Raw genomic sequence first — 288,358 nt, 5'->3', positions numbered from 1 at the left:
GATGATGATGGCTCAAAATCACTTTATCAAAATCACATACCTACTTTGATTAGTTACATACTTAGAATATAATTTAAAATATTTGTTAAACTATTTAAGGTTGATGATAATTCATGAACTAATACAAAATTTAATTAATACTAGTACATCCATTATTTAAATATAAATATTTGCTCATTACTTTACCTACAATGTATAATTAAGTTACCAAATAAAATTAGATCCAACAATGTTAAAACATTCATCCAATTTGTCAATTTCACATGCTTAATTACACTCACATTATAAACGAGTTACACTGAAAACCTCCGAGTTATTAAATTAAAATAAATGTAAAAGTTTGATGATCCATGTAGCATTTCAGAAAAAGGGACAGGAAGCATAAAAACCATTAAACATAACTCACAAACGCTTATTAAGTTTGGGAAAGAGGGGAAAGTTTTGGGTTCTTTTTATGGAGACGTAGCAATATGGGCCCCGTCTCGAACTTGGACCGGTCAAAGCGAGGAATGCGAGGAGAAAGAACCTCTTGCCCTCAACAGTTTCATCATGACATCACACTTAATGGGGCTATGAATATAATACAGGTTGTATTAACTGCGCCTGGAATGGAAAAACGTGAACCTTCTTGTATGGCAGATAACGTGCCGCTGCCTTATTATAGAACAATCAGACACAGAGCAGAACTATTCCCACCTCTCGTTCCCACCACTGCAACTCCTGTGTAGCCAGGATCTACAGCTTAACCGCCACAAAAACCCAACCAATGAAGGTGAAGTTTGTCCCGGGGGAAAGTTAAACTGTCATTGAACCCGCAACGAAATTAAACAGAAGAACATAGAAGGAGTTCAAAATTAAGGTTCGACTTCCCTCCATTGCAAAGCGGATGACAGGTGACAAACAAAGGTTTAAAACCTTTAAGAAAAGATTATGCACCACGGACAATAAATATCAATTAAGAGCGTTTACGTCTAGCGTGGCATGTCAAGTTTAGGTAATTTCGATGCTAGTTTTATTCACACTAAAATAATTATGACTGTGTGCGTGTTCTCACGCTCTATAGTCAAACCAAAATACTTTGATCCACCATCGTAAAAGTATGCCAGGCTGTCAAGTGACAACTCAAGGAAACTATAAAATCTTCAAATCTTCCAACACCGACTCCATAATTATAAATAATGGTATACATTAGTCCTAATCCCAACNGTCTAACTATTTATGCCTATAACATATTTGTAGTATTACTGGTTAATGATTGTAACGAGTTGAAAAAGTACTGTTTTTGCGCCAAACGGCGTAAACGCTCTTAAGGGGGCCTATCTTATGAGCAATTAGCAACTACCTGTCAATAATATTTTTCATTTCAGACACAGAGCAACACAAATGTACTATTTATTTATTTTATACACATAAAGTCAATTGAATACAAAAGGGAAACCAACTTAATGCCATGCTATGGTCAACCAGTCAACTATTTCTACTACAAAAGGTATTTAAACGTTAATCTACTGTTGTAACCTTAATTTTTCTTTCTGTTTGGACACAATCTGTATGCAATTCAATGTTTCAGAATAAAAATGCCTGAATTCATGAGTTCCAAAATAACAATATTATTATTAATACTTACAATAATAATAGCGTCGTTTGTTCGTTCGTTTCAGCCGAAAGACGTCCACTGCTGGACAAAAGCCTTCCCCAAGGATTTCCACAAAGACCGATCCTGCGCCGCTCGCATCCAGGCACCTCCCGCGACCTTCACCAGATCGTCGGTCCACCTAATGGGAGGCCTGCCCACGCTACGTCTTCCGGCTCGTGGTCGCCACTCAAGAACGTTCCTGCCCCAGCGGCCATCAGCTCTCCGAGCTATGTATAGAAGCTATGTATAGAATAGCGTGTATATTTGCTTTTGTCAAGGCACTGTCCGTGAATCTGTTAAGGTTCGGACAAACCAACGCGATCACAGCGCGATCAGCCGGCGTGCAGCGATGGCGATCAATGCATTTAAGGTTCGGCCAAACCAACGCGATCAACCGGCGTGCAGCGATGGCGATCAATGCATTTAGGTCTGGTCGCCATCGCTGCACGCTGGCTGATCGCGGTGTGATCGCGTTGGTTTGTCCGAACCCTTAGGTCTGGTCGCCATCGCTGCACGCCGGCTGATCGCGCNAATTGGTTTATAATCGGCGGAGATATTGCGTATAAAAAAGTTCATCCCCAATTTTCCATCCTTGGGGGTTGTTTTTTTTATTATTAAATTTAAATGGGACCACCCTTGAGATATTACCTATACGCTGAAAAAAGATTTGTTCAAATCGGTTCATAATTGGCGGAGCTATCGCGTAACAAACATAGAAAAAAAAAAAAAAAAAACATACGGGTCGAATTGAGAACCTCCTCCTTTTTTTGAAGTCGGTTGAAAAACGGGTGTTTTTGGTTCCCGTGCCGCACTCATTCCTCAGGCATTGAGTGAGTTAAGGTTAGACCTACTATAGTCTGGACGTAGAATTGGGGTCATTGAACAAAATTCTACGTGCTCACAGACCGGGCTTTAATAGCAAGTAATAGTGATCCAAAAATCTTGATATCTAGAGAACTAGCATTACCATGAGTAAGTAAAACAAGCGTTTCATTATGAAAGAAATAATATATTTACAATATAGATAGACATAACAATGTACAAATCGAAATCTATTTACAACAATATTTTACACATCCCAAACATGAAAAAATCCAAATAAATCTTGTACTGACATTAATATAACTGTACTTTTGGTAAAAGGTAAAACTTTACCTATCTAAATAAAACTAAATAATATCTCTTTAAATTAATACAAACATCTTATAGTGCACGTAAAACTATACTTAAATTAATATTTACAAAATGTACATTTCATACTCCTTTGTTCGTGCCGTCAGCAAAAAAAGACAAAAATTAAGTTTATATTTTTTCTAAAAGATGGCTGCTGATTTCATTTTGAATTTTAAAAATGGAATCTATATATATAAAAATGAAACCCGTTTCGCGTTGTCACGGCATCACGTGTGAACGGCTGAACCGATTTCGATAATTCTTTTTTTTAAATGTTTGTGGAAGTCCAAGGATGGTTCTTACGGAAAAAAATATTAAGAAAATCTCTACGCTAAGGCGGTACGAAGTTCGCCGGGTCAGCTAGTAACTTATAATTTTCTCGTCTTCGAAATTATATTTTTTACTGAACAAATGGCTACATTAGTCTATAATCCATGTTGACAGTGTTTTAAAATTTCAAATATCGAAAATAGAATGTCATTTTATTTTTTAATTCACTGCGGTGCACTCGGCGTGTTTGGCGATGGGGAACTAGAGACAGGTGGTTGAACCATGGCTAGATGCGGCGGCATGGCCATGGGGGGTAGCGGACGCCCGCCCCCCATTAAGGGGTGGGGGTGAAAGTACTGCTGGAGCGCCGGGTGGGGGTACAAGTGGTGGGGGTGTCGGGAAAATTGCGCCATTTTAAGTTTTTCGATCTCCGCCTCTTGTACTCGCTTCGCTTTCGCCCGCCGGTTTTGGAACCAGATTTTTACCTGTTGGCAAAAGAGATTTGATGTTAGTTTGTTTTGCAATGATTAGAATAAGTTTAGACCCTTCCTGACTAAATTGCAAAAGAGTCTAGGGGTTAACATTACTGCACCTAGATACAATTATTAATTACAGATAATATGTATATTTTTAAGTGATTTAAAACTTATTCTAGGTAAAATTTAGATATTTATGTAAGTATAACGCGGCAGCGTGAGCAGTACTTTGTACGATTATGAGTCCTTGGTCGTATCAGACAATATGGGATATACTCGATGCTAAATGAATTGGTGTGTAAGCAAAATTAGTACTAGTTTTATAACAGGTATTATTATTAGTTAGATCTCTAAACTGAGCAATTAATTTGTATGTTTATTTATTCACATGCGATCGTTAAAAATTTCGCTATAATGGACATGGCGCACAATTTTTGTTGAAGATGCCAAAAAAAACTACAAAAAATTAGAATGAATACTGTATTTTTACTTTTTTGATATCTTTAAAAATGACTGAAATATTCAAGCTCAAAGTGCGCTCTTCCGCTANCATTTAGGTCTGGTCGCCATCGCTGCACGCTGGCTGATCGCGGTGTGATCGCGTTGGTTTGTCCGAACCCTTAGGTCTGGTCGCCATCGCTGCACGCCGGCTGATCGCGCTGTGATCGCGTTGGTTTGTCCGAACCCTTATACTGAAAGGGCAACGAGTAAAAAAGAAAATGTAAAAGTGCAAAGCACTTATGAACATTTTAAATATGTTTCGAAGAAAAGTTAAATTAAATTAGGAATTCAAATGAAGTCACACTAAATACTTTAGCTTTAGCTGGAATTTACTAACTTTAACCTCATCAAAGCTCTGATCTTCTAAGGTATCTAAATCTTCAATTCTCTGTATGTTGAATAAGTCAGACTTACTCAACTTTGTTTACATTATAAAAGAAAATCTTTTCTAATAAATAAATAATCTATTGTTTTCTGTAGGCTAAAACGGTACAATTAAGATGTCCTTACCTTTAAAAGCTATCTTTTCTAGACAATGCGAAGAAAAGACAATTTTCTACTTTACCTACTTATTTCAAACTAGCTTTCCGCCCGCGGCTTCGCCCGCGTGGAATTTTGTCTGTCACAGAAAAACTTTATCGCGCGCGTCCCTGTTTCAAAAACCGGGATAAAAACTATCCTATGTTCTTTCCCGGGACTCAAACTATCTCTTTGCCAAATTTCATCAAAATCGGTTGCGAGGTTTAAGCGGGAAAGCGTAACAGACAGACAGACAGACAGAGTTACTTTCGCATTTATAATATTAGTTGAGATTGTTGATCGTCGATCTCCACTTTACAGTTAGTTCCAAACTGTAGAGATTATAATGTAAAGTTCTTAGAAATAGGTATTAAGATTAGGAAGGGAAAACACTGTTACCAATGAACTCTTAAAATAAAAACAAAAAATATTTATAAAAAACAACTGCTGTAGCCGAAAACTTGGTTATTCTACTCTACTGGGTTAGACATAGAAACATGATAATTATGTTCTCAACTAAAATAAATGATGATACAAAATTCAGGAGGTTTATGACAAGCTAACTTTACTTCCAGAAGCGATGCTTCATTTTCTGATGCCTTTTTATGGCATGCACGAGAACGTAATAAAGTTGATTGTTTTTCAATTGCATTAAAACTGAAAAGCTTGCGTTATGCATGAAATGGTCATAAATTTTATGCGGCTTCCACGAAAATAAAATGCTTTTATTGTTTCGTAAAAGATCAAATTTATGTATGTGTGAACAGCATTCAGCGTTTTTACATTTTTAATGTCTGCTTATGTAAGTCGGTTCTAGGTACACAACCACAATTTTACTGTGATAAGAAAGTTCATGTTTGGACAAGGCTGAACCCTATTCATTGTCTGACTCTAACATAATAGTTTATAATTTAGTAATATTGTATTAAAATTTGAGACCAGTTTGAGTAAGTACCTTAGCGCTGGATACATGCCTATGCCATGGGGAAGGCCTATGTTCAGCAGTGTACATTCTTTGGCTGAAATGATGATGATGATAAAGTACCTAATACACTTTCGTTGATAGGCCAAAAATCGCGAGGGCGAAGTCGCGTTTAGTAGCGAGAAAAAGCATGCAAGGTGATTTACCAGCGATTTTTTCACATACTCTGCCAGTATTAATGCAACTATCATGTAGGCAATTTATGTTAATTCGGAACATATTCCACAATTCCCACCGCGTTAACCTCACCTATTACAATAACTGTACTATCGTAGATCGGACTAGTTCAATGGATGGGATTACCTGCCGTCAGCTCGTTCCGGTAACCAGAACATAACTACCTGGGTATCGACTGCACTGGCTGTGGTTTGTGTCATTAGGGTTGGTTACGATCTGTTAAATACTAAAGGATTTGCTGTGTGTACGTACACCTAGCCTAATCTTTGAATTTTAGGGAGAGGATTATGCAAAGAAAGCTAAACTGTATCAATCTCAAGCTGTATATGGATCAATTCTTGAGTGTAACCCATTAGAGTATTGAATCATTAAACGTAACTAAGGCCTTATATACTTTGTACGACGATAATATAATATGTTCGTTATTTTAACGTAAAATGAAATTACCTACATACTTTTTCGAGACGAGCTATTGAAATAAATCCAATCAGCGCAAGATAGGTAAATGAAGTTGTTAGCTATTTACCTATCAGACAAAAAGTGATTTCTTTTCATAGCTAGCTACCGTGTGAACTAAAAAGCAGTCTCTAATGCCAAACAGTATTTAAAATAAAAGTAGCATAAAATCTGTAAGAAACGGTAACCATAAATGTATATTTATTTTATTTTTATTTTTTTATTTTATTTTGTTTGGAAAACATACAGTGAAACAATAACAGATTATTAACCACTGCTTAAGAAACTATACACCATTTACATGTTTTCGCATATGTGTAGCAATACAATTAAACAACAAAAGCCAATTCGCTTACATGAGAGAGTTATTTTTAAATTAAGATCTATACCTACAATAAACAGCTGATGCTAATAAACTGCATTAGTTATCCACCGTAAACCGTATTATCTAATCCAATAACAAATCGCGTACAGCATTCAAATCAGCATTCACTATCCAGAGTTGGACTGGAAGTTTATGCTCGTACGTCTAAGTAGTTAGCATGCAAAGCATATCATATTAACATGGATTAAAGTTAATTCTGGAGCTCATTTGAAACGGTCCGACTTCTCTCTGGCTTAGTCTTAAGGATATTACTGAAAATTACTTGAAACACTGCATTGCAGCTTCTCTGGAACTATGCTGGTGCAATTAGTGATAGTTCGCTTCTGCGTTTGGATCTGGATAGTTAAGAAGTTTTAAATTAGTGAAATTTAGGTAAGTCATCGGTTTTATTCAGTCATTTTATCTCATTTGCCTCAATTAATACTGTGAAAATACCGTACCTAAATCACGGTAATACCTATCCATTATTTTATTAATCAATCTATCATGTCAATTTCCCTCTAGACCCAGCACAAATGTTGACAAATTACTTTAGTACTTTAATAAGCTTAGAGCCCTGGATTTATGTAGTCTGCGGCTAAAATTATTTTTAGATTACCAGGGAATATTTTCAATAGGTAGGTATATTCTTGGATGCGATACTCCGCAAAACGTTTAGCCGTTTAAAAATTCACAGCTACCATTATTTCCCTGCTGAGAGGTCTCGTTGCGGTATAATATTAATTATTAAAGTTCACAGTCTCCGGTTTCCTTGATTTTAAAAAGAGATGCTAACTACTTAAAAACAAAGCTCAACTTCCTTTACGTTCCCATAGCCTATCTTGTCGTCATCAAAAATGTAACTTTCTTCGGCTTACGTTTTAATCTCTGTGGAATACCAAATTAACAGGAGCGAAACGTAAACATTTCCTTACGGCAAAATAGATCTTGGAAAATAATGAAACGTGGCTTCGGATTACTGCAGTGCGCGTAATGTATGAAAATGACTACTAAATTTTCGGGAAAGTAAATAAACAGACATACTCACCTTGCCAATTTGGTCGTTGAATAATTCATGTTGTCTCACATAGGCCCACCTGAGAGAGCGGGGGAGTGCGAGCACTCTTCAAATACGAGCCTCACCGTCGAGGGGTAGCATAACGAAATGGGCAAGCGAGACTACAGCTTCATTTAAGGGTATAAAGAAAAAACAAACTTATTACACGACCCTTTAAATTCACATTAAAACTCCGCGCTCATTCAAAATGTTAACTCATTACTGCTAACGAATCGAACGCTTTTCACGGAAGAACTTTTTCACAAATTGACAATTAAGTGACAAATTAAATGCCACTGTCATATTGACTAATGCATCGAATAATAAATAAAATATTTGATCCAAATTAAAGGAAATGGCAACAGTGAACAAACTTCTTCCGACTGCACACGAGTTCTATGCAGAGTTACAGGATAGGACTGACTTTGCTGAGGCGCAGCGTCATAAGAGATTCTTGGCGGTTTTGCTGCTGCAGCGGATGGCTCGTGGCCACTTGATAAGGAAGCACGTGGCTTGGCTGTCGAAGAACGCTACGACGATACAGTGTGCGTTCAGGGTGCATAGAGCTAGGAAGGCGTACCGCGCAGCGTTGAGGCGAGCGGTTCGGAATAAGCACGCTCGACATTACGCTCGGGCTGCTAGAATAATACAGGTAAAGTGTATTTCTTTTGTGCAATACGTTATACGTCTGACGAAGTAGCTATTGAGTAGTACTTATTCGCAGTTTTTACTTTTTGGCTAATTATCAAATTAACAAAAGTAAATTACAACATTGTGACAAATTGGACTCGGACTCTCCTATAAAACGGATTTAAAAATAATAAATTAAAACTCTTGTAAACGTTGTAATACCTGTATTTTATGAAAAATAAAATAAAGTTAAAATTACTTTTCTTTATTAAAAACATTAATGTGATTATCATTATCTTAGTACATAATGTTATCCCGTACATAAAAATAATGCTAGCAATACTTGTTTAGGCACTATGGCGTGGGCATTATTCGAGAAGAACGAAATTCTGTTACCGCTCCTACCGAAAGTGGCTGGCAACTGTCACCGAACGAGGAGAAAGAAGAGCGGCAGAAGCTGCAGAATTCGGCATCAGGAGCCGAGCAGATGACCTCCGAATCCTAGAAGAGGAAGCCAGGCATTGGCTGGCATTCGTTGTCTTCAAATTACACCACTTATTGAGAACCTACGTCTGTGCCGGCGTATACTCGGAACCAGCTTCCACAGAGCTATCCGAATTCGAAAAGCTTCTAAAATCCATCCATTACACCGAGTACATGAAGCGCTTGAAAAGAAAATACGACGAGTTTGTCAGGAAACATCGCCCGCGGTTCTCCAACAAGAGACTTTTCCCAATAATTGGTGATGGAGCGGATTACTGGTACATGTCGTTAGCTGAGATGTATGAGCTGACTACTCCAGTGCAGAAAAAGATGGATACGAGGCACAAAGCAACGCACCATGGGCAGATACATAAAGAACCGTTTCTATGGAAAATGGTTAGGCCTCCGTGCCCTAGCGAAGGTAGAGGGCCGTTCACACCCCCAAGGTCACCAGTGTCCAGGACTCCACCTACCCCTGCCCCCACTCCGACGGCTGGGGGAGATGCTTTGCACACTGATCCTCGATTCCACCTCTACGTCAAACATTACACGCCGCAACCAGCGCTTTTCGATTATGTTGATTTTCACATAAATGTCCTTCTCAGAAGGAAGTGCTCGGTTGAAAATATAGACAAGGAATAATTTTATCAGATTTTATTTTCAATATTTGAAATAGCGGTGATTTGTTTGAAAACATACAACAACTTGGTCCCAACATTGACGTGTATTATTTCTCCTTTTATTTTTCTTGCTCGGAAATCCGTAATCAGGCTGCTAAGTTTGGAAGGGTCGTCCGGATGTTGCGAGCCGCGAGCCTTTTGTTGTTGTGAATTTTACACTTGTAATTTATTTCAGGAAACGCCTTGGTGAGAAAGAAATTACGTTAAACTCTCCAAGGAAAATGTGTTTTGTAAATTAACATTTCGCCTCTGTGGGTTTAAAGGTCGGCGTGTTTTTATTTATTGTCCAAAATTATAAGTGGATCGCCCTTAATATTTATTACTCTTAATGGTTATCCAGTTCACATTGTGTCAGGATATTCCAGTTGATTTGAATATTATTTAACTCGAGGGCTTTGGAACAAGAGATGCGGGAATTAAAATTAATACACTGCTTCTTCTGTTTTAACGGCGTGTTATATAAGCGGAATGTGCGCGTTAATTTAAGCAGATAATATGTCTAATATTCCAACGTAAGTCTTCCAACTCATTTGTCTGACAATACCCGTTTGACTCGGCAAATTTATTAGGGTCAGAATAATGCAGGTTGCGGGTACCAGAACTCCTTATTGCAGCCCGTCTTAGCTGGGTACCCATTTGTTAGACGTATAATGGTTGACCCACTTTACTTATGTGCTACCAAGCTGCTTGAATGGGGTGTGATTTTCGCATCGCAAAGCCACAGAGAGACAATTACTCGTATGTGAACCCGCCGTGTTCTTGACAATAACCTTATTGAACCGATCTAAATGTAACATAATTTGAAACGGCCTTTGTTGTATTAAGGTTGTATAATGATTCGATAATCAAACTGTTTGATATTGATTTTGTTTGGTACCTATTTGTATAGTTATAATTTGATTGTGTAGACGTGTCCCTTTGTTTGAGGCAAATTAGTAGATTGTACATATTATTATACTATGGCTTTCTGTTTACATGATCGGAGTATAATGACTTGATTGAATGTTCAAATAGGTCATATTATTGTGTTTCTGGGAACTATGTACATATTACAAGAAGCATTCCATTTATTATATCTTGAAGTGTTTTTATTGACTCTTTATTTCATCTGAAATGCAAATTCATTTCGTACTGAACTTTATTCTTCATTTGAAATTTGTACCAGTAAAATATGTTTAACGTGAAATCTGATACTCTTTAGAAAACCTTAAAAATCATTTGATAACATCCGTGCCAACTATTGAAAACCGTTCAAGGAAAACCTCGGAAAAGCGGTCGGAAAGTGCCCTTCTCACCTTATCTTATCTGGTCCCTAAATCAAGTTCAATACCTGTCATTCCGACGTATTTATAGTGAGTTTACCTTTATTTTGCCTTCGGTTTGAGAAGTTCTCGCGAGCTGTCAGCCCGCTGCTGGGGTGTTTGGTACATGAATAATGTATGGGCTAAATTTGCAAGTGTTTCAATTTACACCCGCCGACACTCCGTACGCACAAGTAGTTGAGAAAAAAAGGAAACAACAGGGGATGGGGGGGTATTCTGGTGGCTAATGACTTGGAAGCGGGTAGAAGTTTGGGAAGAAATTAAAGACATTCTGAATATCTATGTACTACAAGGTTTTTTTTGCCTTAATGTGGGAATAAAAATGTTATCGTTATTGTTGCTTTTGAACATGTGACGAAATCAATATTTTAAAATAATTAAACCATGGAATTGATGGAATCAAATCATGTTATTTTTTGTAATCGGGAAAGGAAAGCTGGAATTTAATTAGCTACATTTTATACATCGCGTTTAATAAATTCACTTTATGTACATTGTATTATTTGACGATGTAGATAATTCGTACCCTACCACACAATGTAAGCCCCGTATAAACCCTGACACCCTAGGTACATTATCATAATGGAATTATGATAATGTTATTTTGCTACTCGATATTAGTCTCTAGAAGCTTCAAGTATCTCAAATTTCATTCATGTACACCGTACATACACTTTACAAGAATACGGTGTTAGGGTTGTGACCGGAGATGCAATGTAATGTCAATGCAATATAAAAGTTTACATAAAATTCTCAATATTGTACGTTTAGATTTCAGTGTTTCCAAAATGAACTTTCAAAAAATATTTTTCATTAATTTTTCTTTAATAAACTCGAATTTTAAGAGTAGGCGCACACCGTTGATTTTTAGTTGGCCGATAGTTGTGCCCGATTTTAAATTGTATGAAGAATCGGCCAAATCGAATCGGCGTAGTGTGCGCACTCCCATACATGCCCATACTGATCAACTGCCCGACTAAACTATCGGCCGACGAAAAATCAACGGTGTGCGCCTACTCTAAGTCACAATCTAAGTTGACATGCAGTACAAACCACGTTTTATCACAATCTAAACTTTGTGTCTTACATGAGCAGGATTTTCGCTCAATGAGGGTTTTCGCGATTGAAAAATCCGCCAGATGGCAATACGTAGACGGGAGGTCCAAATGCTGCATGATTGGTTATTATTGACATAACATTGACAGATATGTCAAAATCCACCAATCACGCAGCATTTGGACCTCCCGTCTACGTATTGCCATCTGGCGGATTTTTCAATCGCGAAAACCCTCATTCTAACGTCATTCGACATTGTTATTCCACCTTAGTTCAAGATAGCCCCTCACTTCAGGTGGCTCCGATGCGCGGCTTATCACTGCAGATGCATTGTAAGTACCGCGAGGGGAGCGTTCACTTGCTTATTCCGATTGAATTTTGTGGGAGTATGGCACTTTAATGTAGTGCATTTGGGCAAAAGGTTTTTGTTGAATGTTCGATGGAAATAGGTGTGGTTTGTTTATAATAGCGTTTTCGTTTTTTCCTGAATCTGTTTTTATTTTATTAAAGTAAGTACATGTATTAGCTACTTACTTAAAATGCTTGAGAGGAAAATTTGGTTGGAGTAGTAAAAAAATAATGACTAGCAAACATAGCTGGATGCGACCAGTGGGGACGTTTATTGGGCCTAGTGACCTTCGATGCTAAGCTTCATTCAAGTCATAACTTAATTACATTTTTGTGAACCCATAAAAAATAATATTAATCGCTTCCAACCATCCCCATACAGCTATCCATCCATATCATCTCCTCCATAATTCCTTGCACGGAAACTTAGGCAATGGAAGGCATCTTGTGTTACTACGAGTATGTCTAACACAATATTTTCGTGACTTTAACAATTCAGTATTATTCAAGTCTATTAAAAGTGCAATAATCTATCTGCCATAATCTCCTAGCTATATCTTAGCTCTATTACGTCCCCGGTCACGCGCGTGCACTAATTACGACGATCCGCACTGGACCGCATTTTTCAAACAGATCACGGAACCACTCAGAAGCTGGTGTCACTTGAGGAATGGAAGGAATGCAGCCCAATACTCTTTGACCCGAGGGGTTATTTAGGTCACTGTGGTTCCTACCAAGGTTCAGTTGTGAGTTCAGCTCTCAGGTGGGACAAATTGAAAGAAAGAAAAAATGTTTATTCAGTATCAGTGTATCAGTAGGTAAATTGAGTGAAATCACTTTAGGCATTTATTTTGGTAAGTGTCGACTCTAAAAAGCGACTAAACGCACGGGCGTGAGACTACATAGAAACATTACTATGTAGTCTCCCAGTGTGCGTGGACGCACAGGGTCACGAACCAATCACAGAGCTCTATTCAACGCTGTGCGTTCGATTTGCTGCTTCACTTAAGCAAGCATCGTTTGTGAATACGGGTGTAAGGGACCAATATAAGAACATGAAATCTCCCTTACACGTTTCTAACAAGGTTCAGTTCTGAGTTTGGTTCCTAGATGGGTCACAACAAGGTGTATCACTGTCTGTATTTTATTCCGAGTATGGTAGATGTCTACTCGATAAGTAAAATTTTATAAAAAAAAATAAAACCGACTCCAAAAAACCTACACTAAAACGTAGAAAAATAATTACTAATTTCCTNTTGACTAATTATTACCTTGATGTTACCACTGAAGGTAGGCAGTACATTGAGACCATATTCTTAATGTATATTATAAAAAAGTTCATCCCCAATTTTCCACCCTTGGGGGTGAAAATTTTCTTCAAATTCGCATGAAACCACCCTTTTGATAATACCTATTCAACAAAAAAATAATCGTTCAAATTGGTTCATAATCGGCGGAGATATTGCGTATAAAAAAGTTCATCCCCAATTTTCCACCCTTGGGGGTTGTTTTTTTAATATTAAATTTAAATGGGACCACCCTTGAGGTATTACCTATACGCTGAAAAAAGATTTGTTCAAATCGGTTCATAATTGGCGGAGTTATCGCGTAACAAACATAGAAAAAAAAAAAAAAAAACATACGGGTCGAATTGAGAACCTCCTCCTTTTTTTGAAGTCGGTTGAAAAGGGGATTAAGGGATCAATCAATATGCCAATGAAGTCTCCTAACCCGTCTGACCAGTATGGGGACAACCAAATCCTCAATTTGCCTCTGGTATCTAAATTAGGGGACCGTACAGTGGGGGGGCTAATGACCTTATGATGATGAGCTTTACTTATTTCCGTTTGGTTAGGACATTGTAGGCTAATATCACCCTTTTAATAATAAAGTTCCGTTCCGTTCTGTTTTCAGCTATTTAATCAACTTTCTACTTTGTGATTTTTGTTATATCAAAACTTTCACGTTAAAAATAAACTGTTTTTGACAAAGGCAAACAAAGAATCTATTACCATTGATCACATTTAAGTTCCATTAAATAATTGAAACGTGTGTTAGTTACAAACTCCATCATCAATGGTCGGCAGTCCAAACAAATCAACGGGCTTTTATTAAAAAATACCTGTGACTCCATTCCGGTTATATTTGTTTCAGTGAATGCGTTACATTGAGTGTGAGCTAAGCGCTTGGTTTTCAATTTAGTGATTGGGGTATCGTCAAAAAAGAATTTTGATGTGCATTTGTTTTCTTTAATGTTGTTAAGTACTTACTTACCTACTTTATAAAAAAAATCGAGGACAGACTTCATAATATTATTTTGATCAGCTCAGGGTAAAAAAAGTTAGTTATCTGTTTATTATCACACTTATGAATGAAATTATGTATCATCATCATCATTTCAGTCTACTGTTGAACATAGGCCTTTTCCAATGATTAGTACCAGATTATCCAGTTAGAAGCTGCCTATAGAGATAGAATCTTTGAAATTTGATATGTCTGAATACCTACGTGTTTATTTAGATTACCTCATTATAACTAAGTTTGATAACTTATTAATAAACAAATCATGTCCTGGACGATTGTAAAATCTGGCAACACTACGGTGGCCATACCATATCAGGATTTCGTTCGCCACTCTCCGCCGCTCGGCGCTAGAGTGCTATCGAATTTTCCGGTCAGTTCGTCCCGTGCTCGCTCGGCCATTTTGTAAAAAGCCCGCTTTTTAGCGATCACAGTAACTGACTGGATGATAATAGTGAGGTTAATGGATATTTTGCATGCATGAGCTGAGTCTTACATTCTCTGTTGGAGCTGACGACCCAATATTCTTTATGGAAGTGCGGCGTGGCGTGTTTTCTACTGTATTAATGTTCTTCCTTTTAATATGCTTCGGTTATGAGTTATTATACATTGGCCAGTATTATTGTCGTGATTTTTGGTTGGGAACAGATTTTCTATTGCACAAATTAGGTAGGTACTGATATCAACATCTCTATGCGTTTTATCTAAGTCAGCCATTGTCTTCCTTAGGCCCGATTCGACCAAACTTTTATCCGGGAATAACTCCTGGTATAACTGGCACATTGACAGTTTCAGTATGGGAAAATTGTCAACACTGACGAATTATTCTGAGATTAATATTTACTCATGTTTGGTCGAATTCACCCTTAATGAGATTATTAATAACAATTGAAAATGACGACTGACAGACACCACCTCAGTAGAATGTTAACAAACCATTACAATTTGTATACAAAGTTGTTACTCAGAGTTAAACTAGCCATTGCTCGGAAATTACACCTCAACTGCTTACGTAAATATTTACTTACCAACAACTTTACCTTTGTCAAATATTATTGTAAACTCCGAATAACAAACATACAATCCACGCGCCGTCACTATAATGTTATTTAATCAACCGACTTCAAAAAAGGAGGAGGTTCTCAATTCGACCCGTATGTTTTTTTTTTCTATGTTTGTTACGCGATAACTCCGCCAATTATGAACCGATTTGAACAAATCTTTTTTCGGCGTATAGGTAATACCTCAAGGGGGTCCTCCTCCTCACACTTGGGGGTTGTTTTTTCTATTAATAAATTTAAATGGGACCACCATTTAAATTTAATAATAGAAAAAACAACCCCCAAGTGTGGAAAATTGGGGATGAACTTTTTTATACGCAATATGTCCGCCGATTATAAATCAATTTGAACGATTATATGTATTTTTGTTGAACAGGTATTATCAAAAGGGTGGTTTCATGCGAATTTGAAGAAAATATTTCACCCCCAAGGGTGGAAAATTGGGGATTAACTTTTTTATACGCAATATCTCCGCCGATTATGAACCAATTTGAACGATTATTTTTTTGTTGAATAGGTATTATCAAAAGAGTGGTTTCATGCGAATTTGAAGAAAATATTTCACCCCCAAGGGTAGAACTTTTTTTTAATTTTTAGTTTTTTTTGTGTTCACGCATTTGAAGTCGGTTTTTTTTAAAGTGAATTATTTATTGCAAGGAACGAGTGGCTTAACCCTTAACCACTGACGTGTCATTTTGTTACACTAACACTGACGTACGTACGGCATACGTACGTAACTTTGAAGACCTCCTGATGTAACAATAGAGTGTAACTTTGGTGAAATTTGAATTTAAATTATTTACACATGTTTATATTAAACAGAGATAGTAAAAAAAACATAGTAACATTAATAGAATAGTATGAATTTGGTGAAATCCTCCAGATGTAATAAAAGTTAGACAGCCAATTTTTAAAAATCAACACAAAAATATTCGATAACACTAGGAACTTCTATTTTGGCCATATTAAAGATTAATAACAGTTTTAATCAGGAAAAAATCACAATAGCAATAATTCACAAATTAAGTCACTTTTTTAATTCAGTTCATTTTAGGAAGGCTATTTTCTATAGTATTTCTTTGTTTGATGACCTGGTCACCAGTTTGCCGTGCTTCAAACTAGCTAGGAAATATGAAAATATGGTATAAAATCTTCAGAACAAGTCAAATCCAAAGCCACGAACTAAAGCTCCTTAACCATCATGATGATTGTCCTCGAAAACCGCAACTAATATAAAAATGTTCATCCACTGGATTTTTTTGCTAATTTCTTCGTCATTTGTAATATTTTTTGGCGTAAATAAGGTTTTTTATATATAGACGGCCAAGTAAATAAATAAGACTGCTAACAATTAATTTTATCTATGGACCAGCATACAAAAGCAATGTTGAAAAAGTTACACTAACACTGACGTTACGTACCACATACGTCGTGTGGTCTAGCTCTCCTACTTAGGGACATGCTACCCATTTATTTTCTCCCGTCGCACACGCATCTCTGGCCACTAGGAAACTACCAAAAAGGACACGCAAAAATTCCCGCACAAAATGAAGTTTTGAACGAAAAACCGTTTGACCGACGTACCACGTACGTACGTCAGTGGTTAAGGGAGATACCTAAGCCTACCTGGCACGTAGTAGTAGTATTTATGGTCAACTGCTAAGCAAAAGTCTCCACTAGATACCTCTGACCATTCCAGTTCATTTGTTCACAAGTTAATCAATTTCTTTTCAACAATCGATATCTCGCGATTTTACAAAACATCGCAACCACAGCATATCGAGTGCTAGAATCGAATGAACAAATTATAAAGCGATCCTTTAGTACTTGAAAGCGGAACAGTGCTTGGCGCGACACGTCATGTTTGAGGACGTGTGAAACGTATAAACAAACACCTCTATAGACTGCATTGACGCACGTAGGGCTGTCGAGGAGTGGTACGACTAAATTCTTCATAGACTACATTGAAGTAGGTAATGATAACTGTTGTCATTCGCTTTCGATGTAAAAAAAGGTTTTCTTAAAGGTTTTAAACCTTTGTTTGTCACCTGTCATCCGCTTTGCAATGGAGGGAAGTCGAACCTTAATTTCGAACTCCTCCTATGTTCTTCTGATTAATTTCGTTGCGGGTCCAAAGACAGTTTAGCTTTCCCCCGGGACAAACTTGACCTTCATTGGTTGGGTTTTTATGGCGGTCAAGCTGTAGATCCTGGCTACACAGGAGTTGCAGTGGTGGGGACGAGAGGTGGGAATAGTCCCGTTTTCGATGTAAAAAAGTTTTGTACTTTTTGTTACACTTATCCCACCGCATTTTCTGACCATTGCAACTCCTGGATAGCCAGGATCTACAGCTTGGCCTCCAATGACACCCGACGGATGTAGGTTGAGTAATCCCGGGGGATAGCTAACTGTCTTGAAAGAAAGAAAGAAAAAACTATTTATTTAGTACCAAAAATAGAACGATACAATTAAGAACCTGCAATGAATTTAATCAGAAGAATAAAGGAGGATTCTAATTTATAATATCAATTTTAGTAATTTTAGTGTAGGTTACTAAAAATTTATACATAAAAAAGTCGAAGAGTACTTCATAAAAACATCTTAGGGGTACTTAGGCAAATTAAACTAGTAGGTGCTGGCTGCCTGTTAAATTTCAACGTCTCTATCTCTCTTGTTAATAAATCTAACCTCCGTGGTTGAGGATTCCGAGTGAAGCTCGCTTCCACCTTCGGCCTGATCATCACTTACCATCAGGTGAGATACAGGCCAAGAGCTTCCTCGTTGTGGATATAAAAAAAAACTTGCACCTCAGAAAACAAATGAACATCGAAAAACAAAAGAAAAGAAAAATGCTCTGGTCTTAAAAAGTTAGAACATTCGAATTTTAATTTTCTTCGATGCAAAATAAAAACAAAAGAAACCAGACAGCCCTACGTGAAGAGTGGCGCGCGCCATGAAAGGAGCTGGCTATAGTGCACCGTAGGCCGCGACGCTATGGATCTACTAAATGTTCCTACTTTTCCACACACGTAGTACAATCTTGAAATGATTTGAGCATATTTGTAATGTAATAAAATGCCCAACTCGTTTATAAGTTCCTTTTTAATTCATGAATTTCGAATACTTAGTTTTATCGCCACTATTTAGTCATTAGGCTGCCTCAGCCCACTTGTGCTACAGAGCCCGAGACCCTTTATTTTTATTTTAAAGTCGCTTTCTTCCTAAGTTTCTCGCTAAAATTAAATAGAATTTTACTACCTTTGAGTTCAGAAATATATGTACTTTATAGCATTCGCTTTAAGAACGTCCATGTCATGATGCAAAGATTAAATACCAAATATATACAGCAGTTCAAAACAAGATACTTATTGCTATGAAGATGAATGTTAAAAGTTCAGAGCTGTGCTACGTGCTACGTAATAAGCTACGGACTACGAGAAACTAGCTACGATCGCTCGTAGACGCTACGAAACTTTAGATCACAATACAGATGAGCATAAAATTCCCATATGAGTATTTATGTGAAATCTCTTAGGTTTAATTAGGTTGCATCACCATCTTACTTTAACATTGACAAACGTCAAAAATCTGTCAAACTCCATACAAAATACACCGGTTATTGTTAAAGTTACGGTAAAAGTTAGGTGGTGCAACTCGGCCTTAGATTGATTGATGCCGGTTTCATTTGTTTATGGAAATACTACTTACTGGAACAAAACGAGAAAAAGACTTGATTATTGTCTGGTAACTAATGATACACTAATACCTACTCCAGATTGAAGCTGCAAATGCTTTTAGAACGAAATAATTTAAGCTATCTCCTAATCTGATCCATAAAATCACACGTGCCTTTACATAATGCCTCTCATTACTTGCACATCGCATCGCAATCCTTAATTTATCGAGTTATGATATTAGTGTCAAGGCGCATGACGCCAAATTAATACGACGTCACATGCCGACAGTGCGTTATTAATGGCCCCAGTAATTATCCAGTAACGAAGACGAGTCTCATTACACGTACCACAGGGTGAATAGTAGATTAGCACATTTAATAGGCATTAATAGGCGCGGTAGAGGGCTCAAAAATACATTTTAAAAATAAAATAAATTATCTTGTTCTCATGCAACGTTTAGCAGGTATTCAAGTTCGCTTACGTAATTTTAACATCATACAATGACGCTCCACCCTAACGCATAGGGTGACACACGAACCAATCGCAGAGCCCTATTCAACGCTATGCGTTCAATTTTCTGCTTCACTTGAGCAAGTATCGTTTGTGATTACGGGTTTAAGTTCCGATCATATTTTGAACTTAACTGCCTTATCCACAGTCCGACGCAAAAAATATTTGTACTTGCTATGATGCGTGTTAAAGGAAAACAGGTGGGCCACTTACAAAAGCCCAAAAGTTTCTTTTTTACCTCGTTTCCTCATTCCTTCATCCATTGATGATGGGTCGAAACTATTTTACTATTATGAAGAAGAGTGCTCCGCCTTTTTCCCCACTGCTCAACTAGACTGTTCAACTGCTGAAATAACTGCTCATATGCTAGATATACTTACTTACCAAAGACTCGTACGATAAAAATGCTATAACCACAGAATAATAATAAGTACTACGTACAGAAGTTTTACTTCGCGAAGGTATTTAAAAAAATGTATGCTTAATTAACAATATGGTGTAATTTAGCCTGTCTCAAGAGTCAAGCACCATTTTGTTGACAAACGTCAGTGATCGGCATTGCGCCGAAGCTATAGGGCTGACTTCGGTAAAATGATGTGACGTGAGGTGCCAAACTGCGGAAAATGGCGGAGGAAATACATGATTTAGCATGAATTATCATGAATAATATTCACTACTTATTTACCTCTCAGTGTCTTGAGGCAACTTAAAAAAGTACATTCTGTGTTTTTATTATTATTTAGGCAGTTAAATACTGCACAGTATTTAGTACACCATTTTCTTTATTTTCTTCCATCATACACAAGAATACGCGTGCGTGAGTCAAGTTCGCTCGTATGTGAGGCCTTGTCGAATAGTATCCTGTAGGTGGGCCATCGTGCGTGTTTTGTTTTAGATGTAAACTCGCGGAGATGAACAGGCCTGCTTTTACTATGAATTCGTAATTTTAATTTTTTTCCAGGGACGTTTTAATCGGAAAACAATTGAATAGGCCTGCTATAACGTTGAGTTGTACCTTCCATCACTATTTATCGTGGGGAAATACCACATAACACACAATGGATGCGTTTGTTGACATTAAGTCTAAGATAAGCGTGTTGTGAAAATGCCACCTCCCTTAGCAGTTGAGGAGCTATTATATATTGCAGCTGCGATATAGACTTATAGAGAAGCGCATTATAAAAACGTCTAAAGCTTCAACCACACCAACGCGTGCAGATTGCCATCGCCGGCGCAATCACGGCGTGATCATAGGCCAATGATAGGTCGCGCGGACTTTCATGGGTCGCGCCACCTGTCGTTGGCCTATGATCGCGCCGGCGATGGGTGTGGTTGAAGCTTTAGATAATGTAGAACTACCTACTTCAAACTACACTTTACAAGCTTACCTACTGAGGACAAATACTAACTATGACTAATTAATTTTGTACATTACTACATACATTCGAACATTAGTTGTCGTCTTCGATGATTTATTGGGCCTTTATCTACAAACACCTTTAGACATCTTTCGACATGTCGTCAAAACGGTGTGTCTGTTCAGTTTAACCTACACACGACTAATACGATTCTAAACACACGTTTAACGTGATTCATCATCATTAAAACTTCGACGTGTTAATGAAAGTAGATGAGTGTCTCGAGCCCTATGCGTTAGGTTTTGTCGAGTTACGAACGAGTATTTTGGGTTCATGTTAACCTTCAACCTCTTTTTGGGAGGTTGGGTCATTTATAAATAATTTAATACTAATTACTTACAAACATAACAATGTTATAATGCATTGTTGTATTCCGGCAGTAAGAGGCAAGATAGCCAGTTCTTCTGTGGTTGAGGATTTCGGGCAAGGGTCGCTTCTACCTTCGGCCTGATCATCACTTTCCAGCAGGTGAGATACAGGCCAAGAGCTTCCCCTTTGTGAAAAAAAAAAGATTTTACTGAATCTATAGATATCGAATCTATAGAATCTGCCATTAGTAGAAAAAAGATATTAGGCGCGCTTATTTTAATTTGTTTACTTGTTATCTCATTCTTCAATCCTCAAAAGAATTAGTCATGTCATACATTATTCGGTAGAGTCAAACAAACCTACTCATATTCGTAGTTCCTTTAAAAACTGTTTAAGTATTGCAATCATTTTTCTTTCTTGACATTTCGATTGAATACCGTAGAATGGTTGTTTAAACGACTTCAAACATTGTCATAAAACAGTTCATATCTCACATAAAATATTCTTCTTCGCACACTTTCATAAATCCATCTTCCACGACGTCACTCTGTAGACACACGCGCCATAACTCAAATACTCGGACGGGCCATAAACAAGGAGATACGAGATATGTGACGTCACAAGCTCAATGCAAGCAAGTGACGCAAAACACGGCGTGACCGCGTGACGTCATTTGTCACTGTCACTCAGACAGCACAGTCGGTATAAATCAGTCCACGGCGAAACTTGCGTGGCGCTCGTTTAAAAGGCAGTTGTTGTGGAGATAGCTTTAAAACGTTTTGTATTCGAATGTCGGGTTCGGTTGTATCTTTTTTCAAATGCTATCTGTAATCGCCTTTTCACGCCAGGGGAATCCGTGGAACTGATACATAACGCATTTAATTTTGGAGTATTTTTAACCATCTTATGCTTACACGGCGATAAGATACAGAGCGAAAATTAAAGTCGGACCATGTTAATAATTTCATTGACAGGTAGGTATTGTTTTAATTTTATAATCGGAAACAGTCTATATCGACAAAATTATTACAACAACAAAGTCATTATAACAAATCCAAGATTTCAATTAAACATTTACCGCAACAAAAATAATAATCAATTCTCATTGTAAAACACCCCCTCCCAATTTGAGCGTAGTTCGAAACAAAAACATTCGTATTTTTCACAAACGTCACAAAACTGCCGCATCACGATTACTATCAAGCTGTTTCAAGGGTTAAAAACGCCAGAAGCATTAACCAGTCACTTAAACAGCACGCCACCCCAACTTATTAAACGTTATACTTTTAATATTGCAAAGAGGCGTCTCCCAAATTCCTTTTCTCATCTGGAAATTTTTTGCCACATCAATCTTGGTGCGAGTAGGTTTCTCTTTATTAAAATCACCATCCCCGTGTATTGGCTTGGTGTAAGATTAATTTGAGTCGTGTCAAATTTATACTTTAATATCGTTGTAAGTGGTTAGCTACTTCGCTGCCTTTGTACCTTGTAACAGTAGACCGAATTTATATTTTTGTAGCACTTTAGGCTTCAAACAATACACCTATCATTAGGCCTAGATATTTATGCTTATTTTTCTAGGCGCAGACCACAAAATTAAATTAGGAACTACATTCTTATGTAGACGCGCATAAAGTTTCGCATACATGCTTTAAAAGGACATTTTGTGCGTTCACTTACCGAAGCACAAAATGTAACGCATGTAAAATCGTATGGCAAATTAGGCTGGGTTGCACCATCTTACTTTAACTTTGACAAACGGCAAAAATCTGTCAAACTTCATACAAAAAGCACCGGTTTTCGTTTTAATTACCGTTAAAGTTAGGTGGTGCAACTAAGCCTAAGCCTTTCTGAAAGAGTTCTTATCAGGCTTTTCAAAGCGTGTGTTAAGATACTCCAGATGTCAAATTAATTGCTAATTTTACTATGATGGTTCCATGCCTACATACAAATATTTTGTGAGGAATACGCCCTATAAGACACCTATTTACGAAACCAAATGCGGTAGAAATAAGTCTTTGATATAGATTTTGCGTCAAAGAAAACAGTAACATGATCCTATTTTCCGCGAGTTTCTTGCGTCAGGAAGGTGAAGTGTACCCTTTAGGCCCCTCGCCCACGGCGACTTTTTGTAGCGATGCAGTAGCGATTCTGTCGCGCGTTTGCATCGATACAGTCGCAAATGCAGTCGCTAGCTGTGTGCCCTCGCCCACGGCGACTTATTGTAGCGATGTAGTAGGAGCGCTTTCATATTAGGGCGTTAGTTGCGCGACTTTAGCGCGGCAGCGGCGTTTTTATAATGTGAAGGGATCCGCTGTCACACAGTAGGTATGAAATTTTCGGCAGCGCGTCTGTCGCGCGTTTGTCGCGCTGCTAAATCGCCTAAATGTGAAAGCGCTCTAACTATTCTGTAGCGCGTTTGCCTCTATACAGTCGCAAATCGCAATGCGGTCGCTAGATGTGTGCCCTCGCCCATATAAACGCGCTTCTGTCGCGTGCAAAAGCGATTCAGTAACCCTCCCTCCGTTCTTTCCCCGATGTCGTCCGACACGGTCACGCGTTTGCATCGATACAGTCGCGCTGCTATAGCGCGTTAGTAGCGCGTTGGCATCGCTTCTGTAGTGCGTTGTAAATGCGACTAACGCGCGTTAGTAGCGATGCCGTCGCTCGTTTACGAAACGCGCGACAGCATCACTACAAAAAATTGCCGTGGGCGAGGAGTCTTAGTCCAATCTATCTAATCAGACTAGGTGCCGTGGGTGGAAAAACATCATAAATAAACAAAACAGACAAACTGGCTTTCTTTGCATTTACAATTAACATTAGGTATTTGTAGAATAACGTAGGCGTTCATGACAAGATAAACTTAGGACGCCCACCTGCTGGATAGACCGATGACCTCAGGAAAATTGGAAACGGTTGGATCAAAGAAGCGGGAGATCCGGAATGCCTTGGGAGAGGCATCAGTCTCTAAAATAAAATACCTACATGTAAGTTAGTGCAATACTAGTCTTCCGTGAACAGCAGTTTGTATCATTGATATGATTATTATACGAGTACTTCATTTTTACACAAGATGAACATTATTGAACATTAGGAATCTTATGAGTTTGTAATAAGAGCTATTTTGCAATAAAAATGTACACAATCTGTGCTGTCGACTCCTGTTCGAGCCTTTTCGGAATACATCCCTGTTTAACATCGGAACGGGCCGAAATAATCTCTTCACGTCCACCGTGCTCCTAGCTCAAACAAATCACAGTTTGAATCTTCCACCGACATGATAATTCGCGAAAGTGGGGAACGCTCGCTTGTAAAAATGTTTTTTTAGGTCCCCTAAATCGGGGCATGCAGATTGCAACTACGTGAATCGCGATCCAATGCCGGTGTGTGGCGGTGACAAGCCGATTAGTGGTTGGCTGTAGGGTTTATTGGATTTTTTCAAGTTTCTCGGATTATGGGCGTTTTGGAGTGCGATATCGTAGCGTGTTTGCGTTGCGGAATAAAAACGACCGTGTTACGGTAGCGATACTAGGTAAGTATTGCTTTTTTGAGTATTTAAAAAAGATACGGATACAGATTAGAGGGTTTTTTGATTTAACAGTAATCGACCAATCGATAGGTACATTTTAAGCCTGAAAATAACTTTAGAAACGTGAAGTCTTGAATTTAATCGCAATTGCTTTTAATTGCTCAGAATTTTGGTACTAGAAAAAACTGTTATAGTGAAAACCACATTAATAGACTGCTAACTTCTAACACTTATTTGAATTGCCATGTTCTTCCGTCTTTATACATATTTAAAAGTCCACAGTACGAGCCCATATGTATTCTGTAAACGTCGTTGTTACATTCTTGTGTTGCTTCTCGCTAGTCTACTAATAGTCTACTAACTACTACTAGTCCTATTTCTTCGAAACTTTAATATTCTGCAACGTATCACTTAAAACCATTACAAACAGCGCTAACATCGGATTGGTAATAACAGCATATCAAGCAAACTCAGCAAAACTTGGTTGAATTTAAATGCACCCCCGCAAATACCAGGGCATGACTAAGAAGTGGGTTAAAGTGGTTAAGCGCACGTAGCATGCTTGCCATGGATAAGATCAAACGCCCTACTCTGTAAGACGATTTCAATACTCAACTCTATCCGTCTCTCTCACACGCCTTAGATCTCAAGATATATGAAAGTGATGGAGGTATTCCAAATTATTCTTGCAAGTAGACTTGCAAACACCCACGGAACTTTACACTTTCAGGTCAGCGAGGTGTAGTGTACTTGGGAATATATAAGGCAAGTTAGAAGTGTTACTTTTTTATTTTAAACTGACTGTACAACTTCGCGCGTGGGAATTATTTTTACAGTTTTACAGCAAGTCATTCGATGTACCGAGATTTCCCCAAGTAGTTTCATGACTATTTAGTTTACTATTTCGTCCTTGAAATATACAAGTCATGTCCAAACAAAATTACTAAAACATTATTACCTTTTTGGAATTCTTGGAAAATCTGTGGTTTTACCTGAAGATCAACATCGGTATTTTTTCCTAGTCAATTTACAAACTTCACCACTCTTGATGAGATTCATTTCACTACGTTGACTTATTCAATACTATCTAGTAGGTATTAATAAACCGTAAATTTTTTTGTGTGTCACGAACACCTATTACTAAGAAAAAGTACTTACGTAATAAATTCAAAGGTTTTCAGAATCTGTCCCGTAGTTCTAAGTACAGCATTATCTTGTTATCTTTATCAAAATCAATGTTAACCTTAATCTGTTAACAAAACAATCGCTGGCAACAATACAAATACGTAAGTGGAGGAAATAACACGTCCGTGTGTATAAGCCCATCGAGCAAACTAGCTCAGGGAAAACTCTACTATAGTTATCAAAATAATGTAACGCTTTATTTAGGTGAACACAGTTTTGAACAAAACAGCTAATAGGTAACTATTGCATTAGTAATTACAATATTACTGGCGCTTTCACACACGTGAATTTCACAGGTTTCTCGATCAAAAACACTTTTTATCAAAAACATAAACAGGCATGAAAATGTTTTCATATAAGTAAGTTTTCACAATATGCATTCCACAACTTTCCCTCCTTCCTTCGTTTTCAGATGACATATTTGTCGTATAGGTATTCTAAGGCTGAGTTGCACCACCAAGCTTTGACTTTAACGTGATTTTTGTGTAGAGTTTGACAGATTTTTGACGTTTGTTACAGTCAAAGTAAGATGGTGCAACCCAGCCTAAGTATGTCTTTATTCTAGGTTTTTTCTATCCATGTACCAAAATCAAAATTATGTCAGCAGTTTGAGTGTGCAAACAGACAGACAGCTACTCTCGCATTTACAATATTAGTATGGATTTACATTCCTCCACCACCTCCCATCTAATTGCCACTCTACACACGTCATTTTCATCACGTCCTAATTCAGTAACCGTTCGCTGAAACGCAATTTGTCATCGCAACTTTGATGAATAATAAAATAGTTCACCAATTTTGTTGTGACGAGTATTAATTGAAACCTATGACGGTGCCATCTGGTGGCGTTTTAATTAAGGAGCTAAATGTACTGCCAACGGGAAGGAGATTGATGGGGCCGACATACGCATCCTGTACGAATCGACGAATTATTATTTCATTTTGTTTCTGTCAACGGGTTAATGGATTAATCCTCTGGCGGGGACGTTTGATTAAGTAGCAGTAGTTGATTTTGTGAGAATTTGCCACCGAACGTCTTAAGTGACTTATTTTTACAAATAGGTTTCTGGGTAACATGTTGATGACAGATCGCTCTAGTAGTGGAATTGGATTCGAAGAAAAAATATACTAAGGTAGGTATTACTGAAGCTTTGACCTCAAATTCTGATAATGTTTATGGTTGTATTTTTAAATGTTGCATGCAATTTGGACTTCGAATGATTCAAAAATCTCGATGACCACATCGTCATAGGCATTTTAGGTACATTTTAGTGTAGTTTCAGCCTTATACTTGCTTCTAGTAGTAGTCTATAAAGCAATTAGCGTTATTCCCTTAGCTTTCTTTTTCTTGGAACCCAGTAAAAATGTATCTACGAGAACTTACAAGATAATTTGACCGTATTACATAGGACATGTACGAGTACCTATCCCAGAAATAACAATTAACTAGAATTTAGTTACGGACGAAAGATAGTGTTTATCTACGCCCTTCCAATGTTTTCATTACATTTCGTTATACTATAGAACTATTAGGATAGTTTTAATTTACTTTCTGGGTTTCTCGTTACGATTATTTTAGCTTTTTAGCCATAGTTGCTGCAATTCACAAGGGCGAATGAGCTTTACATGTGTGGTGGCTCGCTACTGTTCGTTTATCAAAAGTTTTGATAAACATTAGGTACACTATCGTTATGTACATGTACATGTACACACACAAGTAAAACTCACTCGCCTTCGTGATTTGCAAGAACTCTACGCACTTAATTGATCTAATATTTACATAAAAGTTGGGGCAAAATGATGTGGGCGAAACTGCTGAAGCGAATAGATTATGATAGTTTAGAGTGAAGCCAATTCATGTTAAATGTGTGGAAGAGGCCTTTCAACAGTTTCAACATTTTGAAAGTGCTGAATCACGTATCATTCATCTTACTTACTCACTGATGTCCGCCCACGACATAATAATAAATTTGCACCAACTAAGTAAAGAAAAAATATAGAGAAAAGCGCGATTTTTATTTAGTAATTTTGGATCTGCGCGTACATTAGTACCTACCTTGTACTGATACTCCACAGTCTTTTTTCACTATACGTTTTGGGGGTACCTATTTGGTTACACGAATAGACATGATACAAACCAATCTAATAAATCGGTAGCCTTCCATCGAAGCGATCAAGTCGATAGCAATCATGACTCGACTTATTCTTTTGCTATGCCTAATGCATTCACAAATAAGTATGTTATTAGGTCGCACACACCTTGCAAGGTCACCGTGCTCTAATTTTATCGTTATCATTTCAGTTTCAGTACGATATAATCTTATTGATAATTTAGACGATACATGTATGGGTTTATCGTCTAAAGTCGATAAAGGATATAATGGCGCGCATCCTAAGGTAGCAGAATAGCTAAATGCGCGTACGTGTACCATTTTAGTACATGCCAGCCTAGATGCGTGCGAAGATATAATCTTATCGACATTATTTTTGATGACAAATGTATGGGCTTATCGTCGAAAGTCGATAAAAGAATATACGAATAGCTATACGCGTTACCATTAGTGACATGCCAGCTTAGGAGGCGCGCCACTATATTATAATCTTATCGATGATTTTTGACGACAAATGTATGGGTTTATCGTGTAAAGTGAATAAAATCCCTCGATTAAATGATATAATGGCGCGCATCCTAAGCTAGCAGAATAGCTAAACGCACGTACCTACATGTTATCATTTTAGTGAGCCTAGGATGCACGCCACGATATAATCTTATCGATGATTTTTAATGACAAATATATCGTTAAAAATCGATAAAATACCTCGATATAATGGCTCGCATCCTAAACTAGCAGAATAGTTAAACGCGTCTCTGTCAACGCGTCTAATCCAGAACCTCACTACCGCACTTAATTTGTCTTCGTCGCGATAGGGCAAATGTCCAGCAGTTCTTATGTATAGTGGTTCATCTTGAGACGCCCTTTTAGTTAATGGAAAGGTGACCCAGTCCCAGCTTGGGTTAGTTAGGTAAACGAGTATAGAGAGATGTACGGGTTTCTTTACAAGCTGTGCCCGCGACTTTGTACGCGTGAAAATAAGTAGTTTGAATTAGGTATATTTCCTGCTTTTGCCAACATTTTTCTTTACCCCTTATTGCGGCTGTAGGGTAATGTTATAGCCTAAAGTCTTCCTCGATAAAGAATTTTTCAAATCGGACCAATAGTTCCTGAGATTAACGCGTTCAACCAAACAAACTCTCAGCTACATATATAATATTAGAATAGATTATAGTAGGCAGATGAGTACCCNCAATGCGTTTTATATTTCCTATGCAAAAATGACATTCACGGTCTATTCTAGACATAATATAAATTAGTTATTAAAATAATTTAATCGCCATTTTCATTAACCTTTATCTAAAGTTGATTTAGTGTTAAAGATCACAATGTTACTAAATTAAAGTTCCTCTTTAATAAAAAGTGTCTTACATAGTTCTTCATGAAGTTAAATAAACCTTAGCTGTAAAAATAATTATTACTCTTAAATAAGTATTCAAGATATCTTCAACTCTATTTCCTTGTCTACAGTCATACTACAAGTTATATTATAGTACTTGTTTAGAAATTCTTAAAACTACACTCTTAATTAGGGTTTAAGTCTGCCTTAAGCGTTATCTTAACTCTGTCTCAGTGATTTCCAAAGGATTGTGCCCTTTTTTGCTTACCATTGTCTTGGGGCATAACTTCAAGATTTCTTGAGTGCGACTATTGTCTTGGCCAAGACAACGGCTGGAATTAGGCTACTAGTCTTCAAGATATCTACAATGCCTTATGAAGATAATCTGTTGCTACTTGGGTAATATTGTTTAGTGGGTGATAACTTATTTCTGAGTAAAAATTTCAATTGAAAGTAGATTATAGAAAAAATATGTCTTGCAGTTACAACAGCGTGCAAACAATATACCTAAAGTACCTATCTATCAAATTAATGTTCCAATCATGTATTAAGGTTCAGAAGTTCAACGCTTCAACAAAACCTGCATCACCAATACAAGCGCAGGCGATGCGGGCCATAACTCTTGCAGCAGGGCCGTGAAATATGACGTCACAGGCTACCCGGGATGACCTGCGGCGTTACTGGATAGGATACCCTGAGCTCTTGTGTGCACGATAGATGGATGGTCGCAGATTTGCAAACTCGGATATGAATTTCCTATCCGTGCGATGTGGTGTGTACGGTGGGATCGTAGAAGCGAGGAAATATTATCGGAATCACAAACTCTAAAAGTTAGAAAATAAGTAAAGCATCAATTTTCCTGCGGTTAAAGTTGGACTCTCTTGAAAGAAACCTTTGGTTTCGATATGAAACAGTGCTAGAATAATAGTTTTAACTAAGTATATTTAACTAATTTTCCTTGATTAGCACTTTATTACAAGATTGAATTGACCTCATTAACCGAAACCTACTACATTATGTTTCCGTGTTCCAAAGGGAATGTTAAGCAATGTTGATCCGATGCATAGGTCAAGAATTATAATAATCAATACCTAGTTATTACAAGCTTTTTATTACTTTCACATGTCTGGTGTCTGTCGTCAAATCTTGCAACTTAAAATTGACCCACTTCCCGGTTTCCTATTGAGCTGAAATTTTGCATACATGTGTAAGTCCGATGACAATGCAATATTATGGTACCATTGAGCTGGTCTGATGATGGAGTCGGGAGGTGGCCATAGGAACTCCTAAACAAAACGGCGGAAACTCATCGAGTTTGGGTTCGTTGGATTTGTCTTTTCGAGCACTTTAGTGTTAGATAACGTCCAGGGTCCTGAGATTAAGATATAACTAAAAAGTGTAAAATAAAATTATAATAAAAATAAACTTTTTTAAAAACAAGCTTTTATTCTGAATTTCGAAAGCTTGTAGCGCAAACAGAGAAAAAGAGGAATAAATTCCATGCGCGATACAAACTTTCGAAATTCAGAATAAAAGCTTGTTTTTAAAAAAGTTTATTTTTATTATAATTATTATCATAGGTTCACACTGTAATAGGTAATATATTTAATAATTACGTAGGTACGAGTAAGTGTAGCATACCAATATAAACCAAATATGAGATTTACTAAGGCTGGGTTGCACCATCTTACTTTAATATTGACAAACGTCAAATATCTGCCAAGCTCCATACAAATAACGCCGGTTAACTTTAAAGTTAGGTTGTGCAACTCTGCCTTAATCTGCCACGGTATATTGGGTCATGGAATATGCGAGCATAGTGAAGCCTAGTCAATAGATGCGATCAGCGAAACCCTTCCATACAAAACTGATTGAGGCCCTGTCCTAAATTTTAGATAATACCGTAAAGGCATTTGGGGTAGAGATTATTAATTCAAACGCAATCAAAGGCTCTGATATGGAACGGAACTTGGTTCTTGAGCAAATTTTCAATATTCTGGGAAATAATCGATAGCCAAAATAAACAACTGTGCGCAGTTAAATTTATTGAAAGTTAAACCTTGCATAATATTAAAAAGCAAACATTTAAATTGATTAATAATTAAACATTTTAAAATTAATAATATTAAGCTATTACCATACATTTATCCGCATTTTGAAATATGGTTTGCCTACGATAAGTAAGTAATTGCAAAATTGAACATTTATCTACAATATCACCGATTACTTCGATGTGTTTCGTCCATACTTAGATATACCTCAGTAAACGATAGGTTAAAGCTAACCTTTCAAGTCAAAATACTCTATCTGGACGTAGGTAACACCAAACTTATTATTTAGCTTTTTACTGACTCTTTTTGTATCGCTTAAAAAATTAGCAAATGTTTTGCTAAACAACATTCGCATTCCACGGAGAGTGGGTAGGGGATACGGATTAGAGATGAAACGGATATCCGGTAACTATCCGGTAGGCCGGATATCCGGCCTAAATTTACTATCCGGCCGGATACCGGATAGTAACTCACTATCCGGCCGGATACCGGATATTAAAAAACTACGATATTTTCCTATTAATAAAATGAAATATATTAATCTTTGACGTAAATATCAATAAAATGGCTTATAATAATGACGGCTTTGATTTAAAGTCCAAAAAGTTACAAAAAAAAGCCATATTCAGGCCTTTCAAAAAATTAAATTTTTTTTCTGGGCTAATCACTCTAATGACGAATACATAAATAGTAAACATCCGTTAATGTCGAAATATTGCCTAATAAAAAGGCGATCTTTTTTTCACTGATGCAGATGGTCTGGTGACAATATGATGCATGCAGTTCAGTCAGATTACGCAGCAAGTAAACTAATTTAATTTTCGCTATTCAATCACACACTCACTATAGCAACCGAAATCACCTGAATTGATATGCCCCGTAGACAAGTAGCAAAATCTGACATTTTATTCGGACGGATTCGATTTTCGGAAAGTGTGACTAGTCTAATCTACTAATAGACTCACTAATCGCGTTCGAAGCACCTGTGCGGCGCTAATCTCGTCACGAAATGCAACGAGACAATGGGCCAACTATCCGGCCGCCGGATATCCGGCTATCCGGCCTAGCAGCTGGCCGGATATCCGGTATCCGGTATCCGGCCAAACAACTATCCGTTTCATCTCTAATACGGATCCTACTTATTTGGCTATTCAGTCCCGCACGTAGAAAGTCCGCATTTGCAGCTTTTGCCGCATCCACTTTTCGCTAGGGATACCCTGGTTTTTCTGCCATTTATTTGTTGGTCTTAATTCTGTTTCGCTCTGTCTGTACTTAAGTACTTTCCTCTGAACTGAGTCCAGTTCGATTGTAAAATAGTTGTACTAATTTCGTTTAATCGACTTGAACTGAAATTAGGGAAGAGACAAAATTAAATAATTCCGCTATTGGCCTACAGCTACATTGGAAGAAAAATACATCCTAATGTTGCATCTACGGTTGCATACCTACAAAATTTTTGAATCAATAAAACATTTTTTATTTTACTCCATGGAAATGTGTGAGTGTTTTGAAGATAAATGTGATTTTTTAAATAAATTAAAGATAAATTATGAATAACAGAAATAAATAAGTAATGTTACTAGGTAAAATTACTTAACAAAAACTAAAAATTTTTAGTTTTCTTTGTTTTAACCGTTGTTAGTTTGGGCAACTAATTATTATTAGCAGTAAGATTTAAACTCTGATTCTAATAATATCATAACAATGTGAAATACAGTAGGGAACCATGCAACAATCAATAACACAGAACACTCACAAAACTTTTTTGAACAGCGCCCTCTCTTGACAAAAGCATTTGCTACAATCATAGCGCTTCTAAACGCATAGTGGCGCCGCTGAAATCTTGGGTGGTTCTAGTTTTGAAACAGTTCGGCTCGCTTTGTATAGATGGCGCTGTATGAGAGTCTCTTTGTTACTTTTATTTTGTATGCGAGTCTACCATTTTGTGAAATTCGTAGTTAACTTAAATTTTACTTTGAATGTTTTATTTTATCAATGTATTAATAAATTATAAAAATAAAATATTTTATATCTTTATTGACTTAAATGTAATAAAAGTTTTGGTAGCTTTTTAACGACAAGTACTTACCTAGGTAAATTATTTTTTTAGCAATATTTTATAATATTCATTAGCTTTGTTAATTCTGTTCACCTGTTCATTCATTTATGAAAGAAATGATAACTAGGTACAATGATAAGTAGGTTTTCGCTCAGGTCCATCAAACCTGGTAGGTGGTTTTAGGTTCAAATCCTACTAGAGATTAATTTCAGCAACAAGTAATACGTCGTGTCACTTTATAGTGTTTTCATTATTAACTTATTAATGTGAGTAGGTATATATGTTTGTCGTTTATATAGTCGCCATTATAATGCAGAGTTTTCACGTTATATTATAGTAGGTATCAATCTCCAAAAAAACTGTGAGACCACCACCATCAAACTTCCAAATATTTTTTATTTTCGTGCGCAAAACCGGCAAAACTTACGATAGCAATCGCCAAACTATACTCCTGTGAAATAGCTTCAGCACGATACAACAATTAGGGAATTAAATAACGTTCTGGGACTGGGTTTTTGTGAAACACCAATTACCTAAGCAGATAAGCTTGTCGTCGGCTTCCAGGAAATATGGCGGGCGGCGGCGCTGTCGCGTGATAGTGGAGCCCGAAGGCTTATTATTGCAGTTATGAATTAATACTGGTAGAAGATAGCAAGGTAGTAGAGCGATTAACAATGTTGCTATAGAATTTTTTTACTTACTGTAGACTTAGGTATCATATAAGTAAAATTTTATAAAAAAAATAAAACCGACTCCAAAAAACCTACACTAAAACGTAGAAAAATAATTACTAATTACCTACTTATTTATTAGGACGAATTATTAATATTTATGTAGGTATACCATGATTGATACTTTTGGATTCGGTGCCAAGATTATGAAACATGTAAAGTTTGCCTGCACCGACTCCAAAAGTATCAATCATGGTATACCTACATAAATATTAATAATTCGTCCTAATAAATAAGTAGGTAATTAGTAATTATTTTTCTACGTTTTAGNAGAAAAAAAAAAAAAAAAACATACGGGTCGAATTGAGAACCTCCTCCTTTTTTGAAGTCGGTTGAAAATGGATAAACAACGCATAAAGCACATGTAGGGGAGAGTTCGGTATATTGTACCGCCGGGTAAATTGTACCACCCTCATATTTCGTAAAGTATTTATTGAATGTCTGTATTTGCAACACTCAGCGATACACAACTAAATTCAATTTATCGGCCATTTGGTTTTTGCCGTGACAACAAACACGTGTGTTTTATTTTGAAAAGTATTTTTTCATTGTTTTCAAGTAACTTTTGACAATGTATGTTTGGTTTGTAATTTTGTTAAATTTAATCTCAGGGTGTTTCTAATATATTATTTAGAAGCGTAAATTAGTGTGGATTACAATTATTTGCAACATTTTTCGGTATTTATAAGCTATATTTTTTACCGATTTTTTAAAAGCACTATAACCTAGTCGGCTAAATTGTACCACATTAAGTTGTATGGAACTTTACCAAAGGATTTTGATTTTTTTTTTAGTTAATCATATTTTGAAGTTATAATAGCGTAGTTATGTTTGACTAACTATAAATGAAAGCAAAAGACTGGCAAAGTAGATTAGGTACAAGTGTGCGTTACGATAATTGGAATTACAAAACTTTTACTCAAAATCGTGATAACGTGTAAAACAATATCGATTGTCAATGTTATTAACTACTGTTCCTTTTCGTTACCTAATTTGTTAAGAATGTATCGTATAATATTTTGCCATATTTTTTTAAAGGCTTGAAATTTATTGAAATCCAATTTAGTAACCCTGTGGTACAAATTATCGAACCGGTTGGCTAAATTGGACCGATGCTCTGAACTCGTATTTTGTTGATTTGTGCTAAATATACAATAATCATGTTGATTCATACCTATGAAATAGTAAGTTAAATAATTTCTCTTTAATAATGTACCATGAACATTAGCAAAAACAAAACTTAACTATGTGTAAAATGGGATTGAAAAAAACTGGTCCAAATTAGCGGACTCTCCCTTAGTACTTAAAACCTTTTAGAGACTAAAAGACATTTTCTTTTTTTCATGCTTATTGTACATTCTTCGTATTACTTAGCTCTTTACTTGATTGTAAAATTCTCTTAAAACGCTGTGGAAAATATACTACTTCAGTTTGAACAAATTTTGTCATGCTATTCTAAAATAAATATTCATGAAAAATACATGCCAGCTGCAAACGTTTCCCAGTCGTAATTGTCGTTGTTCGTAGTATTATTAGCCCAAAGCTGTATTTCATACACAGAAAGTATGCAACAAGCGAGCTCGTTAGTTTCAAAGGTGAAGTTCAAAATGTAATAGATAACAACTGCTGCCAGCAGTTTACCTCTCGGAATATTGAAAAAGTTTACAAAACACAAGTTCCTGGTACATATTGCTGGTCTAACCCACCAGACTAAGTTTATCGTGGTGCCAACGGAATTAAGCAATTACATGCAAACTCTGAAAACTTCATGAAACAGAAATGCCAAACAGTATAAAGCAGTGTACTGGTACTCCCTTATATTTGCAATTCAATGTCTCTAGGCAATTTAAATTTCTCCAAGTTCGGACTTAAATGAGTTTGAGAAAAATTGCACGAGCAAATTTTCTAATAAGTTTATTACAGACTGATGAGTACTAAATACAAAGTTAGGGCTGAAAATTTCGCGGAATGTAGAACCGGAAAAGCTTTTGCGAATTTTTACAGAAAAACCAGACAAACAATATAAAAACAGATAGGAGCGATGGATTAGCTAGCGACACGTTAGACGAAAAAATTTTGGTCGAAAAAGTTGAGAGTTATCGGATGTGCGCGCACTTCGTTCTCACGAACGTGCTACACCGTGTGGACACTAGATATGGAAGCCAAAAAAAAATATAGTAAATTTGCAAAGTGGCAATTTTTACCTCGCAAAATTTTGCATACAAAATATTCAGAGCGTGGACGTCGGGACAAAGCTGGAAGCGTGTAATATGATTTCAGTATTTACATTTTGCGTCGCGGCGTCTTTCCGTTCTATACATGGCCAGAACGCACCCATAGGAAACTGCTCGTGTATATTTTGTAGTGCCCGTTTGTAAATCTGTGACTCCAAACTATACACGAATTTTGCGTACTGATCGTGTATAGTTTGGAAGAGCTTAGTAAAAAAAGTCATATCCAAACTATACTCGATTAGTTTCTACTACACCACTTACACTTGACTAGAGTGTGTTTAGTTGATATTTAGTAAAATATGGAATTATATTTAAAATTACATTTATTCGATATTATTACATAAAATATTATTATTTTACTGAATCTATAATAAATCTAGATTTTTAACACTATTGTAAGTGGTTTTTGAAATTAAATTGATTAGGTAGATTTCAAATTAAATAACAATTATTAGTGTAATCATAAATTCATTTAAAATGAGAGAGAGTGAGAGAAGAAAGTTCAACGTGCATTATTAATACATACATTATGCGAGACTTTAAATGCTAGGTTTGTATTATCGGCCGTTTGGTGGTGTAGTGGTTCGAAACGGACTACTATTCCGGAGGTAGCGGGTTCGATTCCCGCACAGTACAAACATTTGTGTGCATGAACATATTTGTTTGTATTGGACTGGGTGTTTTCTGTGTATAGTATGTATTTACAAAAAAAAAGTATTTGAGTATGTATGTTTAATACTTAGTATTATGTACAAGCTTTGCTTAGTTTGGGACTAGAAGCGCAGTGTAAAATGTCTAAGGATATTTATTTATTATTTATTTTATTTATTAACTTTTATCTCAAGAACAAAATTATTTTGACATATTATTTCCATACCTACATAATTCTTAATTTAAGAGTTATTCGAGAATTGGTGAAAATTAAATATCAGCCCCAAAACAAATATCTTTTCTATGGCATAATACGTGTCGAAAGATGATTCAATGTTTAAAGTAGACACGCAGATATGAATTAATATGTAATAGAAAGAGAGGTCAATAAGACAAAATGACTAGCATGCAACTACTCGCGTATAAATTGTAATCACGCACTTATTACAATACATACGTGATTAGTCCATATGCGTACTGGCGATGTATATTTTGGAGTAAGATAATTGACCTAAGTCACTACAAAGTATACGCGAGCAGTACGCAGCATATGCGTACTGGTCGTGTATAGTTTGGAGGAGCTTAGTAAAAAAAGTCATCTCCAAACTATACTCGATTAGTTTCACACCCTTGCGTTCTGGCTATGTATAGAACGGAAAGACGCTGCGTCGCGTCCACTCGGGGCGCCTACTCTTTGTAAATGCCATTGCATGACGCATGGCGGTACCGACCCTCAAATGAGATTGTAACGAGTGTACAACGTTTCTATAGGGAATACGTGAACCTACATTTTCCTGTGGTACCACTTTTGGTACCACTTTACGGAAACACAATCGCCTCCACTATGATTTCGGGTCAACATTTTGTATTGTTAAGCGTATAATGAAATGACTCATCTTCACACAAGAATAGATAAGAAATGATACTCTTATGCCTCACAGAAAACTCTTTAATGGTTTGTCACTTTAGATGTAGTAACTCTACAAGTATTGCATAGGTATTAGACTGACGCCCGTATTCACAAACTATGAGGTCTTAAAGTGCGCGTGGACGTGAATGAAAACCAATGGAATCTAAATCAAAATATTTATTCAGTTTAGACCACAAGTGGCACTTATGAACGTCAAAATATTATTATAGAAAATAATAAAAAAAGAAAAGGTAGCCCTTATGGGGCACTTTACATGTCTCCATCTTTTGGGCCCTACAAGCGCTTCGAGACAAACATACCTACCTATGGCAAGTGCTGCGAAGACGCCGGAACGAACTCAGTCACCACTAATTGCCAGGAATTATCTAATGGTAAGAATAACCAAATTCGAGTACATCAAATATGTGCAGACTGAACTGACCACGCATCCTTGTCATCAATATAGTCTCGAACCTCAAAAAAAATCTCATCCTAAAACCATACACTTCAAGATCTAAAATGTTCTGGTTGCAAAAACTGTCTTTCAGCTGGGGCTATTTATATGGCTATGACTTTTTCACGCCGCGCCGGACTAGTTTTGCCGAGCGTTATTTGGCAATTATATGTATTGCATTTCAAATATTCAGAGTGCGGGCGACAGTAGACACCAAGGCACAACACGTGTAACATGGTTTTATTGTTACTTTAGGTAATGCAATGTAATAATACTTCGTTCGTTCGTCCGTTTCAGCCGAAAGACGTCCACTGCTGGACAAAGGATTTCCACAAAGACCAGTCCTTATGAAGTCCTTGTGAAGATATCTTGAAGACTAGTAGCCTAATTCCAGCCGTTGTCTTGGCCANCTTGCTAAAAAGTTGATAAATTTGCAAAAATGCATTGTATAATTACCATGTTTCATTGCGCTACCGTTATCCACATTTTTTTTTCTAAGTCCGAGCTTTACCTGAGAACCAAGTGACGTACACTAATCTTGGGAGCCGCGCGGGTCAGCATATATGAGAATTATTGAAGAAATGCTGTCCATCGGCTCAATACAGAGGTTTAAACATAGGTCTGACTCGCGGTCATCATTGTCCGACGCGGCCCGAACGGAAAGTTAAAGTGTCGCCCATCATTGTCCCCCATGGCCCGAACGGAACAGTGCCATTTTTAGGCTGGCAGCTAAGGTGTTAATTAGTAAAAATCATATTTTGAGTTTACTTATAATAGCATAATTTAGTTTGCGGGCGACCGCACGCATTTTGTATCAATAATATACGCACGCAGGTGCTCGTGCATTACCTTGAATTAATAGGCGTGATCCTGTTTTATCGAAATCGTCCCGTTAAGTGTATTTTTTCTCAAAATGTACTAATTCTAGTAAAAAAGTAATTAACTTAATCTTCAGAAAACTATTTCTAAGACAATGATCTTTAGAAAGTCCTAAGTAAATCTACGAATACTTTATTTACTTTGCAACACTTAAATAATACTTTATCTATACTATTTGGTATTAAGTGAGCATACAAAAAAACTTAATTTAGTAAAATAAGACTTTTCTTAACTTAAGCTTAGAATAACTTAAGACCAAATTATCTAAAGAATACCTAACTTGGTTTTAGGTATTCTTGATTTGCTTAAGTAGCGCTCGATGAAGAATATAAAGTCTTAAAGAAAAAATCTCTATTCTAAGTTAATTTGGTTTTAGCTTAACCCATTACTTCCCAAATTTAAATTTGTAAATTGTGTAAATTTAGATAGAGTTAAGACAAGTAAGATTTTGCCATTAATACCAATTGCTACTTGGGCCGCGACCTTCACCAGATCATCGGTCCACCTAGTAATAATACTTATTGATTACAAATAAAATACTGGGATTTTCGCATGTAAGTACATTGTACAACCTATCAAAGGTGTTAATTTTAACAATTTTTTGACAAAAAAAATCCTCGACTGAACTTCTAAGAATTTACATTGAATTTTGTACAAAATAAAGAATCGTTCATCCAAAAAGTTTACATTAATAGGTAGGTACCTACTTTTATCTACTTTACTTTTTATTATCTTAGTAATGAAAATCCCAATCTTTCTAATTTCTCACCGTTTCTCCGCAAAAGCACTTAATTCGTGAAACTTACTTTATCCTTAAGATGTCAAAATCAATAAGTAATTTATTTAATTTTGAAACGCCAGCAGTTATACACCCATTTCTGTTTCCAAGATGCCGGGAGAACTGTTGAATCGACGTTCGAATCGCTAACTGAAAGTGCTTAGAGAAACAATAGCTTGTACTAATTGCGGTCCCTGGGGTGGTCGGAACACGCACATAACAACGCACGGAACGGAACAGGAACGTAGGTGTGGAACAAGGAACGTAGACGGAACGTTCGAAACGTAATCGATGTTAATGAACTTCCGTGAAGGCAATCAAGGTACAGGTTTGGAGTGAATTTGTTTAGGCTAGGTTTGGATTCGTGGAGGGCATAAATACGTGTACCTGTACCTACCTACGTCTTGGGACTACCTTTGTTATTCCAAGAAATAGGGGACTGTACACGTTAAACAAGTTCCTTGAACCAGTTAACGAAAACAAGGAGTTTGAATTATGTACGAAAAGCTAGCTTTTCGTTTACGTATTTTATTTTGATTTCATTTGAAATCTTTCGGGTAATTATAGTAGACCATAGAAAAAAAGAATTTTGTCAATAGTGGGCATTTCCATCAAACTCTAGTCTACGGAGAAATGCGTTTTAAAGCTCTAGTGCTCTTTGCAATTGATGTGTAGTCCCATAATAGAATGTCACATACTTCTTTTAGCTTTTATGTTATAACCGTAAAATAACTTTTTTAATTCAGCCGTTAACGCACATTGTTAACGCGAGTTTACAAAATAAACCTTCAACAGCAAAAAGTTGGTAATGCATTTCACCGTCCATTTGCTTTGTATTTACATTGAATTAACACAAAATAACAATTAAAACAAAAACAATTCGCTGGAACGGCATTAATTCTGCTTTAAATCATGGCAGTGAGTGCCTCTGATATTAATTGGGTAGAAGAGCGTTATCGGCGTTATGGCAAATGTTTATAAACTTGTCCCACCATAAATAACGGACACTAAGCTGATTAGCATAAAACCGACTCAACATTCGCTGAATTACCCGAAATCTGTTAACAAATGGTAGCTTTGCATAATTGAATGAGTAAAACACAAACTCTGGCATATGGAGCGCGAATCCGGGAAAAATTCGTCCGCAACCGATTATGGTTGCATGTGTAATGTCAAATACATGTTAGACAAACACGCGTTTTAGTTTGGATAACAAATCACGGCGGGCATCTAAAAATTCAAACTTTTTTCTGTGATTTTTTTGTAATTTTACTAAATAAAGCTGTATCATGGCACCGCTATAATGTCCATGTTCTGAAAAGGTGATAAAAAAAACGTCGGAAATAAATAAGAGATGATTATTATCTAATCCTAGAGACTAGTAAGTATTATCTATCATTCTCATTTTGCATCTCTTGCATCAGGTCGAATATTTAATTAGTTTAGTTAGTTATTAGTTTAGTTCCTTAATTTAAAGACCTTAGACACAAAGTTAAAATAATGTTAAGATTTCTGAGCTCAATTATTATAAGATTGCATTGTATAATTCAAATGCCACTAAACTTGTCAAAAAGTAAATAAAAATATGAATTGTTGCCAGTTTCAGACTTAAGTCTTGCTTTCCAAAATTTTAAGCAAAAATAACGCCCGTATTCACACATACGTGGACGCACAGAGTGACACACGAACCAATCACAGAGCTCTATTCAACGCTGTGCGTTCGATTTTCTACTTCACTTAAGCAACCATTGTTTGTGAATGCGGGCGTAAGTAACGATTGCCCAGCCAATGTAGTCCGTGGTTTCGTTGTCACGACACTCGCGAGGGCTCCTCCGTGAACAATTTTCTGATAAGCATCTGACACGGCAGTGTTTACGTCTGACGTGCCATTTATATTTCCATTTGTCAAAGTGTGCGTTACGATTTGTGTCAGCCCTAATTATTGTAATGTACACTCGAATTAGGGTGTGCATTTGACACGGAAAGGAAGAAATAGAGAAAAGATAGCTTTCCGCCCGCGGCTTCGCTTGCGTGGAATTTTGTCTGTCACAGAAAAACTTTATCGCGCGCGTCCTTGTTTCAAAAACCGGGATAAAAACTATCCTATCTTCTTTACCAACGACTCAAACTATCTCTATGCCAAATTTCATAAAAATCGGTTCATTGGTTTAGGCGTGAAAGCAAGACAGACAGAGTTACTTTCGCATTTATAATATTATTATAGATATAGAAGTACCTATAGATAGCACGAATATGAAGAATTTGTTTTCGGCTGAAAAAAGTTCCTGATAAATATTTATTGTATTATGGTTTAGAAATTAGAGAAAAGACTAGAACCAAAATAGTACTTGTTTCAGACTAGATAATATCTAGTCTGAAATTCTAGATATTCTAAAAGGCAATATTAATTATCTAATATTATATTTGTTTGTTTGTTACAGATGTCGAGTGATGTCATAAAAGTTTCAAGATAGACAGGTAAGTCACCTTTCTATAAACTTATTTATTTAATTAATGCGTAATATAATATTTTAGGATAATAATTTGTATTTATGTGAAACATAATTATTAGTACGTAATTAAAATCAGATACTGAAACTTTAAAATTAAATTACGTAAGAAACATAATACATTTCGTTAACAAAACAACGTACCTAGTTTTTGGCATAAAATTAATGACATACAAATACAAACGCTAATGGCTCATATTTGTATTATTATTGTCAATTCAGAGCAAGCAGGCGGTATAATAATTATAATGAGCGTGAACTAATTATATTAATAACCATTTACGTACCAATACTCACAGGATGGAGGAGGCTGTAATTACTCCGCAACTGCTATTTATAATTCAGCGGGGTCCTACCACTGACTTCTTCTGAATATGTGTACATAATATTGTATATAGTTATGAAAAGATCTATGCAAACAAGTTAGCACAGAGTTAATAATTATTAAGATTTTTCAGATGTTTAATAGAAGTAATCCTACCTTTAGGTTTTGAGTGCCAAAACACATCAGTAGTTTCAGTTTCGGTCATCCTGTATGAACAGCAGCAGCGATTGCTACAGCAAGAGTATTCTTTGGGGTTAATGGTTTTAACAATTTAAAAATGCATGTAAAATGCTAATGCCTTAAAATTCTATTAATTGGACCGCACTAATGTTAAATTTTCATGTAATCCAATTTGAAATACTCGTAGTTAGGTAGGTATGTCGTGTTTCACTAGCCTTTAACTTAGCCTAGGCGCAGCCCACCTATTTTTAGTTGGCCGATAGTTGGGCCTGATTCTAATTTGTATGAAGAATCGGCCGATACCAAATCGGTGTAAAGTGCACGCTTTCATAGGTACATCTCCCTACTGATTAACAGCCCGACACAACTATCGGCCGACAAAAAACGGTGATCTGCGCCTAGGCTTAGGCTGGGTTGCACCATCTTACATTTACTACAGAAAACGTCAAAAGTCAGTCAAACACCATACAAAAACACTGGTTATAGTTATAGTTACAATTAAGTATTTAATTACTTGGGCTTAGTAGTTTTCCCGGTAATTATTTTCAAAACAATTTCAAATATCAAATCATTGACTGCTCTAAGGTTCTAAATTGCCACAAAAAGTCGTTTACGTGCATAAAAAGCATAAGAAAGAAAGCAAGAGAAATTCAGAAAGCTGAACATTTCAGACAGAAACCTCATCGCCCAAGCTGCGACTAAAGCTCTAATACTCGTATACGCAATCTCGTGTGCCCCACTAAAGAGTCAGTGGTAGCCCCCTGAAGTACCTTGCACTCCGTTTAATCTAACCTGAGTTTAATTAACTACGAGACGCACAAACTGTAGGCTAATAACGACACTGCGGTCCAATAGATTTAAACAGCAACTTAAGTATAGGCCTGGTAGTTTAATTCATTTTAGTGTTATAGCGGTTTTATGACGATTATGAAATTGCTAATGCTTTAAGACCTTAAGCTCTCAAGTTCTCAACACGTCATGCGTTAAGGCGCTCTTAATGGTTAACCTTTAGGTACGCAACTAAGTGATAGGGATTTTGATATTTAAATTTTAATTTTATTTGTCACTTTGCATCCATAACTTTAATGATATGAGCTACGGACTTTTATTTGATAGACTATTTTCATTATAGTTTTTTACGGCTTGAGCCAGCGAGAAAGCTTTTTTAAATGTCATCATCATCATCACCATTTCAGCCACAGGACGTCCACTGCTGAACATACTAGGTCTCCTCCAAAATTGTTATAAAAGGTTATGAAATATTTTTTAAATGTGAAATCATAACTCTACTTTAAACTATTTATTTCTGATAAGAACTTAATATCTATGCATTATAAATATAAAACTATTAACAACCTTTTAAATACTTAATTTAGAACTATACTTCAAAAGGTTCGCCTCGGTAGGGCTCAATAAATATTAAACGTATGCGTGCCCTTCGTAGCGAGGGGATTTGACAGTTAACCCTCTTCCAAACCCTTAATTAGAGGCATATTACTAACACTAATAACTAGCGATTGTTTTGGAGGGATCGGTGTGGGCTAAGTATTAGTAGGACTCGAATAAAAACTCGAATAAATACAACGAAACGATTGCGAGTTAAACTAAAACCAAAAAAATTAAAGGCGTTCACAATAGGCTAGTTTCCTAAAAAAATTTTTTTAGTCCTTCATGTTTAATATCAAAAAATATTGGACACATATATTTTTATTTGTCAATCTAACAAATAATTACATAGTTATGGTGCGTTGAAGTTCCGCACGTCACAACGTGCGGCACTTTTATGCACGCATTGACGTCACGGGCCTCTTCTTATGAACTTTGGCGTGCTTTATCTCTTTAAATTTTCATTAGTTTGAAAAAGTGAAAAATACGTGTAGAGTATTTTTTGATAAGTTAACTGACGGACTAATTAAAACTCTTGCTTTTTGACCCAGGAAATATCCCTATTGTCGTTGACATGAACTTTTTTAACACATTGAATATTATTTAATCACTCGTTCACACGGATAAAAAGAGTTTTATAAAATCGTCCAAGTTGCACCACCTAACTTTAACAGTAACTATAACGATCACCGGTGTGTTTTTTATGGAGTTTGTCAGATTTTTGACGTTTGTCAAAGTTAAAGTAAAATGGTGCAACCCAGCCTAAGTAGGCAGTAGGTGTAGAGGTGTTTTTTTGTATTTTTGGGAATAACTTCAATGCGTAAATGTCGTTGAATTTCTCAGCAAAATACTGTATAGAGCCTGTGAAAATATTTAGTCGATCAACGATGAAATTAACGTGATATTCAAAATTCTCTAGTACCGTTCCGTACCATTCGTATAAAGTTTCTTAAGCTTATGCCGTTTGAGATTTCACATCTTTGGCGGTATTGGGATTGCAAAGTAGTCGGCGGATTTGAGACTGTATTTCAATGACCATAAAGAAATCTGAATACATCTTTCTGACGGACTGAAGCTTGTTGAAATATTTTTGCAATGCACTGCTTTCGTTACTTCGCCCTTTGAAATCCTAAAGAAGGTTTACGTCGACCGTTTTGCAATGCGTATTTCGTTTATGATTAGCTCTTGAATACACTTTAATCCTTCAAGGCCCGCGAATCTAGACACAATAGATAATCAATTGTTATGACATTAATTAATGCCGTCTGGGACTCAAGCGGTTAAACTACACGGAATATTTGTAGGTAAATAGATGATTTATTACTTGAAGGTCAAAATAAAGCTATAGGCTGAGTTGCACCACCTAACTTTGACCGTAACTATGACGATAACCGGTGTCTTTTGTATAGAGTTTGACAGATTTTTGACGTTTGTCAAAGTTAAAGTAAGATGGTGCAACCCAGCCTAAGTATTTGATACTTCATCATCATCATCATCATTCAGACGTAAGACGTCTAAAGCTGTACATAGACCTCACCAAATTAATTTAATTTGATAAATCCTTTATTTAGTGTCTTATTGCCAACATCTACCGTAAATAGCCGCACATAAATGTAGGAAAGGCAAAGGAAGGAAAAGTTTCTTCTACATTATTATCTGGCATTAATATGCTTATTCATTGTAAGTAATCAACAATGGAAATGTGGAAATCCTTGAGGGAGGGCTTTGTCCAGCAGTGGACGTCTTTCAGCTGAAACGAACAAACGAACAAATCAACGATGAATTTACTTACCCAAATTAGTGTTTCCCATATAAAGGTGTCAGTTTTAAATTGGATTCATTGGTTAGCAAAACTAATAGCCTTTTATCTGGTTGTAATACAATTACGACTTGTTATGAACGTGGCTCATAAAATAATTAATTTTTGGCCACAAAAAAACCCAACACTCATAGAGTAGTGTGAGCCGCAGCCATCGCCGGGCTTAATATTTAATTACGCCCCATAACTGACGCGATTGCATTTCCTGCAACTGACGTTACCGTTTATTATTTTGCCAATTTGAAACGATATTAAATTCTTAGAGCTAAAGCGGGGTTGATCTGGAAAAATCATATTAAAAATTTTGATTGAGAAACATATTCGATTTATATTCTCGTGAAATAAACAGCGGTGTAACGAATTTTCATTTTATTGAGAAGGCTCACTGGTTGTTTAATTATAAAATGTAGTTTATGTACTCATTAGATTTAAAGACATTTGTAGTGCCATAGTTTGCTGATAATGGTAGTGATTAATGAGGTTTTTCTCAGAGATATTTTATTGCAATACAGCAATTTCTTTGTGTGTAAAATTTGTGATTTAAAACATAATCCTAGATCCTGATACAGTACTGGATTATCACATAAGGTTATGCCAAACGACAGTCCAATAAAATGTACAATTCAAACCATAAGACATGGGCATGGAAAATTATCTAACACTGCCCCAAATGGCATGACACCTTTAACATTTACCGTTATTACCCATATTATCGCCACTAATTATTACCAAGAAACCCTCGAAGTTATAAGTGACACCCATATGATGACAACGTATGGGTATAATAAACAGTTTTCGTAATAAATAATTCTCCAAAAAAACTGGTACGAAACTGTAATTTTCTCAAACATCACCCACACGAAACTCTCTAATATAAATTGTACAGTGTAATTATCAAACTGACACGGAGTTTCCACGTCAGCTGTTCACTTCGCCAAGTGAAATATCATTTCTTTTATTTAAGCGGCACTTGGATGACACCATCAGGGTTGCCACGTCTTAATTAAACTTGAGAATTTAGTTTAATGTCCTCATTGGGAACAGTAGTGACAATACGGATATTTCTACTGCCTCTACTTTAATTAAGCTCTTACCAATTTGCGCCATTGCCATTGCTATCAGCGATTAACATCTTACTGGCTAGTGGCGCCAACTGGTGAGAGCGAATACTTTTTTAGTCACATAAGTAGGTATTTTATAGGTTACTAGCTTTTTAAAGAAATTTAGTTTGTCACAGATCGTCATAAATTATAGCCTATATGTTATTCTGGGTTATAAACAATAATACTGTAAAGTTTCATGAACATTCGTTCAGTAGTTTTTTCGTGAAAGAGTAACAAACATCCACACAAACATTCGCATTTATAATATTAGTAGAATATGTACAGGTAGGTATTTACAGGCTTGTGTGTAACTTCTTTTGATAATTGTGTCATAAGTATTTCCCATGAAAACTGTATCCGAGATAATAATAGAGGGTCCACTCGATTTATTTTTTCTTTCAATCTAGTATCTAATAATAGCTGTTTCAATCAATATAATAGGTACGCCTGAGGCAATGATATTTTTATTCTATTACAAAACGGAAAGCTAGTTGTATAAATGTTTTATTTTTACTTTGTAAAGGACTAGTGTATGAATTAAGATTCAGTAAAGTAACAGAACAATCAATGGAATAAAATGTTTTTAAAATAAAGTATTATCTAGCCATCAAGTAGTCTAATTCTTAAGTAACTACCTAAATAAAACTAAACTAAAATATTTTAGAAGGTATTTAACATTAACTTTTGACAGCCCTAGTGAAGTCACACTTGTTGTCGCACTTCCATTGGGCAACTTTGAACATTTCGACGTTTATGGACCATCTGCTGCCTTACAATTGTACTCTTTGCCGCAATGCTTCTATCATTTTATTATTTTTCACCTCTGACGTCTTTTTAGGGATATTTTTGGCCATTTTATTAGCATACTTAGATAATTTAGAACTTCATTTATTTCATCCATTGCTCACTTTTATTTTAGCTTTTGAGTACGGTGACCGAGACACGGTATGTAAATACTTTTGCAAAATGAAAGGTCTAATTAACAATATTTGAACATCAGTTGGTTAGTAGAAAGAGGTCTACTAACCAATTTAAGTTTTCGTTATTGAATTACTGTTTGCAAACTTGATATTTAGAGTAGGTACAAATAATTTAATAACGAGGTTTCTAGGTAGGCATTTTATGTTTGAGCTTTAAGAATTAATTTTGCGGCGAGGTGTTTTAATATCAGTAGTACCTGTTTTAAATTGAAAATAAATGTTTCTATTTATGGAATTACAGCTACAGCTTCTGTTATACAGAACGTAAACTGACTAATTTGAAATTTGACGCTTTGAATTAATACCGTCCATTTCCAACGCTTGCTCAGAGCGCTCATCTAGTGCTACAAACATTTGTTTCTCAGAACACCTCTAGATTTCTCCATTTCCATTGCCTTAATAAGAATAACGTTATTTAAGTACAGGCAAAAATCACTTAAATTAAATATGAAATGAAACAAAAGTGGTCTTTTTAGCAAAAAAATTAAGAATCAAACATCTCCATATGACTTGGATATTCAAATTAAATTTTTAATAATCTTAGTTTAAGTTTCGGGTAGGTACTAAAATAATATAAGATTTACTATCTGTATCAGCTAATATTTTTCAATAACTGTACATAATATTTTGACTAATTTACAAATTGTAAAATCCATTTCCTTTAAAAATATTGCCTATCCTAATATAAAAATATTTTCTATCATTTTCTCAAATCTCTAAAACGTTCTTCAGTTTAGGTGAGATTAAATAAAATTAAACTTTCCAATTTTCATATCACACGCCGTTTCATCCGTCCCAGCAGCAACGCAAGCTTTCTACACGGCAATCCACTTACTTTAAACAAGTTTTCCAGATCAGAATATTTCATTAGGAACTAGAATTTCTTACGAACACTCAGGGAATTAATGTTATTAGGGCGCGAATTATATTTAGGTGGAGCGAGCGGTGTCGCCGCCGTGAACTAATTGCGTTTAGAGCGATAGAGCGCTCTGAGCGAGCGGCGCTAATGGACGGCATTAATTAATAGCGTCTCGTCAAATTTCAACTCGAATATCTATTTCGCAATATCGAGACTGATACAGACGGTTTGTTGGTGCCGGTTTTTGTGCCTTCTCTTTGGACGAGATTTTAGATTTGATTTCATAGATTTAATTTGATTTATTCAGAATTATTAAAAAGGTTATTTAAGTTGTTTTTAAAAAATGTATACTGGACCGCAAAGAAAGAAGGTCGCTTAGAAAATCTTCGTATACTTATCTTCAAAAGTATTTATCTAAGCTTTATGAAATAACTAAAGAAGATAGTTATTGTAGCTGTCATAGACGTCTGACCCACATGCTGCAATGCGTTTTCCGGTACGTGGCCTCCACTCGAGAACCTTGCATCCATCCACAAGGTGGACCGACGACCTCATAAAGGTCAGGAAGGTGCTAGGTGCAGGCTGCTACCAAACGGGCGATGTGAAAATCATTAGGGGAGGCCTATGTTCAGCACTGGAAGTCCTGTGGCTGAAATGATGATGATGATGATGATGAGACGTCTGACCATGATTAGTATGTAGTCGTAACCAGCTCTTCTATGAGTCCTGTCCCTCGCATTTTTTTCTAGTTTCAAAACCTTGCGACACACATCCAAACCTACTCTTAGAAGTAGATAGGTACATTTTTTCACGACAGCTAGCAAATAAATGCAAAGCAAATACACAAGTCCCCCGAACGTCGGAAGAGTGCAACAGGAGATGCCTTGGTCTTCCGCTTCGCCGGGGGATTCACGCTTTGCGAAAATATTTGAATCCTGTCATGGATTGTTAGACACAGTAGCATTTATATTTAAAACTGATTTCTTATATTTCACCTACAAAACCTTTAGTGTATCTTGCTTGTCATAAACTGTGGGTTACCAAGATTTGGGCTTCTTTTTAGCCAATAATTCACAAATAGGCACACATGTGGCTCAATTACTAAACAAACATCTAAAGTAATTTATTTATTTAATAAGCAACATAATAAGCTTACAGAAAAACCAAAGCGCTTACATGTTTAGTCATATTAATGGCAATAAAATTATAAGTCCAAAAGATTATCACATGCATCTCGAAAGGCGAATAACAGTTTGATTTCTTAACAAAGTAATTTTTTATAAAGGCTCTACGAAGCTTCTCAAACTTGTGTATGTAAAACACATAATAATATACCAAAAATATTTTAAGGTTCTTACAAAGTTCCAAATAAATGCAAAGTAAATACAAACATTCGGGAAAATGCCTGAGTTAGTGTTGTCAGGATATTTTTGTGAGCAATATCGATAAAACCGTATCATAATAAATTCATCAAATATTATAGCTATTATGTGTCAAGGAACTTTAGAATTACTCGTAGCAAGGAAAACTGTAACAAGCATTGATTAATTATAGCCTGACCAGGAACATAAAAACCCTGGCATAGAGGCGCTTCAATTGCATTTGATAGTGCAACACTGAGTACAGTCGTACATGTGTTAAATTAATAGGCTAAATTTATGTATCAGGATTCAGGATTACGGGCTAATTTGATATTTTTATAAATGAACGAAAAATATTATTAAAGGTAACCTGGTTTAAATAAATTAAATGAAACCATCAATCGAGCTAGTAGGATTTATTTTATTATTCATCAATAAACAAATTCAAAATTTGAATATTAAACTGCAATGTCTGCTCATGAACGCTTCAAACTCGGTACTTCTTTCCCAATTCCATAAAATTCAAAACTTAGAAAGTGACAAAAACTTTAAAATAGGTAGTTGAAACAGACTACAGCTAATTTTCATAGTGGACTGTACTATACGATAAACATGTCAGTCAATTTGACAACCTTTGTCGGAAACATTATTCAATGAAAATATTGTCCGAACCCTTAGTATTTCTCTTCGACAAATACATTAACACATCGTGAACCACTTTTCTTTCAAGACTATAAAAATATTTTAGCAATTTAATTCACAAAATCAATTGCACACATTTAAAATAAAGTTTGTTTACACTTTGACAACAATAGACTGACATGCAAGGTGACATGTCAATGAAGTTTTCAGTTACTGTTGCCATTAAAAGAAATTAGTACCATTAGTTTTCCGCAACATGGCGAGGGTTTTTATGTTCCTGGTCAGGCTATAATTTGTTTTTTAATCTATGTAGCTTTTGACAATAAGACACATTAACATTTCGGATTACATAACATACAGTACCTAAATGTAGATAGAATTATCAACCATGGTCACCACCATCAACTCCCCAGACGTTCACTGCTACATTTTGCGTTTGCAGTGTCTATTTACATGCATAATTTGACCATATTTATTGATATCGGTATAAAAATCGAGTGGTCTACTCACTACAGTTTAATCGATTGTCGATTTTTGTGCAACACAGTTGCCTAGCCTCTCTGCATCGAGGGGATTTGAGCTTAGCGAAAATATTTCAGTCCAGCCCTCGGCTCGAGGACGATCGATGCACTCAGGTGAGAGTGCTCGAGGAGTGCTATGATTTCTCTGAACTTTGTCACGTCTTGAGAATGAAAGGATTAAAAAGGCTGGAGATGATTCCTTTGATTGTGTCTTTTACAACTAGCCGAAAAATAGAATAGATATGTGTTATTTGAAATGCAACTTGAAAAAGGTTACATTGTTAGAGATTCTTCATCTTTTAAGAGTTCATTAGTTTCAACCAAATGACGTCCACTGCTGGACAAAGGCCTCCCAAGGATTTCCATAACGACTGGTCCTGCGCTGCCAACCAGGTACTTTCTGTTAAGCACAAAATATTAACTTGGCATTCTCATTCTGCCAAAATCAAAGTCAAAGTCAAAATTTCTTTATTTGTATTCGCTATTAAATAGTGCTTACAGTGCCATCTTAACTATCTGTCTCAAATGTAAGATCAGTTTCGCGCCCTAATAAAAAAAATATCAATCAACATGTTTATATAAGAACATCTAAATCAATATTTTGAAATACCTACAGATGAGGACGTCAAGCAAAACACTTTGTAATATGTATAGTAAAAATAACAGCTGTTTTCCAATAAAACTAAGCCCGATGCATTGTTGTCTCTACATACAAAGAGACATTACGTTTACGTTTTCAGCCAAATGACGTCCACTGCTGGACAAAGGCCTCCCCCAAGGTTTTCCACAATGAACGGTCCTGCGCTGCCCGCATCCAGGCTCTTCCCGCGACCTTCACCAGATCGTCGGTCCACCTAGTAGGAGGCCTGCCCACGCTACGTCTTCCAGCCCGTGGTCGCCACTCGAGAACTTTCCTGCCCCAACGGCCATCGTCTCTACGAGCTATGTGCCCCGCCCACTGCCACTTGATTTTAGCAATTCTGCGAGCTATATCGGTTACTTTGGTTCTCCTGCGGATCTCCTCATTTCTGATTCGATCACGCAGGGAAACTCCGAGCATAGCCCGCTCCATCGCCCTTTGGGTGACCTTGAGCCTTCTTATGAGAGAAGAATAATAAAGAGACATTAATTGTGTGTAATAGGATGAGTTCTAAGATCACACCCGATGCACTTGAAAGCATAATTTCGTGTCGTCTGCGTGCAACTTCGAGCGAGAGTAGGTAAATGGCATTAGTAGGCTTCGTTTCAATGAATAACTTTAATACAAATCACTTTGGGGTCGTAGTTTTATCCGTCAGTAAAATTAATATCATTTACAATAATCTTACAATATCATCTACATAACAAACCCGCCGAATAAGTAGGTATGAGACGTCGACATGATTCTTGAAATAAAGCTGCTGTTCTCCAAGCCAAGTTGTCGGCGGGCTTGGTGAAAAATTTAAGTCACAAAATAATATAAAATAGTACTTAATTAGTTAAGAAAATTCACTCACAAACATATCGAGTGATGATGACAAAGATCATAAAATCAATGGAAATCTTTTTTTCATTTCCGACATTTTTAATTCACTTTATAAACGGTTTGAAAGTTGAACATAGAATCTGAAAGAGCCCTTAAAAGACTGAAAAGTACTCTCTGAGACAGTTTCATTCAACCACCACACCACAGTAGGTACCTATAGTAAGGACGAGCCCTTACCGACACCCGAGTGTCGGTTCTGTCAGTTCTACCGAGAATTATTAGCGCAACTTTAACCCCCAGCTTTCTTTCGACGCTCCATGGACTCTCAATAGATTCATTAAGACTCTAACGAGATCTCGTAAACAGAATCACGAGTGCTTTGTTTCGAGAAATGCGATTTGTACTATTTGTGAATTTCCTACCGTGGCTGAGACGGCTTTTAATAAGGTTGTGATCTTATTAAGCGCTTATAACTAAGTTTTAAATTCTATTGTTGAAGTTTCGTGATGAGTAAATTTGTAAATGCAATTCGACAAAATGTTAGCTACAATTAAACAAATAGGATCTACAGTAAATTTTAAGGCTTAAAAAAAGTCAGGAAACAACAAAAAGGTGTAACAATAAATCAGAAATATTATTGCCACGCTTTAAGACACAATACAAATATTAACAGCAATAAACTCGACGACAGCGTGCAAAATCCAGTATGCAAATCTCAACATTAAACACCTTTATTGTAGTACTAAAAGCAAATCGATCGGAAGACGAAACGATGTCGCCAAATCACGAAACGCAGGGAGAAGTATTTTTCAACCGACTGCAACCCCGAGATAAGCGCTGGCGCGAAATGTGACCGAATTTCAATCAAATTTATCACTTATAATAATGATTATAGGTGCTTTATCAGAGCTGCGCATAAAATTTGCAATTTGACTGAAAAGGTGAACTGTGCCGTAACAAATTTGCCGGCAATCGTAAGGCGTTGATAACGATTCTGAATTAATCTGACTGGAAAAAACGGAGGGGTCCGCTAAATGAGTCGAAACGTCAGTGGATCGACGATTTTGTTTTTAGAGCGATAATAAATATTACTTTATGTGCCTTTGTGTGATGTCATAAGCATATTAGCTGCTTACCTATGTAAATAAATCGTTAAAATCTTAGAATTTGAAGAATCGAAAGAAAGTTTGTTCCCTTGTAGTCTGTAGATACCTACATTTAAATTTGAAGAAAAACATAGACTAAATTTTGAAGTAAAATATTGTAAGGGTGGAATAAAGTTTATTTCTCAACTTTATCTTTCCGTGATAAACACAAATTCACGTAGACAAAGTCACGGAAAAACTATATAGAATTTGAAAAGTTTGAAAACTAAAACTAAAACATCTAGACAAACCTAAAAAGGATTTAGGACGCTATTTGGATCAAATATGTAATTGCTCAATAATGAATAATAAATAAATAAAATAAATAAAATAAATAAAATAAATAAAATAAATAAAATAAATAAAATAAATCAATTGAAACCTTTTTCAGTCTGCCTTTTATCTATCCTAGACACATGTTATTTCACTAGTGTAGGTAGTAGGTAACTACGGGTTTTAATCCCCCCAGGCCAATTGGGTAGGTCGAACCAAACCGCAACAGAATTGTGGGTACATTTTAATTAAATTTGCCGCTTTGTCTAGACTATCGCGAAGCTTTATACAGAACTTGTATGAACTAACTCGATTCCTTAAGTTTGTCGTAGCACAAAGACAACTGATAAATTTCTGCATAATGATAAGTTGGACGTCCTTAGTTGTAATTTTAGGACGGTGCATGTTTAGTTATCTTAGATTTCAGTTAGTTAGGATTCCTAAGTTGTGCACTTCTGTGCAATGTGCAGTCTACACATCTATTATCCCAACTAATATTTTAAATGCGAAAGTAACTCTGTCTGTCTGTCTGTCTGTCTGTCTGTCTGTCTGTCTGTCTGTCTGTCTGTCTGTCTGTCTGTCTGTCTGTTACGCTTTCCCGCTTAAACCTCGCAACCGATTTTGATGAAATTTGGCATAGAGATAGTTTGAGTCCCGGGAAAGAACATAGGATAGTTTTTATCCCGGTTTTTGAAACAGGGACGCGCGCGATAAAGTTTTTCTGTGACAGACAAAATTCCACGCGGGCGAAGCCGCGGGCAGAAAGCTAGTTACTTATATTTGGAACTTACTGTCTGTCTCGCAGACGTTAGACATAAGACGATGTCCCACGATATTTGCAGCCGTCGTAGTATACAACTCAAAAACGACGTTTAGTTTTTTTTTACTAATTTGAAAACTTTGCAGCTTTTCTTTTAAATATTAAGGTTCATGTAAACATACCCATCCCAATCCCAACTAATATTATAAATGCGAAAGTAACTCTGTCTGTCTGTCTGTCTGTCTGTCTGTCTGTCTGTTACGCTTTCCCGCTTAAACCTCGCAACCGATTTTGATGAAATTTGGCATAGAGATAGTTTGAGTCCCGGGAAAGAACATAGGATAGTTTTTATCCCGGTTTTTGAAACAGGGACGCGCGCGATAAAGTTTTTCTGTGACAGACAAAATTCCACGCGGGCGAAGCCGCGGGCGGAAAGCTAGTGCGAAATATAATACAGCAAGGTGAAAAAATCGATACGCAATAAATTGACATTTAAATTGCCCTTTTATCAATGACATGAAAGACTCATCCCAAATAATTCTTATACCACGTTTACCTGTAAAGCGAGCCCAATCCGATGGTTTTCAGCCCACTGAGCGTGCGGGCGTCATCTATAGGAATCCCAAGTATTCGCATATTAGCCGGGGCCGCTTCTATTTTTCCACTTCGTTGCCACTTAGCACAACTTCAGAGAGGTAGATTCATATTGCCGCATTCGATGCGTTTGTTTGAATTTATTTTATCAAGTAAACGCTGGGTTTCGGCCCACTGGGTCGGAGTTAACGCGGATAAGGTATGTTGCCCACGACTGTAAATATGGTTAACATACCTGTATGCCTGCAAAATATGTATGTGAGCCCTAAAATTTTATTTTTTCTTTCGTTCATGTGGATAACCGATATTCCCGATAACCGATTATTTTTCTTACATATTTTTCTTAAGTTTGATCTGCGATCTATTAAACCATTAATAGGAACGATTAAGCAATTGTTGTAGTCGTGTTGCGATGGCTTCTGACGTGACGCATACTAAATGTATTTAAAACTGATTCCGTTCTGATGTGTCACGACACAACGCGTCAGACAAAATTAAAGTAAATCCACCTTTATTCCTGCCGCGATAGTCATAATTAATTTTGAAAATACACACACGCTTAGCAATTTTTCCCAGCATCACTCCCTATTGGACTACAAGCCTTAGCAAAGCGCAATTCTATGCCCAGTGGTGAAGATGGACTAATGAGGGAAAGTATTTGTTAATTGTTTCGTAGCGATTAGTGTTTTATTTGCGTTACAATTGTGCGTCCATGTGCATTGAAGTCTTTGAGAGATTCAATGCAATTTTCCGCCAGAATTTGAAATATTTTTGGGGTTGTTTGTTTTGCGATGCTCTAATTAGTTTTCTATGGTCTTAATAGATAGGTACGAGTTTAAGCTTAGACCACCACCATTATTAACCACCACAGTATTAGGGTGAAAACGAATGGAAAATGTTTGGATGGCACGCTTTAATGTCTGCTATTGTGCATCGATGAAATAAACTTCGTGGGGCTTATTTAAAAAGTTGTTCGGAAGGAACAGCTCATTACTTTTTCTTGCTTTAGATACATTTTGGTTTTGTTACAAATAAATTACCAAATCAATTTATATTTCAAACTAGCTTTCCGCCCGCGGCTTCGCCCGCGTGGGTTTAGACCTACCCTGGACTACGACAAACATTTTAAAACCAAAATCAGCTCAATCGGCCCAGCCGTTCTAGAGTTTTAATCAGACTAACGAACATCAATTCATTTTTATTTATATAGATAGATTAAAATATGACACGCATGTTTCACAAATGCAATAATCTACAATACAGCAATTAGCATTTTGCGGCTCTATAATAGGGCTTAAGTGCAGCGAATGATTAATTGCATCTATTTTAAACTGTGATTGGCGAGCGTTTCATTAAAAACCGCGCAAACAAACGCGAGCGATTGCCGAATGGCGCCATTTCCCGCCAGGGGACTGTGATTAATAGAGTTTTCATTGGCGTCGCATCCGAAATGACATAGTTATGATTCGCCAGTTCAATCAACTCGGTTTCAATAACAATTTTTCATTCTCGACACACTAATTAAGTAGGTACATTCATAAATATCCCCATCAAGCGAGATTTTGACCCATTCGAAATTCAACTTTGAAGCGGTGGGTTAAGGTGGTATTTGCGCTGTAATTGGGGAAGGGAATCGCGGTTCTGAAAGCGACATCCTTAGTAACAAGTGTAAAATATTTTCCCCAATACCTGGCGCCCCCTGGGATATTTCAAGGGTGAATAAGCGCGCATAATGGCAAAGGGTACAAGTACAATATTTTAAATTTTCAATCGCCCCGAGCGGTCCGACTCCCCGTGAAGAAACAAAGATTCCGTTTGGCGACTTTCGCTTTAAGTGCTAATAAGCTGCGCCTGGAACTGACTTATAAAGATTGGAAATTAATTCCAAAAATTGTGGCGTTAGGTAATTAATTTGTAAAGGGAAACAACGTAATTTACGGCAATAGTGTTGTTGAAACATCAATTGGTTGTAATTGAATCAATGTGAAATTTGGTGTCAAGAAAAATCATAAATAGGTGATTGCTAAATAATTAAATTGTGTGTACAAGCATTTAGTTAGGTAAGTAGTGTAACAACGTCANCTACAAAAGTAGTAAATTACTTTTAATTAAGAAAATTTCAATAAACACAGGTAAATTAATTATGTTCAACCAAATAGAAAATATGTATTTAGAATTACTTTAAGAAACTGTTAAATCTGGAGCTGAATTTGACGTGTTATTAAAATGAGTCATTTCGAATTATTTACTTATTTGAAAAGTGTAATCTTGCACTGAATACAAAATATTAAAAGAACAAAAAAGAAACAAAATAAAAATAAAATTACAATTTCAAGCAGAAAATACTTAATTACAATATACCTAATAACAATTTTTAAATCTTGAATGAGTAGATTCGTAATTGTACCTACGTTGTAGATCGGGTAGGGATTATACTACACTCTGATTTTGTAAGTAGGTAATTGATTTACGGATTGTAGCTTAAATTCCATTCAATACTTATCAATTATGGAATCGAACAGCGAATCACATCTCTCTTACGTTTCATCGAAATCGAAACCTGTAATCTACAGAAATGTAACCGTTCAAAATTTAATCCGAATTGAAGTGTCAACCATAACGAGTTAGGGTGGCCATTCGTTAGTTCAACTCTTTGGTAAAACGACCCCGGATCAGCCGGCTGCACTGTTAACATTCTTTTCAATAATGACAGGGGGAATTCCCCTGTCTTGTTTATTGGATTTTTTGCTACAATCTACATGTGAATGGGGACGCCAATCTGTCGGACTCACAACCGTTGGGCGGTATTGTTAGGTTAATCTATACAGAAATTAATATTTGCCTTCTACAATTAAGTCCACAAAATAGTGTAACTTTATTATTTTTTAAATGTTATTGTTTGTTTTTAGGATAAAGTAAATGCTGTTCAATTAATTTTCCACAATATTTTGTTAAGTAAACTTAAATTAAAATGTCAGATGGCGCAAAAAACTTCATTTTCAAAACGTTATATTTTGTAAACTTTTCAACAGTTCCACTGTCATTAACCGTATAAATACATAAATACCTAGATGCAAACAAAATTAATACACCGTAAAAAGCTTAAAAACTTGTAAGCTCAACGTCTATTTTAGTATATTTTCAGTTTTTACAAAATTTCTTCTCCTCTTTTAACGAATAACATCTTATAACAACAGAACTTAGGTAGATTCTTAGAGAATTATTGATTTAAATTTCATTATATTTATTAATAACTTATTTTCATTATTAATTAACATTAAATAATTATTTTTCTATTTATAATAATTTATGTATTATGTATATTGTTAACTCGATTTGTATGTTGTGTGCACTTGTTATTGGAGCTGCAACAAGTTATACTGTATAACCTGCTTTAAACGCTTTGCATGTTATGGTTGTATCCCTGTTTTGTGAACCAAATAAAAAAATAGATACTCCTATTTAAAAAAAAATGCTTTAAAATTACTCCACAGTTTTCGATGTCTACTTTAAACTTTGTAACACGCGTGTTGGTCGCTTTAATAAGTCTCGCGCATGATAAATAGGATCAAGTGTACTTACGTCTTCCGTCCCCTTCCTTTGAAACAAAAATTACTATCTCTCTCCCTCTGGTGAAAGAGGATTTAGCGTTTGGACTAGAACTAAATGAAAGTGTGGATTCTCTTCTCACGTCATTATCGACGGCTTTGCAAAAAGATAAAAACGCCGGGACGTTATGAAAACGTATGCCGTTTTGGGGTTAAACTAAGCGAGGTGGAACAATCCAAACCACTGGTCGGTTCTTTTTTTAAATCGAGATCGAATTGTGCATTTGTTTTTTTGTGGCTGCACTATTCCATTGTCGTTTCACTTATTTTTGCTTTGTGATAAAAATTGGTTTGCGCTTATTTGCGAATGTTTCATATGAGTAAACAAAAACGTTTTTTAATTCAAATTATTTGTTGGGCAAATAGAGCAAGTGTTATTCAAAAACGTGTCACATTAAAATAAATAAAAGTTTCAAATGAAAAGAACAAATACTATATCTATTTTCTCTTCTCTCATATGGAAAAGTCCTATGTTAGAGTTCTTTATCTCAGATCTCAGCTGTGTAACTGATAGGACTTGATCTAAGTCTACATTATTATTTGTATTATTTACTGTAGTAATTTTAATTTTAATTTAGTCTTACCTTATCACCTTTGTACCTTTTCATTTTACCTGTTAGGACGTAACAATCAAGAAAGTCCAACTCCATCTACCAAGCAAACAAGGATTCTGCACCCAAATGACTGAAAAAAAAACAAAAAATGCCTAAATAACACAGCATTTTAAAGCGGAACCTAATAAACTGAACTATTTATCTTGTCCCCAATGCAAAACATTTATTTGAACACGCCTGTTTTCCACCGCTACACCAACATTACGATCAACTAAGCGGAACGCACGTGGCAGCAGTGGGAAGAAACCCTAAGCCCTTTGATATACACTTGTAAAATAATATGGACCTTATGCCCTTCCACTAAGTGTGGGGTAGAAGAAAGGGTGATGGTAAAAGATAGGTAAGGTCAAATCAGAGCCACAGCTCAACTAAGACCGCCAATTCTTTGCACGGAGTCCGATAAATTGTGATGCAATTCGGCAAAATATAACATTTCCGTGAGATGTTTTCAATCCCTCAGGATTAATAAAAAAACTGTATAAGATTCATAATAACCTACTTAAGTAGGTACCTACTTATCTACTTACACATATCACAAAAATAGTAGCTGAGAAAAGCGTTGGCCAAATCCTCCGTTTGCTTGTGGTAAATTAGTCCCGTTCGTCCTGTGGTGGAGAATAAAATGACTTGATGTTGCTGATACTTGAGAAATCCATTCGTTTTTAAATTCATTATACTCTCTATTGATGTGTTAGTTACTAACTTCACATTTTTATTTGAATTAAGCAATACGACGTTATAATTCAATAAAACCGAATGAGCTGGCTGATACTTCTGCACTACCCCAGGGCGCAAGAATTAGTTCCACACACATGCTCCTCTTTAATAGAAACTGTTGGTATAGCAACAGCAAGTGCAGGGGCTTAATTTGAATTTCGATTTTGGCAGGTCTTGATTAAAAGTTTTGAAGTGCTGCGAGAGAGCTGGAGGATTTAATTAGACTCCTAAATGATAGCTTAGTATGGAAGAGGCATTCAAGCGATAATCCCCCTAAGTATCATGAACTTTGTGAATATTTTACTGAATCAAACGACGAAATGTTCAGGGTCACTGGTATTATGACTTCATTTAGGTTTTTTCAATGTCGCCATCAAATTAACTGGACAAGCTGTTTGTTTACACGTATCTATAATAATGAATTTATTATTAAACATTTACGATACAGTTCAGGAAAACTTTGGAATTTAAGTTAATGACCTCTTCACGTAGAGATACGTTACTATCGCTATATTATACTACCTTTTTGCCAGCAAGTCTTATAGTGGCAACAGTTTAGTGTTAGTGCTGGTTTACCTGGTACCTTCTCTTCTTGCACTCTTGACAGAGTTGTCCTGGTCGTCATAAGTGGGTTAATTGGGCTCACCTTACGATATTTCGACATTTTGTCAGTGATATCTTGAGTATAAATGTATCTTAAAAAGCACAGTGATTACTGTACCTCATAACAATTGTGCTACTGAGAAGTTACTTTATTTTTTGTATAGTTCCCGATTGTTCTATCTCACATTTAATTTGCGTCTTTGTAATTAAACTGCGTCTTCCTTTCTTCTAACCCTTCCACAATCTAATTTATACTCATACCAAATTACATCGAAATCTCCGGGAATTAGACCCCAAGACCCTTCGGAAAGGTCGCGACCACTCGGACGAAGTTACACAGTCGAAATGACCAGCCGACATGGACAAAGCGGGCCCATCAATATGAGGGAGTTTTGTACTGACGATATGTAGGGTTGACGGTGATCTGAAGTTTTGGATGCGAGAAAAGGTGGAAAAAGAGGTGTATTATTTGGTATACTCTTTGGTATTACTGAACTAATTGATAGTCTGCAACCGTTCGAACAAGATCTATTTGTTATAGACTCATGCAATTTCGCCATGCGTTTCACCATATTGTTTTATTGAATAAGTTTTATAGTCTTATCAAACATAAATATGAGGCAATAATCGTTAATCTTTGTGGAAATCCTTGGGGACTTGTCCAGCAGTGGACGTCTTTCGGCTGAAACAAACGAACTTATGATGAAGCAATAAAAGACAAGCAATAATTTTTCTTGTTTTGATTTATTCATACATTTACTTTTTTAATTTTCAATTAAATTAAAGAAATTGAATTTCTATTAGGTACATTAATTAAAATTAAAGTAGTCATTTAAGTACCTATTCAAATAAGTTGCTGCCACCCACACGATAGAAGAAGTTTAGAACTTAATATACTCGTTTTACCATCTAACTTACTTTGTTGAAGTTATAAATACCAAGTTCAAAACACATAGTACCTAAATAGGACTGTTTGTTCAAATACTAATTTTGAGTTTGATGATGTTCGTGGCTAAAAGACTATTAATACCAACTTTTCCAATCTTACTTTGAGCCATTATTGCAATGTTCAACAACTTAATTTAGAAATGTAATAAACACGAATATACTCGTAGATAAGCTTTGGAGTTTATCAGGTAGAAGAATACTTTATCATCATCAAATTACTTATGGCACTCCACTGCTGGGCATATTAGTCCTCTACCAATAAGCGCCATTTTACCTACTTTAACTCCATCCATATCATATCTAACTTCTGCCAGTGACCTTTCGCAAGTCCTCAAGAACAATATTTATTAGATAACAGTGAATTTTTATTGAAAAAATAACCGAGAAAAGTGAATTATGCTGTAGTCTCGTAGGCCGTAGCAGTCATAATTCTATATTTTATTGGGTTGCGTTTTCGTAGCACTAATCCACGTCATTGTGCTGTAGCCTCGTAGGCCGTAGCACTCGTAGCAATGTTAAAAAAGTTGTAGAGAAGTGCAAAAGTGCTCTTTAAACTTATTTACTTTATCTAAGTAAATAAATTTTTATTTTGGCAGCCCTGATGGCACCGGAGGGCATCGAACACCGCATTAGCAGTAGATTAATATATTATACTCCTCGCCGTCCCTCTTATTGGAGTCTTTCGATACACGCAATGACTATTTGACTTGCTCGGTCTGCACCGTTGACCACTAGAGTTTGTTTTCATAGCAGCCCTGTCTCGGAATATGAGAAAATATTACTAGAAGTCGCCCTCGACTTCGTTTGCAAGAATTTCTGATCTATAAGAAAAGTATTCAAGTTTTTTAAGTGGCAGTTCGTGGGATACATAGCTTTAAAGAGCTGATGGCCGCTAGGACAGAATTGCGACCACGGGCCTGAAGACCTAGTGTGGACCAAGGCCAAGAGACCAAGGCGACAGCAAGACCAGTCGTTGTGAAATCCTTAGGGGAAGCTTCGGTCCAGCAGTGAACGTCATTCATTTGACTGAAATGAACGAAAAAGGCTGAGGACCAGTGATACTGGCCTCATTGATTTTTGCATTACTCGTAGAAGCCTCTGTCTATGGTTCTTCAGCGAAACTCCTTATTTCTAATTTGACCTCGTAATGAAACCCAGAGCGTAACTCTCGGAACACTAATAAAGACTAATCGCATCGAGCGTTAGTATCGAGTAGTATCTACATAGTAGCTCACGTGGATCGTTACGACTGCGATAAATAGCTTCCATCGATTATATCTAGTTAGTCACTAGTTTTATTTCATGGTAAAAACATCACTGTGGTATCTTAAGTAGTTGTAATAGATGCAAGCTTACAACACAAATGTAAACCCTATTGACTGTAGGTTCATAGATAGCTCAAACAAACTTTCATACCAGAAGATACTGGCTTTCTTGGCTTTTTGCTTTGCAAACCCCAGTGACTTGGAGAGCAAAAACGCAAGAAGGTCTCATTCCTCCGAGGCCTCCCAGGCCTAATTTTTTAACCAACTCCTTATTTATAGTCCGACCTCGTAATGAAACCCAGAGCGTAACTCTCGGAACACTAATAAAGACTAATCGCATCGAGCGTTAGTATCGAGTAGTATCGAGTGTAGCTCGCGTGGATCGTTACGGCTGCGATAAATAGCTCCCATCGATTGGATCTAGTGACTAAGTAGTTTCCTTTACAAATTCCTGGGAGCGTACAAATTGGTGTCCTTGGTACAGCTCACACGCTGTTGGATTACAAGGACAATAATGTTATCAAAAAGTTCGTATACATTATCTACATAAACATTAAAAAGACAGACAGTATATTATAAGAAATAATCTGGGGGCACGGCAGTGCCCCCGNTCACACAACATTAACTATAATAATAAAGAAATCGCAGTAAAGAACCATAGACTTGGCACGACTTTGTCTAGATTTCATTTCTTTTTAGAGATAAACAAGCAGCTCCATCGAGACTTGGCTAGTTTTTTTACAGAATGTTTTTGATGGGATTTATTTTTACTTTTTAATTGAAGTCTCGTTTGCGTTTCTTCAAGTTTTAGATTTGAAGCATCTTGACAAATTAAGTTACTTAGCACATAATTTAATATTCCTCGCTACCTAAAAACCAGACAGTCAAAAATAAACTCTTCTAAAGCTTAAATTACTCGTATTGTATAAGGCAAAATGTTACATTGTGATAGGTAGACTATAAATAGAGACGATTTTGAAATAAAAATATCTGACATGCTCATCATCCGTACTTTTCTTTAACTTGAACTACGAATGCTTGATACCGATTTTGGTACATCCTATATAATCTACAACACACCGACCAAATTAAACTGAACTATTTAGCCAGTGCTTGATGAAAATGCAATACTTGTATTATGGTAACCAGAAACAATAAAGACACCACAAACGCCCGGCTCTAGACAAATATCTATTTTCTGTGCAAACATTTACCTATCCCAGCGCGGGAATTAAACCCTTAGGTCTTGTCTCAAGACAATGGTTTAGCTATCCTTAACAACTACATATATAGGGTGATTTATACAGTGTGCTCTATTTATATTTACATTATTTCACGTCATAAAAAAATATATTATTGGCGAATAACTCTTAAGACGGTGGACGACCTACTCTAATTAAATAGAAATATTATTTTCCTCTAAGAGTAAGAAATTCAATCAGTTAAGCACTATGAATACAATCTGAGTTGCACCACCTAATTTTAGTCGTAACTATAACGATAACCGGTGTTTTTGTATGGAGTTTCACAGCTTTTTGACGTTTGTTAAGGTTAAAGTAAGATGGTGTAACCCAGCCTCAGAAACAACACCATAATAAATCTTGACTTCTTAACCCTTCTTATAATTTCAATTTGTCTAACTCTTGACGATTTTTTTCTACACAAAGGCTTGTTGTTAGATACTAATTAAATTGGCTAAAATTAATTAATACTCGAGATGAAAATTCATTTTATCTTTAACCCTAATGGATAAGTTCTTACTCTCAGATAACTTGATTTTTTTCGAACTTTCTTATTCATATTTAAAATCGTTTAAAATTCCAGAAAAGTGCACTAATTTCAAAGTACCGTAAAAATAAAGAAAAATAAAGAAAGGTAATAGAACTTAAAGTTTGATCGTTAGTATATGTTCAACTTCTATCGATAGGTACATAAAAATGTCATACGCCCGTATTAACAAACAATACTAGAGGTCTCATAGTGCGCGTGGACGCACAGGGTGACACATGATCCAATCACAGAGCTCTATTCAACGCTGTGCGTTGGATTTACTGCTTCACTTAAGCAAGCATCGTTTGTGAATACAGGCGATAAACTTCAATCAAAAGGGGTCGGTTATAAAAATCTTCAATAACTTGAAAATAATATTTTCTAATTATTCCTTTCGTTTCAGTGTAGTAATGTTGGTGTAAGTAAAAAAAATATATTTGAGAGCAAAGTCTGGGGATAAGCATAGTCTCATTATAATTTATAATAGACCCTCGAAATTAAATTAGCCAAGTACCTACTTGGCTAATTCCGATATAAAAATGAAATGATTATGATCGCAGTTGCAGAGTTTTTGCTGGAAGGGTGTCTCTATAACAGTATCTCCTGCGATCAGTAATTAGTGGCGCGGGCGCAGAAAATATTCAAAGAAATTAAACATAACGACGCCGGGGACGGTAGTAGCCGCTGAAGGGTCGCCATGCTGAAATTAGTTTAACTCCTGTGTTTGAAAGCTAAATTTTACGACTACAATAAAAAAGTTAAGTGTGGTTTTTTTAGTAACTGGAGACAACAGCCTTTGTGCTTAAATTTTCACACAAGGGAATGAGGACGGTGTAGATAAAAACAACACACTATTTTATGCATATAAGGTAGTAGGTATGATAAGTATATTCAATTTAGAAATTTAAATTAAGATTGGATAGTTCAGAACAACAACTCCAAATCATTTTGAAGTACATAATTTTTGTCCTGAAAATCCATTCAGTTTTCAATAATTAGATTTTGTGTATGCTTTCAATATATTCGATTGAACATATGACGTCATAATTTCCTATTTGAGTACAATTTATGGGGAGACTGCGATAAAAATAATGTCAATTGACCTACTTACTAATTTAATTGAAATGAGATTGTGCGCAAGTCTGTCTGTATATAGCCTAAGGAAAGGCCATCTTTCAGAACTAAAAATTAGATTGCCCAACTTTATGTTGACTAGGAACGTAATTAATTAAACTTAAAATGACTTTCATGAAAGTACTTGTTCGAAACATGGCCAACAAATTGAGCTGTGAAACTTTGAAAGTATTTTAATTCGACACACTTTTGGAATAGACAACTGTATTGAACTTGTTAGTAAATATTTCAAACAGGTGGGTACAGTTCGCAGAAGTTTTACGATGGTACTGAATAAGTAATTAGGCTGAGGGCGGAGCCGACTGTCCCCATCTTTTGGTTAATTAACCAGTCATTTATAAAGAGGATTGATCGGACATATGAATACTTTTTGCCGTTTTAGGTTGATGAATAAATGTATGTCGCGCATTACTGTTATTACTAACGAGTTTGTCACAAAAAACCTGACTTATACATGTGAACGAAATAAAAACTATAAGAAGAATTGCACCAAAAATATTAGAACAATTTTCAGGTAAAATTAAATGCGGAAAACCAAATTAATATAACACTTCAGTTATATGAAAATCACTTTATACATTTTAATAGAAATATGCAGTTTTAGTGTCATGATAATGTTACTCCGTAGATCACAAATGAATGTTTTAAACATTTAATGTAACTTGTGAAATTGCAGGCGTACCTACTTAATTTGAAAGTATCAAAGGACAAGATTTTCCGATTTAAAAGTACCTTCCTACAAAAAACATGCACCCTTAAATCCAAAAGGTCCCTTGCATCAAAGCTCACCTAACAGAGTTATTTATTAATATAATTAACTCTTAACGTATCGGACTTTGTACTTAAAGCTTGTTTAAAAATTTAGCTCCGCTGAAGTTTGCTGGCGCCCGCCCCAACAGCTTTCACTCTTAATTATTACTTTGGGAAAATTAAGACTGTCGTTTAGGCCGGAGTGCCCACCCGGCCGAAGGTTCCCATTTATCTAAATGTACTTTATCTTGCCGGGGGCATGGGTGACGTGAGTGGAGTCGCGGGGCAAGGCTGTGCGTGAAAGTTTTTGATGAGATTTTGATTGAAAGAAAAAAATTGCAGTGCACTTACGTAATCGATAAAAAAATAATGTAGAGCTTCATCGTTCAAATTTAAAACAATAGACATGAAATTAAAAAAGAAAATTTCCTACGGAAATTATTTAACACCCAATTACAAATAAATATAATATAGAATACGTTATTAGTAGGAAAATTGAGTCATTTCACAGCCGCTATTGTGAAAATTCACCTGTCTCTTCTAACTCAACGTAAAATCCTCTAACAAAAATCTCGGCGCATCACCTCATTAAACAAAAAACATAACACGGCCACTCCACGCCACCCCTTTTCCATATGACGCCTCAAAGTAATGACGATACTACACTACCGCGCGTTAAGTACATTACCTATTGTAAGTGTTCTTTGAGGTGCCTACACACTGCTCAGATACGAGTGACGCTTTTACTCTAATTATGAGGCTGCCATTTATATGCATATGCGCGGTTATACGCGTTCTATTAACACTGGTTAACGTTTTAACGGGGAGGTAGAGCGTTTTTCGTGGGAATTTGAAGCTCGTGGGGGTTGTTTTTATTACTGACGAATTTGACGATGCGTGGGTTTTTATAAATAAAAATATTGTTCTTTGTAAAAATATTTTTTGAAGTACGCAAGAACGATATCATATTTTTTACTAGCTTCTGACCATGAGTTCCCTCGCATGAATTTCGAACTCTCACAGAAAATATTAACGTAAGCGCATCTGGTATCTAAAACACTTTATTGCTTAACAAAAGTATACTTAATTAGAATTAATTTTATTTCATCATTTAAAAATACAAACTTTACTCCCCCATTTTACCCATACATTTTTTGCGACAAAAAGAAGTCCCTATTTTTTTTTTCACACAACACTGAATAATATGTTTTGTTATAGCAATCAAATTCGGTTGCAAAACCACTATTTATGTAAACAAACAAATGATGTATACCGCATAACCACCAAAACTTGTCAATTAATACAAACACGTGGTTTTAAACAATTAATACATATTCGCTTCAGCTTTTCCGAACGAAACACAACACCGTTTCCACTGTTTCGGATTGAATATCAATCTTCTGCCTTTCTCCCATTAAGATAGGCACGTTAATAATGTACGATTGTACACCACGAACCAGCGTTTCTCAAAGTCTCAAAATTTCGGTGGTAGCAAAAGGCTCTAGGAAAATTAAGCGTCGTTAGTAGATGCTACTAATTGCGCCACGTAAATCATCATTAACATCATTTCAGCCACAGGACGTCCACTGCTGAACATAGGCCTCCCACAAAGACATCAATATCGCCCGGTTGGCAGCGGCCTGCTTCCAGCGCCTTCCCGTTACCTTTATGAGGTCGTTGGATTCAGTCTCTTTTAATCAAAATGAAAAACATATTTTTTAATTATGATTGATAATGATTTTGTACTTAAAAAAACACAACTAAGGATGTTTTCTTATATAATTTAATTTTAATTTTAATTTTATTGTAGGTAATTGTTATTGTAATTTTATTTTAATGTGAATTTTAATTGATTTGAGTTTATATATATTTTTTAATTTATTACATTCTTTTTGCCCCTGCATACAAGGTACCCACTGAAAACCAGTGTCTTGGCACTTGGCAGTAAAATGTCAACTGTCAAGATGATACTGAGTCACCGTGGGTAACCTCTTTGGCAACATTTCTTTTTTCTCTTTTCTCTTCATTGTCTTTGTACTTTTTTTTTTAATAATTGTATTTTTATATTGCCCTTTTTTTAAGTTGTCAAATAAATAATAAAATTTTTCTTTCTTTCTTTCTTTATGCATTTTCTTTGCGGTTTCTGCATACCTATTTTTAATCGACTTCAAAAAAGTAGGAGGTTCTATGTGCCACAGTGCCCAAGCTTAAGAAACGTATAAAAACCGGCACAGACTCCAAAAATCGTATTTGTCCCAATAGAAAAATATGTTTCTACTTATTAGTGAACTTTTTATGGAGTCGTTTTTTAACTAACTTGAATTCAACATTTTTGTAATGTGCATTACATTTATTAATTGGGCGGTGGTCTTCAAAACTTTGAGAGTCAACAGCATACACATGTACAAAGGTAAACGTGTGCACGCCGGAACGTGACGTGCCCGTAATCACATTACTTCCTTTTCCGCCAATTAGGGTTTCTTATTTGAGGCTTCGAACGGCACACTGATTTTGTTAATTTAGATTTACAACGCAGTCCTTTGTCGTTACGGCAAACGACGCCTTCTTGCGTGGAACCTCCACGTGGAACTCAAATAAAACGAACGGGGCTTAACGAGATGCGGCATTTGTTTTGGATTCATTTAACCGCTTTTAAATCTTAAATATTATCTTGTACCTCTAGCATAATTAATAACACTATTGGTGTGCTTCTGTACGTTAAGAATTGTGAAAGTTTCTTTAGGTTAGTCAGCACAGCACGACGTAGTGATGTGGTGATGAAAAAAATTAATTACTATTTCGCGGACTTTTATTTCATAATTTAATACAATTTTTAAGTAGAATATAATATTCTAATTACAATTATAATTTTTGAAAGTATATAATAGTATATTTTGTCATCATCTTACTCAAAATCTTGGGCACAATTATTTATTGTTTGATCTCTTTGCTGGAAACAAACCCATATTAATGAGAGATCTTGTTTGACTGGACATTTATTGGAAAACTATAATTTCCACGCGTACGAAATAATGAGAACAGTTACAAGTGCCTTTAATTTATTTGTATATTTTTATCGACATTCTTACCTTTGGTAGAAATTGTTAATATAACTGTTTTTGTTAGGTGTTTTAATTTTCATTTTATTGATCACTTTTGGTATATTTTGAAAATAAACTGCGATAGGTGCGATGATCTAAAATCTTATTTTAGTTTTTTTTTTATTTTATTTATTATGACTACGTAAACAAGTGTTGGACTGTATTAACATAGATAATGTTAGTTATAGGGGTAATTTAAAACCTCCGAGATTTCATCATTCAATAATAGTTTTCGCGGACTAATCACAGCAATTGTTAGATAACAGCCTGATAATTGAATCACTGTCGGTGAAGCCGTTGGATACGTCTGGCCGAGTTAGCAAGTTCTGATTGGGATCTATGAAGGCTGTTGATTTCAATATTCATCCGTAGATCTAGGTAGGCAGCCTTTGGGTAGATTAACAAAGTACACTTCTAGCTAGGTATAGATTGCGGAACTTGCGACCTAATCTTTAATTTTTGTGGAATACTAAATCTGTTATTCATACGTAACTTGTAGCAAAGAATGAGAGTAAAAGAAAGAGGATGAACTAGTAAAAACTTAAAACATATTATATCTAAATATGGATGAATACCTTATCCTTCAAAGCTTTCGAGTAGGAAGATGTGGCAGTTTCTAGTACTTACCTTTTTCAAGAACAAAGGAATTTCGATGTGCTTATAATTATGTCACACAAAGAAAATTCTCATAACCGATCCCACACAGCTATTATGTCATTAATTAAATCCGATTAAAACATCCGGCGCAATATTAATACGAAACTAATTGATCCAAAATAAAACTCAAATTAACGGTGAGCCTTGGTGGTAAAAATTTCATTTGCCACGCGTAAACTGTGGTCAGGGCCCAATGCATATAGCACTGCATAATTTAATGTGGTGGCCAAATGGATTTGGCCTAAGCACTATGTTTGAATACGAAATTGACTTCGCGGTTTACGCCCGTATTCACAAACATTACTGTGAGGTCTAGTGCGCGTGGACGCACAGGGTGACACACGAACTAATCACAGAGCTCTATTTAACGCTGTGCCTTCGATTTGCTGCTTCACTTTAGCAAGCATCGTTTGTGAATACGGGCGTTAGTTACGCTCGTAAGATGATCGGAATTTGGGGGTACTCGTATATTCTAGATGCTGTGGTAATAATTGAAATCTAGCTCAAAAGAAAATATTGAAGCGTTAGTAGAATTCTTTGAATGAAGTTTAGAAAACATAATCTTATCAAATAAGCTTTGCTTCATTTGGGGCTAGTTAGGTAATTGGTAAACGACTCCGCCAGTGAAGAAAAAAAACTATACTAATTGATTAGTGACAGGTACAGTTCTAATTTTAATAAATCTTGTTTGAGTTTTTGTTTCATTGGCGATACAAAAGTTTTAAAACTCAATTTCAAAACTAATAATCGTTCATGTCTCTACTTGGTACATTAGCTTAAATCTTCAACTTTAACTGAAACGTGATCACTAAAAGTATTTTCAGTCGGTGCTTCTTCTCTGATTTTTAGTATTATTTTAAGAGTAGCTCAATCAAATCTCTACTTAATCATTATCATATTAAAACGCTTAACAACACACCGTTTAGTGTCGTTTTGCGTAAACCAACACGCGACGAGGAAATTTCTGGTTTCCACGACATTGCTGTGTATGTTTTTTCCCCTCATGAATTAGGGATTTCTAATGTATGCGAATTGTAGACTTTTTTAGTTACGACCTTATGCTCGAGTTAGCGGGTACAGGTCTTTAAAATAGTAAAATAAAAACCATTGACAACAGCATGGAAAATGTTAAAATGTTAAATCTACTGAATTAATGCTTTTGTAATTTATCTGCACAAGGCATGTAGTTATATGTAGAAAAAACCAGTAAATGTTGTTTTCTTATATGCTATAATCCTCGGTCTGAAGGGATTTTATTTTAATAAATTACATACTTCTAGTAATTTCCAAATAAAGTTACTAAATCAAATGAATGCAACGTTTAAAAATTGTGTAGTCAAATCCGCTTCTGCTTATGAACGGCCAATGACATCGACCCTTACAAGTTTTATTCAATTTTCAGCTTTAAATCTGCCATCGTACGAGCGTTTATGAATATGCCCCGCGTAAGTAAGTACACAAAAAATTGGCTAACATGAAATTTTCTCGTGTCTAGAGGGTTCTGTAAATTTTTTTTAAATATATTCATACAAATCATAAATGAATACCAAAACTGTTATACCTAAAATTTCATTACCCTCAAATGTAAGAGGGATAAGGTCTTTTCAACCGACTTCAAAAAAGGAGGAGGTTCTCAATTCGACCCGTATGTTTTTTTTTCTATGTTTGTTACGCGATAACTCCGCCAATTATGAACCGATTTGAACAAATCTTTTTTCGTCGTATAGGTAATACCTCAAGGATGGTCCCATTTAAATTTAATAATAGAAAAAACAAACCCCAAGGGTGGAAAATTGGGGATAAACATTTTTATACGCAATATCTCCGCCGTTTATAAATCAATTTGAACGATTATTTTTTTGTTGAATAGGTATTATCAAAAGGGTGGTTTCATGCGAATTTGAAGAAAATATTTCACCCCCAAGGGTTGAACTTTTTTTTAATTTTTAGTTTTTTTTTGTGTTCACGCATTTGAAGTCGGTTTTTTTTTTAAAGTTAATTATTCGGAGATTATACAAAAAAAATCAGTTCACTTTATTCAAAGTTTCCAAACACCCAAAAATTAACCTCTAAGTAAATGAAGAAAACATTCACAAGAGACATGAGCTCCCCTGGCTTACCTGGAAGTCTTCAAATAGACTTCGGACGCAGGTCGGGGACAATCTGTTCAGGTTTTTAGATGGCTCAAACTTGGAGTGCAAGTGTGGTTGTATTCCCCAGTCGATGAAGCACATGTCGTGTGTCCCAAACAACTGCACGTAGGAAGATTTATTGAATGCTACTGACAACGCCACTCTTGTAGCGGAGTTTTGGGCTGACACTATACAGGGTGGAAACGTTAAGTGATCTCACTCGATTATTTCTAAACTATACAAGATATTGAAAAACTGGCTACTGATCCTGAAAGTGCTTCATGAGCTCTTTCAAACGGTACCAATAATAGGTTACAGAATAAACTGGATCTATCTGAAGATTCAATGTTTCCAGCTTCCATATTAAATGTATGCCAGACACACAATATTATAAATGTATTTTTTTTTATTTAATAATAAACTCTTAAAATAAACTCGTGAATTGTATTCTAATTTTAAATTATTCATGGAAAACATTGGTTTTAGGCTTTACTTGCTATAATATTGTCAAGAGACGAGTGTCATGACTGTGGTAGTACTAAATGTATGGAAGAAGGAAAAATTGAATTTTTGGATAGATCCGGTTTATTCTGTAACCTATTATTGATACTATTGGATAGAGCTTGTAAAGCACTTTTAGAATCAGTAATCAGTTTTACGGTATCATGTGTAGTTTTTAAAATAATGTGACTTTACCAAATGTATGGAAGCTGGAAACATTGAATTTTCGGATAGATCCAGTTTATTCTGTAACCTATTATTAATACCGTTTGATAGAGCTCATGAACCACTTTCAGGATCAGTAACTAGTTTATTGATATCTTGTATAGTTTAGAAATTATCGAGTGAGATCACTTATCGTTTCCACCCTGTATAGGTTCTTTGTCGATACGACAACAAGAAGAATACGTTTGTTCTTCAGTCATCAAACTATGCAACTGTTACTGAGAAAATTGCTAGCTATCTTAAAATGGTTCAATTTTTAAAACCCTTACGGAACCCAGATACGAAAAAAGGCCACACTTGTGCACCAAAGCAAAGTACTTGCAACCAGCATTTTGTTTTCTTCGCGTTACGTATGTTTCGGAGGGCTGTCACACGCTCGCCTGAAAGCCATTGTGCGCGCGTATTTTCAGCACTGGTAATAAATATTTATGAAAACAGCTGTAGCCGAATTAAAGTTACGATCTGTTTGTTTTGACTAGTCTTTTTATGGCGGAGTACATGAATATTCCTACTACAGTAAGAGTCTAAGATATGTTTTATGAAGCCTGAAATATCCATGATAACGTGGTAACAAAGAATTTCAATGTAAGTCCTGTCTGGCTCGTCAAACACTTGTACTTTCTGAAATAATTTATTGTCATAAAAAAACTGATGACTAATTATTAAAGGCTTGACTATGAAAATGACCATTAATTATTAACAAAGGTAAAACGAACGAAACAATAAAGTTAGTAGGTACAAATTTTATTTTATCTGTTTACAAAATTTAATATCATTAGGTACAGCTACTCCACCACACTCTAAACATTTCAAAACGATAAATAAACTGTATTTTCCACTGGGCGCACAGCAACAGTAAAAAATATAAATCCAAAGACAACCCAAGAAACGCCCTCGAACCGCGTTTCCAGATAATGCGTCCTCCAGACAATGTTTGCCGTGAATCAATAATCCCATAACACACTATCCTTCAAAATCCATTTATGAGAGATATCACATAAAACAGTCAGCGAGCCATTCTATTTATTCTTACTCGAAGACAGAGATCAAATAGCCTTTGTCCTACCCCCTCTTTACTTATTCAAACAAAATTACATATGCCCGTTCGAAGATCGCCGTTGCCCGAAAATTTTACGCGCTGGAGATGGCGTCATGAATATAAATCTATCGTAAAGGACACCACCGAGAGACAACTGAGTGAATAGAGATGGGTGGCTGGTCACTTGATATTTTTCAGTCACTCGGTACTTTACTACGACGCGGTAAATCTAATTTGTTAGCTGCGAAAACTTAGGTAAGTTACGGCAGCTTCGAAATCATCAGCGTTAGGTCATTTAGTCTCCACTGCTTGAGGACGGCCCTCTCGAACTCTTTTATTTACCTGTGTAGTTGGTCAGGCATCGAGTTCGCATTTCTAACATAATTTGCATCATGTTTCTCACATCCATGCGAAGATGAGCTAATTTGCTTGAACCACACAGCCAAATCTTTAATAATCAGAATTTCAAACAAAAAGCAACCCTAAAATCACTCCTGCTTACTAACTTAGTACTTTAGTACTTTACTTGGCACATCTCTACCGCGGCCAGTTTACGGCACCGCTCACTTTGCATTCTTCGGCCGGGCGACCCTTTACGGTCATTTTATGGACTTAGCTCCTTTCGCATGAAGCCTCAATACCGGCCCGATGCGGGACTAGACTATCGCCTTGGATGGTCCTTATTTTTTCGATCAAGTACAGCAATTCCGTGCGGCCTTGACAATTTTTGGTGTCTAGTTAACGGTCAAGAGTTGGTTCTATATTATGATTGTTAGTTTTTAGACAAGTTGAATAATGCCGTTTTTAAGTGTTTTTAGATATAGGTGGTAAGGTATCTGAAACGTGCTAAGTAGATTTGGTTTCGTAGGTATAGATTTTCTTGGGAATCTGTAATTCAGACATTATATGGCATGCTTATAATAAAATATCTTGTCTTGTCTTTTCATAATTTGACCACTTTTTTGACCTAAAACTAAATATTAAAACCCACAGAATAAAAACAGACAGAGTGAAAATGTCAAAAATCCTGTTTCAAGGCTTTCTCGGAACAGGACGCCCCTTAATATAATTATGTTATTCTATGAATTTGTTAATATAAGCCACGCTTTTGAGATCTCAGACGCTTTGTCCGAGGTTTATGAATAGAAAACGTTAAATTCTTTCTTACCCCCGACCTCGTTTCCCGATTGTACTGTACAAGCTAAATCACTTTGCCGGCTAAAAGAAACAAGAACTAGTATTTAACGTTCAAGTAGATGTTTAGCGCCTGCAGCGATCTCTGTTAACTATTAATCCCATTTTCTTTTGCCAGAGATAACGAAACTCATTTAAGATATCTCGCGAACCTTTCAGTCGTTTTGGGGTGCAGCGCGTCCGAAGGAATAAGAACTTCTGAGAGTCGACACGCGTATTAAATTTTTTAAACGATCAAATATACAAAAAAATTAACAAGGTTTCCTAACACTGTCTTATAAAAATTTACTTTGGAAATTATGAATTAATTTCCTACACAAAGGTTCAATATTAATTTAGTTAAATCAATTTCGTCTGACTTTGCACAATTTGAATTTGATTCACCAAGACAATTTAACTATGTTCATTTTATTTTAGTATGTTCTGTTCATGCATGAAATGCTGCTTTTCTCTAAGAATGACTTATGATAAAATGTTCTGTGGTGACTATTTTGTTCAAAAAACAATTGATTGCTTTTGTTTTTCTACAAAATTTGTTATGAGATGTAATAGAGACTATTATTTTTATTGCACTAAACTCCAAAACCCCCAAGATTCACTATGCAGATAGGGTTTGTAATGGTATCTAGTCGACTACGAATTATTATGATGCAATAATAATTAAAAATACTCGCAATCTAAATGCTAATCGACTCCACTGCACCCCTGTCCCATAATACGTATTTCGTCTTGAAGAGACCAAAGGTTTCACTTTATGTCTAATAAAATTTTCTTCAAAGTATCCTTAATTGAAAATTCAAATTTATGCATAAGCTCTGATTGTAGAGACGGGGTGTAGGAAGAGGCCCGCGATACTAACGTTTAAGAGATTCAAGCCTTTCTTGGCGCAACACACAGTTCATATACAAAAGCCAGCTCATTTTGAAAAAAATATGCCTAATGCCAATGCTTTTTTGTTCACGAAAATATAATATATGTACCTACACTCCGAAAATTATTTAAGAGTCCGAGAGTTTCTCAGTCATTTTAAACCTTTATTTTGTTTCCAACCGCTATATTAGCGTTATTATAGCTTTTCAATGACGCTTTTTGGACACGTGAACTTAATTTGATAACACATTTCGCTTTTTTCTTCCATTTGAATGGACTATTAAAATTAAATAGTGCTTACAAAGTATGTACTACATATTGAATTTAGTAGCTTCACCACCCACCGCTTTAAATACAACATAATGAATTTAGTAGCTTCACCACAGTAACTATGATCGTCATAGGACATCACAGAACTATTGGTATCTTTCGTTACATAGACTGTTCTCTTTTGATTGTACCCCGGTCCTTGGCAAATTACGTAAATGAAAATTACCCTACAGATTAATAGGATGGACTTAAATTAATTCCCGGTGAATCCCCGTAAAACGTAATGCAAAGTTTAGTCTATGAATCAAGTTAACTACGTTTAAGTGTGAGATTTTTTTCAACGCACACAATTAGATAATGCTGTTTCCCAAATAGTTAATTTTAAAGCTTCTCCTTCAACTCAGTCGTCACACTCTTGACAGAACGGTTGGGCCGTCAATAGAAAATAGGCTCAATTTATAAAACGAAAAAATGGATGAAAGACATTTTCAGTATGACCGCTCTTTGACTTTTACACGACTTTAATTTCCATTGAACAGTGGTGACTAAAGCCTAGAACAGACGATACTGCTCAATAGTGATAAAAATGTAACTCTATTTCTTTTGACGTTTTGAGTTTCATGCTGAATGCCAAATAATTATAACCACTACAACACAACACACCATTGGGTTAGTTTCATTTAACTGACAAATGTTTTGATGTAGAGGCACCTACCACAGAACATCTTCAAATTGATGACAATGATGATGCTTGTGTGAATTACGATTTTAAACTAGTTACGTTTTAAAACTGAAGTGTGAATGCGTTTCGTTGCAGTTTCGTCACATCGTGTGTTCCTGGCTTATTAAACCTGAAACTTTGTTTTAAGCGCCGTCAGTTTAAGTTATTTACCTAGACAGGTAAGTAATAAGTCCCTTAAGCCTAGAAAGTGAAAGTTGGCTTACTTAGTTATTGATCTTGGAAACTCTTCAAACTTCGGTACCTACTTAAGTGCTTTCTTGGAACTAAAGGCTATTGTGAAAAATTACAGTTTTTACGAGTTGGTTTATTAAATATCAGATTACTGAGTTGGGTCTGGTTTGAGATGGCTTAGTGAAAATATTTTTTGATGTTCGAAAATAGGTACTAATCTCTTTTGGAGTTCTCGTTAAATTAAAAGTTTTTTTAAATCTTGAGATAAGTAACTAAGTAAGTAGGTACTAAATTATACAAACTACTTATTAGTGACCAGAGTATGACTAAGGCTGAGAGTTAATGTCAAAAATAATTATGTCAACCAAGAAGAGTAAAAAAAATCGTGAATTGCAACAACTGTAACCTTATGCTATTTATCCAAATTAAGACGTGCTTAATTTGAAATTTTGATTGCCATCAAAGTATGCTTTCCCCTTGCCGGAATAAATAAAATCATGCCCCACAAAGATATTGTTAATTAATATATTCATGGCTTTAGAATCACCCTAATTGTGAAAGGTGCGTGAGACCAATGGGGTGATAATTGAAATGAAATGCAAAAAAATACAATTCGGTTACGGTATTTTATTTGGACAAATGCTTAATTGTTGCTTTGCTGTTAATAATAAAGTTGCATATTTTTTGACAAATGCAGTTCAAATCCTTGTCAAAAGTTTTTTTTATACTCAACGAGGAAGCTCTTGGCCTATCTTGCCTTATGATAGTGATGAACACTAACAGACCGTAGGCGGAAAATCCTAAACCACATAGGTATATTTTTCTATACTTACTTATTCGTCAAAATTGATCCAGCTGTTAAAACCTGAAAACAAATCAAACATACCTAGATAGTAAATGGAAATTGCAAATTGAAAACAAGTCCTCAAAAAAAATATTGTTACCAAAACTAACCAATATTGCTTTTCTTTAATTAAACTCCTTCAATCAAAAAGCGTATAAGTATCATTCCTACAAGAGTACAGTCAAAATGATAATTTCCCGGAACAGTGCGATATCTATTACATTTATAAATGGAAGCGTGGATGCTCCCCCGGCATAAATAAGATCGCGCGACGTTATATCATAACGACGGAAGCGTGATAAGGCCTTCGTGTGTTTCCGCCGAGTTAACTTGGCCGACTGTACTTTTGTGATAATGTTCGGTAGTGCGGTGTTAATGAAGGAATGAAAATTCTAATGGCGGTGAATGGCTTGGTTCGGTTGGTATTTTGTTTCAACTGAAGATTGACTTTGGAAGCAATGTGACAAAATAATTTTGTACAATTAGGTATGACGCATTGAAAAATTAAAATGCACACAAATACAAATCACAAATAGGTAAAAATAAAAATGGCTAATTGTTGATGTTAGTTCGATATTTGCATACAATGCATCAAATTAATAGTCGCGGAGCAAAAATACTTACATACATTTTTATCCTCTGAATTGATGAAGTAATAGACGCCCAAAAACGTGATACGAATTTATCAGAATTGACAACCACTGATTGCTACTTCGCAGCTTCGTTTGATTCGGGGTGGTAATAATAAAACAGCATCTTATCATAATGGAGGCCGCGTACCGGAAAACGCAGCGTGTGACGTCCACCCACAAGGTGGACCGATGACCTGATAAAGGTAGCAGGAAGGCGCTGGATGCAGGCCGCTACCAACCGTGCGATGTGGAAGTCATTGGGGGAGGCCTACGTTTAGCAGTGGACGTCCTATTTATTTATTTATTTATTTATTTGAAATGATGATGATGATGATGATCTTATCATAATAAGCTAATTTCAAATTTGCCAATTGCGGTTCGAGGTAAAATGCAAAGGTTTTAACGGCTCATCAGCGACATTTGCTAAGGGAAAAACGTTTTTTGAGAGCATTTTTTTGAGACTTAGTACTCGCGTGGTTCCCGTTTTACCCCCTTAGGAGTTGATTTTTTGCAAAAGTCCCATCTTAGTGAGCACCTACGTTCTAAAAGGAACCCCCATGCAAAATTTGAGTCACCTAGCACTTGTAGTTTGTGAGATTTCGTGATGAGTGAGTCAGTCAATGTCAATCAACCTTTCACTTTTATAGATATAGGTAGATAGAAACAAAAACAAACCAGATAGAGACTTTAATTTTGGCTATGAAGTTGAAAAAAAATTAGTGACAAGGTTATCAAGTAAGTTGCGACAAAAACATAAAACAGCTTAATTAAGAAAATTAATACACAACTAGAACTCTTAGGCTGGGTTGCACCATCTTACTTTAACTTTGACAAACGTCAAAAATCTGTAAAACTCCATACAAAATACAGCGGTTATCGTTATAGTTACGGTCAAAGTAAGATGGTGCAACCCAGCCTTAATAACAAAGTGCGAGCCTACTAACAAACGGACGTTTTTAGGTTAATCGAGTATGTCAGCGCCAAAAATTTAATTACTCTGAAAGGTGCGATGATTGCCGCTTTTCACACATTTTAATACCGTTTGTACTAAAAGCGCTTGTTGGTACAAGGTCGCATAATTTGGTAAAATGAAAGAGGTTACCTTAGTTTATAAGGCTTGGCTGGCTGGTTCCGCATTGCACAACGCCAGCAGCGGTCGTGGGTTCAAATTCCGTTGGGGGCCTTTTCAGTTTGCTCGTACAAAATTGCGAGATCTCTAAAAAAACTTTCTCAGAAAGTCAAATTCCACATTAAACTACCAGACTGAAAAAAAAAACTACCATTCTATTAAGTACATTGTTCCGTTTCTCAAAAGTCTATGTGTAGGCGTTAGTTAACCTTTCGTATGCTACGCGACATAATAAATAAGTTTCTTTACGTCTATCATTCAAGAGTATAAATTAGGTAACAACTTAGCCTAATCTTCAGAACTTGATTCTAAAAACAGATTATGCTCTTCAAGTTCCCTAAAAAGCTTTTAAATCACGCCCTCACACGAGGCAGGTGTTGCCAACATTTTATACAAGCATTAACAAATCCTACGTACGTAATCTCTTTATCTTTTTGGCCGTTAATTTTTTTGAGATGCCAGTAGCAGTTAGTTATAAAAGCTGAAATAATTTAATAAAAGCGTTATATCTTCGTCGGGTCACGTAAGAGGGAAAATTACATTTTGTTTGGACACGTCCTCGGTCGACTCGGGACAACTCACTTAGCGAATGTTCAGCATTCTTGGTAATTCTTTCATATCCCGCCGATCTTTTAGATAGATGTTTGCGGGCTCGGTAAGTAGTTTACGTCGCTTATTTCATTTGATCTGATTTAATCAAATGTTCTTTATGTGAGTTATTTTTATACGGCATAGGAGTTTGCATGGTTGTTAAGAGGTTAAATGTTTTTTACACATGGAAAGAAGTGGTATTGATTTAGAATACGCCCAAATGAACGAATAATAGATTTAAGATAAGAAATTGATCTTAAGTGTGTATTTGCTATCATCATCATCACTATTATTTTATAATGATTATTATTATACGCCATGCTTAATACACTCATGCGGTGCTCAAGCTATAGGACACCCAATAGGTTCTATCATCAGGTCATCAGTCCGCCATTATTCGTAACTAACTTTCGGAATTAAATAGGTACATAACCAACAAAAGTTATTAAATTAATCCGAATATTAAATACTTGGCCTGTTACAAAAATCCTCGGGTAACCGTATAGTTAATTACAGTTTTACAGGAACGTATATCCCAATAAAAAAGAGGGAACAAAGTTTACCTCTGCGTACGTGTCCGTACATTATTTCGACATTAGGGAAGTTGCCCTCCCGTTGTGGCTTGTGAGAGCAAAATTCCGCACCGAAATTTGTAATCCGCTGAATATTTTTTAGGTGGAATTGTTCGTTGAACTTTTATTATCCTGCTTTCGCCTCCGAGATTTATTTTACCATGTAGTACCCCTGTACGACAACCCAATCCGCACACAATATTCAGCGTAGTAGTATTAAAAAACAAAAGAGCGGGCAACCCCACCCCTACCACGCTGTGGGCTCGGTGTCCGAGCGGTCTCATTCCTTTGTGCGCACGCGCAACGACCGCACGCAGTATAAGAAAAATGCNCATTCAAAATTAGCTAATTAAATGTACAATGAATGTAGGTACTGTAAATTCAAACTTTTCATATATTTATTAGAAACTTTCTATGTATGTAGATACTCGTAGGTCCAACAAGAAACGAATAATCATAAAAATTATTCTAGCCTGTGGCAGACATAAATTTGACATAAACTCCTATTTTGTTACTCAACCACTGCCAAAAATATAAAATCTTATAAAGGAACTGCTTAACTATATAGAGCAATGTTATTTAGTAGGTACTCTTGCTATATCCCTAACGAGTCTTCTAGAATATAACAGTTTTAATTAATTACATTTACGAGTTCATTTAACAGTTTGTACACCGATTCACACTTAAGAAAGAGTCAGGAAATAATATTATACAAAGTCCTATAAAAAACTGCAAAATTAGACATAATGTCCTTATCACCATGGCCATGAGGTTCATAACTGAATCACGTAACTTCACGAATTGTACATACCATTATTTGAGCATTAGCAGACGTCCACCCTCTGACGTCCCACTTCCCAACACGTGGGAATAAAGGCCACAACAAAATGCGCAAAATGTTAATTTCATAAGGACAGTGAGGCAGCTTGACACGTCGGGAAGGCGTGGAAATTAAGCTGTGAAGGACATTAACGTAGGGTTTGGTTTCCTGATTTGGATGCCTACTGAAAACAAAATGTATTATGTTGTGCAAGAAAAAAAAACTTGAATACTTTCAAGATTTTAGAGCTATTTTGGTTAACTTTTAATCTTTTGAGCCCTTGATCATTGACTCTACATGTACATATGTAGGTCTATTTTCTAAATAGTTTACGGTCTCAGAGATTTTTAAGTTTTTTTTTTTAAATTAATCAAGAATTATCTTATGTTTAATTCAAATGATGTTCTGCTGTGGCCTACTTTAAAATTAGTAAAACTATTGCAAAAGGTCAAAAATAGGTAATGGTTACTTTTATATAAACCTAATATTACTTATGTTGGTTTTGTTGATAGAATCAGAATAACTATTTTGGCAAGCTATTCGTCAAATTCGTTCGGTTATTCACTCATGCTGATATTAGCGAGAGTAAAAGTGCAAAATTTCCAACATAAATTCTGAAATAACATTCGTATTTCATGCGCAAATCGGCATTTGTTTGTAACAATTGTTCATAAACCGGCTAATAAAATGCCCGAATGCTCGCCGGGTGACCACAATCCGAGTGGACTGACAGCCGTCAATACACAACAACCTTTTGATGTGGCCACGCAAAAGGGAAATATTTTCATAATCGCTTTTTCGAGTCGTAAAATAACGTGGAGTTGGAAACAGAATATTTTGCGGTTTTACCATATTTTGTACGTTCACCGGTCACTTTACGGGATAAATGGCGGTAATGCGGTTTTAAGAATACAATTATTACTTCCATCTATAACGTTTAACGTGTTATTCCAGAAATAAATTATGGAAGTAATCCATTTGAGTGTTAATTTTCTGTCATTATCCTAATTTTTGTTTCGTGTCAATTAATTCTCTAATTCCACCTTTTTTGGTTAGAACTGTATTAGAACTGCTAAAATTATGGATAATTTCAACGTTTAGTATAGAACCCTAAAGCAGGGGAAAAGTAATCTTCCATAATGCCTTGTTTTAATTTCCAGTCGTAAATAATAATTTGGTCAATTTTCCCTATACAATTTCGGTTGCGTGTTCAAAGTTTTTATTAGAATTTTATTGTTATTTAGGCGTGTTTGTTTCTTGTATCAGATTACATCGGAGGTTTTAAAGGAGCCGAACGCTAATGTGAGTTTCCGAATTTCCCTTTTATTTATTGTACGAAAATGTAATTGAATCTCGGAACACCACCCGAAAATGGATGCACGCGCGTAAATAAGAAACTTTTGTGTAGTTTTGCAATGGGAAGTCCTGTGGATAGGCTGGGTGGTGAGTCCGGCGAAGTTTTTAGAAAGGGAAATTTAGTCAACATAAAGGTAGCCCGAAACTATGAGCGTTAAGGAACTTTTATGAGGGGCCGAGCCATTTAAGCGGAGTCAAGAGCTAATCCCACTAGCCGACGGGCGCGCTACAACGCACCTGAGACCGCGCTTTTTATTTCTGTTCCGCATTTCCACCTAATTTTAGCCCACCACAGAGGCTGCAAGGTGGGCTGAACTTTGTCGGGCGTCATAAATTTATTTAACGGCCCGAAGGCAATAAGAGGCGGAGTGTAAAAAGAAAAATACGATACCAACGTGCCTAGCCGTTATTGCAATTAAACAGAGGAAGTAAATCTTTCAATACGAGCGCAAGCGTTCGCCTCCCGCTTCCAGCTTTAATTTATCGCTTTGTTTTAGTCAGCGGCGCGTCCCATTGACGGATTGCGATGTGTTTGATTAAAAAACGTTACTTGATCTTCGCCACCCCTTTCGGTCTCTGAATACTAATTTCTAGATCAATTCCAATATACCGTGAGCTGTAACTGCGGCAATTTATCACTAGTAACAAGGTGGAGAGGTACTTAATGTTCCCGCAGCTGCTGCGACTAAAGTGTACAGACTAGGACCGTCTTAATTTTGTCGCGAAGTTAAGGTCTTGCCCAATGAAGATAGATGATCATTTCAACTAGACGTTCGCTTGCGTTCGCAATGCTAACCAGCTTGAAACAGATTGATAGAGCTATTATTTAACAAAGAAAACTGTTAAAATGACACCATTTTAATATTACAAATGGCTTTGAATTAATAACGTTTTTTTTTCTGAACTAACAATAAGTACATACAAAATCTCACAATACGACAATAAACTTAGGTGGACATAAATAGCCTTATTATAGAGTTGGTGGTAGTTGTGAATTTCCTACATGTGTTTTTTATTTCTTTTTTAATCTGCACACCTTGAAAGCCTTCAGATAAAAAAAAATTCAAGGTACCCTTGTGTACTGAAATTTTGTGTAGGGATCTTTTGTCTCCCCTTCCCTCAGAATCCCTAAAGAAGTTTTCAGAAATTCCAGCTTGTTAAACAGGGTATAGTTTTCGTAGACCCTTATAGATCAGCTCAGGATGACAAAATCTTTTTTAAGTAGGTAAAGATTTCAATTTTTATTCCGAAAATAATCTTTCATCGTAATATGAAAGTAATAAGGACTAACCGCTCTGAAAAAAATTTGATAAACGTTTTGAAACGTTACTAAGAAATATTTAATAACTGGAGTTAACCCACTAGAAAAAACGTCTTAAAAAGAATGCATAAATAACCGGAACAATTTTCACAGTCGAGAAATGAAATCATAGAATAAAATACACCATCTGCGGAGTTCGCGTCATCGGCTGCGATTGTTCGAATTATGTGAATCTTTCCCCGATTCCTTTTTTCATTTCCTCGAAAGACTTTCAATAAAAAGCGGCGGATTGGCTCACATCCACGATAGCTCAATTGCTTCACACACGTATTTAATTTGGTCTTTGTTGATTTATTCCACTTCGATTACTCTATTTCTCTTTGATGCAGACGTTTGGAATCGCTCCCGGATTCGACCTGACGGACTAAAATCATTTGGAGCGTCTGAAATTTTGAGGAGGAATGTTATTTTTGATTCAGTAGTTATTTCGGCCGCTTTACGCGAACCAATTTGAAAATGCAGGAGCGAAATATTTTTAGGGCTCCATAGCGGGAGTTCCTGTAATTTAGCGCAGCAACTTTAACGAACTTGTCCATTTCCTTTCGTAACTTGCCTCTCGTTTTTAAATGCAAGTACTGTGTAATTGATGGAATGCTTTAAGTTTCAAGAATGAGTGGAATGTTACTTAACTTGGTATTACTTTTCTTATTTCTGGAAATAAGGTAATTATGCAATTTTGCGAAAAGTGCATTTTGTTGGCAAAATGCACTTTTTCAAAATTGAATTATAAATTATAATATTCAAATTATTATTATCTTATTTCCATGAAAGTATGAAACTACATAAGGTAGCTTTTGATTACAACAATTAAGGCAAATTCAGTTGATGCGTATTCGTAAAATTGCCCCGCGTTTAAACAAAACTAGTTCTAAAGAGCCAATGTTATTGGTGTGATGTGCGTTCATTAGAGGCATGAATTCTTAACGATAGTTAATTGAACAACATCAGCTATGTGAACTAATCGACGAGCGCCAATCAACCCTACGCACGCCTCCTGTATTTACAATTTTACACTAAGTTGCGCGAGCATTTGCGAGAACGCGCAATTTCTGCGGTAATAGGAAAATGAAGGGACGAGTGTTAAATTCAAATTGCTTAATGGCCCGGAAGCAGGCATTTCATTTTCCATGCGAACTGTTTCGTAATTTACTATACTGCGTGCGTAAACGACGCGCCACTCGTCTTTTGTTTGCGGGCTGAAAAAAACCCCGGTTATTATAAAATGCGTGTTCACGCCGCCTCCGCTTTGAAGAGTTTGATCTGTGATGTTTGGAAAAGAATTTCGTTCACTTTTTGCTTCATTTTCAGTGGAATTTCAACTTTATATTAAATCTCTTTAACGCTAATTTATTTTATCAATGTGATACTCACTACAAACAGGTTTTATTTATTAGTATCAACTTATAACAACTTTAGTCCCTTCTTATTTCGTTATAAATAGATTTATGCTCGTTGCTTTATGCTCTAATTTGGAACGAAACGGATTCCAATCAACCCCACATATCCCTAAATCTCAATTAAAATCATTAGCCACAGACCGATTGATAACCAAAACAATTTCAATTAGGCGATAGTCGGACGCGACAAAAATACCGTGAGCAAAGTGTTCAAATATTCATGGGTATTGGATCGATCCACTATGCGGGCGAAGGCTCGTGGATACACCCCATGAAAGATCCTATCGGTAACCGCACCCGTATTATTACGCGCTATGATGAAAATACAAATATTCATATCTGGCTATAGATTAAAACGTTGCAGAGTGTAAGAAAAGTACATTTAAAAACAGTTTGTGCCCATCTGCAAATGACCTTTGCAGAATAAGAGAAGTAAAACAAAAAAAAATGGTTTTCTTAACACAGCTTTGTTAAATTGATATCTAATAGAAGTAAACTCAAAAAAAAAATATTTAAGTCCTTCGAGCCGGATTTTAACAAATTTTTGAGCAAATTATTTCATAATTACGATTCTAAACCTCTTAATCAATTACACTGAATCCTTTTTTTTTCTTCTGGTAATACAATACTCGTTCTCTTAACAACCTTCTATTTTAACTTTTTATGAATTTTCTTTAAGTTTACGAAGGCAGCTGTACTTACCGTAATTACCTTAAAAGACCTATTAATATTTTAATAATAATGCTTTCACGTTGAGAACCTTTTACATTTGAAGTTTCTAAGTAATGAGTTACTTTAATGGATAACCCGTTATAAAGTTCTGGAGTAGGTTACATCATTTTGTGGCGGTTCTGCTGAAATTATTCTTTGTTTTCCACGAACGTTTATCTGACTCATCACGGAGTCATTAAAATAATGCGAGTCAAGCGCAGGGTGTCTTGAAACTCTATCAGATTAAACAAAATGTAAACTGCAATGATACTCGTATCTTTATTTTAAAATACGAACCTCGTTCCTGCCAATCTAAAAAGGGGAGATCTAGTAAAGCTAAGTACTTTTATCTCACTTACTTGCTTATTTAGTCTGATTTCTTTGGTCTGATTAAATATTTTATTTGTATTGTATTTTTTTAATCAAAAAATAAGAAAAAGCTCAAAAAGCCTGCAGTTGCCAATGTAGAAAAATATCTGAATCATCCAAAGAAATCCATTGTCTTTTTCACGAATTTGTACGTTTATGATATCAACTATGATTAGTAGGGTCACCATAGATCTGCGATCGACATTAACGGTTATAGCCGTCAAAAATAGCCCCAAGCTATGTATTAGCTAACACGATCAAGTAATAGGATGCCATACATCAGCCTGTAATAGCTCGAGTCTACGTAATTGAGTCTAACCAATCGGATATCGCCGTTACATTAGACCGATTTACGCGTTTATAATGCTATCTCAATTTGCATTGTGCTCTGATTGCCACACGTTATCGCCCAAATGCATTGCCTTGGCTGGTGTAACTAGGAATTACTAAGTATTAATTGACAAGTACAAGTGCCTCTAATTAAAGGTTTACGCTTAACTAGTTCAGCACCGTTTAGAGGTTTCGGCTGAAAATAGGTGACACGCCTTTTCTTTTCTGTATTGGAATAGCACACCAGTATCAATAACTCTGATAACAACTTTATGTGCCACCAAAAGGTTTTGGAACAACTTGCGAGTGCAGGTGCGGTTTTGTTCCCCAGTCGATGAAGCACATGATCGTTCCCTGAGGGCCTGAGCAACTGCACGCAGGAAGATTTCATGAATGCTGCTGACAACGCCACTCTTGTAGCGGAGTTTTGGGCTGACACTGTGTGGGTTTGTTGTCGACACGATAGGAAGAAGAACCAAAAGGTTTTAACGATTTCTCTCACAATAATTGTCTTATAGCCGTTGTTTCCGTTTTAGATGTAGGTACGTCGAGACTATTTAACGAGGCCTCATAATTTTTAAAACTTATCGACTTCGATATGGCCATTCCGCTGCACCGCTAAGCCCACAAAGTACCGCATTCCCATCATAGTTTGATAGCGGCTGTTTTGCATATCTGCGCTATTGTTAACTATGTACTGACGACGGCACGTCAACGTAACCACTGTGGGTTCTTGTACAGTTGTAATAGGGGCGAGTTTGCAACAAAAATGGGTAGCCTGATGTGCTGTCGTGTGTACTTTGTGTACACGTGATGAACGTTAGGGTTTGATTGCTTAATCAGCAAAGTATTTTTTGGTTGCCTTCTTGTTTCATAAGGTAATGCAATGGGAACCTATGGTCTGTACTAATAATATCATCATTATCATCATTTCTGCTGGATGTGGGTAAGCCTCTCAAAGGGTGTCAAATAATAGGTACGAACTTGTACATTTTATCAACCGACTTCAAAAAAGGAGGAGGTTCTCAATTCGACCCGTATGTTTTTTTTCTATGTTTGTTATGCGATAACTCCGCCAATTATGAACCGATTTGAACAAATCTTTTTTCGGCGTATAGGTAATACCTCAAGGGTGGTCCCATTTAAATTTAATAATAGAAAAAACAACCCCCAAGGGTGGAAAATTGGGGATGAACTTTTTTATACGCAATATCTCCGCCGATTATAAATCAATTTGAACGATTATTTTTTTGTTGAATAGGTATTATCAAAAGGGTGGTTTCATGCGAATTTGAAGAAAATATTCAACCCCCAAGGGTGGAAAATTGGGGATGAACTTTTTTATACGCAATATTTTAAATTTTTAGTTTTTTTTTGTGTTCACGCATTTGAAGTCGGTTTTATTTTTTTAAAAAGTTAATTATTATGTACGATGCTGTATGTCTTCTTGAGGTTAAGTAATTCAAACTTAGGGGTTACCTACTGTAACTTTAATATTCTTTGTTAATTTTTAAAAAATCATAAACTTTTAACAAGTACCTACCTACTTACTCTAATTTGTCTTTATTAACTTTCCAAGTGCACAGACAGTGCACCTTTATGTCAAATTTTGCCCAGCACCAGACAGGGATTAGACACCCCTTTCAAAGTTTCAAGAATTTAGCAAAGAAAATTCTCAGGTGCATATTTATCATGAGAGACTAGACATTCTTAAAGGCTTACAAGGGTGAATATATCATCTAATTAGATGTCAGGCAGATGCATAAGATTTTTAAATTAAATACCAATTTCTGAGCAAGAGATAGTAGTAGGTAGGTATTTCAAAATACCGACAACCAAATCTCATATTCAACAAAAATAAATATTGTGTATAATATTCACATTCGTTGTCACGCGCGAATAATATAGACCCGTAATCAACATAATGAAATAAAACAGCGTAATGCATTTAGTGCACCCACCAGCGAAACCCCATGGCAATTCGGATTTGCATATTAAAAATTGCCATATACGCGAGTCATCGACGGTTTTCGTCACATACTCGTACGTATAAATACGCACGTCCCATAATTATGTAAATGACGACACATTGCGTGTATGCAGATGCATCTCAAAACGCAGGTGTCTGTTTATCCAACTGATTTAATAACTGGGCTGATACTGGCGTCGAATGAATGGGATTCTGTGCAGAATATCAATTCACTGTTACAACGCATTAACGGAATAGACAGAATAGCACGGGGCCGGACTGCACGCGGTATGTGAAGAATTCGGCGTTTTCCCAATTTGATAACCGGCCGGACTGGACAGATGTCTTTCATGGTAGATTGGACAGATGCGCATCGGTGGAATGGAACTTGAATTTTTAATACCGTTACCGTTTGGCGCTGACACGTTGCTATTGTTAAAATCCTTGCAGTAGGAATTTCGAATTGAAAAAATCTAACTCCAATACCACTCAAATAAATATAACACAATGTCTTTACCCTTTTTGGAAATGGATAACGCAATTACAAACGCTATTTATACCAATTATTCTTTCACGGCGTAGCATTAGGGAGAAAATTATAACAAAAATTCCAGCAAATTGAAATATTACACAACAGAATAAAATATTACGCCATTAACGCTACGAAAAAATACTGGTATTTTACCCCCGGTAAACACGTGTCATTTCCTGAATGCTACCCTGTCGCTACATCAAAACTGATAAGGGAAGGGTGAATGCACGAGTGCGTCCAGGTACTTGGCAAAGGGGGGATGATAGGGGATGAAGGGGGATGAAGCGCGATTCAGGAATACCAACTTGATTAATGGATTCCACTGGCTCCGTAATGATAATGACCCGCTCGGGGAGTGCATAGGAATCAATGCGTTGCAATCTGGTTTGCTGATTTTTGCATACCCACGACAATTGATTCAGAGGCTTCTAATCATTGAACTCAAAGGCATGGTGATGAGGTGGGGTTGTTTTCACGCAGATTTTTTTGATCATTAATCATCGTGTACTTGTTAAGTGTCATTTTCGAGACCGTGTTCGAAGTCATCAACGTGCAATTTTGTTTTTTTTTGCAAGTTTTGTTGCTACAGCCACTATTATCAACATCTCACCTCATTCATTAGAATAAACTACTCTAAATTAATATGATTAATGTAAATGTGTGATGACAGATCACGGAGCTAATTAGCAAACATACCTGTTCAGGTCTTAACCTTGATAGGTCACGGGGTCACTAAAAAATCCAAAAATGTGTAATACCTATTATCTACTTACTAAATATCAGTACCACAATGTGTGTACACAGGTAATTAGGCAGTTTCCACCTGGGAAACTATTTTCACGAAAACAGCGGTTTGAAGTTTGTAAGCACCTGCCTCGAAATAAAACTTACGCGCTGCTAGCACTAAATGGGAACACTTCCAGTAAGCGCGGTAATCTCATTAGAGAGACACAGATGCTCCGGTAATCCTGCGCTGGATTTACATAGGAGTTCATGATTTGTGTTCAACCTTTCGTTTTCAAGTGCACTGGGAGAGGAAATTCGGTTAAATAAAAATAGGTAGAGCGAGGAATAAAAAAGAATAAAACGTTCTTCTTTGGGGTACTATCACAGTAGATATATGAGCTAAAGCAGTACGGAAACTTAGCCCTTTCGGCGAGTTAAATACCTACACTTCAACTGAGTGTTAGGGTTGGCACTCTTAATCTTTATAAAATTAATAAGGTGACTTACTTATTTATTAAAACGTTTATTTAGGGTTTTTTAATTATCAAATACCTAATGGAATAAATTAATTGACTAAGTAGTTAACAAAAAAATAAAACGTTAATTAGGTTCTATAAAAATCGAATACATAATCGAATAAATTGATTAAGTACTATTAGAGGCCGGTAGAAGATATTCTATTCTCATAAATAAAATACCCGATACTTACTTTCACATAGCCTATTGCCTCATTTTAAATACAGTTCATCACTTAGTACAAAAGCGCGCGGAGCAAATTACTTTATCAAATAGAACACATAAATTGTTAAAAAGCGTAATTACGTAATTTAAAAAGAACTATTACTAAATCAGATGTAAGCACTTTATTTCAAAAGTAATATTTAATCATTTTTACAATTCAGAATTATTACTAAGTTTAAAAAATGAAAGTTCTGGTTTTGAAGATGCCGAGTTCTAGCAGCCGTATACTACGCAATACACTCGTGGATATAATATCATTGACTCGTGACATGTTTTTAAAAATACAGCGGACAGCGCATGCAATAAAATTATTATTAAAAACACAACGCGCGCGACACCCGCGACGGATGGACTGCGAGGTTCGCTTAGAGCCCGTGTAAAGCGTGCGTCTGTGTGCGTGAGTCTGATTTCGAGCGTTTGTATGAAGCTTCCGTACTGTTGATTTATCTACTGTGGTACTATTATTCATGTACACCTGCTACAAAGCACATACGGAGATTTAGAGTATTTACGCTACTTAAATGCAACATTTTTATTGAACCAACCGCAAATCCTAAAAACATAATTGATCCGGATCTTTACAATCAAAGGTACACTTAACGGTACAATTACACTTAAGGACTACAAAAATGCCACAGCGTTTTACTTGATGCGCTAGCACCTTTATCTTCGACTAGCTTTCCGCCCGCGGCTTCGCCCGCGTGGACTACATTAATAGCCTATAGTGGACCCGCCTATTTTTTTCCATAATAAAATTTAGCCTTTGTTAGGTACTCGTGTAATGGTGAAAAATTTTTTAAAAACGGTCCAGTAGTTTTTGAACCTATTCATTACAACCAAACAAACAAAGTTTTCCTCTTTATAATATTAGTGTAGATGATAGTTCAAAAAATTACAGGTTTACTGTGTTTGTAAAAAAAACTGGTTTTAATTAATATAGGTGTCTGCCGTAGATCGTTAAATGCTTTACTACTTTGCTTACCCCCTTGTCCCTTGAGTAAGATTAACCTAAAAATACTAGAAATATTTATGTCATGACCAGAAAAGTGCTAGACATCCAAACTAAGCCCCGCGGACGAGGAAGACCCCGAATCACATGGATGTCCGTAATCAATAACGACCTTATAGAAGCCCAAGTTAACAGTAAGACAACCCAGGACCGAGCCGCCTGGAGACGCATGACGCGGAGGGCCGACCCCAAATAAAATGGGAATGGGCCAGGTAAAGTAGTAAGTAGTATTAATGTCATGCACATCACTTTAGCTCTTTAATGTACGAGTATACCATTGCCTCATTCAAAACGTAATCACAACGCCATCTATAGTTCTCTCTCACTCTTCGCTCTTACCGCAACGTGCAGTATCTAGTTTGTCCTCTCCATTCCTTTTCATCCTTCTAATCAGATGGATTAAGACAGCAATTGTTATATAACACCGTGCTTCTATACAATGCTACTTCCATTTCGATTCAGGATTGTAACAGCTACTCTTCCACAAGTAACATGAAAATCATTAGATTTGAGTCCTTATCAAAAAGAAATATCAGGGTTAACTGCGGCACACTAAGTACGTTGCTTGTCATAAGCGCGATTCTGAATCAAACGTTTTATAGTCTGGTGAGGGTGTGTGTTTTGATATAAATCTCAAATCCAACATAAATGTAATGTTTATGTTATATTTTTAAACTACAATTTGATTTAAAAGCTCCCAAAATTCGTCACATAAATAAAGCCTAGCCATAAGTTGTTTATCGGCTGTATTGTGAACCAAAATGAAAACAAAGGCCGGTGTTGACCGCCTATAGCAGTAATCCCATCGGTTCCCGTCAGAAAATAAACTTGGCGTAGACTTGCATGCAAACAACCCATAAGCGCATCCACCATGGCAATAATACGGAACTTGCCCATAGCAGCGGTTTTATTAAAACAAAAACTAATAAACGAGGGGCCCGATGATGGTAGAAGCGAAGTAATTTTTGATTAAACATCGTTCAATGGTTCGGGGTAATGTTATGGGAAACGTGCGTTCCGGGCCGAAACCAAACGGAATATGTAAAAAATTACGAAGGAAAAAGAAACGACGAATACGCTATGAAAACACAGATTTTCATAAGCGAACTACGAGTATTTTACGGCGATAATTAAACATTTCCGAAAAATAGGCAAACAAATGTGAATGAAGATGATGATGACAAAGGGAAATCAAAGAAAACTACTTCTTCGACGACAGCACATCAGACTACCCATTTTTGTTGCAAAGTCGCATCTATTACGACTGCATAAGACCCCACAGTGTTTACCTTGAGGTGCTGTCGTCTATGCTTACAAATCATCAAATCTTGAATTTATTTGTCTCATGATTTGCCCTACCAAGATTGAAACTGCTAATCTGACTTGCAAAATGTCAAATCGAGCATTAGCAAGATGAGCCGGCAATCAGTAGATTCAGATTTTTTTAAGCCTTTAAAATTCTAATTGGCTCCTCAATTTGTACCGAAATATCGCAGAGCTACGAATAGCAATAAAACGGAGGCGGCAGATACAGGTTTTATTGCCACGTATCGCCGTCATTAGTCACACGCTATTTAGCAGTTAGCGCGGCGATGTATCAAAGTGACATTTATATTGTGTTAATCGTGTTCGGGTATCGCGACGATGGGGGTGAAACTTGCAAAATGCGTTGCGGTTTTCTGATACGGGCGGTGACAATAATGAGAGATGAGCCGGCAATTGTTTGCGTTAAAAATGTAAACGGACGGGTAATAACAGGTCACGTAAAGCACGCACACTGTGTTTGATTTTTGTGTGATAATACGTAATGTCATGTCGTAGATAGGTACCATAGATTTAAAAAACTTCCCTATACAAAATCTTACCTACCATTATTTCACATAATAAGTAGGTATTTCATGATAATGAACTCAAAAAGTACTGAACTGATATCTGAATGGTTCATCATTTTAACCTTACATTATACTATAGTATAGCAGACCGAAATTTGTTAAAATTCTTATTGCTTTCGTCATACTCATCACCTTGTAATAATCGTATTTTGATATATTTAAAACTCTTTGCTGAACGTTCATTTCTTTTAGTAAAGGAAAACCGTCTTCGTGAACTGAGAATTTTCTTGAAATAATCTCTACCTATTGGTGAAAATATTGTAAGAAACAGCACCCCCATATACTTACCAGAAGGAAACCGACCTCATCTTCTCTTTCGTAAGGTCATTTCACGTGTAATTCTTCACGTTTAGTGGGTCACAGTGCCAGATAGTTGAAATACGCATTATAATTTCCGCTAAGGCTGGTGACACATAAATCTGCGTTTGCCCAACTCCGGCGCGTTAAGTACACACAATATGAGCGCGGGCGCCATATTTAATCGTTATCGCGTTGCCAGCTCGCGGCGGATTCGTCGCTCGATGATTTACTTACAGCTTATCCCACCTCGGGCTGACTTATAGAGTGCGGACGCTGCCCAGATCTATTGCCACTTCACTACTTACTTCCCGCCTACCCAAATTCACTGCGGAGTTGGATGGGGTAAACCAAGTTATACTCGGTGGCAGGCCACGCTTTCGGGTTTTGAATCAGGGTGGTACTTAACGGCTCCTTCTGCCTCTTATCACTCAACTTTGTAGTTGACCAGTGAAACCTTAATTTTCTTTTCTTGGTTCTAGGAATTGAAGGAAAACTAGCGAATCTAACATTTCTACTTGAGATAACGGATGTTAGGACGATACGCATCAAAGTGATCGAAAGAAGTTCGATTTTATCTTCTATCTTAAGTGGGCCTTATCTTAAAACCTTAACATTTTAAAAAATAGGGTGACTTCTAGAACGCTAATTGCAAACATTTTCTGCTGCGATAATTTAGATCTTGATACCACGACTAAACGTCATATCGCTATTGAAATATTTCTATCTGGCGACCTTTTGAAGGGTATGTGTACTGAACCATGCGATGCGGGAACGTCTGCGCATACGAATTGTTTTTCTCGTGACAACGGCGCTCAGTCAGCCACAAAACAGATAATGGAATGTACTGACGTGCCAAAATCCGTGACCAATTTGAACCTTTCTGCATTGACTTAAGAATAGGATTTGATTCATATTTCGCTGCCAACTGTACCGCTCCAAAAAATGCATCAGAATTGCCCGTGACTTGTCTGGCTCTGCGGTGTTTTTCACCCTTGCTTGTATGAATATGATTGAATTTGGCTCTCGTGATGCTGCGGAGAAAGGAAAATAGAAAAATATTGATTTTGAAGCTATTTATGTAGATTTTTGCGGAATTGTATTTCATATTGTGTGCATGTAAATAACTTTTGCAGCCAAGTTAGGCTGGGTTGCACCATCTTACTTTAACTTTAACAAACGTCAAGAGTCTGTTAAACTCCATACAAAAAACACCAGTTATCGTTATAGATACGGTTTTAAAGTTAGGTGGTACAACGCAGCCTTAATCTTGCAGAAAAATATCCTATTTAAACATGGCATAAAGTGCCAAATATTCTTTGGATGTGAGGTCAAGGAATTATTTATTTGAAAACGTTTTTCTACCACACCACCAACAGTACAGAGTTGAACATAAATCATGAACTTTTATGCAAATCCGACGCTACACGGGATTACGAAGCATAAGTGTCTACTTTATACTTGTAAATATGGCGTTCATAAAACGAATCGTGTACCTTCACTGTGAAATGCATAAATATTGAGTGTTGAATTCACTTGAGAGAAGTTTAACTTTTAATGTTACCTATCCGCGTATCGCGTTAAAACTGTTTAAATTAATGCAACTTTAGTTTACACTACTTAAAAAAATATTTATGACAGTAATAGCTCATCTGATGAATCAATAAGGCTGGAATGCACCATCTTACTTTAACTTTAACAAACGTCAAAAATCTGTCAAACTCCATATTAAATGCACCGGTTATCGTCATAGTTACCGTTAAAGTTAGGTGGTGCAACTCAGCCTAAGTAAATATTTCATAGCACTTTGAAAAATCATCTTCAGTTATTCTAATCAAACTAAAACCAAACTAATCAAGCCCTAACCCTTTAACATCGTAACCACTTTTCTATCTACGTACAAACCTATAGGTTCTAATTAATCAAAATCTAACACCGGAGGGTAGAATAAACAAAAGTACCGCAAATTCAGCCCAATATCAGTTGTGTACAGCACTACCACTAGTGATGGGCGAACAAACAGTGTAGCCATAAATTAAATTGCTCGCCGCTACATGCGATATGATATGTTAATAGGTAAATAATAGAATATACACCTAGCGTGTACTGAAGGCAGAAACAATATTTTTTTGCTCACTTAATTGTTAAATTTGAATACTTAATTAAATGAGGATAGGTACGAATACTTTAACTAAAACACTAGTTAGACTGTAGTTTTTTTTTTATAAAATTATCATACATAAGAATACTGTAGAACGTGGGTAGAAAATTCAATAATTTATTCAAAGTGATATGATAAGTAGAGTTTTAAGATGGCAGAAAACCCTGATTTATTTATTTATATAATTCACTGTGGACTTACAGTTTTACCCAAGACGTCCATCAGCGGCAGAAGTACAGCTTAAATACTATAACCTTATCTTTGAATGTATTTAATACCCATTTAAAATACCCCATGTAAATAATGTTAAAATTATTTAACTTACCTTTTAATTCTTACTTCGCAATTCGATGTGAATTTTAAACAATCTCATAATACAATAATAATTTGGTCACGTCTCTAGAAATGAGAACTCGATGGAGAGACTGGTAGTTCAGGGCCAGGTTGAAGGCAGGAGAGCACGCGGTCGATCGCCAACCCGCTGGATAGACGCCATCACGAAGGCCACTGAGTCCACCATGGTCCAGTGTACTCGCGACGCCTCTAACCGTCAGAAATGGAAGCACATCGCCAGGAGAGCTACCCTCGGAGATGACATCACCCCACCATGTACCTCGTCAGCGTAACCACGACCACTCCGACAAGAGTGCCCGACTAAGAAGAAGAATACAATAATAAAGCATTAAAGAAAAAAGGAAAAATAATTTAATGGACAATTGTGTTGCTGACGGTACCACTTGCAGGACCTAATAGATTCAGCTTTGCGGGAGATACGTTGTTGACGAGAATCACGCACAATGCTATCGATAAATTGATTACTATGCATATGCATGCAATGCGTGGATCTGCGCCTATTTAGAATGCATTGCATACTACCAATGCCAGACATAATGTTCGTTGAAAAAGTTGAATGAACCGATAATCCTCTTTCGGGGAATAAAAATAAATAAGTTATATTTTTTGTAGTACATTGGATAAGAGACGGTGGCAGATTTTGAATTGCTTTGCTATACTCGTAGAACTATTATGTCAGTTCTTTAGCAACTTATTTAAACTGATTTATTAATAATTTTCATGGAACTATAATACAGTTTTACGGGTAATTCAAGTAAAGTTTCTTCGCAGAAGTTTTGCCTTATGTTGTAGTTTAATTGGGTCGTCTGCCCACTTATAAGGTTTTATAGTACCATGAAAATACAATGTAAATCACTTAATTTTAGAGCTTTCATGTAACTCGATCAGTTTACCTGAAAGTTCTAAAATAAAATCCTTTTTTTTTTTTCAGAAGCTTTGTTTATTTTGTCACTATTTTGGAGTTTTATAACAAATATATTTATTTATATCAACACTCCGACTTAGCCCCTGTTGATTCACAAACGATACCGCACCCGAGAAAAACAAAATGCTAATGACCCAAAAACCAAGATACCCCTTTCTCGAACTCTCAAAACTTGCAAACACCCCTTAAGTAAATCAGTGGCACAGCCATCGATTGGCACAACCCCTTATCTAAGCAGTGCGCACGTGTGAACTCGCTCAATTTTAATTTCATGCCCAAACAATACGCTATCGCCGCCATTATTCTGTATTGGGGTTCTCTTCATCTAAATCCGGCAGATAAGCCCTGGGCTCTTTGTCGCCACTCGGATAGCTAATTCAGACTCCCTGCTCTCTGGAGAGCTCGTTCAATTGACACTTTTAAATCGTCGTTAGTAAATCGAATTGTTTTGACGCTGCTATCTTGCTTTATCGGAACTTGTGTATATTCTTAACACCGTTCCGACCCTTTGTGTTGTAGTGGGAAGCGAAAGCTTGAAGTGGGTTGATGGTAGTTAATTCTGCTTCTATTATTTTCTTTAGCTGTTTTCTTTGCTTCAGGTATTAGCTACGGTAAGTATTAAGTAAGTTGTAGTTAGACTATCCGCTAAGTAAATGGTGTTTTTATTGATAGTCATTAATTTGGAAATTTGTAAGCACCTACTAACACGTCATAATAAAATGTTTGCCTGCTAGGATTGGAAATAATGTGTCATAATAAACTTTCCAAATTTCTTTTTAAATCTGATATTATTGCCGTAGGTAGCTACCTACGGCAATAATAACTAATACAGCCTTATTTTCCTTTGAATCATCATCCAAACACGTAAACTTATTTCAAGACAAGCGCGATGCGATGTCACATTAAATTTTATTATCAATTCAACCACAAACTCAGGTTTACAGCAAAACTTTTCATTTAGCAAAGCGTAATTAACTCCAAACTCATGCGCTACAGAACAACGGGCGCTATTTGCACAGATAAGCAAGTCTATCCAAATCATGGAACGTGCTCCCCAACGATGATTTTCCAAATGCCCAACTGCGAATCGCATCATCCCTAAATCCCCCTGTCTGTGTTTATCAAAACACTTAACGATTTAATATGTTCCCTGAACTCTACCCTCCCCTGCCTATTACGCGATACATGTACCAAATGTAGATTCGAATTAAAATCTATCAAAAGACACGTCCAATTCGATTCTAAGGGATTTATCCGCAATCGTAAAACCCGTGCCTATATTTTTAGGATTTCCGAGCGGCTTATCGATATTCAGTGTTTGATTTTAATTAACTGTCTAGACACTACGAGAGAGGAATACTGCAATAATTCAATGGCCGTTCACTTATACTGCGAAAATATCATCTCTTTCAATTCACTCTATAACTGCCCTTTTCAGGCACCATTCAAATGCTAAAGACTTTATAAGCAGATACGATGCTAATTTAATGCCAACGGAACTGATTTTATCATACTTTTTACATCATAATGACGACGTCATTATTGATTGATGCGAACACAATTGAAAAAAATCATTTTAGATTTCATACATAATAATGTTATGAATAGTTTTAACTATTTAAATTGACAAAATGTTTACATACTAGTTTCATAATTTGAAAATCAAACAAAAATGTTAATTCAAGTTTAGCTACACGTTCTACGCATTGAGGTAGACACGAGAAACGAAAGGGTTAATTGCAGTCATTCGGAAATTTTTGTTCGTTCTCGCCGAAAATAATTTTCAATTTTCCATTGTGCATAGTTATACAGCTGTCAAATACACACAGACCTTTAAGGAACAAAAAAATCATTCCGTTTTAAACCTTTGTTCCTGTGATAAGTTTGCTGTCCAGTACCTACGGGAGGGAAAAATACTGGTTACCTAAATCCCCTTTGATTTTTACTGATCAGGATTAGCAACAAGTCGTATTACTCGTAATAGGGTGAAGTTCTAATAAGAAAACTTGTAATAGACCGTTTCAAAGTCCGATGTTGGAGCGATAGGGACTAATGAGGTACCGAGTGGCCCGATGATTGCGTGCTGTCTGCCCCGATCGGTATGAAATACACCCCCCAAATTAAACTTGTATCAACACTGACACGTTCGGGGAAAATTACAATTGTAACCACGGAAACACACAATTTTTCCGTACAGTGGTGTACAGTTGGCATGGTATTTTTTTAATGAATGCACTTACTAAAAATATTTTAAGACAACACATTCTTACCTTGATAGGCTCGTATCTGTAACTACAGTGAAATGTAAAAAAAAAATAGGTATAATCTCAACTCAAGAGATTTCTATTTCAAAAATATTCAAATGAATTCGGGGGCTGTTAAGAAAAACTGATAAGTACAGTCGTCAGCACATCAGACTCTGCATTTTCATAGCAAAATGACACCTATTACAATGGCAGAAGATGCAGCAGTGTTGAACTTGATGTGCCGACGTCAGCACATCTATTCAAAAGCAATGAGAACTTCATTAACTTCTATCGCTGTCTTTCTGTTTGGTATTCTGTTATAATGCAAATAAAAATGATTTGAATATGAATTGCAATCGTGTTTGAGATTCTGGTCATTCTCCAAGTTTTTTAATAGCTGCTGCTTTCATTTGTTCTTCAATTATACGCTTGGATAGTTCCGAGAACTTAAAGTTTAATTAACTGAAGATTTTTAAATGAATTGAATAAATATAAATTCACTACAAATGAGTATTGCTTGATGTTAAAGTCATCTATACTTGCTAATAGTAATTTTATTGTTTGTGGTTTCAGAAAGTGTCAAAATTGAATACTTCCTATGCAAAAAAAACTGCCAAACTAAATTTATCATACCATAAGGCAAAAAGTAAACGAAAACTGTTAAGTTCCTAGAGATTATGAACATTGCTACAACCCTATATTTTACTACATGTTTTGGTAACACTTGTGACATGTAACGATACGAAACAAAGTAGGTAGCTAATGTGGTAGGTAAATATGTATTATGAATGTTGACCAAACCAAAAAACTATGACATGTAAAAAAAAAACATAAAAAATTACATCTCATTACCCTATCTACGTAATGACCAGGGGAGAGCCGTCTACGTCATCGCTAGCATTAATAACAATATTATAGGTTCGAATTGAACAAACAGACAGACGTGAACCGAGCAGTGCAAGCCATATCTGTTTCGCCGCTGATGGAAATTCTTTGTTTACATTATCTCAATTAAGTCTACGTTTTGTTTGCCCCGTCTGTGTGCAAAGCAGCACTTTGAGACCTGTTTACTCAACTACATTATATCATGATAATCCATATAAATGCCTCCATTCCGTAATTTGGTTCTGTTTTCATGGTTATTACGGCGATGGCGAGCATTGTTTGTTTGGGTTAGTTTTTTATTTTTACTGTAGGAAAATATGAAATACAAGTAGCTTCATCAGGCTCAACATTTTATAATAAAGATATAGTTTTTGCTAATGTTTCTATTAGGTTCAAGTTATGGATCTATCTATTTATTTGTATGCCCTTATTGTACCTGCTGCATCAAGCAATAAAAAGCAATGAACTATTAAAAAAACCTTGCAGTGAGCAAGGTATCACAGATTCATTCTTGGAAGTAAGAAAGAAAACTATTCTTAAACTTCAGGCCTATTTTATAAACTTGGGAAATCGTCATTCCTGAGCCTCTAATATTAATTTTATTCATCAATACCTACTCAGATATACCACGGGTATATCTACTACTAAATATCTACTACCATTCGTTCGTTTCAGCCAAATGACGGCCACTGCTGGACAAAGGCCTTCCCAAGGTTTTCCACAATAAACGGTCTTGCGCTGCCCTATAAATATCTAGAATCATCTCAACAAAATTGTTATCTCTATTATTCCAAAACTATATTAATTCAGAACTTATTTCCAACAACTTCTTCATAGCCATCTAAAAATAACCCGTCGAACAGTTTCCAGCCGCGGGTCAGGCGTTAATTAAAATCAAACAAAGATTAGCCCCGATTGCGGACGGATCGGGAATCTAACTAGATAGATGTAATAGGTTTTGTCTGGGTTTTTAATTCAAAGCGGTGAAGCTTTGTTCCGTGCACGTGCAATTAAGCACTTGCCGTACTTATTTACATTGCAGTATTGATTAACCACCTATACCTGCTCTGCTACCTACTGTGTCATAAGTGCCACTTGTGGTCTAAACTTGAATAAATATTTTTGATTTTGATTGATTTTGATTTTGTGCTAATTAAATACCTAGACCTATGCCTGCGGATTTGACAGCGGCAAATTTAGGGTAACATAGCAAATAAATCTATTCTCGTACCGGAAAACGCAGCGTGGGACGTCCACCCACAAGGTGAACTGACGACATCATAAAAGTAGCAGGGAAGCGCAGGCCGCTACCAATCGATCAACATGGAAAACATTGGGGAGGCCTATGTTCAACAGAGGACGTCCTGTGATGTGATGATGATGATGATGGAGATGAGTAAATAAATGCTTGCTAAGATTGAATTTTGTGTCACTGGAGTGCCTGGGTGGAAATTTAAAGAATGTTCAACTGTTAGCATATAAACAAAATTCATGCTTACAGATACTCTTTATTGCAGGCCAATCACAAATTGAGAAATACGAGTAATTACTATAAATATTTTTATTGTTTGCTGTACATATCTGGTGCACTTCTCATTAAATTTGTTTAGTAATTTATACAAATAAATCATTAAAAATCTGTGTGATTTCATTATCCACTCGTTAAAGATATTTCATTAAGTTCCAGCCACTTAATCAACAAACGGAAGGCTTTACTCATTGTTATCTCTTTTTATTAGCCCCCACCCTCTGAATTTATTACTTGGCTGTAACTCAAATAAGTGAATTCGCTTTTATGTTCGAGAAAAAAAACTTAGAAAACTCTTGTGAACTGTTTGAAACCGAACAATGGGTTTTCTAAGATGCCGGTCACGTTTCCTCGCCTTAAAAATGTCACGGTTAAATCCATAAAGTACTCGAAAGTATTACTATTCCTCCACGGCACTTCCTTTGAGCTGTGTATTATAATATTAGATTTCTCTGGTAAAATTCGTAACGAGTGCACAAGGGTTGCTTGCTACTGATTTTCAGGACAAGTTCAAGACTAAATCTTTGGAAATCTTGAGAACTTATGCTATTTGATGTAAAGGAGTTAATTTGCTGAAAAAAGTAATATGTACTTTCAATATAACTTTTACTTTTGTTACATACTCTGTCCGTTTTTCAGTTCAGTCCAGTCAACTAATAGATAGTAGAGAAGTCAAGTTAAAATGCTAATCAAATTAGGGTAATGCAAACAAGAAAAAACGCTCAAAATATTCGCACAATACCTACGTAATGGAAAATTCTGAAAGCTATATTTTAGACTCGCATTTCACTCTGTGTAGGATACACCTTTTTTTTTAATTTTGCTATACTGAATCACTATTTCAAAACTAAAAGTTTGTTCTTGCCGTGACATAATGCTTTTCTCAACACCTTTAATAAATTAAATTAAACAAATCAACAGTAATTATTTTCCAAGAGTCTAATCAAGCAACGTCTATTTAAATAAAATTAAATTTGACTCTGCCGTTAAATTTATTGTAGAATATTATAAATACGAATGAACTAATATTTCGTGAGAGAACATCAATTCATTGATAATTTTTTTTCATTGCTCTCAGACTATGTAAATTTACCAACCTGCTTGACACTCAAATTATAAGTTCATTTCATTTCGAAATAGAAAAAGCAATACACTGAAGCTTTTAGCTTAGAAGTAGATGAATCTTGAAGATTTATGAATGTCGAGCCAAAGAATTTCAATATAGCCGGAGTGAAAAATAATGAACTTTAGAGACAATGGTTTCAGAATGGGGTTAAAGTGGGATGCGATTGGGTTGTTTTCTTCACCGTTTGTAAAGGAGACTGACAATCAAGTAAATGCAAACAGTGTGCGATCTTGGAGCCGGCAAACAGACCGATAGTCAATAGGAGCTTAGACGGTATGCCGATTGGCCGTCTGCATAACGGAATGCCTTAAGTGCTGATATTTTAGTGATGTGCCACTGTGCATTTTTTAAAGTCACACTGCTTTACACACGGCTGATAATTTAATAAAAAAGTACAATGCAGTATCCCGAAGTTTTAGTCGGGTACTGTAAGTATACTTGTAGGTGTAAATTTTCACTAAAAGTGCAGGTTTCAACAATTTACTTTTTAATACTTATGACCATAAAAAAAATGAATACAAAATTGCAACTTAGGTACATGTTTTAAAATTAAATTATACCAAAAAATAATTCAAAAACTTATATTTACTGAAAATAGTTGTACAGGAACAGTACCTAGATGAGTAGATGACGCTTAAACTAAACAAATGTGTGCAAACCAAATATCTTCAATCATTATTTAAATTATTCATATCACTAACTAGCTGACCCCGCGAACTTTGTTCCGCCTTAATGGCAATAAATAAGCAGACTTTTTTTTTATTTCGAACGGGATAAAAAGTATCCTATGTCCTTCTCCTGGCTCTAAACTACCGGTTTTTAGGATTTCTGAAACGGTTTTTGGACGTCTTTTTCAAAATTTTTCAGGGCGACCCCAGGCGTTGACCGTNCCTCCGCGAGGGGGAGGACCGTACCGTCATCCGTTACAAGAAGAAGAGCAGAAACCTGCACACAAATCACATCGTAGTGAGTGTTTCCCCGGCGATCTACCAAAGAGCAATCGCGGCGGGATCTGTGCACATCGATTTGCAGCACATCCGCGTGGCCGACCAGTCACCGCTGGTGCAGTGCACCAAGTGTCTGGGATACGGCCACAGCAAACGATTCTGCACAGAGTCCGCCGATGTCTGTAGCCACTGTGGAGGCCCGCACATGAGCACCGACTGCGCCGAGAAGCTCGCTGGCGGGGCACCTTCGTGCCGAAACTGCCAGCGAGCCAAAGCGGAGCACATCGCGCACAACGCCTTCAGCAGCGACTGCCCAGTGCGCAGGAGGTGGGATGCGCTGGCTAGGTCCACAGTGGCATACAGTTAAGATCCCCGGGGATTACCATCCAGCTCGCTGCGATGTGGGACTACCGAAGATCTCCTTAGACATCAGGAAGTTAGGTGGTTAGGTAAATAGGTCCTCAAACTTTTAAATTCACATCGACTCCAATTGCACTCATCATTAATTTTGGCAAGTAATTAAACATTAAAATTTAAATTCACATATTTCGAAATATAAATAAAATTGGAGTCAATTTGATGACCAAATTGCACAATTTTAAGAACACAAATTTAGTAAATAATTGAAAACAGGCAAACGGCACAAAAAAGAAAATGTTGAAGCTCTATTATGAGAATAGAGTCACTCATCATTTTAGAGTGTAATGTTTCCTGCAAATTCAAATTGGTAAAATATTCTAGAAAATTTAGCTAACATTAACAATTTAGAAAGCACATCAAAATTTAGAAACAAATCGATAGTAAAATCCGTAAAAATTTAAGTAAATCAAAATTTGGCAATAAACAAAAGTAAAATCCGAAAATAAATTAGAAAACAAAAACACGCAATCTGGACGAATTTTTTCAATGGCAAAACATAAATAAATGAAACCAAACATAGAAAAATAACTTCAAACAACTAACCTTTAATCTCTAACACAATAGCATACAATTGAACACTAAATAATGAAAAAGGCTCTGGTTATGCTAGAGGTAAATAGGAAAAAAAAAAAAAAAAAACTACCTCCCTGACAATTTTCAGCTAAATCGGTTCAGCCGTTCTTGAGTTATAAGTGGAGTAACTAACACGACTTTCTTTTATTATATAGATAGAAGATATGACTATGCAAATACTAACTAAACATATCGACAGCCAACCAAAAGGTGCGGGCACATCGCTGGCCGGTATCCCAACTATGCAACCCCCTATATCATGCTATAGGAACTGAAACATAAAATCCATGGAATCCAGATAACGGCCGCCCGTTGGCACTGGCCAGGACAACGTGTCAGTGTATTGAATTTCAAAGATGATTAATGGGATTAGTAGGATTCTCGGCCGCTTCCATTATTCTATTTGTTGGTTGTTCGAGTATTGGTCGTCAAACAAAGGATACTATATCGGCTGCCGTGTTATTTGGATTTCTATTTGACGCGTCGTCATTTTTCATCGCAAGCTTAGGTACTTATAATATTCAACGGACACTTATACCACAGTATTCTACTGTGCTTATACGTCATGTTGTATTGTACGTAAAAAAATACAAGATAAGTTAGATAAGTAAGATTACTATAGATATCTACATATATGTATAGAGTGAGCGAGAGTACCACAATTTGAATTTTGAATCTTTGATGAAAATGTTAAATGTACAATTTAAAAAATCTTGTAAAAAGCGAAAGGGAGGAAAGGAACTGCATTAACCGTACTTTTTATTACCAGTTAAAATAATAGATTCACAGCTAATGGAACAATACATACTTGTACTAAATCTTTATTAAACATTGAAGAAGATTGATCCAGTTTTTCGTGACAACGAACACGGTCGTGTCATAATTTACCCATGTTTATTAGACATGAAAAACAGCACGTTTATACCTATCGCGCGAATTTCAATTTTTGTGAACAAAAATCTTATTTCACACCACGTGCACATGACGGTATATCCTCGTCTGATTTCTCTGGAGCGAGGCAAAAAATGTTTTGTACACAATAAGCTGCGTATTCCGTATTCTAAAGAAGATATATTCACTGGTTTCTCGCAAACATGCCTGGAGTATTTACGTGCTAAGCGCCTTTCCTTTCGTTTTGATCTCACATGCTCGGACCTAATAAATCTTGGACGGATTAAGTGAACGTTTTGTAGTCTCCTTTTCACTTTGTGTTTGTTATATTTATTTAATCCATGCAAAAATAACGGTAGGCTATGCTAATATTTGACCGCTTCTTCAATACTATGGTGATGTTTAGAATTCCTGGGGTTAAAAATAACTCAAATTACTTAAATTTCCGATACTTTCATCAAGTACTTTTGAATATGTGTGTTTTGGTGGCTCTTATAGTAAGGACTACCTAAATAAATTAAAAGTAAAGTGGCAAATAGGTACATAATACATAGTATGATTAAAACTACAATGGTCAGTACGAGTAGATATTGTTGTTTATTAAATATAGTCCAGTCAATGAATGCCTTAACGACGGTGTAGAGAGAAATCCGTGGAACACAATTTCTGACCTCGGGACTTTATTTAGCCTACTTAGGTGGTGAACATAGCAAAAGTCCCCGCCCTTAGCCCTTGAGCCGGCGGGGAGAGGGGGGTTTAAAGGTACCACTTTTCGGTTTTTCGCTTAATCCTCGGAAACTATGCGTCCTAGTGACATGACTACTATGAACCAAAAAAAGCTTATTCAATTTGCTACAGATGAGACCGTCAAGTTTTTCTATATCTTGTATAGTTTTTGCGGCATCTGCTCTAGAAGGTCTGTAAAATTGGAAATTTTATTGTTGTCTTACATGTTCCATTCAGGAGAAAATCGACTAAATCAACATTGAGCAAATACTATAGACATGCGGGAGCATGTTAAGCCTAGTTCCATGGAGGGGACTGCACCGTGCGTATATTTAGACGAACCAATTAGAGCCACTTTTGACTCCTCATCATTCAAAAACTACTGTGCATTAATACTTCAAATTTGGCTCATGTATTGAGACTTGCAAGATATACATCAGCTTCAAATTTCATAAATATACCTCAAACGGTTATTTAGGTATTGACGTTCAAAAATCGATATTTAGAGCACTAAAATATATCTATCACATGTGAAATGTTAAAATTTACTGGTTTTTTATTTGTTCCTTCGTATTTACATAACTACCTTTCCGGATGCCAAATTTGAACCTTCGAGGTCATCTGGAAGTGGTTAGAATTTGGTCTATAGGTCAGACATGTAGATTTTTGGACGTCAATATCTAAAGAACCGTTTGAGGCATATTTATGAAATTTGAAACTGATGTATATCTTGCAAGTCGCAGCACATGAGCCAAATTTGAAGTGTTAATGCACAGTAGTTTTTGAGTGATGAGGAGTCAAAAGTGGCTCAAAGTGATTCGTCTAAATATACGCACGATGTAGTCCCCTCGCAGGAACTAGTCTTAACATGCTCCCGCATGTCTAGAATGATTGCTCAATGTTGATTTACTCGATTTTCTCTTGATGGGAACATGTAAGACAAAAATAAAATTTCCAATATTACAGACCTTCTAGAGCAGATGCCGCGAAAACTATACAAGATATAGAAAAACTTGACGGTCTCATCCGTAGCAAATTGAATAAGCTTTTTTTGGTTCATAGTAGTCATGTCACTAGGACGCATAGTTTCACCTTTAAACCCCCCTCTCCCCGCCGGCTCAAGGGCTAAGGGTGGGGACTTTTGCTATGTTCACCTCCTAACTAGTCTAAATAAAGTCCTGCAGTCAGAAATTGTGTTCTACAGTTTTCCATCTATAATGCTTTATTGACTGGACTAATAGCTTTATAGACGTTGTGTGTGTTATGAAAATATTTTCATGCTTCAATACCTCGAACAAAATAAATATTAGATTTATGAACGACACGAATAAAAAAGGTTTACTCAAAATTTATACCGAAAAAGATTACTGAAAGTTATAAAAAATCCCAATTTCCTATTTCAATATATCGCTGTGCGCCCTACATTGTGAGGTTAATGGCCATCGAAAGAAAATAATGGCGTGCAAAATAATGTCGCAGATCTCACAAATAGATACGCAAATTTGTGTTCCTCATCGGCCGAGCATCCCCTTTTTTGTGGCGGCCAAAAGTGTAAAAGCATGTCAGAGGGGAGGGCGAGGGAATATCTCCCTTATGACATACATCACCTCGGGCAATACAGCTTTTTACCGGAGCCCTACGGCGAGTGGGAATCAAATTAGGTTCCCGATGAAATCGATCCGATCTGAATACGAAATAGGTTTAAGTATTAATGGGTGTAAATACGTGAGTGGTGGAATTGATTTTGACAATGATAAGTGTCGATTGGGATTGTGATTTGATTTCAACAGTGTTTTCGAATCGAAATCGTTTTAAAGGGTGAAATTATTGATAGAAGTGAACTTACACAGCAGGATGCGAACGTCATTCACAAAAATAGGGTGCTTCGGTATTTAATAAAAGTTTTCGTATAAACGTTTTTAAATAAAAAACTGGGTGTAGCATAGAATTCATGGGTACTTCTCATTTTCACTCAAATTTGATGGTCACACAATAATAGTTCATAAACAGTATAAGTTAGAACAAAAACTTTGAAATCAGATGATAAAATATTTATTTAGCTACATACAAAATATTTTTTATCGTAATAGAAGCGAAAATAATATGAAAAAATCACATGAAACGATAAAAAACGGGGTGATTTTTCGCGTTCTCATCGTGTCACACCTTCGGTTGCAATGAAACATTTGGTTACTGCATTCACAATTTTCATTCAATTTGTGTGTAGCATATACTAAAATCATCGTAATTAAATATACTTTCCACACAATACTCAAAAAATTATCTTCTTATAATTNTCTGTCTGTATGACTGTGTGTATGTCTGTATATGTGACTGTGTATCTGTGTGTAAGATAAATTTAATCTGAAGTTTGAGTTAAAAGTTGTACAACAAAAATACGAGGCCCTCTGGCCTAAATATTTTTTTTTTGTTGAGGGACTGATAATCAGTCAGAGTTCTTTTTATTGAGGTACTGATAATCCGTTTTTTGCTTCTTTAGCATTTCAGAATGCCACCAGTGTCACCCTTAAAACCAATTGCGTAGAATCTTGTAACTTAGTAGGTGACGTAATCGGTAAAATTTTATCTTGTATTTAAGTAGGTACCTATTTATTAGGGTGGTCCTTATTTTTTGACTTTTGAATTATCCCCGGGGCACTTTCTCATTCGAATATACCTCTAAATATGAAATTAGCTTTTTTTGTTTCATTTTGGTTAAGATTTAGAGGTCGCTAACAGCTGTCAAAATATTTACAAAAAGCTTTGAAGATCTTAAATCATGGTTTCATAAATGTTTTATTTAAGTGTTTATATCACATTTTACTTGCAAATGAACATCGCATGGATAGAATAGACAATCGCTCAACCCCTCTTCTGTACCGACCATGGTACCGACGCGTCGAGATACTAACAAGTCAACTCTTATATCTTAAAAATAATTGATTCAAATATGTACATTGTACATAATATCTTAGTTCATAGCAACAACAATAATTTTGTAATATTTTTATTTTTCGGCTATAAAAATAAATAAATCTTGTTAGATTCATTTATTTTTATAGCCGAAAAATACAAATACAGATTTTGTGTTTTTACTTAAAATTCAAAACTTGGTAGCGACCCCTAAATGTCTTTTAAAAATTAAAAAAAAAATTGAAAGACTTTCATATGGTATATATTCAAATTACGTGGTGCCCCGCAAAATATAAGAAAAAAATTTTTTTTTCGTAGGAATAAGGACCACCCTACTATTTATATTATGTTATTGCTATTTATCGATGAAAATGAAACATAATATTATGTTTTATAAACACTTAAGAGTCATTTACAGCAATAAAGTTTGAAAAAATTATTGCTGTGAAGTACAGAATCACTTTCGTGGCATCGAAAAATTCAAAACGTTAAAGCTTCCAAACGAGACTCACTATTTGACTGATTTACTGAGAATACAATCTTCACATCAAGCGCTACAATTTTTGTTTACAAAAAGTTGAAATAAGTTAGAAATAAAATTCGCCACGAAGGTGACGATGAGAACCATGGCGATGAGAAATACCCTCATACTCAAATTTTGTGCACAGTTAAAAATACTCTGTAAAATTTTAGTTCAACGCTAAATAGAAAATATTTTGTCCAGTGCAAAAATGAGGAAAGTTATGGACATAAACCGGTCTCTTTTTACTGTAGCGTAGTTAAATTTTATGACACATAGTGTAGCAAAGTTTAATAAAGTTCTCTGGAGATAAAAAGCTTCATTTTCAAGCCTAGACTTAATTAGTATTTTTATTAATACTCTCATTTAACTTTCGCAGTATATAAACTAGGACTAAAAACAATCTTGGGAAACTTTTGACGTTTTGAAAGCAAAATAGAAAGCTTAGAGCTTTCACTTTATATTATTTCCATATTTTTAATGCTTGTTTTTTAAAACACATGAACTATAAAGACAAGAGCACACTCACTAAACCATCTAAGTATATTAATTCTGCTTTACTTGAATGGGTATCGAATCCAGCACTTCGTATTCCCAATCAATTTATGTTACTACAGCGCCATCTAACTATCTGTACAGACACTTATTAGGTACATTTCAAAGGATTTCCACTCGTTGCTGAAACATTAAAAACGTTGACCCAGTTGCCCATAATCCTCATTATCATACTGAAATTAAGCTAACTAACATTAAACGTTGAATTTAAATTGCTAAAGCGAACTTTAAATTACTGACGGGACTAAAAATCTGAAGCTCGTCAAATTATTCAGATAGTTCGTAGTCCGGGTAGTTTTAGAATTCTACGGTATTTGTGAGATGAGCTCGTGTCTCTTGGTCTCAAAATACAGCCAAAAAAGAACAGTTAGGACATCAATACAGATTAAAATACGCAATTAAAAATAAATGGTGCTATTAACTTAAACGACGTTAAACACGTGTCATTTTAAACAAGTGTTCGATGCCCGTTTATCTTTGTGTAATAAGCCCCACAATATTTAAAAATGATCCACATAATGATTCACATTTATAATGATTACTTATTAATTATGAACTTAACACGAGGGCAGTAAAAATAAAGTCATGTCACCTATTTGCGTCCAAACGATAGACTCTTTTAAAACATGCACATTACACGCGGCTTCGCTCGTGTCTTTTATTAAACTAGGATCTTAAGCTTTTCCTGGGTCTCAATAAACTATCATTATACCAAATTTCATCCAGCACGGACAGGACAGAGTTTTTGTCACTTTTAATATTCATCATCATCATTTCAACCATAGGACTGCCACTGCTGACCATAGGCCTCCCCCAATGATTTCCACGTTGACCGGTTTTTTTTGCATTTTAATAATTATTAGGTACTTATTTGTTAATAAATTTAAATGCAATAATAATTCTGTGCTGGCTGTTACAATCTGGGCTACGTTCTATGTCTCCTAGCTTCATATTTCATGCTTCGAGGAATGCGCGGCACGCTTCCCGGCGGCTATCGGTCAGCGATAGGTATTCCTCAGTAGCCTCATTATTATTTTACGCTCATCTTTCAAGTGAGAAAAGCGGAATTTTTGTCAACCTTCTGGAATAGGTATCGAAAAATGGGACTAGGATTAATATTTGTAGTAAGATATTTTAAATAGTAATTGTTATGAGTACGTCCATTTTCTGAAGGGAAAAACGATGGCAATACGATTGATTCCAGGTTCATTATTAACTACTATTTGTATAAAACTATCTAAAATACCTACTTGATGTCTAAGTCTGATATCATGTCATTTCTAATAGTACCACCCGCTTCATATTCATCACATATAGAAATCAAATCGCAAAAGTTACCACAAAAAACACCATTTAGAAGTAACATGACACCACGAGTATTCCCACACGATCCTCAATAGAGAAGTATCTTCATAAAAAGTGTGAAAAAGGTAAGGTCTGTTGTTCAGAGGTGCGAACCGACTCTCATATTACCGATAGACAAAACGATCCAACTGCGAACAGCACTGCATGATCTGTACCACAACTCCATGTACCCTGTTACTCGGTTATGAGCCTTCATCCGATATTTTTAGAGTCCGATTTGCACAGTAAGTTTAGCTTGTTAAGCCGTACACATTCGGCTCGAATTATACTTTATCCTTGAAGACCCAGAATAGACAAAAGTCACCCTGCTCGACGCTGATTGCAGTACGATTTTGTGTCTTATCAGTGTGGTAATATGAGCGTAGTTTTAAGCTCATTCCAATTTCGCTTCCATTGGAAAATGTCATCGCGACAAGACTAGGCGTAAGTGAACGCGTCAAAGTGTAAAATGAGGGGTTTCGCGCCGTGTCAGTGAAAGTCATTAGGAATGGAATGGATGAAAATTGCGTGCATATTTACCTCTCTAAGTTAATATGAACGGCGTAATAAAATGAGAATGTCCCGGCGTTTTTCGTCGCTTAATATTTGGCATAATGATTCGAGTGATTTTATTGGAGATTTGCTGCCTGTTTTATTGAAATCGCAAATGAGATTCGTAATGGTATTAACGCTCTTTGGGCTAGTGGAATAATTTAACGTTCTAGCCCACTTGATAATGCTCTCATAAATCATTACCGATTTAAAGCTCATTAATTTTGTTTACCGATATATTAGCCGAGCGCACTTTGTGTATTAGATATTTACAGCGATAAAATACGAAATACGTTATGTTTATTAATAGTGCTGGGATGACATAAATTAGTGTACGTTTCCGCGCGAGTTAATTCACAAAAAGAATTTAAGGTCTGTATGCTTTAAAGTTTTCAGGCTGATATGAATTATGCAGTCAGCATAGTTCGAGATAGTTCGAAATTATGTTTGGCACACAAACTATTACTATAAAAATGCGATATTAGGATAAAACATTGCTGACATTAACTTTGATTGACTTTAATAAGTTTTCAGAGCTAGAATTTGATGCTGGCGGCACAGAGTAGACCGAGGAAGATGGTCTAAAAAGGCAAGTTTATGATTTATTTATTTAGTTTCATGCTACTGACTCACACTCGTACCTCTATCAGTTCTAATCACGCGCTAGCACGGATAGCGGTGGCTAAATCAAAGACAAGAATGGTGGCCCTGGATTGTGCGCTGACGACATTTTTGAGCTGGAAATGGTTAATAAAGGCTTAACTTCAATTTAGTTGAAGAGGTTTAACATGATGATGATGACGTAAAATAAAAGTAACTTTCAGGCTAAAAGACCGCCTAAATTGTATATTTTTTAGTATTTATTTTGTGTTGGCTGTTTTTTGTGGTACAATAAAGAGTCTATCTACCTAATAGTAATATCAGCTACTGACTCACACTCGTACCTCTATCATCAGTTCTAATCACGCGCTAGCACGGATAGCGGTGGCTAAATCAAAGACAACAATGGCGGCCCCGGATTGTGCGCTCGGCGGCACTTCGCGACACTTTCGCTACTTTGTGGATTGTGGAGAGGCGCGCCTCAGGAGCCGGCTCGCGAAATTAGATCGTACGGTTGGAAAAAATGCGATTGTATTTTTTATGGGTACTATACCCGATAAATTAAGTGGCAGTGTAGTAGCAGTTAGAGAACATGCGTGACCTAGGATAATAGACGAAAATTGAGGATAAGTAGTGGACACAGCGTAGTGCGTGCGACGCACAGTGACTTGAAAAAACCGTCAAGACTTTGTGGTGCAGGCCACTTGCTAACTTTTTCTAACATAGGACATTTTTAAAAGGCAATGGAAATCTAATTTAGACGAACCATTTACCGCCATTTGTCATCTTTGGAAAGTTTCCATTGTTACGACCAATGGACCTTAATCTGAAATATTTTCATAGCACACTAAGCTCGATCCAATATACTCGTAGGCTTTTGAATAAATTGATAATCCGAAATTCAAATAATTAATTTAATTTCTGTCAGACTCATCTTGAAACACATAACAATTTAAATCGTTTACGTTTCATCAAGACATTAAACACAGCTGTTTCACAAATATTGAATAAATTAAAATTTCGTCCTTTCAAAATAAAATATTTCAGAATAAATTCTTGTAAAAGCTCAATAAAAATGTTTACTGAAAATGTAAGTTATCTTTACCCATAAACATTTCGTTTTATTTCGTATGTACTGATATTTTATCAAGAAACATTTTATCCGAAATATCTTTCGCAATTTTTTGCTATCTGTATTTGCTAACCAGACCATTAAAAGCGAGGGTGTGAAAATTTGCTGCTTATTTTCACATATAGGAATAGATGTGTGCATATTTTATGTAAGTAACAGTTGTCTGCTTCACTAATCACCATTTATTTATTTATTTAAAATCGTTATTGCACACATAACAAATAGTGGTACAACAGGCGAGCTTAATTTATTGATGTTATTTTTTTTAATACAACTAAAGGACGAGTTTAATTTGAGCCCTAAAATGATAATATTTTAAAATTATTAGTGACTGACAGACATATCAATAATTTTGCTGATTTTGTACTCGGCTTATAGTTAAGCTACCAAGTTCAAAAACTTTTAAATCACGCGACGAATTGTTTCAAAAGTCTTTTTGTAATACGAAGTTAAATAAAAAAAGTACTTATTTAGTTACTTTATAAATCTTTAAAAAGGTAGGGTACAATCAACGACAGTTTTAAATTGCAACTTTAAACAAACAAAAAAGAAAACATTTGACAGGTGGCCAGCACTGCATTTGTTTTCCTTCGCTAGTATTTTTATCTGTTTCTGGTTGGCATGGCACTATCTGTCCCCGACTGTCAAGGTGGCGGTATCATGCCAGAGTAGTGGAGTGTCTTCGGGGTCCCAGAGGAATCGACTGGGAATGCACCAAACAAAGGATGTGTATTTGTGCTCCCGTTGAGTTGTGTAACGGGATGCTCTGGGAGCATTGCGATTCTTGGAATGGTAATCACTCCTGAGGCTAATATTTTGTACCTCCTCTGTGTTCGGATATGGAATATTTACACCTACTTTATATTTTGATCTCTTAGGTACAGTCAGAATTAAAAATTGTGAGACGTTACAGTGAGAGTGAAAAATTATTCGTCCCTACATCATTTTCATATTTAACTTTATTTTTAGAACCACAGTTTTGACTATAAATCTCATTTTTACTTTACCCATTTTTGTCCCATACAATCAAAACAACTTTTAATGCTTATAATTAAGTGAGTTAATCTCATTAATATTTTTTTCCAGTAACATAATATGAAGCATACAACATCATTCTTATCTTTAAATATATTGATATCAGTCACTAAGCAAAAGCCTCTAGTAAATAAACCCCTACTGAACCTAGTCGATATATTTCATATTAATCCGTTGATACGTTCACGTTGGTCAGCTTTTCGTACTGGAGCCTGTCTAGTGTATGGCTGCACAGATTTAGAAGTAAGCGTGGAAGCCTTAGCTATTAATAGCTACGTAATTTTAGTAAGCTTTAAGAGTAAGCCACTTCTGGGTGTACCTACTTATTAAAAAAACTAAAACCCAAGAGATCAGTGTAAGTCAGTGGTTTGATGATAGATGGATACTGTATCGAATACCTACAATCCATGATAAGTGAACTATGGTTTATTTTAATAAAGTAGGTATCACAAAATCTCTCCAACAGAGATTAAACTGAGGCACTAGGTAGGACACTGATTCGAGCTCGACATTACTTTACTTTAGAATCAAAGCTAGATTTAATAAAGTTACTTGAGAAAAAGATGCTCGGTGTCAATGTAAATATCAACAATTGCCAACTTTTATTGACGCAGACTGTACGATTAATTTGTTTCAAGGGTTCCAGTTTAGAACTACCCATGTAAATACAACTATAGTTTTACGACTCTACCATCAAATATCAACCTTTTAAATAAGAGGTACAAAAAGGAAACATTTCGGTTTCCCGCTAACTTGCACGTCACTTCCAGCCGCGGTAAGGCCGAGCCACTTTGCCGCCAGGCCCACGGATTCTTTGTTCAAAGGCCTGTCTGAGCCATGCCCGATACGGCTCTGTTGCACCTTTGTGCATACTATATAAAGTGGGGAGTTAATTACGGCCAAAACTGCCTGTATAATATTAGGTCTTGATAAAAAATTGAGAATCTTAGTTAATAAAGCAATAATAAGTCAACGGTGAAGGTGTCAGACTTGCTGACTCAAGATCTAAGGAATGCTGCAGTGGACTATTGCAATGAAACCACTCGTAACACAAGCATTTCAACTTAGCAGTAGGGGTTAACTCTACTAATTTAATATTCTTATACTATGTTTTTTTTTTTTTTTCAATAAATCCAGAAGCCCACTTTCACAATTTAAAGATTAGAGTATTTTATGTGAGTTTTGCTTATACTTTTGGACGTTAAATATCATCTACTGTAATAGTATGCCTGAACAATTCAACCAAAACAAAATATCTGACACCATCAGCAATAAATGCAAAACACCAAAACCGCGAAACGTCTACCGCACTGCGTTCACAACGTTAGTTTCCAATTACCTTAAGAATCGAGCAAATAGTACGTTGATAAAAACTTTCCGCCCCGTCTAACCAACGAAATTAGTGAAATTGCAGTTTGGTGGGGCGCGAAAAAATGTAATTATGCCCTCGCCGGGTCATTAACAATAGTTAGGAGTGCCTGCATCTACTGCGGTTACGACGTGAGAACTGTACTTACTCTCACTAAGCGGTCCTCTCAAGTTTGCTTCTCGGTCAAAACTTTTAGCTGATGAGACGTTAGTTGATTACGTATATTTTGTGTGGAACCTACTTGAAAATTTTTCTTGTATGGAGATAGTAAGTTCTTTAATTTTATCATATCGTAGAGTTTTTAACTTATAAGTGACAATCAAATATTTTTAACTAGTTTTAAACATCATTCCATTTCTGTGAAATTCAGCTTGAAGATTAAAGAACTTTGCCCTAAAAGAACTTTAGAAATAACAGAGTCAGTATTTTAATGTGATTTTAAGGGTGCATTAAACGCTGCCAGTATTCGTACAAAAAAGTACGTACGATTAACTACGAGTTTATTTGTTACGTCAGTTGATGTATTTAACGAAAGCCAGGAAAGTTTTCTAGTAAGGTTCTTATTGTCCATGAATTCCTGAAATAACCTTCAAGTCTAAAAATAAATTTGACAAATCAGACCTTTATTTCCTTCAGCGCGGTCTGAATCTTACGATCCTCTATTTACGAAATAAACAAAGCAAATTAAATTTGGAGATAATCAACTCATGGTTAACCATAAAGGGAGGATCTTAAGCCTTCCCTTCAGTCCTTTGTCGTCTTATTGACGCCATAAAAGTGGAGGCGATAGCCGCCAGAGACAACTAAGGCTGGGTATAGACTGACCAGTCTGAGTACAAGAGTTGTAAGCAATAAAATACTGCACAAAATATTTTTTTTCATAAAATACTATCATCATCATCATCATTTCAGCCATAGGACGTCCACTGCTGAACATAGGCCTCCCCCAATGATTTCCACAATGGCCGGTTGATGGCGGACTGCATCCAGCGCCTTCCCGCTAACTTTATGAGGTCGTCGGTCCACCTTGTGGGTGGACGTCCTCTGAAGAGGTACTTATATGATACTCGTACTAACTATACATACTTGCTCGCACAATCCCATATTCATATTACTACCCCTTTTGTTTAACTACAAGTTACAACCAAGTATAAAAGACAGAAGAATAGTAACTTAAAGAATCGCGACGAATGGAGATTATCATTATTGAATAGTGTTCAACATGCGTCCAACGTTCTATTAGTTAGAGGGTTAGTCTTTAATCATATATTTATAACTCATTTATCCATTTAAACAATTTTGTAAAGGCTCTGCGTGTAATATTTTGATCAAGAGCCAACGATGACGATAAAACTCATCTAGATAAAGCAACATTTAAAATATTGCATCAGCTGGCACGAGTTTGCAGAAGGCTTTATCCATTGAAATAATCGAACGGCGTCTCACGAGCAGATAGCCGATGGAGACAAAAGAATATTTTCTAGCCTATTATCAAAATTATAGACGGCACGAAGACAAAGCATCGTCTTCGCTTTATTATAATTGCGTCGTTCCGGAGTACAGCCGAGTTTAACACTGTAGCTTCTTATGTAGTTTGCAATAGGTGCTATTTTACAAGAAAATTGTAAAGTCTGATATGCTGTATACTGCGTTGAATGTCGGTTGCTAGGCTCCTGAACAATAAGGAGTCTTTGTTATCTTATTGCTGGTAGGTTGCACTTCGATTGGTTAATATTCATTTGTTTTACACGACAGGAATGGGAGTAATTAAAGATGGAGCTAGAAACAGAATTTACTTGTAATGAAAATTTATACAAGAAGAATTGTGGGCGAGTGTCATGAAAGTCGAATACTTTAAGAAAGGTGTATTGTTGATACACTTTAAGTTATTTCCATAAGAAAAATCTTGACTCTCTCGTGATGAAAATATCTATAGTGAATATTGCTAAAATGCATATCGAAATTCATTTATTTTTTATTTTACCAAAATCTTATTATTATAATTATTAAATTTCATGTGATTTTGCAAATATTCTTGTCAATATTCTTAAAAGCTAAAGATATTTGTTATTTAGTTTATACATGCAAAATATAAATTTGTAAAAAATTAATCAGGTATTTTTATCTAGAACTCTAAGCAATGCACTTTGAGCACAGGCATCTTAAACCTTCAAAATGTTAAACGCGATACACGAACAACAGCGCAACGAATCCCGTACTACGTCGCTGCGCCAAGCTCAATTACGTTTTTAAAGATAGCGGGGCTTTTATAACCTTTCTAGGGTGTTTCATTAAAAATTTCGCTTCAAAGGAGAGCTTCTCTCATTATATAGGATTCGAGGAGGACACGAGGCGACGGGTTAGCTATGGAACTGATTTTAGATAAGACTTGTCGTTTATACACCTTTGTCTGGATTTTCATGGGCGATTTAACAAAACCTTTTATAAGGTTTTTAATTGGATGATTTGTGGCCGAGTTTTGACGGGGAGATAATATTTTTAACGTTTTATTCGGACGTGAAAGGAGTGTAGATTAGTGGTAACAAAAAGACTTTGTTGGACAGATTTGTATCATTTTGTATAACAAAAACTTTGATGTCATATGAACGATTCACAGAATTGTGGTCTCTAAATCAACATCCATAATATGGATGTTGATTAGCATGCGGTCTTATGTCGAAAGCTACGAATCAACACCACTCGTTTAAATCCACTAGAGTAGAAGAGTTACCAATACCTACCAAATTATCTTCTTATTAACCACACTCATTAAGCAACACAGCCTAATCAAAATTTAAGTCTAAAGCTAATATTAACGATGGCACGCCTCTACGTCTAGCTTTTTCAGATTTTCCAGCATACAAAGGCCGCATAGGCCAAATAATTACTGACAGAATCTTTGAGCCTTAATCAGGTGTCGGCCCCGCCCGCCAGCGTAATTAGAACCACCTTCACCGCCTTGTATAGCCTCTGCGAATAACCGTCACTCGAGTGGTGGTTAACTAGATGATAGCCACCGAGTAGGTATACAAATGATTTTGAAATTATGTAATGAGACACTTGATAGCATGATTTGAAAATGATACAGCTATTTGGATCACTTTTAATGAAGCAAGCAATCCAGTTTAAGTTGGTGATTAAGTGGAAATTAATCACAGTATTATTATTACAGTATTTTGAGTATTTTTTCAGCCTTCACAATTTATGACCATACTAATCAGAAAATAGGTAGTAGGTACCTTTCTAAACAATACCAATTGAAACAAAGTAAATAACTAGTTTTTTTTTTTGTCTAAGAAATATTTCATGAATTTTGTAAAATTAAGATATCTTCGGCCGGGTTAGTAGTAGTTTCGCACGATTTTCCTTCGCACGAATGTGCGAAACGTCGGGTATTAAAAACGGATGCGAATCGACCCCTTTGAGAACTAGTAATCGCATACTACTAGTTCAAAAAAGAGTCGATTCGCACGCGATTTTAATACTTTTAATACATCCGGGCGAAACGCCTACTAAAAAAAAATATTATTAAAAGGGGACGTTTCGCACATTCGCGCGAAGGAAAATCGTGCGAAACTACTACTAACCCCTTCGGCCTGATCATCACTTACCATCAGGTGAGATACAAGCTATACTAATCCCTCGCACCAATCATGTACAAATTATGGTATTTTTATTAGTTAAAAGTCCTGAAGTAAGCATTATTGACAATAGAAAACCTATTGTAACTTTAGTCACCAATTGAAAACTCATGCAACCACATGGCAATGGAATATTCAACACTTCGACACCATAAAGAGAATACAATTCGACTGTCCAAGTTAATTTCGGAAGATATAACGCAGCAAGGCTCTAAATCCCAAACAATTATCGCTTGCAATACCAAAACGTTTAGTTGGAGAGAGACAGGTATACGGGTCTCTTTCGCACTAGAGTGTTGTAAGCTATGGTACTAATGATGCACACTGCAATTACAGTAGGTTAGTGCAGTGAAAAAACTATCGATGGTTCGGTTAGATTTTATCGATAACTTTGTAGAGTCGATATAAGGCGGAGATGATGATGATGATGAATTATTAACGTACCCTTTAGAATTTATTCTTAAAATTCCATAAAGGTAATGTTAATAATATACATAATTAATAATGTTCATATATCGATACGTCTATCAAAAACGAGACAAATATAACTTCGACAATATGTCAATAAAATTTCAAAGTCAAGTAATAACAACTTTCTTTCTTTTAATGTCACACATAAAACAAAACTGCTATTTTAGTAACTTCTAGAAAGTTTTCAGATACTAAAGTTAGCAGTTCAGCTGATCCAAAATAAAGTATCGATGGACATTCGAACAGCCCTAACATAGCTTACCGGCGTAGTAGCAAACAGTCATCTATTATTAAAAGCCTCATGCACATTCGTGAACTTTCCTTGCCATGCGACCTATTTGCACTATGTTATGAATTAAAATTCCAGTCTGGGGCTTCGAATGAATGCCGTCGTTAAGGACATCAACATGCATTAAATTTTTTGACTCTTAAACTAAGAGAGTAATGCCCGTTTTCACTATCAATCCCAAATTTTTAAGTGACCCCTATGGTAACAAATAACAGGAATTTTGTTTACATAGGGGTCACTTAAAAATTAGGGGTTGATGGTGAAAACGGGCATAAGTACTATAGGCTAAGGCTGAATTGCACCATCTTATTTTGACTTTAACAAACGTCAAAAATCTCAAACTCAATACTTTAACTTATTGTTAAAGTTACGGTCAAAGTAAGTTGGTGCAACTTAGCCTTAGTAAATATCCCGTAGCGTAATCAAAATACTTAAATCACTAATACACACACGTAATATGTATGATCAATATGAAGTACTGTTATGTACCTACCTAAATAAAAAATAATAATTCAATAGATTTATATTCACAGAGCAGAACTCGTATTTCAGACCCAAGTTTTAGGATTAGGTACTATTTTAAGCACTTAGGATTAAGTAAGTAATTAGGCCGAAGTTCTAATAAAAAACCTCAGAAGATATTAATTTCGACGCGGCCGTAACTCAAATTATAAAACTCATAATAAAATGAAACTTTCAGTAAATATTATTTAGAGCCTTGACTACATTTTAAAACAGTATTAATTTTTGTCGTAATAAATCTGATAGAATTAATTAAAAAAATATCTTTTCAACGCTCGTGTGTAAAGAAAAGAACATTTCATTCAAAGTGCCGTTAATCAAATCATCTTAAAAACGTTTGTAATACTTGAAAAACCAACCAATTTTTAATATTTTTTCCAACAAATCTTTACTTTCAACTGGTTCGTCCTAAATCTGCCTTTAAAATATTAATCCTATTAAAAAGTTGCCTACCTCTGAATAAACACTGGCCGCAAATAAAAATTTAAGAAAAAAGTCTCTTTAACTTTCCCGCGTGTTATCTTTCAAATTTCGAATCCAACAATATTCAAATGAAAGAAGGTTTTCGAATTCAACTTTTTCAAGTTATTATTCATAAATGCAAATACGAGGATATTAGACGCACTCACTTCTAAAGTTGAAGGATTGGCTTTGAGCTTATATTGGATCGCGTCAATAAAACATTGAACTGCATTATCAAGTTTCAACGAGATGTTTTATGAATTCAACGTGTGTTTTCAAACAATAATCAAACGAAAAGAGAAAGGACACGGACTAAATTGTTATTTAGTGTTGAAAATAATCGTAATAGAAAAATAATTTCTCAAATGCTTTTAATTAGAAAATGCTCGCTGCCTTCTTCAATCGTAGCTTAGTGACCTAAAACCTTTAAGAGTCGCTAGGATCTTAAATTTTAATGGCTTTGACGATCTAACGTTTGCACGAAAATTAATTTCTACTTTTTCTCTCTTGAAAATACATAATTGTAATTAAAACCGGTTATCGCAACCCTGTTCTCAGACTTCATGATCCTCCATAGTCATCATGACATGACCATAGCAACTACAATACTTACTTATATGAGCTACTTGTATTATATGAGCTTCATTATTAGATCAGATTACATCGTTCGTTCGTTCGTTGCAGCCGAATGACGTCCACTGCTGGTCGCTGGACAAAGGCCACCCCTAAGGATTTTCACACTGACTGATAGGCACCTCCCACTAGGTGGACCGACGATCTGGTGAAGGTCGCGGGAGGGGGTGGTGGGCCTAGATGCGGGCAGATTACATATCAATAAATAATTTGAACATTCCAGTCTGCACTAATGCGGTGTATCAATGTGCTATCATTCTAACTTGCCATTTGTCTTTTGTTCCAGAGTGCCGTCCACGATGATGACCTCGTAGAACCATGATGGAGAGGCTGACGGGGCCAGCGGGCATGGCTCTGCTGTGGGTGGCCGCTGGGCTGGTGACCGTGGGAGCTGTTAAAGTTGTTATAGAACCTCTGCCTAAGGGTAAGTGATACAAGCATGATAAGCATGAGCCGTCCACTATGATGACCTTGTAGAGCCATGATGGAGAGGCTGACGGGGCCAGCGGGCATGGCTCTGCTGTGGGTGGCCGCTGGGCTGGTGACCGTGGGAGCTGTTAAAGTTGTTATAGAACCTCTTCCAAAGGGTAAGTGATAAAACTGTTCTTACAAAACTGAATACTTTGAAAGGGACAATAGGCTAGAGTACATAACAGTAAGTAATGGTCAAATATTGAAATCTATGAGACAGCTTATAATAAAGCAATAGATTCAAAGTATGTTTCATATTTAGTAGGTATCACACAACCCTCTCAAAACCGTTTAGGAATTTCATTATTTTAGCTTTTTACCCATTAATTACCCAAATTAGCTATATTATAAACCATAATTAGCTGTATTATATTAGATATATTAAGGGAGAGTCCGCTAATTTGGACCAGTTTTTTTCAATCCCATTTTACACATAGTTTTCTTTTGTTTTTGCTAATGTCCATGGTATATAATAAAAGATACATTATTCAACTTACTATTTCATAAGTATTAATTAACATGATTGTTGTATATTTAGCACAAATCAACAAAGTACGAGTTCAGAGCTTCGGTCCAATTTAGCCAACCGGTTCGATAATTTGTACCACAGGGTTACTAAATTGGATTTCAATAAATTTCAAGCCTTTAAAAAAACTATGGCAAAATATTATACGATACATTCTTAACAAATTAGGAAACGAAGAGGAACAGTAGTTAATAACATAGACAATCGATATTGTTTTACACGTTATCACGATTTTGAGTACAAGTTTTGTAATTCCAATTATCGTAACGCACACTTGTACCTAATCTACTTTGCCAGTCTTTTGCTTTCATTTATTGTTAGTCAAACATAACTACGCTATTATAACTTCAAAATATGATTTATTAAAAAAATTTTCATAATCCTTTGGTAAAGTTCCATACAACTTGATGTGGTACAATTTAGCCGACTAGGCGATAGTGCTTTTAAAAAATCGGTAAAAAATATCTATATATATAAAAATGAAACCCGTTTCGCGTTGTCACGGCATCACGTGTGAACGGCTTAACCGATTTCGATAATTCTTCTTTTTAAATGTTTGTGGAAGTCCAAGGATGGTTCTTACGGAAAAAAATATTAAGAAAATCTCTACGCTAAGGCGGTACGAAGTTCGCCGGGTCAGCTAGTAGCTTATAAATACCGAAAAATGTTTCAAATAATTGTAATCCAGACTAATTTACGCTTCTAAATAATATATTAGAAACACCCTGTGATTAAATTTAACAAAATTACAATCTAAACATGTATTGTCAAAAGTTACTTGAAAACAATGAAAAAATACTTTTCAAAATAAAACACACGTGTTTGTTGTCACGGCAAAAACCACATGGCCGATATTAATTGATTTTAGTTGTGTATCGCTGAGTGATGCAATTACAGACATTCAATAAATACTTTCCGAAATATGAGGGTGGTACAATTTACCCGGCGGTACAATATACCGAACTCTCCCCTATTATGACACCAGATGTTTTAATTACCTATATTCCTTAAAATTCATAAAAATCACAATCAGGTTCTTATAAGTTCTACGAACTTTCAAAAATGCTGTGCCAAATAGCACGTGTTTGCTAACTATGAATACCAGATCAAATCAGTCTTCCAGTAACTCGCCTTTTTGGTAATCGCCAACGGCCGTGATTAACAAGGGCGAAAAATAGGAGCAGCTCAAAAACAAAAGGGGCTCTTTCGACCTGTCGCTCACAGAGAGTAAACAGAATCGGGACCCGAACTTCATTTGGTTTTTTAGAATCGGCCCCCAAAGTTCCTCCCCTAGGCCCTGGCGACTTTAGTTTCGTTTAATTTCCTATCTTTCTTATCGTGACGTTTATTACACCCACACCACTCCACTTTTGTTCAGGAGCACTAATAACCATTTGGAATTAATTTTTATTCGCACTTCTTCGTCTATTTTCGGCTGCGGTTCGGGCTCTTTATTGTTTTCGCATTAATTTACAGTCAACAGCTGTCGGTAACGCAGATTTCTAAGGAGTTTTTATCTGCCTTCAGGATTCTTTCTTTTGAAACTGAGAGCTCCTATTAATATTAATTAAAAGTTTGTATAATTGAATGGGTTCGGAATTGTTCCTCGTTGTTGGGCCGGCTCGACAAAGAAATGCGGCAATAATTAAAAGTTGAGTGTCGGTCTATTATTTGGTCGGTGACGTTTCAGACAACTAATAATTGCCGACTTAATACGTGACAATTTACGGGGAATGTTTAGCATTGCAATTGAAAAGTTAAGTAAATAACAGCGCCAATAAATAAGAAGTAAACCAGCCTTATAAATCAAGGAATCGAATAAAACAGGTTTAAAAGTTCACAACACAAGTCACGAAGTTAAGGTACAATTAAGAACTCGCCGTCTGCATAATAAAACACGCCGACGCATTCCTCCACCGGCCAAGTAATTACTGGAGCGAAATAAAAATGTTTGCACATAAACTCCCTATTACTCCTCCGTAATAGGTCTTCGTCTTGGAGGGTAGTTGATAAATTTACTGCAGTGTTTACCCTCGATATGGACGAATCAAATTCGACTGGAGGCAAATCGTGCATGTCACTCGACTGAGTGGTCCAAGTGAAGTTTGAAAAGTCAACACGAGATTAGGGACAATAAAATTGTTCCAAAAAACCAGTTATTTTATTTTTTATAATACATAGTACAAGCTTTGCTTAGTTTGGGGCTAGCGGCGCAGTGTAAAATGTCCAAGGATATTTATTTATTTATTTATTTATTTATTTATTTATTTATTTATTTATTTATTTATTTATTTATTTATTTATTTATTTATATGTTAATAATAATTATGCTCGACTGCCAGGATGTGTTTGACAGTGTGTATATTTAGAAAAAAAAAATCTTCTGGTAACCAAAAAACTCTTGGACAGAATTCACCGCGGCACCTAGAAAAAATCTAATAAGCAAAAATGTTCTTTAAAGTTGAATTGTTTAAAGAAGTAAACAGTCAGAGAAGTCAAATTTAAGCATTTTAATTAAATAGTAAGGCTTTTATTGCTCAGTTTAAAGTTTACCCTAAGGTTACGACGCCGATTAGTAACGGGTGACGGCAATACAATTCTCAGTTTATAGGTACTTCGAAGTTGCTAAGTTCACGTATTATGGGACCGTAATTAAGTATGTTGTGAAGCGATAATATTAGTAGCAATACATTAGACATACCTACTTACTTGTATAAACTTGACCAATCTGCATAACTTCCAGGTTGAAGGATAGAGAATGCTGTAAGTGTACCTATAACACCACAAATATATTTTAAAGATGCAAGTTACTTTTTTTTGTAATATAGGTAAAAAGACAGCAATTTGATTTTCAAATCGGGTGTCGGATACAACTCAGGTGACAAAAATATGAAATTAAATTACAGCATGATTATTCTTCTTGACAAAATCGGTCAATATCTGGTCTGGGTATAGACCAATGAGGTGCGTGAAGAAATCATACTGGTGATATGTCACCAGAACCCTAAAAATCGGAACATCACGTAAGGGTAACATTTTCGTAATTGAAGTTGCGTGGGAGTAGCGCGGCTGCCATACCTTAAGAAAACGTCTCGCTGCTCTCCCACGCCAATAGCTACAGACTACAGTTTGTTAGAGCTAGTGCTGCAATTAAAGAGCTGTGAAGCAGTATCCAAACCGTTGCAGCAATTGACCCACATTTGCCGCTGCAATGTCGCGCTCACAAACGGCAAACATCCGCAATCCCTGATTGATAGTGCGTTAGCCAAATGTTTATGGAGTCCACTTTCAGCGGGCAACGAGGGCTTTTGATACCATTATTGGGGTTATGTTTGGAGAATTAACGCGTTTGATGTTTGAAATATTTTACATCGGTTTCGGCGGTTAATCTGAAAACCGGTCTAAAAAATAAAATACACCGTCCGCAAAGGCTTTAAACACTAAAACTTTTAGCCAAATTCGACTATATCGATATCCATTTGCAATAGAAGTTTCTTTCATAAATAATGATTTACATGTAGTCAAATGAGACACTGATAAATTATTAAGTTCCTTCTCTGCCTCCAAGATTTACATTATTTGATCATTCTAATGAAGTGTCAATTAGCGTGAATTCTTTGTGGTACCACCACAGAATAAATTAGTACGAATACTCTTAAACCTCACCTCACCTGAAAACTCACCATGAGCAACTGAAAAAGATCCTTTTATGTTCCTCTATGTCTATTGTTTGTATGTCTCGATTCTCGATCAACATTGTTTGGTCACTGTATGTAAATCTAAACAAATATCAATTCCCATACCACAGTTCAAACTGTCGCACAGTATAAACGAACTGCAAACGACTTGCGCCACACAACGACTGCCGCCGGCAGATCTACGGCCACCAATTAAAAGTATAGATGTAACATGTCGCGGCGCTTCATGCCCGCTGCATCCCGATACAGGGGGCGCGGATTGTGCCGAATATTCTGGAAGTTGACTTCGTTAGTATAAAAAATAAATACTTTGGCATCTAAAACATTTGATTGAAATGACCTAAATAAATATTTGTGTTTACATTCATTCCATGTTCATTTTAAGCAAGCAAAAAGAAATGGGTCAAGAACGTTTGATTTGAAAATTGGTGTTCTTACAGACATTATTTTGTGATGATATTGATATCTAAAAGCGATGAAATGAAACTACAAAATCGTGTAAATCACAGAATTTTAAACCAACCCTTTTTATTTTTGACAAGCCCTTTATTTTTGTTAATTCTGAGGTTCCTAAAGCTGCTTGATAGGTAGGGTTTTCATTAAATAATTATTTTTAATCTTACTGTATAGCGGGAGCAGACAGCATAAATCTAACAAAGATTCTGAGGAGCTTTTACTTAACTTTTACGACGCCTGAGTTTAACGGTTAGGTTTAATTACGTTTGTACTGTTCTGGGTAATTTCATGCCTCGCCTTCGCGTTTTGGCTACATTGTTTTAAGTTGATATTCTTCACATAAAAGATATAGCCACTTGCTCTCCCCAAAAACTAATTTGGACGACAGATATATTACAAAGTTCCGAAGATTCTGCTAGATACAAAATTGCAAACTGTCTTGGCGTTCATAAAAATTGTAATGTCCGTTTGTTGCATTCAGTGCTAACAATGCTTCATGCTAATACGGGCAATTGAAATAAGTAGTTTGAGCGTAACCAAATTGAGTTGACCTGAAAAGAAACGATGCATGACTAAGTACTCTGATATGAATAATTGTGTTTTTATTGACGGGTCACATGCGAACCAAACTACAAACTTATTATCATAGCTATTGCAAAGGCCTTTCGTGGCATTTGTATACACGAGTTTTTTATTGCCCATTAATCGCTATGTTCGTTTGGTTTTCAATACAAACAAAAATGAATTCAAATAAAATGTTTTATCTACAATCTAATAATCACTATCACGTAACGGTATGTCATACGTCGAAAATACGTAATGACCTTTGATATTGGTTTGTTTCATATAAAGTACTTTTAAAAACAATTATTGAATTTTTGGTGGGAAAGTGAAACGTCACGTTCAGCAGTATGGTTTTTAGCTCCCTATAATAAATGTGTAAATTGTATTGAAAATACCTGAAGACTAAGCTGTATGGCGTATGTCTTTGCCTTTCCCTGCGTAAAGAAAAAAAACAAATAGGCGAATAACTAAAAAAAACAATAAAATTTAACTGTTTTGAAAAAGGAAACTGAAGACTAGGCTGTATATGCCTTTGCCTGTGCCTGCGAAAAAAATAAATAAATAGACGAGTAACTAAAAAACAAAATATGTATTCAGTTGTTTTGAAAAAAACTGAAGACAAGGCTTTATGTCGTATGCCTTTGCCTTTTCCTGTGTGAAGAAAGAAAAACCAAAAAACAAGTAACTTTTAAAAAACAATTATTTGGAAACACTCCGTTGTTTGACGAGGGTCCCGGCGGGTGATCTGCGTCAATGGAACAAACGACGCGTTTAACACGCGCGATTGACGGCGGCTTCGCCCGGAGCTACTGCTATGCTAGCGGCTGGATTTGCGTTCTGTTATCTTAGTATTTTAATCTGCTGTTAAGCAACTCGTTAAGCTTGTGTCAACGAGGATTTTTGTGTTTGGTTAAACCCGCCTTTTTCACTTCGAGCAATACTTAGTACAAACATTTAAGCTTGTGTGATGGGCTTTTAAGATTTTAGTACAGACAACAGGCCATTGGTGTATTATTTTTTAATGCAAATTCACCCGTACCTACCTATTATAGCAGCATAAAATCCCACAGTGTTTAGCTAGGCGTAATAAATTGTAGTAATTATTAAGTTATCAGTGATTTTCTAGTCCCTTTTGGTACAGAAAAAACAACCTAGCAAAGGGTTTTGGACTGGAAACAATCTGCACTCAACTTATTCATAAATATTATATTTACTTACTTTCAAAACAATTTGAAAAAGTGACTGAAATAAAATTATGGCAGAGTTTATGAAACGAAACAAAGCTATTATCTTAATCACGTATAAGTTGGTATTTCAGTGAAAATTAAATATCTCAAGCGATTAAATATTTAAGTATTCAAGCAGTACAGATTGCTAACGCGTTAATACTTTGTTCAATGTACAACATTAACAAAGAGAATTTGATTAAATGCATTAAACTAGTCGAGTCTTAGCTCGTCATTTTCTCTGGAAAAGCGTCTTGTGTTAACATTTTTGCTTATATTTTAGTTTATAACACGAAACGTAGCAATTTCTGACTCGCAGTCACGTATTTAATACCTTTGGATATCAAAGCTTGTTATTTCACTGAATATTATCTCGTTATTCACTCTTAAGCGATCAAAAAACAAGAATTAATGAAACTCTATTCTGGAATTATTTATTCAACGGGTATTTTAATTAAAGTTTGCAATCCGTTTTAATTTGCCGGCAGAATTAGACAAAGAGAATTTGATAAAGTGCATTAAAGCCAGTTGGGGCTCTAAGCTCATCATTTCGTCGGAATGGCGTCCCATGATAACATTTTTGCTTATCCTGTAGTCGGAAACACAAATGTCCTGTAGGAAATGAAGGGAAAATCGACGCTGGAGTCCCGTGGGATGCGACAAACGATGATTAACGTCTTTTGCACGGACAATGTTTATTGTTTGCTGTGAATACAGCAGCGTCACTTGGCCAGCACTGTCTCCGGACAGCGGTAATGAGAATATAGTTCTGTTTGTGACGCGCGTGGGAACACATTTTTTGTTGTTAGCTGTATTGCGACAGTGTGTGTAGAAATAATGGTACCTACTTTAAATGATGTTTTGCGTACATATTTTTCGTTTCGGTGTCTTAGACATGTAAAGGAAGGCGTTGGATGCAGGCTGCCACCAACCGATCAATCTGAAAATCATTGGAGGAGGCTATGTTCAGCAGTGGACATCCTATAGCTGAAAAATTATGATGATGATGATTTTTGTAAAGGTCTAATCAGATTAACAATAAATCAAATAAAATGAAAGAGTTTTATCTAAAGAACCGAAATATATTCAATTACGCAAATAAAAAATCTCCCGAACCATTCCAAGCGGGTATTGGCAAAGTTATCGCGCGCGAGAAACTTGCAAAACCGCGGCTAAAAATACTGGGAACCTTTCGATCCGCGAAAAACAAAAGAAATTAACTGTCAAACTTCAAAACGGAGAGATCAAGCTCCCCCTGAAACAATGGCGAAAGATCTCATTTCATTCCAAATACGTTTCCGATATTCAATAAACGTCTCAAAGGGCATCATATAGAGCCCTATAGATTTTTGCGAGGCGCAAAACGTTTAAATATCAAATGCAAACAGGTTACCGTGGGCATTAAAGGTCGATTTGCTCTGATTTATATTATTATCTTCTTCCATTTGTAAAATTGATCGTCTTCGATTCATCTATCACTGCTATCGGGTTTGACTCTTACGTTTGTTTCTTACAAACTTGTAGTTTGTAGCCCATTGTTAATTTGTATTATTAAAACAAATGAAAACTCCACCGCAGCTCTTTTGTTTTATTAAATTTGCGATTAAATTAGTTCATTTATAGCGTTTGTCTATAGGTCGTTAACATCCAGTGGCTTCCCGCAACTTTCTGTCTAGATCCTTTGATTAAATCATTCAGTCACGAATTGCCTAGGTCATTTCAGGTCAATTTTATTTTAATTTTGTAAAATTCATTGACATTATAATAAAAAAAATTAAAGCCAAGCTGAAACTTCACAAACTTTTTGTAATAAATCCGTATTGGTTTCGACTTGACCCAAATACATGTCTACAAAATATGTTTTCCAATACAGCTTGAGATTTCGGATATTCGATATTTTCCTTGGTTGTTGAAATATTATCATGTTGTAGAGAAGACTTACCAAACGCACTTGGAATGAAGTTGTATCTCTAGTCTCATGTTTCTGTAGGTGATGGGATATAAGTTACACCACCAATAAGTATTAAATATTCTTTAGTATTGATGAATATGAATATTTTGAATTGTTATCACAAAAATTTGCTGTTATTTCCTTTACTGTTCTTTTACAAATTAAGCTACTTCAGTTACTTTAATACTTCAAAATATACTTTTATTGTTAGGCTGTTTATGTAACGATACTATTAATTAATAAATAATTTCATCCTTAATTATGATACATTTTGCACAGATTTATTTCTGATAACATATTTTTTGTGGCTGAAACGGCAATAAATAGAAAATGAAACAAGGCAGTATGGATTGATTGTTTTAATTGAACGACACCAATTAATTAAGTGACTCAGTCGCTCACAAAACACGTACTTTTGCTTAACAACACAGTCCGTGACAATATTTACGATCACGTAAACCAATACTGACTCTGTCAACAGTTGCCGATTTATTCGATTTGCGCATCCCTTGTCCGTTCTGCAAGGAAGAATACAGCATAAAAAGGACAGTATATTGTCAATATTATGTACATTAATTTGGAGAGATTAAAGATTAATTGAAAGCAGCGTGAAGAAGAAAAATGTGTTCAATTGTCATTGTTAAATAAGCACTTTTATCTGACAAGACAGAAGTTAATTAACCTTTCTATCATAGTTTCTTTAAGCTTCAGAATGTTTCGAAGTTTTCAGTCTACATTATAACGTTTTAGAATATCTCTTCTCTTAGACTATCAGCTACGATTGTTTACGAAAATTGTCGCCTAACAGCAGGAAAAATCTTATTTTTCAGTAAAGTAAAAATAGAATAAATTCTATAAGAATATCACACTTATCTTAGTTTTGTATCTAATGGTGACCGTCCACTCGAGTGACCTGGCTATTAAACTCCGGCATGGGCAATACCACGACCGCTTAATATATTCTGGGCAGCACAGCCTGACCTTTCAATATCTTTGGAAACAAGACCGTCTGCTTGGAAAAAGGAGCCGATTACCCTTGTTTACGCACAAAATAAAGTTTTCTTCTCATTGGCTCACAGATAAAGCAGAGCAGAGATTAAATTCCGGTCTTGTTTGCTCGGGGACCCACGCCCCATGTAAACGACCCTAGGTAGGAGACAAAATATCATTCGGCATAGCGTAATGACCTCTGAAGAAAGGTTTTTTTTATGACTTCTTATTTGGTATCTTGTAATGAGTTTTGTAACGAGGAGGGTCGTTGTAAACGCCAACTTGGATGTTAACACGAATTTAAATTAATTTTTTTATGCTTGCTGGAGATGTGTACATAGTCCGTAAAACATTTTGGGATAATAATGTGGATTTAAATAGAATACCTGAATAAATAAGTTTGCAAAATAATATTAAACCACGAATAATATTAATTCAGTGTCGAAACCAAAGTTTTAACAAAATTCGATATATGCTTAACAAAATAAATAAAATATTTCCAACTAAATAATCGCTGTCCGTTATCATAATACAATACACAGTCAGTCTAGACATGCAGTTATTCCGTAAAACAAAGTGGATTGAAGAACTAAAACCGTCAATCCACTCCACCAGACAAGGTATTTCAATCCCAACTGTAGTTTATGTTTATAAAGTAAGAAAGGAGGGCAAAGCTCTCTTACTCTACAAAACCTATTTCGAATTCTGAGGTAATCCTGTCACTTTGAATTTGGACTCGCAACACAATCCTTGTTAGTTTCTTTTACGTTGGCAATACTTTGCGCGGTTTACTGCGATCTCCCAAAGAATTTCTTGTTTCATTTCATTCTGTTATTGAGTATGATATCATTTCTCTAATAATAGATACAAAGCCGTTCGGGTTTTTTTCTTAACCATTAGGTACGTCGTATTTACGAATCGTAACAATTGGTTGGCGATTTTTATTGTTCTAACTGAAATGTATCTCCAGACTAGAAACCTATAAATGTTGAATGAAAAGTAAGACCGTGTACTACTTCCCGCAATATTTCCCGAAAGTTTCTCGATCATTGATTTATTTATTGGAAACTCCAGCAATTTACAATGAAAGATGTTCTTTTACATCACTTGAATAAACTGCTCGCAGCGAGAAGACTTTGAACTCCGCAACTTGTAATTAGTTTAACCAATCCAAGTACAATCAAGAAATTTCAATAAATAGATACCTAACAGTAACTCTAGCCCACGTCTGAGAAGTTTGATAAATGACTTCATAAAATTCTTTGGGAATTATTTACTGACGGCTCCACCTATTCGTCTTTACAAAGTTTAAATTAAAAGTAAAAGAAACGCCTGAGCACTTGAATCGTATTAACCTAAAAAGTCTTCTTACATTTTAAAATTCGAACTCGAGAACGTTACAGAAATTAACCCTTCATTTGGCAAGACATAAACTGTTTGATTTTTTCAATAAAATCTATTTAAACCTAATTGTTACTATCAAATAAAGTTAAGAAAAATAATAAAAAAAATATTTGGTTGGTATTTTCGCGAAAAACGACTGTTGCTTATAGACCACATTGCCAAATAGGGGTACTTAAATAAAATATTGAGATATATTATAGAATTAATTTGTTAATATGAAAATCATAAAAAAAATCAATCGTATTTCACATTTTATGCATTAAACTATTTTTTGACCATTTTCGCAAAGTCGACAACGACCTTTTTCTCCAACATTTGATAGATGACTTATGTCATCATACTTCATGATCAATATGCCGAGCCAAGGTTGGCTTTTTATTTTCTCTTTAGTTTCTGAAACTGGTATGTTACCGTTATATGCTATAGTTGTTGACTTCAACGCAAGAAAAACGTGTTTATCATTTAAATCAGTTCAGCGATATAAGCGTGAAGACAGACAACACAGAGACAGACAACAAATTCTTCCTCTCTCCTAAAATGCTGTGCCCGACAGGGTCCATAATTGCATCCAAAGTAATTACCATACCATCTCTATAACATATTCATGTAATACATGATTGATTTATTGGGTATTGACACTCGTTTGTATTGACAAAAAGTTAAACCTATTTTGTTAGATGTTTGGCACTGTTGCTTCTAGGCAACATCGAGGTTCGGAAGCATGTCATGTATTAGAAAACACTGTTTCTACGCCAAATATTGCTTTATATGATTAGTTTGATTTATTATGAACAAAATTTATACAAAACAAAAACAATTGGAGATCATAAAATAGTATAAAATCATAAAACTTCCGTCTTTGTTATTCTCATTGCGCGTCATCTTGACATCTGACAGAAATATGGATATAAAATCACTCAAAACTAAGTCGACGACCGATTTACTAGTGTTTTGCTGAACTAAGCTTCGTGACAAAATCGAACGATTTGCACAAAACTTATTATTAGGTCCTGTAGAAATATTCAAAGTGGTTGTTGCTTAAAAGCATCACTGCCAAATGAAGGGTTAAACATTGTCCTGACAATTAAGTTTATTGCGTCACAAACTTGCAAGCGTCTAATCTTTTACAATGTCGACACTTTTCACATGTGCTTTGTAAAGGCACCTACTTGCTTTAGAAATTGTAACCTTTTTCAGTAGAAACTGTGTTTAATAGTTCTGTTTTAGCAAGAAATAAATAATAATAATATAAAAAATTGACAAAATGTAATTAAGTTAGGAAAATACAGATTAACGGGTAAGGCTGGGTTGCACCATCTCACTTTAAATTTGACAAACGTCAAAAATCTGTCAAGCTCCATACAAAAAGCACCGGTTATCGTTATAGTTACGGTCAAAGTTAGGTGGTGCAACTCAGCCTAAGTGTGTGACAGGTTGGGAATTTTATACCCATCAAAAACAATACTTGTTAAAAAAACCAAGTCTCGCAACTCAGTTGTTCTACGGTAAAAAGTTGTGAGATCCATGTAATACCAAGTCCAGGCCAGGAAATCTTTAACGTTTTACATAAATTATAGACTTGGCCATCGCACTAAATAATTTAATTTACACGTGTTTTCATGCGATGGATTCAGTTAGGTAGGTACAGATGATACTTTAAGAAATACTATTCCAAGTATATTCAGCTCTCTCCCAAACTCTACCCTTGGCTATAGGTATTCTTGTCACTTTTCTCATACAATTTGTAAATACAGAAAACGTTTCGGAATACGATAGTAGATAGAAGATAGACACTATTACACGTAACCTGCGGTCAAGTCCGGTCATATCATCCGGGTCCCCGGGGACCTTTCCCTAATTGAACGTGGCTGGCCTCCGGAATTCGCCACCGATTATTAATTTAATCTTAGCGATATCTTGTACTAGTTTAGTATTTATGAGCATATCCGATATAAGATGTTATCCAGGTAGGTAACTTTCTGAAATGAATTGGTTGTTGACCAAACTTGTAGTTGTAGATTTTATCACAAATCCTATCCAACTATAATTGCTTTCTAGCTGTAGATTAATTTACTATAGTTCTGGTACACTTGCGCGAAGACACAAGCGCGAAAAGCCATTTGCGCGCACAGACACTTCGCGATAANTTCAGTACTTTGGCCTTCATACGTTGTAGTAAGACAGTATTTGCATACGCTGATGATTTTGGAAATTTTGAAGAAAAACTATCGTTTTATAATTTCCATGTACTAATTACCGTATATTTATAATCACCGTTGTATGAAATTATTACCTACAAATTGCACTCACGATTGAATAAGTATGATGATAAAATATGAAATATACCTAGACTTTCGCATAACAACTTTACGGTATTTTCTTCCAATCTGACAATCAAAATTTAAAAAAACTTTCGTTATAGTAACCTCGAAATAGATTCAAATCGAATCTACGAATGTTCAGCTTCAGTTGCTGCATGGTTGTTGGATTTAATAGTATATTTTAACCCCTAACGTGACCCCACAAAAAGAAGTTACCTGGAGTGAAATCGAGGCTTTCTGATGGCCAGGAGATGTCACCACTGCATGAAACATGTCTCGTACCAGATATTTATTTTTACTATTAGTATAATTGATATTAACATCTTAAATCATTAATTAATTCTAATATAATACCACTAACATCTATCCATAATACCTTTGCCCTAAGAAGATGAGATTTTCCAACAGTAACACTTACCTGGAGTGATCACATTAAAGAACAAAAGAGAACCAATCAACAGACAATGGGACTTTTCAAGGCAAGAGTGTATAGGCACTTTGTACCATCCTAAACTGCATCCTACCTGCTTTGTTATGCATAGAAAAAACTTCGTGATATGGGTACTGGACAGAAGAAGCTTGGAGAATAAACTAATACAAATGGATCCTAAAACCCATGTAGACATGGCATCGACTTAGCCTCGCAAATGTAGAAATACTTTAACGTTTTCAAAATAAAGTTTTAAAAATCTTGAGCTGTGCACCTTGGTTTACAAAGTCCACTGAAGTGATACCAAACGTCAAAGAGGGTGTGGAAAATCCTGAAAAAAAAAATTGTAAAAACTCTGTAAAACTCATTTATTTCTGTAAGTAGGCTTTAAAAAAGCACTTTTGCAACCAAAGACTAGACCTTCATGCAATCTATATGCTGCATCCCTTCTAAATTCTAAGAATTCTGCATTTAGGCTCAGGAGAAATCGAATAGCATCAATCTGAAAACTTATTGTAAAAGAATCGAGGTGACAAATCATGGGATATGCTGAGCTGGAACTGTCATTATTACAAATTCAATTTAATCTGATAATGGGTGATGGCTGATCGCAGATAGATTAAAAAGAGGAAAAATCACTTAAATCATTAATTATTTTTTCGATATATTACACTGCACAACAGCATTTCTGATGATTGAGTTATGTTACATGATATTGGTCGAATTTTTAATGACGATTTCAAATCTGTGATTGAAATATCTGTATCAGCTCTGGTTAAAAAAATATGACACTTGGGTCTTTTTGTAAAAAAACACTCTTTTTTTAGAGATGATCCTATTTTATGAAGTTGTTAAGTTGAAAAAACTTTCTTTTATTTGACTTCCTTGCTGATGCTGAAGGCAGACAGCTCTTCTGAATGTTTCAACAGCAGTCAGCCATCATGTGTGCATTCCAGTAGCCCTGATAGCGTCCCTCTATCGTACGAAGGCCCTGGAGGATTTGCTCGCCATGTACCTCACTTAGATCCTTAAGAGTTGTGATAAAATTGTTCAGGTGATTGCGAAGAGAGTGTAATTCGATGTTTATATTACATCCAACCAAAAAAACATGTTTGTAAGTGACTCATACGTTGTTCGATGTGTAAGAATAGATTGTCTTCGAGACAGGCATGATAATACCAGCTTTGATTCTCCTATCCTTTAGAATTATACATACGGCTTTTTTTTCTTATTTTTTATTGGTTTTGTATTTTTTTTCTTTTTTTTACAGGTTTAGTAAATTTTTTTTACTCTGTTTTCTTTTTATTTTCTGTGCTGTTAGTAACATTCTTATTAAATAAATATTTAGTTACTCTTTAACTCATTTAGTTTAATGAATTTGTCCGTAATCAGGTGTTGACATAAGTATCCAATATGGCCTACCATGCTGAAATAAGGCCTAGGCCTTATTAGATATCTCGCTCTTGTTGTCTTTAAAAATTTACAAATAATGCATCTATAGCCAGTAGTACAAATTAAGGTAATTATTAGCTAGTAAGAAATATTTAGAAACGATTACTAAGAAAAGATTAATCTAAAACAGCGTTATTTTACCGAAAATTTAAGATGAAATCGCCAGATTTTTATAAGAGAGCACGAAATCACCCACCACCTTAGAAGAACGCGTGCCAATTGGTGCTGGGATCGTGGATCGGGACACTCTTGCACTCTACCGGGTTGTAGGGCATATGAGTACGTGTCCTTGAAGTATTATCCCGGTTGGATTTATTTATCTGTGTTTTCTGATGTATAGGCCTTATTAGAACGTAGGCCTTATTTGTATCAAGTACCTTACATTAGCGCAAATGGACGTTTGCGCGAAAGACAAGTTATTTTTGTAAACAGTAAAGAAGTTGTAAGTTACAAATACTTCTTTAAGCTAGAAAAATAAAAAAGTTTTTTTACAAAAACACCCCTTGATTAAATGCCTAAAGCTTTCCCAGTAGGTTAAAGCGCCAACCTAATGGTTAAGTAGTATTACCCTGAATATCAGTCCTAGCGAATTGTCTACGCAAAATACGCCGTCATATATCCAACAGCATTCTGCTGAGACAGCCAATATTATCCTCACAATAGGCAAGATATGTAATTCTCTCCGCGATAGATACGAATGATATTACGAAAGCCGATGTGTCTATCTTATCTGTTGTAGTGTTTTGCTTACGTCGCCTTTTGTTACTTTTCTGAGATTATTCTATCTAGCATTGTTTGTTTCACAGTTTTATTCAGGCATCATCAGTAGCAAATTACTTATTCGTAAAATCGTACTTAATACTTAGGCACCTACTCAAATTTATCTTCTGACTGATGTCGAGAACTTAAACTACCTTCTTAAATATTCCATTTGGATTGTAGAGTAGATTTAAATATAACAGAAATTACCTTTAAATTTTGTAGTTCAGTCTATCTTTAATCTTACCCTCTTATTCTTATCTAAGAGCAAACAGTGCAAATTAAAAAGCTATCTAGAAATGTAGGTGTTAGACAACCAGGAGCACAGTAACCACGGCTCATCTAAAACATTAAAAGTTAGTTGCTAACAATGAATAAGCATTGCGACTGCCAATTGTCCCAGAATAACTTGAACTGAATTGTGGCATAGGATTAACTACTCAGCGAACATTCGGAACTTCACCGGCGAGATCATTCCCTCTAATATTCAATTTAACTTTGACACTTCTCCCTCCTCACGCAACCACCGGGCTTTTTGTTTTAAGATATGATTTTGAATTTTCCAAATTGCCAGCAATATTAATGAGTTCCGTTGGTCTTCAATGTGTTTGTTGAATCTATCTATACTTATATTGTAAAGCTGAAAAGTTGTTTTGTTTCTTTGCTTGAACGCGCTAATCAAAGGAACTATATTGGTCCGATTTAGCCCATATATCGAGGAAGGTTTTAGGCTGTATAACATCACTCTTCAGCCATTAGGGGCGGAGCAGTAAAGAAAATGTTACAAAAAAGAAAAATTATTAAACTATTTTCACGCGTACGAAATCGCGGGCAAAAATAGTAAATTGATATAATTTTGTACCAAAATACCAATAAAATTGTTATTTCAAGGCAAAGTATCAGAAATAACGATTCATCTCCGTGAAATAACGAAGGTAGCGTATAGCTCAACGAGTTAGAAAACTAAAAAGGCAATGGGCATTGGGAAAGGCAGGGAACGTAGATTAAAGGAACATAGTCGATGGGAAAATATTCTACCTAACTAGGTTATAGGTGTCTTCGCCTAACCTGCGCGCAGGATACAGTAATTGGGTTTCATTCAGCTATCAACCTATACCATAGAATAGAATAAGGAAATTTCGACAGATTCATCCAGCAATGGAAGGAAGTCGAACCTTAACTTCGCACTCTTCCTATGTTCTTCTGACTAATTTCGTTGCGGGTCCAATGACAGTTTAACTTTCCCCCGAGACAGATTTTGACCTTCATTGGTTGGGTTTTTATGGCGGTCAAGCTGTAGATCCTGGCTACACAGGAGTTGCAGCGGTGGGAACGAGAGGTGGGAATAGTCCCGGGTTCATCCATTATCTAAGTAGCTCAGATGGAAGAGCAGTCACCCGGCAAGCGAAAGGTCGTAGGTACGTATCCCACCTTATGCAGTTCGACTTTTTCAAATTTAAAACAAGAAAGGTTGGGAATGGTTATGTTGGATAAATTATAGTAAGTAGTTGTTCAAAATAATAATGTCCTAACTTTAATACATCGATAAAGTCATTATAACTATTTAGTGCCGAATACATGCCTAGTTCTATCGCCTATCAGCTGAATGGGTAATCATAAAGTTCTCTCTGACGCTGAATATGGCGCCATAACTTATGTAACAATTCCGAAAGTGTAACTAAGTCTTAACAACCCTTTGAACTGAGGCAAGTTAAAATGGATTATTGAGTAGTATCTGCATATGCTTAACCTCAATATATTCCATTTTAGTTCCAACTTGAGTGTGTAATAGGAATTTTAATTCGATGATCTACTCTAACTAGCAGTTTAAACAGAGACGGTTTAGGCTCCTAAAAGCTAGAGCCTTGTGTAACTAGTTCCAATTGAATTGGGACTTCGCATTTAGGTTGTAATAGAATACCTAATTCAATCAAATTGTCTGAGCATAATAATATTTGTCTGTCAAATAATGAAATTAAATGACTTAAATCAAAGTTTGGAATTTAATCAGCTATTTTTAAACGAGTTATTCTTGAAGTTACTATTAAAATGTCCCCTCATTTTAGTTTTTGTTTAAAGTACTATGAATCTCAATGACATGACTTTTCTGATGAACTTGTTCAGCTATCTGCTTCTATGAAAGTGACTTTGTTACTCTGATGTCTAGTATTATTTGAGATTTTGATGCTTTAGTTCATAGTTTCTTCTCAGAATACGCCTAAGAAAATATTCCAAATATACATGTCAAAGCACATATTTTACGAAAAAATATAAAAGAATTTTATTGCTAAAGGGCTTTCGAAACAGGGCGCCCTGGATAGCTCACTATATTTTTTTAAATACTTTATTTTTACAAACATACTTTTAGAAAAGAAGAATATGAATTCAGAGAATCCAATTTATGAGAGATAAATAATTAACNTAATTAGGATGAGAACGCCTAATCGTGAGAATGACCGTTAAAAGCAAATAATATATTTTGACTTTGACCCGACATTAATATTCAACAGTTAGTTGTTCAATTAATTAATTATTACTCTTGTTAAAACAAAGAAAGTGGGTCTAAAATGAAAATAGGGATTCAATGAAGGCTAAAAATTAATTAAGCATGCAATAAAAAACCGATTGTTATTTTTTCTTAAAAGGCTAACCTCTTTCTTTATCCTTTGACCACGGGTAGTGTGCCTGACAGGCAATTTTCTACAGTATTATAATGTGTTTATTTTCCTTTATTACGCGCACTGTACCACAAAATGTTTTTGAACGCGGTCCAACTAACTTTTACGGATTCAGTTTAGTTTGTTAATCGTGTTTAGATAGTGTTAAAGAGATTATATTTTGCTTGATAATCTCTGAAATACTGGGTTTGTTTTACGTTTTGAGTTTAGTTACTAAGGGTAGTTTTTATGTATTTTTTTAATGAACTTAAAGTAGCTCAAATCCAAGCGATTTAAATCTTTATGAAGCAGTGAGCTTTGACGTGTGGGAGAGCATGGGGTGATAGTATCTTTTATAACTGATATTAATTTCTCAGCTTTACTTACTATGACGACATAGGTAGGTATGTATGATTTTAGGTTCGAATCTTAATGGTGGCAAATTTTATTGTCAATGTTATCATGAGATAATTAATCATAATAATATATGGAATATGGATAGTAAACTTTACGTTTTATTGGATCTAAGATTAGATGAGTTAAAGAAATTTTACTTAAGGCTAAAATACTGTTTATTTATGACATAGGTATAATATTTACCTACCTTGTTTTATAACAGTTGTTTAGCTGTGAAAATGTCCACTGCAAAACACGTTCCAATTTAATCCTAATAAGAGAACATAAAGGTGGTTTCCCGACTGTGGCAAGGGTACGTGGCCGAGTCAGCGTTCTGAGACGCAAGTGCAATGGTGTCCGGGTGTCCGGACTCCGGACTGTCCGGCCAATGTTGGTTATTGCCCACGTATCTGGGTGTTTTCCGGGCCAATGCCCAATATTTGTCGCAGGGATGCGTAGGTTTTGCCCGATATAGAAACGAGCTTTTATTTTTGTGTGGTTTCGATTATTTGCTGAGATGTACAAATACACATTATATTTTTTGATTTTATTGTGTGCTTTTTACACATCGGTCTACATAAAGCTCGCTAACAGCGGACACCTTTTAACCTGGTTATGTGTATTGTTTTCTTTACCTTACCCACGTTAGTTACGAACGAGTCATTAGAGCTACCTATCTATCTCAATGTGCTATAGATTTTTTTTATCCACAACGAGGAAGCTCTTGGCCTGTATCTCACTTGATGGTAAGTGATGATCAGGCCGAAGGTGGAAGCGAGCTTCACCCCGAATCCTCAACCACGGAGGAACTGGCTATCTTACCTCTAATTGCCGGAACACAATAATGCTGTTGACATTGTTGTCATGGCGACAGACTTAGGTAAGATGGTGGTAGCTAGCCGGCGGACTTAGAACAATCCCTACCACCAACCAAACCGAACAGAAAAATCTGCCCCCAGAATTCCTCAGGAAATCGAACCCGGGACCTCTGCGTCTGTAGCAGGTGGTCTTACCACTAGACCAGAGACCTAGACAACAGAGGCGGTTTATCAAATAAACCTATTGTATGAATATGGGAGCGATTTGAACAACCCTATCAAATATCTATTTAGATAATAGTCTTAATGGTAATAGTAATATCTTAATGTTAGCTAATTATCTCGACATGTAAGCTTACACAATAGAAAATCATTTATCTCAAGCTAACCGCTGCGGTACGCACTAATTAAATGAATCAAACATAATACCTGACTAGACTGGTAATACCTAAAACTATTTACTATAATGAGGCTACAAAGAGATAGTATCTTACCCTTACTTAATACCAGGGTGATGACCCTTACTGGATGCAAGCGGCGCAGAACCGGTCTTTGTGGAAATCCTTGGGGGAGGCCTTTGTCCAGCAGTGGACGTCTTTCGGCTGAAACAATAACAACAACAACAACAACTTACCAGTGTGTGAGTTCTCAATCATCACAATGATTGATGATTCTGTGGGCTTAGTGTGAGTTTACATGAAACGTCTTCACTAATGAGCGCGTAAAAATGTTTGACGGACTGTACAGCGCCGCTAGCGAAAACTTTCAAGAACTAAAATTTTCATATTTTTTTAACGCGCTCACTAGTGAGGACGTTTGATGAAAACTCACACTAAGCCCTCTGATCTGGAAACGTAAGATGTAAGACTTAATAGAGGAATTAGAACTAGGATTCACGCAGAACGCTATACGAGACTTACGGTCGTATTCAGAAACATTACTATGAGGTCTCACAGTGCGTGTGGACGCACAGGGTGACACACGAACCAATCACAGAGCTCTATTCAACGCTGTGCGTTCGATTTGGTGCTTCACATAAGCAAGCATCGTTTGTGAATACGGGCATTAGAAGCTTGGTTCTCCATACCATAAGATATGACTTTTTAGAGTACACGCAATACCTTGGCGTTATTTTGCATGAAACTGTTTTTGGTGGGATTTTTTTACTTTTTTCTAGTCATTCAAGTTAATTTATTCACCTCTTTAAATTTATTAAGTCAGCTATAGGTAGCTACGCTTAATTATGAGTAGTTAATGTGTATTTTGTGTGACCTATAAAAAGTACTGCTTCTCTAAAATAAATCCATGAAATCTCATCGCATTTGATCTCAGGTACCCATCTAAGATTAAAGGGCGTCATTGTCCATCCACGAAATTTTTCGCCCCAGTTATATCGAACTGTAACCGGCATGGACGACAGTTTTGGTTTCGTGATTTCGTTACTATTAGGGAGGCCGGACCGTTTCACGTTTATTGGCCAAAGATACGACTGGATTTGTGGAAGCAATTTCCTTTATACATTTTGTTTTGTCCTTTTTCCTACAGTTTGATGGGCCACGGTGAGTTGTGGCCGAACTTCGATTTAGCAGAACTACTTGAATTGATACGCATCTCTACCTCTAGTTCTGAATAGAAAGGGAGAAATTTAATTATACAGTCCGATCACGTAGCCAAGATTGAACGAAAACTAATTTAGCGCCGAAGTTCTTTTTGAAAAATCAAACGTTACGGACCTTCCTGTCTTGGAATAGAAGGTATTTGGAGTTTGGAACAGTACCGTCTTGATTGGCAGCGGTTTGTTTAGTGCGTAAAAGGAAATAAGTACAATATTATTTTTAGACATTACTAATAAGCGTGGGTGCTTCGAAAATAATTACGTTTATAGGTATCATTGTACGAGCCCACCACCAACTACCAACAACAAAATACATTTCACTAACATAACGTATCCGTCATACCTAAAAATGAAGCATATTATTTCTGTTATTTATAAACATGTGATCATTATCTTATGCTCTACATACAAACATACATGACTAACCCTAATAAATTACACACAAAATTGGTAGTATTATTCATCAACTGAGTAGCATTCGACGTGTTCATTGAAATTAAAATAAAACTAGGTTTTGTTTCCAAGACCCGCACGTACTAATTATGAAAACTACTTACCTTGAAAGCATTAAATTATGTTCCGTGACTACTGCGGTAACAACTCCACACACGTATTTCCCGCCACGTAATAACGTAAACTAGTGAGACTAACGTTTCGTTGGGAAATTTAAAACCGTTTACCCGAGTCATCCCATCTTATCGTCTTAAAGATTCATGTTTTCTCTCCTCCTCAATGTCGTGCCTTTCACTGGGTATGCCCCTATAGTGTAAAGGTAAGAAAGTGTGCCTCCCTTTAAACCAAATAAACATGACATCGTCATTCAGGCGGGCTGTGAGGGACCCTGGTCGGTCGTCGCGACCTCTCCTTTATCCGCGGGTTTTTGTTGGACCTCCACATTCTCACCCTATACATTTGTTGGGAATGTACCGACCGGCGCATTTACCTTGCTTTGACATTTGATCGCGTTTCGGTAAGGGTACGATTACTTAAGTTTGGGAGGTAAATCGGCGTAATGAAAGCTAAGTTGAACCTTCAAGTACCTACGGGTGCAATCGAAGCAAGTCAGAATAAACGTTTCTGAAACTTACTAACCATACCTACATGTTGTTCATCGATTTTGATAATTTGAGTTTAGGAAAAAATACGTAAACCAATCTCAATATTTTACTCAAATTTTACAAATTAACCCCTAAAATTAAACATAGAATACTTAAAACATTTCAGCGCAAAACGCCGTTGACGCCGCCCCATTGAAAATACAATCATTCAAAACGATTAGTTCCCTAGAGTGGACATGAAAACGCAACGTGACGAAGGCATGTACCAAATGAGTCCCAAACCGAGAAGTCCCGTGCCATTTGAGGAATCAATCAAAGCAAACGCTCACAATCAGAGCGGGTCGGAGCTAATCAAACTAATGGGTCGAGCAGTCGCCCATCCGGCGACCAGCCCGCAACAAATCACAACAATAACACTGACGCCTGATCGATTACGGCTCAATATCGACTCGATTCGATTACCGTTACACCTGATACGTCCCTGTTTATGAATTTATTTTCGGCACTCATTTGTTTTGAATATTTTCGAACGAACCAAATCGGATTATTTAAACACCAGGCACCGTTTATGTGACGTCGGAAAATGCAGTTTTGATGTTAGGAATTTCAACTTTTTTATGTAGTTTGCCCTTTTGTTCTGTTTTAAAATCGGCGGGTTTCGGAAGCACTGCCAGGTAATTACATCTTTTGTTATTATAGTGTTAGCATTACCTATACTTAAAATCTGTAGAGAGGTCAATTCTGTACATGAAATATATTTTCAAAATAACTATCAGGGGGTGATTAGTGATCGATACTGATGCCAAAAATGCAATCAGTAAATTTTTTGTCTGTCTGTCTGTCTGTCCGTCCGTCTGTATGTTCCTTATAGAAACAAAAACTTCTTGACGGATTTTAACGAAACTTGGTACAATTATTCTTCATACTCCTGGGCAGGTTATAGTATAGGTACTTAGAAATTCCCACGGGAACGGGAATTAGCGGGAAAATCCTTTTGTATGAAAAATCTAAACCGCTTAAGTTAGACGCTTGAAATTTGGGATGCAGGTACCTTAGTAAACTTAAAGCTTAGTTACAATAGGATATTGCAAAATTCCCACGGGAACGGAAGTTAGCGGGAAAAAAACATTTGTATGAAAAAATCTAAACCGCGTAAGATAGATGTAGGGGATAAAACGGGATCCACGCGTAAGAAGTCGCGGGCGGCCGCTAGTGTAAGTATTAATTGTAATCCATAGTCTGCAGTAATAAGTAAAATTCTAGACTAGATAAACTTCGGTTTACAGTTAGAACTTCTTATTTTAAAGAGAAAATTACACGGATGATCTTAAAGAATGGTAGAACTCTCTACCTATGGTTATTGTCAATATCAATCTACAAAAATTAAACAATTGTATGATATTAGAGATAACATCTATATGTCTCCTTTTCCTAATTAATCTCATTTCAAAAATAACAGCAGTTACTCTCTAACCTTTGAGGCTAGTTAAATATTTGAATCTGCAACGTTCACATTTGATTTTTTTAATCATGTAGCAGCCCAACTAGTCTATCGTTTTGTGGCGAGCAAAATTTCAAATACCAATGTGGAATCCTCTCGCGTCGAGTTAGGATCAGCGCGGACCTTTTGGACATTTATGAAGACAAACACTGCGCTTGACTCGTGTTTACTCTCTCTAAATTAAGAGACGTACTGACTGCGAGTTGCCATCGTAATATTTGTAGCAACACATAAATCTGGCCAGAGTAATGTAGCGGTATTTTTATTGCAAAATCGTGCGTATTGCAACCACTTAGAAGCCACAGTTTTCAGCATGGCGTACCGTGTATGTACCTAGTGGTGTAAAGACCACAGTCATTTGTTTTGTTAAGCCTTTCTTAATACAATGAGTCATTAATTTAAGAAACGAAGGTAACGTTACAAAATATTTAATTTATGACAAAGTTGCTAGGTGAAAACATTGACGGTCATCGTATTTGTGTTCGCGAGTTGACGCCACTGGCGAGTGGTCCTGTCATTGGATAGAGGCGCCAAAGTGGTATGAAATGAAGAATTATTTTCACATTTAACCAGTGTTTACGACAGAGCAAGCAATACAGAACGCTTACTCAGCGAAACAAAATGTTGCAAGTGAAGCGAGTCTATCATTTTTAGCGCACCGCCGACGTCATGCCCGCGGGCGTTTGGACATTTATTAAGTAGGAAATACGGACAAACCGAAACGTCTGCTGTACGCCACACTGACTGTTTGCACCTCTTAATTAAAAGACGAATAACTGACGGACAGCTAATAAATATTCCAAACGCCAGAACTAGGCTATGATACGTATGTTTCGCTTGTCAGATTCTTTGGAGCGGGGAAACAATGTAGCATCGTCAAACAATGGAACGATCAAAATCAAGAAACAATGCTCACATTAAACTGCAAATACCTATGCTATTGGAAATCTGTAGCCACACAAATGCGTAACTCACCACACAATTGCAATTGCATTGCAGTCAACCTTAAAATAAACGTAACAAGTCCTCGCGAACATTGCTCGCGTTTACAATAGAAATATCTTTAGTATTCACCTGTCGGGCAATAATTCCATACGGCTTTACAGGACGTGCATTCGAGTGACATGCAGTAGCCAGCCTTGGCGGATACAACACAAAGGCGCTCATTTTTTTGCGCGCCTAACATAAAATCCAAATCAATGGTTAGCTCAACTCACTTTTGTTATTGCTCCTATTATATGGACTTTCGCTCCGGTCTATGGCAGGCTTTTTGACCACACGGTGAACTGCAGCCCGATTGCTTGTCGAGGTTTCATAAAAATTCATGGCGACATGTGAACGTTTGTTTCGTGTTCATGCCACATTCGTTTTCTGATGGACGTTGCTATTTTTAATCATTTCGCCTACTCGACGAAATGTTGATATAGTTTGTTATTAGATTTACCAAGAATGTTACTTTTCTTTGTATACCAAGAAAACATCTAACGCTAGTTTCCCTATTCAAATGTTTCGGGAAAACATTTCCAAGAAAATGACGGCCACATCGCGAGCCGTCTCCAAACATAATATTGGCTAATACAAAAGCCACAAAAGATTACAAAAGATCACTCCGCCGGCTTATTCTAAGGCAGTCTTAAAGACAGGTAGCGACATCCATAGCCGCTAGGTACATCTTACTCTGCAGCAAAATAAAACAAGAACAGCTGCTTATTGTATCGCTGACAGCAAAGCCTTGGTGCGCCATTGTGAGCTCCTTGGAAGAAATATAATAGCGACTTACTTGATCCTGAGAAGCCACAATACGTCGTCATTATTTCGCGCTTACGGAGCTAGAAGGCCTCTTTTCACTCCATTTGCTTGGCTAGTGTGGCGTCACGTTGAAACAATCGAAGGTTCAACCGGCAGGCCATTGTTTTGACGGCTCTAAAAGTTGAATTTGACGGAGCTCGAGTGCGCTAGCTTATGAAGTTCGTAACACACACTTCAATAACATTTCTTAGAATCGTTATTTTATTTACTTTGATGTTTGTTACTCGAAATTGTTTATATCACGTTCCAATTTCACCTTTTCTGAAAATATGAAATTGTTAAAGAAAACGAAAACATTTGTCAGACCGCTCGTCTTACTAGCTTAAAGCAGCTTTAAGTGCGTAGGTACTCATAGCAATAAATAAAGAATAAAACAAAAAACGAACATCTCTGCAAATTCCCTTTGTGCGCTTATCCTTCTGTGAAGGTTTTCAAAAAACGAGCACAAAGCAACATTGGTTAGTGCACCGGTTTTAGTTCTATCTGACACGAAACACAATTCACTCGTATTTTTGTGGGATTGGTCCGCGGGTTGAGATTCGGAAGCTAATGAAGTGTATCGCGGACACTTTACCCGTGTCAACCTGTCAGAAACACGTCATATTTACGAGATTTCTCTTTTGTTTTTTAAGCGATCGCGACGTCGATTGCCATTAGGATGAGCGGAGCTGATAATGCAAGTGCCAGCTTTTCGGGAAATACATCGGTTTGAGCGACCTTCGTGTGCTAGCTGTCAGTTCACATCAGGGATGAGTTCGAAGAAAAAAATTGCGTGAGAACATAATACGACACCCATTTTTAACCACTCGATTGGTACTCGACACCTTTACATCCTTTTTAACCCAAATTAAGTCAGGTCTAGGCAAACAAGCGACTTGATCGACAGACTAATGAGATTTGCGGTTATTTGATATACGAGTATAAGCTGTCACTCTCACGTCTAATTTTCATACATACATACATACATAATTTCAAACATAGCAATTCCTAATAATACCAAGTCGTTAAGTGAAATAATAATCCTCTTTCAATAGCCTCATAATTATGTATTATGTCAAGTGTTTAAAGATACTAATATTATCTTTACGGTATTTTTTTTCTAGATTTTCTAGGCTAGAATTACCTTTGTTCTTTTAGAAAAGTTATGCCGTAAAAATGGGTAAGGGTGTCAACTACGCAACTGATCGTCTTAATCAAGCCACAGCAAACATGTAAAAAACAACCCATTGTCACCAAATACCACAATGCCTGCAAAAAATTTGTGCAACGCGTTGTTAAAGTCACGTAACACATGTTATAAGAGGAATGATCCCAAAAAAGTGCCTGATATAGTGAAGCGAACACTTCGTGGAAACCGGAGCTGGCTCCGCGCTGATCCTAATGTACCGCGACACCGTATCACAATATACAGTTTGTTTCCCGGTAGGTAACACACAAATTAGTGTAGTATTATGTTCGCGACCTCATTTGTTGGCGCTTGTTTTTCTGGGGAAGTGACAGGACCGCAAAGGTTGACGCGCGTGGGATGGGGTTTTTGTTTTGTTTTCGCAATTTTTTTTTATTGATAAATCTTCATGACGATTTTAGAGGACTAGGCATAAAATAATTATGAGTTAGTTTAGTCCTTAGAAAATTTTCATTTTATATGAACTGATGAATCCAGGGCAGCAGTGGTCTTCTCGTGATAATAAAATGTTATGAAAGCTGATGAAATGCAAAATGCAATTAAAGCTTTAGCAAACTTTTATCTGATTTATAATAGGTACAATCACTATTAAGGCTGACTCGTTTAATAAATGTCTCGAATCGCCCACATGTTACTTACATGTAATAATTTAATCTATTTGGAAACATTTAATAGACTCATTATTTATACTAATTTTCTCCTAGTTACAGCATTGAATTGATATTTTTCTTGTTTATTTTTAGGGGAACGTAATTTTAAAATTACTAGATAATTATTTGAGATACACCCCCACTGCTGTATTTACTGATTGTATAATTACACGCTTTTAAAAAAAATAAACACGTATCGTTCTACTCAGGAAATGAGTAATCAAATTTTAGATTTGGGTCAAAATAACCGATGATATTGTTCGTTAATTACGCCACTTTATACTTTAATTGCGCTGTAATGCCATAATAACACGTTCGTTTTAATTGAATTGTATCATTTGGCACAAAAAGTTCTATGGAAATAAAAGCAGATGTCTTCATTGTTGGGTCGGAGTTGCAACAAAAAGTGCGCGAGACGGAGCATGCAAAAAACAACCGAAATTTTGCGGCACACGTTAGACTACCTGCTACTTTGTGACATCTTGACGTAGGGCTGGTGCATGCATCATTTATTAGTTCCCAAGACTCGACTCACGACAACCATAAATCTTACACCAATCTTTTTTTTATTTCGCCAAACACGAAACTGGGTCAACCACATTCATTTTAAAACATTTCAAATTCACAATGTAAAGTTCTCTAAATTGAACAACGACGTTCAGACTCTCACGTTTTAATCGCAACAGAAAATCGAGGAATTATTACCGGTCTCACATTCATCGAAATCAATATCGAGGGTGCTGCAGATTGAACATCACGATTTGTGCAATAATCAGGTGACAACCCTAAAAGCTTCATCTGCCACTTGAACGATCGAAAGGTACGACGGCGCGCCGGTATCAGGAAGGAATGTACAGTGGGTGACTTGAACAGTTCCCGTCCCTCTCCCGCTCGACCGGCTTCACCTAAGCCCAATTTGCACGCCGTCTCATTCGCACACACCAACATTTTCAATACTTACCTGCGTAAAATGATATACATCTGTTGCGGTGTCGTTCTCTCGCTCGCACGCAAGCTTCGGAATGAATTGTTGATATACGCGTCTCGCTCGGATGTCTCATGAACAGGGGGTAGTAGACGGTGTTGGCACGCGCTTGTGTTGGTGTCCGTTTATTTAGTGAACTTGGAGCTCGCTTTCGTGTTTGTGCATAGGGTGTTGGGGCGTCATTGTGTGCGTGAGTTGTAGAGGCGCGACATAGCTTTGCCGTCTCCATGACTTAAAAGTTTTGTTCGGAATGAGACCAGCGAGCTAGTACTGCGCCGGCCGGCACGCCTGACGGACGTGTGTGCCACGCTCGCGCCAAACTTCTCCGTGACGCTACGAGTACTAAAACTTGTTTTGTTGATAATAACACTGAAAGTTCTACATTGTTCGCATTGTTTTTAACAACTTATTGCGTTGTTCTAAGAATAAAGTGATCTTTTATTCATTCAACTTTGTGTGTTACCTGATTTTTTTGTGAAACTGCAACGTGTTTGGTTCAATGGACTACAGAAGAGGTTGGCCGTTGCAACATTCTCCTATAGGCATTGTGTATCCAAATAACTCCGGCTCATTTTATCGTTATTTTCAATGGAAACTTAAAAGGAATGGACAGAACTTTGAAGTAAGGAACGTCATAGTCGTAAAATTTGTTGATGTTTTATCGAGATAAAGGAACTGAGTGTACCAAACGGTTGGTTTATAATGAACAAAACAAAATCCAAACATATTTCACGAAGAGCTTTACGAAATGTTGACGAAATATTAGTCAACAAACATTATAAAGCAGTTCATATCCCCAGTTGTGCAAATAATGGTTTAGAATTGAATCATTTTAGACCTCCAAAATTACCAGAAATCATCTCAAAAATATGCTACCACAGCGGTTTAGATTCGTCGAGTTGAACAACCTACGACGAGTATAAATAGACAACACAGACAGACAGTACAAACAGAAATCGCCGGTAGACGAGGAACCCCCTTTACAAATCATTAGCATGTCTTCAAAATGTTTTACTATCTGTGAAATGTTACGGAGTGAAAAGTCAGTGTATTTCAGTGTCGTTTTATTCAACCCTCTTTCTTTGATTTGACCGTGGATTTTATTGGTTTGAAACACGGTAAAAAAAAGTTTAAAGTAGAAAACGTTGAATTTAAAATGAAAATAGTACCTGATAGCTAGAATTTGGATTATTAAAACAATGTTTTAGTTGAAGTAGAAGAAGTCCCATTAATAAAATCAAATATAGATCTAAATGTTGATAGGAATTGAATATATAAAGCTGTGTTTTACTAGCAAATATTTGTTAATCTATAAAAGATTCAATAACATGAGGTCAATGTTTGAAAGATGGCCCTAAAATAATAACGGATTCTTTTTATTTATCATACCTACCTAAATAAGGTTTGTTTACATTATTCATAATAATAAGCAAATGAGATCTCAAAGCACGCATCTATTCATTCTCCTAATTAAGTAGCAAATTAATTAATTCAGAACCGCTCTGAAATCTGCTTCCCCTATTCAATAGCAATAGGCAACATAATAAATATGTATAATAATTGTGCAAGAAAGGAAACAAAACAAACAGAAGTCTTTTTCTAAAAATATAGACAAAAAAATATGTTATATGTTTTTATCAATACTATTAAAAAACCGTCAAGTAATATTGAATTTACAAAATATTTGAAGCGAAAAAAAAACACATTTTCCTCAAACCGAAAAAGTTGTAAACCAATTTACTTTACACACATTCAGAACTTCTGTACAATAAAGAATAAACAAAGGATAAAACAGAAACTGATGCTACACAACTATTATACAGTTCACATGCCACGTATACTATTCCAAAAGTTCTCCCCGTAGATATCAAAGTGGCCATAACGGTCCCCCTGTTCCATCCAGAGAATTACTACCTTTGGATACCTACGTGTGTTCCCATTGTGGGACCAAAGATTTATTTTATTCTTATCAATTACAAGAACAATCTCAAAGAGAACATCATTTATTATGAAAGAAAGACCATCATCAATCATGAGATAATAATAGAAGTATTGACTCTCAATTAAATTTATGGACTTTGCACTTACTCTAACAAAACAAAACAATGTGGAATAGCAATAAATAATTGAATTGAATTGAAAATAATAAATTTAAAATGAATCATTGAACCTGAAATTATGTGATCATAAAAATGGTGTAAGGTACACTATCAAATAATAAGGGACATCTAGTTGCCAAAATTTAAGATTAGTTTTTGGCAATTATTAATTAATGTGATTTTACAGAAAATATGTTTTGTCTTAAATTCCATTCTTCCATTCTACTAAACTTATTAAGCATTGATTAGAAAACTATGAAAATCAATTGTAGCTTGGCCTCGCAATGGGAACGCATCGTTTGCCGCCATGTTCTGCCTTGTCCTAAACAATTGATATCTCTATTTGTATCAATAATACGCCAGCAGACGTTTACGTTCATTTCGTACGTGTGCTGAATCCAGTGGCTGGAAGCATTGGCTTTCTTACCGACGTCATATTTATTGAAACTATTGGTTGTAACTAAATCTTTGTTCGAGACTTTCTGCGGAGCTTGTTACAAGTTTATTGTTAGCTGGATTTTGATGGCGAGCTTACTCGTGTATTCTATTTTCTAGTTGATTCCTTATTCAACGATTTATGAATTTAAAACAATCAAGTAATGTAAAGTTTTCCAACAATCACTTCTTTTATTAGCAGCTACTTCAGTTCTAGATATAAGCTTTTTTACTGCACAATCTTATTTGAGTAGATTGTCGTCTACCAAGAACCTTTCATCAAATTCTACAAGGAAATAACATCATGTTTGAACTCCCACACATTAATATTACTCCCACGGTAACTTCAAACACAAATTATAACCACAAATTGTATTCGTCTACAAAAACATTATCGTCGATTCGGAATCGTCTTATACTCGTATATTTCCATTTCATTTATCAAACATTCTTTTGATTGATATTGTAAGTAAATTATGATTCAGAGCTTCGGAGATCGAATAAGTGAACTCACCATCATTTTGCTTCAATATATTTAGCAGACCATTATTTATACTAACATTAAGTAACTGAGAGTAATATTCGATTCATTAGGTACTATATTCATTTGTATTTTCTACTATCTTTTGCCCTCGTTAATTTTGGTCTCTCAGAATTTTTCAAATTGGTTCAGTAGTTTCGGAGCCCATTCAATACAAAGTAATACAAACAATCAAATGTTTCTAGTTTAGAATATTTATGTAGATTGTAATTTCCTTATGACTGTATTTCAACTACAATCAACAAAATATCAGCAGCATTGTATCGATCAACGTCTAGCACCCAGTAACTAGGAATTTATTAATTTAATTTAATAGCCGTCTGTACTCAGACTCCAGTAAGATTCCCTTTGAATCCTCGCTAACATTTCTTGAGGTTGCGGTTAGGGAAACCAATAGCTACGTTAGTACCATTTAATTGATTTTGTACTCAGAAACTAATTACACTTGAGGTTTATGTAACCGAACTGTATAATAACTAGTGTGTTAGCTCTAACATAATCTCATATAAGTAATCCTTCTGATTATGGAATAATGTTAATGATTGCAGAATTGCCATGATGATTATAACACCTTCAGCACTATAAAAATTAGCCCAAATAGCTTCTTTAAAGAAACACAAACTTATAATAGACCCAAAATTAATTTTACTTTAAATTAAAAATTTGTATGAACTACATTCAACAATGCCACACAAACAATTCTGTCCCGATAGTAAGTATTCATTATTAGCCTACTTGTGATGTAGTTCTAAAGTAGAATCTTACTTAAGGTTGAATGAAGATGCAAACAAGATACAATATCATACAATTTCGCTAGAGGCAATAGTTATTTCTCTCACACACAATTATGACACGCATCTGTTTATGCCCGTATTATTTGTATTTGAGCCGCAGTACTATCGGCTCACCGATATTTATTCAGTTCCCTGCTAAGGAGCTTACAATTCGCTGCTGTTACAGTATTGTATTAATAATTCAAAGCGTATTTCCGAGGCCCGCCGTATCTCTTCGGGGCAGCCAATTTGTTTCTGGATTACTTGCTTCACATTCACGCAATCATTGATTACGCAGTCCGTTCTAAGTATTAGCTAATTTTATGGTCATTTCGTTAATTAATATCTGACTTGATGCTAATTTAATAGCACAAATTATTCAAGGAATAATTTGTTAGGAGATTTACATCTAATCCCTGAATCTCCAATTTAGTTGACAAAGGTAGACCATCTCATAAACATTATGGTACATTTAGTTGTCTGTATACAATTGAGTAATAAAAAAGTAATAATTAAAGTTATCATAAATTATGTACTAAATGTACACAATAGTAAAGACATAGGACATACTCATAATAAATCATGTAGTAAAATATTAGATTTAAAAGTTAACCTAATACTGGCAATAAAGACGACATTTAAACCTCCAAAGGCCAATATTTAATATTTCGTCCTAATTCAATTCATTCACAAAGTACTTACCCCGAGAAAGTATTATAAAATATAGTGACTATTTTAAACAAAGTAAAGCGAAAATTAAATTTTACAATGTGATATTCCAACCAAAGTTTCGTATTTTCGCTGATTCACAGGCTTCCAGAAATTTAAATTTATTTATTTTAGAAATAAATAAGCTAAATAATAATTTTGGAGTCCTTAATAACAGCCACATTATGTAAATTAGAGAATAAATTGTAACGGAACTCATAATGTTCATAAACTTTTGCTACAAAATGTTCATAATTATCAAATATAGACTTTAACATTGAAGTGGGCGAACCAATAATTGTAATTCAAATCCTTGCAAGCGTTAATTTGGTTAACGAAGATGCGTCGGCAGATATTTTTGCATGGCTTAATGGCCTGACATGGATACGGGTCGCGGAGGAAACATCGAGTATTGTGTTACAGGCTCAGTGGTCTTTATCGAGGCGAAATTTCATTATACGTACCCCATTCAATTGGAACACCTTCGCACAATTGGGAGGGCTGCCTCAATGGGTTGTCGGATGAAATTTCTTAACATTCTTCGCTCATTATGAGAGGCCTGTCGTGCTATAGGCAGCAGTAACGGTGTAATCGTATTGCGAAATGAGATCGACAGATATTAAAGGAGATTAAAGTCCTCTTAATGAACCCTTATAATAAAATTATACGTCGACTCCACCCAAAATTTCGAGCTTAATTACTATCTGCGAAAATTATTCCAAAGTATTGTATTTAACCTTCCGACGCGTTTTATTGAAAAGATTTAATCCCCAAGATATAAAATTAAATAATCCGTACGATTCCGTTTCATAACCCAGTTTCGTAATTAATTAAAAAGATTTTAATGCAGACAGAATACCTATTTGAAGAGGAAACTTTAAGTAGTGAGATTGATAAACAGCTTTTGAAGTTTGGATATAACGAACCTGGCGTGGTTATATGACAAACAAGTTTACGAAAGAAAAAATTAACAAGATAAAAAATCTCCTATCACGGAACATAAGTAGAGATGTAGTGAATCATCGGTAATGAAGACATCATTAAAGAACCGGTTACGTTCGAAATGACGGTGCTCCGAACTGAGAGGGCCATCGACTTTTTTCTGGGAATAATGTGCCACGACTTCGAACGAGTGATTCATTAAAATTATCATTGGGTTACCACGAAGAGTGATTTGAAATAACACAAACGCTAAACAACTTAATCAACATTTCGTTTTTATTAAAACATGGATACAATACTTAGAAGTTCTCGGTTTGCATAATTTATGCTTTATAAAGACGTTACACCTAGTTATATGTAAATTCAATTTCTCATTATAATGTTAATGATATTGTTAAAGTCAATAGCAATTAATTAGTTGGATGAATTACCTGTCAAAAATCTTGATAAGTTTAAACAACACCATCCACATCAAGATAAATATCACCACACTTAACAAAGCTAAAGCACAATGATGTGACTTCATATCAAAATATAGGTACTCCAAATAATTTCAACGACCATTTTTCATTTTGCAATATGAATGCCCCGTACCACGTTCTCATGATCCCCAAGGATACAAACAAAATAAAAAAGAGTGAACCTTGCTTCCCTTTAAGTAGAATTTGAAAGTAGGGGGACTTAAAATATTTACTGGGAAGATCTGCTGTCAATTGAACAAAAATCACTCATGCGATAAACCGCTGCCATTAATCATTTCATATAAATTTTGTAACCCTACATCATGAGATGTCATCTGGTGATACTGCTTTGGTTTACAAAGCGAACACGCGTATATGCTATTTATGAGAATCGCAATTTACAAAAAATAAGTATTTTTACTGTATAAAATCAAATTGTGTAAAGAAAAGTGGAGATAAATATTGTAATATTTGAGCACAGCTGTAATCTCGCTAAAATAAAAAGTAGCACTCTGATGGATGCAAAAAAGCTTATCATGCTGGATCATAATCTATCCCGCTAAGTACATGAAATAACAAACCAAATCTACTCGTGATATTTGCATATCAAATAAGTAATACATCCAAACAACTCAACCCCTTTCACATTCCCTTTTTTGAAGTTGTTATCTATTTAATTCATCTCTGGACTCTTTCAAGGGTCGCCCTGACCGCATTCAGCGAAAGATATCGGTCACATGACGAAGGATCGGTCTCTGAGGCTCAGGTTAAATTTACCAGAAGACATTTATTTATTCGCTGATATCCAGGATAATCATCTCCACGGGTAACTGGGTAACGATTAAGGTCATCGCGTTGATAAAGCTCCCTCCACCCTAACAGATGGCGACAAAATCCAACAAAGTTATCTCCAAAATTCAATTTTAATGTGAAAAAATATGCGGGTGTTTTAATTAGTGTGTATTAAAGCTATCTGTGGAGTTAATCAAACGGGAATGGCGTAGGTTCAACCGGTTATAGGGATGGGGATGGCTCGACGGCAGTATGTTGGAAAGGTTTAATCTTGGCAATATCCATTTGAGGTGAAAACGAGAAATCCTTATTGTGGCAATTAAAAACGAAATACATTTTCTGTGTAACGGGTTAAAGGGTGGTCGATGGTCGTATGTGCCCCTGTTGCACATCGCATGTGGTTTCCATTACGGAGGTGTGCTTAATGCGGCGCTCGTAATGGTCCTCGCAGCCATTACGCGTCCCCACAACATACTACTTTTTAATACAAAATCTACAAGCAAAAATTGTCTTTCTCCATTTCGAAATGGGCGTATGTCGACTGGCGTTTTTTTCACTTCCCCATAATTTCGTTTTATTGGTTCTATTATATTTCTATTCGGGGCACAATTGCCGGAGCATTTGCTACCGACATTTTGCTTTGTTGTTTTTCCTCGTGCAGTGCAACGGTTGCGTTTATTATATTGACCTTTATCCAATAAATCATTGCAAATTGCAATCACAGCGTCATGTTTATTTTCAATAGTACTTACAATATTATGAATAGTAAAAAATGACGTTCTTTTATTTACTTTTAGGTAATAATCATGAATCATAATTTTTGTACAAATATTCACAAGGCTTGAAAAAACTCTGTCCATTCTTTAAAAATCTCAAGCTTTTATTTTAGGCGTCTGCTAAAATAGCGTTTTTCACTATCTAAAACCTCAATTCCCTGTTAAACAATATCAAGCATGTATGTTAACACATTAATTTGTACACTGCGTCACGATTATAAAATTTATTATGCCTCAGAATCGCGTGTGGGTTTTTGTATTTAGCGCACGGCCGTCACTCAGACCGAAATTAGGCCTAACTTTAGGCCTACGCCGTAACACGCTCGCGTTCAAAAACTTTCTTTTAGGCCATTCCTTTTAACTTTTCACCTTTTTACTTTACCTCATAGAAAATACTTTAGCGAAGAGCAAAGAATTTTAAGTGTATAAAAAGGTTAGGTAAAAATTGGCGACGCCTCAGTGAAGATTTTAAATTAAAAATACAACGATAAAATGACACTGGAGTTTTTTGGAGCTTGAGGATACGAAATACTGACGTCATTTGTTTTTCTTTTGCAGAAAATTCGCAAAAATGATTACGGAAAATTAACTTACAGACTTGTAAAGTACTTTTTGTGTAGTGTAAAAGTGTTCTGAGATGTTCTCTCTTCGGACTATGGATACGTTGGCGGTTGTGGTCCGGTGGTGCCTGTTCCTGCTAGTCGGACTAGGATGGCAGGTTCAGTCCCAAACAGTGCAACAAACATCTATAGTGGACAATTCATACAATTTTTACTTTGAACAACCGTGCTGTACAGGGACAGTTCCAAAGAGCAAATATCATACACGGCACAGGCGAGGTAAGATTTTGTTTTTATTATTATGTGAGTAAGCATAGATTGAAATAATTCTTTCATTTTTAGCTTTCAACGCTTTTGAATCACCTGAAATTTTGATAAAAGCAAAAGCATTTTATCGAAATCTCGACCTATTTCTCAATTTTGATTTAAAATATCTAAAAGATAGGTCAATACTCTTCTTAGATCAAACACTTCTTAACTTAATAATTAATTAGTGCAGTGATCCAAGCTTCATACTCAGCAATTATCAAATCTATTTGTGAATTATATTTTCTTTTCTTAGTCATATTCGTACAACAACCTGAACTGATACAGTCACGACCAAATACTCACACATGGGCACGTATCACAAACACACCGGCATTAAATACACTTTGAAGGGTACATGACGCACTGCGAGACGGATATACAAATATCTGGGAGAACGAAAGAGACGGCAGATTCCTTTTGTTTCAAGCCCCCCAGAGATGATGCCGCGAGTTAAGACTTTTAATACAGTAGTAGTTAGCATTCCTGTTGCAACTGCGTATGCAGCTATCAGAATTATATCCATTCTATTATGGACTTTATATGAATGCAAATAAATGCTATTTGCTTGAGATTATTGTGTAACTAAATTCTACATCTTAAAAATAAGGTTTCCTTAATCCTTTAACATTTAAGCTGTATGTTGTTTTAAAATTGACGCTAGTATTATATCTCTTCAAATGTATAAAATTCAATAAAAGTTAAAATTTTGAAACATTCTGTTCCAAGAATTGCAAGTGAGCAAATATTCGGTGAAGCTTTAATTAGTAATTAATAAAACAATCTGAAGCCTTCAAAGTTCAAGTCAGACGGCCAGTAAGTAGGCTTCTTATTAATAAATTCTCTCTAAACAGATTAAAAACCTTTTGGATAAAAACAAGTATAGACACAGATGCTTAAAGTTACCAAATTATGTATTTTGGATTCTCCCATGTATTTCTTTACCCGGTTGCCCAAAGAAATATTATAATGATTGAATTTCTGAATTTAGGCTGTCTTTCATGATCATAACCCTTAAAGCTTGGTGAAAATATCAAAACCTAAACAACAAAATGTAACTACTTTATTACCTTGACTCCAAAAATAAGATGCCACAATGTATAAATCAAGCAATGAGATTTTATGAGAAGAATTCGATTATTCAAAAGTAAATGGTCAATTAGACTAAATTCTCACCTGTAAAATTACCTAAAAGAAAAACCGTAAATACACCGCATTCTCTGCATAATTTTGAGAGAAGCGGTCATCCAGAACGCAATATTAATATTAAACTACGTCATACTGTTACCTTTTCTTCTACATAAGGTGAGACAATTTATAACACAGTAAATGTTAAGCTTATTGATTTAGGGCAATTTAAAATTCCAAAAAATCTTTCATAAGTTGGTCAAACAGATTAAATTACCTATTTTCAAGTTAACTATAACAAAAACGATCCACCGGTAAAACCACCGCATTCCTAAAATCCTATGCATAATTTTGAGAGAAGCGGTCATCCTGACCGCACTATTAATGTTAACCGCTTCCATTAAATACTGCGTTTGCAGAGCCCTAATGAATTCAGAAACTTCTGCCATTAAGCCTCGTTAAACTTAATGAAAATCCACTAATACAACATTCAGCATATACCCATTAATATCCAAAACCGCTTTATTAATCGGTTATTATGTTTCATGACTGTTTTTGTGTTAATCTAAACGTTTGGATTTCAATTACCTGCTTGTATACCTTTCTTGCAAATAAAAAGTTTTCTATTCTATTCTATTCTATTCTATTCAATTTCTGTTTTCATGGGTTGATTTTGAGTGTTTCCTATGCTTAAATTATTTTACTGAGGGCCGAGTGTGAGTTTACATTAAACGCGCTCACTGTGAGCGCGTATAAAAATGACATTAAATGTATGACGAATTGTACAGTCTCTAGCGGAATCTTTGAAGAACAAAAATTTTCATACATTTTTTTAACGCGCTCAACTTTGTAGCCATACCTAAATATATTACGTTGAATACATAGTACATCGAGTCGTAGGGATGAAGCCGTTCAGAAAAATCGAATAATCCTTTAATTCGATGCATTTGTGCAATCCAGTCGATCCGTAAAAAGGTGTCCGATTCGAATTCGCGAGAATCGTTCTCCCCCGTCCCGGGTCGGCGGCGAACGTCATCAATCGCGTCAATCACGGATGTTTTCGAATAGCAAAACCGATTATCGGGCGTATTAAGTCGGTTATTGTTATCGACAGACCCGTCCGTCCGACCGTGAAGTAGATTAGGGACATCATAATAATGCCATATTTTTGGTGTCAGCTGCACGCATCACATGCACGCCTTATTTTTTGCCGTTTTCCTTGAAATCTGCTCGGTTCATTTTGGCCCGCATATTGCGATACGCTCTGGAGTTTAAATTTTGAAGTGGATTAAGGCGGAATTGCAAATCCCCCAACGCAGTTCCTTACAAATTGAAGTCGGATAATCGAACATTTGATTTTTACTATGATTGGAATGCTTATTAACTCGATTTAATTTAGTGTTAACTATAGATATTAAAATACGTAGTATTAATTCTTTTCTTAGACTAGGTACATTAAAAAAAAGAACGATCTTAAATTGCTGATGATCAGGCGTTATTGTGGTCAAATGCATGCCTACTTCTGCATAAAAAATGTTGCTATTATAAATCAATCATACTGTTAGTTTCGTTTTATGAACAAGAAAGAAAATTAGATTAAAATAAAATAATAAAAGTACATACATAACTATAAACTAGATAACTTGTTGTCCCGCTAATGACAATTTAAGTTCACCCAAACCGAGCCACTCACCGTCATACATCGTCAAATGGACGCAGAAAGTAAAACTAGCGGTCATTATGTCGCTAATTACAAGGGTCAAGCCTTGAACGCTCGGGACTGAATAAGTTTGGGACGATTCTTTGCCATTTACCCTGGACATAAGCCTGGGAGAACAGACAGTCATCTATCAACACTTTGCTACAACGCTTTAGAAACATTGACTAAATAGGCGAGTAATGAGGTGTTAGATATTAGCTTGGTTTGCCATACAAGAGCTATGAGAGAGCCGCGCTTTGAAAGCTCATAAAAATATAAAATGGACATGTACCAAGTACCTACTGTAGAGCACATAGAATCATTTTTATAAATCTTGATAAAAACTACAAAAAAAATCTTTTGGCATGCTAAGTTCAAAGTGCAAATCCACGTAGCCCAATTTTTTCTACGTGATTATTCTTCGCGGCGTGGCTATAAGAATACAAATCGATGTTACTTTAAACTCGAAAAAATGTTTACACTTTTACATTAGAGTAATACTTATCTACAGGGGAGGTAGCTCGACTAATGTCCATTCTGGGACACCCTGTATATACCTAATCGTCAATTACAGTATATTATGTACTTATAGTTTTACATTAGCTTTCAAAGTCGCCATATCGTTAGTTTCTATACAGTGAGTTGGCTGTCCAATTTGTGAGAGGTCATGTCCATCCTGGCCTGTCATTAGAGGGCAATGTTTAACAAAACTTGTCCGTCGCTGAATAGCGTATAATGAAAGGGTTGCAATGTTACGTACATGACGAATGCGTGCGCTAGAGCGGGCTTTATTGCAAGAGTGATAATGCCGCTTTTCTAGAGTAATTTCAACTTTTTTCCGCCATGAAAGTTAGGATTTTCCGCTGAATCATGTTAAACACTATGCCTACATTCTGGCCGAGTTAAAACGCTGCACAAACTTAATAATAATAAAATCATTATTTGGTAAAATCAAAACAGTACTTTTACATTGTATTTTACTCCGATTCGTTTTTCCTAAAAAAAACTTAGCATCTTTTTTATGTTTCTCTCAAATAAAGGCTAGCTTTTTCATCTAGCAAACAGAAGTAAAAACTAGAAATGCAGTCAAATAGTAGAAAGAAACAAAGAATTGTCGAAAACTGTTTAACGAGTCTTTTGTAAACTTAAGAAGCCATGAACTCGAGTGGCCGCGGCCGGACGAGAAGCAAATGTCCATGCGGTGGACGGAACAAAAAAGATGGCAAGAACGACTGCTTTCATTATTTTGAGGTTCCGTAGGTTTTAAATGCACAGTCATCAATTTTCAGCTCCATTTCTTATCACATGCTTGAGTTTCAATCGTGTATTATCATTAGTGACCAATTTATCGGAGAGTTGAAGTTGAGCCATACGTAATAAGTTACTGAAATATGTTTTAAAGTATTACGTTACTAAAGAAACTCATTTATTTATTATAATAATTCCATTATTCACTCAATAGAATGTCAAAATAAATTCCCAAGGAGATCAAATTCATAAACCGCATTTCTTGTTAACCACATATTGTTCTAGTTTCTCAAGTGCGCAAGAATATTTGTAATGAGATATTTTATAATGCTAGTGATCCAATTTTAAGCGAAACGACAGGTGTTATAAAGTTTAGTAGTTTTTCAAAAACGTTGCGGAACCTTAAAAACTGCAGACCGAATTGAAAGAAAGAGCTCACTCAGCCGGCTAAGGTTGAAAAAGGAAAAAACACACAATACGCAAGACGGTACAAGCTTTGACCATTGACCACAACTCATTTGAGCTCTCGCTCGGCTCTACAAATGAGAGCGATGAATTTTTAAGATCGACGGTTTTGTCGCGCGGCCCCGATCTCATCGTGTTTTAGGATTGTTTTGATTCAAAGATATCTGAGCAGTGTTCTTGTCACTCCAATTTGTATTGAAGCCAAGAAAATTTTAAATATAATGCTAGCGTTGAGGTTTATCCTTAAAACTGTAAATGTTTCTAATATCATATGGGCTTCGAATGGACATGACATGCATTGATTGAACCAACGCCTTATTTTTCGGTCGATGATCCAGTATAAAAAGAATTTTCGAGTGACTGACAAGACCTTTATTCTATCAATAATACCTTTCTGTTAATTACATAGTTATACAAACTAATTAGCTCCCAATTAAGTCTATCAAAGAGTAAACCGATTTTGTCACGCATATTGGTTGTTTCAAAGGGTACAATAATGTCAGCATGCAGAAATGGAGCAAAAGTGACACGCCAAACTCAAACTAGAAATCAACCCACCTACACACTCTATTTTTATCTACATATTCAAGATGTCTGCAATTCTACACGTTGTTCCACACCTGTATTGCCAAGGGTGCGTTTAGTGTGGGCGCTTTCATCCCCGACTCACGTTACCACTATAGAAGTTACGAACAATTCTCCAAGGGAGATGACATTACTTATTTCGAATAGGTACAAAACATTTTGGCGAAAATTTGGTCACGTACGCGTGGGGAGTCCCATATCGCATCTTGAAACCATAGCGATTGTCCATTGTAGTCTCTCAGGACAAAGGGTTGAGGACACGCAGCCTTACCTTCGTCAAAACGGTGCTCGGAATCAAACGGCCAGGTACCCATTATAAGGATGTGCGTATCTATCCGGTTCAATTTCTCGGGACAATGATCGGAACACATTAGGCTGTAAATGAATGCTTGCGTAAACTTTTTGCACTAGACCGCATCGATAAAGGTCCAAATGATGACATTATTGTGTTAGTAGATTTACAGAAAGATTTCCATCTCTCATTTCCATAACTGCGACTGTATGATCTTCAGTATCATCACTTATACTTATCACAGACCGAAAGAAAAAAAAAACCTACTGAACTGGATTGAATTTGCATTGGGCTTGCAACGAAATTAATCAGATGACAATAAAAGATGTTACTGGAATCATACATGATTGAAATTAACTCATCGAAGTAATATAAGAGTAATAAATGCCTATCACTTGATAAGCTTTACCTAACTACCTTACGTTCGGTTTTTTTACTATTGTCACATTTCTTTCAAAGTTTACACATTTTATTTCATGAGCTTTGTAGCTGACGTACTACAGATCCACACTATTAAAATCAAATTGGCACATGCACATCCCTATTTCTGATTCCCGATTTAGACGTTATGTAAGACGAAGCTGCCCTTTACACTTCAGAGATTTCAAACAAGAGTTATTAGTGTAGAAGCCTATTTTCGAGAGTGATTGTTCGTAGCGGACTATAAATGTCGTGTATTCGACTGGATATATACATACGTAATGATATAAAATATGTTTTCTTAACTAGTGACGCCCACGACTTCGTTTGCATGAAATGTAAAACCTTAATCTCCCCAATATCCATTCATGTTAATAAATTATGACTTACGTTAGTCTGATGTAAGAGTAAGTTTGTTTTTATGCCCACGGCTAAATTTGTATGTATAATATCGATCTATCTATCTTAAAACGGACGAGTAAAAATATCCAATTCAGCCAATATAGGTACATGCATTATGGATTTCCGCGGGTTGTAAACGAGCCATTGTGGATAATATGTTGTTGACGAAACTGCAATGATAACGACGCGAAATATATGCCCGCACTGCCCGTGCAAATTTTATACTATTTATCGATATGAAATAAAACGCTCTAACATTTTATTCGATACGTCTCTATTGAAAACCATGTATTTCATCGTTATTTAAAACGTAAGCTAAGATTTTTTTAATATATCAACTTGCCTACGATTTTATTCAATAACTGAATATAATTCAGATGGCAACAAAGTTATGCTATTTAAGCTCTATTACTACTACTTCTAAGTTATATCAGTTTATTAGCTACATATTAATTTCACCTCGCTTAGATGATTACTTAGTTAGATTAGTCATCTATGCAAGTAATACTATACCTAGGTACCGTTAAATGTTAAAAAGATATTCGATAAGTTAATTTACAGGTCCTTACAACGATAAATAAACTTTTTAGTAATTATTAATGATTTACCGCCACGAAATTTAAATCAAATTCAAACATAAATGCCCCAATTAGTTACAGAAAATTTGTTTCATTACGAACGCTGCGTGCATTAAGCTCCAGGCGCAATGAAATTTGTCGATAACTTCAATTTAACGCGAAATGTTATTGCCAACAAATTAATGAAATTATTTTAATTTCGGAACAAACATAAACGTACCAAAGTTAAAATTTGTCAGCTCGGAAACAATCACGGAATCGGTTAATTAATACACGCTGCGGCTGATTGGTGTTTTTATAAACAAAATCATCATGTAAACTACTAATTAACCGTTTCAATTTGGATTATTGGGAGTAAATCACGCCATGTCAAGTTTGCTTTGTAGATAAAATTGTGTAGTAGGCCAAATTGTATAATTGTTAATTATTTTATTCCCATTATCCCTGGTTTTAACCTTCAATACATAGATCTTGGCCTTGTATGTACACTGGATTGCATTTTAGACTACTTATACCAAATAATAAAATCCAGACCAGTAATGAAGTTTCACAATGAAACATTACCACTGTACATCACTGGGAATGAGATAAAACAATACTTATTATTTAAGTTCTAAAAAACTGTTAAGTCTCGTTAAAAAGATAGCTGAAAATGTAAATAAAATAATCACAATTCTACTAACGCTTCAAAATGTAAAATCTAGTAAATAATAAAATCATCTTTCGCTCCAAAATATCGTTTGTTGTGTCTACGCTCGTAGGCTACTCACATGGGATTAATTTCCTGTCTATAAATTTTACAACGGCAAGATCCAAATTAAATTTTCCCTACTTAATCTCCTTTGCCGATGGGACCTTCGTACAGAGCTTTAACTGCATTACGTTACTTTGTTCTGTCTAAAGCAGCGCTGGACAACCTTTAACCTTTTTTTAAAAATGTTTTTGATTATTGTGACGTAGAAATCTTGAGATTTAACTTTTTGTGATGTTTACAAGTTGAATATTCTGACTAGTCGCTTTTCTGTTATCTAAATTACATTATATTTAATAGATTTTTTGCAATCTTAAATCAAGTTTATATAAATGTAAATAATTTCATCATGCAACAGTTTTTACATTTATTAGAAGCTATTTGATAATCCTATTTTCCTTGCTTCGATATTGAGTAACTTTAAATAAGATTCCAAAGTTTTGCTGCGGGTAAATTTTTAATTATTTTGGCTATATATTACATAAATAATATATAGAAATAATAACAATTACAAGAGTATCTAAACCTCTTTACCGCTCCAAGCCTTTAGTTACAGCAATATCATCCTCGCCAACGATCCGCGTTAAAACAATTGCGTTGTCGGAATCTCCGAATACCACTCATAAAACACTCATCGCACCGCTGACGTCTGCCATCCATTGTTGGTGGGGCATCAAAATTCTTGCTGTCTGGGAAATTTCAGCCTTTGTGGGGAATGCCCGAACGGCGAAAGCCCGCAAGTTACTTACTTTACTTAATCTCCGCACCGCTCTTTGTGTTCCAGTACTTCCAGTCATCAATACTTTCGGAGATTGCACCTAGAGTGAGTTCTGCAGACGATTCGTGCTCCATTATATCGGGGTAACACGACGAGGACTTTGTCCGGATTTTTATTTTATTGTTCCGCGAGTTGCTGGGAGATGAAGCGAGTCGTTACGTTCTATGAAACTTAGTTGTTAGTAAAACGAACGAACAATCTGTTTAGAAACTTCCTATCGAGGTTATGGAGTTGAGAATTACTCTTTTCCACTGATTAAAATTGAATTACTTTACAATTAATAAGAAAATGTTACACACAGTTAATAGAAATAAAACATCACTAAATTCATTGATACTGTAACTGTAAGTACCTATGATGTGGCTGTGATACCTTGTCTATCCACAGTAAATGTACTTAATTATAACTATCAGCGTTACCCTTCTAGATAATAGTTCTTTTTAAAACTTTTAATACATTCCTTAGAGTCATTCTACTAATTGAAGTAAACTCAAATGAAAGTATAAACCCTAATGCAAGTATAAAAAGACATCTCAAATCTGGGCTAAACCACACTTACGCTTGATAGAATTTTTAAAACCTCTCTGTGGCATGAGTCAGATGTCTAACTAAATCCTTCTTTTAAAAGAATTACATTTGCGGAGTGGCTTAGAAGAAAGGTGTCAGCCAGAGCTGAATATGTACAATGTAACCCCCTACAGTGTAAAATGTAAAAACAGTGTTCTTATTTAGTTCCCTGCGCCTGCGGCAGAGTAGGGTAAACTACAAGAGTGTATGTTTATTTGTTATATCTTATTTATGTTTTTTTTTTTGCAAAGTTTCATCTGCCCCCAGTAACTAATTGTTAGGTATTACACAAGAAAATGACCTAATACCTACCTACGTATAGGTTAGCAATGCTGCAATGTTGATTTCAAGTTTTAACAAAAAAACATTGATGTAATATAATTTATTCCAGTGAAAATGTAAAAACAAGTGAATAAATAAAAAGAACTGAATTACTTTCAACAATACTAGATACCTAAGGGACAGACAATGATACACGAAAGTCAAAAGCTTACAGATAATTTTAGCGGTGACCTAAGTCCAATTTAACAATTAAAAACAATAAGGGCCTTTCAAACAAACAAGTCTAAGCCATGATTACAAAAAGTTTATTTTAAATAATAAATTTGATTGCTTGACATTATTTTAAGTGAAATAAAGTGTCTTGATTTTGTGATGCGCAATAATACCTAGTTTGAATAAAAAATAGTCCAATTTGAAACCAAACTAAACTATAGTGACAGTTACATTGTAACTTAAATTACACGTTTGTACAACTTTCAAAAGACAAGTAAGTAAGTAACTTACAAAGTTATTCATATTGATAACGATAAAAAACTAGATTTAATAATCGACAACTTTGAAATTTCCACCGAGCAACTCTAGCCCATCTTTATGCCAGTAATGGAAGCGACCCCACCAAAGTGCTATGATATAATAGTAAATCTTACTTGCACCAGCTTGTCGCGGACTTTCCCTTAAAATTTCGTTTGCAGCGAATAATGGAATAAGTTTAATTAGTTTCCTGTGAGGAGTCCTAGTCTTAATTAAGCTTTGGTTTCAGGCATAATGCGAGAGGTTTGTTTGTTACTGACGCTTACTGTTTCTATTAATCCTATGGTGCCTATGCATTTGTTGGTGCTCCATTGCTTTTGTTCAACTTAGGACAACATTAAATTGTACGTGATTTGTTGCTATTGATTACAGTACAATAATGTATGTATTTACTTTTCATTTAAAGCTCAGTTGACTGCTAAGTTACTTAGGCTGAGATGCACCACCTTACTTTAACTTTGACAAATGTCAAAAATCTGTAAAATTTCATACAAAAAGCACCGGTTATTGTTATTTTACGGTTAAAATAAGGTGATGCAACTAAGCCTTTGATTAAGTTTTTTTTCTTCTTCTTTATTAATAACTCTGTAAAATATTTATAAGTACAACTTTTAACAATACAACGCCACTATTTTCAGTAATAAAAAAATATATTCATGAACTTTTAAGTAAAAACAAATATATTTTATTCATCGTAAGTGTGGGGATTAACGCTTTAACAATGCTCTTTTTGTTTCAATGCCCAAATATCGTGTTAAAACAATTTAAGCAGTTAAGTCTCGCACTGAACAATACCAGTCAATACTGGTGTCGGCTTTACGACTGCAATCCGCTTTCGTCCGTGGGTAATTCGATCCTATCCCGATCCTTTTTGTTTTCGGCCGTTGCGCCTTTAGTTTCGTCCTGACAACTTTATTCGTGCACTTTAAGCTCGAGTACTAAGACTGCATTTCAAATGACTCTTTTTTTGGGATTTTAAAGGTAACTCTACGCTGCAAGCTGCGAATGTTCGCGTCTTTATTGACACTTCCCATCAAAACATACGTGGTTCTATAGAGCTGTTATCAAAGGCCTCGGTTCTAACACGCAATTTCATTGTTCTTTTCTTTTTCGCTTTCACATACGCGGATTTTAGAATAAAGAAAACTGTCTCCGGTCCATCAGCGGTTCAGCAATTTTAAATTTGACAGGTACAGAACGTACCTCTTTAAGATTAACACTCATCAAGGTGAACCTTGATAGGAATGACGTCACAGGTGCATCATGTGTGGTTGAAATAGATACGGTTTTGATTGAAAATTCAAATGTGTCGATTAAATAGAGGCCAGGAAATAAGCCATTAAAATATTTTAGGCTAATACTCCAATCGTTTCAAGCCGCAATATCCCAATCAAAGAGTGCATTGATTAACGCTGCAATAAATTCCAATTTCCATTCTATTAGTCAACAAATGGCACATCACAAACTGTCACCCGCAAAGCAAATATGAAATCCAAATTAATGGTCGCAATGATTTTTGTTTGCCCAAAACGCTCTCTCATAGGAAATCAGTTAACCGAGCGTTTTCATTCAATTCGTGCATTAAACATCGATCTCGACTGCATTATCCGTACGTTTACGATCATCGATATAAATCGTCAGATATCGGTGCCATAAAACAAACCGCGGGATTACCGATTTAAATTCGTCGATAGCAAAGCAGTTAAAGGGCCCTTTTATAAATTAACGACGCCAATTTCCCTAATGACATTGTAAAAGGAAAGTTTACGATTAACGATTTCGATTTTCACGACTGTATCGTAGCGTTTAAGGTATCGATGTGCTGTTGATACAAGGTGCACGACCCTAGTGCGGTTTTGAATCTGCGAGCCGTGCATTAGTGATTAATTGAATTTTAAGTGATTCATTCATAAACTAGTGATATCACTTTATTCCACTAGTGATTATAAAAATTAATGAGATTCCTCTTCCTCAACCGAGATTATTTATACTTATCATCTTAATTTTAACAATTTAGATACCACAGCCGTCTTTTTATCTCTTAGAAATCAATTAGACACTATTTGGTAATAACATTTATTTTTCAAAAGTTATACACAAATATCAACGTTATACCGATACCAAATCCTCGATTACTTTAATTAGGAAACTTTATCGAGTTATAATCGAAAAGAATCCCACCGTTTCATTAAATTAAAGGTTGTCCCCCGATACAAATACATAACGGCAGTCATGCCAGTCCCAAATTATATTAGTTTATTGTTATTCTTTTTTACTTTGTTCCCCCAAACTAACGTAAATTGGCTTGGGATCACGCTAGTATAACGGTAAACTGTGCTATTGGATTGCCTCTGTAATAGTGTTTTATGTGTCGGCCTGAGTATTTTTCGGTTTTATTAAGCTCACGAAATCCTTTTAGTGGGAAACCGAATTTGGGCTAATCTCAGAACAAATGTCGTTGAATTGCGGTATTCAATTATTTTGGCAATTCTGAGAGTATTGTTTTTTGTTCTGGTGAAACAATAGTTTTGATGAATAGATAAAGGATAAGTAAACTAACTAATACTGAGGATAGTAGGAAAGAAACAATAGCGAGGCAACTTAGGTACGAATAACTCTTGCCTAACTTAGTAGATGAAGAAGATTGTTTCAGTAACTAAATAGTTTTAGAAGATTTCTTCAGATTCTATTTCTTTCTATTTATTACTAGCTGTGCCCGCTACTTCGTACGCGGGAAAACCCGTTTTCGCAACATTTTTCATTTTTGCTCTGCACCTATTACTCGTAGCGTGGTGATGGCCTTAGCCTTCCTCAATAATTGGGCTATCTAACACTGAAAGAATTTTTCAAATCGGAGTAGTTCCTGAGATTAGCGCGTTCAAGTAAAAAAACAAACAAACTCTTCAGCTTTATAATATTAGTATAGATTGAACTCGCCATCGTTATGTCGGACCAAATTTCAGTAAACTCAAAATTTTATTTATCTTTGTGTTATTTTGCAACAAAAATAAATATAATATGATGTGATCTAATTAGAAGATTTAGTAATTACCTATTTAATCTTAAGCCCGCATCGTCTGACTTTGACAGGCTTCGCTCAACCACAGACTTAACCTGATAATGCTCTAATCTATTGTACCACTAATAAAGGGGTCATTGTTTCTCGATCCGCGACAATCGAAATCAATCGAGAATCGGAATCGGTTATCGAGTGCCCTCGCACGTAGCACCACTAGAACGTAGTTGTGCGGGACACACGTCTATTCCTACTCGGTCCCATCAATTCGGTAGATTGGATAATTGAGTGCCTTTCAACTCGATCGGACTCTTCGAGTAGACAGATTTTTAGCGGACTACTCGATACTAATGTTGAGTTGCACCACCTTACCGTAACAGACTTTTGACGTTTGTTAAAGTAAGATGGTGCAATCCAGCTTACCCAGCATAAATACACATTAAATACATTAATTTCATATAAATTTTCATTGCCATAAAAATTTCCACTCTCATGATTTATAATAGAAAATATAAGCAGTAGAATTCATATCAAATGTTGTATTTGATTGTCGAATCGCTCAAGCAATGCGAAACGTATAATGTATTTGAATTTACCTCACAATTCACTTAACTAATGTTTGATGATACAAACCTTGTATTCAAAATCGTATTGTTGTTACGCAAACATTCATTCTGCCTAACCGCCTCACTATTGAGGCTGAAATTCACGTTGAATGGATCATGAAATTATTTACCACTGAGTCCATTTTATTGTTTACCTGTGTGATCCGTAATCAACGCTTGTTGTGAACTATCAGATTGTTTAGATAATTACGCGAATTTCACTACACCCAATCAAAATAAATTTACCACAATGCTTGAACATTAAAATAATTTCGTGAAACTAATTATTCGGTGAGTTATGTGATAATCACCGCTAATTTGCGTTATAGAAAATGATTAATGTTATCTAGTGGACTGTAACAAATCAACTGTCAGACTTTATGAGCCGCTAAAGGAGTCCGACTTGATTTCATTCAACCAATGGCTCAAAGTGAAAATAGATTTAAGAGAAAAACAAAAAGTTATCCAGCTGGATTGTTGTTGTTACTTTGTGTATTTATAGCTGTATACTTACAAGCACACCAGACTACACACTTATCAAAATTTTATTGGTAAATAACCCCATTTAGATTTAGAAGGACTACGAAGATTATTACTAAGTACTTAAAAAATGTAATTAATAACGGATGACATTCTGAATCGCGGAAAAAGCTAGTTTAAATAAAAAAAATATCGAAATTCTTAAACCCTTCCAATGATAAGATTAAGAAAAGACTTGCCTTCCCTGCCGTAAGTTGATATTAGAAAAATTGCTAACAAAAATACCAGTTCAAGCGATCCCTTTAATCCACTTTTATTAACATCTTTCGTTTTATCTTCAGACTCAAATATTTAAATGTAAATATAATTTCTTCGTCCCGACCATTTAAAGGGAAAGAAAGAAAAACACCAAAGTATAACCGCTGTAGTCAATTACGAAGCTTAAAAATATCGTTGGTATTTTTCGTTGTAATACGGAAAGAAGGGTTCTCAATCCTTTAAACCGCTCGAAACAACTTAAGATTCGTTCGCATTAAACCTACGAAATCTGCGCCTTTGGATCTGTTTTTTACAAGTGGCTTACCACTTCACTAACCCTGAATATTTCAGGCGTTTTGTTAATAACCTAATCCTCGTTTTTTCCTCAGCTCGGACTCGGAGGGAAGTCGGCATTCACCGTTAACAGTTTCATGATTAATGACTGAAAACTCTTTGATGGCTTTTTAATTAGAGCTAAAATAGGGGTGTAATACTCGGGCGCACGGCGGAGCGGTCCCGGGAAGGTTGTTGCGGCCGCGGCGAGCTATATTTCATAAGGGGAGCGCGGCTTCGAATTTGCAAGGCTAATAAATTGCGGAATACCTAGGTCTTATTGGCTCAACGCTTAATCGTTCGGGCGGCACTGGACTATTTTTCCCCGAGTCCCGACTCAGCTTCGTCTTTGTTACTGTCGCTATTGGAAAGTTGAATGCTAAACGTGTTCTTACCTTTGTGCTTGGGGCGAAGCGTTTACTTATCGACAACACAGGAATGAATTTCTAACTTTGCATTACAAATTTATTTCCTCCAGCCGGGAGGCTCGCCTTTCAGATTATTCCCATTCGTCAGTGAAAATGACGATTAATATTCAATATGAACAGCCTATTTGAGTGATTGTTTTTGCTCGCCGGTACAGATCGAGATCGGCTTTGAACAATGAAATATTATTAATTGGAAGAAATTGTTTGTGTTCGTTTTCCGATTTCAAGAAATAAATGTTTGAGTCGTGATTAAATATTAAGATTGTGAACTTTGATTAATGAATTCGTAATTGTTAATATTGTTTAGGAACCCTTTTACATACATTTACATAGAATCTGGTGAAAGATAAATGTTACCCTTTATGAATGGTTTTACCACCAAAGGAATTGGCACTGTTTACTTTAGAATAATAATACAAGTATTTGATTAATTCAAATTATAACTTAGTTACTGATGTTAAGCAGCTCTATAGCATCTACCTTCAACTATTTCTGTGTTCGAATTTCCGAGAAAATTCTTACCTATTTCCAATAATTTGTAAATGACACGCGTTGCCGTCGATATCTCTAAGCTGACAGCGGCAATAAAACTATTAGAGCATCGACAGTTGAACAGACTCGAAACGTGCTCAGTTTGCGAACAGCGATCCCTTACCCGATACACAACACCATTTATTGTTTCTTTGATTTGCGTAATGTTTCCGAAATGTATCGATGCCAGCAAACGCCTTAGCCCTGGTTGCCGGCGGCAACGTTTTCCAAAGTCACGAATTTCTCGCGAGGGTGCTGCCCGAAAATATTCCTATTAAGGTTGGAGCCTTGAAAACAATGACTTGTCAGAAAGTCGGGCTAAGCAGTCACTTGAAGCAATTAGCACAAACAAAACATTTTTATGCGGCCCGAGTTTGGGTTGAGGCAATCTTGCGACCGAGTCATGGGCGCATTTGCATAAGAAGATTTGGGTCCCTTCGTTTTAAACAAATCATAGGCCGGTGTGACTTGAGGAAATGAAGTTACAATTGAAATACCAGTTTTTGTTAGCTTTGAAATCATGTAAAATATCAGTTGACTAAACAAGATTATAAGTAAAGAGCAAAGTCTTGCTTTAATAATTCATAAATGTAGTTCTTTAAAATTGTGAACTTCTTTTACGCTATAAAATAGCTAATACTTTATTATTAATACGATGTTGTAAATACCTTTGTAATGAACACCTCTTTAGGTACACAGATCGCCAAAGTTGTTAAATGTTAATACCGTTATTAGTGCGAGCAAACAAAGCACTAGCCAACTTGAGCTAAACAGTCGGTCAGCGCCACTTTGTCTTGCCGTGTATTCTAAAATCCCAAGCACACATTTGCATTGGGCGCAGATGGTCCGGTGACGCCGTTCGTGATATATAACGCTTATTGGGAACAAACTTTTAATTGCCTGCAAATCCCCTATCGCCGTGCTTGATGTATTGTGTATTATGTATTTCGCGAAAGTCTGTAATAATTCATCTGACGAGGCGATGTTCTGGAATCGTTACGCTTTTGTTATTCATTTTTAATATTTACAGCCTCTAATTTACCTTGAACAATATAAGTATGTAATTTGTTACGAAGAAATGTATCGTATTCTAATTTAGCTGGTACTATAACTTTAACGTGACTTACATTTGATGATCTTTAACTTAAGAATCTTTTCTTCATGCTAAATGAATACAAATTTTAAAACTGCCTCCCAAAATGTCACCACTGGTAGATAGAGCAATTATATTCCCATTACCAAACAAAATATGAAGTCACGAGCGGACCTCTGTTCAAGCAATTTGCCTAAGCTCCTGGTAAAATGTTTTCCTTTTGGAAACTCACACAAAACAATTTCTCACAGAGTCGGCTCTGTCCATTTGGTATCCAGACGAGTAAGTTCAACTACAAACAATAGTTAGGCAACAAAGAAAGTTGTGGAGCACTGAGCGGCACTGTGACCACTATGTTGCTCTACTGGCGCTATAATCTGTGTACAGTGCCGGTCTTAACCCGTGTTCCTCGGATACAAAATGCGGTGTTATGTTTGGCAATATTGTTAGGCCCCGTGAGCGATGTGTTTTGTTTTCTTTCTTCATTGTAGACTGTTTTGATGAGATTTTTCTTGTGCAGAGACGATGTTCCTAAAATTGCCTCTTCGCAGAATGATGTCACAGAGGACCTTGTATGCTCATAGTTTAGAGGAGTTAGAATTTTTAAGCTGCTTTATTGAGTAGTTTAGTAAGAGCGAGCACACAAATAAAGGTGATATTGTGTGATCATTTTTCCTGAATAAAAGAGGTAGAATATTTTTACCCACATTTCTGGTCATATCTCGGCCAGAGAAAATAGTACCTACTATACGACTACGACAGTATATTTTTAAAGATTGCATTTGATACACAATTTTAGAATAGTCTGTGTATCTATATCTCTACCTCGTTCATTAACTCCCTCAATTAAATTAAGATAGAGTTTTCTTCATTTATCGCGTTGATTCTTCACTGACTTTATCGGGTCCCGCTAAGTGTTTTCGCATCGGTGCAGTACGTGCGGTGATTTATCTGCGCCCACGAGGCGTGAAGCAAACGGACTGCCCCACCGGCTAGATATATGACGCAGCCGCAAGTAAGTAGAGGGCGCCACCTTCCATCACGGCAGATACGCAGCGTGCGCACACGTCCGAATTCTTGATAAGGACAGCTGAATGATATAGAGCATAAGGCGATCACGAAGTGTAATTTTGGAAATATTTATTTTGCCTTCCTTTAATTCCATATTAATGAGTCCAAAAAAAAACAAAGTAATGCCTTGAGGCATCCTCCTTTAGTTGGCCTTTGAGGTAAACAGGAAAAAAATAGTTTGGGGGTGCTTGGTTGGTCCACCTGCTACTTACATGTTTGACGCAGCGGCAAGAAAGTAGAGGGCGCCAATTTCCATCACGGAAGATATGATAAGGACAGCTAAATGAAATAGGGCCTAGCCTTCACAAGGTGTAATAAAATTCGTACCTTCTATTCGTATGCAGTAGACCGAACTCAATGAAACTAGACACTCGAGTCGACCTAGCAAATTACTAGAGACGATAGTTTTTAAACATAAAATGCACTTCACTTTGCACTCAAAGTTAAAGCGGCCTTACTCAATATTCATTCGTTAGTTGGCGGATTGTCACTGAACGCATTAGGTGCGGCGCCGCCGGCCCCGGTCTTGGCTTGCGGTTGAAGTCTGCCCAAATTCCACGTCCCCCGACCTGTCATTGCAAACCGGCGATTAGTCAAGTGCTAAGTGCCACTTTCCGATTGTTTTTCTCTTTGCAACCGTCGGAAACTGTAATTTATGCGACTTTACAGTTCCACTCCGGCGAAATTTGCAATCGTCGAGGATCCCAGGGCAAAACCGAAGGTTTATTTATGGGACGCAGAGTTAACTTCTGAACTAAAAGTTCTGTAGCGGTCGCCAACCTTTTTTTGTTTGTAGTTGTTACCGGCTCAGAGGAATAAACTGTTCTGCGTGCTCATATATCTTTGCGTCTAAGGGCTTTTTGCTCGTAGCGCATTCAATTTGCTCACAGTAATTGGAAATTTTCCAATCCTAGTTTACTGGCATAACGCTGGGTTGCCATGAGAACTTAAATGACATGTCAAAAGTTCCAAGTGCGAAACACAAAAGATATTTCAAATTGAATAACGGTATTTTTAGAGTTTTCAAAATTGTCTTTTACACACTTGACTTCACACAAGTTTAGAATCTTGAAGGAGAAGGTGTAAACTGAAAACTGCCAAGTAAATCTAGAGCATCCCTTGTTTTGTGCAATGTTTGTGTTGTGTATTGACAATCAATCGCGAAAGAGGTCCAAACAAACACGCCGTGATTGCTCTAAGGAAGCTCCACGTCCGTGTTTGAGTAATCCTCGGCTTTTGCCTTTGATTAGCTCCAGAAAAAGGAAACTTGAGAACCGGGTCATACAGATTGTGTTTGCTATACCCGTCCCGGTGAATTAGATTAAGAACATACGAAGTTATTTCAAGATCTATATATTGAAGCTCCACGGGGTTCGAGAATCGACTCGATTAAATATTTACTAGCGTAGGTACAAGTCTTAGTAATAAATAGTAATTTAAGCTGATAATGGTTGCTGTCTAGAAATGCTGCTACGTTTACTATAATTATTTGCAGACATAGAATGGGTTATTAAATAATTATAGGTGCTTTATAACAAGGCAGCTGTTGTTGTACGATAAATGCTTTCTAAAGTCTAGAATTATAATTAATTATTAAATTGGGGTTGTTCTACTAGATTGTAGTCTGAACCTCACATAATAAGTACAAGTAAAATTATAAGAAATTTTATTTTTCTAAATATTCACCTGAGTTAAATAAGTAACATTATTTGTCAAGTGGTCATGAATATTAAAAGATGGCAATAACTTTATCTCCAGACATAGCAATCATGAGATGCCTATGGTCAGTAGAGGTCATCTTGCCCTGTGGCTGAAATGTTGATAATGATGATTATAGTAATCCCGCGTATCCCATAACCTTTGCCAAATTTTTAGACAATAAATCCATTCCAGCTTTTTATGATAACAGTAGTATGCTGGTCTACTCAACACTTCACTTCCAAGTCCTAGAAGGGCGTCACTCTTCCTCGAGCCTTCGCTTCTGTGCTTCTGACCTCTGATTTCTTCTTCTTAGTCGGGCACTCTTGTCAGAGTGGTCGTGGTTGCGCTGACGAGGTTCATGGTGGGGTGATGTCATCTCCGAGGGTAGCTCTCCTGGCGATGTGCTTCCATTCCTCTGATTTATGCCCCTCTTTACTGTCAAAGTGGCGATTAGCGCCCAGCTGCTGGATTATAAAATTGTCATGATAATAATGTCGTTTCTCTACTAAAAATATTTTCGTGCAAAATGTATACAATAACCTACACTACACCTACATGACTGTGTGTTTTGTCTGTAAATAGAATACTGGAACTAATTCCTGTGGTCACTTTTGTGTACAACTAAATTAATTTTGAGATAGTAGTACCTATCAAAAGCCTATTCAGGTATCACTAACCAAAGCTATTTTTAGTTTTACCTAAAGTTTATTTTCGTATCTCTACAATGCCAATTGACTCAAATTTAGGACCAAACTTATAAATATCGTTCTAAATATTTTTCAACGGTAAAAGTGACGAATCGCCTGGTGACACTGAAGTTTAGTTTCACAAGATTAAAATCACTTTCTTGTACAACCAGTTTTGTACAAGGGTCATTTTAATACGTTTCTACCCACTAAATCTTGACCGGGGATGGGATGTTTCCCTGCTCCCTCTTGTTTTTTCACCCGCCGGCATATTTTTGTAGCCATCACTCTGTGTAGACTATTCCCAATTACAATCGATCTACAATGTGTTACACACCCTAAAATAACAAGTTTTATTATAGTTTTTATTGAGTAGATTATATTGAAGATTTAGATTTTTAGACAGATATTTTTTTCCAAAACTTGTGTCACATAAGTACGTACATCCAAAATGGCTGCCCTTTGTAATAAAGTACATATAAATGCTGTGAGCACATTATGTTGTATCTGAACACATCGTAGTTACGCTTGAAATATAAAAGAGTTGAGAGCTTAGATCCTCCCACCTCTCAGAGGCAACAATTAAAACACGAGGGCCTAGGGAACGGGGGCGAAAACTACTGAGTGGAAGCAATACAGCTCTTTTAAGGTACCTTCCTTTTAGTTCAGTAAATAGGCATTATGTAAATTATGTGTCGTCACGTCGCGACGCAGCGACAATTACGCCTTTATGGTTCGCGCATTTATTTTTCTGAAGGGGTTAGTTTGCGGATGCGATGAGGCTGTTTGAAGCGGTAGAAACTCATCGTTAACGATCATTCTCACTTTTAATGAACCCAGAAAACGAGTGAACATACTTTTATTGACTAAGAGAGGCTCAAGTACCCATAGGTTTTAAGAATGCTTAATTAGGTTTTTAAAAGATATTCAAATTGATTCTCAAAAACATGTATCCTCTATTTAGTGTATTAAACCTTACAAGTATTTCAATCATGCAAAATAATTTCCTCAAAAATATCTGAAGCGAATGCGACATCAAAGCGTCGCCTTTTTGCCCGTACTCGATTCCCGATATCAATTTTGACATGCCGGTCGGATTTCATACCGGGGCGCGTCAAAGAACAAAACTTCCTCGTATGTACGTCGCCTAAAACAATGAATCGGATGCATGTAAAACTCGAGGGGTGTTGCCACGATAGTTCTCATGGCGGCCCACCGATGCGGAAGGAAGCCGCACTCAAGTTTTTTCAAAATGGCCGCCTGTCACACGTCACCGTTACGCGCGAAATAAGAAATACAAGATGGCTGCGCTAAAAGGGGTTAGATAAGTGTTTCGCCTGGGTAATTGGAGCTGATCATTAAAAACCCCTTGGTAATTTTTAATAATGCCGGTGCGTTGATACATTCTCTCGTTTCTGCATGTTAGTTAAGCATTACAAAACTGTTAAGCAACGAATTTATTGTCCTTGTGACTTGTCGAAATCATATTTAATATTTGAATTTTTCGCAGCAATTTAATACTTTTTATATCTATATTGAAATTAAGTGGTGCGTAATTTCCATTTCTTGTGATCGTGAGTTTCCCACGCCATATTTAACGAGGGCCGAACGCTTTCTCGCTATGACTGTATTCTGAAACCTTTTTATCGCGGGCTGAGAGGCCCGAGTGTGGCGTCAAAACGGCTTTTTCTCTTAAATCAAAGTGAAGCATCTCTTATGCAGCGGGCAGGGCAATATGAAACAGGCCGGACCGAGATCCGCTCTCCAGAGCCTAGCCGTCTCAGATGACGCTCGAGCCCATTCGCGAGCCCGGGCCACACCCTCCACTCGACTCGCACATAAGCCTACAAGCGGCCCGCTTTATTTATTATGTACAGCCATTAACGCCACTGCCATCATGGCGGCGAGTTTTTCAATTTTTAATTTCCCTCTTACGCCGCGGCGACACTCAAACGCTCCCCGAATTGACACTTAAGTTTGTAACTCATCTCGGCAGTCCACTCTCTACCTACTTGCCTTAATGAGTTTCTATTTCGAACGATTTCACCTGGCATTTAAATTATTTAAATACAATTTCGGTGTTTGAAGCTTTATTTAATTTTAATGGCCCTTCAGCTTCGTACTTTGAATTAACCCTGGCTTCTTTTAGGACTTGATTCAATGTTAAAAGCTGGTAATGTTTGTACGTATAACCACACTATTTAATGTTCCAGTTAATTGGATAAACATTGTGTTTGACACGGGTTTCTCGGGGCTAATTCTCAAAACGAAACGGCTTTGCACACTGTTAGTACTTATTGTTAACGCGTAAGCAAACACAATGTTATTGGGCATTTGTCGTTCGTATCGGACTTGTGGGGCTTCGTTCACTCTGCCCACTAAATACTCACCCGAAACTTCGTATGGCTTCTAAGGCCGTCTCAAAATGGCGACTGATTTTTAATCTCGCTGCAGTCCTCCGTTAATTACATTTCAAGTTAAGACCCTTGCAAATAAATACAGTGGAAAGACAAACCCTAAAGTTTGGGCAGATGAGCGGGGTCCGGCCGACTCAGGGACGTCGATAACAGTTAAGGCTTTTACGAGCACATAGGGGGCATATAGTTGATGCCCTGCGGTGGCCGGCAGCCTGGCCAAGACGCAACTTTCAACTGCTGATTCCCCAAATTTATTTCATTAAATTTAATTCTAAACTCTCAAGGGCGGCCGGCTGGGAATTCGGTCAGAGGCAAACGAGTTAAAGTTCACGAGTACCTCACCAAATTAATCTTAAGGGAGTTTCGATGTTATCCTGTTCCACAGACTTGGAGTGCGCTAAGTCTGTCGGACGTTATAAATTAACAAACCCTCGTCGGTAATTAAGCGGGAGGTGTGCTTCACATCGAGTTTAACGAACAAAAATTCAATTAACCCAAATTGTGTTAGAGCAATTTTTCAACACAGTCTATTTACATATCTCGTAAATTCAAATCTTTCGGGGTCTTTCTTACGCTTTATACATATTTGATCAAAATTAATATTTTTATCAAGAAATGCTGTTATTAAATTTATTCCGTGCTTCAAAAAGTTAATTAATCTGTCTAAAATAATTATGTCCTCAAAGTGGCATCAAAGGCGACACTGAGCTGTTTAAAGTCGTGATTTAATTTCCTGGAATTAGAACCATGTTAACTTGTTTTTGCGCGTTTGTATAATGCTAAAGTGTGTGTTTTTTATTTCAGGTAAGTTTCGAGTTGGCTCCGAAGTGGCGTGTGGCGCTTTGGTAACTATGAACTTTTCCATCGCATGCAGCCCTCTCCAGTTTAATGTTTCAATTCATAAATGAATGTTGTTCTGCGCTAGACGCTGCAGGACCGTGCTCGGAAACATAAAACACTCTAAGCATTTTCCGCGCGGTCGCACTCGGAAATCTCTTTAAACACACATCTGTTTTAGCGGGCAGAGCTGAGCGTTTCTGCCAAATTAAGCCAAGTTGAAACTTTATAATTAACACAGTTAAATATCCATTAAAATTCGTCAAATGAGTCGCCTCTTCATTTGCATATTTTGCAGCGTCGGTCGAGTTTCGGACGGAGTAATGCTGTTGGGTAATTTGGTAGGAGTCCCAGGGCGAACGTACGTGCAGCGCCTTTGCCCGCGACGTGGAATTAAATGTTGATTAATAACGTGCGTTTAGGACCGCCAGGACTAGCAAAGCCATTCAGGTGTTCAGTTTAGAGGCACTTTGCAACTACAAACTAGTTAGCAGTTAACCGTCTCTTGGCTCGCAGCTGAGCCACGTTAGTGCTTTCAACTTGCGTAAAACCCCTAATGCTATGGGGATGTCAATTGATTTATTTAGGGGAATTCCAACTTCTGCCACTTCTTCAATTAATAAGTCGCGAAAGCTTGCATATCGGGCTCCATTAAATCCAATCAGTAACTTACGATAGTTTGACAGCTCATATAAAAAACATAAATCATTCACAATGCACACTCAATGCACAACTGGCGTTAATAAATGTAACAATAGCCAAGTAATTTCGTAGATAATTCGCCCGGACAACAAAATGCCAGTCCTGATTGCCACTGGGGAGTTGACTGTCAATCAGCCACCACTCCACGGCAGATCGAATAAAATATTTACAAACATAATCCAAAGGCCGCAAATCCATTATAGAGAACCTTTATAAAAGTCCGCCCTATCATATTGCTGGGGTAACGGCTCGTTAGGGATGCGCCGACTAGTTAATTTCTGGAATCGAGAAGGCCCTTAGCCTGTAATTGATGGTTTTGGAAACTAAAACCAGAAGATCGAACTCGTTTAATTGTCTGATTCAATAAAATTCAACATAGACGTCGATAGTAGAAAAAATTGAATCGTTTAGATTTTAATATATTGAACATTGAAACACCTTATGAAATAGCCGACTCATACATGCCTAAATTACCCCTTGTAAATAAAACAAAAAAACATATTTCCCAACACTATATGGCTTAGCGTGAACACGACTTTGGCTTCATCGTTCAATTCGGTGCTTGGTAACCGCTGTTTAAACACCTCTCAAGTTATATTGATGACTCATTCGGAGTTTCAGTTTAGTTTCTACTGTTCAAAACGCTACTATGAAACTGAAAACAATGAAAGCTGCTTCAGATTCTAAAACATTTTCAGCTGGTAATCTCTTTAGATATTTGAACACAACAATTTGAGCACTCGCTAGCGAGCACACCTAACAAACTCATGGTAAGCAAACAGCACGAAAACTGCAAAAAAAATGTACAGTCAAACCTGGATAAGTGAGAACTGGATAAGTGAGAAAACTCTATAAGTGAGAGTAATAGCCAGGACCCGTCATTTTAAGCTCCCAAAACCTCTATTAGCGAAAAACAGAAACCTCTGTAAGAGAGAGTCGTTTTTCCCTCATAGACCTCCGTAAGTGAGACTGCTACTTATCTATACCTCTATAAGCGACAGTCGAGCTTTATTTACAAATTTTACATGTGCTATTTTATGACTCATTCTTAACTTTCGTGGAACTTCCTACCATTGTTTTTGTATTCTCGTCAATATTGTCCCTATTCTATTTCGTGGAACTAAATATAACTTTATTGTTGTTATTTTATCGCATTCTTTCAAATGGACACGTGTGCCTGTGTACCGTCCTGTTTGTCAGACTTACTCAGTTTATAGTTTTCAATTGCGAAGGAATTTGTTATTGCTGCGTACCCCTATAAGAGAGAACGCCACCCATGTACCTGCATTAGCGAGAAACTCGGGTTAGTGAGAAACCTCTATAAGCGAGAATGAGATTGTGCTCCCTTGAACTCTCGCTTATCCAGGTTTGACTTTACAATTTACTAATAGTCCCGTTAACACCTGATAGTTATCATAATCTTCTAATATCGCAAAGAAATGCAAAACAATTGAAATATGAAAACATTTCTAATGACTATCGTGTATTTCACTTGTTTTTACTGGCATAAATGTGGCGGCGTAACCTATAATCCTAAGTTATTGATGGCTAATGTCTAGACGCGTCCGTTTTCCCTCTAGCCCAGTGGTTCCCAACATTTTCTTTATCTGGACCCACTTTGATTTCTTTGAATGTCATGTGTAAAAACTTTAAAAATGTCAAATCAAAAGATTTTATTTTATATAATAAATCAAATACCTATTTAATCAATATTGAATCAATAATTATGATATTAAGCTTGCAATCTTCTGTACAAGTTCCATAATCCTAAGACTAATCTCTAACTTCTAAGTTGATCCAGCGAACTTTGTGCCGCCATATTTTTTTAATGTTCGTACATACTTACTTTTCGACAATAAATTCATTTTTATTGAAAGTACTCAAACCCTCACATGACAAGCATCAGGCATATTGCTCGCGAAAAAAATCGTTTGCACACCATATTTTAAATCCTGCGCCATCTAGACCACCGCTGGTCCTCTTACCACTGCTTGGGAACCCCTGCTCTAGCCTCAAGTATTTGCTGTCACGAGGGCATCAATTATTTACTGGTTAGCTGCAATTGCACGTGTGCTAGGGCGAAGCTCGCTTTCAATGATCGTAATTTCAATTTTCATTTTTAACGGCACGAAAAGATTCGATATGTCACGACATGTTGGCTGAAGAAATTGTGGTAAGTATATTTCCTTAAATCGTTTAGTTATTTGAGTTGTAAATAATAATTTAGGTTCAGAACATTAATGAAGAATACTTGAATCGTCTAATGTATTTTAATGCCATATTCGTCCATTTGCGATGAGTGTGACATCTTCAATTAGATTAACATAGGAGATGTCACACTGTCGTCGCAAGAGGATTATATTTCCTTGTGGTTTATGAAAATGTAACAGTACCGAATAAGGTTTGATTTTAGTAAAATCAGAAGCAATAATTCGACCTATCTCTCCCGGACGTGCCATCATTGATCATTGTCAAAAACTAATTGATGTTTGACAAAGCGACGTCACCGCTAAAGTCAAGTAACTTGAGAAGCTTTTAAGAATAAAATTAATGCGTAGACAACTTCCAACTTGCAGAAGAAATCTTAATTTGTCATCGATAATAACCGGGCACCGGGATTTTTAAATTGATGTCCCTCTCAGGTTATCTGATTTAACCCCAACTGATTTTTATTGGACGAAGTTTTCGGCTCAATTAAGATTTTTAACGAACCTCAAATTTCATGTCTTTCAGCTTCAAGAGTTTATAAATAAGGTTTTGTATTTACAAAATATATGCAGTAGGTACATAAGTTTTCTGTCACCTTTCAGTACCGGGAGGTTGGGAACGGCAACTCTCGGTGAAATATTGTGTATCCGACGCCTCACAATCTTCTTAGGCATGCGGGTTGCATCGAGAATCTTTCCCAACCAACAAAAGATATATGTACGTGCCGCCAACATAGAGAAATTCCTAACCTAAAAATAGAAACTTACGAAACCCAACAAGAATGATGTTTAGTCAACGACATTACTACGTCATAAAAGTCATAATTTGTGGAGTTTCAAAGGAACTTTTCTCGCTGCTTGATATCAAGGCGTTTTCTCTCTTATCACGGGATGACATTTTGATAAAGCTTCCCCTTTGAAATATTATTTCAGATAGCGCGACGTCTCTCACAATGTAACTTTTCCTTTGTTTATCAATTTAATACTTTTTTGACACTTTCAATACAGATGTTTCGCTTTATGATAATAGCATCATTTTATAATGTAATTTTGCTTGATGTATTTATCTCTACGTTGAGCTACTAACTTAAGCTGGATTCCATGCTAAATAAAGCAACCATAAGTATCTCTCATCTAAGCAATCCTCATTCCATTCAGCGGTGATTACGCTCATTACACCCGACTTATCAGTGCATCTGCGAACTGGGGTACCTTTCATACCTCAAAGGGCTATTTTCAATTTCCCCGTCGTCCCCGAAATCTTTCTAAATCCCGAAAATCCCTAATCTTAAAGTTGGAGCAAATGTCGTGCTATCAGCTCTCCTCAGAGTAAATAACGAGTTGAAAAATGACAGTAATAACTATTGTGGATAATGAGAGGGGAGGAATGCCCTCAGGGATACACGGGGCACCAAATGTTGCACCGAACCGGGACCGCCGCAAGGTAAACAAACGGAGCGGACCAGCTTTCCATTGGATTTCAATTTGAAATGTGGATTCGGCATTTAAAGGAGACAGTTGGAATAAATTATTTTTGTAACCTTTTTTTGAGAACGTAATGTCACGCGCAAAAATGAATTGATTTCGTTAGTTTTGTGTATAATTAATAGATATTCACCTAAATCGTGAATGGAGTAAAATAATTTGTCATTACCATTTTCTCTAATTAAAAAATTGAGAATTTAAATACCATCCAAATTGAGAACCTCCACCTACTGTGTACGCCTAGTGGGAGCAGACGCCATTCCAATACGTGAATAACTTAGTGTGAATAACCCTGTTTTGTTTCTAATCTTCTAACTGTAACATTTTCACATTAAAATAGCTGTACAATTTTGACTGATGAAGGAAAAAATACTTCAAACCTACTGCTCCACCTTTTGTTGAAGTATTTTTTCCTTCATCAGTCAAAATTGTCAAAAGGCCACCGCGCTCCTAAAATCATTTTCTAATCAAAATGTGATTTCCTATTTTTGTAATTAATTAATATCTATTACTTATATATAGTTGACTATGACATCGTGCGTCCCCAAAATGTACCCGTTTTGTGATTATCGTAATGAGTTGGCCATGACTTTGCTAAGCTTTTCGGGGGGTAAAAACGTGACGTCATTAGACAAATATTTCAATTACCATAGCTTTATCGGTCAATAATGTCCTTATATATCATAGGATCGTACGGTAGATATTTTAACATTTTTAGAAACGTTTCACGATAGTTAAAACTAAAAGTGGAATATGGTCACGCGATGTGTAGGGTGAAACCTTACTATTCTACAGTACAATCGGCAATCAATGCAGTTGGTTGAGAACTAAAAATCTAAAGTAGCGTAGGGTGAGACGTGTGCTCGATTTTAAATCTCCCGTAGGCCGAGGGGGATCGCGGGGATTTATCAAAACTCCCGTGTTCTTTCCATTAGCAGCGTCTCAGATTGTCGAGCTGCGAGCGTGTTGCAGAATAATGACGTCATATACGCGAGATGAAATGACACCTCTGATAGCGCCGCCTTCTCAACGACAATAGTCACCATGGCGACACGCCGGGGCTGACATATTACGGACATAATGGGCTTAATTTTTTAAAGGAATTTAATACCCTCCCCGATTTTTAAACGGGTAAATAATTTTTGAGGAAAACCTAAGGGTGATTTTCTTTGGAGATATTTAATTTCACACGCTCTGAGAGTTATTGTGAAATGATGTAGCAATGTATTGTATTTCATAATATGTATTATACTCGTAGTCCCGAATAAAATTGTAGGCGCTTTATTTCTTCCATTACATAAAGCTATAAATAGTGAGGTCTATTTATAGGGACAATCAATGAAAACTTGTGAATTAAACAACACGAGTACAAAAATATGAAACAGATATTGTGCTTGAATAGCGTTAATTTGAATTTCATACAAATTCGTTTCATTTTCGAGGACAAAACAAGTTTGTAGAGACACGAAAAACCGAATTAAAATTGTTTGCGAATGGCTGAGTAAATCCAAGAAAAAAATGTTACAAGGCAAATACGGAGCAGGTAAGCTTCTCCTCAATTTAGGATCATAATAAGATATTCATAAAGATGTTCCAAGGGACGAGAAAAGATTGTAAGGCGACAAGCTCGCTGCCAACTAAAATGTTAAATTACAAGACGCAGGCAGTGGCCGCGGCGGGAGAATATTAGTGCTCTGTCACAATAAATAGACCTGACTTTAGTGCAGATTTCATTTAATTATAGAAAGTCCTAATCATATTATTAGGTACTCTTTAAAGGACTGATTTTTCAACCGTCACTCATATTTTAAACAATGTTTGTGACATTTTGACAGAACTTAAATTGAAAATAGGAGAAAGCAGAATATGAATCTTGTGTAATAGGTAAAAGGTATCCGTCGATAGTAACATAGTCCCCGATGTAACTTTGTCAAGAAATGTTTGTTTATGTTTCTTACGAGTTATACGAGTCATTTTAGTGTAAAACAATTTATGATTAAGTCTAAATGTTAATTCATGGAGTCAAGTTGACTTGTTTAAAGACTCCAAATGCGATTCGCTTAGACATTTAATGATATCTCCCCCGTTTCATTCGCTTTCATTCTATACCCCTCTTATACAAGACACTTGACGCTTCATTGTATAAATACACATGTATAATTTAATCGTGTACATTCACAAAAAGACCTCTGAGTACTTTAAAAATTCCCGTATCATTCGCGTTAAGGAAAAATATATGATATTATGTGCTTAAGAGAGTCTGCCTTTTACTTTTTGAATTTCATTTATTTTATATTCCTCGTAAACGAGCTCTTTCGCGTTTCTTCTCCTACAATTGTCCCTTGTTCATCGTACAGAAGGTTTGTTGGAGGAATTTGACTTCGATTTTTACGGATGAACTGTGTTTTTATTTGCAGCAGTAATGCTAAATGAAATTGGCTCTTGCAAAATGGATTTTGGAGCTCATGTTCTTCTGCAAAAGATGTTTTATTTTTCTTCGTGAATTTGAAACACACGTCAACTTTAAATATGACGGCCGATTTAAATCATCAATTCGCGGGCTTCATTCCTGTATACTTAGTTTGCATGCGTGGAAATAATATATTTGTAATTGGTATGGGTTATGTAGGAATACTATGATGTTAAAATTAACAATAGATAAGTAATCATGTTTATATCTCTTATCTGGTACCCATAACTTTGCATAGTTTGGGATGGGGTCTACATTACGCCGTGAAAACGTTCCAATGACATTATTTTATTTAACAATACAGATCCTATCGTAGTCATCTCTTTTAAAGTTTTAACCAACAGAATGGTGCACATCTTATTTTAACATTAACAAACGTCAAAAATCTGTCAAATCCATACAAAAAACACCGGTTACGTTATAGTTACCGTTAAAGTTAGGTGGTTCAACTCAGCCTTAGACATACCTACGTATTAATTTGACGTTTAAGATATAGCTTATGATATAGATAAGGGAGACTAATGTGTAATTAATCCGATACGTCTGATGCGAAGACGTTTAGGCGCGACCCCCGACCTCTGCCGATTTGTCAGTCGCCCCCAGTCGGGACATATCAAATATCCTTGGAAATTAATCTGAGGTTTGGCTTATAAAATAAGACGCAGAGTCTGTCTTCTTCGGAGAATGTTCTACATGTCACAATGGAAAATTTTGGAAACCTCTCGTCAACAACGTACGAAGCCATGTCTAGATCTTTTTAAAACAAAGTACATGAATAGAAGTAAATATTGGATTTAAAATTGTACACAACACTATATTATGACAAAATAAGCATAAATTTTATATTATTTACAAACAAATTCAAATACATACAGTTACATAGAAAGCGCCCAGACTAATACACAGGTTAGTTCACACACGAACGATACTTGTTTCTTGGAACATAGAAGTCTAGGTACGCAAACCACCAGACCAGGCAGCAAAGTTATTTCGCAAGATAATTTCTTCTGCCTCTCAGGAGATTTTATCCCAACCATGAATACCAAACAGTATCTCCCTCTTTATTATAATTAGTCACAGAAAATCAGAACAAGATCAAAATAATTTTAATCTAATAAGATACTTTATTATTTTATTTTAATGCTTAGATTAAGAAGCCATTGTTATAATACGGTCGGATCAAGAGTCAAGACAAGTTTCGCGAACTTCAATTAGTCACAAGCATATCTTTCGTATCGATCAATACAACTTTATAGAAGACAGTCCCTCTACATGGGAGAGTGCCATTTATCTGGGGTCCCCCAAAGCAGCCTGTCAAATGAACATATCAAATATCGTTTGAAATTAATCAGAGGCCTTGTCATAGCAACTCGGTTGCATCTTTGAAGTTCGCCAAGTGGTTAGTAATGAAATTTTGCTAATCCACCGTCTGAGAATTGGGTTTGTTTTGGCGGTTGACATTCACTAATGTAATGTATTTTGCCTCAGCTGATCGGTGAATTATCTATTCAAATATGTACCTATTGTTATAATACAATATTAATAAATAAGAAATTGATTCAATAGTCAATTTAGGCTGGGTTAAAAAGTAAGATGCAGTGCACATCTTACTTCAACTTTAAAAAATAAAAAATAAACGTCAAAAATCTGTCAAACTCCATACAAAAAACACCGGTTATCGTTAAAGTTACCGTCAAAGTCAGGTGGTGCAACTCAACATAGCATCTTTTGAAAAATCTTCTTTACATTTAAACATAACCCATTTACACAATGGGATAGACGAATTAAAACTGACCACACGTGTATAATGTATTGAGATGTAAAAAAAAATCAAATACAAATTCAAACCTGCAAATATCAACTGACTTCAATTTCTGTTCATAAATTAGGATCTACTTACAAATACTGGCGTAATTCTCGTGATTATTCAAAACAAATAATACGCAACTAAGTGATTGTAACCCTTTTCCGCCCCTAATTCCCATGATAGCCAAATCAATTAATTCTCCAACCTTTGATTTTTCCATTAAAAATGTCCTACGCCTCAGTCCCCGGATGGTGTGTCAATAGTCCCCTAACTCCAGACTCGCTCGTTGCCAGATTCCAGCACTTTTGCTTTTGTCCGCCCTCAATTAGGCACTCGAGGATTTTTAGCCTTTTTTGGTCTATGTCTGTCTGACATGTCTCCAAAGGGAGGCTTTCACAGACGCACATTTTACTCCGTAATTATAGGCCCTTAAAATGATAACGATATAATATTATAAGTAGAAGCAATTCTATTTATTTATTCATATGACAAGAATACATCATTTTCTAAGAACGATGTTCTTTCTTAAAGCCTGCGACATTACTGTGTTAGTGAGAAAATTAGTCTAAACTGGTCTAAACGTAAATATAGGTACCTAAGTACTCTGTTCTACGCAAAAATTGGTGTTTTGAAATAACAGAAATGTCCCATCGGCACAAGCTAATGCAAATGTTAATGTTTCCTATTCTTTACAATGATTAAAATAGCTACTTTTATAAGTTTTTAAAAAGTAAAAGTGGTTTCTATAGCTTACGAAATCTCAAATCCACTAGCAGACAGAAAAATTGATACTATCTCCCTGTGTTTACAAGTTGAAGTATCAAACGGGAGACTGTCGTCTACACTACAGTGCAACGACGTAGTCCGTCTATCTGCCGGCGCCACTTACAAGGCTTACGTGTCCCGTATTTGGAATCATTCATACGGGCCCCTGCCACGTATTAATATAATCGCGGGCACGCTTTATTTTATACTCCCCTATCCCCCAGGACCTCAGATGTATCGCAGTTATAAGTCACGCGAATTAATCCCTATCACTTGACAATAAAATGAAAGTAACATCTCAAGAAGTTAATAGAAATTTATTACGTCTCAAAGATGGGATTTGTGAATAATTTAGCGTCAGGTTTTCCTGCAGGACCCCTTCGTAAATTTTGAATAGACTTAAAAGGAATTTGACGACAGATTAAGGTTTGCGTGTGTAACAGGCATAAGTAATTAGGTATTGACTTGCTTCCTCTTTTAGCGTCATCTTTGGATTAACCTGATAAATATAGATTTGACTAATCCCCCAGCCAACCATCATTGTAGGTACTTAATTATAATCGTATTGTATGTTAGTTTAGGCATTTGGCACAATGATATGGACGTCGGACGACAGTAGGTACTAGCATTAAAATATCTGAAATGCATCAGACTGTACACATTACTTATCATCGATGACAAATGAAGATCATGTTTTTAATGAAATTTCAATCTCAAATTATTGCCAAAAAAGCATCCTCCATCCATGACTCACGGAGGTGAGTCATCCAATTTAGGCTACTCAGAGGCACCAGTCCCTTAGATATTAATGCGGTATACCTAACAATTCCTTTTAATTTGATATAATATTTCAATACAGTTTTCTTATTATTATTCACGAACTTATACTGTAAATAGAAAAGGGAAACTTGACAGTCTGACTCGCATTCGTATGACGTCACAACTGGCCAGTCCGAGTCCGCCCCGGTAATCTAGTTCAAATCTCATCAAAATCAGGTTCAGTGAAATAATTTTCCGCTATACCGCCTCCTTATTGCCCGTTGCATCGCGGACCACATTTCAAACAAATTGAAAATCAATTTAACGAGGGGAGCCTTGGAATAGGTGGGCGACGTTCCCAAGAAACTGTCTTCAGTAACTTAGGGTAGAAATAGGAAAATACATCACCTTAAAACGAGTAGGGAAGATTCATATCAGAAAGGAAATTCGACTCGCGTCCTGTCTCAAACGGAGTGGATTTTTTAAGGAAACTAACTCACCTCCTTTCGCTTTCACGTATGGACTTCTGATTCATGAGTTTTATCTGTTATGAAATGTGCGCCTAAGAATTGAATGTTACCGGCTTGTCGCCGCCGGAATTAATGGCCATCCGAATCGGCGTTAGGGATCCACGCCGGGTATGATGGATGAAAGCCGCGGTTGTTTTTATTTTGACATTTGTCTTAGTTCCTTTCTCCGTGAAACGAATAAATAAAATAGTGTCCAACACAAGTGCCAAAGTAACAGTAGGTTCCTCTTTTTCGTGTCTCTGTTGTACATATTTTGCACGTGCATTTTCTTCTGTGCGGTCATTTTTTATCCACACTTGTTGTAGTGATGAATGACATTTATCGATGCAAACAGATAGGTGCATCAAAATACAGAATAAGTAGGTATTACTGTATAACAAACTTGTACATAAACAACAGTACCATATAGAAGAAGACGTTGAAATGTGTTGTAAGCTAATTCCGCAAAAATCTGCGAGACTATGCTATTGTTGCATAAATAACACATACTCGTAGACGTACACATGCCATAACCAGAGGAGATAAAGCTTATTTGTACAATCTATAGTGCAGTCAAAAAAACAAAAAACATCTAGCATGCGAACAACTAACAGCGAGTATGTAATCAAACAGTTCGCCCGGGGCGGGAATCCTCATCCTTGTCCGTCTTTATTGTTACATATTTGAGCATGATGTCGGTTAAAATTGCATCAAACTTAAGGGTGAATAATACAGTGGATGCATAACTCAATTTTCCGCATAAAAATTGGCGTTCTTTGTAGCTTGATTCGCTCGCACCCCATTGCAGCGATACAACGATTATTATTTCGTTCGAAAACCCATCAAAAGTTACAATTGAAAAGTTAAAGTATTCCGTGCGGACTGGGCCTCCCCGATATCTGCCAGCGAGATTGGTGTGCGAATATTCTTTTGTGTGCGCAACCGATGTTGTACAACTCCCGTTTGAGACTTAATTACGTTTTTTATCTTTAGATTTTTGTGAAGGGGAAATAGAGACTAGTTTTTGCTTTGTAAATGAGAAGTTATAAATTCGTAGTAACAAAAGGGATTTTTAGACCCCTACTTTATAGTTTGTGAGCTAATCAATCCTGTGATCAGATTTATGAGTTATATAACATTGTTAAATCAGTCTGGCGCGATTTAATATGTCCTTCGAAGCATTAATTACTAATATTAATTGACTTAGCGTAATAATTACCACTAGATCAAAGGAATCTAAAAACTGTGTTAAGAACAGCACAATGTTTTTCACCTACCTTAAGACTTAACATAAAATCCAAGATGTCAAATGACGCATAACGATAAAAGTATCGACTAGTTCATAAATAACGTGCTCTCCCTTACCACTGCTTATTTGGATTACGACAATTGGCCAGCTATAAAACCTGTTTTATGATTGAAAACTAGGGGTGAAAATTCACCGATGGCAGTTGACGATGACGTTGAATAAGTATAGTTATATACGATTTTCCTTCTTTTAGCGTTAAGGTAACAGAAGAAAGCTTGTTAATTCAGTTCTACCAAGAATATAAAAACAAGAGGGCAATGAACTAATGAAAGTAAACAAAATTAAAACACACCATAAAAAGTACACAGAAAATTATAAAACAGGTTTCAACCTCTTTTTGGTGCAACTTTGTATATTTCTTGCTTGTAAATAAAAAAGAATACGTAGATGTCAATAGGGTAATAAAAATATATCAGGATTCAGGATGCATATTGAGAAATCAATCAATGTTGCAGCAGCAGCATAGCACGGTCAGTTCAAATATTTATGAGCTGAACTTTTAATTTTTTTTATTCGCAATATAACTTACAGAAATACACGACTGCAATAATAAGAAGAGCACGAAAAGGGAGAAAGCACCGCGCACTTCATTCACAGTTCTGATTATTCCGTTTTCTATTTTGTTCAAGTTCATAAAAAAACAGAATCGATAGTATACACTCGAAGGAACTTATCTCGTTCCGCGCTGCATTCCAAAACAATTTTATTAAACTTTCTCGCCCAGCCATTGTTGGAGCGGGACTTGATGCAACTTCCCTAAATTCTTTTCCCGACAGTTTTTTTTCTAAAACAAATTACCCAACCCTCCAATGCGCACCTTAAAACACGAACGCACCGCCCTGAATAATTAATACAATGGAAGGTTAAATTCGTCTAAGTGTCAACTTTCCCCTAACTTTTAAAAATACGACACCATCAAAAGTGCGGTCTCCGCGCTTCTAGACCTTTTATCTCGCCGAGGGTTGTTTATTTAATTTCGCTTATTTTATTGGGATTGACAATGATTTAGGAAAACTTTTTTCGTCGGCGCGTCACTCGGAATATATTTCCGAGTTCACAAAGTGCAAACCTTGATCCTGATTGACGAATTTATCCTGTACAAAAAAATATTCATCGAAAACTTTCCTTTTTGAAACATAAGCTCGCCAAACAAATTCTGACATCGTGGGGTGAATCGAATTATTGCGGAGTGCACGGGTAAATGCAATGTTTGAGTTAGGGGTACTAATAAAGTAAACATGTAATTTCGAAAGCATACAAATCGTCAGAGATGAAGGTTCCATCGTGTTTATTTTTTCCCAATTTTCAATTGCTAATTTACACTTCAAAACCTATCACCAAACATTGATTTGTTGATGCAAACTCTTAACTTTACTATTAAAGTTTTTTCGAAATGTCATGTCACTTTATAAGTTGGTAAAGCCGAATGAATTTGATCAATCTCACGTCCAAACTAAATCTTCAATAGACAGCCAGCAAATCGATAAGCCACGTGCCCGATTCCAGATATCGCGAGTACAAATCCATTAAAAGTACATAGTTTTTTTCTAGTTCCACGTAAGCAATGCCCTTTAAATCCCGACAATAATTTCCCTCGGGACCCTGGGCTGGCCTTTGACAGGGGCGGTGGACAGCAAGGGTGAAGGGCTAAGAACTTGCAATACCTTGCTAGGGCCACTCCTCGCTCATTGTTACTTGACGTTTATGGTCACTGAAAGTTCACCCAAAGGTCGCTTCGGACCGAGGCGTAGATTGTAATTTTGCAACAATTAATACTACAAAACCTTTCAGCTAAAATTTAATGCGGAGGAAATTGGTAACCAAAGATTTATTGCAAACTTCGGAGTGCTTAGGCCGAACGGAGTTGCGATATTATTTATGTGCTGAGCCTTAAAGTTTCGAGTGCTTCTATTTTCATCGATAACAAACAACACCTTAATACAAAGGTGAAGATTAAGTCAAATAACAAAGTTAACTTAATTTTATGGGGAAACTCGTTCTCAGATTTAAGTAACAACCTCTGGCTTTTATTAATAATGAAAATATTATTAACGATATTTCGAAATTCACTCTCGTTCTGTTTCTAACGAGTTATCGGATTTTCAGCATGAGTTCATTTATTGAAAGATATTGTAGTTAGCACGTGATTTTATGTAAATATACCTAGGTAAGTGTTTATCGTGATGTTTTCCCTTATTCTACATCGTAGAGACGATCTCTACGAATCCAGCAAATTGAGATGATTTAAATCTTTTCAGCCGCTCTTTAGTTTTAAACGACATTATAACTCGAGTTTGTTCTATGATAGATGTGTACGTACAGGCTACTTAGGTCTATTCGAACTTAAACCGAGTGAACATTTGTGAAGTCACTGGCAAAAGGTAAATTGATTAAAAATAAAAACATAGGTAGTTCAGACTCAGTAAACATAGCAAGGGGAAAAAAGCTAGCTTATGCAGAAGACTGAAACAAAAACGCAGCACGTATCCGACATGAGTCTTCGAGGCGGCGCGCCGGCACGGAGCCAATATCTAGCGCTGTATGAAACGCAAATACAATTTAAAAGTTTACATATTTTCCCAGTGAAACTGAGACTCGCGCCTACAGCCGGACCGTGTTGTACTCTAAAAGAACTAAAAGAAAATAAACCTTTGTGGGTATTAGCCGACATAATAATGTTTTCGGAGCTAAAGCGTTGGCTGTTTTGCAAATGCTGTTACGCATTTGATATTGTTTTAAGGTTAGACAAAGAGTTTAAGTAAATTGTTTTAGCATAATTTGGTGAAGGGGTCCTGAATTCAACTACAAAGGTAGTGAAAGGACAATGAAATAAGCTATCGATATTTTGATTACCTACCGTAATTTACAGAGTTTGACACGTTAGATAATTTGGGTGAACTTGTGTCTATTTGCAAGTGCAATATCATGAAATAATTTGGTCATTAGAATATCATAAATTACGTTAAATAAATTACACAGGGAGGAGCTTCAATCGCAAGGAGATTAATAAAACGTGTTAAGAAGTTTGCCCCAGTTAGCATGACATAGAGTCCGTTCGATGCACAACATTAATATTCTCGTAATGTCAAAGAATGAACTGAGGCCAATGTAAAACAAACTTCCTAAGGACGAAGCATAAAATAAGGATTCATAATTCAAATCGAAAAAAGTTTCTCGGGGCCCGGTAATTTTTCCCATCTTACAGCAAGTTTCGCCTGAGGGGTCGTGAGTCGGGGCTGAAGAAAATCTAAGAGAGGGTTTACATTTTTAGCCTTTCGCCGTGTCTCCTCTTCACTTTATATCGTCTTTTGATTACTCTCTCAACAAGTTATGCATATTGTAAAAGTGTTCGGCGGCGTCGGTTAGAAGAATTTTCGGCGTGCCCTTTATACGACGTCTTTTCGGCGTTGATGTCTCATTTTTCATACCTTTTATCTCTGCCCTCTTTATTATGAATGAATTTTGTTTTGACGATCATGACGTGGTTAACCTATGCCTTTGTTGTAGATTATTTTTTGTTTTAAGGGCGACTGAATAAAAGAGGTGAATGCAAATTATTCAGAATGGAGACGTAGAAATTCTTTAAACCAGTGTTAACACTCTATGCACTGTTAATTCCCTTTAAGACCCGATCCACCCTAATTGTTATCGGCCCGCCCGACCCTTAATGGTGTTTCTAATGCGTCTAATGTATTTTGGGGACATTTTGCAGCTTGCTCGAGGCCATTTTTCTGTTTGTATGAGCCCAATGCAGCCCTTGTACTGTCCCTACAGTCCGGGTAACTGTATTATCTGCAAATATGTTCCCAATTTCTATTGTCCAGTAATGCACGAGAGTGGTGGTGGTGCGAGGCGAATGTGATGAACATAAATAAGAGATATCGGGCGAAGGTCCAGGGAGTGCGTCCGAATGCTCGGATGCATCTTAGTTTATGGGCCTCTGAGGCAGAGGGTTGCCAGCACCCTTATTCTATTAACAAATCTGTATTCATACATTTCGCAGATATTGTTTGTGAAATATTTTTATCCCGACACAATCTTTATGATATTTTTTTGTAATATTATTCGCAGAAATTGTTCTGAAAGAAACATACCCAAGAAATTAAAATATATTTTGTTTCTATTTCCTTAACGCCTTCCAAGAAAAAATATGAACGGTCATCTATACACCAAAATCTAATAAAGCCAACGAAATCGATCGTTTACCCTTGCCGTTCCTTAGCCCCAATTTAATAACGTACAAACAATCCTATCCGATATGTTTTATTCCGAATTTTACTGCTTAACGTATAATGGTACAAAATCATTGAAAGTAAACAATGCTCTTGAGTCAGCGGTACTCGTAAATGTTCCCATAAACGTAGGAAGGCGGTAAATTAGATTTTATTTCTTAAACAATTTGCGGCCGGACGCAGACAAAGGGCACAGGGACGCAGGTTCGATACCGTGGTCAGCAATTCAAAGGTTTATGCGGGCACGTTTACTACTTACCTACACGTTTGAGGGATGTGGCCGTTCCGCTGATTTATTGTCGATAACTTTGGTGCCAACGGCTCTAGGTTTACTCATGTGTGAATCAAGCTGGGTTGATCATTTGATTTGACACGTTACTTTTTTTTTACAGAAATTGGAAAAACAGAAAGAAGTTACAAAATAATTAATGTAAATAAAGTAGTAATAATAACGTTGCTTCGTTACAAAATTAATAAATGTGAGTAGGCCTGTATTTCCTGTAATGTATTTTGGATAAGTTTTTATTGAAAAGATTCATAAAATGTTTATTTTTCAACTGTAGCAATTTTTTAAAATTTTTACCTAGGTACATCTAACTTCAGAAAATACAACAAATGATATCTAAGTACGACAAAATGAAAAATAACAAGTCATTTTGACGATTAATGTACAGAAAATTTTATTTTTACCCAATTCTGTACCTGGTATAAGTTCCTGTGTACCAAGAAATATGAGGATCTCGATGTCGATATCGATAAACTCTCTTCCTCGTCCCGGACGGGTAACATTGCGGTAAGTTCGCAGTGACCACTGGCTCCCCAATCGGCGGCCATTGTCCAGCTGTTCTAGCGCGCATTAAAACGCAGTTAACCGTTCTTTATTGTTTTATCTGCCCGCTCCAATAAATGTCGCCTGGGAACGTTATACCATACCATTCCACGATTTCGATCCCGTAATTAAACCTACCCTTTATTACACAAATTTGCTGCACTTAAATTACTTAATACGGACCTTTAATTGTACAATCCCTAATCTATGGCGGTCCGAGAAATAAATTTCACGAACAATAGGTCCGATTCAAAACGTTCTTGTCCGTTGGACTTTCATAAGAATTTTGTAATGAAATTTTTTGAGAAATATCGGTTTTTTAAGTGTCAAGAATCACGAAGTTTTAATTAACGGAATTAATTACTTTTTAACTCTGCCATCTAATTCTATTGCATGAAGGGGTAATTAGACAAAGTTTTAACTGAATATTTTAAGCAAACTTTCATGTTAAATTCATATTAAGCTCTACTAGATGTACAATCACAGATTATATGTTACACAAAAGTAATTTACACGGTCAAATGAGCATGTGACTTCATTGTACATAATGCTTTATCAATTTTATTAAATCGACATTACAAATCGTTTTTCCGGCATTATTATCCCCGCTAAGTAATACGCGTTTGATATCTCAAAGAAAACAAAGGCAAGATAACAAAGCGGCCGCAGAGCCATTACGCACCCCGATCCGTAGGAGTGATCTAATAAAACATTCAAAGGCCAAAACGGGGAAAACACCAAATCAGATTGTCTCAAAATCACACGAGTGACGGCGCTGCGACGGGCCCGTGCATCTATTATTCAAGCAGTCTGGAATACTTTCCGACCAAACTAACTTGTGATCTATTCTTGTTTAGCTTCTAATACTTGCATTGTTTAGACGTCAACTCTTAGCGCGCCAACTTTTATACGCTGCTGCAAGCGAAACTATCGACATAACTTTCACGCTTATAGCACATCACTATGTATGGCCCATTAAATCTAAGACGTCTAAATAAGTGTTGTTATACTTAACTACGTGTCACTGAACCTAGGTTTCTATAAATAATCGAATTTAGACTGAATCAAAACCGTATTCGTAGGTACGAATGACGGCCCTTTGCATCTAATATTCAAGAAGTCTGAAACACTTTTCGACGTCTTCGAAACTAACTTGCGATCTATTCTTGTTTGGCTTCTAACTCTTGCTATGTTTGTATGTCAAAATATGTTTTGTTTACAGTTTAAATCCCATTTTATCGACTGTTGCGCCACTTTTGTTGACATAACTTTGTGCTCAAAAATAGTTTTATGGCTCGATTTTTACTAAGATATCTTATTATTTAACAAGAACAGCTGTTTCTATAAATAAACGGCTTTAATCGGAATTCCGTCTCAATCTTAAAATTACAAGAATTAATTAATTCCTTTAATTCAACCTCTCACAGTTCTCGAAACTATTTGAAAGACTAGTGGTTCTTCAATTTTATCACTCTAAAAAAAATCTTGTTGCATCAAACGATATTATTGCGACCAAGTCTCTTGACTCCATACTAGCCTATCAAGACGTTAGATACATCAAATAAGATGGTTTTGATTACTCTTACTGTTACTTTATAAAGTTATCTAAGATCTTGTTTAATATTAGCATGATAAATTACTATACTAACTAACTCATCTTGATAAACATTACTTATTGTTTGAGCTAAATAATTAAAAATAATTGAATCAAGCAAAAAAATAAGTAAATTATAGAAACAACGAATATACTTGTTAAAATTAACAAGAGTAACTACATGTTTAAATCAATCACAGATGAAAATGTTATTCTAACAAGTTTTATACAATTTATTGTCAACCAAAAGAAAAACGCTCTTAGTTGGCCTTCATTTTTTAGAGTGTACTTTTGTTATATTAATAACGATGCTTTAACTTCTCGCTTGTCTTCCTCAAAAACACTGCGATTGAATTAAACTACCTACCTATATTGGCTCTCTATAAAACAATGTACATTCGCAACATATTAATTTCCACTTTGATCTCCAAATTACAACCTGCGTATTCACCTTCAATTTGTAGTGCACCACAAAGGAGCATAGGGGAATAATTCTGTCTGCACCAGCATTATAATAAGTAATTCTAGTAATTATACTGGGGAATGGCGTCTGTGATAATTGTTACATCGAGCTTAGAGCTTCCTCTATCGCGTAGGGTTACCATCAAAGCATTCGCGTTACAGAAGTTCTAAAATTCTCTAGTTTAAAAATTCCAGATAAGTATTGAGAAAAATCTGAATAAAACAAAATAAAATAACGTTGCATTCGTTTTAAGGGTATTGTAGTTTAAAAAAAAAAGTTTTTTTTGTCTAAGTATAACTCCTTTGCTGTAAGTACAGGTACAGCCTAATGGTATTACATAAAAAATGCGTTGTCATGGTTATAAGTAAATATTAATTGCGACTTAGTACAAAGTTATTAAAATAGAAAATATGAAAAATAGGACAAACACATTCAAGCTCGTGACCTAACACGCAATTTTTTTCATGTAACTCACAATCCGGATATTAACAAGTCAAATACCAACTGGACCGATACCAATCCGGAATATCGAGACAAATCGGGACTGTTGAAACCCTACACGACGATCACAGAATTGGCATTTCGTCCACACTTCAGTAATTATCGACGGGAAAGTTTCTACCTCTGAATACTGAGCTATTACGGGACTAGAAAACGGCCCGGATCTAACTTCACACTTATTACGGTTACCAACTTGGATGCTGCAGTTTTGTTTTTAATTCGTCTTCGGAACTGGATCGAAAATTTACTTTTCTAGCGAAATTAGCGATTCGAACTATCTTGCAGTTTAATATGTTCTGATAAAAGTGGACGAAAGTTATTGAAATTCGAAATATTAAAATGTAGATATGAAATGATACAATGTCCTAATAAACATTACTTAATTATTGGAAAAAATGTTAATAATTTTTTTAATTACATCGTAATTCTTGACTCAAAAATTAATATGCCTACTTCAGGCCTTAATTTTCAAACTTACAATTTGAACGTCGGGTGCAGTAAATGCTTTAACTAATGTTTTGAGGCATCCCCCATGCAAACAACCAAACTTCTCCTAATTAATTGTAAGATTTAATCACGCTACTGGCAGTACAACCCTGCAATATTAGTAATCTATTCTCAACCTTACTTCTTCAACTTAATAATAATTTAGCAACTCTACCGCGCCTGTACACTTATAATTGCCCGTTTAATTTCTTCTGCCCCAAAGCTAATGCATTATTGCAAAATTTTAATCAAGGGTGTGAGGGTATTATTAAATTATGCATCCTGTCGTATGCACTCGAGGATTATAAATCTTAGAAGTTTGTTTAGGTAATGCCAAGTAGCCGTAATAATTGTAATAAATGTGTCTGCCCCGTGCTGTGCACACAGGCCGTTTATGGGACGAACCGTTTTAGCTAGTTTAGCCAGCTTCCACGCTAGTGCTATCATTATTACTTCTGTCTGCACCTACACAAAATGACTTTAGCAATCCAACGGTTTCAAACTACGCAATCTACTCACCTGGCAACATGTTCATGATACATTTTGATCTGCAAAATCAATATTAACAATAAAAGATGCGAATATTAAATTAAATCTTATGTACAGAAATACAATGAAATGAAATGGAAACAAGCAAATCTCCACGCGAGCGTTTGTTACCATAAGGGCGGCGGTACACTGATGCGGCGGCGTTATGATAAACTCGTTTATTGCCAAACACGAAACCGCACTCAGTCAATTTCGTGAAGCGTCCTTCAAAAGTGAGGAAGCTCAGACAGACAGTAATAAAGTTCGCTTTACGTGTTTCTGTAGTTTCCCGACGAATAAACTTAACCCTACAGCATCTCTCCGGGACCATTTCAAACCTCTTGCGCAAAAATAAAATTAAATTAAGCCTGGGATCTTCGCGAATGAATCGCGCCGAATCGGGCTCGTGTCGGGCCAAGATCAAATAATTTCATGAAAATGAACCCGGGGCATATTTAATTAACTCGACCTCCCCTATAAAGTGTACAAGAATTCCCCGGTTAAACATTAGCATTCGTCAGGAATTTAATTCGCACAACGGAAAATATTTATTTACACTTTTTGGAATTAACATTCTATTTATCCCCACACACGACTCTCAATAAGAGGGAAAGTAATTATTTTTATTGGATATCCTTTTTGCTAGAGAAGCTTTAATTACGTCGAGGTGCGTAACGACCGCGGGCGCGATGCGATCGCGCGAATGTTTACTGTGGTCGCAATATCAGCGCTTGCACTGAAAACTACTCGAAATCGCCGATTTCAGCTACATAATTCACTATCGCACATTCATCGCTTTGTTTCAACCTGTGGTTTCGACCCACGTCGCGCTAACTCACCACTATTTGCGAATATCGAAAGTTAGTACATCGCAGCAGGACTAGTCGATCCAATTTAATTCACTTAGCGGGAAAACAACAAACAACTGGACGTGATCGAACTTACCTCTAACAAGAGCAGATGCGTACAGAAATTAAGGGGATATCAGAGCTAATCAAACATTAAGCCGTACCTGGGGGTCGCTAAATAAATAGCTGAGGTAAATGAAAAACAGCCACGTTCGAACGGTGAGAATTCGGAGGAATTAATAAATATGCATAGCGCGTCTATGGCACATCCTCTGTGATTAGTCGAGGGGGCGCGGTGCCCCCCAGTGATACGGATAGGTGAGTGATACGGGGACACGGGGGCTGAGGAGCGGGCTAATAACGTGTTGTATCGGCGAATTCTTGGATATTGGCAATATAGCTCGATCACGTGTGCGCGTACTTTTGTCTACGCGGGCGCGTGTCGCGCCGCTCGATGGCCAATAAATATTAAATGAAACATCGGCTTTGTAGCAACGCTCCCGTCCCGAATGTCACACGCGGCTTTAGATATTGACTCAATTAAGATTTATGCATCGCACTCCAATTTCAATAATTGTTGCCGTATTGTTATTGCCCCTGCATATTGATTTCAACGCGTTGACTATTATAGTAGATAGTAGATGATTTAGATATTGGTACAATAATTACTAAGATAAGATAACAAAGTCATAAAAGTGAAAAGTTAACACCCCACCATAGGCAACTTTATTACATTTTAGTACACACAACCATAAAGATTTATTGCATATAGGAGGATACAGGTATGTGCACTTTATTACCCCTAGGTTCGAGATGCATTATATTTGGGAGTTACATGCTCCAGCGAGGCGTCTCCGGAGAAGAATTACTCCCAAGGTAAAGGGGAGCTGAGGCACCACTCAAAGAGGTACGCTCAACCATGATGCCGCCGACACGCCAAAATGTATCTATTTACGAACAACTAAGACTGAAAATACCTTGAACAATTTTGACAGTTCTATAAACTGGCAATGCTATATTCGTACATCCACTTAGCCGCTTGAAAGCCCATAAAGATAGAAAACCATCACCATGTTTTAAAGCTTTGATCTTTAAAGACATATTAAACGTGTAATACGCGACACATAAAATATAACTTTACGTCACGTTAAAATTATTTACTACGAAATAAACTCATGAGCTCGTATTTCATACACGTGTGTTTATAATGATTACTAGGACATTAAACAGTAATTAGAGTACTAATTATGTATATGGTATCACATCCCATTAAGTATGTGATACTGCAATTTATACCAATATTACTGATATGCAATAAATAAGTGCCACAGCTTCCACATTGGCAGCCGTGATTGCAGGATTAACCGGATCTTCCCACCTCATATTTATTGTTATTGCAGCTAGATTGCTCGCGTCGCCGAAATCAAATTAGTAGGTCGGATGCGGTCCTAAACAAATTTCAATTTTCAATTATTACCCCGTAGGATGCCCGCCTCCCCCGAGGTCCTATCTGACTTATTGCACGGACGCCTCAATAATGTATTCAGAATAATTGTACGCCGTACAGGTCCGATTGAATTCGTCCCCCCAGAGATAGAAAGTTTTGACTTATTGCATTACAACTTCGTCGATTACGCGGCCCGAAAACGAAATCAGTCAATATCGGGAGACAAATGACAACTGTACTTTGTTCCGCAATCTGTCATTTGTTTTTGTTTGATGCGAATTGTACATCTCAAGCTAAATTGGTGGGACGTGAGCATTCGCGGCTCGAGGCGAGCGCTTGCCGCGTCACGCTACTTATTGATTTCGTGCAGCAATAAAAGAATCGACGCCGACCTTAGCCTCCCCATACTCTTTCCAGTTCAATGAGCATAAATTGCAATAGGATTCCACGCAGTGGATGCCCCCAAATATTTCTTCGGAGCCGTCACTATCTTCCGCGAAGAAAAGGCGCAAAGATTTACCTGAGACCCTCATGGGCTATCGGTTAACATTAAAATATTTATTTTTCAATAAACCTTTAGTTGGGGTGGTGTCGTCGGGGAAAGCTGGCTGATTTTCTTTCTCACGGTCGAATGAGCATAATACCAATAAATCACGTTTGCCGGAGAAAATATAATTTCAATTCAATTTCAATTTATTTATTCCAAAAACAAAATACATTGTATAGGAAAATTAGACATTAAAACTCACACAATCCGCAATTCAATCAAAATAAAATTAATCCAATTTAACCCTAAAATTTCATTTCACATACTAGAATTAATATAAATGTCAGATTAAATAAATAAATAAAATTATTACACAATACATAATGTCAAAATTAATTAAAATACAATTAAAATAGAATAAAATAAATCCAATCTAACCCTAAAATTGCATTTCATATACTAAAGTCAATTGGTATTTATAAAGGTCAAATCACGGGGTGACATAGTTTATAGGTAATTTTTAGCCAAACAGTTGTACCTAATGATGTCTCGCGCGGAGTGTCGACGGGCGCCGCGCGGGAGCGTAAAATCCTATGATTGAAGTTTACGCAATTCGTTGCGTTTGCTTAAGATTTTATGTAAATTATTTTTGGAGTCTCCGAAAACATTTTCTCTGTATAAACGAGTACCTAACAAATTACACGCAAATAATTTTCAACATTAAATAAAACGCTATCGAGAGCGTCTCGATTTTCCATTTGGGGTATTTTATCGTTTTTCTTAAGCGGTTAGTAAACAATCTTTTTTCTACCTTTATTTAATTCTGTTATCGCGAGCGTCCAAGTCAACGGAGTATGAAAGCAAACAGATTCAAGGTAACATATTGAAAGAGAACCCCTGCTCATTCAGCCGACAATATGAAGCCAATAGTTGTATCGCGTCCCGCTCCGATGAATACTTACGCAAACAAGGAATAACAAGTGGCCGTATAAAAGTAACAAGGCGCGTGTCTCCAATACTCGCTGGAGACAAACAGGTACAATATCGAGAGATCCATAGTCGACACCGGCGGTATCAATAACCGGCCGCGAGTGGGGCCGGGGCGTGCTTCCAAGAGATTGCCGCCGATTACCGCACTCGATTGCTAACCGCGCTAGTGGGGCTTATTCTCTACTCTATGACGCACTCTACATTAATCAATTTTAATTCAAAGCGTAAACGATGCAGATGAAAACTATGACGAGCGAACTTCACTGCGTAAGTGCAATGAAAATACGAAAATAAACAGCTCATTTGACTTCGCAATAAACATCATCCCGTTGCCTATTCGAAGTACTCGTAGCACAATATTAAAAATGAATCCAATCCAGCGTGGTTAAGCGCTGGTAATCAATAAGCAGTTTAAATAATACGCAATAAAGTTCAATATTAGTGTTTTGTATTTCGTTTCGAGCGCGTCCCATTAGTAAAGCAAAGAATTTCCGCGATATTGAGAGATTGAAAATCAAACAATGCGAGCGCTGTAACATAATACCATTCGTTATTAAGACACAAATGTGGCATTAGAGGGAAATAAAGCAAAGGCGAAACTTGCGGGTACCGCGCGAGGGGAAGGCGACACAAAATGTTTATAGAGAGAACAGGGTAAGGGGGTAATGCTCGTAATAAAATTTTATACACCTTAATATTTCGCCGAACGATGAGTGGTGCCGTGTACGAACTCGTGTACCTAGCACAGAGTGGCGGAATTTACAGCTCTAGACAAATTCATTGTTTGTTTCACTTTTACTCTTCGTTATATCATCTTCTTTTATCTTAATCCCTAATGAGGTTCCTAAAGGCTTTGCGTCGTATGTTTCAAGTGGTAGTTCAACATCCAAAGCCTCTTTTAATGATGTCAAGAGGTGAAATATAAAGAGAGTATAATTGAAGCCGGTTTCTTTCAAGGCAGGCTTAGGGTAAATTAATCCCAATGGACGATCATGACGTGTCGGGTAAACAAACATCCCCGGGAGCGCCTCCGCTCACATAGACACCATTTCACTCTGAGATAATTTATGTAAATGAAATTCACATTACCCTGTTTCCTATTCGAAGCCGAGCACGCGGCCTGACATGTTTTCAGAGCATGTTTATTGCTGCGTTTTGTCTTTATTATCTCATCTCTGCCGTCACTACTCCGACTCGTGTGTCGCCGCACCGCCCGCCATATTTCATAATTTTTGCCGCTCTCGCCTGCAAATTCGTTTTTATCACGCGCTAAAAGCTATCTGATATAGTACCGGTATATACGAGTACATACGTTCTAGCTCAAATACGAGTACAAGCTGCGTTATTAAAATACATTTCAATTTAGCCGTGCCCGGCAGTAACTATTCTCTCTAAAAGCGGACGCTAAACGCATAATACTCCGCCAAGATTGAAAAACTTAATAAACTCCACAAAGCGATAACAGAAACTAGGAACCGGTTTTATGAGTGTTTTACGAAAAACGGTTCTAACACCGCAGAGCATTTTCGAAATTACCATCGGGGTCCTAATAAAGGCGTGGAAGTTTTAAGAGCGCGTTTCGCAAAAATACGGTGTCGCAGAAGTTTTCTTTATTAGTTTCCCCCTTTAATCCGGCCAGGCGTATCCCAATGTCTTTATGGCGAATTTTCAATCTGAGTCTGGGCGGAAGCCAATAAGAAATCAACTATTTGTTCCCTGATTCCGTGCATCGGTCGGGGAGCCCGCTTCTTTACGACTTCTTTTACGATTGGAGGTGCATTCGGAATTAGTCGGCGTCGAGAGAGCCTTTCCGTGTCTGAAGACGAATGCTAAAAGGATTACAATGACAGAGTTTGCGTTAAATCTGAAACTCAAACTTTTATAGCATATAGGCAAAGATTTTTATTTGGAAGTCGCATCCATAACTCGGTCGGCGAAACGACGCGATACTTTGAGCTGCAATGAAGCGCGTAATACCTGCCTTTAAATCACTGAAGTTTCCTCAACACAGACGAGAATGTTTCCGATATTGTTAACTTTCCTCCGAACATTTTCCGCCATTTTAAACATAATGGGCAATGCGAATACATTTTCGAAACACGTGCAGTCAAACAACTGGAAACTCATAAAAGTGCGCTGCTTTTAAGATTTTTAATGCAACTTTCAAAGAGTTTATTTTCATTTAGAAACTTATTTATTATTATCACAATAGAATTTGTATTTCCAGACATGTTTTCTCATTTTTGCAAGCGTATTTACTGTTCATTAATGACCTGAGAGATAGATCTACAAAGTCTTAATTAATTTTCGCAATACTTAATGATAGTGCCGGCGAAGAGATAATAAACCCGAGTTAATGAGAATTAGTCGGTGGAATTCAGCTGAATAATTAATCAGTTTCATGTAGTTATGCTTTGATATCCCGTTATTTCATTATATAGTATTTAGCATTCCCTGTGAAAGATATTAATTTCGTGTTAAATGAAGCGATGCGCGAATTAATTAACGTATTAAGCACATCATTTAACAAGCCGTCGTGACCGGTGTCACTATGATGATATGTCTTATGTTTTGAACAAAAGGAGGATGGGGAAACGGGAGTAACCTTTTTCTACATTTTTAATGTAATAAGACCATTAAGAATGAATATTTATCTAAGATATTTTTCTTATTATGGTCATAGGATTTATAAATCAATAAGGAATATTTAAAAAGGTTTCTAGATTTACCTTATTACTATAAGGTGCTAATTGAACCAATTCGTTATTATTTCTTATAAAAAGATATATTTTATTAAATTTTGTACAAAAACCGTAAACTTCACAACCCCTTCGTCTAAAGTAGAACGTGTCGTGTTGTTTAAAAATTAAGAACATAAAAAGGGATGGAGTCGAGATGAGCTCGCGTTAATACTTTACTGCAGCGTGAGATTACTCCGTTTCTTTTACGAGATTCTTTTAATCACCCCAAGTTCTATCGACCCCGACTTGAGAGCCCTCTATAAACTTGCCTTGATGTCCTTTATTAGGTCTTGAAATCGATTTTGTAATTACTAACGTTACATTTTAAAAGTACTTTAAAATCTCATCCCAGTCATATTTTACTAGTTCTTGTTTTCAATGGTTGGGTGTTTTTGGCGGTCAAGCTGTAGATCTTGACTACACAGGAGTTGCAGTGGTGGGAACGAGAGTTGAGAATAGTCCCATTAGTTAGAGTTTTTCAGTAAGTTGTTTCGATTTTTTTCAATATATTTCTTGTGGTTTTTTCGCAAAGAAAATAAAGAATTCATAACCACAGAATACAATTTTGCAGTTGAACTTTTCATCTTTCTTATAAATAAGTATACAGAGTCAAATAAGACTAAGTATCAAAATCTAACAATATTACTGACAAGGCAGTAAATTCACCCTTCATTACAGGCCTGATTCAATTCTTGAGTCTACCAAGTATTCTAAACTCATAATCGACGTCGTTACCGAATATGGGCCTAAGTTTTAACCAAGCAGTTCCTTTACACCCTGTATGAAACTTATTGGCTGTACCGTCATAACCGGGGATTGAAAGTTCGCAACATGTCTGACTACCCACGTTTTAGAACGCCAATACAGTCCACAGATTACGCGAACACGTGTCTCGATTAACTCGTAACTCTGTTCGACTCGGTTATCGAGTGTTCGCGACTCGTGACTGAAATCTTAGATGAAATTCTTACATCGTTATAAGGAACTCATTTATATTAGCTATGGAATTGTATGAATTATGAATATTTACGCGTAAACTTTTTAATGCATTTGTAACTTCCGCAGATCTATTTGCTTATATTCCTTGTGATAGAGCATCAAACTGCTAACTCTAGAATTTGAGTCGTTGTAGAGTTTCATTAATGTGCTTATTAAAAACCTTTTTTTCTTATAGAAATACAATAGATTGAAAGTCAATTATCCGACACATTGCCATGTAGTTGGCTACTAGCTATTGGCCATGTGATTTCATAATACACAAACAACAACAAAACGTCGCGTCGTAACGTAACCATGAAAAACGTGTACCTAATTACACCGAAACTTTTTCACTGTAACCAAAGTCCTTTATTTGCCGAAATCACGTAAAATATTAATTTCTACTTTGTCCGTTATTGTTGGAGACAGACCGATTGCGGCACGAAACAAACACCCGCGGGGCGCGTTCTGAATTAATCCAGTGCCGAGTGCGTATTACAGAGGCTAATGGGGCAAAGTTTCCATGTAAGCCAATTGTGTTCGGCTAATCTAATCGCTGCCGTGTACACGTTATGATACGAGCCGTTCCGATTGCCAAATGAAAAATACGCGGATTTCCTGCGCCTGTAATCGCTGCGTGATCCATCAAGCGGAACGATGGCGACTGCTCCGGCGCCTATTACGTATTGTCACGATATTAATATGGCTGATGTGCGTCGTTCTGATTCGACGCAAATTGAGCCATCAGAGCTGTCGTCATTTGTCATTCTATAACGGTTCCATAATTCTGTCGTGCTTAGTAATCTGCTTCGTTTTGCGTGCTATTTATAAGTTTTTAAATGACTGTCATTTTGTGGTAATTGCGCTACTTAACTAGTGCTTAAGTTTGTAATGAGCAGGTATTAAATAAGAGTGAAGAGCTTAAGCACTAGAAGATTTGCTAATATTTATCAAATTCCAGAAAACAACTGACTTCAACTACTCAGTATTCTAAGTTGATCGTCAATTTTCTTTTACCAACAAATAATTAAGGTATCACTCACAGTATACAGCTTGAACAGAATACCGAATATCATGTTACAATACAATTGTAGCTGGAAACAAGCGCCGTAACTTCCACGGACATTACAACTCGTAAGCATCGCGCAGCGTGTTGTTTGCTTAAACTCTCCTTGACCAAAATAATTTTGTGTGATAGGATCTTTGAAACGTGCGCTGGTTTATTATAACTTTCTTCTTTGAGCTCCAGCTGTGTTAAGGGGGTAGCCTACAACCCCCCTCCTCCCCCTTGGCCAGTATAGCAGTGTTCATGCGATAAAACAATTACCCCAATGAAGTCACGTTCGCTACATATAATTTCGTAACCGAAAAACTGCGAAACTTTTTCAATGTTTGTGACATTGCGTAAGAGACTACCAAACAAATACAAACTATTCAGTAATTTTTATTTAAGTGCCGTACACTCAATTTGAAATAAAGTTAACCCCAATATTTTCTAAATACCCAGTTATTTGCCCGTATGAACTGAATGTGACATGAGGTTATGTATCTGAAACAAACGGGCATTTTGTGGGTGATTTGCGATCGCGCTGTCGCACTCGAACGGATACTATAAGTCGGCCGTTTGGTGTAGTGGTTCAGAACGGACTACTATGCCGAGAGGTCCCGGGTTCGATTCCCGGCCGGGCAGAAATTGAAATGATGAATTTTAATTTCTGTGACGGGTCTGGGTGTGACTATGTATAATATTTATGTATTTAAAAAAATAAGTATATAAGTAGTATATCCGTTAAGCTAGCACCCATAACACAAGCATTAAGTTGCTTACTTTGGGGCTAGCTGGCGCTGTGTGAAAATTGTCCAAAGATTTGTCCAAAGATTTATAATTAGTATCTTTACACACTTAGAAGTATAAAACAAAGAGGCTGTCGCTGTCTGTGCCCTTAGTTCTATACGGATTTTAATGCGGTTTTTAGCAGCAAAAAGGTTTACGTATAATACACAGCACCTGTGCGAAACCAAGGCGGGTTGCTAGTTTAATATACCATTTTTCCTTAAAATATATAAAAAAGAAACAACAAGATCTGGTAGTTAATCCTTTCTAACAAGGTACAATCTTAATTGTTGCTAATCCGTTCGTGTTTTGTTTCAACTCCATGTCCCAAACAAAAAGTCTTGCTAATTAATAAAAAAAGTTGTGGAATTAAAACAATAGGCGGTTACAATCAGATTCAGTGGTTACATTGTCGTGTTACCGGTAAACGAATCGCGTGCCCGCGCTGCCCCAACGAGCCCCTAGGATCTTGATATGCCCTAGCCCATACTAATTATACTTTTGCTTATTACCTGTGACCTCAAGTAGCGAAAGACTAATTACTGAGTCTATCAGGAACAACTCGAGACACGTATTAAAACTTCAATTAAGATAAAGAAAGCTGAAAATTTAATCAACGTATAAACGCTTACCAACTAGAACTCGCCCAACAAAAAATAGAAAAATGTAGTAGAGAATGCCGAATACGAGTATAAAAATTGTTGCAAAATTATTTTATACGCTGTCTCGAGGCTTATTTGAATACGACCACACGTATACGTTCATTCTATGCAAAATATGACGAAGCTTCATATGATGCATACAGGAGTGAACAATATTTAAAACTGGGGCCCGCACCAGTTACAAGTTTATTGTGATCCGCGTATGTAAAAGATTGAATGATGAAAAATGCACTAGCACTGAATTTGTGATTCTGACAGGATTCGCAATGAAAGATAGCACGACAGGCGGGCGCGGCTTGCCGCTGAAATATGTAAGTATTTCATAGTGTCGAATCTCTTGGCTGAAAAAATTCTTGATGATTTGTACACGTAGTGGCGCGCCGAAAATGTATTCGTGTATTTTCCTTTGCTTTTAGCGTAATTGTTTCTGAATCATTAATAATATTCCCATCCGCTATGGATATCTTTCTGGGAATCTTGCTAATATTGTGTTTCTTGTAACTAAAATAAACGAAATCGTAATAAGATGAAATGAAGACAGTCAACACTCAACATCAGGTTATTTCCAAGCGATCTCTCTAATGGCCGCCGACAGACTTCAAATGTTTTTGTTATCGTATAAAATTACATCGCAATAAAAGTGAACACTTTCATATATGGAATTTCAAATATGTCGTAAAATAATACTTGGAATGAACTCTCGTAGTTGTCTTTGATCTAAGTATAGTTTGAAAATATATTTTGCTAGCAATTTATGCTTTAACATTCAAAGAGAGAATTTTACGGCTGCTGAAATGTTTTTAATATTTTTCAATTTAAAAGGGGATAATGCTAATGCTAATATTATTCACTCTCCTAAATATTGATAGCTAAAAATATTTGACAGGCGATTTCTACAATCGACAAAATGCATTTGAATTAAGCTGCAGCAGGTGTCTCTACACTATAACAAAACTTTTTGACAATATAAGCTTACATAATTATTGTTCCTGAAATACACGTCATAACTCTGTTTCCTCCATTTAGCTACGTTCCTAGGCTTATTGATCTACCTACACGTGAAAGCATGTGAACAGGCATGCCATATAAAGCATTCAGTCAACTTCAGACGTCACAGAGTATGCAAATCCATGCAACAAGGTTGCCGTCCCACCGGCGACGCTGCAAGGCTGCAGTCGCGAGCGCGCCACAGTGCATTTGAAATAAAGAAGTACATATTCATATTAGCTTTATTCAAAGCCCTATTACTCGTAATCAACCTTAAAATATTGTCTTAGAAGAAGAAGGCTCTTTCAGCCTAAGGAGGCTTATTCATCCAGCTATTGCTAGGCATTTTCTTGAGTTCGTCGTTATTGAGCAGGTCTTACTATGGTTGTGTCCACAATCTGCGAAGATTAATAACATTATCATAATATTATGAACTTGCATCACAGTGTTTGTAATAATATTAACCCAATATGATTAAACATTCTGCGTCGTATTAAATATCAATTAATTATACTTATTTCTCCTGGATTTATTAGCATTTAAGATGCAAAGTTTTGAAAAACCTATTGTCGCGGTTGATAATTTAACCCACGATTTCAGAATTCAGATTCCAGAGCAGTCGCCCAGCAAGCGAAGGAAATCTTTACTTTTGCGCGGACTAGCTTTACCGTTTAAACAAACATTGACTATGGCGATGACTGCAACTCAGTCGCGAGCCGCTGCGCCTGCCCAATTCCCGATGCCGATGTCGCATTCCCAAAACGAACTCCATTTGGCGCAGCGAAACATTGTCACATAGCAGACATCTGATGCTTGAAATATTTTTAAATTAAACTTTTTACGACTTTGCAAAGTAGATGTTGCAAATAAAGTACTTGAAAACTTGATATTGGTCAGAAAAAGTGGGTGCATCAAGCATGTATGATCCAGCGCCAGAGGGCAGAGTATAAAATGATAACAGTCAAATTCCATGGCGTGGACAACATAAAATTAGACTCTATACGTAGGAGTATGTATGTATACTTAAAAAGTGTAAAAAAATACTTTCACACTGACACACTGCGTTCTAACTCAATACAACTAGCCTAGCCTACCATCTAGTTTTCATACGATGACTCGAACTCTGTTTTGACTGTGTTATTCACTACTCCACAAACATAATAATTTCAATCACTATTGTCATAAATATATCCGAAAGACGAAGTTTATGTCCAGAGTCCTTAAATCGGATAGGCCCTAAAACAATTGCAGGACAATATTTGTTTCCAGTTTTATTTGTTCGGGCGCAGTCAATTTGTAGTTGTAGCCCGCCCTTATAAAAGTAGCCATTGTTGTTCGGTGCGTGACTCGATCCCGCTCGGCTGTTAGCTGGACGCGTGACCAGTACGTCTAGGACTATTCTGGAATACTGCTTAGAATGAAAAGCATAGTAAATTGATGTTTACATAATAGTATAAACCTATCATTAATTACGTGTATTCTTTAAAAATCATGAAGGACTTGTTACACGGGATGCGGTTTGTAGTCAAGTAAAAGTAAATGCAGCCCGCATCATATAACATGTCAATAAAAGTACCTATTTTTTTATAATTAGGCTTTTATAAAGCGCCTTTACACTCCCTGTGTAACCATACCACTGCTTCAAGGACATAATGTAGGCTAATGCTGGGAAGAAGCAATGCAAGAAAACCTATAAGTTTAGTGACTCGATTTTCAAATATTATCCGGCTTTTGTACCCATCATGTCGTATTCATGATTGTACAGCCTTCAGCAACTGTCAATATCGGCTGGCTGCTTTCTATTTTAAATATTTTCTCAAACTTTCATTCAATTATTGAATGAAAAGGGAGGTTATACAAACCGCCACAATAAAGGTACAAGAATCTATAGTCGCCCAAAACAGTAAAACGAACGCACGCACCCCTACGTGTCCTACGAACTTTAATAATAGGTATATAAGACGTGTGCCCGTGCAAATTCAAAGGAATGAGACAATCAGAGAACTCATTCTAGTCAGACCTTACTTAGCGATTCAATGTAATAATAAAAACTGACTGTAAGGGATGATTTTCACCCCAACAAATTAAGAAAATACAAGAAAATATTATGAACTGTTTCTGCAAGTTGATCAAGATGTTTAGGTTCCTTACGTAAATAATGAATTATTTATATCATTTCCAAAATTTTGCTACTTTTATCTACACTAATATTCCATTTAAAGTTAAGAGACTTTATTAAACATGAGTTTCAAGTTTTTGGATTTGACGTGTTGATCACATAACTTCGTGTTTTGCAAATAAAATAGCACTCGCGGCCGCCCGCGACTTCGTGCGTGTGGATCCCGTTTTACCCCCTTAGTGGTGGACTTTCGTAAAATCCGTTCTTAGCAGATATTTACACCTTATACTTATCGAACCTATCTGTCAAATTTCTAGGTTGTAGGTGTTTTAGTTTCTGGGATGTCGTGATTAATCAGTGAGTGGTATTTCGAGTTTCGCTACATTCGATTGCTACATTCAAATCATATTTTTTCTGGTTGTATGTCAGAATGAAATCTTCAGCATCCGTACAGAGAACAGAACCTTTGATGTTATTCTATTCTGGGCTCCAATAGCTCAAACACTCGCGTGTGACCTTCGTGGCCTTTGATGTACCTTTGATCATCTTGTTTATAAAAATATCTGCTTACATTATTGGAATTTAGGACATATCGCGAATATTTTGTCCTTATTTTATGTGTATGACATACATTTTCTGAAAGGTAATAAATATTAACAAGGATATAATGTTTGTGTTAACGGTGCCACCATTAAACCGAGTGTACTTCATGCAGTCTAAACACCAAACCCGCCGACATAAGTTGTCCTTTTTACATGTTGTCAAAGTCATAGAAAGTACAAGTAGTCGACATTCTTTTGAAATAAACCCGCCGACACCAATCTGCCGGGCTGACGGCGCACTTGTAGTAGACCTTTGAACGAGATTAATAGAACGAAACTTTGGAAGAGAGAACATTAAAACTAAATATTGCATTGTAGTTTGGCTGTCTAAGAAGTTGTGCACTTTGAGCTTCTAACTAATAAGATAAAGAAAGATGGGCATTTTATTCCTCCCGATATAAGTGGCGGTAACTTGATTTTCAAAAGTTAGATAGGTACGTTCCTATTTCCAAAAGTTCGACGAATATTACAATAGCCTTTAGATTCGACATAATTATAAATATTTAACACTGTTTTCTTTCTTTACAGATCATGTACGCGAGTTTTCGTGTGGAACTCTCTACTACAGAACTTTCTTCGTGGATTCCAAACGGGATGCTTTATACGTCGGCGCTATGTAAGTAGATCATTTAAAAAAGTTCACTAAATAACAGTAGTTTAAGTTTATACTCACCTAGGCACGTACTGGAATAATGACGTTGTAATTTTTTAACCTTAGTTTGTAGCAAACTTTGCAATCTCTGATTAAGAACCCACCCAATTATAAACGTCTTTATTATTTTCAAACGTATCGTAAACCGATTTTATACTTTAACGACTCAGTGACACTTTATCACTCCAATAAAAATAAAATAATATTAGTTTATTTACCCTGCCTTCATTTTACGCGAAAGTAGTTCTTAATACGGAGCACAAAGTGCTACATTGTATTTATATAGTGTTTGCTCTACTAGCTCAATATGATGAGGTGATATGGGTCGCTGCGTGTCACGAAGGCTACACAATACAGGAACTAATAAACTGGCCCATTTTCTGAAATAAAATGATCACCGTTAACATTCTTTTACTGCTTTTAGCGACAACATTGTACCCTAATTCTATTTCGGAAAGCAAAAGGAACTTTTGTTATCCCCTTGAATAGCTGAAGTTTGAGTTTAGGTGAGGATGTTATGCTCACAAAGTTTTCTTTTCTTTCAGGGACCGGCTGTATCGGCTCAACATGAACAATATTAGCGCATCGCATTGTGAAGTGAGTTTTTTTTTACATACTTGCTCGTTAAATGGTTTTAATGCAAAGGTTTTATTATCAAAATTGACGTAACAATTTGTTGTTCAATAATATTATCTAGAGCAAATAATGTGTATCAAGTGGGCAATAAACAATATGCATTTTATGATATTATGGCAAATTATAGAAAATACATTATTAGCTGCAATGATAATTATAATAACATTAATTTAGTACTTAAATCCCTTCTAGAATGTAAAGTTATTGAGAATATTTTCAAAGATTTGGGCTAGAGAGTTTTAGTAAGCATTACAAGGAAAACACCCTCAACATTGTGTTTCTAATTCCCGAACCCAGACAAGTTTTCTCTAAAACCTTTATTTTCTTCCACAGAGGGATTCGATAAATTTGGAGCCGAGCAACGTAGCCCAATGCGTGTCGAAAGGCAAGTCGGAGGTGAGTCGGCCATTAAGCCAAATGGAACGCGTCTCTGGCGCAATTTAATTAAAAACTTGCTTATTTCCCGTTGAATTACTCGCAACTAGCACTATTTCTATCAAGGGTTAATCCTATTTTTAACAGTGAACGGCGGGCGGCGGCATATTTCATGGCGGGAGCTTAGAGCGCGCGGTGGCTCGCTATATTAAAGCCGTTAATTTTGATTTACAATCGCGGCGTAAAAGCAATATTTGTTTTATTTCTCGGCCTCTCCCTCTCTAAGATCGGGGAACGATTATTGCGATGCTCGCGATCGACTAATTCGATAATAGCGAGGCTCTTACGGCCGAGTGCTTTTCTTCGCGTTGTGAACGATTTTGACGTTCTCCCTTTCAATAAACTGTATTAGGTTGTAATAAATTGCATAACGTCTAATTGAACAATAAGTGATAGGTTTTCTTTTTCGTCATTTTCTTACAAATGTTTTTAGTGACGAATATAAAACTAAAAACACAACAAAGCTCGAGTCCATTAAATTATCGAAAAACACATAGGTTTTACAATAAAATTCACCAGGTGAAGTGATTATAAGATTTTTTTATATAGCTACCTAACATAAAAACTTAAAGTACATAGGTCGGAAATAATGATACCCTGCACATAAACTGGTTTACTCTTATGTGTCTACGATGAAACGTATTAACTAAAGCAAACTTAGTTTTATACCCGCATGTTGCCTCGGCAAACAGGGTTATACATCTAATAAGAGAGTCATAAAGCTCGAAACCAGAAATGGAATGTCTCATGCGAAATGTATAAAGTCTCAAAGTAAGCAGTAAAACCCCTTTGCGACTCTAAAAGGTATCTTCACAAAAGGCAAAAAGTGTCGCAAGCAAATTCACAAGTTGGTTCAACTCTGGATCCGGCATGTATGGGCGAATAAAGGTCAAACTTTAGCAATAGCGCTGAAGGAAGGCAATAGACAACATGGTCCCAACTCTTCCGATGTTAAAAAAAAAAGTAAATTTGTTTTATTAGTATCAAAGAGGGCCATAAAAAAGAAATCTCCCGAGTCTATCACCTCGCCGGCAGAGGACCGGCCACTCGTGAAGGCTATAATCAAAGTTTCTCGCTGTCGGCGAGTTTTCCTTTCTCTAAACACGATGTCGTAACACGAAAAAGGCTGGAAAAATGCCGTCGGCGAAATTCCCGTTAAGGCGACCACGGCCCGGGCCTGTTGTTTTAAGTTCGCCTCTCTTTGTGACGCTATTAAGGAAAATTCACGGGCGAAGTAAATCACTGTTTGAGATTTTTAAAGAATCAAAATGTTCGCTGGCTTAGTTCGATATGCTCGAGCGGTGTGATCCTGTTATACGGTCCGTAGAATGATTTCGAAACTTCGCAGATTTTTTTTAACAATAAGGTTTTGAAGATTGGATTGGACTGTATAAAGGACATTGTCAGAAACCGCCTAAAAACCGCCCAAAAACATTAACCCATCATAATTATTTTCTATTTTTTTTAATACATTAAGCACCCATTCATTCTAATGGACACTTAAGCATTGAAAAATTAAATAAATAAGTCTTTTAACGTTTATTCTATAATACTATTACAACTTCCGGACGTTTTGGTGCGTGGCATGGTCTAAAACCTATCAAGTTCCATAATTTTTGCCGATAAAATCTGTACGAGGCATTACCGTACTTTATTNTGTTGTCTTTGGCATAGACTACGACGGTAGTCATGGAGATAGGAGTTTGTTATCTCGTGTCAGATGTAAATGGTGAAAGGAAAACTCATGATTCGTGTTATTTTTATGCAATATGTAGGTATTTTATAAAAGTGGAACTCCGAGTGATCTCCAAAACCCATTCTATTATTATATACGATTCGGCTTCGATATCTATAATACAATAGGAGTTTATTTCATGTGTCAGATGACAAGGGTGGAAACAACCTACGATTCATTTTGTTTATTTACGTGCAATATGTGGGCATATTATAAAAGTGGAATGCCGAGTTGTATTTCTAAAACTTGTTCTATTATTTTATACTATTTGGCTGCGACTCGGCGTGACGACAATACAAAACATTTTTCGCGAATCGGTGTTCATACATTCACACAATACATTAGACGCCATGTTGTCATAAACGACATATTATAAAATCGCTGTGATTTAATATTCTTAATCATTAATTTTATGGCAAGTGTCCACCAGGAATCATTGTTCTTACACACAGAATCGTATTATTTCGCTTTCGGGTAGTAATATGTCAAAATTGTTGGTTCTTAGGCGAATAATGTATGGAGAACGAACATTGTCCTTTAAGATTTATAACTATTGACCATCACTAAAAAAATGGCTTGTTTGCCCTAATTTTCCTTTGATTGTTCGCATAATTTTGGGAAGATACTGTCTCTACTTCCAGATATCATGTTTATTTCAATTGGACCTTTATTCGGTTGTTAGTGTATTTTCTACGACGAAGCAGTTTTTTTTAGCTGATACATACTTAGGTTTTTCTTTTTGGATTTTTACAAAAGCACTTACTTAAACTTTTCCTCCAGCAGCACTCAATATCCCCGATCGCTATGATAGCGACCGAAAAGCAAAAGCGCATTGGCAATGCAAATCGATACTCTTAAAAACCTAATAAACGCCGCTACAGGAAAATAGCGCACGAAAAAAAATCATTTGGTCGAAGAACGCGAGAAAAGCCGACCGTAAATCTACTTACGTACAAAGTGGCGAATAATTAACGAAATGGAGCAATCGAAGGCATTAGTTCGGAGTGAACTTATGCGAGAGCCGGCTAACTGCCGTTAAAAGAAACTTAGACGTGAGCCTGATTGTTCTTGTGCTTAATTCTGATTGTTTCTGCAAAACAGTTTTCTGTTCGCGTCAGTACAGCGGCTGAACGCTCAGAGTATATTAATCCGATAATTACTTTAGAACAATCTCTCGGAAAGTTGCCTCCGTGAGGCCGAACCAAGAAACTGTGGCGGAGTTTTTGCTACGGAACAAAACACTCCGGTAATTGTTTAGTTATTTACGTGTGGCCACTGCGTTAATATTATACGCCTATTAGAACTCTGCCCGCTTTAATTCTGCAGCGTCGACCCTTAATACAATAATTTATTGTACCAAATATAGCTGGCTGCAAAATAAACGATTTAACCAATTAATTACGTATCACAGCTCCATAATTTTAGACAGGTACGGAACCTCGTTAAGTTGCCAAATTAACGAACATTTTGCGTTTCATAATAATGCTAAAAATAAAAATGCTTTTACTTGAAAATGCAATGTACAGAATTTAATGTGATTGAGTACTCGGATATTATTCGACCTGCTCTGAATCTTCGAAATATCCATTTACAATTCAGTAAGCGTTACGTTACGCCTAATATTTCTTGACTTACAGCAACAATGAGTCCATTGTTAGTCCTTTGCACATGATTTACTCCCACGTTATTTCCTTGAAAACGTCCCTAATACTCGGAATCTACACAGCGGCGGGTCTGAGGTCATAAATATATCCTCTTGGAAATATGTTGGCGTCATTTTTCTATTCCATTTGTGTTTCGGTATGCGACAGTGGCGCCCAGTGCGGGCTGACGTGCAGAAAATTAGTTTCAATCCCAGGGCAACCGCGGCGACCGCCCAATCTGCGACATAGACAATACCTGCAACGCTTTTGTCAAATGCCTTGATGATTCTCGTGCGGCTTGAGTGACTGCGGTCAGTTTTGTTTCGTTATGTACTTTTGATCTTGGCAGTACTTAGGTAGACCTACTTGGCTTTTCTTCTATTTTTATGTTATTTAAAAAAAAATGCTCAGTATTTCCTAATAATTGTGAAAACTGCCTTTTGAATCTGTAAAGGTCCGTTATTTTGAAAAAAAAAATAAGATTCTCCGAACGGGCATATTAAAATGACGGTTTGACACAGCATTTCAGTAGCACTAATATAAAAAAAAACTTTCGAAAGTAAATTCTTAGGAATTTCAAATTTTTTTCTTCGGTTTTACTTTAATACCTGAAATTTTAAAATAATCAACATGAAAATATTTTATTAAAAATTAAGTTCGCCCAAACTGTCAGTACCAAGCAGACGTGTTCAGTTTTTTGAAAGATTAATCAGTTTTGCGCCGAAATGAACTGCACAGGCCAGTTGAGCGGGATGCTTTGTCCGCGGACGAGCGATGCATTATTTCTGTCGTTCCGAATATTAATGCACCGTTTAATATTTATGTTGGACGCAAATTTGCATAATCACGGCCTGTGAACACTCATACACACTCGTACTTCGCGAATCACTATTATTCCAACGAATTTCGCCCGGGGTATTTAGTAAATAAATTCGATTCCCTCCATTTTGGTCTCGCTCGTTGCTGGTCTATTTTAATAAATTTACTCTTGCGTGGTTACCGGAAAAAGATTCATTTTGTGTGCCACTTTTATGGTCTAAATTAAAGCGTCTCGCGCGCTCTCTCGCTGCACATGACAATTTATGCATTAAAAACCCTTGTGATAGAAATAGTTCGCTCCAAACTACGTATTTAATGGCTTAATTTAACTAGCATATAATAAAACATTAATCGACTATACCTCACATGTTTCTTGTAATTAATTTGCCATGAATTAACACGTTGTTATGTTCCAGCACTTCGACTGCCGCAACCACGTGCGCGTGATCCAGCCGATGGGCGACGGGTCCCGCTTGTATGTGTGCGGTACCAACGCACACAGCCCCAAGGACTGGGTGTTATACGTGAGTACACATTTTTAACATACATAAAAATATACAGGGCGTATGGGACAGATTGTGTCTTTTTGCCAAACAAATACTAATATTTTTTCTCTTCTGAATGAACTCTAAACTACAACTGCTTTGTTGTGTAATCCCGATTGAGACAAAACCTTAGATGGATAGTTTTCATATTTAGACCAGTCATAGGCTTGAACATTGTCATTAGTCTCTCTTGAATCATTATTACATGATACAGCACCTACAGTAAATATAAAAAAGTTGTACCGTTTAGAAGCTTAACAGCGTTAATGTGTTGTTAAAATTTTGGGTACATTTGCATAAATTAACGCCATCGTACACAATAAAACAGAAACATTTTCACATAATCCTTAAATACACACAGTTTAAAATAAGAACTTTTCCCTCACGCCCTATATTACATACTTTCAGCAATTTCTCTTGCTACAGCATTCGTAGCACGCGTAGAGTTTGACGTAGTAAGCGATCGGTTCTCTGATACTACGAGACTACGGTTAACGTTCTCGTAGCGCTAGCTTAACGTTGTAGCGTCGGGGAACTATGGATGCGCTCTCATGCGTAAGGAATTTGCGCAGATAATGGTAGTTGCCAAAAGCGCGTTCGGCTATGAACACCTACGCTGCTAAAACGTGCTCATTCATATCGGACATCAACTTAATTATTACTATACGTAAGTGTATATTCGCGTGTATCCAATCGTAAAATGAACTGCAAAAAAGAAAATATACTTCACGTGTCGACACAAACTATTATGTCCAAACTCGTAACCCTCTTGAACTGATTCGCCCCACACTTGGAGATGCGCCAGGCGCAACAGATTCGGCCGCTTATCGTGACGTGAACAAATGATATACTAGATGTACTAAACTAGACTGAATGATTCACTAGCGTTTTCAAATTCATGACAAGTTTTATTCATAGATCATTTCGAGGTCACCAAATACCCGAGTGAGTCTATAATTTCCAATACTATGAAAATTAGAGTCATTATTGGCTGTTACCTAGTCTATTTATTGTCAATGTTATATCTGTGTAACGCTATTGGTATCTAAATAAATAAATAAATCACCTTGACTTACAAATTGGTAGGCCATGATGGGCATAATGATTGCCGTATTTTCTCTCAAACTGTAACTTTGTCACTTGAAAAATAAAAAGAGAATAGTTGTACTTTTATGTATCTAATCTTTGAGTGATAATTATAATTATTAGGTACATTAAATACATAACATACTTACCCAAGTATATTGCTTAACTGGACAAAACAATACGTCTTGAAGACCGTGCCATCCACAATAGAAGGCGCCTCGTTACCACGCGATCTTAACCTAATTTTTGCTGCCATTTAAAAAGTTTATGAATTAATATTATCTACGTACATTGTCCCTTTCAACAAATTGATTCTCTCTCTGCCTTATTTTAGAGTTCGTCACAGATCTCTATCTACAACCTTTCTGGCGTCAAATCGTCAGTCATCAACAGCAGCCATTATCTGGAGGCTCTCGCTCGAGCTGATCCGCATGAACCTTGGACCGCTGCCAGGGCTCCACAGGTCCACATGTCGTACATACGGATCAACATCACATCTCTTTAGTTGAGGGCGCTTGCTGTTCTTAGATGTGTGGCTTTAGATTATAAGACAGGAAACGCGAATTGTAAGAACCTGTTGCAATGCAATTTTGTGTTCAAGAACTTTATTGTCTGATAGACAAGATACTATAGGTATTTTGAGAAATCATAAGGCCAATTAAAATTAAAATGTTAAATAGGTATTTAACGACTTTAGAAGGCCTTTGTTGGCCGTTGCTTCTAGTTTGTACGTTTTACTCTTTAACTATTTTGCTATATTATCTTCAATTATTTAAATATGTTGTTTTAAGCGTCAAATAACGTAACATACTAAGCAGATCGCCAAGGTAGCAGACCGGAATTGATTGAGTATAAAAACTTTCCTTTCAATTGCGAATCCATGGAATTCTTTCAAATGATCGTGGATTCCAATTCTAAATAGCAATTTAATAGTGCGCCAATAGAAACTGGCAATTTTTGTAACAAATAAAGCTGAATAACATTGATACCAAGCTGTCTATGTATCAAGTGAACTTATATGAGTAAGTTGCTTGCAAAGTGAAATTATGTAAAGGATACGGTGAAAGTACCTAAGCTCCATTTAATAATAATAAACGTTATTTGCAAATGGACTAGTACAGTGTGATATACAGCTTTGCACTAGGCTAAGCCAATGTCTCAGCAACCAGTGATTATTTATTACTAATTATTAATAACTGTACAGAAGCTCCGGTTCATCTGCTAATTACATTTTATATTTGAGTCGATCTTTGTCATAATTCGTTTACAAAATTGTCGGTACGTTTTATACTTGGATCAATATTTATCAAAATTCGTTGACAAATTGTCGGCTTCTACTGGCGCGAACTGTAGCGTGCATCTGCAACGCCACAGCTCGGGCGCGGAGACGGCAAATTTCACGGACAGTGATTTCGAATGATGCCGTAAGACGGTTTCAAGTCGTCGACGGGATTTCCCTGTGATTTCCTCATGCTATCCGAAAGGATTTCTATGCTATCGAGGGAGGGAATTCTTATTGGTAACGTGGCTATGGAAACCAGATAAGAAATTATGTGTTAGTAAAATTTTTATCGCTACTTTTAAGAAAGCTATCAAAATGGCTTAGCTAGGTGTTTGGTTCTTTTTATGATTTAAGATTTTATAGATAACTATTTTAGATAAAACGACATAGACGTGAGAATAATAATACACAAAGGTAGTATTTAATTTTAAAAATGTTTTGTTTCCTCTAACACTGCAGCACTGATTGATAACCCTTTCATGCGTCAACAAACTGTGAATCCGAATAAATCGAAGGTACGAATTCGAAATTCGCATTGCGTCTTCTAAACGAACGACTCTATTGAGGACATTTATTGTAATTTCCAATTCATGAATTTTACTGAAAATATTCGTGATAAAATAAGAATTTTTCAACACTTTTAACATTATACGAGTACCTATTATTGTTATTTACACCCTGTACAATAAAATTATCATCCCAAATAAGGAAGCAACCAAACATCAACTTCACGAAAATTCATACAACATTTTAAACAGTGAAAATTCTATTTGGTACCAAAGTTTTAGGTAAAATATCGTGTCATTATAACTAGATTTATTATTTGCACTCGGTTCCGAGCGTCCGTCCGGTCCGATAAGTGCCGTTATTTCCATGAAATTATTTTTAAAGTCGTAAAGCGCTTTACAATAGGTATCGAAAGCAGCCCGCAATAATTCAGGCCGCGTCCTCACCTCACTTTTCCTGCGTCTGACTTTCATATAATTTTATGATGTATAGTGGGTCTGACCCTTCACACGGTTTATCGTGTTTTTCAACGACCGCTTTTAGAGTTCGGCAGTGACTTCGGTACCCCAATAGTTTAGTCATAGCCGTTTATTAGTTAGCAGGTCATCTGCTTTTATGGTCGTGAGAGAGGTGTATTGGAGGGTTGAGGCGCCTCGATGAATGAACGTTTATGAGAATTTTAATCGATACTTAGGATGTGTTCCGTTGAAATTGAGGTATGTTGAGGTAGTAACACAACAAATAAATTACCAGTATTATTTCTTTTTTAAACAGTAAGTAATATTCTGCTGTATTTTATTGTGGGTAATGTTGTACCTACTAAAACTCATTTACTGTAAAGTATAATAAAAAGAATAAACGCTAGCTAAAATTGATATAACCTACCCAAAAATGGAAAATATACATAAAACGGCTAGGGGTCTGGCTGACTCTATAATCATAATGACATATCGCCGGCCATTTTGACCCCTCGCACGTTTTATCACCTCCGAAGCGGGCGAATTTTTATAATCTTATTACAAATTCGCGGTTTAAAGTGTACATAGGACGGGTTTATTGCACATAAAATGTATTGTAAACACGGATGCATCCTGCTGGAACCTCAGACGGCACCCTTCCGCCTCAGATAAGAACGAATCCGCATACAGACAAGTTTGAACATGAAAAGGGTATGAAAATCAAATAATGTTTTACGCATTGTTTGGCACAACGGTACAGCAACCCTTGTAAATATGTTGAGTTTCACGAAAACGGTGTAGACGTGGAATAGGTTTTTATTGGCCATAAAACTGAAAATTTTGGAGCAATCTCAAAGCAGAGCCTTTGTTTCATAATCCATGTAAATATTAATGTCAAGAAAGTAAATTACAACATAGTAAAGTCTTTACGTTAATCGTAAACTGGCTGTGAGTTAATACGTAATCAAAAGTTTTTACGAGTCATAACGAAAGTATTCAGATTTGAGAAAATCAACTTTTTACGAGCATCCATAAATGAGGTAATCTGAAATCAATGACACGTCATATTAAGTACCTAATTTAAGTTGTGAGCGGGAAAAATTGCAAGTTGCATTTTCCACGCGTCGCATGATTTATTCCAGACATTTCTGCGGTGGTGATAAATCCTATTATAAGTCAAATACTCAATGTAATAGAACGCCAAAAATTGAAAATATATTACTCCCGGTTTGTGGGGAAACGGGATGGGGCGTGATCCGGCCATTGTACAGAGCACTGCGAAAACAGAGATAGTCCTCGATTCAAGCGCGGACCGTCTTAATTCCCTTTCAAAACTGATTTGTTTTACTTTCATATCTTCTAAAGCATCAGCAATTGAGATTCGATTTAAATACAAAGGCTTTTATTCCATTTCAATGTTCAAGCAACAATAGTTTTGCAGCACTGGAATTACTTAATATTTCAGACATTTGCTGTTCTTGCGATTTGCATAGTTATTGCTGTAGTGGATTGTAGTTTTTAGAATCATATTAATGTTTATTTTTCAACTGAAATGGAATCTGAAGCATAAGTTTACTGCTATAAGCATTCAAATAATATTCTTATCTTTTGATATAAAACTACAACAAAGTCCAATCTCGTAAACCGCAGGCATGAGACTGAGTGCTAATCTGGGAGTTGAGTAATGCGCTCACTCCCCGGCAGGGGTCGCGTCAGTTTCAAAAATTGGGTGAAATCGCATGTGAGGGATTGATACGCGCTGCGTCGCGGGCGCATATAGCCGGCGCGCGTATTTGCTCTAGATAGGGTTACAAATAAAAAGAAATCTATGTCAGTGGTGAATATTTCGTACAAGGATCAAAACCGCGTTAAATACGTGAATTTGTAACCTTCACCTTCATTTAACAAGCATGTTCATGATGTTTTTGTTAATTAATTAATTTGGCTCCAAAAATGTTGTGATCGAAAATAATATGCTTCTTAATAAAATAGAAAATGTATCATAATGCCAACATTTAACCGAAGATAATAGATAGCAAACCTAACTTCGTCATCACATCAGACTACATTATGGTGATAAAATTATCCTTCATAAGATATATTTATTTATTTACATGCTACATCCTTTTCAGAAATGTGTAGGTTTATTAATTTAGACATAAATAACTCAACTTTTAGAAGCAAGAAACAAGGAAGAATATTTGTAACATAAAACTTGTTTACAAATCTGAAAAGTGTATCGCGGCAGCCCTAGTGCACCGCGGTTGTATCTATTCCGTTACAAATGACCGTCCGATTGAACGCGTATTGGAAACAAATGACGTGGCTTGTTTCGCGAGTTTTTATCAACGTTCAAGGGCAATTCTGTTTCTTATTATTCGACAAATCGCCTTTCAAAGTTTATTCCGAACTTTTTGCCGTTCGCTGAACGATTTGACGCCGATTGCTTTTCGGGGTTTCGATGGAATTGCTACAGAATCACTTTAACTTTTAACGTTCAATAACCGAACTGCTACAACGGTTGTAACGTTGTATTGACGTCATTAAATTATGTTGTTTTATTTGGAGTTCAACAAAAGATCTTAGAAAAAACTTGAGTGAATTAATTAGATTCTTGTGTAACATACACTATAATCCGACACACTAACCTGCCTTGTTATGCATAAAAAAATTCAGTACCTATCTAATAAACCACAGGGCCATAGTAAGCAATTCATAATATCCCAATTAATATAAATACTAAGTCACACACTCGCAGTGAAAAAATGGTTTACTATTAACATGTTTTATTATCTAAAACGGTATCAGCAAATCCTATTACCCTAATTCTTCAGAATTCAGTAAAACCAAAAAGCAACAATTCCACTTACTCCATTTAAAATCGGATAAACAAAAGCTCATTACGAATACTTGAGAAAGACCAAGCGATAACGCCTGGCATAAAATAAAACACAGGTAAGCATTAATTCGACGCCATTCATCTGATTTAATGCCACTCAGGCGCATTACGGGATCACACCGTGATTCTTTCATTTAATTTCTGTGACGCAAACAGATCCAGCGTTTTCAATTTAAATGGGCACAATCAATAAGCTGGCTTATCGCATTTTTATCCGAACAAGACGAACGCGATGTGTTTTAAATCAGCCAAGGTACAAATTGCTCTATTGTTATTTGCAGGAGCCGTAACAAACGAGCGGTTCGTTTTTGCGCTCGTTCTTTTCGGTTAAATGTTTGCCTAATGCATTGGAACTGAGCGATTGTTTTCGGTCATTGTTTTATTACGGGAATGGTTGTAATGTCTTTAGCGTATTGATCTTGCTCGGATAAGGTATAGCAACAATTTGCAAAGTAACGTAAACAATGTTTTTTTAAACAAACTTCGTGAATTTTAATTCTTGCTTCTTTCTCGTTTCGATTAAATTGCTATAATATCTCAATTGACAATATCACGAAATAGGGCCGAAAACTGATAAATGGTGCATTGTCTAGCTAGAGGCACTTAACCAGTGCCTGAAATGTTCTAACTTCTATATCGATTTTGATGCAATAAAGTGGCGAACCATCAACTGCTTCGTTCCTAAATTAATAATTCACCCTCTAAGCAATCACGAAAGAAAATCAATAATTTAATTATCCATATACTGAACGAGTATAATCGCCCTAAGAAAGCTGCAACAAAATGTAGAGTACATACACGTTTGAACTTAGCCTATATCTTGTCACAATAATGTCCACGGTAGACTGTTATCCGCAAACATTCGCAAAGTAATCCAGCTTTCACAAACCTACATAAAAACTTTTATGGCCTAAAATAAGTTTCCAACTTGGAGCAGTGTACATATACTTGAAAGTTTAGACGTACGAACTTCGAGAGCTTTCCTATAGACTTTGCCATAACAACTCCGCAAAAAGTTCGCCTCTCAAGTACTACAATCGCAGATTTGCCTTTGCATGGTTAACATGGATAAAGGGTAAATGCTTTTGTTTTGTACTTTTGATAATGTTCCCAACTTTCTGATTGTTTTTTTACAAGCAGTGGTTGCTTTTTTAATATGGCATTTTCTATCTTAAGTTGTTTACCTGAAAAAGTTCGACGCGTAATAAAATCGAATACCGAATCTGTCAATTCACATGAGTATTGAAACGGGTCCTCTCGTTCCTTTTAAATAAGGTTATCATGTTCGTTCCATCTATTCATTTTCCGATATTATTTCTGCGATATCAGGTGAAACCGATATTGAATAAGTCGACTCGATTGACACCTGACAGCACGAGGAAGTTCTCGTAAAAGTCTCGTCTATTTGAAAGGGTCTTTACGAGTATCTTGACTCTATATTGATGCTATTGTCAATTACGGCAGCGACGTGCATCTGCGTTGAGTGCACTTCGGGAAATAGCTTTATAATCCATCGTTAAGTACGAATATCTTGCACCTATGCACGTTGCACGACTCTACATAGATATTTGAAGATCTATTCTACCACATAGGAATTTGTAAACCGAACCCGTATTGAAATTAACATTTTGTAAGTAGGAGAAACGGCTTTCGAAAAAGCTCAGTTTGTTAGGTACTTGGTACTTTAAAGTAAAAAACAATACCTACGGTTTTACCGGCTTACGGCAGAAGAGGGTTATATTTTTTACTCTCCTGGCCTATGAATACGCTTCTCAGTGACTTTATCCAGGTCTGGTTCATAGCATATGCAGAGGTACCGTACCTACAGCGGTTTTTATTCGCTGCGGTACTCATCGTAAAACTTAATAGCGAGTGCACGTTACAGACAGTTTCGAGTGCCCATAATATGCGCTTACATTTTTAATCAACTGCAAATGTAGTTGTTTTGCTTCGGCGCTACTTCAACCGTTCCTGTATAATTATTCTTCGTAATTACAGTCCATGTTACGAGTAAGGCAAGTCTATGTTTACCTTAATGTCTTCAATTTTTATTTCCACCATTCCGTACTTTAGCTATTTGTAGGATCATAAAATAGTTGAGTTTTACTGTTTGCATAAGTTTGCAAATTGGATAAAATATAAAAAGCTTTTAGCTTAAACCGTAGAATGCAGTTTTTTGAACTAAAATGGTTATATTTTTTGCGGAACAAAAAATATCATGAGTGGCTTACACGGCAACAAATAACTTAAGGGTGGGTATACATTGGTAAAAGCGAGCACAACTTATCTATATGAGGTTCGCGAACTTAATATGCAGATCTTGTTGGGATAACCTTCATTAGTTATGAATCCGCCAATTGGGGTGCATTAATTTGTATTTAAGTATATCAGACACGAATAAAGGTATCTATTTATACAATATTTTATCATCCAAATTATAGTTTAAAGTCTGAGACGGTCATCTATTTCGATTTCATGGTGTCAACATGATGGTTTATGATCTCCCTGGACTTCGGGTGGCTTAAGTAAAGCCTGATAAAAAAAATCACGACAAGAAGATTCGCCGCCTACGTCACTACACGAATGTTCTATCCCAACGCTTACACACGAATGTTATAGCGAACACGCTCCTTTACACTATACGGCGCCATATATCACGGGTGCAGGTGCACCTAGCCGTCCCGAATTAGGGACCTATATCGTCGAAGCTTTACGACTGTTATCTCCTTTATTTTATGGCTTCGGATTGGCAGTTTTAATTACCTTCACCTTACATTATGACGTTAATTACTTGTGATACCTGAGCGATAAGGGGAATTACCTAGATTTATTTTGTCTACTATTTCATTCTGATCTTAAACTACTTTATGTCCCAACAGTATTGCTTAACTTAATAAAGTTTCAGCTCTTTTTTGTAAGTATACTGTGTCATAAAAAGAGCTGTGTCTAATATCAAATGTGCAAATGTCAGTAGGTCAACCATAACATTTTATTACAGTAACGTGTACTGGGAATTATCTGTCAAAAAACAAGGGCTCTTCAGGCTTGTATTTGCCTTGTCTTTATATTCTTGTATAATAGGATACATAATATTCAGGTCAAAAGTTCCCGGGGGTCTGCCGGGGACATCGTTTGAGCGAAGCCGCCGGCAACTCAGATAAAAATCTCCAACATTTATTTAAAACATTTTCTAAGTAATTAGCATTACTCACTTCCCCGACGTCAAGCGAACTTTGCCGTCACACTTGAGCTAAACTTGTGCTTATTTCTATTTTAGGAATGCAAAATGAGCTTTGTATGCAAGTGATACGAGTACAGGCCTCTCAAAACTTACTGCTCCTAACTTCGGTAGCATTCTGATTATGCAGACTTTTGCATCTCTTGGGGCCCAGCGAGACATGGAGGTGCATGTATTATGTATATTTCGTTCTGTGATACAAATACTGATCTTCCTGGAGTTGATTTAAATTAGCCTTGAACGTGGCTAGTCTTCGCGAGCCAGTGTTTTAAATTCTCTATCTTGATTTATGTCTGGTAATCTAAGTAAAAATAAAATAAGACGTGAAATTGAAATTTCATGTAACCATTTTAACTGAAATTAAAGTACATCTTTAAAAAGTTAAAGAATAAAAATTCTTTAAACTCAATTAGACCACAAAATTAACCCTGCTCAAAAATAGGTACTATAAATACTAGAAAGCTCCTTAAGCGCTGCAATTTATCTCCTGTACGACTGACTCTACTCGTAAATGTAAAAAATATAAAATTAACACCAGGCCTGGAAGTCCTTCAACAGAATGTCATTACCCGCTACCACACTAAATAGTTTCACAACATAAAGCAACATTGCGCTTATAAATTCCGCTCAGAGCCACTATTAGCTGATAGTGACGCGCGTCAGAAGTTAGTCCCGTTCCCGTTCATCCCTTGTGCGTTCGAAGTTAACGTCGAACGACAGCCTACATGTTTGCGCGGTGATATTAGTTGGCTATAGTTTGATTATAATCGCTTTTTTGTTGTTTAAAATGTGTGTGTATAAATTCTATGGAAAAGTGAGCTTCTATTCAATACATTGGAAGAAATTAAACAAGTGCGAAATCGGGAAATGTTGCCCTATCGTTCGTTTCAACCAAATGACCTCCACTGCTGGACAAAGGCCTCTCCCAACCTATCACCGGTCCTATGTCTCCTATTATTTTTGTAAGTACCTATATTAAATACAAGACTTAATCTATATTATTGTCAAATAATAAAGTTGGAAGTTTAAGCCCTTAGAAACAAGGAAATATATACCATACTTTCTCATTTTAACACTCCAATGATGTAATTTTGATTGTTCTCTTAAAACTTAATTTCTTCCTTACTTTGCTAACAATGGCATCCAGTAAAACTTTGTCAGAACGTGTTGTTGCAGCAATTGGACATCTTTTAAAGAAACAAGAACGTCGCGTCGTCTCACAACGTCTTAGAAATACCTCGGCGCATCTGACCAGGTGACCTATTTACACTGTAAGGGAGCTGAAGGGAAACTATCGCGACCTTATCTCCTCGTTTAGCGATACCAGCGCCCCCTATACGCTCGTGACGTATCGGGAAACCATTTTGCAAACGCACCAGATACCAACCAGGTGAATGTAGAATAACTGGCCATCGTTTTTGTTGGCCTTAATTTTTGTTGGCCAGAAAAATGTGGATTGTTAGGTATAACCCGATCGCCGCTGAAACTAAATATAATATAATTATTTTTTAACTTGTGTTTCATTCTACACATATTATTATATAATTTTACTGTAAGATGAAATTTTGATACAAAAATCTAATTGAATGTTGAATAGAAACAAGAAATGTTCAAGCCAAGTTTTGTTTGAAAATGAAATAATTCCCGAAGCAATACAAACGTGACGCCAAACATCGCATCCCTGACACCGAATTACATAAACTGGGTAAGTCCGGGTCCTTTCACTGTAAATTCAATGGACGCCCATCAGCCACCGCCATTGAAAGCTGCTAATTTCGTAAACAAACAAAAGTATGGCCTAATGAGGGCCGGGCCGCAAACTTTCTTGCTCCGAACGCCCCGGGCGCTTCCGTCCGATCCATTTGCTTATTTATCCCGGACTTACGGCTCTGTCGCAAAATAATACACCATTCAAAGTGGTTTGCTATTTGGTGTGATTCTAAAGTATTTGCCGAGGGTTTCCGACGCGTAATGGAGTTTTGTCTCACACGGCGCTAAAATGTTTTGTTACGTGTGCCCCAACTTTGCACAAACGGTAACGCATCTAATTTTGACCCTAAAGTTTTTGTACACAATATTTTTCGGTCACATAAACCATGGTTTATACCAGTAGGCTGTATTCATAAAAGTTGCTAATAAAAGTAATTTAATGGATCAATAAAATTTTAGTACCTATCTAATTAGTTAAACAGTTTTAGACTTAATGAACTTTATAACGCCATTGCGCTTGCATATTTCACATAAGGATTTAGTTTAACTACTGCATTAAACGAAATTTACTAGGCAAAGTCCAATATGTTAATCGTAGTGTGCGAGTAAATAGCAAAAGTTGTGCCCGTCCGTTACATCCGCGTGTCCAGCCACCGCATTAGGGCGCCACAATAGGTTGCCAACACGAGCGTGAAGCAAGAATAAGAAAAATCCCGCTCCTTGGGGGCCCGCGGCATGTCCTTGCATGCCTAATTTAATCCTCGGCTTATTGAAATAAAAACGGCATAGGTTTTCGACAGGTGCGGCGGAGCGAAGGGCGGCACAGGTGGCCCCGATGGTCGCAGCGTCGTTAAAATTTACATAAAGTCTCAATCCACGACGACGCCGCCACTGCCCACCCCACGTTTATGCTACATTTAGTAATTTTATGATAATTTCGAAAACCGTACCGCCACCCATCGCATTATACTAATAGAGGAATCCGCCGAGGACGGCTCGTCGAAAAAACTCGAGCGCCTCCAAAATAATAAGTTTCGGTTAATAAATCGCGTTCAACGTGAAACGAACATAAATTTTTTGGAAAAATTAATAGCAGATGTGTTGTTGAGTTGTAGGGGGCTGCAGGGGCGGGCAGTTCTGTAAGTGACTTTGAAACGCATAAATTCGGTTAGGTTTGTATTTTTAGTGAAATTTTTGATTAATGGCGCGTAAAATGAACGTGATCGCCCCCAAAATATTCTACAATATTTTGGATTTGTTCTCCCTATTAGGTAGGTACGGCGTGTCACGATACGCCAATAATATGTTTCAGACTATTTTGTTTGTTTTACGTATAACTTTATACACATACAACATAACACAAAGGAGGCTACGACAAAGCTTTACATTATTTTCCATCCATATAGACCTTATTAAATTCAAAGATAAGCTCAAACAACATTGTATCTCATATCCTAACCGTAATTGTACTGTCATCATCAACAGCCCTTTACAGTCCACTGCTGGACTATGAGCCTCCTCCACTATAGTGGAGGGTTTTGCCATAATCTCCACGCTAGGCAGGCGGGTTGGAGATTGCAGTTTAAAAGATTGATGTTTTTCAGAGAGCGCTGCTGCCCATTCTCTGTTTAATGTGTAGTCCCTAAGTCGCCTCTTACGACACCCGCGGGAAGAGTAGGGGTTGGTGACAAATGTATTCTACTCTGCCGTCACCACACGGCTTAATTGTACTGTACAGCAATAGAAATCAGGCGAACCTATAAACGACGGTAACAAATTGTACAGCCGATACGGCGAGGCGATATATCAGCGATATTGTACCTGCAATACAAGACGACACCTAGTGGGTAGGCAATAAAAATAAACGCTACTCTTTTGTTCCAGTCGAACCTAACGCACCTGCCCCGGCACGAGTACGTGCCCGGCATCGGAATGGGCGTCGCGAAGTGTCCGTACGACCCGGCAGACAACTCCACGGCGCTATGGGTCGAGCGAGGCAACCCTGGCAGTCTTCCGGCACTGTATTCCGGCACCAACGCAGAATTCACCAAGGCTGACACCGTCATCTTCAGGACTGACCTCCACAACCTCACCACAGGGCGACGCGAGTTCTCCTTCAAACGCACGCTGAAATACGACTCCAAATGGCTCGACAGTAAGTGTTATAGTCACATTCACAAATTCACTATGCCATAAAAGCTTTAAGACTGTTCAAATTGCATTTGACCATTTCTAGAACCATCTGCATAGTTATATGGACATTGGAGACTGGAATATTATTTTAAAGAACTCTAAAGTTCGAACTTTGGGCATAACCCTACAAAATGTTCAATTTATTTCAACCCCTATGTAACCTAATGTGGAATCGTTTTACAATTTTTCGAATCCATCCGTCGACTGCTTGTTATAAATCAGCGAAGTCACGGTACACCGATTCGTGTACGATTCGTGTAAAGTGTAAACTAATCAAAATGGAAAGCGATCATAGTTATGGCACACGGTGAACAATTGCCACGCACCGCTGATCGAGCTTTTCCCGGTAATCATTAGACAAATGTCCGAATTATCAGCGTTTACCCGATTTACACGGCAATCGCCCTATTTGTGATTAAACAATGGAAATTAAACTGTTTTCGCTCTAACGAACAATAATATGCCCCCGATGCCTGCCCCGATTCGCCAGTTATTACGCCTAGTTTGAGCTCTTATAGAATAATTGAACTACCTATTGGAGGTAGTTGATACTTGTGTTTATAGTTTTGGATTCGGTTTTGGTAAGGGCAGACCTTTTCATTGAGGGATCAAAATTTGTAAAATCAATGTAGAGTTAGAATTGTATTTTTAATAGGCCACAATTTTAAAATCAATACAGTGCGTGCGTGCGTTAAGCGTGTTAGTTAAAAATGTTAATACAAAAAAATAACTTTACTTAGTTTCAGTACGATTATCTCAAAGAAATAAAGCCGTAAACACTTTAAGCAATAATTATAAATTCAGTTCCTTCGATAGAAATAGGATCGGACACAATAATCTACAAATTAATATCAACAAACTCGATTAAATACTACTCTCATGCTCGGATATTATTGGAGGCGATGCGCTCAATTTCACCGGTCCATTTGAAACGTTTGTACCAATTATAGTCGGATCTAGTTCTTCTTTAATTAGCGGAATCAGAACTGGGACAAAAGGGAATAAGCCCGTTCGGCCATTAATTGCGATTGCCACAATAACATGGGAATAGAAATTACCGCCGACAAATTTGCGTAATTTTCGTTAATAATATCGCTTTGTTCATTACTCGCCTTTATTGCTTGCGTTTCAAACGCCACTAACAGTTAATTATTTTCATTTAATTTCAATTTATTAACCCTTTTGTGATATTTGCTCCGGTCTGTGTTTGTCTGTTTCTCGTTTCATACTTTTTAAGATACAAAGATACTACAAAGACTAGGATTAGAATATAATTAGTATCGAGTTGTAAGGTTTATTTATTTTTGTTGACTTTGAAGTAGATTTTCGCTACCATAATGAATTATGGTAGCAAAAATATCTACATGCGCTCAAGAAATATGACTGTATCATGACTTTGAGACATAAAAGGTATATGTTCGAGATTCTCTTTCACAATATAACAAGCCTGTATTTTAATTAATACAAAAATAAAACCGGCATACAATAATCCAGGAATCCTCTAGAAACACAAAAGTATACCTAAAGTTTAGGTCCTAAACCAATCTACCTAAGTACATACGTGAATACGTGATCGATCCAAGCCATGCATTCCAATCAAAACACCCATTCCCCCATCCTTGATTCAAAGCAAAACTATTTAGGTGTGATTGCATAATGAGTACGCATTCCAAAATCAACATCGATTCACGGGTCCTTCATTTGTGGCGACAGGTATTATTGAATGACCGATATTTAGCATTAGCCGATCGGGCGCTCGATGGGTCTTGTGTAGGGTTACCATGCGTCCGAATTTGTCCGGACAAACCGGACTTTTGTTTTTGTTCCACTTTTTAAGTTAGGTATGACTCCATTACCGATGTTCCAATGACAGTATAACTTTCCCCCGAGACAAACTTAACTTTCATTGGCTGGGTTTTTATTGACGGTCAAGCTGTAGATCCTGGCTACACAGAAATTACAGCGATGGGAACGAGAGGGTGAATAATCCCGTCTAATTTGTCAAAAAATACAATAAAAATATCATATAAACTATGCCTTTATCAAGTTGGTAACCCTGGTCCGATATGAATTACCTAGCGCGCAATTTGGCCTGACTTAAACTAGATTTTGAATGGACTAGTTAATGGGAAAGTAAATAGTATTGTCACATCGAAAGGATTTTAGGAAATTGATATTAAAATCTAGCCTGTGATTATGGACCAGGATATTATGACCTGATTATATTTGAATGCGATTTTCTTTTGTTACTGAACAAATCAGTAATTCAATGGATTAATATGGAAAGTAATGATATTCCTATATACGCAGATTATGAAAATATTCAATAGTTAGTAATAATTTCATTTTTTATCGTTCATCTGAATAGGCCTGTTTTTTGTATCTTCCATTCCCATAAGTAACATACATGTAACTTTATTCTTAATTAAAATAAATGATCCAGTTATAACGAGCTTAAATTAATACTTTCACATAAAATCAATACTCCTCATTAATCCGCCATTAATCCTGCTCCAAAATCTGCATCCCCTTATTAACAATATCACATTTCCAAGCAATGTCGTTGATTACTTATTCACGTCACTCCCATAACGCCTGCCGTATCAACAAATAGGTCAATATATCGACCCTATTAATTATCCGAACCCGAATTTATGGAGGCATTAATTTCCGAAGATCCGTGCTTTATTAAAGTTTAATAAGCGCTAACCCAGATTAACGAGAACGTATGTCTGAATGATAATAATAATAACTACAAAGAATATTGTGCGCGGGCGACACGCGTCCGTATTCTGTAATCCTGTGCACGTGGCGGTTTCATTTCGAGGCTGACAAATAGGCATATTAATACGGCTATAAATGTCTTGTATGATATAATTGCTGTTCATGCGTTCATCGCTTCCTCTATTGCATATCTTGCGGCCGCATAAATCAGAGGTAGTCCGAGATTGGTCGCTAGTTGACAAAATTGAATTTGTGGAATCGGTTCCTGGAGGTGCATCGTACATAATTATTGCGGAAGCGTAGAAATGCTAAAGAAAACAAATAACAACGTAATGTATTCCAATAGTAGGTGGATGGATATTCTTTCCTTTATTGTGTACATAGGCGTAATATTTTTTTAAATTTAAAATTGTGCCTTTATTCGCACTAAATAAGATCTCCTTTCGCAGAACCAAACTTCGTGGGCTCCTTCGATGTGGGAGAGTACGTTCTCTTCTTCTTCCGCGAGACGGCGGTGGAGTACATCAACTGCGGGAAGGCGGTTTACTCCCGAGTAGCCCGTGTCTGCAAGCGGGACACCGGCGGGAAGAACATCCTCAGCCAGAACTGGGCCACGTACCTGAAGGCGCGCCTCAACTGCAGCATCCCTGGGGAGTTCCCCTTCTATTTCAATGAGATCCGTAAGTTTCATTTGTAGATTATTATCATAGTCATCATCGTGGAGTATACCAACTGCGGGAAAGCTGTCTACTCCCGAGTAGCCCGTGTCTGCAAGCGGGACACCGGCGGGAAGAACATCCTCAGCTAGAACTGGGCCACGTATCTGAAGGCGCGCCTCAACTGCAGCATCCCAGGGGAGTTCCCCTTCTACTTCAATGAGATCCGTAAGTTTTGTTTGTAGATTATTATCATAGTCATCATCGTGGAGTATACCAACTGCGGGAAAGCTGTCTACTCCATATTACGAGCTTTCTCATTTGAATTCAATTTAGATTTTCTCCAATATTTTTTCTAGGGCCATCAAAGATTATACTTGCTGCGGGAATACTCGTTTACCAGTCATAGTGCCTTATATTTTAATACAGAAAAGCATTACCATGACTCTTTCTTCTTAAAACCGCTGCAAAACTTGACTCCATATAAACGAAATGTGTTGAGTAAACTCTAAGAACCTAAAATCTAGAAGAGTTACGGTGCAGAAAACGTAGTTTGCACCTTATTTAAAGTACAAAAGCGGGGCTACAAAGCAAATGTATTTCAAAGCGTTCACAGACGTTTAGCCATAAGTCACGAGCGGGACCCGAATCCCCTCACCTTATCCTCAAACACAAACACCGTGTCAATCTGGAGCAAATATTTAAGATCCGAACTCAAAAGTGCATAGTGCGATTTAAGCGACAAAAGTCTAGCCGATTTTCCCCGAAGGTTCGGTCCTCCCAGACTGTGTTCATATAATATTAACGCGCTTCGCCCGGGCTTACCACGGTTTTTCACGCGCCCCCGCTACGTCGCCTGCATAACTCATGAGAATGTAATAGGTACTCAAGTGCTCAGTATTTGCTATAGGTGTGTTATTTACATGTCTGTTGAAGCGCCATTAGGAACATTTACGAACTAGTGTCGTACCTCCTTCGACGATCATTTCCGAATAGGGACGTCTATATTAACGGATTTTAATGTCAGATATTGAGCTCTTAATAAATGTAGGGGTTATTTTCGAATGCTATCGAAATCAGAAATGTTTCGAATTGAAATCGTTTGAATTCACTTTCACTGTTATCAGATGACAGAGGAGTTAGCATAATTAAGCCGATCGCACGGGAATAAAGAGAGCTCGCGTTGGAAATGTTCTCGTAAAAAAGTTGTATTCGATTGAATTTCTTTACTTATGTTTCTTTTGCTCGATATGCATTTTGAGTTACTTTAAAATTTTATGTTTTTTTATTGAAACAGTGATGTCGTGTATGGCTGTATTCAAACTTATTATGTTGTAACTCTTCAAAGATGCGTCAATCCAATACACTGTGACATTAATTCGAATACTGATTAATAGTAACAGCAACTCTGACATCAAGATACGAAGTTCAGCACCCACAATTATAATAATTTGATAGTCAACTCCCAACTTTGGATAACTAAGCGCCGATTAGACATCTTGACAGTGCTTGATAAATTTTCGCTTAGTTCTCATATCTCAGGCCCAATTTAAATTTTAATTACTTTGAACAGTGTCTCGTGAAAGACATTTGTGCTACGTGACACATGTTAGTATGCGTTGATATCGTAAACTTGATAATAACTTTATCTATTCTCAATCTCGTGTGAAACTTTACTCATTTATCGTCGTTAGTTGGTAGTTTCTAGAACTTAACTTTAAAGCCAAATTTTGAACTATCTAAAGACTATTTTAATTAATGTTTAGATTTTGAAAGTCTAAAAAAGTCAGTCATACGTCTTAGTAACTACAATTTAAAGGATATTTGAAGTCATTGTTATAAAAAAATGCATAGTCAACTAACAAACTAATACTTCTTCTTGCAAAATAGCTCCTATCACAGCCTACATAGTTATAACAATGTTGAGCTTGATGTGTCAGTCGTCCATCTGTCTTTAGAACGTTCGTAATTATTATTGTTTTTTGTTTTGTTTTTATAAAATGTAAATATTTTTAACAAACTGAGACTAATCTTGTATTATAATATTTAAGAGCTGTTCACCAATTGGTATTAACCATAAAATATTTCCAACAGAAAGCATCTACAAAGTGCCTGGCGACGACAGCCGGTTCTACGGCGTGTTCACCACAGCGTCCACCGGGCTGATGGGCTCTGCCATCTGCACCTTCACCATCGGCGACATCCAGAAAGCCTTCGAGGGCAAGTTCAAGGAGCAGGCCACGTCCAGCTCCGCCTGGCTGCCGGTCATCAGCAGTAAAGTGCCGGAGCCGAGACCTGGGACATGTGTTAATGATACGTCTTCGTTACCGGACACCGTTCTCAATTTTATAAGGTAAGAATTTAAGATTTTAATCATCTTAGTAAAGTCATTGTATTACTAAGTTGATTTACGCTCAGTAAGTTAACACTAAACTAAAGAGCACTTTTACAAGTCCCACTAATGTGCACTAAAATTGTCAAGTCCACCGTTGTTTTTACGCAGCATGGACACCCACTCTAGGACCCTCACCGAAAACAACTTGCCAATCCTTTTGTGAGCAGTGTTCTCTTTAATCTTTAAGGTGTTGTTATTATGTTTGTTGTTACCTAACTATTTAATTACGTAATAAGGTATAAACCTGTGTAATTAAAATAAATAAATAAATAAATCTTTTCATTTATTTAGTTAGCGCGTCGCGGATCAACGTACTACATAATAAAAATAATTTAACTACGAACGAGAGTCAAACCCATTGTCATTCCTCATTAAAAAAAGACAGGCAAGCTTGGAATTAATTTATTTAGCCGAGCAGCAAAGCAAAAAAAGCAACAAAAGCGACTGTCGTTATTGTAACAAGCGCAGGACGTAAACAAAGTAGAAAATCGTCACTTAAAAACGTGAAACACGATCACGCCGACTCTCCAGCGATTCCAGAATTTCCTCGCTCATTGAAATCCACAGGCACTTTTATCCTGGCGACACGTCCTGTTAATTATCCGACGCTCTCACCCCGAGAGCGTTCAATTATTATTTTTTTCCCGCTTTTCCACGATCCTCATGTGGAAACGTTGAGATTTTAACACTTCACCTGAACCAGTCTGCTGAAAATAGTATAATGTTATTTTTATTCAGGGTGAGAGTGGAGGTTTTAATTAAACGAATGAGGTATTCGTAGTGAGGTGCAGGCTTTTATCTGCGACGTCGCGCGACGTTATCGCGGGCCGCGCGGCGTCGCACGCTGTCGCGGCGACATTGTTATCATCGTGCCATAATGTTTCCGCCGCCACGCTCCGATGACTCGCCTTTATTAGCGAACACTTTTAGCGCTCTGAATTGTTATGAAATATTTAATTTCATATTCGATATGAATTTCGCCGCGTCAGCTCTAAAGTTCTGGCGGCTTTAATCTAGCCTGTCTAGATTATCGCTTGTGCCGAGTCACTTTAGTGATTCTTATTTTAATGCACGCGTGTTAAATTTTTTGTCTTGTTAGTGAATCGTATTGGTCACTATGTTTTACCTAATTGTAGTATCACCGATAGTAAAAATGTATCAAAAAGAGAATTGTGAAATAACTCTAATTGCTATCATGGAAAATCATACTGGTTCAACGCTCATTAGGGCATATAGATACGAACTATAACCACTATAACGTACAGGTAAGTATTGATGTCAGGTCGCCATATCCCTTTGTTATCATCCCTATCCAGGCGCCTGTATAAGCTTAGGCACGCATAATATTCGGCCACTGACGGACGCTTTTTACAGCCTGAAAACGCCACTTTGCATTAAATCATGTCCGAACGCGCGCTAATAACACAGTATGACAGCTTTGTATGGAGGGATCTCGTCAAAAATAGCTCAACTGGTATTAAACTGTAGTAAATTGCGTGAAAACTGACTAGTGGATGGTTGGACCTGTTTTGAGTTTGAATTTAGTGTTTATTCAAAACCGAATAGTAAAAACTAATGGTTTTATACCTATATTATAATATTTCATGGTATTACTACTGGAATAGGTCATTTTTTGTAAAAAAAAAATGGTTTGTTCCGAAGAATTCCAGTGCTCGGTTTACAATATTTCTATAGTCCGAGAATCCAAAAAAAATGCTAGTTTACTCACTGTTAAAGTTTTAAAAACTTAGGAGGGTTGATAAAGTAACAATCGTTAAAAAAAATTGTCTCGAAATCGTTTCACAGAGCGAACAATATTATCAATAATGATCGTCCCATCCGATATCGCAATGATAACTATCACATTAGATTGTAACATGTACACTTTACGTACAGCAGCCTTACTGTCGGACCTACGAGTATAAATATTTTCCATCAATAACTAAACCCTCCCCCTCTCTCCCAGGTCCCACCCCCTAATGGACAGCGCGGTGTCCCACGAGAACGAGAAGCCGATATACTACAAACGGGACCTGTTCTTCACGAGGCTGGTGGTGGACCGCGTGAAGGTGGACATGCTGGGCCACCAGCTCGACTATACCGTCTACTATGCTGGCACGAGTGAGTACTGCTGTTGGATTTTGTGTTCTATACGTTTTGATATAAGTGTCATATTTGACTGCACCAAATTGAATATACCGAATATACTATGCTGGCACCAGTGAGTACTGCTTTTGGATTTTGTGTTCTCTATGGTTTGATACCGGTATCATATTTGGATCAATTCATGAATGAAACAATCAATATACATACGTTAACTATTTTAATAGGTACAAAATATCTTTGTTACATCTAAAATTATCCTCAAACACAAGCAACAGACATCTTAAAAGTTAATCTAAACACAATTTTCTTATCAATTGCGCTAGACAAAGGTTTAATTTTTCCATAATATCAAAGTATAAAGCTATTCAATCTGCAATGAGTGTGAAAACAATCGGCTTTTGCTTACTAAAATCGGGGCCAGACAGGGGATGACACGAGATTTCATAAAAAGCGCGCGAATTAAAAAATGCCTGCCTACTGGGAAATTAAAAAAGAGTGAAAGTGCCACAAAGGCCATAATTCGTCTCGGCAGTGACAACTGGCCGTCCCAGCCGTCTGGGGCCCACTCCCACCTATGAAACAGGGATCCAGTCCAAAACACGAAAAACCGATTATACGTATTGTTCCTACCGAAATGGCGTGCGAAACACCCATAGTTTAAACGCTTTTTGTACTCTCAATTTATTGACTTAAAATCCGCGGCAAAGCTTCTAAAGCCGAGTGCCGGCAGTCAAATATTATGCGCGTGAATACGTAGTTATGTTGCCATTCAAGTCGATTGCTGCACGTAAATAAATGCAACGGTTATTTTGCTAGACGTTGTACGAGCTATTAACGGCATTGCATTTTCTTTAATAGGTGCATTGCCTTTCAGGTTCAGTGTAATCAAATTGAACAGAAATTCTTCGTTTTGTTTTGGACTCGACGTTTCCGTAACAATATTTTTTCTGGAATATATGCCTTATGTGGTGGCCGCAGCGTCGTGCTGCAGCGCCCGCGCCGACCGCAGCCGCCGGCCGTCACACTCGCACAGCCGCATAAATTCAGGCCGCGCTCTAAACAACGTTCCCAAGTGGTAATTTTCGCCTATGTTGTTGCAATTTTCACCAATTTTCTGCGAAAATCGCTCCGACCGAACCGCTCCGGCGCGAGGCACGGAGTGGATTAAACTCACGTAGATATCTAACGAAGGGGGGTTCGTTTACGGAAGAACTTTTACGAAAGGAGAGCTACGTTTGAGTTGGCGTTTGAAATGCTTGTGTGTGGAATATTAAATTGTTTAAACGTTACCTTTGACGCTGCCTCCCTTTCTATTGCCGCGTACCAGCATAATTACTGTAAGTTAATCTGCACAATGTAACTTTGTTTCCGTGTTCGAATCGCAGCTCAAAGCCGCGCCGGCGTTTTGATTACAGAACTGAACTAAAACGCAATAACTGACAGTAGCATACAATAAATGGTTTCGTGTATACAGACCGCACAGCAAAAGAGGAAAAAGAGGTAGAGCCCGAAAATCCGAAGCTCTCTTAGTTCACTATTATTTACACTCCGAGCGCAAAATAAGTTGCACGAAATTCCGTCACAAAGAGCTCGAGGCGTCCCGTGAAAAAGGACAGTTTACTCTTTCAATAAAGAGTGAGCTCGTGTTGGCGTCTACGGCCGCGATATTGCCTCCTCGCTTAGCCCATTTTGAGTGCTTACCGCGTTATAATATGCATTAAACTGTACGGCGCAAAGTTGTGCCGGTGCGCTCGGCTAGGAATGCTAGCAGACAATGAGAAATGAGCATGATGCTCCCGCATTGCGGCCCACGCTCCTCGCGTTCCATTTGTTTTATCACGCCTAAATCACTGTTGCCAGTGAGTTCCGAACGCGCCCCGAGCTTGATAAAACTTTGACAGCGACTGTCATACACACCCCGGGCGCGCGCGTTTGTCAATGCAAGGGCGCCGAGGTATCAAAGACGTTAAGAGTATTTAGAAGTTAATTAAATTCCCCGAGTTAGACGTCAACGCCGCGACTCTTTAGTATTAAGGGCTCCTTTGTAAACAAACGAACATAATAATGTTCACGTATCGTGCGAGTACAGCCGCTGTAACAACAAACTCCAAACGTAATTATGGCGTCTGCCTAAAACAAAAGAACGCGCAAGTTTTAACAAATCGTTTGGTACCTAGCGAAGTTTAAAAAAAATGGGAAATCAAATCGCAGAGGCGAGTCGGGTTGGCTTTGACGAAATGTGCGCCCGTGATACTATTAAAAACGATTTAAAATTCACAGTCGGCTCGTGGCGACTCGCCGCTGGTGCGTTATGGGCATTTGATGACATAATGATATCAGCTCAAGCCGAGGACAGTCCTTTGATGTTTGAGTAGAGCGGCTAGACCGTTTGCCGCGCCCGGCGCGCCGGCTAATGTGCCGCGCTTATGTTCATTAAAAATGCGCGAATTTGTCATGTCTTTGAAATGCAAATTGCCAGATCACGGGCAAAATATTTACAGCCAAATAGACGTCTTGCTTTATTTTTATAGCGTTACCGGCAAAAAGCTGCCTCTAAATATGCATCATCGGGCAAGTTTATCGAGTCCATAGATATAACTGCGGCAATAATTTATAAAATAACTTTCCATGCATAAAATGTAGCGGTACGCATCGTATACTCTGTTATAAGTATCGGAAAGCCATTTGCTTAAGTGCATGGACTCCAAGTTTCGCCATAAACATGAAATGCGATGCCGCAGAATGATATGTTAAGGTATTTCTGAGGTATTGGAGCACGGAGACTGCTTAATAAACTACAGTCGGAACAGATGTATGCAGCTTTAGCGGGAAAGTGCACCTTACTGCGTTGCTTAACACTATTGGACGATATTGGTTAGCTTTAGTGATGGATTAAACACTTCTTAGTAGTAAATTAACTTGAAACTGGAATTACTGGAATATCAGCTGTTTGCTGATCTCTTATTTACACTTTGCTGTAAAGCGTGGCTTTTCCAGTGGGTTTTTCATAATCATATAAAATCCTGTGCTTTTATGACTGTGCCCAAACACGGACAAATTCGATCTCGACGAAGTCGTAAACGCAGGCAGAGCGAGGCGAAGTATGAGTGCAGTCTAAAGGCATCTTTATAGCACTAGTTGCCTACAATCGAGCTTGCACAGAATTTTCCTGACGTAGTGATGTAACTTGACTTTCAAACGTAACTAGACTCAAATAAAACGAAGTTTAATGCCCGTTTTCACCATCAAATCCTAAAATCCTAAAATATTAGTCTCCATTTCTAAATAATTATAATCAACACTAGTTCATTTCAGCGTACTTAGTCTAAAATGTTTACTTCAATACGAATAAATTGATTAGTAAAATTCTCGGAAAAGGCTGTTGAATTTGAAGCGCCCTTGAGAATTAATCAATTATCCACCAGATTTTTATAACAGTGATGTCACTGAACTTCCTTAGCGGAGCCTTAGTCCACAACAGTACGTTTCTCTAGAAACTTCCTGCCCCGTACAACCAAACTGTGGAATGGACTGTCGTCTGCGGTGTTTCCGGACGGATACGACCTGCAAGCTTTCAAGAGGAGAGCGTATCGTATCTTTACCTTAAAGGCCGGCAACGCACCTGTAACGCCCCTGGGTCTGCGGGTGTCTATGGGCGACGGTAATCACTTACCATCAGGTGATCCGTCTGCTCGTTTGCCTCCTATCACATAAAAAAAAACTTATTTCAGGAAACCTATCTACCTGGAAATTTTCTTAAACTGAATTTTATAACGAGTAAACCCGTCATTTAATTAAGTAAAATTAGCAGCGGTCATTATGATAACTAAGCCTTAAGACTCAAGTCCAATTTATTTTAGGCTTTAGTCACATCACTACCAGCGTTGTATATTCTCCATCGACGGGCATAGCCCAAAGGACGAAAATGAACAATATTTATTGCCGAGTTGCGATACGATATGTCGGAACGGAATTTCCAAAGTAATTTATAGTTTCGAGCACCTTGCCTTCGATGCTCTGTTCTACCTGCTAATATTTTGCGAGAGTAACTTTATAGCACAATTTCCATCGAAATTATTTAATCGATATGCCTGTTGTTATGTCTATGAAGCTTGTAGTTTGTAGGCAACTCGGATGTGACTATTGAACTGACTGCAGCAACACTGTATGCCTACTTTTTATGTTCTGTAAGACGGTTTATTTAATTAACTTATAAGGTATATATGTTACTGTAAAAGCTCGAACTACGGTTAATCTTAAGATTTAAATGTAAGTCTTAGGATTTACCGACATGAGTTGGTAAATGTAAGTATTTCTGAAAATACGACGATTTTTTCGAGCTTTTACCATACGAATTCAGTATATGCTAGGTTTTACCTCTGTCAGCTGGTAGATGTTGGTTTTAGGAATAAAACAATGAGTAATTCTTAATGGGGAATTATAACACGATCGACTAAAAAATAACTTAGCGACTGATGATGGCATACTTACTGTTTTAATAACTTGAGCGGTATGAATTTGAGTAAGCGAAAAATTAACTTAACTAACGACGAATATTGATTAATATAATCAAATGCAGAACGAGCTTACAAAAAGTGGGTTATGTTTAATCCATTTTAGATATTAAAATTCTGTCCGTGCGACTACATTACTAAGTGAGCGACTAGAAATACAAAGAGGGCAACTTCAATATTAAGATAGATTCGATTTTTTCCAATTGAAGTAATTTCTGATGATGATGATGATGACGAGATGCGCTGAGCACGCTATGACATGTTTTGTTTTTCAACATTTACCGTGCCATTAATGTAAATCCTAAGATTTACCAACGAAATGGTGGTAAGAGTTCGAATCGCAAACCTTTTGGGACATTTACCATTAGACATTGGTAGATCTTAGGTTTTACTGGAATATCTTAGGGTTTACTGCAATTCGAGCTTTTACAGTAACATATACATATCACACAGTTCACGCATCATAAACACATTTCAAAAACATGCAGAAGCACGTAAGCAGAGTTAGCAGTATGCGCTCTTCAGTATACCATGTGACAGCATTGTGTACCTACTATGTTGTTACAGAAAGAAACCTACCTGACCGTTGGAAAATTTACAATTTAAATAACCGATTTAAATACAAAATTAAAAAGAAAATTTATGAAAAAAGTGGTCTTTAGATTTGTTTTTCATCATCAATACCTACCTGTATAAATCTTTCGCTACCTCGAAGTTTAATCAAAACATCAAACAAGAAATTTGCAACTGGCTGCCGATAAATTATCCGAAATTAATCAGAATATCACCTGGCGGATAAACCGACCGCGCCTCCCGAGACCGATCGCGAGACAGCCCGGTCCACACAAACAATTAGTTATACCTATAATTAGCATTCGAAACGCGTCCAACGGGAATAAACATTGATTTTTTATTCCCCCAAAACTGGGGAGGCCTCGGACGGGCCGGGGCATACTAATGTGTTCACTTTTGAGCGCTTATTCGCGCCCCGCTAACGGCGGCCAACGTTTTTTGCATAAAACATCTCATCAAAGGATTGCTTAGGTTCCACAGTATATTGAATATCAAAAGGTGCACGGACGGGAAAGTTTCGGGAACGGGCGCCATCCCTAATGCCGACCACCGTGAAAGCCTCCTTTAAAAATACACCTTTGAAACGTGTTTGGAATAACCGCCCGCTTAACGGCCACTCGATTATTTCGCATCGGAATATTATATTCGGCGGATAAACAAAGTAAACATCGGTTTTGATATTCGAATAGAGTCGCGTTTGTATTTTCGTTGTATTTTTTGATCGAACGCGTCTTTGTGAATAATGAAGATTGTTATACAACTCCACCGCTCAGCAGCGCGGAGTGCCGAATCGCTTGTTTGTATTGATTCAGCCGTAATTGCCGGGGGCCTCGAAACTGTCTAAGAAGCGTTTTATCGTACTAAGTGTTATCGAAACTTTGCCACCCAATTCGGTCGCAACTATTAAAGCGCAATTATTCATAACAATCGCAAATATAAATGGTCTGAAGCGGATCGGAGAGCGCAGTCAATCCTTGATAGTCACATAAAATTTGGAGCGACGAATCTCGTAAAAGTCGGCCGAGTGCTCGTAGGCAAACGTTAAAAAGCCACGTTCTTCGATTTACGGCGCCTATAAAATACATATTGCGATCCGTGATAAAAGTCCCTGCCGAATCCGCTCATACTGCCAATCGCCGAATTTATCTACCGCACCGCACCGCCACGAATCCTACTAATACTTCGCTACCTATCTCGATGTCTTCGTTTCCCACAATGCATACAGGTTCCGTACAGTATTTCTTATACCTGAATGTGGGGATCATAATGCCAGATTTGAAAACCTTGTTATTCTTATATCAACTATTGGTTATTTAACTAAAATACTTGTTTTTTACTTTACTAATTTGGCGGTACTTAATCATTTGAATGAGTACCTATTAGAGTCATGAAAGAAGTTTTTAAATACCCCCATTCCTAGTTCTAAGTAAAACCGATTTGTAAAAGTAAAGATCTTACCCACACAAAAGTTATTCATTCCCAAATCCGAGTCCAGGGACAACAAATCTGTTGCAAAGTTTTTCCATTTCTATTCCAAAGCTATCGCCGAAATAACCATACATCGCCAAGTCGCAGTGTCGCCTATAAATACCGAACATATCCAAAGCCGTAATGAATCGTGCGCAGAGAGAAGCGTCGCATGAACGGTGGTGTTTAAGGAAATCCCATCTGACCTCTAACTGGCAAATCTATACGTTAAACTGGGAGTTTTTTATGAAAAGCAATAAAGATGTTAGAGCTACTTTGTGTTTGGAATTTATACCACTTGGAGGAATAAAACTTATATTGTTCGAGGGATCGCAAAAAAGTTTTCACTTAGGCCTGTCGAAGCGAAATCTTTATTGGATTGCAGGATTATTTCTTTTGAGACAGGCATTTGGGGACCCTGATCGCTCCCAAGGAAAATATTATGGAAAGATAATAATTATGTATGGATTTGTTTGCGTTGATTTATTTAATATTGAGAGTCTTAATAAAGTGGGTTGTGACAAGAATAAAATAAAAATTTCCTGGATTTCCGAGAATTGAATCAGCTTGGCAATTGACACCAGACAATGGCTGTGAAATTAGTAGAGCAAATTCCGTGGCCCGTTTTGACGAGACCCCGTGGGTTGCGGCGACCTAAGTTCGTTACGCCGCCCGCGGGAGCCGATTGTTTAATTATTTCCCGCCCGCCCTGATCAGGATTCATCCCGTGGTCTGCTACGTCTTTAGTGACCTGCGGGGAAGAAACCACAAATGGCACAACTATATGTTTTGTTATGTCCAATGTATGAGACACTTGTAGATAAAGTAATACTTGCACGTGGTATGTCGGGAAAGTTTAATAAATAGTAATAGTGAACCAAAATATAGAGCAAGGTTGAAGTAACTCTCACTGAATACTAATCATGAACGTTATCTCTATTGGTTCAATAAATAATAAATAACTTTTATTAAACAGTAAATAAAAGGTCTCGCTTACAACTAACAAAATATGAAATCGTTTTCTTCCTTACTTGTGTATTTACTTAAGGTTAATTATATCGTTTATTTAGTGATAAATACAATTTTGACAAACGCTCTGACAGTAACGGACAGAGAGAACAACAGCCCATTCTGCAGACGCCATTATGACGGTGGCTTGCACTAATTGAATGGGATTGGAAGACCATAAGTTGTGGCAAAACATGGGAGAGTCTGAGCCAATACTAAATGTATGGTGGATGGATAATGGTCGAAGTTTGCCGATTGTTATATCAATTTGTGCGATGGATCGACTCGGGGGACAACTCCGCGAAAGGATTTTGATATATCGCTTCTGCCCCTTGCACCTACGTATGCCCATCCTGGGTATAGAAAGGGAGATGTTTATGACAAAATCAATAGAATTCCTATGGCAGAGTATAACTTCAGAACTAAACAATAAATGGCCTTTTAGTGGTACAACATATATGTATAGTTACCTACTTAGTAAAATCATCCAAAGTGATTATTGTCATAACACTCTTGTATCTTACTTGTTCTCAAATCAAAGCCCTTCTATCTTCCAAATAAACCCTTTATAGACCTTTAAATCATTAACGTGTAATTAAGGCTTACACCGTATTTGTTTTATCGACACATATCTGCACTCCGTCGCACGGAGCAACGCAACTTAAGTGCCGGTGTGATAACAACTACACGAGAAAGCGTTCAACAAACTTGTCCGCAATGCTCCGAGAAGGACTCGAATCTGTTTGCGTAGGTTACACGGCTAAGCTTTAACGTGATGGTCTATGTGCAGACTAGTACTAAAATAAATATCTGTTTTGATTTATTTTGAATGACCCATTTAAAATAGAAGATTATAAGTACACAATCTCAAGTGTAAGTACAAGTCTCAACTCAACTTTTTCTTCAAAAAGTACCTACATAAGTACTTACAGACTACAATTATTATCTTCTAAGTAGTCTGTTTGTAGCTACGGCTGTTAGCAACACAGTTGAAACGTCAAGTTGTAATATTTTGTACTCATTATTCTCATACTTCATAAAAATTGTCGCATTAGACACTCGTTATTCTCTATTCCCAATCTAGTTTTTAAAAGTCCTTCTCAAGCTAACTACAAACAAACAATACAATCTTCGAGACATTTCAAATCAAATCTTGTATATTTTCACACAATTTAGACTGACAATAAGATGTTTTACTTAAACGTTTTTAGGATAATCTCACGGCTGGCAGACTTCATTTTATATTCAGATTCCGCATTATCGCCAATTGCTCGCGTCAGTCAGTCGGCGTGTGGGACTATGACGCCTCCTTCACGATAATTGACGTAGGACAAAAGCCCCCAGCTCCCGAATTGAGGAGAATAATATATGGGCCCGAATCACTATTACATTTGCTGTAAACTATTTGCGAGATTAGAGTAACTGTATCGATCTGGAAACTCCGCCTACCGAATCATGAGTACCTACCTATACAAATAAACTTTTACTTAGCATCGCCAAGGCTCTATAGTCTCATTTTGTACTTACATAATTATTTACAGTCATAAACGTAACTTTTAGTTACTTATTTGTTTTATAGTTTTTGTTTACTTATTTATGTTAAAGTTCAAAGACATAATAATGAATTTCATAGGAGGTAATTACTACATATTTCATCGTAGCCAAGAAATTCTAAAACTAACAAAAATTGCTCTATCCAATCCAGAATCTGTCTAACACCGAACAAAGGCACCTCACATCTATTAAAATCTTGAAAGAAAATGTAAAACAAGCCCTTATTACAAGCCCTAAAATTCATACACTTATCATGTTTGCTTCTGATCACAATAAACAATATAACTCCCAATCGCATTATCAGCACAGACCTCACGCAATCGCCAAATGAAATTCGGTAATGCAATGCGCGCAAACAACACACACGTGCCAATCCTCGCAACGACATTACCATTCATTACTACAAGTAATATAATTACTGATTTATAGCTCAGCAACTAAAGGAGCACAATATCCAGCTGCCGGCTGGGACACGTACGTTACTATTGTATGTAACCCGGTTAGGTAATTTCGGTACATGCCTCTAATCCAATTAGCTATTAAGATTCGTGGCTCGAATATTAATTCCTCGGCTCGAGGCTGGAGCAACTGTGACCTTATGGAGGGCTAGGACCAGGGTTGTCGACTTTACACTAGTTAAATTAAGACTTATTTTTATACATGTTTTAAAAGGATATTTGTGCTTTTTGCATTTTTAATTATGGTCTCTGACATGTTTTGGAAAAATACTAATAGTCAATAATTGCTTAGCAAACTTTTATGATAAGAGAGAGAAAGTAATCTTGACTTTCAATGTTTTTGTGTGCTGCGAAAAATTATAGTGATGATTAGTTTTTCATAACGTAGAATTTTTTAAAGTTTCATGATTGACATGCATACCAAACCAATGTGAACCTATTATAAAGATAACCTTTATAACAATATTTATGACTTTGTTTCGTTCTTGCTCCGAGACTATCAAACTACCTTCGTCAACCATATTGCCTCAACTTGTCAATCACGGAAATCAATCTAGCTAGCTCGACTGGCTCGACATACAATCTGTTTGTCCGGAACTCTTTGAGTAAACTTTTCGGCAGTGGGCATCCTTGTGGATCACGCGCGAAGGCGATTGCTTCCATCGATTGTGTTTGCAGTGATCGCGGGCTTTTGTTTTATTTTGTGCGCGAAACTTTGGCGAATCGTGTCACGATATCAATTATTTTACTTGATTTTTCTAAAGAACAATATCTATCAGCGATATCGCACTGTATTAATGGGCTTACAGAGGTGAGTCTCTTTCGCCACTTCTTTTCAGCACCAGTGGTAGAGCAAGCTATATTTGGGCCTACTAATACGCCGACGTTGGATTGAAGTTAGGATATCAACCATAAAACAGGAAAAAACCAATTTCCTACTTGTATTTGTGTGGTATATTCCACCGTTTATTTCTAACGTTTTTCGTGGTATATTCCACCGCTCCCAATACCCCTTTTCCATGAAAGATCAGAATATCTGATATTCAAAGAAACGTTGCTTATCGGGTGACCGGTCTGCTATCTTTGTTGCGGCTCGTGCTCCATCAGGCAATGCCCTATCACGGCCTTATCTGCCTACGCCTTACCAATAATAGGTGAAAGCCTCTCCATCGACCCACATGGAAAAATAACAAACATCTACACATATGGGTACGAGTGTTCAATATAGCTTGTGATTGTTATGATTATGCAAGCAATCATGATACAACCGGAATGTTTAACATTAATTATTAATTCAAGCTAGTGACATGAATAGATTTACCGTTTAAATATTCATGTACTATTGTTGTTTAGTCGATAACGAGAGGGTTTATTATCATACTAAATATACTCGATACAAAATCTCACTTTCTTAATCAATACAAGTCGTATAAGCGTCAGGAAGTATTCCTAAATACGGCTAGAAGCGCTACTTTGGTCCCATCGTATTAATTGGGCCCGTCATTTTGACGGACCGAAGTGATTACTCAACCGGTTAGACAAATAGTTGGAAATGAACTGCGATTGGTGATCCTCGCGACGATTTGTTACTAACCACATAGTACGATTGCTTTCGTATATTATTAGACGAGCTTGTTGTAATTTGGTAGGATTTATTGTAAAGCCGAAATTGTACAAATATTAATTAACTGACTGCACTATACATCTTGCAAAACCGTTAAAGAAATATAAGTATGAATTTTAGTTATGCCTAAAATGAATATACCAGTACTTTGGTTTAAACCTTGTTATTTTAAGAAGAAATAAGTGTTCCGAATATTAAATTATCATTAGTTTAGTCATTTTCCATTGCACGAACTGTTCATTAAATATAAGAAGCCTCGGAATTCTAATGTGCATATTCAATTTAATAACTTAACTGGAGAATGCATTTGTGAGAGTATGTAGGGCGTTAGACGCCAAGAGTCTGGAAATAATACACACTTTCATGTTTCTCGGATAATTCTACGACATTTAAATTGGCGAAATAAATAAATTGAAGCGTTGTAATGTTTAGATAAATCATAATTAGCATCTGGTATATTTATAGAATCTAACCGTGTTGTTTATTCAACCTAAAAGACAAATTATAATCCCACCTAAATGTCATCTCCCCACACTAATTTGTTATTCATTATAAGCTGTGTTTAATATTATTTAAGCAACAAATTTTGTAGCTTCAGTTAACATTTATATTTTACAGCTGATCACGTAGATAAAAAATACACTCGTAAATATTGTAAATTGTATGGAAGACCTTTCTAATTGATCCCCGATTTAACGACTCATTGGGCTTCAAACATAAATGCGGCCCTTCACAAATGGATACGGCCAATAAAAGTAACAGATATTGTAAATACGCAATAAAATGTGTCATGAATCAGATATCAGCATTACGAATTTGTATACCTTTCAAATGTGTGTCCTAAAAATTTGTATTTTAGTCTATACACTGGCGAAAGTACGTACAGATACTTCTTATTGCTACTGCAATAGATGCTAATTTGCAGCAAAAATCTTAACAATAAACGTGGTCTGGTGTGCTATAATAAGTGCTATTACAACAATGTATGGTCATAAGTGCTATTGACTGCATCAAAGTTCACATTTAAGGTTAGGCCTTAAGGTTCTAAAGTTTTCAGAATCTTTATTTAAAGGTAACAAATAGCACACTATCTACGGAGCGCGCATCAAAATTAGAAATAAAACAAACACACGCAAACTAACGGCAACCGACAACGGCGTCGTTCGCAAAATAGCCTTTATTACGTTTGCATAGGCTACTCAAATATTCATTAGGCTCGCACAATATCCTCTTACTAAGCATAATTAATATCGGCTATTATTCGTGTGCTAATTCTGTTTGTTCGTCGCAGACGAGGGCAAGATACACAAGATCGTGCAGTGGACGCGCAACGGGGACAGCCAGTCGGCGCTGCTGGACATCTTTGACGTCACTCCGGGAGAACCTATACAGGTAAATTGTCATAGTAAATACATATTACTGATCTCTAAAAATCTACCCCCTTATTAATAAAAAGTTACACTTAGGATGAGAAAAAAAAATACAAGTATGTTTATATCCGTTGTCTAGTACCCAAGTACAAGCTTTGCTTAGTTTGGGTCTAGAGGCGCAGTGTAAAATGTCCAAGGATATAATTATTTATTATACGTAAAAAGAGGTTTCTAATTTTTGTACTTTTCTAAAAATCTAACGATGACGTATGCTGGCATGTGAAGTCACAGCAGTTCACGATTGGAGACAATATATGTGATCATGGTGGTTTGAACCATTTACGATGGCCATCGAATTAATTTTTCATAGATATAAGTAGGTGTCAGTATCCACGAGATCATCTTACTCTGTCTGATATCCAACTATAGATTTTTATAGTGCACCGACGATACTTGTGAGCGTTGTTTGATTAAAGTTGGAAGACACAAGTGTAACATTTGAAACTACTGAAAACACTGCTTCCCAGAGAGCTGTCCACTACTTGAGATTACGTAATTCTATCAGTCTGATTAGTTCTCCGAATGACTGGATTTATTAGTCCAATAAACTTTACTGTTGTTATAATTAGAGTAAGTACAGACTAAGGAGCTGGAACAGACTTCAATCAATCCAATCTATCTGATTGGCAGTTGGCACACATGTTATTTTCCCTTTGTAACGGAATTGTATTCATGAATTACTCAAATAACTGGATGATTACCAACTTTGACCCAATTCCGCCTCGTGACTAAAGACATTTTATAAAGACGAAATAATCACCTTAGAGTGTTTCAATAGATGCTAAGATTGAGTTATTGAGTTAGCCTTGAGTACTTGTTTCGAGTTTTAATCCCGTGACACCCTTTTCTCTTTACGTGAACTAAATACTAACTTTCATCTTTGAAGGATTGTAAATGAATTTTCATACCCTTTCTTTTAAGTTCTCTGAAGACGACGCAACATTCATAGCCTCGTGTTACAAATAATCAGTAAAGGATTTTCGGTTCCTTGAGTTTTCAACTCGTATGTTTCGATGTCCACTCATGTTAGTGTTGTGTGTTAAGTTGCAAATAAAATTTATATCTAGGATCCCAAGTCAATGCATGGTATCAAATTTTTAAGTCTTAATCGAGCTCATTAGACATAGTCTCTGCGTTCACTTAATTTTATCTTCATTAGCTACGTGGTTAAGTGAACACAGAAATGCCTTGAAATGCGAGTCACATTTCGCTATCGTGATTTCGCGTGTACTGACTTTTGTAATTAAAAACCCAATATACATCACGATAGAGTCCTAATTCCAATAATTTCAACCAGGCTATGGCGCTATCCCGCACCCACGGCTCTCTGTACGCGGCGTCAGATCGACGCGTGCTCCAACTCCGGCTAGCGCTATGCGCGCGTCGCTACGACTCAATTTTTAGCCCAATAGAGTCCTAATTCCAATAATTTACCTAGATATCGCATTCATAATTAATGAAAACCCAATATACAACACAGCAGAGCTCTAATTCCAATAATTCCTCCAGGCTATGGCGCTATCCCGCACCCACGGCTCTCTGTACGCGGCGTCAGACCGACGCGTGCTTCAACTTTGGTTGGCGCTATGCGCGAGTCGCTACGACTCAATTTTTAGCCCAGTAGAGTCCTAATTCCAATAATTTACCTAGCTATCGGCGTTCATAATTAATGAAAACCCAATATACAACACAGCAGAGCTCTAATTCCAATAATTCCTCCAGGCTATGGCGCTATCCCGCACCCACGGCTCTCTGTACGCGGCGTCAGACCGACGCGTGCTCCAACTCCGGCTAGCGCTATGCGCGCGCCGCTACGACGCTTGCGTGAGATGCGCCCGCGACCCCTACTGCGGGTGGGACAGAGACGCTGGAGTCTGCAGGGAATACTTGCCTGGGTGAGTATAGTTTACTGGACTAAGAGAGGCGATATTTTATATTTGGTTTGAAATGCGAGTATTGAAGAGCGAGTTAAGAGTGAGTCCATTAATGTAAAGACATGTAAAGCTAAACTTAAGTCTAATTAAAAAGAGATTTCCAGTCAGAACAGAAACAACAGATAGGTCTTAAGCCCATATTGTCAGTTAATATTGTAGAAGTTATTCAGCGCACTACGGTGCTACGAACAGCGCACGCGCCGCTACGATGCGTGCGCGCAATGGACGTGCTACAACAAACTGTTTACGACGTAGTAGTACATTACAAATTTTCGTCGTAGCAAATTAATCTGGAAAAATAGGCAATAGCGAAAGTGTTAGATAATACAAAAACATTTCTCTTTTTATAAAAATATCATCGTGTCTTGTTACTGTGAACCTAATTTATCCAAGATCTTATATTTAAACAGACAATCTACTTTGAAGACTTAAAATGAGCAACGTAAATAAATAATTGAGATAAATGTAAGTTAAGATAGACATTATACAAACATCTCGTTTATGTCATTCCAAATAGGCTATTAAGTCGCGTTACATAATACGACGAAAAGCGGCATTTTTTTTACGAGTATTGTTTTTCCTCTTCTGTATTGAGTGGAAAAATATCTTCATTCATTTCCTTGAATAGGTATCTTAGTAGCGATTATGTCTTTATTAGAATAAAATATTCCAGGAATTGAAATATTAAGGCGAAGCTCATCTTCTTTGTTACATGAAACATTTAAAACGTATTTCGTTCAAAAACTCGTGTTAGGTTACTAGAATCTAATTGCTGACGAGGTACATTTTCGTACGTATTTTTAAGGTGTTTCGTATCTAATGTAGGTAGATTTAAGAAAATTTACAGAACATAAAGTAACAGAAATATCGCAAAATATACCTATGGGTCCACCCACCGACCGACGGCATCATAAAGGTAGCAGGGAAGCGCTGGACGCAGGCCACTACCAATCGATCAACATGGAAAGCATTAAAGCATTGGGAGAGGCCTATGTTCAGCAGTGGACGTCTATGGCTGAAATGATGATGATGATGATGATACCTATGGGTGCACCTGCTCTTGAACTTAATATTGATTATTTTCTTCTTATCACGTCGACTGTGACAGTCCTTTTGTCAGACATTTATACCTCTCTGAGAGGAGAGTTTTGAAAAATGTTTAACCTTATTTTAATTAACCTTTTATTACCAACAGGCTCATCCAAGACGTAGCGAACGAAACAGCGGACATCTGCGACTCCTCGATCGCTCGTAAGACTGTGTCAGCGACGTGGGGGCAGAGTCTCCACCTGGGAAGCTTCGTGAAGATGCCCGAGGTCCTGCACCCGAGGGCCGTCACCTGGTTCCACTACTCGAGGGAGAAGGGACGCCACCCCATCACTTTTAAGTAAGTCACTAACCATATCAATACCATAGATGTACTCAATAGGTACTTACAGGTACTAATAAGTAAACATACTGAATATTTGCATTGTTTTTAACGGAGCAATGTGGCAAGAAAATTAATTCATTGACGGTTCGCGACTGCAAGCAAAAAAGGGCGTTCAGGCACTCTCTTTTTCTTGTCATGGTATTGAGCCGCGGCAATGTAAAACCCTAGGTTTTTAACATTACATCATTGTAAGTCACACAGAGATATACAGGGTGTTTGGCGCATCGTGTGCCAAAATGATTTGGCGGATAGAATGGGTCATTTCCTATATTTTCAGCCCCCATAACACGTTCCATGTCAGGCGGCTACTTTTATATTAAGTTTTTTAGTAATTTCACCAAAATACCCAAATCGCATCATTTAATTTCGATTTAAAAAAAAACTACTAAGCGTAGCCTCAAAGTAAATATTTTGTTTTGACGTGCATTGACATAGGGTTGCATCAAATCTAAATTTACTGGCAAATATCATCTAGTTTTTTTTTAATTCAGCATTGAACTTTTCCGAAAAGTTAAAAATGGACTGAACATTTAAGTTTACATGGCTATAAATTTTTTTTTTTATAGCCATGTAAACTTAAATGTTCAGTCCATTTTTAACTTTTCGGAAAAGTTCAAAGCTGAATTAAAAAAAAACTAGATGATATTTGCCAGTAAATTTAGATTTGATGCAACCCTATGTCAATGCACGTCAAAACAAAATATTTACTTTGAGGCTACGCCTAGTAGTTTTTTTTTAAATCGAAATTAAATGATGCGATTTGGGTATTTTGGTGAAATTACTAAAAAACTTAATATAAAAGTAGCCGCCTGACATGGAACGTGTTATGGGGGCTGAAAATATAGGAAATGACCCATTCTATCCGCCAAATCATTTTGGCACACGATGCGCCAAACACCCTGTATATTATGTTTGATGTAAACTAGGTGATAAATTGAACTTAAGCACGTACTCCTTCTATTTTCTTTAAACTTCGTTAGGGGCCATGTATTGACTTGTATCATTGTAATAAATAATAATAATAATAAATCTTTATTTCGTTACCAGAGGTTTGCTTATAATTAATAGTGATCGATGCCTCCTTTTAAGCTTAAAGAAGCCTGTGTCACTTAAGGGACAATTAAATCTACCTTTTTGTGCAGTGTTTTTAACATCCAATAAGTTTTTTAAATGTCGTTATGTATTCAAAACATCAGCGATCTGGCCCTTTAGCCAGAGTACGATAACCCTTACTAAGTACGAATACAAAGTAGACAGTTCAAGAATAACAATAAACCTCCCGTATCAACTGTGTAACCTAAGCTCTAGCCGCTTTCGAACAAAACGTCGTTTTCTTAGAAACTGGGGTAAATGGTTTCGTATTTTGAAACTTAACTACAAAAGGCGGTGCGGCGCTACTCATAAAACTGTTATTTGTAAAACGATCAGAAACACGACTAAGTTATCTTAAGACTGAACTCGAAACTTTGTTACATAACACTCGGTGCAGTTTAAAACAGTGCATTTGTATTCAAAGGAGCACTTGCAAAGAAATTGCCTGCAACTGTCTCACCCACGTTCCCCAATGAAGACAAACAACAATTTAAATGGCTTCGAAATTGTTGAGAAAACACTTGAACTAAACACGCATGCAACAACATTAATTAAAGTCTTTCCAAATCTGCCTTTATCGCACTTCCGCTGGTATAATTAAAATGCAAGGGGAAACTCGAATTAAGGCTCTGTTTATGGAGTTTCGTTCAAACGCGTGCCTTCGCTGTGTCTTTGTTACCGCTCTGCACACCTCAGCTCAATTTTAACCGCAAGTTTTCCTCCACGCAACTTCCCGTAATAAAAATTGAGTTAGCAATGTTTATACCGCCCGGCACGATACAACGCGATCTTCTTAAACGCCATTCACTAATTGGATTATAATACACTGTTGTGTAATCTTTATTAAACGAAATCGGTATTTTTATGAGAGTGAGCTCTACTGGCCTTAATTTTAATAAAAAAAACCTTGTCTTAATTTGACCTGCCTATTGTTTGTTTGTGTAATATGGCTATGCGATTTATAGATCTTGTTAAAACTCATCGGCTTTTAAATCTAACGCGTATGTTTTGATTTAGTAAGTATGCAAAAAAAGCAAAGTTGACGGACCTCAAGTAAATATAACTTTTCAACATAAATACAACTCAAATAATCGTACTTATTCCAATCGCATCATCCCTTTGACGGTTCACGATAAAACAGAAACAACATCGGCAAACAACCCGAAAATCATTTAAAAGTTCACTACAATAAAACTATAGTCGGACGGAACGGTCTTGATACTTTTTATTTTTTATTACATTTGGCCAGCGTCAAGTAGAATTTTATTTCAAGTAATTTGAAAATATTTAAATAATATTTAATGATTGATAAATGATATCCTCTCCTTTCCCTTAAGTTAATAAGAATCAATAAAGATTTACTGAGACCTCACTCAGACTTCTTAAGATAACTTGAAATTATGTTACTGCTAATCTTAAGTATTTTATACGACTATCAATATAAAACTGCTTAACATCACACATCACTTTTCCATTAAGAAGTCTAGTTGATACTTATCGTTAACGTTGTTGCAGCAAACCGGAGAAATACATCGAGACGTCGGAGCACGGGCTGCTCATCATATCGGTGAACGAGGGCGACGCGGGCCGGTACGACTGCTGGCTCGGCGGCTCATTGTTGTGCTCATACAACATCACCGTTGATACGCACAGGTACCTACATGTTCTATACTTGACAGGTTAAGAGTTTCTCATTTGAGGATATATGTATAACAGTGCAATATATCGAGCGGTTTACACTCGTATTTAATGCGATTCTGTTTTATCTAATGCGATTCTGGTGAATTTCGCTAAGATAAACTGCATGACTGCTAAATAAAAACACACTTTGAAATTAATTTACCGTTTTACACATAATAATCCTACTAAAACATTGAATGCTACATTTTTTCTTTATTTTTAGATGTTCGCCACCAGAAAAGAGTAACGAATATCAGAAAATATACTCGAACTGGTGTCACGAATTTGAAAAATACAAAACTGCCATGAAGACGTGGGAGAGGAAGCAAGAGGTAATTATCATAGTTCCTTAAATTAGTATTTTATTTCTATAAAAAAAACATTATTAATGACACTAATGTATTCTTTTCTTTTGCAGCAGTGTGCCCGGCAAAACGATTCGAATCAGAACACGCATCCAAACGAAATTGTGTGATAGCTTCTGAACATCGCCTATCTCATGTTTCAGTCAGTAAACTATTACGCCGGGGCCATCCCGGTGCCGTACGTATCGGCCGGCCTCAAGTACTTCAACGTGTTCTCGTGAGACGACAGTTGACAACAATCGCTCAGTGATCTCTCAGACTCCATAGTCGTGTCAAGCTCAACTAGTAGTCAGTGACACCCCTTAGCTTTACAAATAGACTTACAAGTGTAGTGATACGCAACAGTGCATCGTTCCCGACACACTGGGATCATGAGAAGGTGATTTAAAATGAAAATTTTAATGGACATTTTATGAAATTTTAATGGAACGATAGAAATATCGGCGTTGTGCGTTACTTTGTTGGATTATGGAATGTATAAAAGATTAGAAATTCTCAAATTGTAAGTACGCTTTGTTGGTTGGGTTAGTAAGGGATTAGGAAAATTGTTAGCATTATTGAATGGATGATAATTTTGATAATGAATGTTGGAAAGTTTTGAGCCCAATCACGTATTGTTTATTTAAAGTGTTTTATCTGTGGGTCCTTATTGCATTTTTAATTTGTATGTAGTAAATTAATTTTGTGGTAGGTTTTTGCTATGTTAGTTATTTGGTCCTGTAATTTTAAGCGAGGATCAAGTCACCTCGTATCGAGTACTCGCACTAATGATCGAGTATAGAGATACGTCGGCCGCTGCCTTACTGCGGTCGTAATTTCAAATCTCCGAGGGTTGTGGGAGGGTTCGCCTCATTATTTTTCCCCTATTTGTGTAAATAGTTACCTAATTTCGTTCGACTGTACCTACTAATGTAAGTGTACGTATAGTATGCACGTCCCTAATGGTAACGTATAATTTAAGCCTGTGATATATAAGAAACATAGATATTAATAAGGGGAATGTATTGAGACTAAATTTTTACCGTTGAAGTGAAGCCTCTTTTCAAACTTGCACCGTACTCAATCTTATAGTGTGAATCTGTAACATTTAACTTAACGATTAATTTTTATACTATTATTAACCACACTTTTAATTAAATAGTTGTCACATTCCACAGTACCTATTATATTATTGTATAAACAGTAATTGAAGCCATAGTTGAAGAAACAGCTGGGTTACAACTCTTATTTTGTGTTTTAAGAAATTGCAAATTTGATATTTGAGTATGTAAATTTCAGTTTTAAGTTTAGTCACATTGCTTAGCGGCATACGCCCAGCTTGTGACATCCACATAAGACACGGGGCCGACGCACTATCAGGCCTCTTAACTTATAATATCGAACACCACATAGCAGTTTGTATAAACCTTTACAATCTAAACTCTCTTAAAAACTTTTGAATTTGGTTTCAATGCAATGCATACATATGTATAAGTATTTTGTAGAATGACCCAAGCTGAAGAATGTATGTAAACCAGAGGCGAAATATTAGTCTAGGCGGTGTTTTAGATATTATCTCTGCATATTTTTGTACAAAGAAATCCAATATTGACATTTTATTAGATGATTAGAATTAATTCAACTGTTCTCACGTATCACCAACTTGTACCTTCTTATTCGGAATTTTATTCGATTTCATATCATGATGTTGTACCTAAGAGCTTGTACATATTGTATTAACATCAACATGTCATTATATTTATACATAGCGGTCGAATAATAAATTTCAAAACGAATTTTATAAAAGGACATATTTTTTCTAGAAATTTATTGACGAAATGCCATGAAATGTTCCGCTGCCATAAGATACAAGTTTGTTAGTTTGATGTATCATGGAATAGTATTATTCGTTGTGTACTCAAAGCCATACGTCAACCGTGCCATTTCTAGGACATCCATACATGCACTTTATAGTAAGTATACAGGAATATTACATTGAGATTTTAACAGTTAGAATACACAGTAAATAATAATAGATTTTTAACAATACTCTTGGATTGGCTAACAATGACGCGGTTGGGACTAACGTAGACTATCTTAGATCATTAAACACCATTACTAGATAATTCTGTTGGAAAAGTCGTAAAAACCGGATCGTAATTTGAAACTTTGGACGTTATTCGCAGGCTCGCATCCGTAGTAGTAAATTGTTAGTCTAATAGGTGCTTCAATGTAAACTTTCCTTTTGCAAATACGTATATTTTGAGACTTCTTCATATCATAATGTACATACATAATTCGAAATAGATATAAAAAAATCATAAGAAATATCTGAGCTTCGTCGTTTATTATGTGTAAGCTAAGGTCTCGTACTTAAGTATCTTAGTGATTACTAAACTATGGATTTCCCTAATCTCGGGATGATCTTGCGCAATAATTATATAACTAATTACTATTGTCTGTACTAATCGAATAGCTCTGTAAATTTCACATGTTACTATACTGTAATAAGTTAAATTCAGATGTAGCGTTAAGATTTTATATAATAAATCTATGAAATGTATCTTTCATTCTAATGAAGTTTTATTTGACACCCCATTTCTTGTGACCACACAAGAAATATCATCAAGCATATCATAGAGAGTGAGTAAGTCATCATTCACTGTATTATTCCCAAATTGCTCTAACAAAAATAGTTCACGACCTACCATAATGGGCGTAGCTGTATTTAGTTGTACGAAAACATGTCACAGTATATCAATCATCGTCCGAAAGTTACGACATGTATTGTTAAATAACCAGGAACGATAACGTCGTAAAAGCGAAGAGAAAATTTAAAGTAGTGTCAATTCATCAAGCCGCATACGGGGTTGACATTTTCGTCATAACAGCGGTAGAGGGCGGCACCCTCGCCCGAAGTAGGGATATTCGATATACATCGATGTATCGAAAACATCGATGTTTACAATGCGATACATCGAATGGATCCGATGTTTTGAAAAGCTATTGAAATACTCGATGTATCGATGTTTTTAAGTTTTCAGTGTTAAAACATCGAATCGATGATAACCAATTAAAATTTCATAAAACTCAAGTCTGACCACTNTTTAGTATTGCTTATTATTTAGCATTATTACTATTTTCATTTGATAAGGATATACTTCTTAGTTTAAAAGTTATTACGTTTTCTTTACGAGAAGTAATTGGAAGAAAAAAAATTATAAAAAAAATAAAAAAAAAATCTCAAAAATTTTGACCTCTTTTTTGTCGATAAAAATAGGTCTAGTTTCACCTATTTTCATATGTGCACCTTAACGTGACTCACACTGTATAATGAAGATTTTTCTCATGTATGGCTTTTACTGTTTTTTAATAAAACAATGCTTAAATTAGTGGATTATAAAAAATCTTAAAAAAGTACTCGATTTATACAAAACATCGATGTTTTCTTCCAATACATCGAAAGAAATCGATGTAAAGTTTTAAAATATCGAATCGAAAAAAACATCGATGTTTTTTCAAAGTGGACACCCCTAGCCCGAAGGGGGCATAAAAACTGAGTCGTAATTATATAGTGCTACTAAACTAATTTCACGATACATTGCCGACGAAATCTGCGCTTGGCACCGGCTCAATATGATTTTTCCTTCACAACGCGACGTCTGATTACTGTAGTTACGTGTTATTTGGTATGAATTGCTAATGTCGCGGACTTGGTTCGGCAGCCTCTAATGAATACCTGGTGAAGGGTGTTAAATTGTGACCTTCGCCCGGTCAGCTGGCATGTGATCGGTTTGGCCCGTAATTACTGGCGTTAGAAACGTTTTAATGGTGGACTCGGTTCACTTAATAAATAGTTAGCGGACGAATGATTTTAGAATATTTTTTAAAAATATGTCACATGATATGAAATCCACGCCTCTATAGTTGACTACCAAATTACAGATATTGTAATAATGGCTGTTAAATAATACACCCTGGAACTAGGGTACCTACTCGGGTCAGATTGGACTTGAAAAGTAGTACACTAGACCACCTTCTCAAATTCGTTATAAAAAGTATACTTAATCTAGTAATTCACTGTGTATTTTTTTTGCTAATCTTACAAAATTACTAAATCCAAATAAAAAATTATCTTTATTTGTGAAGAATAACACTGGGGAACAGTCATTTTGCGGCATGGTAGTTTAGAGTCAATTCTGTATGCGACTAGTGTGCTGAATACTAGAAAAATATTAGATTTGTCAAATTGACTCTAGATCTTGAGATAAATACTATTAACTGTTTATATGAAAAAAAACAAAATAAAAATATCAATCTGTATAAAAAATATATTTACAGTAAGATCCTATTTAAAAACGATATAAAAATTAAAAATATATTTGCTTTTCATCAAATAATAGAAAAAAAAACTACAAAAAGCTTTTTCTGTAAGCTTTTATGTTATGGTTTTGGTGAGGAAAATTCCATAATTATGGCAACAGTAATCAGCCATCATCTGGTGGTCCCTTTGACCGTGGATGTCATTCTTCCACTATCCTGATGTTCTGGTAGAACCGTTCTGCTTATTCCTCACTGTAATCACCCAGAATAAGGGCGAACGTGTCCAAATGGCTATTGTTAAAAAAAAAAAACTCAAATTAGATCCTTATGTGTTAAATTTTTCAAACAACCAATTCTGAAAAGCCTGGTGCTCTATGACTCCCCAAATATTGTTTGATTACTAAAACAAAGCTTAGCCAAGCTCCAGATTCAATTTGTGTTATGTGGTTTACAAATACAGTGTCTTAATAAGAGTACGGATTTGCGGTCAATCGAATTTATTTTTTCCGTATTCAAACGGACGTTCCAGGACGTAAAGGACTTTAATTTGGCTGACTTTTGATCATTTTAGTGATAAGAAAGCTCAGTTCATATCTTTGGCTTTCCAAATTGAAGTCCTTTACGTCCAGCTTGACTCCAGTATGGCAAAGAGTCTTCACGAGTCTTGCAGACGATATTGGACCCCCAATATTTATTATTTTATGGAAGTTTTATAAGACAGTATGCTTGGTAGGTTTTTATCACTACCTCCGTGATCTTGTTTCTTTACTTTTGTAAGTTTAAAAGCCAAATATTAACAAAAACTGTTGGGATTGTAAACGCAAGGTTTTCATAATGAACTCATATTTTTGAGACAAAAAAGCTCTTTAAAAATTGATTTAAAAGACACAAACTGTTAATTTCAAGGTCTAGTAGCTGATTACTAAATTGTTGTAACTACAACTACACTAATACATGAGTAGAAAATAAAACTTAGTAGGTATAATCAAATTAATATAAGTTTAGGGAGGGTCGTTTAATTTTTTTCATTGATTTCTTGTGTCTCGTTTATCTCAAGAACCAGAGTCAATCCAAAGAAAGTAAATGCACACCATTTATGTCTAATACAAGTATTTACAAAATCCATTAACAAAATAGATGCCGCAGATTTTTTTATTTTTTTTTGTTCCGCAGTGTAATTAAATGAGTACTTACAAATCGTCAAATGCTCTTAAAGAGCCTATACATGTCTCATTCTTTTATACCCTGCATAATATAAAAATACATTTAATTATCTCGCTATAAATTTCTAGATTCTGGATTCACCCCCTAATGTAGGTATGAAGTAAAGATTTAACACCAACAGCGTAGTTCAATACTGCACTGCAAATAAGAGTCAAACGCTTGGCTATCCTCATAAACTAAATGCACTCAATATGGATAATACCACACGGTAACTTGTAATTGGGAAGCATAATGGCGGCAATATATGGAGGTAATCTAACTTTCTTAGCGATAAATACACCGGATTATTTCACCGAAGCTTAAGCGTGACACACACATAAAGTGGGAGAGATTCATAAGTGGAGCGGGTCGGTTTTAACCGACCTCAAAAAAGGACAATATTCCCATTTTTTTGGTTTTTTTATTAAGGCTGAGTTGCTGCACCACCTAACTTTGACCGTAACTATAACGATAACTGGCATTTTTTGTGTGGAGTTTGACAGATTATTGACGTTTGACAAAGTTATGTAAGATGGTGCAACTCAGCGTAAGAGTTACTCCATTTATTAACCAAAATAACTAGTCCAGTCAATAAAGAATTAAAGAGGGAAATGCGTGGAACACAACGATTAGAACAAAACAAAACCTAACCTAACCTTCTTTTTTTTTCGTCGGGAAATGCTTTGCGCATACCCACTAGTCTATGGGGACGGCCAGTGGGTTATGTGGGACTCTCCCCGCCTACCCACTAAAGGCGGGGCCCAGCCACTAAAACCCGACGGTTTCCACCAGAGCCCAAAGAAACGGAGCCGCGAGTTATTGTCCAGGTTGGACATTCGTCCGCAGCTCTGCCTCAGGCTCGCTCGTGAGCGAGCCTCTCTGCCTTCGAGGAAACCCCCAATCCCCTCCTCCAGTTGTTTTTTATAGAGGTTTTCTCCTCGCGGCCCTGGTACAACAGGACCGCGAGCTGATCAGAGAAGTACCGAGAGCGGCCCTCCAAAGAACGGGCCCGGGCAAACGCCCCGCAAAAAAAAAACCTAACAATTTTATTTTCCGAAATGAGATGTTGCATTCTGTTAGTCTCATTCACCTGTTTCGCTTCGCTACCGCTTCTCGTGTGAGTTACGCTTTAAGTAGTGCAGTTAACGAGGAACAGTAATGTGACAATTTACACTAATCCGATATTGAGTGGGAGGTCCTTTGCTGAGGAACGTTCAACTGATCTCTACTTGCTGGTGCAGTTTTGAATACTTATTTAAACCGTTGGACGTTGACTGAAACTTGTTATTGCATTCGATGTATCTGTCATGTCGAGAACGACTTTAAGGCTGGGTTGCACCATTATACATTAACTTTAACAAACGTCGAAAGTCTGTCAAACTCGATACAAAGACAGTTAAAGTTACCTTTAAAGTCAAGTTGGGTGCAATTGAAGCTTATTACGATAAATTAACATTTTAATAACTTAATCTTTCAAATTTTATACAACCTTAAAATCAATTTGATTACTACAGTTCCTTTGCTACCAAATACCTATCTACTTATCTCTACTCGATCCCCAAACAAACTCTAATAATATTGACCAACCTTCCGCATGACATGTAGATATCTGCCTTTCAGATTCACGTCCTATTTTGCATGGGATAATCCTAAATTAAACACACGCGTTTTTCTCAATGGATTATTAATTGAAGAGGGTGGTTGGCGAGCAAGATCACTGTACCAGCCAGCCGTGTAATGTTTCATTTCACGGAGCGGAGCGGAGCGGCGCGTGCCGATGCGGACTTCGTCTCCATTAAATAATTACGCACGCGGAAAACTAGTCGGGCAAATGAGATTTTAAAACTAGAGACGGTTGTGCGGAAAATGCTCGCGGAAAAACATTTTGACATGCGTGTAAGGGTCGAGGTTTAGTTGACATTTGGAAATTACATTTTATTTCTTACTAGCTTTTGCTAGCGACTTCTTCCACATTTATAAAAGTTATAACAATATATGGTATTCTGCTGTCTTTGTAAAGTGGCACTAATCCTAAGTTTAAACTTGCTACTACCTAATTTAACTAAATATAACAAGATTAGAGAAGTGAGGTAGTTACACAATGTAAACCAAAACCATAAAAAAAGAAAATTAGGCCATTTCCTTCTGAAAAGCCATTAAAACCCCATCCCACATTCGGAATGGACAGATGGCGCTACCACAATAATTAGAAAAGATCACCCCATCCCCACTGGGCCAACGGGATTGACACCACAAGACCGCCTAAGACGAGTTCGGGAACAGGGCGGCGAGCCACTTGGTAAGCGCATTACCGAATCACCAATTAAGCTTTGCAATATTGATGTCTAGTCTTCGGTCACCTTTAATAGGTTATGTCATTGTTCATTTTGTTAACTACCAATATCTAAGCCTGAGATGCAGCACCATCTTACTTTAACAGTAACTACAACAATAACCGGTGTTCTTTTTATGGACTTTGATAGACTTTTGACGTTTGTTAAAATTATAGTAAGATGGTGCAACCCAGCCTAAATGTCTACAGAGGTATAAATCTCAACCATAGAAAATAGATCTGTGGTTCCAACTAATAGGTATCAAAAAATAAAAACTACTTAGGTCTAATAAATTAAGATCATCATGCACTAAAGAATTATGTAGGTAATACAATTTTTATTTACATTTAAAACTAATCGTTTGCAACGCCTTATATTAGCATAATTTTACCTCTAAAATGTCAGCATTGAATTAGATTTATTGATACCAAATATTAGCTAAGAATGAAGTAATTTTAATTGGCGCAATTTGCAATAAAAATGTTAGTATTATGTTAGTATTATACTGGACAATAACAATAGCTACATATCTTGCAACTGTATGTCTGTCTCGAATGCTAGACGAGCCTTAGCCCAACGAACAAACAGACCGGGCCGGGAACACAACCCGTGCCCACTCAATAAGCGCATTACCGAATTAACAATTAGTCATGCCTACGTCTGCCCGCGAAGTTTGCACACATTTACATAACAATAAAGCCCTTTGGCTCCGGTCGGTTATGGCGATTTTTAAATTAATTGGATCGCGAACCGTGGAAAATTTGTGAGGGCTCCTGCCCTACGCAGTGCGGTCAGTGTTTTAGATTTAATGGTCAACATTCATTTTACCGCTGAATCGCATTGTTTCATAAATACTTTATAATGTGTACCTACTTAGTTCAATTAATTGATATTGTACGAGCAAGCTACGTACATTTATGTAAACTCATCAATTTGCGCGTTGACCTAATTCATCGATATTTCATATTTCATTCAACAAATCAGTTCGCATTGAGCCATCAAGAGCGCCGCGCGTACTCATTCATTAACATAAGTTCAAGTGCAAATATAAGTCTTTTTTATCTAAATCAAGTTTTATCATTTAACATCTTGTTTCGGGGCAACCCGAACATTGGTCCTTCGAGTCTTCCGTAAAAGGCGGGATCAAAACACGGGTCTTCAGTGAACTGTACACGTGTCATTGGTTCCCCTGAACCTATCGGAAAATGTGTACCTACAAGTGCACACCAAGTGCGTGACAGTGTTACTGTGCAACCAAGGCGCTGTGACACATCACGCAACCAGTAGGAGTGCAATCAAGAAGCACGCCTAGCCCGGGTCAACAAGGACTTGGGTCACCAGGAGTCAGCAGGTGCCGCGGGAGCATCCTCCGCGCACCCATCATCAGCAGCAGCTACAGTCGGAGCATCAGCATCTCCACTGCAGCACCAGCCGCATCAGCATCGGCAAAAAAGGCGTCTTTATCAAGTAAGATCTGTCCTTTTATTTCTCAGTAACCATGTCATCTATCGACGATGTCATGGCAACTCAACAGCAAGTGGCAGCAGCCATCGAACAGATCTGGACCAACTTCAAGAAAGATGGTTCAGAACGAAAAACACCTGAATATTTACAACGGCGTATAGAAATGCTAGATAAATATTGGGTCGAATTTGAACACAATCATATCAAGTTATCAGAGTTTGGTGAGGAATCTCCTTACTTCGAAAACAAGGAATTCGATAGAGTAAGAGAGAGATACGGTTTAATCAGAACAAGTATTCTAAGTTACAAACAACCTCAAGCACAAGAGAGGCCAAGCACTCCTGTGCTAAAAGCAGCAACTTTCAACCCGTCGGCAGCAACCAGGGCGGTCGACTTTAACCAATCAACAGCAAGAGGTACGTCAAGCAAGACTGACGAAATGCTCAAAAAACAACAAAGCAACTTCAAGGCTTTTCATCGAACCATATCAAACATAGACGTAGATTCCTTAACAGAAAAATGGGAATTTGACGACATGTTACGAACTCTCCAGGCTCGTTGGTCTGCTATAGATTCCCTACACTGGGAGTTAGACAGCGAGTTGGATGAGTCTAACAAACAATACGAGGATGCTTTTTCAAGTTATGAGAGAAAGTATACCAAAATCAAGAAAGAAATTAATCAGAAAATGTGGTCTCTGGCGCACAGGGAAAAATCAACGCCACTAATAGAAATACCGACCTTCAGTGGCAATTATAACAGCTGGGTCTCATTTAAGGATCTCTTTACCGAAATTATACACAACAATCCGACCATGTCGCATGCACAAAAAATGCAATATCTAAAAACCAAGGTAAGAGGCGAGGCCGAGAAGTTAATACATCATCTTCCTGTGAGCTCAGATAACTACACTACCTGTTGGGAAATTCTTAACCAACGGTACAACAACAAGAAATTGTTATTTACGTCACAAGTAACCATCCTACTAAATCTTCCAACAGCACAACAACATTCATCTAACCACATCAAACGCGTCCATGATACGACATTAGAATGTCTTAATGCAATAAAAAACCTAGGAGTAGACATCAGTACCTGGGACCCTCTGATTGTCCACATTCTGTCACAAAAATTAGATTCAGATTCATACATGGACTATGTTGAATCACTAAAACAGCCGAGAGAACTGCCTACGTTAAAGGAGTTTTTAAACTTTCTGGAGGCTAAGTTCACTACTCTTGAATCATCGCGTAGGAAGCAAGACAACCCTACGCCTAAAAATTCAGGAACATCATCAAACCAAGGATACACGAAAAATCATAATAGCAACCAGTTTCAATTTCAAAAGTTCAACAAGAATGCATTCTCTTCCAGTGTAAACCAACAACCACAAAACTATAGACCTACAACAGCGAGACACAAGTGTTCGGTATGCAAAAGTGATGATCATGGAATATACTTTTGCCCGAAATTCTTAGAAATGTCGCCTTTTAACAAACGCAAATTCCTTTCAAAACTCAATATATGTTTAAACTGTCTTAATTACCATGGAAATAAAGCATGCTTATCAAGTAATCGTTGCCGCGAATGTAATAAGGAGCATAATAGCTTATTACATGAAGCATTTACGCAATCGTGTAATGTGACAGCGGAAACGGTCAGCGGAGGTGCAAGTGCGGGGGCGGGGAGTGCGACAAGCGCAAACGTTAACTCAGGAAAANGGTTCAAATCCCCACAGTCGCCATAGATTTACTTGTATTGCGTCAAAAAAGCAAAAGAGCCTTGCGACTAACGATAACGCCCCGTGTAATTTTTGCGAGGCCGAAGGCCGAGCTCCGAATGCGAGGCCGCAGGCCGAGCGCCGCGTAGGGCGAAGCCCGGAGCGGCCAGCATCGCAGATCTAGCTTTTGTAGCCCGCGTAGCGGGCGACCAAAGCTAGTCTACAGTATTAAGAGTACTTTCCCTCCAGGTGGCATTACAAAACTCCACCCTGTATTATCATTGGAAAGAAGAGAAGCTAGAGATGTTTTTAAGATCATTGGCAATCCACAGGGTCAGGCAATCCATTATCACCTTAATTTTTTTTTTAATCGAAATCCAAGTTGAATTTTTTATCGTGGTATGTACTTTTGTTAAACTTTGGCGGCTCGTAACTACCTAGCTATCCAATCACTGGAAATTTAATTTATTTGACTAAAGAAAGACATATTCGATATTAATATCAAATAAAAAAAGCGGTTGAAAATACGCCAGAAAAAATATTGAAGCAGTTTTTAGGTCAAATTTTGGAAAAATAAAAATATCAATAAAAAAAAGTAGCTCACTTAGGGTCAAATGGGCGAACTTGTATTCTTAAAATGACCTTACCTATACACCCACGAAGTTTGTCTAACCTTCCGCCAAACACCCTGTAAATTCTTTTATTTACTAACCTTACGACTCCTTACAGTGATCGCCAGTCTTTCGGCTGGTAATATGGGGATACGATTTACACTGGATCGCAGTAGCGTACTTTCCAATTTGTATAGTAATTCGTCGAAAGATCTCATCGAAAGGCGAAAATGTTTAAAAAAAAACCTGTTCCTATCTTCTCGTAAATCAGAAAACGATGTTACAAAGGCGCCTCTCAGTAACCTTGTGGCAATCGAAAAGCTACAGTCGTGGTACATACACAATACACGTTGAGACCCGTAATTTTATTAGGGATTGTACATTAGTAGAGCTACCTCCCCTATCAGTTTGATTCACCCATTCTGGGACACCCTGTATAGATATAACATTTTTTTTGCGAGTTTAAGTAGAGGATAATATGGTGTTGAAATAAAAGACTTAAGTAATTTTCGATCCTAACTTTAATATATACAAAAAGGAAATACACGCGAGCGTCGCGACGCGTTCGGCGGCGTCGCGGCAGATCCGGGCGGCGTGGGCTTTGACACTAAGAATTTCAACACCCTTTCTTATGAAATATCTCACAAGACTCTATTTTTTACTCTGTTCCCTATAAACGCTAGAAAAGCCAGCTCCAATTCATATACATAGACTGGGTTTTCAAGCGTTCGCATCACGTACACCGTTCACACGAGTCGCGTTTCGCTCAGGAAGAAATGCACTAGATATCACATTCGAGAATTTCTTCCGGCAGAATGTGACTCAGTCGGACAGCGGAATCTGCGGTTTCGGTTTCTCTCGTAGGAGCCCAAACGTCCGTCATCGCCCGAACACAAATTCGACACGCGGCCGCGTCTCGGGTCGAAGGTTCGGAACGGCTCCCGGGCGTCGTCGAGCGCGAGGCGACCGCTCGCACGACGGCGGGAAAACGCTCGAGGTCACGTTTTCCGCCCGTCGGTTCGACTCCGTCCGGGGTCGCGCGGTCGGGAGACACTTTCGGGCGCGCCGGAACGAGGCCGCGCAGTAAAAAAAAATCAATCGACACGTCCACAAGCAGGATCTCCAAACATCGGGTTACATTTCTTAATCACTAAAAAAATATCAATCAAGTAGAACGGGACGCGGGTCGGGCCGCGGCGGGGCGCGCTAGTGGCGCCGGTCGGCCAGCGCCGAGTGCTGCGACAGGTGCGACAGCGCCGAGTGCGCCGACGAGCACATGTCCTGCAACAGAGCGGTGCGTGAGCGGCAGGGTGGAAAAAAATCATGATTTATTTATTTATTATTACTATTATTATATTAGGTCTACTAACATTGTTACATTACAACATGTACACTTAAAAATTACAATTATGAACAAAGTTACAGTTAAAAGTTATTTAATTTATATTGATTTTTATTCGATTTTGCAATCATTGCCTTAGTTTTTCATGCGGAAAACATGTTTATTTAGGTACAATTGAGGTATAGTACTGGGAACAAGGAGCCGTTCAAGTATTACGTAAGCACCAAGGGGGGGTGGGGGGGTCTCTGTTTTGCTTATTTTGGATGACATGGGGGGTAGGGGGGTCTGGATGATGATTACGTCATCGTTAGTTATTAACGTTTTTTCGGGGATTCCCGCAAATAATACATATGCTTAGCCACTCGCTTTGAGAACTGATTAGGGGAATTACCGCACATTAGGGAAATTACCGTGCGCTATTCACTTGTCTAGTAATTAACTCTCGTGTCGAAACTGCCCATTGAAATTTGAGAGTCGTAGTCCGCATATTGTTTACTATTACCCATAGTACAAGCTTTGCTTAGTTTGGGACTAGCGGCGCAGTGTAAATCATAAAAAAATAAAATAAAAAAAAATAAAATTTTCATGAATTTTCCTATTTTAAAAATGACAATATAAAAAACATTTATAACTAAAAATTTTTACGTAAGCATAGGGGGAGGGGGTAAGTGCTTTGCTTACTTTTGATGACAAGGGGGGCGGGGGGGTAAAAAATGGTAAGAAATCTGCTTACGTAATACTTGAACGGCCCCCAAGCCAAAAAAGTTAAATTATGTAAGATGGTATGTGTACGAGCAAGCTACGTACATTTATGTAAACTCATCAATTTGCGCGTTAACCTAATTCATCGATATTTCATATTTCATTCAACAAATCAGTTCGCATTGAGCCATCAAGAGCGCCGCGCGTACTCATTCATTAACATAAGTTCAAGTGCAAATATAAGTCTTTTTTATCTAAATCAAGTTTTATCATTTAACATCTTGTTTCGGGGCAACCCGAACATTGGTCCTTCGAGCTGTCTTAATGCAATAAAAAACCTAGGAGTAGACATCAGTACCTGGGACCCTCTGATTGTCCACATTCTGTCACAAAAATTAGATTCAGATTCATACATGGACTACGTTGAATCACTAAAACAGCCGAGAGAACTGCCTACGTTAAAGGAGTTTTTAGACTTTCTGGAGGCTAAGTTCACTACTCTTGAATCATCGCGTAGGAAACAAGACAACCCTACGCCTAAAAATTCAGGAACATCATCAAACCAAGGATACACGAAAAATCATAATAGCAACCAGTTTCAATTTCAAAAGTTCAACAAGAATGCATTCTCTTCCAGTGTAAACCAACAAACACAAAACTATAGACCTACAACAGCGAGATACAGGTGTTCGGTATGCAAAAGTGATGATCATGGAATATACTTTTGCCCGAAATTCTTAGAAATGTCGCCTTTTAACAAACGCAAATTCCTTTCAAAACTCAATATATGTTTAAACTGTCTTAATTACCATGGAAATAAAGCATGCTTATCAAGTAATCGTTGCCGCGAATGTAATAAGGAGCATAATAGCTTATTGCATGAAGCATTTACGCAATCGTGTAATGTGACAGCGGAAACGGTCAGCGGAGGTGCAAGTGCGGGGGCGGGGAGTGCGACAAGCGCGAACGCTAACTCAGGGAAANCAGGAAAACAAGTAAAAGGTAGCTCGCACGTGTCACTACCAAACGAACCAATAGAAATATTATTGCCAACCGCGATTATCAAAATACAATCAGCGGATGGCTCTTACCATACAATGCGTGCCCTCCTAGATCAAGGCTCGCAAATCTCTTTGATCACTGAGCACGCAGCTCAATTATTGAGATTACCAAGGAAAAAATGCAAGGGTGTGATATCAGGCGTTGGCAATAATGAAAGCAGCTGCAAAGGGATGATTAGCCTCAAGTGTATGTCTGTAGCCAACGACTTCACCTTTGAAACAGATGCATTGATCATGAAAAATTTAGTCAAGAATCTACCAAGTTGTACCTTTTCAAAACCAGATTGGTCCTACCTCGACAATATATCATTAGCAGATCCCGAATTTTATATTAATCGTCCTGTAGATGTCCTGTTAGGTGCCGACATATATTCGACCATTTTATTAGATGGTTTATGCAGAGCAAATTCAACCTTACCGACCGCCCAGCAAACACGGTTGGGCTGGATACTGAGCGGTAACGTTACTTCATTTCAATGCAATGTCGTCATACATAATCTCGACGACATTCAAAAGTTCTGGGAGATGGAAGATATTTCAGAGCCTTCTGACGTTTCATCTGAAGACCAGCGATGCATTGAATATTATCAAACAACAACAATTAGACAAGAAAGCGGCAGATACCAAGTCAGGCTGCCGATGAAACCTAATTATCAAGATAGTTTAGGTACATCAAAAAACAAGGCTATCGGTCAATTTTATTCATTGGAACAAAAACTCAACAAACAAGTAGATATTGCACAAGACTACAAGTTATTTATTAACGATTATTTAGCGCTTGGACACATGAAACCTGAAATCGCTGACAGCAATTCGAGGCTCGAATGTTATTTACCTCATCATTGCGTCACGCGACTGGAATCCTCGACGACAAAACTTCGTGTCGTTTTTAATGCATCAGCAAAAACATCAAGTGGACAAAGTTTAAATGACGTGATGTGTCGAGGTCCTAATTTACAACAAGACCTGCAAAGTCTCATAATCAAGTGGAGACAATACAAATTTGCATTTACGGCCGACATTGAAAAAATGTTTAGGCAAATATGGCTTCACGATCAAGATCAACAATTACAAAAAATAATTTGGAGAAATGATCAAACACAAAAATTACAAGTTTACCAGTTAGCAACGGTTACCTACGGCACCAAGGCGGCCCCATTTCTAGCTATGATGACACTCAAGCAGTTAGCTAGAGATGAAAAGGAGAACTACCAAGAAAGCTCTGCGCCAAGTGTCCTAGAGGAGTGCTTTTACATGGACGATCTCATACATGGCGAACACTCCATAACAGCCGCTAAACAACTACAAACAGACATGATTAACCTTCTTAATTCAGGTGGATTTAACCTAAGGAAGTGGAAATCCAACTCACCTGAATTACTGAAAGGCGTCAGCATCGAGGAAAACAATCAAGATATATTTGATTTCAAGCAAGCGGAGTCCACAAANGCCAAGTGTTCTAGAGGAGTGCTTTTACATGGACGATCTCATACATGGTGAACACTCCATAACAACCGCTAAACAATTACAAACAGACATGATTAACCTTCTTAATTCAGGTGGATTTAACCTAAGGAAGTGGAAATCCAACTCACCTGAATTACTGAAAGAAAGAAAGAAAGAAAGAAAGAAAAACATTTATTTGGTTCAAACTTAAAAATATAACACACAGAATAAGATAACAAAAAACAAGTATAAGTTAGAACCAAAATTGGCCACCGCTCAGCAAGTGTCATGCTCTGGAGTGTAATAAAACCAGAACCAGAAAGGCGTCAGCATCGAGGAAAACAATCAAGATATATTTGATTTCAAGCAAGCAGAGTCCACTAANTCCACAAAGACCTTAGGGCTTGGCTGGAATCCCAAATCAGATACCTTCACGTTTCAATCTAAAATAAATCAAGAATCACCATGGCCTACCAAACGATCGCTCTTATCTGACATCTCAAGACTCTATGATCCTTTAGGTTGGCTCGCTCCTGTTACTACCAAGATGAAAATATTGTTTCAAGATACATGGAAAGCAAACATTCAATGGGACGACCAAATACCTAAGGACTTACAAGAGGAATGGGTTAAAATCAAGGACGATATAGAAGCGATTGGTAACTACCAAATTCCGCGATGGATAGGAACACTAAAATCAGACTTCATAGAACTTCATGGTTTCTGTGATGCAAGCATGAAAGCCTTTGCTTGTGTCATTTACTGTCGAATCGATCAAGATAACAGAAAATCAATAACTCTGGTAGCAGGAAAATCGAAACTTGCTCCCCTTAATAAAGTGGTATCATTGCCACGTCTAGAGTTAAGTGGTGCAGTGTTATTATCAAAATTGATGGCCAAAGTCAAGACATGCCTCAGCAGCTACGATATCAAGATCTACGGCTGGGTGGACTCAATGGCTGTCCTGGGATGGCTTAACGGCGACGCTGAACGATGGAGACCCTTTGTGGCCAATCGAGTGAAGCAAGTAACGGCCATAATGCCATCGGACTGCTGGCATTACGTTAAATCAAAAGAAAATCCCGCCGATTGCGCCAGCCGAGGCCACACAGCTTCTCAACTAAATGATCAAACCCTCTGGTGGCAAGGCCCCGAATGGCTATCAACTTACCAACCTACAAATGATGATTCAACAAAATACACCACTGACCTAGAAATCAAAAAGAAATCAATTGTAAATGTTGCACAAACATGCAACAACAATGTTATCAAGGACCTTCTGACAAGAACCAGTTCCTTACCCAAAGCTATCAAGATATTGGGATGGGTCCTGAGATTCATCAGAAGAAACAAGAAACAAGATTATTTATCATGTGAGGAGTTACGCCAATCAAGAGAAATGATAGTGAAAGAAGTACAAAAGGAGGAGTTTATAGAGGAAATAAACTGCTTAAAAGCAAACAAGACGATTAACTGCAAAAGTAAGTTGATAGCATTCAACCCTATATTAGATCAAAATGGCGTCTTACGAGTCGGCGGCCGGCTGAGACATGCCAATATCGACCAAGAAACAAAACATCCCGCTATCATCCCTAGTAACACAAGATTAGCAGATCTACTAATTGATGAAGCACACGAGCTCACGTATCACGGCGGGCCACGCCTAACTACATCAATCTTGAGGCGTAAATATTGGCTCATCGGTGGTATTAGAGCAACGAAAAAACGTCTACGTCTTTGTATAAAATGTAGAAAACATAATCCTGATCAACAAAACCAATTAATGGGCGACCTGCCGCCATCCAGATCGAACCCGTCGCGCCCCTTTCTTCACACAGGGGTGGACTACACCGGTCATGTCATGATTAAAGCCAACAAGGGCCGTGGCATCAAAACCACAAAGGGCTACGTAGCTGTGTTTATATGCATGGCTACTAAGGCTGTACATCTGGAGTTAGTTTCGGATCTAACAGCGTCAGCCTTTCTGTCAGCACTGCGTCGTATGGCCGCAAGAAGAGGTGTGCCCGCTCACATCTATAGCGATCAAGGCCGTAACTTCATAGGAGCCAACAAGATCCTCCAACAAGAATATGATGCATTGCGTGATATCATCAACCAAGATTTTCTATCAGAGGTGACTAGCATGGGCATTGAGTGGCATTTTAACGCTCCTTCGTGGCCGTCAGCAGGTGGGCTGTGGGAGGCTGCCGTTAAAAGCCTAAAATACCATCTCAAGCGTGTCATTGGTGAACAAATGCTCACATTCGAAGAGTACAGCACCATCCTAACTCAACTAGAGGGCTGTTTGAACTCTAGACCGCTATGCTCTTTAACAGAAGACCCCAACGACATAGACGCCATCACACCGGCTCACTTCCTAGCAAGTGGTCCCACACTAACCATATACAACACAGAAACCGATTTGAGAACCAGATGGCATCTAACCCAAAGCATATACAAGGATATTTGGGATCGTTGGTCTAATGAGTACCTTACTCTACTAGCAGCAAGAAGCAAGTGGAGGAAGCCACAACGTAATATCAAGGAAAACGACGTTGTAGTGATCAGAGACGACAATCTTCCTCCCGGGAAATGGCCCTTGGGACGGGTTGTACAGCTTCACCCAGGGAGCGATGGATATGTCAGAGTCGTTACACTCAAAACAAAAAATGGACTTTTACAGCGACCAATTGTAAAACTGTCTGTACTACCAGTCCATGATCAAGAAAATGAACAACAATCAAGCAATCAAGTCCCAAGTAATCATTCAAAAACAAGTTCATCACACTCCAACAAGAAAACATACAGCTTAATGTCCCTAACCACAGCTGTATTATTAATTTTCATGACAATAATATGTCCAGCACAAAGTTCGTATAACGTAACCCCGCTACTGAACAATAGCCTTTATTTCGATAGCATTACGAACATGCATTTAATTCGAGACGACTGGCGCTTAGTAGTCTACTACGATACTACTCCTTATCAAGACGGTAACACGACACTGAGTAAATACATTCAGTATCTCGACCACTTGTGTTCGGAGATAAAAGAACAATCGCATTGCCGCGAGATAATGTTACAAGTGCAACACGAGTTCGCGGAACTGCAATATTACAATAACATTTTAATGCAACAGAAACCCGATACGCGCACGCGCCGCCGTCGCGGCCTTATAGACGGTATCGGATATGTAGCTAACAGTCTTTTTGGAGTCTTAGATGAACGCTTCGCACAAAAGTACTTACAGGATATCAAGCTCATCAAAGATAACCAGAAGCATCTAGCATCCTTGTGGAAAAACCAAACCTCGGTCGTAGAGGCTGAATTCAACCTTTTAAAACGCACAGAAAGCATTATGGATAAACACCACAAAATAATCAATAAAAGGATTAATCAAATTGAAAATGCAGTACGTGAAGTAAACATTGCTGTTCATAACATATCACTAACAACAGAATTTCTTAGCACTGCCCTGATGGCAAATAATCTATTGAGCAGCCTCAAAAATATCCAACAGACATTATTGGATACAATAACAAACATTTATAATGGCAAGTTCAATTTTCACCTGTTGACGCCAGACCAAGTAAGACAGGAGTTGAACGTTATAGCAGGTCAGCTCCCAAAAGATCTCTCATTACCAGTCGATAACTATGACTTTTCAGACATATACAATTTGTTACAAGTGCGGACTCGAGTAACCTACAATTTTATCATATTCGAGATCAAGATCCCACTTATTAGCAGAGACATGTATGAAGTCTTAAGACCAATACCAATACCTCGTTTATCAGAAAACCATAACCAAAAAACCATAATACCTATAGCTGAGTATGTGGCTATCAACGTAAAAAAGGATGCTTTCGTACCACTCTCTGAAAAAGATTTCGACATGTGCCTGAACAAGGCTTCAGGAATATCTCTCTGTCACATAAGAAAGCCTATACATCACATTCAAGATGACCACAGCCTGTGTGAGAGATTACCAGAATCAAGAAGTTGCCAATCAATCACCAGTCCATGTTTCAATAAATGGAGCGAACTACATAAAATAAATACTTATTTTTATTATTGCTGCAGTCAGTGTCAGTTGAAGTTGCTATGCGAAGATCAGGTTACCGTAGTGCAATTGACCGACGCTGGCCTATTTACAATGAGTCAAGGTTGTATAATCAAATCCGCTGATTTCCTCGTTTATTCACATAAGCAAGAGACGAGTAAATTGAGTATCAGCCCCAAGATAGAAGCACCGGAGATTTCGCCTATAAACCGTATCTTCAATCTATCTCTACCAGAAACAGTTACATCAATCAATGAAACTGATAACATGACCCATTATCTTCAGTTGCAAGAAATTCGACAGCAGTTAGATCAAATGAAACGCACTGAACCAATAGCAGAAACCGTTTCATATCATGATGTCCACCATTATGTGGCAATATACGTGATGTTCGCGCTGGTGCTGGGAGTCGCGTCAGCCGCCGTGTGGTGGCGCTGCAGGCGAGGGTCCACGGCGCCGGCGGCCGCGGGGCCGGCTGGCCCGCAGCCAGCTGCTCGTCCAAGTGTCAGTGAAGTGCAGTGTAATGTAAATCAATTAAGTGAGCAAAGTGCGCGTGTGTCAAAGCAAAATAAAAGCACAACGCCTGTGCTACGTTCAGTGTTTACTATTCCGGACTCTAGTGATTAGAATAATGTGATACCCAATTGTTCAAATCACCTTGTAAATCATTCGAGTACTAATCAAAACCATCTTAGTATACTTAGTTATAAACTAAACATTGTTCTATCATCTTGTTAGAATAGATCATGCTTATCTTCATATTCTACTAACAGCCTCACTCTCTCGTCCGGGAATATGTACGAGCAAGCTACGTACATTTATGTAAACTCATCAATTTGCGCGTTGACCTAATTCATCGATATTTCATATTTCATTCAACAAATCAGTTCGCATTGAGCCATCAAGAGCGCCGCGCGTACTCATTCATTAACATAAGTTCAAGTGCAAATATAAGTCTTTTTTTATCTAAATCAAGTTTTATCATTTAACATCTTGTTTCGGGGCAACCCGAACAGATACATCGTTTAATTTTTCTGGAATTTATAAAGACTCAAAAGTATGCATGAGTCTCAGGTTATTTTCCATTTTGAAATTTTTTATTTAACTCAATTAATGAAATCAATTAATTCGTTCAGTTGACTATGAAAATTATTTCCATACAAACTCTATCGAGAAACAACTTTTAATGCATATCAAAAGTGTCTCAATTGACTTAGGTGTCCGTGCATGAAAATATTACAGAAAGAAAAAACTGTAAACACGAGTGAGAAAATAACAAATGACGGTGTGAAAATGTCGTCCTTTCCATTCTCTATTCAAATTAGAAATTAGCACCCAAAAAAACAAGTGACAATAGTGCCCAACCAAGTGAAACATGTATAATCCAGCCAGTGTTATAAAAGCGAAAGTTAAAAAACTTTTATTAATACTTTTTAAACATGAAAGAGTAAAGTAACAATATCATGAAAACAAACAATACGGTATTAATTAAAATGAGTGAGCTTTGTTCAGGCAAATTGTTTGTGTTTTAGTTATAGTATGGAGTCTATCGGGTTATATCCGAGCCCGTCGATGCGCACGGGCCAGTGGAGCGCGCAAGATACGTCCGCTCCAAATGGACAACGATAAAAGCGCGTAACTAAATGAGCAAGAACAATACGCCGCTTAAATTTGTAGCATTGTGCGATTGTGCGCCGCGGGCGCCGCGCGACACGTCCGCGAAGAATAGAGTCATTTGCCTCTAACAACATTAATGCCCGCCTGACCCTCATACCATCAGTTTTTGTTTGTTAATCTACAGAAAAGG

General features: G+C 36.7%; 3 protein-coding genes across 3 annotated transcripts; all 3 read left to right on the top strand.

Moving 5' to 3' along the window:
• Positions 1-7,920: 7,920 nt before the first annotated feature.
• On the top strand, positions 7,921-9,366 carry LOC114350084 (spermatogenesis-associated protein 17). Its single transcript, XM_028300729.1, has 2 exons — positions 7,921-8,263; positions 8,593-9,366. The coding sequence occupies exons 1-2, from the start codon at positions 7,967-7,969 to the stop codon at positions 9,364-9,366; spliced, it is 1,071 nt and encodes a 356-aa protein (XP_028156530.1). The 5' UTR covers positions 7,921-7,966.
• Positions 9,367-153,794: 144,428 nt separating this feature from the next.
• Positions 153,795-268,602, top strand: Sema2a (Semaphorin 2a). The gene is made up of 16 exons (XM_028300708.1): positions 153,795-154,053; positions 161,624-161,904; positions 219,983-220,070; positions 220,652-220,703; positions 221,076-221,138; positions 225,791-225,898; positions 238,984-239,254; positions 242,466-242,696; positions 244,767-245,025; positions 247,034-247,188; positions 259,663-259,763; positions 261,524-261,696; positions 262,931-263,122; positions 265,775-265,912; positions 266,163-266,271; positions 266,358-268,602. The coding sequence occupies exons 2-16, from the start codon at positions 161,703-161,705 to the stop codon at positions 266,412-266,414; spliced, it is 2,199 nt and encodes a 732-aa protein (XP_028156509.1). The 5' UTR covers positions 153,795-154,053; positions 161,624-161,702; the 3' UTR covers positions 266,415-268,602.
• A 12,476-nt stretch (positions 268,603-281,078) lies between these two features.
• On the top strand, positions 281,079-282,542 carry LOC114350088 (uncharacterized). The gene has a single exon (XM_028300733.1). It carries the CDS (start codon positions 281,079-281,081, stop codon positions 282,540-282,542), a length of 1,464 nt encoding a protein of 487 aa, XP_028156534.1.
• Positions 282,543-288,358: the final 5,816 nt, after the last annotated feature.

This window comes from Ostrinia furnacalis, unplaced genomic scaffold (assembly GCF_004193835.3).
Source record: "Ostrinia furnacalis isolate ACB-3 unplaced genomic scaffold, ASM419383v2 OfSCF0780, whole genome shotgun sequence".
Classification (NCBI taxonomy): domain Eukaryota; kingdom Metazoa; phylum Arthropoda; class Insecta; order Lepidoptera; family Crambidae; genus Ostrinia; species Ostrinia furnacalis.
Note: the sequence above shows the minus strand (reverse complement) of the source record. Positions and strands in the feature narration are given on the sequence as shown.

Excerpts from the sequence above, each read along its gene's own strand:
- Sema2a (XM_028300708.1), top strand. The coding sequence starts at position 161,703 with ATGTTCTCTCTTCGGACTATGGATACGTTGGCGGTTGTGGTCCGGTGG. Across the intron at positions 245,026-247,033 it reads ACCGTTCTCAATTTTATAAG|GTCCCACCCCCTAATGGACA; the intron begins GTAAGAATTTAA and ends CCTCTCTCCCAG. Across the intron at positions 247,189-259,662 it reads CGTCTACTATGCTGGCACGA|ACGAGGGCAAGATACACAAG; the intron begins GTGAGTACTGCT and ends TGTTCGTCGCAG.
- LOC114350084 (XM_028300729.1), top strand. The coding sequence starts at position 7,967 with ATGGCAACAGTGAACAAACTTCTTCCGACTGCACACGAGTTCTATGCA. Across the intron at positions 8,264-8,592 it reads GGGCTGCTAGAATAATACAG|GCACTATGGCGTGGGCATTA; the intron begins GTAAAGTGTATT and ends ATACTTGTTTAG.